General features: G+C 42.4%; 3 protein-coding genes, 1 non-coding gene and 1 pseudogene across 6 annotated transcripts; 4 read left to right on the forward strand and 1 right to left on the reverse strand.

The window, feature by feature from the left end:
• The first annotated feature begins 14632 nt into the window (after nt 1-14632).
• RP2 (RP2 activator of ARL3 GTPase) lies at nt 14633-64804 on the forward strand. Its single transcript, XM_049644594.1, has 5 exons — nt 14633-14945; nt 36718-37383; nt 42887-43001; nt 59834-59919; nt 62101-64804. The coding sequence occupies exons 1-5, from the start codon at nt 14844-14846 to the stop codon at nt 62182-62184; spliced, it is 1053 nt and encodes a 350-aa protein (XP_049500551.1). The 5' UTR covers nt 14633-14843; the 3' UTR covers nt 62185-64804.
• Nucleotides 64297-64400, forward strand: LOC125932483 (small nucleolar RNA U13). The gene has a single exon (XR_007460643.1). It is a non-coding gene; the product is annotated as a small nucleolar RNA U13 (small nucleolar RNA).
• Nucleotides 64805-92466: 27662 nt separating the features above from the next.
• On the forward strand, nt 92467-226926 carry JADE3 (jade family PHD finger 3). Of its 3 annotated transcripts, none has more exons than XM_049644579.1 (12): nt 92467-92615; nt 137215-137252; nt 162344-162400; nt 163187-163266; nt 181463-181620; nt 195488-195678; nt 198975-199186; nt 204834-205001; nt 207862-207978; nt 219709-220179; nt 221617-221734; nt 223819-226926. In XM_049644579.1, exons 3-12 carry the CDS (start codon nt 162355-162357, stop codon nt 224727-224729), a joined length of 2472 nt encoding a protein of 823 aa, XP_049500536.1. In that variant the 5' UTR covers nt 92467-92615; nt 137215-137252; nt 162344-162354; the 3' UTR covers nt 224730-226926. The 3 variants fall into 3 exon arrangements, 2 of the variants coding, with proteins under 2 accessions (XP_049500536.1, XP_049500537.1); XM_049644580.1 differs by lacking the exon at nt 92467-92615 and adding an exon at nt 108801-111989; XR_007460542.1 differs by lacking the exon at nt 92467-92615 and adding an exon at nt 223005-223068 and having other exon boundaries at nt 133504-137252; nt 223819-223904.
• LOC125932150 (60S ribosomal protein L12-like) lies at nt 100722-101425 on the reverse strand (annotated as a pseudogene).
• Nucleotides 226927-249569: 22643 nt separating the features above from the next.
• RGN (regucalcin) lies at nt 249570-261868 on the forward strand. The gene is made up of 7 exons (XM_049644595.1): nt 249570-249654; nt 249950-250129; nt 252340-252522; nt 256104-256319; nt 259335-259466; nt 259831-259985; nt 261305-261868. Exons 2-7 carry the CDS (start codon nt 249961-249963, stop codon nt 261353-261355), a joined length of 906 nt encoding a protein of 301 aa, XP_049500552.1. The 5' UTR covers nt 249570-249654; nt 249950-249960; the 3' UTR covers nt 261356-261868.
• Nucleotides 261869-269109: the final 7241 nt, after the last annotated feature.

A 269109-nucleotide genomic window follows, 5' to 3' on the forward strand; every position in this document is an offset into this window, starting at 1 on the left:
AAATGTAGGATTTCCTAAACGTGGAAAGGCAGAGGTGGGGGTAAGACGGTACTGTTGACGAGTACAGACACACACACACACACACACACACACACAACACACACGCACACCTCATAACCACTGTGAGAGAAAAACATCCGTGGGGTAACTCAAGTTAAGTCAGTTGTCAGAGGCCTCCCATTGCCTCCTTCCACTTCTGAGACCCGGGACAGGAAGGCAGGAAGCTGGACGAAAGGAAGCTTCTGAGGCAACACAGTCATGGACTGCCCAATTCCAGTGTCTTCTCCCTACTTCTACCGCACACTGCTTGGTCTCATCATCCATGCTCTTCCCTTGGGCATCAGTCTGCTCAGGCTACCATAACAGAATACCACAGACTGGGTGGCTCACACAACACAAATGTATTTTCTCACAGTTCTGGGGGCTGGTGGTCCAAGATCGGGGTGTTGGGTTTCTTCTGAGGCCTCTGTCCCAGACTTGCAGATGGCCGCCTTCTCGCTTTGCCCTCACATGGTCTTTCCTCCACGTAGGAGGATGTCTGTGTCCTAATCTCTTCTCTTTTTTTAAAAATGTTTGTTTATTTATTTATTCATTTATTTTGAGAGAGGGAGGGAGAGAGTGTGTGTGTACGAGTGGGGGAGGGGCAGAGAGCGAGGGGGAGAGAGAGAATCCCAAGCAGGCTCTTCACTGTTAGCATAGAGTGCGATGCGGGGCTCGAACTCACAAACCGTGAGATCGTGACTTGAGGTGAAACCAAGAGCCGGACGCTTAACCCACGGAGCCACCCAAGTGCCCCTCATTGTGGACACCAGTCTTATTGGACTATACCACTTATATGACCTCGTTTTACTTAATTCCCTCTCTAAAGGCTCTATCTCCAAATACAGTCACATTCTGAGGTACTACAGGTTAGGACTTCAGCATATGTTTTAGGAGGACATAATTCAGCCCATAACACCTTGCAAGAATGCTTATTTCATGTAAAAGAATGTCAGAAACCTCCTCCCACCTGCTTCTTGCCTCAAGATCAGCAACCTCCAAACATTATGTTGATGTTGGAGAAAGTCATGGAAGCTGAGAATTACGCTGAGGCAAGGGTGTGAGGGATCTTTTTGTGGTTTGTCAAAGTTAGAACCTTCTTAATACTCGTTGGTGTCCGGATCAAATTCAGCTTTGGATCCCTGAGACGGATGGTTATAGAAGCTTGTTTCTCGGGCCCTGGGTGACTCCAGTTAAGAATAACTTGTGGGAGGGGCGCCTGGGTGGCGCAGTCGGTTAAGCGTCCGACTTCAGCTCAGGTCACGATCTCGTGGTCCATGAGTTCGAGCCCCGCGTCGGGCTCTGGGCTGATGGCTCGGAGCCTGGAGCCTGTTTCCGATTCTGTGTCTCCCTCTCTCTCTGCCCCTCCCCCGTTCATGCTCTGTCTCTCTCTGTCCCAAAAATAAATAAAAAACGTTGAAAAAAAATTGAAAAAAAAAAAAAAAAGGATAACTTGTGGGAAAGGACACCAATGATCCCAGGAAGGAACTCACTGGGAAGAAAGGAGAAATTGGGATGAAACCCAAGCCCAGGGGCACCTGGGTGCCTCAGTTGGTTAAGCATCCAACTCTGGACATTGGCTCAGGTCACGATCTCACTGTTGTGAAATCGAGCCCCCACATCAGGCTCCGAGCTGAGCACAGAGCCTGCTTCCGATTCTTTCTCCCTCTCTCTCTGCCCCTCCACTTGCTGACTCAAATCTCTCTCTCTCTTTCTTTTTCTTTAATGTTTATTTATTTTTGAGAGCGAGAGAAAAACAGAACGTGAGCAGGGGAGGAGCAGAGAGAGAGGGAGACACAGAATTCGAAACAGGCTCCAGGCTCTGAGCTGTCAGCACAGAGCCTGACACGGGGCTCGAACTCAAAAAGTGTGAGATCATGACCCGAGCTGAAGTTGGATGCTTAACCAACCGAGCCACCCAGGCACACCCCCCCCCGCTTTTAAAATAAATAAATATTTAAAAAGATGTGATTTTTGGGGCGCCTGGGTGGCTCAGTCGGTTGAGTGTCCGACTTCAGCTCAGGTCACGATCTCACGGTCTGTGAGTTCGAGCCCCGCGTTGGGCTCTGGGCTGATGGCCCAGAGCCTGGAGCCTGCTTCCGATTCTGTGTCTCCCTCTCTCTCTGCTCCTCCCCTGTTCATGTTCTGTCTCTCTCTGTCTCAAAAATAAATAAACGTTTAAAAAAATAAAAAAAAAAGATGTGATTTTTGACATAATTTGGTGACGCAGGTTATAACTATAATACATACCCATTTTTATTTGGAACATACAAATAATTAAATAATAATCACTACATCTCTACCATCCACAAGCAGTTAATATTTTAATATGGCTCCTTGCACATTTTGTCAATGCCTATATAACTTTTACATTGATTTTTTTCATATCACTATGCAATTTGTGTTCCATTTTTCACATCGTATATGAATGTTTTCCCACACACTCTTCAAAAATTTTGTCAACATAATTCTAAATACTTGCATTAAAGGGCTGTGTCCTGATTTCCCCATAGTCACGAGTTAATGAATATTTCGTGTATCCATTTTTAATTATTGTTTAAAAAATATCCAATAGGAACCCCTGGAAGGCTCAGTCGGTTGAGCATCCGACTCTTGATTTAGGCTCAGGTGATGATCCCAGAGTCATGAGATTGAGTCCCGCATTGGGCTCCACACTGAGCATGGAGCCTACTTAAGATTCTCTCTCCCTCTCTCTCTGCCCCACTTCCTGTCTTCCCCCCACTTTAAAATTAAAAAAAATTAAAAATCACAATAAAAATTTTTGGTCATAAATCTTTATCCCCATTTCTGGCCATTTCCTCACATCAGATTCCTATCAATGAAGTTACTGGATTAAAGGAAACAGATATTTTTTTTATTGAGAGCAAGCAAGAACATGAGTAGGGGAGGGGTAGAGGGAGGGAAAGACAGAGAATCTTAAGCAGGCTCCACACTCAGTGTGGAGCCCAAAGCGAGGCTCAGTCTCACGGCTGCAAGATCATGACCTGAGCCGAAATCAAGAGTCCAACGCTTGACCAACTGAGCCATCTAGGCATCCTGGAAATAGACAATTTTTTAAGGATGCAGCTGTATCCTCTTCTTTACTTTTTTAAAAAATATTTTATTTTTGAGAGAGAGAGAGAGAGAACACAAGTGAGGAAGGGGGACAGAGGTTCAGAAACAGGCTCTGTGCTGAGAGCAGAGAGCCCCATGTGGGGCTCGAACTCACGAACCATGAGATCATGACCTGAGCCGAACTCGGGCACTCAACTGACTGAGCCACCCAGGCGCCCTGAAGATAGACATTTTTAAAGCTCTTTTTACATATTGACAATTTGCTTTCCAGAAAAGTGATACCTACTTGCCCCACTCCAGACTCCTTCCAGCACTTTGCTAATTTGGTTTTGTTTAATCTCCATATTTTCATTACTAGTGTGATAGGAATATTTTAAATATTTAATGGCTCTCTGCACTTCTGTGATTGTGAATTGTTTATTCATGTGCTTTGCCCATTTATTTGCTCTTCATTTCAATCAAATACCACGTAGATGAAAATATTAAAGGAACGTGAGTAGGGGTAAGTTTTGGGAAAGAAAATGAGGGTGCTGTGATTTGGGAGTTGGAAGACACACTTGGATTTGCCCCAGGTAAACCTTTTCCACATTCCCTCTTCCCCCAAGACCCCAGCCTTTGTCTCTGGCTGGACGGCAGGTGAAGCTATGTGTCAAGCACAAAGCAAAATCAGACCTGACCGATTCTGTTGGTCAAGAAATAACAAGCCCTTTTCATTTTTATTTTTTTTTCAACGTTTTTTTTTTTTTAATTTTTTTAATTTTATTTTTGGGACAGAGAGAGACAGAGCATGAACGGGGGAGGGGCAGAGAGAGAGGGAGACACAGAATCGGAAACAGGCTCCAGGCTCCGAGCCATCGGCCCAGAGCCCGACGCGGGGCTCGAACTCACGGACCGCGAGATCGTGACCTGGCTGAAGTCGGACGCTTAACCGACTGCGCCACCCAGGCACCCCTCATTTTTATTTTTTTAATGTATATTCATTTTTTTGAGAGAGACAGCATGAGCAGGAGAAGCGTAGAGAGAGGTGGGGACAGAGGATCTGAAGCAGGCTCCATGCTAACTGCAGTGAGCCTGAGGCGGGGCTCGAACTCACAAACCGCGAGATCATGACCTGAGCTGCAGTCAGACACTCAACTGACTGAGCCCCCCAGGTGTCCCTAACAAGCCCTTTTCAGACTCAGTTCCTTACTCACAAAGATAGTGGAAGGGAGTGGGTAGTCAAAGGTGCCGGCTCCCCAAGGCCTGTGAGCAGGACAGCACCGAAACAAAAGAGGCCAAGTGACCATGACACAAATAGGATTTTGTTGCTAAGGAGTCTATCCTAGACTTCAGCATGGTTTTATAGCCTGCAGCTCTGCCCGAAGGGCACAAGGCAGAAAGCCTCTTACCTGTCAGTACCCAGGATATGATAAGGCAGGTCCTTTCTCATGGTTGAATAATATTCCTGTGTGTGTGTGTGTGTGTGTGTGTGTGTGTGTGTGTACCATATCTTCTTTATCCATTCATTCATTGATGGGCGCTTAGGTTATTTCCACAACATGGACAGATCTGGAGGACATTATGCTAAGTGAGATCAGACAGAGAAAGACAGATACTGTACAGTCTCGCTTATACGTGGATTCTAAAAAAAACCAAACTAATGAAAACAAAAAGTAAAATGGTGGGTACCAGAGGATTGAGGGGGGGGCGGTGAAGGGATAGGAGACATGCTGTTTAAAGGTATAAACTTACAGGGCGCCTGCGTGGCTCAGTCAGTTAAGCGCCCGGCTCTTGAGTTTGGCTCAGGTCGTGATCCCAGGGTCGTGGGATCGAGCATCAAGTCGGGCTCTGCGCTGGGCATGGAGCCTGCTTGAGATTCTCTCTCTCCCTCTGCCCCTCCCCCACTTGCTCACATGTGCATGTGCGCACGCACTCTCTCTCTCTCTAAATAAATAAATAAATAAATAAAGGTACAAACTTCCAATGAGTAAGAAATAAGTCCCAAGGATCTAATGCACAGAATAGTGAATATTCATAATATTATAATCATCAAACTGGCTGAGAAAGTAGAGCTAAATTATTCCAACCGCTAAAAAGAAATCTTAACTATGCTACTTGATAGAGGTGCTAATTATTATCACAGTGGCAATCATATTACAATATACAAATCAATCAAATTAGCATTGTGTGCATCTTAAATGTACCTGATGCTATATGTCAAATATATTTTCCATGAAAAAAAAAACTATCATATGACAGTCTCCCAGGCTGATATCTCCCGGGGGAGGAGGGGCAGGGAGGTGAGTGGCAAAATGGCTTCCAAGCAGCTTCTCACAAGCCTCCCATGTCTCATGTTCCAGAAGGATCAGCGGCTTCGTGCCAAGACTTAGATCCAGAGGGATACAAGCCTTGTCTATGTAACCTATGTGGATACGTGCAAGGTTACCAGGGCACCATACGGTATGCAGGTAAAGGGTCTTGGAATTCTAGACCTTTTTATAACTTGCAGAGTTAAGAGAAAGCTTCACTAGTGTTAAACAAGCCACGGTCCTCACTACATACAAGAGCAATGAAAACTCTGCACCTACAGCAATTATTCTGTTGCCAGAGAGATCTTAATTGTTGTGGATCGGCACCTGTTTGAACCTCCTTAACACTATACCCTCCTCGGCTCTTTCTGTGGCTTTGAGCTGTAATATGGCCCAGAAAGCGGGTGCGTGGGGCGAGTTCCGAGTACCCCCTGGTATCCGCTGGCCTCACGAAGGCCTCTGACATTCTCAGTAATGTTCCTGGGGCTTGGTGTGCGCTGAGAATGTTAGGACTTATCCTCAAGGAGGATGGGACATACAAACTAGCGTGGCCAATGTGCAAATGGAGTGAAACAGGACTTCAGAACTTGAGAGTGTAATCCCGTGACTCCTGTTGATAACTGTACCAAACCTCTCACACAGAAAGATGTTGCGTCCTGATCATAAGCCTGAACAAAATCAGATCATCATTCCACATGATTGCAGAAGGGAAACTCCCACAATCAGCCTAGGGCCTCCATAATAAATTACCACAGACTGGGCGGTGGGGGGCTTAGACAACAGAAACGTATTGTCTCACAGTACAGTACCCGAGGCTGGAAGTCTCAGATCAAGGTATTGGCAGAGGTTGGTTCCTTCTGAGGGCTGTGAGGGAAGGATCTGTCCAGACCTCTATTTTTGGCTGGTAGGTAGCTGTCTTCTCCCTGTGTCTCTTCACATTGCTTTCCCTCTATGAGTGTCTGTGTCCAAATTTCCCGTTCTTGTGAGAACAGTAGCCATATTGGATTAGGGCTCACCCTAATGACCTCGCTTTCGCTTACCTCTGTAAAGGTTCTGCCTCCAAATTAGGGTCCCATTCTAAGGTACTGGAGGTTGGGACTTCAACATAGGAGTTTTGAGAGGACACAATTCAATCCATACATGACACAGCCTAAGATTTTCCTGATTTTTCTGCCACCAGTTTTGCTCAGTTTGGCTAATTTGGTCCAAGTATACCCTTGGACCAAGAGGTTAGAAAAACGAATCATGAGGAAACATTCTTTTGCAACCCTAAAACCCAAAGAAGAGTTAACCAACAAGGCTTCAAATTCCAGACCAAAATTCTTCAGGGACACACTCATACCAATCTTCAAATCTTGTGATTTAGCTGTTGATTACTGGAAAATAGCAGCAATCACACTGCTCCTGAGTAACGTTAAGAAAAATTACATACAATGTGGAAATAAGCAGGGTGGTTTCGTGGCCTTTAAACACCGTTCTGGAGGGGCACCTGGGTGGCTCAGTCGGTTAAGCGTCTGACCTCGGCTCAGATCATGATCCAACAGTTCGTGAGTTTGAGCCCCGCATCGGGCTCTGTGCTGACAGCTTGGAGCCTGGAGCCTGCTTCAGATCCTGTCTCTGTCTCCCTGCCCCTCCCCTGCTCGCTCTCTGTCTCTCTCTGAAATATAAAACATAAAAAAAATTTTTTTTAAAGAACAACAACACCGTCCTGGAGCACTGTCCTATGAGCTTGACTAAGGTTCAGCTGACTCTCTAAGGGAATGTGACTTGTTTGGTATGTAGTGTGCTACTGATCAGTACTCAGATATTTGAGAAATCTGTAAAGTTAGAGGCCAACTTACAGAAAACTGGTAAAGTGTGATGATTTTCTTTTCTGCCCAGTTGAAAAGATCCCAAAACTTATGTGTCTTTTTCTTTTATAAAGTTTATTTATTTATTTATTTATTTTTCAATATATGAAGTTTATTGTAAAATTGGTTTCCATACAACACCCAGTGCTCATCCCAAAAGGTGCCCTCCTCAATAGCCATCACCCACCCTCCCCTCCCTCCCACCCCCCATCAACCCTCAGTTTGTTCTCAGTTTTTAAGAGTCTTCTATGCTTTGGCTCTCTTCCACTCTGACCTCTTTTTTAATACTTATTTATTTTGAGAGACAGAGCAAGCAGAGGGGGGCAGAGACAGAGGGAGAGAGAGAGAACACCAAGCAGGCTCCGCACTGTCAGTTTGGAGCCCAATGCAGGGCTCGAACTCATGAACCGTGAGATCATGACCTGAGCCAAAACCAGGAGTCAGATGCTTAACCGACTGAGCCACCCAGGCGCCCCTAATGTGTCTTTTTCCATTTAGGACATTAACCAGATTTGTATCCATGGTAGCAACGTTATTTCAATAGTCCTTTTTCTTTCCTAACTATATAAAGCCCTACTTCCTGTATCCTCTTTGAGCCAGCTGGTTGACCTTTTGACTTCCTCATTAATGATTTAAATAAATATTGGACGCTGGGTCACTGCCAGTTGGTATAGGAAGTATGTTTTTAATATTGTGAAAATTAGGCTTCGTTAGTACCCACTTCAAGCAAGGATTTTCTTATCAACTAGGAGACAATATGGTAAGTCACTATAAAATTGAATGTTACCTTTGTTAAAATAAAAAGCTGGACAAGAGTTGTAGGTATTGAATTTATTTCAGCTTGAAAGAAAGAACAATACAACAGGTTTGATAACAGCTTACACTGTCTCAACAGAAAGCGTAAGCATCAGTCTTATGAACGGTTTGAGAAAAGAAAAATCTGTAGTCATTCCAAGTTAGAATTGAAATGCTGGGCCTGCATATAAATGGCAAGATCGTAATTCATCTTTCTCACTGGAAAGTTTTTAAGAGTTTGACCAAATCAGTACGTCTGGTCGTCTGAATGTCTCATTGTCTCTGCGGATGGTTAACAGAGCAGTATAGTTTGCAGCAGGAATCGTTCTTTGCTTATCTGACCCTAGCAGCTGATTTTTTAAAGTTTATTTGTTTATTTGAGAGACACAGAGACAGCGTGAGTAGGGGAGGGGTAGAGAGAGAAGGAGAGAAAAGGAATCCCAAACAAAATCCACACTGCCAGCGCCGAGCCCGATGCTGGGGCTCGAACTCACGAAACCAGGAGATTGTAACCTGAGATGAAACCAAGAGTCCGATGCTCAACTGACTGAGCCACCCAGGTGCCCCTCTAGCAGCTGATTTTTGATTGGCTTTCATCAGGCTGCACCAGTTGACTTCCACTCCCATTGAGGTTTTTCATAAGTCGTTGGCAATTCTACATTACAGTATAGCTAATGAAACATAAGTTGTAGGGCCCTTCAGTTGTATGGCTCCTGTACGTATCCTAGAAGGGGCCCTAGCAATTTGCTCTTCATAATTTTGTATTATTTTTCTTAAAAAGGACCCCCCCCCCCCCAAAAAAAAAGAAAGAAAGAAATCCTACTCTTAAAAGTCCCAGGAAGTATCAGGCCTGCTTAGTTAGGTGTTGGCCATCTATGTGATAACCATTTTCTTGTGTAAGATTTAGGAAATGTTATCAAATATCCTTTCACTAAAACTTTTGCCTTGTGCATCAGTTATTTTGCCCAAATCTTTCTTTTTCACTATTGTGGAATTATTTTTATATGGTACAAATGTTGATGAGTAGCCACGATGTGGGTTGGGATCTTCTAGATGTCAGATTAAGACTTTTTTTTCTTTTTTTTCTCCACGGGTAGAGGAAACCAGAAAAGATGATCTCTCATTTAGCTTGGGTGAAATGGGAAGTTGCTCTCTTTTGTTAATAAAATCACAAGGAGGGGCACCTGGGCGGCTCAGTCGGTTGGGCTTCTGACTTCGGCTTGGATCATGATCTCACGGCTCGTGAGTTCTAGCCCCACGTCAGACTCTGTGCTGACAGCTCAGAGCCTGGAGCCTGCTTCAGATCCTGTCTCTGTCTCTCTGCCCCTCATGCTCATGCACTGTCTCTCCCTCCTTCTCTCTCTCTCTCTCTCTCTCTCAAATATAAATAAACATTTAAAAATAATTTAAAAAAATAAAATCACAAGGATAAAAACAAACTTCATGAACTTCCACACTCTGATTAGCTCTGTGGGTTTAGTTTTATCCTAGTTTGTCCCTTTCCTGAAAAGTATTGAAATGAATATTTGGAAGATGGAAATTCTACTATAAATTTTTTTTTAATTCCAGAAGCTATTTTTTTAAATAGTTTCCATTGGGACTGCTTTGCTTGTAAAAAGTTACTGGAATTATTTTTATTTTATGCTGCTAAATCCATTCACTGCTGAGACGTCTTTCTAGACTCTTCCACCCTCCCCACCCTAATCTGAGTAAGAAGTCTGTTTCCCCTGTTATTCCTCTTCTGTACTAACTTCCAAATACTTTTTTCTTGGCTTACTTTAAGAATTTTAGCAATAACAGTGACTAAGATAGCCTATGCTAAGAGCAGTCAGAAAAGCACAGTATTTGTAACCTGATCACACATGATTTTTGATGCTTTTAAAAATAATTAGCATTGGTGAATAAGGTAGTAAAAGAAAATTGGTAAGAAGTACCTAAAAGCTAATGTATGAGCTGAATGTTGGCTCAAAAATCTAAAAGAAAAAAGAAATTATTGCCTGAGCAATTTTTTTTTAAACCTTCCAATACCCTTCTTCAGTACCTATGGGATTCTTATTGACAGAGTTGACTCCCACTGTGGTGGCTAGCCTCTGAGATGACACCCCAAAGGTGTCATTCATTCCCTTGTTTAGTCCCCTCCCTTAGTGAATCAGGACCAGCCCTGGTGCGACCAATAGAATCCAGTGAAAGTGATACTGCGTGGCTTCTGTGGCGTGCAGCTTCTGTCTTGGCCTCTTGGAACGTTTACTCCTGGAGCCCTCAGCACGAGATGCGAAGCCCGACTAGCCTAAGGCCACCTTGCTGGAGAGATCACATGAAGATCCCCTGAGATTTCATATAGAGTTATTTCTGGCCAGTCCCCTAGCCATCCGAATCCTCCCAGCTGAGGGTCTACACTCAGCATGGAACAGAGCTCAAGTGTCCCCATTAAGGGGAGCCCGGGTGGCTCAGTCCGTTAAGCATCTTGACTCTTGATTTCGGCTCCAGTCAGGATCTCCTGGTTCATGAGTTCGAGCCCCACGTGGGGCTCTGCGCTGACAGTGCAGAGCCTGCTTGGGATTCTTGGTCTCCCTCTCTGTCTATCCCTCTCCCATTCGCTCTCTATCTCTTTCTCTCAAAAGAAATAAATGAACATTAAAGAAATAAATGAACATTAAAATTTTTTTTAAATAGAGTAGGGATTTTTTCCAGTGGCTGTTGCTGCGGTAATTGATTTATTCATGCCGTGGAGGTATACCTCTTCAGGTCTGTCTTCTGAGAAGCCACAATGTCACTTCTGTGGTCGCGACACGTGGGGAACCCAGACTCTCTCAGGAGCCTGTGGCTAGGTACAAACCCACAACCCAACTTAAAAAAAAACTTTTTTTAATGTTTATTTATTTTTGAGAGACAGAGCGAGCGAGCAGGGGAGGGGCAGAGAGAGAGAGAGAGAGAGAGGGAATCTGAAGCAGGCTCCAGGCTCCCAGCACTTGACCGATGGATAACCGTTCTGTTAGTGATTGGCCAGCAGTTTCTGTGGTTATCTTCCTTGAGAATGGGAACTAAGATATAAAGAGATTGTAGCATGCACTTGGACAGGAAGGCCAGGAGGAATCAGGGTGGGATGGCTGTTCTCAGACACGTATATGGTATATGCCCATGAGTACGTAAAGAGAGCTGGTTTGCACACACAAAAAAGCGGTAATGAGAATCCATGGTGGGAAGGGAAGAGAAAAAGAGAGAGGAGCAGAAAAGAAAGAGTAAGAAAGAGAAAGAAAGAAAGAACAGGACAGAGCTCTGTACTAGCTCTGTTCCCTGGCTTTCTAATCCTGAGTTCTTAAATTTTAATTTAATTTAATTCTTTATTTTATTTTTGGTGAGGAGTGATGGTGGGATGGAATTTTTTTAGTAAATTTTTAAGTGTTTATTTTTGAGAGAGAGAGAGAGAGAGAGAGAGAGCACAAGCGGGGGAGGGGCAGAGAGAGAGGTGGGGACAGAGGATCTGAAGCGGGCTCCATGCTGGCAGCAGACAGCCCGATGTGGGGCTCAAACTCACGAACCAGGGGATCATGACCTGCCCCAAAGTCAGATGCTTAACTGACTGAGCCACCTCACCCCTGCCCCCCTGCCCCGGGTTGGGATCACAATTTTTTTAATTTTTTTTTTTTTTTTTGTATTTTAGAGAGAGCGAGGGAGAGGGGCAGAGAGAGAGAGAGAGAGAGAGAGAGACTCTTAAGCAGGCTCCACGCTCAGCACAGAACCAACATGGGGCTCAGTCCCACGACCCTGGGATCATGACCTGAACTGAAATCAAGAGTTGGATGCTCAACCAACTGAGTCACCCAGGCACCCCGGTGGGATGGAATTTAACAGAAAGGGGACTTTATCTTCACTTTTGCTTAGGATCCCAAAGATTACCGTTGGATATAGATTTTTTTAAAAATTTTTTTAGTGTTTATTTATTTTCAAGAGAGACAGAGACAGAATGCGAGTGGGTTAGGGGCAGAGAGAGAGGGAGACACAGACTCCGAAGCAGGCTCCAGGCTCCACGCTCCAAGCTGTCAGCACCAGAGCCCGACACAGGGCTCAAATTCACGGACCATGAGATCATGACCTGAGCCGAAGTCGAATTGTTATGCCCGAAGTTCTGAAACCTCCCACAAAAGACCACCAGAGTCATAAGTCAAAGCCAAGTGGCAAGGGTCGTTTATTGCAGGTTTGAACCTGGACCTCTGCGCACTCGTTGCCAGTGACGCTGAGAGGGAAGGCCGACCGATCGGGACCAACACTCTTGATAAGAGTGTGGCCCTGAACAGCCGGGGTACAGAGTTTTTAAAGCCGATCACATCGTTTTATCATTATCTGGGAACAGAACAGAGAAACAGTTGCCAGATGAGTCAGAAACAGTTATCGAATGAGGTGATTATTTTAGACTTTCTGTTGCTAAGTTTCAACCAGTGGATCTCCTTGACCTTGTCTCTGATGCTCTTTTTGAGGTTTTGTGTCCTTCATTGGTAAAGCCTGATTCACAAGAGTATGAAGTATGATTTACAAGAGTAAAAGCAAGGTTGTTATCTTTTGACCTTCAGTGTCAGAACAAAGTTATCTTTCAAGCTAAGCGTTAGCTCTACAGTACAATTTAACCCTTACACGGATGCTCAACCGACTGAGCCACCCAGGCGCCCCTGGATATAGATTTTTGTTTTAGGTTTGAGTTTCTTGTTAATGAATACTGCAAAACTATGAGAGTTTTAGGGATCGTTCCTCTAAAATTAGTTTTGTTGGGGCACCTGGGTGGCTCAGTCAGTTAAGCATCGGACTCTGGCTCAGGTCATGATCCTGCAGTTCGTGAGTTTGAGACCCTCATCTGGATCCGCACTGACTGTGCAGAGCCTGCTTGGGATTCTCTCTCTCTGCCCCTCCCCCACTTGCACTCTAAATAAATAAATAAATAAATAAATAAATAAATATAAAATTAGTTTTGTTGTTTGTTCATTAAGAGGAACAGCATCACTGTGGGACAGAGCCCCCATAGGCATCAGATGGCCTACACAGATACTTAACTTCTTTATTTCAGATCAGTCAGAAGGGAACACATTCAGGGTACGAGTGAGCTCTGGGTTTTTCTTGTCCCTGCTCAACCACTCTCACTGTGACCACAGATTAGTCCCTTCATCTCTGTGTACCTGTTTCCTCCAGTCTACTACACGGTGGTCACAATTTTAACCTTCTATGACTCTAAAATATCTAGGGGTCTTATCCAAAACATCATCACACAGACCTTTCATCTCAGTCTGAAGAAGAAAAAGTATGTGCTAGGTCAAGACCCTGTTGCCTAAGATCTGGAACTTATATTTGCAGTAATTTCTAATACCTGAGCACATGCACTTTTTCTTCCTGATTGTGCAGTAAAAGACAGGAAGTGAAAAAAGGGAACATTCTTAATGCTCAAGTTAAGTCAGAGACCCATTTAGGATACATACTCTAAATGTAAATAAGTGTGGGAAAGTAAAAAGTTAACCAAATTTGAACCTGAACTGATCTGCATTTGCTGTCCCACCAAGATGTCAAAATACTGTACTCAGAGAATTAAAATAACCTTTTTTTCTATTACAGAAGCAATACATGTGTATTGTAGTAAATTTAGCCCCAGGGTAACAAATGTTAATATTTAGTGTGTGTGTGTATATATATATATATATATATATATATATATATATTTAATACCTTCAGACAGACCCTATGTCATTTGCTCAGAGCTGTTTATATGGCAATGCTTGTGTCCTTCCCTAGGCTATAAATTCCAGAGGAGAACCCCTTTACTAGGACATCTTGCCCCCGCCTCATCGCACACACACTTCAGACACTGTCTTCGATAAGGAATATAGAAAAGGTTGTAAATGCTTCCTTCACTAGCATGCATTCATTCACGCACGCACTCATTTGACAAACATCTTATCGAGCACCTAGCCTGGAGCTGAGCCAGGCCTAGGGAATTCAAAGATACATGCTCTTTGAGATCGGCTCTTTGGTCTCAAGAAATTCACATTTCTAATAGAGAATACACAAACAATTATTTTATTAAGTACTTGTGCAATTTTAGAGTGATATGCAGAAGTATTAAGAAAACACAGAAGAGAGGGCGAAGGGGGGTGTGGCTGGGGGAAGTTTCCGGAAGGGGCGACGCTGGCCGGACGGTGTGGCGCGGGTGTGATGAGGAGAAAATTAACGAATTTCAGGGCCCCTTCCTGTGTCAGCCGCAGTTCCTGCTCCCTCGCCACTTGCATCATAAAACTGAAGCTTAATGTTCAACTAGGGATCCCTCCCGCGCCTAGAACTTGGAAACTGAGAACCAAGGGCAAAAAGACGGCGGAGCCAGCACTCCCAGCGGCTAGAGAGCCCCAGGGAGTCCTCGGAGGGGCGGGGCCGGGCTGGGGGCGGGGTCGGCTTTGCGTGCGCCAGAGCCGGCCAGGCCCGCCACTGGGGGCCGGAGCAGGAGCGGGGCGCGGATTGGTTGTATGGGTCCGTCGACCTCTCTTCATAGGCCGCGCAGGGCCGCTCGCGGGGCTTTGATTGGCTCACGGGGCGCCGAGTGGTCATTGGCTGCGATGGGTCGTCTGGGCGACTAGGAGGAAAAAGAGAAGGGGTGTTGGGCCTGGCGGGCTAACCCGGATTGGGGACAGCTGGCGGTTCCGCGGGGCGGTGTCCGGAGAGCTGCGGGGCCCGGGAGCCCGGGGTCCACGCCACACTCCCAGGAGGTGCCCGAACCAGCGGGCCGGCGAGGAGTAGCGGCCAGCGAGACCCGCAAGCCGGGACCATGGGCTGCTTCTTCTCGAAGAGGCGGAAGGCTGAGAAGGAGTCGCAGCCCGAGGGCGAGGAGGAGCGGCCGAAGCAGTACAGCTGGGACCAGCGCGAGAAGGTAACCGAAGTCCCTCGGCCATTGGTTTCGGCCGTCCCGAGCTGCTCAGCCGGGGTCCCTGGCGGCCCCGGAGGGCTGAGGGGGGCCGACCCAGCGGATGCAGTTCGCGCGCGCGCGTTCTCCTCTCTCTCACGCGAGTAGTTGGAAGTCGGGGGGGGGGGGGGGGGCTTTTGGTGGGGGGGGGGCGGTGAAATAACAGCGCCGCGGAGGACTGTGAAAGCGCTGGAAGGCGCCTTCGAACTCTTTGTCAGAGTCCTGGGGGCTTTCCCTCCGGTCCGAGGGCGGACTGTAGGGAAGGAAGCAGAGCCTCGAATGCTCCTAATCTCAGATCTGTTCATTTCACCCGCTGCGCGGAGCGGGGTTTTGTCCAGTCGTCGAGTTACACGTGGGACTGATTCTCATCTCTTTCGCCGCTCACGTTCGTTCTGTGGCTGTTTTCTCTTTTGTCTACCCCAGCGGGTAAATCTCTTTAGTGCCTAGTGGTATATTCTACTGCTGAATTTTCTGTTACCGAGTGGACTGTTGATTTTGCTTTCCCTCCTCCCTCTTCCAGTTCCCCTAAAGGAATAATGAAAAGCGGACCAGTCTTGGAATGTGTGTTAAGACTGTATGGTGAAAATAACCAGCATAAACCGGGCAGTACTTTACTATTGTTTTCAATGAATGAAAACGCCCTTCTTTTTACTTCGGTCTATAAGCCAGAAATGAGAAAGCTTTGAAATGTCCACTGGTGTTGCACAAAACACACTTAGTCATAAATTTCATAATGTTTCCTCTTTCTACATAGTTCTGCATTTGTGCTTAGTAAATTACTTTGATAGACTTCTCAATTATTTTTCTTTTCCAGAAAAAGATTTTTTAATAAGCGTTACAAACAGTTAACTCCTTGCTTAATGCAACTTATCTTTACCCGTGAATACTTTAAAGTTGGTATTCATGTTATGATTTCAGAGACCTTCCCACATGGTTTTCAATCGCCAGAATAATTTATTCATGTAAACTCAGTTCTCCAAGTGTCAGCTTTAAGAAACTGGAAGCTTTTTGCAGAATTTTGAGTCGCAGCTCTCTGTCCCATTTTTCACATCCTTCTTAGATTGCATGGTATATTTATTCTCTTATCTATACTTGATAGTATCATTTTATTGCCTAGGAATGGAAGGTGCTGTGATATCACACACAAATATTGCACCTATGATTTAGGGCACCTGGTTAAGTGTTAGGGTTTCCTGGTTTCTGAGTTGGAGCCCCACATCGGGCTCTGTGCTGACAGTTCAAAGCCTGGAGCCTGCTTCAGATCCTCTCTCTGTCTCTCTGCCCCTCCCCTGCTCGCATTCTGTCTCTCTCTCCCCAAAATAAATAAACACTAAAAAAATTAAAGTTATTTGCTGGACAGTTTTTTAAAAGATTCATTTCCTCAGTCTTACTATTTCTATAATTTTTTTTAACGTTTATTTATTTTTGAGACAGAGAGAGACAGCATGAACGGGGGAGGGTCACAGAGAGAGGGAGACACAGAAGCTGAAACGGGCTCCAGGCTCTGAGCTGTCAGCTCAGAGCCCGACGCGGGGCTCGAACTCACGGAGTGTGAGATTGTGACCTGAGCCGAAGTCGGCTGCTCAACCGACTGAGCCACCCAGGCGCCCCTCGGTCTTACTATTTCTAACAATGCTCTTTAACCTTGAACTGTCTGCTATAGAGAAGCTTGTGTATTTGATTTTTATTTCAGCTTTTTGTTTTGAAGTCATAGGCTAAAACTAAAGTGCTTTTATTTTATTTAGAGTAGTCATGGTTGCCCTTTTGATTCATTCATTACTTCATAATAAATTGTCTTAAAGTTAACCTTTATTAATATAATGTTCAGGTTAGTTAGAATCTCATGTTAATTATTCTCCTTTTAGATACATGGATGTGTTCTGTGATTTTTTTTCTTTTGCTTTTTGGCTAAGTAAATGCATCGAAAAATACAGTAGTGGACCCCAACACCTAAGCTTTCTGCCCCATATGAGCATGTAATAAACTTTCAATTGTAGACACTATTTTGTGATCACAGGGAACATTTTGGGGGAACACTACTAGGTACTGTAGTTGTAGAGGTGGAAGACCTATTACTGGATATGTAAAATAAGCTCATGCCTCTGGATATGTGCATAATAAAAGTTAAAATCTTGATCAAGTCATCTAATCAGAATTTTCTAACTAAATGAGCATTATATTATGAAAACAGTCCAGTTTTAAAATCTGTTGGGGGCACCTGGGTGACTCAGTCCATGAAGCTTCTGACTCGTGGTTTCAGCTCAGGTCATGATCTCATGGTTCATGGGTTCAAGCCCTGCATCAGGCTCTGCACTGATAATACAGAGCCTGCTTGAGATCTGTCTCTCTGCCCCTTCCCTGCTTGCTCGCTCTCTCTCTCTCTCTCTCTCTCTCTCTCTCAGAATAAATAAACATAAAAAAATTTGTTGGACTTGGGGTGCCTGAGTAGCTCAGTTGGTTAAGCGTCCAACTTCGACTCAGGTCATGATCTCACAGTTCGTGAGTTTGAGCCCTGCATTGGGTTCTCTGCTGTCAGGAGGAACCCACTTCAGATCCTCTGTCCCCCTCTCTCTCTGCACCTCCCCTGCTCATGCTTGCTGTCTCTCTCTCTCTCTCTCTCTCTCTCTCAAAAATAAATAAACATTAAAAAAATCTGTTGGACTGTTCGAGAAAGAGAATTACCAGCTTACATTTTGAGACAGTGGAGGTACCACATTTCCCAACATTACTTTTTTCTTTTTGGGATTTTTCTTTTTCTTTTGGAATTATTAGGAGTTCACTCTACGGTGCCTCACTTATGGTAGCCTACTAAATTTTATATGATTTTAAAGATTTTTTTTCTAGTTCCTTATCTCTCGTGAGGCCAGTTTGGGCTAGTGTACAAATGTTCTGGATTAGTCCAATGATACTTTTACTGAGTTTAGCATGGTCTTGCTTGCTCCTAGAAGACTTTAATTGTACCTTATAAGGAACAGAATGCAAATACGTCCCAGAGAACATAAGCTAGATAAGTTTTAAAGTTACATCAGACAATTACCATTCAATTATAGATGTAAAAACAAAATGCATTGCCTGAAAAATTTCCTTGCAACGTGGAAAAGTGGTGTCTAAATTTTTCCTTAGGTTGTGTAATCAGAGTATCTTTATTGAGAGGCGCCCTCTGGGTTTTGGGTTTTAACTTGTGTAATTGGGTTGGTCTTAGGGGACTGAAGCTAGGAGAAATTGTCTCAGGATGTTTGGAGACTAGGTGTTGTCATGGCAACTGATTTACTGTAATCAACAGTGTATGAAGCTTATTTTCTATTGCTGCTAACTTTGAAAAAGTAAAAAAGTTACTGTACAATTACTACATTGGCATGAGAAATATTTTCGGATTGTAACATCAGTTTTTTAAATCATTTGGAAAGAGGGGTGCCTGGGTGGCTCAGTCGGTTAGGCGGCCGACTTCGGCTCAGGTCATGATCTTGCGGTCCGTGAGTTCGAGCCCCGCATTGGGCTCTGTGCTGAAAGCTCAGAGCCTAGAGCCTGTTTCAGATTCTGTGTCTCCCTCTCTCTGACCCTCCCCCGTTCATGCTCTGTCTCTGTCTCAAAAATAAATAAACGTTAAAAAAATGTTTTTTTAATCATTTGGAAAGAAATGCTTTTACCCTTGTTATCTGTGTGCTGCCTCTCACAGTTAGACAAATTATTCTATATATATATATACACACACATATATATATCCATATATGTGTGTATACATGTGTGTGTATATATATGTGTGTGTGTGTGTGTGTGTATATATATGCACTCCAACACCAAGGAAGACTCAAAATTCTAAGAATTATCCCTGCCCTTAATGAGCAGGCTGGCTTTATTGAGTTAAAATAGGAAATAATTTAAGTATAAACAAAGAAAAGAGGAGTGGTACAGAAAAGAAGTTTTCATTTTCTGGTTATTCATACCAATACTCTCCCTAGATGATAGAAATGAGGATTAGTCCTCTAAACAATGCTGGCCTAAGTATGAAATTTGTGAATTTGAGTATGAGCAACACATCTTGTATCCATTACACTTGTCTCATGTTTGGTAGAAATAAAACTAAACAAAAGCCTTCTACCAGGGATTCGAGTAACTGCGTTTTATTTGGTGTCTGTGTCGAGACCTATCCAATAAAGCAGTCAATTTGTGTATTTCAGGTTCTGTGGCTATAAAATGGGACAGTGATAAAGAATTTTTTACTATTTAATAAGGTAAAGCCCTGGCCTGAGGGGTTAGACAACAGTGGTCACCTCTGAGGATAGAACTCAGACCAGAGATTGCCAGGGAGGAGGGGGACAGTGGGGGGGGGTGGAAGCAGAACTGGTCTTATTATAAAGCAGATCATAATTCCTAGGGTTGTTCATCAGCAGAAGGAATGGCTTTGTGAGGAACTGATGTGCATATTAATCAAAAGATTCAGACAGTGCCTGGATGGCCACCTACTAGAAAGAAGCGTCTGCATTGAGGAGGGGGCTAGATGCTGTTTTTAGCGTTTTAAGAATGAACAGTGCATATTCTAGGTATCCATTGCTGCATACCAAACCACTGTAAAACTTAAGGGCTTAGAACAATGGCAAGTACTTATTTTGTTCACAACTCTGCAATTTGTGTAGGGCTTAGCAAGGTTGACTCTCCTCTCTGTATGGCATCAGATGCAGCAGCTTGACTGAGGACTGGAAGATCTGCTTTCAAATATGGCTTAATAACAGAGCTGGCTGGCAAGTTGATCTGGCTTTCGGCTAGGAGCTCAGCTAGGGCTGAGGGCCAGGGGCCTCTTATAGTTGCTTCCTTGCAGCGTGATGGCTGGGTTCTAAGGGCAAGTGTCCTAAGAGGGACTGGCAGAAGCTGCATGGCGTTTTCTTTTCTCTTTTCTTTTCTTTTCTTTTCTTTTCTTTCTTGACTCTGAATTCTCTTTATTTTTTTTAATTTGTATTTTCCTTTTTTTTTTTAATATAATTGTCAAGCTGGCTAACATACAGCATGTACAGGGTGCTCTTGGTTTCGGGGGTTGATTTCCGTGATTCATCGCTTCCGTACGACACCCAGTGCTCATCCCAACAGGCACCCTCTGCAATGACCGTCACCCATTTCCCTTCTCTCCCCTGCTGCCCCATCCACCCTCAGTTTGTTCTCTGTATTTAAGAGTCTCTCATGATTTGTCTCCCTCTCTGTTGGAAACTATTTTTTCCCCCTTCCTTTCCCCCTGCATGGCGTTTTCTAACTAGCCTCTTAAGTGATGTAGCATTGCTTCTGCCACATTCTGTTCATGTTCAAGGGGAGGGGACCTCTTGGTGGGAGGAGTGTTAAAGAATTTGTCTACGTGTTTTACAAGACCAGTGCTCTAATCCCTGAGCTATGGAGCCAACCATTGTCTATGTGTTTTAAATCTTTTTTTTTTTAATATTTATTTATATTTGACAGAAAGAGAGCACGCCCGTGAGCAGGCGAGGAGCAGAGGGAGAGGGAGACAGGATCGAAATGGGCTCTGCCTTGACAGCGGGGAGCTGGATTTGGGGCTCAAACTCATGAACTGTGAGATCATGACCTGAGCCAGAGTTGGATGCTTAACCGACTGAACCTCCCAGCCACCCCCACATGTTTTAAATCTTTTACATGAAGTTGTTGTTACTGCTTTTAAGGGATAACTAGCTTTTTGTTTATTTGTTTTCAAAATAGCTTTATCAGTAATCAGGAAAATTAAAATTAAAATCGCAGCGAGATACCACCTTACACCTGTCAGAATGGCTAAAAGCAGAAACTCCAGAAACACCCAAGTGTTGGTGCGGATGTGGAGAAAAAAGAATCCTCTTGCACTGTTGCTGTTGGTGGGAATGCAAACTGGTGTGGAATACAGTATGGAGGTTCCTCAAAAAGATAAAAAATAGAACTACCCTATGATCCAGTAACCACACTACTTGGTAGTTACCCAAAATATACAAAAACACTAATTTGAAGGGATATATATACCCCTGGGTTTATTGCAGCATTATTTACAATAGCCAAATTATGGAAGCAGCCCAAGTGTCCTTCAGTAGATGAATAGACAAGACGTGGTGTACATATATATCAGCATATTATTCAGCCATAAAAAGAATGAAATCTTGCCATTTGCAGCAACATGGATGGAGCTAGAAAGTATAAGCTAAGCGAAATAAGCCAGTCGAAGAAAGACAGATACCATATGATTTCACCCACGTGTGGAATTTGAGAAACAAATGAACAAAGGAAGAAAACAGAGAGAGACAAACCAAAAAACAGACTCTTAACTATAAAGAACAAACAGATGGTTATCAGAGGGGAGGGGAGTGGGGATATGGGTGAAATAGGTAAAGGGGATCAAGAGTACACTTATCTTGGGGCACCTGGGTGGCTCAGTCAGTTATACGTCTGACTTTGGCCCAGGTCATGATCTCATGGTTTGTGAGATCGAGCCCCGCATTGGGCTCTGTGCTGACAGCTCAGAGTCTAGAGCCTGCTTCGGTTCTGTGTCTCCCTCTCTCTCTCTCTGCCCCTCCCCTGCTCATGCTCTGTCCCTTTTTCTCTCAAAAATAAATAAACATTTGGGGCGCCTGGGTGGCGCAGTCGGTTAAGCGTCCGACTTCAGCCAGGTCACGATCTCGCGGTCTGTGAGTTCGAGCCCCGCGTCAGGCTCTGGGCTGATGGCTCGGAGCCTGGAGCCTGTTTCCGATTCTGTGTCTCCCTCTCTCTCTGCCCCTCCCTCGTTCATGCTCTGTCTCTCTCTGTCCCAAAAATAAATAAAAAACGTTGAAAAAAATAAATAAATAAATAAACATTAAAAAAATTTTTTTAAAGTACACGTATCTTGATGAACACTGAGTAATATACGGAGCTGTTGAATCACTATACTGTACTACTGAAATTAATATAACACTGTATGTTAACTACACTGGAATTAAAATTTAAAAAAAAATTAAAAATGTGTTTAGTCCTGAAAAGGACTAGAAATAAATGTCTAAATTTTCTAAAGTTTGTATAATAAGCACACCTTATTTTTTTTTTTGAGGGAGAGAGAGAGAGAGCACGTGTGTGCGAGAGCACCCATGAGAGAGGGGCAGAGGGAAAGGGAGAAAGAGAATCCTAAGCAGGCTCCAAACCCAGTGCAAGCCCTACATGGAGCTCGATCACAAGACCATGAGATCATGATCCGAGCCAAAATCAAGAATTGGTCGCTTAACTGACTGAGCCACCCAGGCACCCCAGGCACACCTTATTTCTATAATCAGATATATATGCAATGTATATAAATAGAAATATTAATAAAAATGTGATCTCTGGGACCAAATATATAATTAATGGATACCTTAAAAAACTAATATAGATTTCTACTTGACTATTGATTATAATTCTGTTCAAATCCGTACAAACATATAACTAGGCATAAATCCCTTACGGTTATACCATTCTAAAATGATAAAATAAAAAGAAAAATTTTAAGCACATGTAAGTATAAAGCTAATTAAATTAAAAAAACAACTTTAATATTAAAAAGTAACTTTAATGAGATAGAATTCATCTACCATACAACTTATTCGAATTGTACAGTTCAATAGTTTTAATAACTTCACAGGGTTATGGTACCATCGCTATGATCTAATTCTAGAACACATTCATCTCCCACAAGATATCCATACCTATTAGTAGTTATTCCCACTTCTCCCTGCCCCCCCCCCACCGGAAACCACAATTTTACTTTCTATCTCTATAGATTTGTCAAATAACGCAGTATTTAGTCTTTTGTTACTGGCTTCTTTCATTTAGCATGTTTTTGAGATTCACCCATATTGTAGCATGTATCAGTACTTTATTCCTTTTTATTGGTGAATAATATTCCACACAATGGATATTCACTTATAAATTTTATTTGTCCAGGGGCGCCTGGGTGGCTCAGTTGGTTGAGCATCCGACTGTGGCTCAGGTCATGATATCACAGTTTGTGGGTTTGAGCCCCGCATCAGGCTCTGTGCTGACAGCTTGCTCAGAGCCTGCAGCCTGCTTCAGATTCTGTGTCTCCTTCTCTCTCTCTGCCCCTCCCCTGCTCATGCTCTCTCTGTCTCTCAAAAATAAATAAATGTTAAAAAATTTTAAATAAAATGAAATAAATTTTATTTGTCCAGTTTATGTATCCATTCATCAGCTGATGGACGTTTGGGTTGTTTTCACTTTGGGGCCATTACAAATAATGCCGCTGTGAATATTCATGTACAAGTTTTTGTGTGGACATATATTTTTATTTCTCTTGGGGTCATCCCTAGGAGTGGAATTCCTGAGTCATATAGTAACTTCTGTGTTTAACTTTTTGAAGCTCTGCCAAGCTTTTTAAAAGTGTACCATTTTATTTTATTTTTCATGTTTATTTTTGAGAGAGAGAGCACGAGTGAGGGAGGGGCAGAGAGAGAGGGAGACACAGAATCCGAAGCAGGCTCCAGGCTCTGAGCTGTCAGCACAGAGCCAGACGTGGGGCTCGAACCCACAAATCATGGGATTGTGACCTGAGCCGAAGTCCGACACTCAACCGACTGAGCCGCCCAGGCACCCCGCACCATTTTCTATTTCTACCAGCAGTATATGAGGGTTCTAATTTCTTCACTCACATAAAATTTTGATAAAGAAGAAAAGCACAAAGAGTGAAAAATGCATGGGACTGGGTTTTTAATTTGCATTCTACACACCAATATACCTCCTTGGTAGAGGCATTTAGCTTTTCCAGCTCTCAATTTCCTAGGATCCCTTCCAGTTGTCTGATTCTTTGAGCTTCTCGGGAGAGGAGAGGTAAGCATTGCTAGAAGCATTCAGGCAAATCTGGGTGAACAAAACCAATGTGATAGGCTGTAAGATTAGATTAGGTGATATGGAAAATCCTTTTCTTTTTTTAATTTTTTTTACTTACTTTGAAAGAGAGAGCGCTGAGAGTATGAATGGGCAAGGGGCAGAGAGAGAGGGAGAGAATCCCAAGCAGGCTCTGCACTGTCAGCGCAGAGCCTGATGCAGGGCTCAATCTCACGACCATGAGACCATCACCTGAGCCGTAATCAAGAGTTGGACGCTCAACCAATGGAGCCACCCAGGTGCCCCTTCGCTTTTTCCTTAAAGTTTTTTTTATTTATTTCATAATCTCTACACCCCACGTGGGGCTCGAACTTGTGACCCTGAAATCAAGAGCCACATGCTTTTCCAACTGAGCCAGCCAGGCACCCCAGAAAATCCTTTTCAATCCTAAAATTTCATAATTCTATTTTGTGGTTATATGTTTAGCAACATGGTGAGCTAATATAAATATAATGCTTCACCTTTGTCTTCATTGTACTTAAGATCAAAGTACTGGTATTTGTTATTTCTATAATTACATGGCACTACCATTTTCATTTAGGAAATAACCTTTCAGCTGTATAGCTATGTAGTCCTGAAATTGATTTAACAATGTTTAAATTTTAAGTAATTTTAGTTTAATTGAAGTGTAATTTACATACAGTAAAATTTACCCTTTTGAAGTGTACAGTTCTGAGTTTTGGCAAATGAATACAGTCACATAACTGATCACTACAATGGAGATATAGTACAGTTACATCAACCCCCCAAATTTCCTCATGCTCCTTTGCAGTCAAGTCTGCCCCTAGCCTCTGATCAGTTTTTTATCCCTGTAGTTTTGTCTTTTTGAGAATGTCGTATAAATAGAATCCGACAGTAACCTTTTGAGTCTGCCTTCTTTCACTTAGCATGATACATCTATTTATTTATTTTTTATTAAATTTTTTTAACGTTTATTTATTTTTGAGACAGAAACAGAGCATGAACGGGGGAGGGGCAGGAGAGAGGGAATTACAGAATCCGAAGCAGGCTCCAAGCTCTGAGCTGTCAGCACAGAGCCCAACGCGGGGCTCGAACTCACGGACCGCGTGATCATGACCTGAGCCAAAGTCGGACACTTAATCGACAGAGCCACCCAGGCGCCCCAGCATGATACGTTTAAAATTCATCCATGTTGTTGCGTGTATCAGGAGTTCCTTTTTATTGTTGAGTAGTATTCTGTTATTTGGGTGTACCATGTTAGTTTATCCATTCCCCAGTCGAGGAACATTTGGGTTGTTTTCAGTTTGGGTAATTATGAATAAATCTATTATAAACATTTGCAGACAGGTTTTTGAGTGAACGTAATTTTTCATTTCCTTTGGGTGAATATTTAGGAGTGGGATTACTGACTCATATGGAAATTGTATATTAAACTTCATAAGAAACTGCCAAACTGTTTTTCCAAAGTGGCTGTCCCAGTTTGCATTCTTACGGGCAATGTATGAGAGATCCAGTTGCTATGCCACCAGCACTTGTTATGTTCAGTTTTTCTTTTTTTTTAAATCTAATTTTAGCCATTCTAATAGGCATGCATTGGTGTTTCATTGTGGTTTAATTTGCATATCCTTGATGAGTAATGATGTTGAGCATTTTTCCATGTACTTATTTGCTGTCCATGTATTTTTGCTGAAGCGTTTATTAAAATCTTTTGCCCATTTTTTAAAATGTTTGTTTGTTTGTTTATTTATTTAGAGGCAGCAAGCATGAGCGGGGGAAGGGCAGAGAGAGAGGGAGACAGAGAATCTCCTCACTGTCAGCACGGACCCCAACTCGGGACTCTATCTCACGAACCGTGAGATCGTGACCTGAGCCGAAATCAAGAGTTGGATGACCGACCAACTGAGCCACTCAAGCGCCCCTTTGGCCCATTTTTTACAGGATTGTTTTCTTAATTGTGTTTTGAGACTTTTTTATATATAACTTGGATACAAGTCCCTTGTCATATGGTGTGTTTTACAGATTTTTTTTCCCCGCAATTAATGATTTGTCTGCTCTTAACGGTGTCTTTTGAAGAACAGAAATTTTCTATTTTGATAAAAGTCCCAATTTTTAATTTTTTCTTTTACGGATTTGTGTTTTTGGTTTCACATCTAGAAAATGTTTGCCTAACCAGGATTACAAAGATTTTTTTTCCCTCCATTTTATTCTAGAAGTTGTAGGGTTTTTGGTGTTATAGTTAGGTTCTATGATCTATTTTGAGTTGTTTTATATGGTGCAAGATAAGGGAATTCTTTTACTTTTTTTACATATAGATTTCCAATTGTTCTGGCACCTTTTGTTGAAAAGACTATGCTTTATTGAATTGCCTTTGCACCTTTGTCAATGTATACACAAGTCTATTTTTGAACTCTCTATTCTGTTCCATTGGTTTATGCGCCTAGTAAACATTGGTTTCTGTTTGAATCTGGTTAACTATGAAGAAGCAGCCAAGAGAATGTTTTAGGAGCCAGATTGCCTGGGTCTCAGACTCAGCTCAAGCACTTACTAACTGTGTGAATTTGGGTAAGTTATTTAGACTCTCGGTGCCTAAATTTTCTCATCTGTAAAACAGAGATAATAGTACACAACCCTCATAGGGGTTTTTATGAGTTTTGAGTGAATGACCGTAAAGCACTGAGCATGGTGACTTGTTCCTGTACATAGCTTCTTATACTCCTGAGCCTTATTTTGGACTTCTGTGCAGATGGGCTTTCCACTAAAATTAACAGATTCCGGGGCGCCGGGGGGACTGAGTTGGTTGAGCGTCTGACTCTTGGTGTTGGCTCAGGTCGTGATCTCACAGTTCATGGTTTGGAGCCCCGTGTCAGGCTCCATAACGACAGCATGGGGCCCCCTTGGGATTCTCTCTCCCTCTCTCTGCCCCTCCCCTGCTCATGCTCACTTGCTTGTGCTCTCTCTCTAAATAAATAAATAAACTTAAATAAAACTTAAATTAACACATTCCATTATTTCATCTCAGATTATCATTATGGAAATTTAACTGCAGAGATGAATTTTAATGGAAAATTTCATTGCTTTCATTTTTTCATTTTTCATTTCAGTAAGAAAAAATAAGATGTTCACTTTTGTTTTCTGTTAGGAAAATAATGCTTAACTTAGTTTAGTAGCTGTATCGGGTGAACTCCAACTGTTGAAATAGTTTCTTTGATTTCAAAAGTATATCCACTACCTTTTGTGGATTGTAGTAAGAAATACAGCCCAAACTACGCTCACTTCATAAGTGGCTCTTGTGAACAGGTAGCTTGAAATATGACGTTTCCATGTTTGTTTTTTTAGGCACTTTATTTGAAAACTAGTAACTTGCAAAATTCCTGTGGTACTAAGCTTCAGGTTATTTATGATTACTTTTTGTTTTGAAGAACTTCCAAGATTTGTTGAGGAAGTATCCTAAGTTTCTCCTTCGTGGACCATATTGACAATCTGAATAATTTTATACTATACAACTCTTTAGCTAGAGGGTTAGTTTCTCCCCGTAACTATGAGAACTGAGGTATCCAGATAAAGTACTTAGACAAATAGTAAATTACATTTAACTCCTCAGCATTAACTATGAGAACTGAGGTATCCAGATAAAGTACTTAGACAAATAGTAAATTACATTTAACTCCTCAGCATTGACGTTTGTTATGGACTAAATATCCGTGTCCCTTCAAAATTCATGTGTTGAAGCCCTAACTCCCATTGTGGCTGTGTTTGGAGATGGGGCCTCAGAGGAAGTAATTAAAGGTTAAACGGGATCATAAAGGTAGGGCCCTGATCTGATAGGATTAGGTTCCTTATAAGAAGAGACCTCAGAGAACTTGTTGCGTACTCACTCGGGAAGGCCATGTGAGGATATAGTGAGAAGGCAGACGTTGTCTGCAAGCCAGGGAGAGAGGTCTCACCAGAAACCAACCAACTGTGATGGCACCTTAATCTTGGACTTCCCAGCCTCCAGAACTGTGAGACATAAATTTCTGCTGTTTAAAAGCCACCTGATCTGTTATTTTGTTATGGCAACCAGTCTCAGTCTCCTCAGGCTGCCATCACAAAATAGCATGGGCTAGGTAGCTTTAAAGAGAAATTTATGTCTTAGATGGTTCTGGAGACTGGAAGTCCAAGATCAAGGTGCCGGCAGATCAAGTGTCTGGTGTCACAGGTCAGTATTGCTGGACATGAGTTAAAGCGTCAAAACCAGATTTTATTCAGTAACTACTGGCAGTGGGGGACAGAGCTGAGCTCCTTTCCAATTTGTGCGGAAGTGATTTCAGCGATTTTATCGAGAAAATGAGGGAGCAGGGAGAGCAGGGGCTTCGTAGAGTCAGAGAAGTGAAAATTGCAAAGTTGGTCAGTGTGAATGTGATTAGACGAGCTGTGTTCATTAACTCAGTTATCAAAGTGTGGATTCTATCCTCCCACAGAGACTGGTAGACAGAGGCCCTATCCTTTCTGACATTTATATTTCAAAGGAGTGGCTGTCAGGTCCTTGAGAAAGAGATTTCTGAATTTTAAGACTTACATACTCACAGCGGTGAGTTCTTTTTAGTAAATGCTGTAAGAAAGGGAGGTCAGGGGCCCATTATCAGGTATTGGCTAGAACAAACAGTAAATTTTCCTGGCAGAAACATTTTCCAGGCAGGAATTATAATGGGGGGGAGGGGGGTTGAAGGGTCCTTCTAGAGACAGGGCTTTGTGCTGCTAGAAGCCATGCTTGAATTTGGTCAAGTCTGTTACTCCAGGGATTGGGCCAGAGTTGTAGTGTGCCAGAAGTTTCCCGGTTCTCACTGGTGAGGGCCTGCGTCCTGGCTCCTATTCAGTTACCTTCTTGCTATGTACTCATGGCCTTTCCTCTAGTGTGTACACAAGGAGAGAGGGAGAGAGAGGGAAGATCTTTTCTTTTCCCTTCTTCCTTCCTTCTTTCCTTCTAAGAGCACTAATCCCATCATGAGGCCCTGCCCTCAGGACCTCCTCTAAACCTAAAGAGCCCAACTCCAAATACCATCACCTTGGGGGTTAGGGCTTCAACAGATGAGTTTTGAGATGACACAGGTATTCAGTCCTCAGTCCATATGGCTTCCTGCGCAGACTACGATAGCAGCTCAATCATTTCAAAGTTAAGAGTGGATGTTGTTTGTGCATTTGCAACAAGTCTTAACTACAACTACTGATATTGTACTAATTATAACTAACGTAGTTGAAATTTCTCCGTTAAATACCGTGCATCTTATGTATCACTTGCATGCAAAACACATTAGCTAAATTCCTTTAAGTCATAGGTATTAACTGTTCTGTTTTGTTATTTTTATCCAAACACTGGTTTGTTACATACTTAGATAAACGTGCTTGCAAATGTTTGAACTTGCTATCCATATCTCAGACAAAGATAACTTGGCCAGAACCTTGAACCCCAAATTAATTCCCCAGGAAAATACACGCAGAGTGTCACATCAAAGTTTTAAGGAGTTTCTGGTACAGTGAGATAAACCATAAACCGATAAACTGAAGCTTGAAGATTCCACTTGCCCATTGAACTTGAGGCCTTGGTAGAGCCAGGCCAACTCCTGGGCTCCTTTTCCCACACTCATGGCTTTCTTGCTCTTCTCACTCCCCACTGTGGGAGGTGGATCAGTGCCAAGGTGACAGGCTGAAGAAGACCAGAGAATTGTTTTGTACCCTCCTTAAAGCCTAAAGCAGAACTGGCTGAAACCACTCTTGCATGTTCCTTTTTTCCACTTTAAGGCCTGGACTAGATCCAGATCCTGGTAGCCTGCGCCATGACCACATTCCCATTCCCATCTTCCAAGTGGAAGGTAGCCTCACCTTCCTTTTACCCCAGGTATGGGAGGGAAGAGAATGTAAAAAGGAGAAACCCAGGACTGATATTAGGAGTGCCTCTGCCTGGCTTTGTGTATGATTATCTTCCTACTCAAGTTGGCCAACTTGAACGGTGACCTAACTAAATGCCCCTAAGAACATCATTTTTGTTCTTGATCCTTATCAGGGTCTCTCTTCTTTGGAGATAGACTGGAGAATGGGGTGTGAAGTGTATGATTACCAAACTTAGTTACCCTTCACGTTTGTTTATTAAAGAGAAACCTAGGGGCTGCCTCCCTCAGGTTACACTCCGAGGTAACAAAGATTAAGTAGTTTAAATGGATTCAGCAAGGATGTGTGGAGCGCCTCTGTGGTGCCAGGCACTGTGCTAGGTACGGGGGAAAACAAGGGGGAGCAAAACAGATAATCCCTTCCCTCATGGAGCTTATGTCGTAATAGAGGACCAGTAGAATACAGATAATAAATATAATTCACACATAGTGCCTTAAAAGGAAGCTAAGTGCCTCGGAGAAAAATAAAGAAGGGTAAAGAGGTAGTATTGGAGGTGGTGTTTCAGTTTTAAATAGATTGGTTATTGGATTCCAGCCCAAAGATCACTGCACAGGAAGGGACAGAGACTGGTATTTAATGTAATGTAGATACTCCAAAAAGGGAGAGCAGGCTTCCGGTTGAGGAAACTGGAAAGCTTCACAGAAAAAGTTTGACAGGTGGACAAGCAGACCTAGCAGAAGGCTCTCTGGGCAAAGGAGAATCAGAGGACATAGACAAGTCACAGAAAGTGACTTCAGATCTACTGAGGAAGAAAGGTCCCATACGAGAGCAATAAGAATTAGGAGTAAAATGTAAGTTGTTATTACATAGTAGTGACTTACATTGAAAGATCTTCCAATATTGAACCATTTTCACGCAACTCGGGATGAATCCAGCTTGGTTGTGGTGCTTCCTCTTTTTATGGGATTGATTTAATTGGTAGTTGTTGTCCCCACCTCCACCCCCCGCCCCCCCGCCCCCCCCCGCCCCGATCTATAGGCATGAGTGAAATGAACCTAAATTTTCTTCTTTTGCTGTGTCTTTGTTTTTCTTCTTAGGATCTCACTGGGAAGGCTAGTAGCACGAGTTAGGACTATTCCTTTGTTTTATATTGTCTTTTAAGGTTTGCATAAACCTGGGATAAATAAAATCTGAATCTGCTTATAAAACCATCAGGGCCTGGTGTTTTCTTTGTGGGAACACTTAGCTAGCCCACTGCTTCTATTTCTGTAGTAGTAATAGCATTTTATTTAGGCTTTTAACTTCTTCTGGAGTCAGTTGTGATAAGTTATTTTTCAAGAGATGTGTTCATTTCATAGACAAAATTTCTTAAAGCTTGTTGGTATATAGTTGTTGATGCTGTTCTCTTTTTAACCTCTACTTTATTTAGGGTGATATCCCCCTTTTCATTCATACTATTTGTGTTTTGTTTTTATTTCCTTGATCATTCTTTCCAGAAGTTTGCCTATTTTTTCCCTTTTTTTTCCGCCCACCCCCCCCCCCAGCAAAACATATTTTTGGTTTTGCTGATGTTTTCTATTACATATTTAATACCTCAATCATTAACCTCTGATATTATTTTTTATCTTTTTTCTCCTACTTTCTGTAAGTTTATTGTGTATTGTCTAATTTCTTAAGAAGGGCATTTAACTCCTTAATTTTGAGTATTTTTATTATAGCTATTTAAGGTTATAGCTTTCTGTCAAAGCACCATTTTTGCTGCATCCCAAATGTGGTGTCTTAACATTTAATTCTGAGTATTTTTAGATTTGATTATGATTTCTTCTTTAACCCATGGTTTATTTAGCAGTATGCTTTTTAAATTTTCAAGTAGGCGTCTATTCATGTTTTCTGCCCAAAGCATGAATAGACACTTCTCTAAAGAAGACATCCAGATGGCCAACAGGCACATGAAAAGATGCTCAACGTCGCTCCTCATCAGGGAATTACAAATCAAAACCACACTCAGATATCACCTCACGCCAGTCAGAGTGGCCAAAATGAACAAATCAGGAGACTATAGGTGCTGGAGAGGATGTGGAGAAACGGGAACCCTCTTGCACTGTTGGTGGGAATGCAAACTGGTGCAGCCGCTCTGGAAAACAGTGTGGCGGTTCCTCAAAAAATTAAAAATAGACCTACCCTATGACCCAGCAGTAGCGCTGCTAGGAATCCAAGGGATACAGGAGTACTGATGCATAGGGGCACTTGTACCCCAATGTTTATAGCAGCACTCTCAACAATAGCCAAATTATGGAAAGAGCCTAAATGTCCATCAACTGATGAATGGATAAAGAAATTGTGGTTTATATACACAATGGAGTACTACATGGCAATGAGAAAGAAAGAAATATGGCCCTTTGTAGCAACATGGATGGAACAGGAGAGTGTGATGCTAAGTGAAATAAGTCATACAGAGAAAGACAGATACCATATGTTTTCACTCTTATGTGGATCCTGAGAAACTTAACAGAAGACCATGGGGGAGGGGAAGGGGAAAAAAAAAAAGAAAGGGAGGGAGCCAAACCATAAGAGACTCTTAAAAACAGAATAAACTGAGGGTTGATGGGGTGGTGGGAGGGAAGAGAGGGTGGGTGATGGGCATTGAGGAGGGCACCTTTTGGGATGAGCACTGGGTGTTGTATGGAACCAATTTGACAATAAATTTCATATAAAAAAATAAATTTTCAAGTAGGCAAGAATTTTTTTTAATTGTTTTATGTTTATTTCTGAGAGAGAGAGAGAGACAGAGCATGAGTGGGGGAGGGGCAGAGAGAGAGGGAGACTCAGAATCAGAAGCAGGCTCCAGGCTCTGAGCTGTCAGCACAAGAGCCTGACACGGGGCTCGAACTCACAAACCGTGAGGTCATGACCTGAGCTGAAGTCGGTCGCTCAACTGACTGAGCCACCCAGGCGCCCCAGTAGGCAAGAATTTTTAAAATTATCTTTTGTTACTAACTTTTTAAGTTTATTTATTTATTTTGAGAGAGCAGGGGAGGGACAGAGAGAGAGGGAGAGGGAGAGAATCCCAAGCAAGCTCCTCACTGTAAGCACAGAGCCCAATGTGGGGCTTGAACCCAGGACTGTGGGATCATGACCTGAGCTGAAGTCAAGAGTCAGATGCTCAACCGACTGAGCCACCCAGGCACCCCTTGTTATTAACTTTTAACTTAATTACATGTTGGTCCCATGTCATAGTCTGTAAGTTATCTATTATTTAAAATTTATTTAGGCTTTATGATCTAGTACATGATTTATTTAAAAAGCGTTCATATGTCCTTAAGAAAACTGTGAGTGTACTGTATTTATTGGATGCAGAACTCAGGCTTATTCTCATGGTATGGTTCAGATCTTATATATTATTGTTGATTTCATTTTTTTGGTCTGCTTGACTAATCAGTAGTTGAGAGAAGCAGCATTATTGAGGAGGGCACTTGGAATGAGCACTGGGTTGTTGTATGTAAGCAATGAATCATGGGAATCTACTCCCAGAGCCAAGAGCACACTGTATACACTGTATGTTTTACATATAAATTTTATTTTATTTTATTTTTTTTAAATTTTAATGTTTTTATTTATTTTTGAGACAGCATGAGCAGGGGAGGGGCAGAGAGAGAGGGAGACGCAGAATCAGAAGCAGGCTTCAGGCTCTGAGCTGTCAGCACAGAGCCTGACATGGGGCTCGAACTCACAGACTGTGAGATCATGACCTGAGCTTAAGTCAGACGCTTAACCGACTGAGCCACCCAGGCACCCCAATAAATTATATTTTTAAAAAATAAATAAAATAAAAGCCAGGAAACTGAAGGGGAAAAAAGACACTCCTTAGATTTTAATCTGCCAATTATGAGGGTTTGGAGAAGTCCTGGGCAATTGTCATAGTTAGTCCCTACCTATTTTTTTATTATTTATTTTGAGAAGGGAAGAGAGAGGGAGAGAGAGAGAGAGCGCGTGAGCGAGAGCGAGTGCCAGCATGCATGAGCCAGGGAGGGGCAGAGGGAGAGGGAGAATCCCAAGCAGGCTCCACACTGTCAGCACAGAGCCTGACTCGCTCAAACCCATGAACTGTGAGATCATGACCTGAGCCAAAATCAAGAGTCAGATGCTTAACTGAGTGAGCCACCCAGGTGCCCCCCACCCCCACCTATTTTTTCCCAGCTCTTCACCAGCACAGGGTTTCTGCCCTGCCCTAAATTCACTCTGCCCTGCCCTGAAGTCTTGACCAGAGATCTGAGTCCCAGCAAGTGTGGGAGAAATACTGTTGTCTCAAGATTTAGGGGAGGAAGAAGCAAGAGCAGAAACCCTAGAGGTTCCTTTTCTATTTTATCCTCCCACACTGTACCACAGGGATTTCTCATAGTTTCCCCTTTTCTTGGTGTTTTCCTTACTCAGTCCCTTTGGGGTTGCCCAAAGGGCCCCTTTTGGGCAATAGGGGAGCCAGAAGCTATGCTAGTTGAGTTTCTTGGTAGAGACCAAACTGGAGTATTGCACCTTGATATACGTGCGTCACCTGTAACGTCCTAGAAATAAACTGCTTGAACACTTCTTTCCATATTAAACCTGTGTTGCCTCTATATTTTTTCTTTTCTTTCTCTCTCTCTCTCTGTTTTTTGTTTGTTTGTTTGTTTGTTTGTTTTGTGTGTGTATGACACTACCAACATCCAAGAACATAAACCAGAGCAGTGTTTTTTCAAACCTAGAGGTGGGATAATAGAAAATATTCGGGGTTTACCACAAAATTAGGGTAAATATTATTTGTGACGCTTTTACTTCCTCGGTATGTGTACATGCACAAACACTCACAAGTATGTGTGCTGGGCTGTGCTGAAGAATCTACTAATGTGGATTATAGTCAGAAAAGTCAAAAGTCACCGACTAGAGAACTAGGCATCATTTTGGACCCGTCCCTCTGCCTTCCCTCCTACAGATATTGAATTACCAAGTCGGTCGATTATACTTCCTCAATAGTTCTCAAATGTATCCCGTCTTCCTCTTCCCTCCCAACTACCACTCTGCTTCCAGCACTTTCTGGATGACTGCAACAATCTTCAGATCCATGCTCCACCTCCTTATTCCGATCAGAGTCATCTTTCCGAAATGTACATTTTCCTTACGTAAATCCTCCTGTGGCACCCTGTTGCTCACGGATGACTTCCAGGCTTTATAACATGGCCCCTGCCTACCTCTCTAGCTTCATCTGCTAGCCTTCTAGTATCACAGCTAAACACCAAACCGCTTTCGGTTTTCCTCACGTTCTCGGATGAGTTTTATTTTGTTCATTCTTTCACTTTTGCCTGGTGTGGGAAGGGAGGGTCCTTTACTCCCACCCCTTTTGTGGGGGTGAACTCCAGCTCGTGTACTCTGACTTCGTATGTGAAGTCTTACACCCCTACCTCCCCCACCCCTGGAGTCCCTCCTCTATGTTTCCAGAATATTCTAGGCATCATGCATTGCACAGCCAAGTTGTTTTTAAATCATCTGTTTAGGTGAGTGTTTACTTTTTTTTTATGGGAAGTAACTAAACATCATACTCATGTTAGTGCCTAAAAGAATATCTAGCTCATTTTGGGTGTTGGTCAGATGTTGGCTGAATGACTGAAGATCTGGAAAGTTCAAGCACCTTTTCCAAATCATGTTGCTTATAGGTGACAGAATTAAGACTGGGAAACAAAGGGCCTCTTTTATTGTTTCATGCTACAGACGAGTACTCCTTCTAGTACGTAATGTAAAACTGAAAAAGTACATTTATTGTGCAATACCGAATAAATCACTTTAAGCTAGTTTGGTAACAATCAAGATGATTAAGTTAACCTTTGTGAATAATCCAATTTTTGCCTACTGTAAGGGAGTCTATTTCTGGCACATGAACAGTTTTGGCGTGAAATCTAATATTTGCAAAGAGGTAAAATAGTGCAAGTAGACTCAAAAGTAATTTGGAAAAATCAAAGTGACCTTTTTGTGACTCTATTTTGAGTGGTCAGTTAGAACTTTAAAATATGTAATGTGATGGATTCCAGGCATACTGTTTAAAACGTGATGTGAGCTTTAGTTTAGAATATGTAAAAGATGGGAATGGTGGCATTTGAAGAATTACACTGTAGGAAAAGCTCAAGATATGTCTGAATCACATTTACAGATGCAAGTTATGACATAGAATGATTCTTGTGCCTTCAGGTTCTTCCAGTTTCTGTAGCGTATGCAGAAATCAGTCGGGGTTTAGAAACTAAGACCCATCCATCAGTTTATTGAAGGATAGAGAATACATTTCAATCTGGGCCTATCTCCAATTTCAGAAGTTTTTAGAGAAGCAGAAGCTGTTTCAAATTTCCACTTGTGGAATTTGAGAAGCAAAAACAAATGAATAAAGAAAAAAAAAGAGACCAACAAAAACCCAGCCTCTTAAATATGGAGAACAAACTGGAAGCTGCCGGGGGGGGAGGGTGATGGGTGAAATAGATAAAGGGGATGAAGAGCACATTTATCCTGATATAATGTATAGAATTGTTGAATCATATTGTACACCTGAAACTAATATGATGCTATGTGTTAACTATACTTGAATTAAAAAAATAAAAACCAAAAAAGCGAAGCATCAGAAACAGAAAAAGGGTCAGAGCTGAAATATCCCTTAATAACATCCAAAGTGCTGTGTGTATGAGGATTTCCCCAATCGTTTCCAAAAGGTATTGTTACAGTTAGTATGTTGAAACAGGATCCAAACAGTGTCCCCACATTGGTTGGCTGATGTGTCCTTGAATCTTCCTTTATCATGGTCTCCTCTCCCTTCTGCCCCCTCCCATTCCTTTTATTTATTGAAAAAAAATAATTTGCGCTCTTCATTTTCTTACTATGTTGCAAAGTCGAGGAGAGTAGGAACTTAAGATTTTAGCACTTAAGAATTGTGCCTGGGATCCAGTAGACACTTGACTATCGGACTATAGTCTATCGGACTATTATTTGTCCGATGCTGTTGATAATACTCAAGGCCTGTGTTTTGTCCCTGCAGGTTGATCCAAAAGACTACATGTTCAGCGGACTGAAGGATGAAACAGTAGGTCGCTTGCCTGGCCAAGTGGCAGGACAACAGTTCCTCATTCAAGACTGTGAGAACTGTAACATCTATATTTTTGATCACTCGGCTACAATCACTATCGATGACTGTGCTAACTGCGTGATTTTCCTGGGACCTGTGAAAGGCAGCGTGTTTTTCCGGAATTGCAGAGATTGCAAATGCACGTTAGCCTGCCAGCAGTTCCGTGTGAGGGACTGTAGGAAGCTGGAAGTCTTTCTGTGCTGTGCCACTCAGCCCATCATTGAGTCTTCCACAAACATCAGGTTTGGCTGTTTCCAGTGGTACTACCCTGAGCTAGCGTTGCAGTTCAAAGACGCAGGGCTAAGTATCTTCAACAACACCTGGAGCAACATTCATGACTTCACGCCTGTGTCAGGAGAACTCAACTGGAGCCTTCTTCCAGAAGGTGCCGTGGTTCAAGACCATGTTCCTCTCCCTGCCACCGAAGAGCTCAAAGCTGTCCGCATTTCCACAGAAGCCAACAGAAGTATCGTTCCAGTGTCTCGGGGTCAGAGGCCGAAGAACAGTGATGAATCCTGCTTGGTGGTATTATTTGCTGGCGATTATACAATCGCAAATGCCAGAAAACTAATTGATGAGGTAAGGAGAGAGACCAGAGAAACAGACACACACCTAGGTAGAAGCACACCACTTTCTGGAGAACTTTCTTTTCAAATTGGCTGGTAGAAATACAGGCAGTCCTTGGGGCCCCTGAGTGGCTCAGTCAGTTGGGTGTCCGACTTCAGCTCAGGAACTCGAACTTCGGGAGTTGGAGCCCCACAGTGGGCTCGGTGCTGTCAGCGCAGAGCCCACTTCGGATCCTCTCTCTCCCTCTCTCTGCCCTGCCTCCACTTACTTGCCCTCAAAAATAGATAAAACGTTTAAAAAAAGAGAAATACAGGCAGCTCTTAAGTTATAGTCCTCTGGGCCTCAAAATACTTTCCCAAAGAAACTTTTAAAAATACAGTCCAATTCAGTAAGCATTTATTAAGCACTTACTGTGTGAAGAGTTACTCTGTTACCGTATTTCATTGATTATAGGATGCACATTTGTTTTCCACGTTTTTGCTTATCTGAAATGCATCTTGCAATCGACGGCAACTTAAAGCTGATGAAATATGGCATGTGCCGGAGATGGAGATACATAGGCGAAATTCTCTGCCCCCAGAGAACTTCCATTCTTTATAATAAATGATTGCCGTGGAAGCTTACAAAGGTAGTACTGCAGAGTAAAGCCTGGCCTCATTTATTAGGAGTTTGGCTAGGGAAGGTGGGAAAGACATTTCAGAGTACAGCTTTTGGCCCCTGACGTGACTGTGGGAACGAGCCCCACACCACTCGCCTTTTCCCTGTTGCTATGTGAAGGGGCAGCTGGTGTGTCAGAATGAGGGTGGGGGCTGGGATAGCAGCTTGTGGGCTCAGGATCAGGGACTTGGTGAATTTGGGACTAGAGAGGAGTTCTATCGGGAGCAGCTCCCACTTGCAGAATACCTGGGGACGGAGAGATGAGGGGCTCCAGGAAGCAGCAGTTCCTGCGTTGGCGGGTGCTCCAGTGGGGAGACAGCAGAAGGCTGTATTAATTATCCAGTAATCAGGTATCCTTCAGAAGGAGTCTTTGAATTTAAAAATCAGACTTCCAGAAATGAAGCAGCGGATGGAAAACTTACCAAGTCTCTTTTTGATTGGATTTTTAAAAATATTTATTTATTTTTGGGAGAGTGTAAGCGGGGGAGGGGCAGAGAGAGGGGGACAGGGAATCCGAAGCGGGGTCTGCACTGACAGGCTGACAGCAGTGAGCCCGATGTGGGGCTCGAACCCACGAACTGCGAGATGATGACGTGAGCCGAAGTCGGATGCTCAACTGACTGAGCTACCCGGGCGCCCCATGGATTTTCTAGAAATTGTAACAGTTCTGTCGAAAGGAAGATTATAAGGGAAAAAAGCCCCACCAAAGATGACCTCCTCTCTGTGGCTACACATCCTACAGTCTAGAAAACCCGTGTCTGAAATCCATAAAGCATATCTGAAATCTAGTTTTCAAAACAGCAGAAGCCAAAGTGCACATTTAAGACTGTGGTATTTTCTTTTTTGTTCATGCCAATCTGATAAAAACTTGCTGTGAATCTGGTAAGATATAGAAAAGTACTTCTGGCCTTCGAGCTATCTAGTCACATATGTTAATCCAACATCTGAGAAGTCAGTATTTGCTTTATCCTGTATGGTGATTTTTTTTTTAAAATCTACATACAGTTTGCAGAAGATATCATTATTCAGGTTAAACTCCTTTTTGGTGGGTAACAAGGAGTGGATAGCACACTTATTTTTTAAAAAGCCATCAGAACAAACACCATCTTTCCTCATGAGTCATCATATGTTCTTTACCTTTTCACTTGCGGTATCTGATGTGTGAAATGACAGTGTCGTGTGCACTTGAAAACAACACGACCAGGAAGAATGATGTTCTTTAGATGTCCTTCTGGATTACAGAAGAGTTTGAAACAAAAGCGCAACAGCAGCAATAATAATGGCTAACACTTAGGTAGTGTTCACCATATGCCAGGCATCGTTATAAGGGGTTCAAATGAAGTAACTCACTTGACTTAGAGTAACCTATGAAATAGGTGCCGTTTATTTCCCTTTTTGCAGATAAGGAAAATGAGCCACAGAGAGGGTAAGTACCTGGCAAAAGGCCCCTCAGCCAGGAAACAGCAGAGCCATGATTTAAATCCAGGCAGCCTGGCTTTGTAGACCACAGTCTCAGCCCTTAAGTCCGATGCTACTCTGCTGCCTCAGCAGTAGAGGAGAGTTGACAGGTGCCTGGTGGAGCAGGAATGTGAGGGAAGTACGGGGAGTCAAGGCAGATACCACCCTTCAGCCTAGAAGGAAAATCCCTGGGACTTTCGGGTTGGACTTACCCTCTCTAGTTCTGAAAGCACAGAATTAGGGACTAAAAAGAACAAAACGAAGAAGACACCGAGTACATGTGAAGAGGGTATCAAAACATGCTAAAAGATCACCAATTTACATGTTAAGAGAGAGATTACATATTTTTTTAATTTTTTAATGTTTATTATTTTTGGGAGAGACAGAGACAGACAGGGAAGGGGCAGGGAGAGAGGGAGACACAGAATCGGAAGCAGGCTTCAGGCTCTGAGCCGTCAGCACAGAGCCCGACACGGGGCTTGAACTCACAGACCGCGAGATCATGACCTGAGCTGAAGCCGGCCACCCAACTGACTGAAACACCCAGGCACCCCCTTTTTTAAAAAAAAATTCTTTTCAATTTCTGTTTTTGAGAGAGCGAGAGAGAGGCAGAACATGAGCAGGGGAGGGGCAGAGAGAGGGAAAGGGAGACGGAGACACAGAATCTGAAGCAGACTCCAGGCTCCAAGCTGCCAGCCCAGAGCCTGACGTGGGGCTGGAACCTGAGAACTGTGAGATCATGACCTGAACAGAAGTCGGATGCTCAACTGACTGAGCCACCCAGGCCCACTGAGAGATTACTTTTTTTTTTTCAATGAAGCTCGAGTTCCCAGGAAAATATGTGTAGGAGCTACTTAATTCTGAGATGGAAAAAACAAGCAAACAACCCTTGAGTCTTTCTCATACCATAACCTAAATACCTTAAGACAGCCTCAACTGGAACTGTGATTGCTGACTCTGGTTGGTTATGTTCAACCCTAGGACCAGCACAGAATTTTGATTCACATTATTTTTATAAATTGAATGTATCCTAAGAGTTTTTTTAATCTAGGAAGTCCAGAGAAGCTGGATAAAGCAGAAAACACATTCCAGAGTGAATCAAGAGAAGTTACTGGGCCTCAATTTTCTCACCTAAAAAGTCAGATTTCTTGCTTCCTCTTGGCTACATTACAGATACGCACAGGACAAACTAATGTAAAAGTGGTCTGAAATGTTGGGAAGTAACGTATTGCATAATTTAAAGTTGGGTAGTTAAGCACTATGTTCAAGTCTTTAAGAGTAGAAGAGTTTCCATGAAAAAGGAGTCTCCGGATATCTGCAGTGAGATATCGAAATAGATCAAGTTTCATAATCTGTTATTTGTTTTTAGGTAACAGTATTTTGAGTTAATCATCTTTTGTCAGTTTATGTGTCTGAGTATGAAATGAGAGGTAGTGAGCTCTCTAGAAAATTAGAAACAGAGGTAGGATTATTCCTGCGATTTTAAGTAACTTTGCAGTCATCACGTGGCAGTGATGCCCATGCACATTTCTGCTACTTTTTTTATGTATGTTTTTTTTTTTCTGAGGCAGCATTGAAGGCTCTGAAAAAGGATTTGAGTTTGAATCCAATTTGATGGAATAGTATGGAATAACGTAGCCATAGGGTGAAATATGATGAGCCATTAAAACTGACTTTATAGTGGAATAGCTGGGAAGTATTCACAGTCAAGTAAGGGAAGATTTGTAGAATATCATATAAGTATCTGAATTATTATTATTATTATTTTTAGAGATCTCAGTCTGCGAAGTTATATATACTAAAATGTTAGCAGTTGTGGTTATTCTTAGGAAGTGGATTCAGAGCAGGACTTTCTTCTCTTTTTTGCAGTTATATGGGTTTTGCAATGAACAGGTGTTATTTCTGTAATGGGGGGAAAACGAACCCTGGGAGGATAAAAGGAAGTATACCTATATGGCAGGGGCATCTTTGAGTGATAGCACCTTGGTTCATATTTGTTTCTATTTTTTATTTTTCAAGTGTTCTGTATTGAGCATACATGTTACTTAAAAATTTTTTTAATGTTTATTTTTGAGAGAGGGGGAGGGGCAGAGACAGAGGGAGACACAGAACCCGAAGCAGCTCCAGGCTCCGAGCTGTCAGCACAGAGCCCGACGCGGGGCTCGAACCCATGAACCGCGAAATCATGACCTGAGCTGAAGTTGGATGCTTAACCAACTGAGCCACCCAGGCGCCCCCATGCATGCTACTTTTATACTTAAAAATCCAAGAGGCGGGGCCCCTGGGTGGCTCAGTCGGTTAAGCGTCTGACTTCGGCTCAGGTCACGATCTCATGGTCTGTGAGTTCAAGCCCCGCGTCGGGCTCTGTGCTGACAGCTCAGAGCCTGGAGCCTGCTTCAGATTCTGTGTCTCCCTCTCTCTCTCTGCTCCTCCCCCGTTCATGCTCTGTCTCTCTCTGTCTCGAAAATAAATAAACATTTAAAAAAAAAATCCAAGAGGCTTTGCTAAAAAAACTAAGTGGTTGAATTCTGTGCAAGTTTTAAAAACTACTTTCATAGTTATTTCAAAAATCAACGTGTACTTATGGCTTCAGATCCTGTGTCTCCCTCCCTCTCCTTCCCTGCTCACGCTCTGTCTCTGTCTCTCAAAAATGAATAAACGTTAAAAAAAAATCAATGTGTACTCACTGTACAGTATTGTAGCAATGAAGAAGAGTAGAAATAAACTTAAAAACCATCCATAATGTACTCTATCTTGAATAGTTTTTTTGGGAATAATCTTTAATTTATTTAGTCTATAAGCAGATTAACTGGGTTCGAATCACAGTTCTCTTACTTTATAGCTGTGTGACCTTGGGTAAATTTCTTGGCCACTCTGTGCCTTAGTTTCCTCACCTGTAGAATGAGGGTAATAATAGCACCTACCACACGAGAGGATTAAATGTGTTACACATACATAAAGTGCATAAAATTGCCTGGCACACAGTAAGTGCTCCATAAATGTAGTCTATTATTATTGTGTTATACCGTATACGTCTGTATCATGCTTTTCAAAATTATTACTTAAGCTCTTCCCCCTTTTGTTGTATATTTCATGAACTGTGCTATTTCATCATGTGATGAATGCACCCTAGTTTACTTAACCATTCTCACTGGACGTTTGCATGTGTCACCAAACTCCTTACGCACCACACACTAATTCTTAACCAGAAGCACCCATCTGGAAAAATCTTGCGTATGTGAAAACTTGTTAGAGCAAACACCCTGAATCAGAGTGCTGATTCAAACAAACATCAGCCTGCTGTGTCACGGTTTTATGTCGGAAAATGCTAGAATAGGAAAATACTGTTTTAATCTCAGAAGTTCATTTTAAAATCCAAACGAAACTTTATTTTCCACAGGTGGTTGGTAAAGGATTCTTCCTAGTTCAAACCAAGGAAGTGTCAATGAAAGCTGAAGATGCTCAGAGAGTTTTTGGGGAGAAAGCACCTGACTTCCTTCCTCTGCTGAGTAAAGGTACCTTCTGGATGATTGGTGTACTTGTGTGGTTATCCTCCTGATGCATGATTAGAACTACTCTTGCCCTTAGCATTTCTCTTACATTGCCTTCTTTTTCTTGTTTATGTTTTTTTTCCTGTTACTGTTCACAACTGGCAAAAATTTGGGGGCACCTGGGTGACCCAGTCGGTTAAGCGTCCGACTTCAGCTCACGTCATGATCTCGTAGTCCTTGGGTTCAAGCCCCACGTTGGGCTCTGTGCTGACAGCTCAGAACTTGGAGCCTGCTTCGGATTCTGTGTCTCCCCCCACTCTCTCTCTCTGCCCCTCCCCTGCTCTCACTGCGTGTGTGTCTCTCTCTCAAACATAAACATTAAAAAAAAAAGTCAGAATTTCACATCATTCAAAAATCCCTGTATAACTAACTAGAAATTAGGCAGTAGGTCTTTCCCCCCTATTCTGTCATGTTAGTACTTGAATGTCACATTTCATTATTATATATTTTGTTATTTCTAATTCTTATTGTATTGTACTACAGTGAGTGACTGTTTTGTTCTCCCTGCCCAGAGTTACAAAGCACTTTATAAGGATTCTTTCTGCTTTAGTGTGCTTTGACCCTACTGGAAAGGAAATAAGAAATATAAACAAAATGGTATATTATTTTATGTGTTTAATATGATTAACTTTCCATGTATAATTAGGATTGTTTTCCCCAGTGGACAAATGCCACCAATAAATTTCAGATACTGAAAACATGTCTGCAGACAGAGGAACTGGAATTTGTGTGCCCTCCTGAAGGGTTATATCTGCCTACATGTATTTGAAGGTATACCGATTCTAAAGGACAGAGTTCTGTTTGTCCGTCAGAGCAGGGACATGGTTTGCTCAAGATTCATCAGGCTTTTCTTGACTGGCTGGAGCCAATATGTGTAGTAATATGCCATGCTGATGGAATATACCCTAAAAAGATGGCATGTCTGCATTTACATGCTTTTTATGTGTAAATTGTAATAACCGTGAAACCTATATGAAAATGTTGGAGGATTGTTGGGAGAATTTTAATAACTAATGCTGGGTATGACTCAGCCATTAATACAGTACTTCATACCCCTTTGTGGTTATTGTAGCAATATGAAGGATTTGCTCTAACCCAGTGCCTGCATCTACTAAAGAGTATATATATCAGAAATTATGACCTGCCTCCTTTTTTTTTTTTTAAGTATAATTAACATACAGTGTTATGTTAGTTTCAAGTGTACAGCATAACGATTCAACAATTCTGTATATTTCTCAGTGCTCATCATGATAAGTGTACTCTTAATCTCCTTTATCTATTTCACTCCTTTCCCCACTCCCCCTCCCCTTTGGCAACCACCAGTGTTCTGTATTTAAGAGGCCGGGGTTTTTTTTTGTCTTTTTTCTTTTTGTTTTCTTAAATGCCACATATAAGTAAAATCATAGGGTAGTTATCTTTCTCTGGCTGACTTATTTCACTTAGTATTATACCCTCTAGCTCCATCCATGTTGCAAATGGCAAGATTTCATTCTTTTTATGGTTGAGTAACATTCCATGTTATATGCGTGTATGTATGCATACACACACACACACACACACACACACACACCCCACATCTCCTTTATTCATGCATCTATTGATGGACACTTGGGCCGCTTCCATAATTTGGCTATCATAAATAATGTTGCTATAAATAATGTATACATAGAGGTGTATGTATGAATTATAGGGTTTTTGTGTTTTTCGGGTAAACACGCAGAAGTGCAGTTACGGGATCATAGGGAAGTTCTATTTTTAACTTTTTGAGGAACCTCCATATGGTCTTCCACAGTGGCTATACCAGTTTGCTTTCCACCAACAGTGCCTGAGGGTTCCTTTTTCCCCACATCCTCACCAATGCTTGTTATTTCTTGTGCTTTTGATTTTAGCCATTCTGACAGGTGTAAGGTGATATCTCATTGTGGTTTTAATTTGCGTTTTCCTGATGATCAGTGATATTGAGCATCTTTTCATGTGTCTGTTGGTCATCTGTATGTCCTCTTTGGAAAAATGTCTGTTCAGGTCCTCTGTACATTTTTAATTGGGTTATTTCACTTTTTGCTGTTGAGTTGCATAGGAACTTTATATATTTTGGATATTAGCCCCTTATCAGATATTCATCTGCAAACATCTCCTCTCGTTCAGTAGGCTGCCTTTTTACTTTGTTGCTTTTGTTTTTCTTGCCTGAGGAAACACACCTAGAAAAATGTTTCTATGGCTGATGTCAAAGAAATGACTGCCTATGTCTTCTACTAGTTTTATGGTTTCAGGTCTCACATTTAGGTCTTTAATCCACTTTGAGTTTATTTTTGTGTATGGTGTAAGAAAGTGGTCCAGTTTCTGGGGCGCCTGGGTGGCTCAGTCGGTTAAGCATCCAACTTCGGCTCAGGTCATGATCTCACAGTTTGTGAGTTCGAGCCCTGCATCTGGTTCTGTGCTGACAGCTTAGAGCCTGGAGCCTGCTTCAAATTCTGTGTCTCCCTCTCTCTCTCTGCTCCTCCCCTGCTCATGCTCTGTCTCTCTCTCTATCTCTCTCCTTCAAAAATAAATAAAAACATTTCAAAAAAATTAAAAAAAAAGAAAGTGGTCCAGTTTCATTCTTTTGCATGTAGCTGTCCGCTTTTCCCAACACTATTTGAAGAGACTGTCTTTTCCCCATTGTATATTCTTGCTTTCTTTGTCATAGATTAATTGACTATATAAGCATGGGTTTATTTCTGGACTCTATTCCATTGATCTGTGTGTCTATTTTTGTGCCAGTACCATACTGTTTTGATTATCTATAGCTTTGTAGTATATCTTGAAATCTGAGATTGAGATACCTCCAGCTGTATTCACCTTTTTCTTTTTTTTAAGTTTTATTTATTTAAGTCATCTCTACACCCCACATGGGGCTTGAACTCATGACCCCGAGATCAAGAGTCGCATGCTCCTCTGACTGAACCAGCTAGGTGCCACTCTTCTTCTTTTTCAGAATTGCTTTGGCCATTCAGGGTCTTTTGTGGTTTCATACACATTTTAAGATTAATCTAGTTTCTGTGAAAAATGTTGTTAGTATTTAATAGGGATTGTATTAAATCTGTAGATTTCTTTGAGTAGTATGGACATTTTAACAATATTATATTGGTTATTCCAGTTCATGAGCATGGCATATTTTTCCATTTCTTTGTTTCATCTTCAATTTCTTTCATCAGTGTTTTATAGCTTTCAGAGTACAGATGTCCTAGTTCCTTTGATGCAACTATTTTGACATGGGAGCATTCTGATGGAACCTTGAAAACAAGCCTTTAAACTCTCAGCAGGTTTCAGAAATTGAATCAGCAGGGGCACCTGGGTGGCTCAGTCGGTTGAGCATCTGACTTCGGCTTAGGTCATGATCTCATGGTTCGTGAGCTCGAGCCCCACATCAGGCCTGCTGCTGTCAATGCGGAGCCTGCTTCGGATCCTGTCTCCTTCTCTCTCTGCCCGTCCCCTGCTCATGTTCACTCGCTCTCTGTCAAAAATAAATAAACATTAAAAAAAAAGAAATTGAGCCAATAATTGTAATGGACATCCTAAAGTGTGAGATTAGGGATGAAGTGAGTATATGGGCAGGTCTACATTAACGATTTATGTGCTCATGAGATGTTAGTGGAGTGATTTAATAGAAATGCTCCAACCCCGAGTGTAATATTTGTGCTTAAGTAACACAACATTCCACATGGAAGAAATAAAAGGACTAAACAAAAGAACTAAAACCAATGGGCAGATGTTACAGGAATTTCAGCAAATAAACATCATATAAATAACTTTTAAAACCAGAGATACCCATAGGAAGTACTCACAGACTAACGAGGTCATGCCAGGTCACGGGAGCCAACTTAAATCCCTTTCCACTGGCCAAACTTGGTATAATTTGGGCATCACAAAGGATAATGAACGGAATTGATTTAACAACAGAAATCCATGTATCCTGGGGCGCCTGGGTGGCTCAGTCGGTTGAGCATCCAACTTTGGCTCAGGTCATGATCTCGCGGTTTGTGAGTTCGAGCCCGCATCGGGCTCTGTGCGGACAGCTCCGAGCCTGGAGCCTGCTTCGGATTCTGTGTCTCCTCTCTCTGCCCTTCCCCTGCTCATGCTCTATCTCTCCATCGCTCAATAATAAATAAACATTTAAAAAAAAAAGAAATCCATGTATCCATAGTGATGATGAAAAAGGGGGGAGGAGGAAATAAAAGGAAACCTCTTCTCCACTTTACAGAATACTATGAACTAATAAATGTAGAAGGAGTGATAAACTTTCAAAATCACCATCATCCAATCCCCAAGGTAATAATTAATTCAGATAAAGATTATCAGTGGGTGCTAAAACTGTTGGGGTAAAAGTTGCTAATAAATAGGATATTTATACATTCTCATTCAGAAGGGAAATGTACTATTACAGCGGAGATTTGGTAATCACTCCCATCAAACTTAGCATCACTGAGGGCAGGACAGCCTGACATTGTGTTTCTTCTGATGCGATGCAATAAGAAATTCACAGCATCACCTGTGATGAGCTCATCCCAAAAATAACTTCAATCCAATCAAGACTTAATTGCTAGTTTATCTGAAAGGACGGAAATCTAGGGACATGTTAAATGACACTATGAGAAAATAATGATTCAAATCTTAAAAAGAAGACATTCTACAGGACGACTGGTTAGCGCTCTTCAGATAATGTCCTGGGAAACAAAAATGATGGGGGACCATTGTGGATTAAAAGAAACATAACAACTAAATACAATGAATAAAACTTAATTGGAACTTGGATTGGGATGGGGTGAACTATAAAGCTATAAAAGACATCTTGGGGAAACCTCAGGAAGTTTGGAGATAATATTATGGAATTACTGTTAGTATTCTTAAGTATGGTAATGATATTGTAGTCATGTGGGAGATTCGTGCTGAAGTGTCATGACGTCCTGTCATCATGTCCACTCTCCAAATGGCTGCAAAACAAAAACAGCGTGGGTGTAGCGTGTGAGAAAGCAAATGAGGCCAAATGTTAACATTTGATGGGTGTTAACATTTGAAGAGCAAATGGATGTTTTATATTATTCTTCCAACTTTTCTATATTGTTTGGAATTTTTCAAAATAAAATACTGGGGAAAAATTTTTGGCTGCCCAATATTGCATTGACTGATATGGAACAGGGAGCAGGCTTGTCAGTGGAAATATTCCAGCAGGACTTGGGTGGATTGGGTCCTTATCTAAAAGTGACCATCAATCATCCTAAGGAGGGTTTCTCAACCTCAGCATTACTGACATTTTAGGACGGATAACTGGGTGGGGGGCTGTCCTGTGCATTATGCGGTGTTTAACAGCACCCCAGGCCTCTACCCCCCAGATGCCAGGAGCACACACCCCCAGTTGTGGCAACCAAAAATGTTTCTAGATATCACCAAATGCCCCTTGGGGGGTAAAATCTCTCCCAGTTGCAAACCACTCTTCTGAGCCAAGGGCAAACTTTTTTTTTTCCCAGAAAATTCACTTTTATTTCAAGTACCTTGCACCTCAGAGTCTCTAAATCTTCCTCTCCAGTTAAAGCAGTTACTCGCTTTCTTTCTTTTTTTTTTTTAATGTTTATTTATTTTGAGAGAGACAGTGAGCAAGCAAGCAGAGGAGGGGCAGGGAGAGAGAGAATCCCAAGCAGGCTCTGCACTGTCGGCGCAGAGCCCAACACTGGTCTCGAACTCATGAACCTGAGATCATGCCCTGAGCCGAAATCAAGAGTTGGACGCCTAACCGATTGAGCCAGCCAGGTGCCCCACAAATTATTTACTTTCAATCAATAAAGCTTTTTGACTGCTAATTGAGAAAATTCATTGTGTTTTCCATCTTGAAAATCTAAACCTGCCGAATCCTCAGAACCATCTAGGGTGCTTTTAAAAACATAAGAAAGACTGATTCGAAAATTTCTGAGACATAGTCTTAGAATCTGCATTTTAAAAAGTGTCCCCGATGGCTCTAATGATTAGTCAGACTTGGGTTCCTTTGTTTGAGAGGGTCATTCGTTCATTCATTTATTCAATAAACACAAGATGAAGTCTGAGAAGTAGTAAAAGAGTCCGATGATAGAGGGCCTTCTAGGCCATTGTAGGGACTTTGGCTCCTAGTCTGAGCTGAGAAACTTCGAGCTGTGTTTTTGAAGTATAGTTCACATATAACGCATTAGTTTCAGATGTACAACAATGATTCAGTATTTGTGTATATTGTGAAAGTATCATCACGATAAGTCTAGTTAACGTCTGTTACCGTATGCAGTTCCAAATTTTCTTTCTCATGACGAGGACTTTGATGGTCTACTCTCTTAGCAACTTTCCAATATGCAATACAGTATTATTAACTCTAGTCACCATGCTTGGCATTATATCCCCCATGACTTACATGTTTTATAAGTGGAAGTTTGTACCTTTTGAGCTCCTCACCCATTTGGCCCTCCCCTCGCCCTACATCTCTCTGGCAACCACCACTCTGTTCTCTGTATCTATAAGTTCAGGGTTTTTTGTTTTTGTTTTTGTTTTTTTCAGATTCCACATATAAATGAGATCATACGGAGTTTGTCTTTCTCTGACTTATTTCACGCGGCATTATGCTTTCAACGTCCATCTGTATTGTTGCAAATGGCAAGGCTTCCTTTTTTATGGTTGAGTAATATTCCACTGTGTATGTGTGTCTGTGTAAACATGCCACATTTTCTTTCTTCATTCATGGACATTAATGGTTGTTTCCATATCTTGGCTGTTGTAAATAATGCTGCAGTGATCATGAGAGTGCATGTATCTTTTCAGGTCGGTGTTTCCATTTTCTTCAGGCAAGTACCCAGAAGTAGAATTGCTGAATCACATGGTAGTTCTAGTTTTAATTTTTTGAGGAGCCTCCATACTCCTTTACATAGTGGATGCACCAATTTACATCCCTACCAAGAATGTCCAAGGGTTCCCTTTGCTCCACATCCTCACTCACATTTGGTTTTGTTTTTTTTTTTTTTAATGTTTATTCTTGAGACAGAGACAGAGTGTGAACAGGGGTGGGGCAGAGAGAGAGGGAGACACAGAATCCGAAACAGGCTCTAGGCTCTGCACTGTCAGCACAGAGCCCAATGCGGGGCTCGAACCCACGAACTGTGAGATCATGACCTAAGCTGAAGTCGGACGCTTAACTGACTGAGCCACCCAGGCGCCCCTGTTGTTTCTTTTTGATGATAGCCATTCTAACAGGTGTGAGGTGATAAATCTCATCATGGTTTTGATTTTTCATTTCCCTAATGATTAGTGGTGTGGAGCACCCTTTAATGTTCTTGTTGTCCATCTGTATGTCTTCTTTGGAAAAATGTCTATTCAAATCCTCTGCCCATTTTTTAATGATTGGGTTTTTTTTCCTATTGAGTTATATGAGTTCTTTATGTACTTTGAATATTAACCCCCTATCAGATACAAGATTTACAAATATGTTCTCCCATTCAGCTTTTTTTTTTTTTTTAAGTAAGCTCTAGGCCCGACATGGGGCTTGATCTCACAACGCCAAGATCAATACTTGAATGCTCGGGGCGCATGGGTGGCTCAGTCGGTTGAGCATCCGACTTTGGCTCAGGTCATGATCTCACAGTTCACGAGTTCGAGCCCCACATCGGGCTCTGTGCTGACAGCTCAGAGCCTGGAGACTGCTTCAGATTCTGTGTTTCCGTCTCTCTCTCTCTCTCTGCCCCTCCCCTGCTCACACTCTGTCTCTCTCTTTGTCAAAAATAAATTTAAAAAACATTTAAAAAAATTTTTTTAAAAATACTTGAATGCTGGGGCGCCTGGGTGGCGCAGTCGGTTAAGCGTCCGACTTCAGCCAGGTCACGATCTCACGGTCCGTGAGTTCGAGCCCCGCGTCAGGCTCTGGGCTGATGGCTCGGAGCCTGGAGCCTGTTTCCGATTCTGTGTCTCCCTCTCTCTCTGCCCCTCCCCCGTTCATGCTATGTCTCTCTCTGTCCCAAAAATAAATTAAAAAACGTTGGAAAAAAAAAAAAATACTTGAATGCTCTACCGACTGAGCCAGCCATGCGCCCCTCAGCTGTGTTTTTAATAAACTTTTTATGTTGGAATAATTTAGTTTTACAGAAAAATTGCAAAGGTAGTACAGAGAGCTTCCATATACCCTTTATCCAGATCCCCTAATGTTAGCATAACCGTGGTACATTTATCAAAACTAAGTAATTTACATTGGTAAAATACTATGAACTTAAACTGTAGTCTTTATTCAAATTTTACCAATTTTTTTCCAGTCATGTCCTTTTTCTCTTCCAGAATCCAGTCTAAGATCCCACATTGCATTTAGTTGTCATGTCTCCTTAGTCTCCTCTAATCTGTGGCAGTTTCTTTTAGTCTTCTTTGTGTTTCATGACCTTGAAATATTTTGACAGTACTGGTAAGTTGTTTTATAGAATGTGCCTCCATTTGGGTGTGACTGATGTTTCCTCTGCTTAGATTGAGGTTTGGGGGGAAGAGGTGAAGTGCCCTTCTCATCGCATCACATCAGGGGGTACAGGATATCAACGTGATTTATCACTGGGGCATCGGCTGGCCTTAGTTCAGCCTTGGTTCTGCCAGGTTTCCCAAACACTGCAAAGTTCCTGTTTTTTCCTTTTCATACTTTGTTCTTTGGAAGTTGAGTCACTAAGACCAGCTTACGCTCAAGGCGAGGAGAATTAAACTACACCTCCTGGAGGTGATGGTATCTGCCTATGTTGCTTGGAATTCTTCTCTAAGAAATATTTGTCCCTTCTCCCCCGTTTATTTATTCAATCATCTATTTCTATCAGTAGGGAACATGAATATGTACTTTATTCTTTGGGTTATAATCCAGTACTATCAAATTATTCCAGTTTCAGCCATTGAAAGTTCTCTTAGGTTGGTTCCTCTGTCCTTTTGACATGCTATTGATTAGTTTATTGATTTATACCTTATTATGCCAGATAAGACTTCCACTATCATGTTGTATAAAGTAGTGAGGAGAAGACATTCTTGTTCTGTTACTGGTCTCAGAGTCAAAGTGTTCAATCTCACCATGAAGAATGATGTTGGTTGTAGGATTCTCATCTATACCTTTTATTAGGCTAAGGGAGTTTCATTCTGTCCCTAGTTTGTTGAATTTTTATCAGGCACGGATGTTGAATTTCGTTGAATGGTTTTTTTTTCTGTATTTATTGAGATAATATGTTTTTTTTTATTATTTAGTCATTTAATCTGGTGAATGACTTTTGTTGATTTTGAATGTTGAGCCAGCCTTGTATTCTTGAGATGAACTCCCTTGATCATGATAGATTGATTGTCTCTTTAATAAATTGCCAGTTTCAGTTTGCTAATATTTTATTGAAGATTTTTGCATCTTTGTTCATGAGGGACATTGGTCTGTAGTTTTCTTGTAATATCTTTGTCTGACTTTGATATTAGGGTAATGCTGGCGTCATAAAATGAGTTGGGATGTGTCCTTTCTCTTCTATGATCTTGAATAAATTTTGGAGAATTGGTATAATTTCTTATTCTTTTTTAAGTTTATTTATTTTGAGAGACAGAGCAGAGGAGGGGCAGAGAGAGAGAGGGAGAGAGAAAATCCCAGGCAGGCTCCATGCTGTCAGTGTAGAGCCCGATGTGGGGCTTGAACTCACGAACCGTGAGATCATGACCTGAGCCGAAACCAAGAGTCGGATGCTTAAACTGGCTGAGCCACCCAGGCGCCCCGGTATCATTTCTTCTTTAAATGTGTGATAGAATTCACCAGTGGAACCATCTGGGCCTGGAGATTTGGGGAGAAAGATTTTTAGAAAGTTCAATTTACTTATTAAATTATTTACTTATTAGTTTACTTACAGGGTACTTAGGGCTATATTTTTCTTTGTGAATGAATTTTGATAGTTTTTGTCCTTCAGGGAACTGTTTCATTTCAGAAATCTAAGTTATCAAATTTATGGACATAGAGTTGTTTATAGTATTTCTTTATTCTTATTAACATCTGTGGGATCAGTAGTGATGTCCCACTTATATTTCTGCTATTAGTAATTTGAGAAGAAGCGGTTCTTTGTTTCACTGATTTTTTTTCTATTGCTCTTCTCTTTTCAATTTTATTGTTCTCTGCTCCACTAAGTATTATTTCCTTCCTTCACTTGTTTTATATTTGATTTGCTTTTCTTTCTCTAGTTTCTTAAGGTTTAAGCTTAGGTTATTGATTGTAGATAATTTCTTCTTTTCTAATACAGTTGATTCTCATTATTCACAGTAGTTATGTTGAGTCACTGTGAGCACTGAGGTAGTGAGTACTGTTCCTAGGAGAAATATGGGGTTAAGTTTCTATAAATCTCTGGTCACAACATTTTTGTCAGTCAACCCATACATAATCTTGTCATAAGTTTGTTTCTATCCAAAGACATCTTACTCAGTATATGTTACTGATTCGTTCACATCGAGCCAACAGCACTATATAACTCTTACCAAATGAAGCTTATCCAACAGGTATTTTCTCTGAAAGGCACATCACAGCCTTCCTAAGCTTAGGGACATTAGACAGCACTTTTGCACTACATCTGGGGGCCATTTTAACCAGCAGGATCCCCAAAAAGGCCCACAAAATGTGGGGCACCTGGGTGGCTCAGTCGGTTAAGTGTCCACTCTTGATTTCGGCTCAGGTCATGATCTCATGGTTCCTGGGATGGAGCCCCGCATTGGGATCTGCTCTGACAGCGTGGAGCCTGCTTGGGATTCTCTCTCTCCCTCTCCCTTTGCCCGTACCCCGCTCACATGCACACGTGCACACTCTCTCTCTCTCTCTCAAAAATAAATTTAAAAAACTTTTAAAAATCTTATTAACCCCCCCACACACACACACACACACACAAAATGTGGAAAACATGGCACTGAAACTGTGAAAAGGACACTTGGTTACGGCGTGAGAGCTGAAACAAGGCAGGGGATCGCTTTGTTCAGCTTCACCTGGGAGCGTGGGTGTCAGGCAGCTCAAAGCTCTTGCTGCTCTGTGTTTGTCTATGAATGACCATGAGAACACCACAAGTATTCATTTGGGGGTTACTGTGCACATAAGGAATCTGTGAATAGTGAGGATCAACTGTGTATGCATTCAGTGTTAAAAAGTTTCCTTTAAGCACTGCTTTAACTGCATCCTACAAATTTTGACATGTAGTTTTATGTAAGTCACGGCATACTCACTGTGTTTTATAAATCTGAGAATCTCTGTCTTTTTTAAGTTTATTTCTTTATTTTGAGAGAGAGAGAGAGAGAGAGAGAGCGAGCAGGGAAGGGGCAGAGAGAGAATGGGGGAGAGAGAATACCAAGCAGGCTTTGCGCGATGCCCGATGCAGGGCTTGAACTCACAAACAGTGAGCTCGCTGCAATCAGCCTGAGACTGTCAGCGCAGAGCCCGCTTCACATCCTTTGTCCTCCTCTCTCTGTCTCTCTGCCCCTTCCCTGCTTGTTCTCTCTCTCAAAAAAAAATAAATAAATAAAACTTAAAAAAAACGTTAAATTGGACACTTTAAATTCTTTGTGTTTTGCTGCTTTGTGCTATAATGGCAGAGTTGATTAGTTGTGATGGACACAGTATGGCCCACAAAGCCTAAAATATTTCCTGTCTGGTCCTTTACAGAAAAAGTGTGTTGACCCCTGTTGTAGTTCAGACTATTTTCAGTTTCCCTTGAGACTTTTTACTTGATCCATTGATTTAGACGTATATCGTTTAATTTCTAAACATTTGGACATTGTCCAGATGTGTTTGTTATTTCTAGATTAAAGCTATTACGGTCCAAAAACACACATTATATGATTTCTGTTTTCTTATAGCCTGTCTTGGTGACTATTCTGTGTGCATGCAGGAAGAATATATACTCTGCTTTTGTTTGGTGGAATATTCTATAAATGTCCACTAAGTCAGTTTGGTTGATGGTGCTATTCAGTTCCTCTATATCCTTCCTGATTTTCTGCCTACTTGTTCTGTGAATTACTGAAGGAGGGAATGTTGAAGTTTCCAACAATAACTGAATTTGTCTATTTCTGTTGTCGGTTCCTATCACATTCTGCCTCATGAATTTTGAAACTCTATTGTTAGATGCATATACGTTTAAGATTGTTACGTCTTCTCGTTATTATGCAGTGTCCCTCTGTCTCTGATAATCTTCCTTGTTCTGAAATCTACTTTGTCTGAAATATAGCTACTCCAGCTTTCATTTGGTTCTTTAGGGTCTCATCATATATCTTTACCCCTTTTCTTTTAATTTATTGAATTCTGTAGATCTAAAGTGAGTTTTTATAGACAGCATATACTTGGTTCTTGCTTTTCAATCCAATCTGATTTCACGGTTCGTGGGTTCGAGGCCTGCATTGGGCTCTGTGTTGACAACTCAGAGCCTGAAGCCTGCTTCATATTCGGTGTCTCTTTCTCTCTCTGCCCCTCCCCCCCTCACGCTCTGCCTCTCTCTCTGTCTCCAAAATAAACGTCAAAACAATTAAAAATGGGCACCTGGGTGGCTCAGTCGGTTAAGCTTCCGACTTCAGCTCAGGTCATGATCTCACAGTTTATGAGTTCAAGCCCCGCATCGGGCTCTGTGCTGACAGCTCAGAGCCTGGAGCCTGCTTCAGATTCTGTGTCTCCTCTCTCTGCTCGCTCTCTCTCTCTCTCGAAGATAAATAAACATTTAAAATTAATTAATTAATTTTAAAAAATAAGACAAATATAGATCATATTTTACTAGGGGTTTCAGAGCAGAGGAATGTCACAATCCCTTTAAAATGTAACTTTTACCACTGTGGTTGCTCTAAGGGGGAAGCAGAGAGACCACCTAGAAGGCCATTGCTGTAATCTGAGACATGATAGTGATTCATTCCAAGGTCATGTTAGATAACATAGAAGACGGTGTTAGAGGGGCGCCTGGGTGGCGCAGTCGGTTGAGCGTCCGACTTCAGCCAGGTCACGATCTCACGGTCCGTGAGTTCGAGCCCCGCGTCGGGCTCTGGGCTGATGCCTCGGAGCCTGGAGCCTGTTTCCGATTCTGTGTCTCCCTCTCTCTCTGTCCCTCCCCCGTTCATGCTCTGTCTCTCTCTGTCCCAAAAATAAAATAAACGTTGAAAAAAAAAAAAAAAAAAAAAAAAAGAAGACGGTGTTAGATAGGACATCCAGGCATCTTTTTTGCTTACTTCAAAATCTCAGTTTTTCATGACAGCTCAACTATTTAGATTTAAAGCTACTGCCAACTATTTGATAACATGTTCACACTAAAATACTTTTTTAAAAAGGTAACTGGTGATCTTTATTGACCTCCTAGTTCAGTTTGAAATAATCACAGTAATTGTAGTCACCATCCTTAGACAAGTAGGACTGCTTAAAAAGTGCGTTGTCAGGGGAGGGGGCGGGGATGGGCCAGATGGGGGATGGGCACTAAGGAGGCACTTGTTGGGATGAGCACTGGGTGTCACATGTAAGAGATGAATCACTGGGTTCTATTCCTGAAACCAGTACTACACTGTATGTTAACTTGAATTGAAATAAAAATTTTTAAAAAGTACACTGGCAGTATTGTAGGTTTCTTGTTTAATTTCGGATTATCCACACACGTTAATTAAAACTGCTGCACCCGTCCACCTTTTTGGTTGGTGTTTCTTTGTTGGCAAATTATTTGGTCACTTACTGGAAGTTCATCATAATTTATTTAAAGAGTATCAACTGGGGCACTTGGGTGGCTCCGTTGGTTGAACGTCCGACTTCAGCTCAGGTTGTAATCTTGCAGTTTGTGGGTTTGAGCCCCCCATTGGGCTCGCTGCTATCAGCTTGAGACTGTCAGCGTAGAGCCCACTTTGGATCCTTTGTCCTCCTCTCTCTGCCCCTCTCCTGCTTGTGCACTCGCTCGCTCTCTCTCTCTCAAAAAATAAATAAAACTTAAAAAAAAAAAAATTGACCTGCACACTTTAAATGCATGGACTTTTAAAAAAATAAAGAATATCAACCAAGTTGGGGTGCCTGGCTGGCTCAGTCGGTAGAGCACGTGACTCTTTATCTCAGGGTCCTGACTGAGTTCAAGCCCCACATTCAGTGTAGAGCTTACTTTAAAAAAAAAATCAACCAAGTTACATGCCTGGGTAATTCCAGCAAAACTGTGTTCCTGAATTCTAGATTATGTTCTCTTTACAGAATACAGGAACTTTCAGTAATAAATGTCCGACTTTAAAGAATGTATCTACTGTATTTTCTTGTAGTGATCCTGAATAAAAGCATAATCTGTTCTACCTTAACTCAAACTTTCCACTCTCTGAAAAACTGAAAACCCTACTTTTATCATCAGCTTTTTCTTTGTTGCATGCCTTTGACTTGTGGGGGGGAAATAAAAACCTGGTAAGTTGTCCTGTAGTATGCATGGGTTTGTTTCATTTGTTCCTCTCGAGTTCTTATAGATCAGAAGTCAGAGAAAAGCCTTCTTAAACTCAGGTTTAGTTCCATTTTTGGCAAGACTATTTCACAGATGGTACTATTTCCTGTAGCATTCAATGAGAAGGCATATCATGTCTGGTTGTTGAACTTGTAGCTGATCGATCAATAGGTTCAGGTGGTGATGGCCTTAGCTTGTCATCATAGAGTTTCCTGTCCGTCTTCCCTGTGGGGGAAGTGCTAAAACCACTGATGATTATCACCTGGATCCAGTTTTTATTAGGAGTTATGAAATGATCATTTTCTTTTAAAAAAAATTTTTTTAATGTTTGTTTATTTTTGAGAGAGAGAGAGAGAGACAGAGTGTGGGTGGGGGAGGGGCAGAGAGAGAGGGAGACACCGAATCGGAAGCAGGCTCCTGGTTCTGAGCGGTCATCACAGAGCTCGACGCGGGGCTCGAACTCATGAACTGTGAGATCATGACCTGAGCTGAAGTCAGGCGCTCAACCGACTGAGCCCCCCAGGCACCCCCAAAATGATCATTTTCTAACCATGTCACTTCCTCTGCATATATTAATGGATGTTAACAGACCTTCTCGTACGCCGTAGCTGTTTGGTTAACTTGAAATACACTTCATATCAGAAAAGCAGAATAAAGGGAAAATAATTAAGCATCCACTTTCAGAGCAGTGAATTGGTGCCCTAGCAAGCTACCGTGACGTCCAGTGAAGTTTCTCTCTTTTCTCAATATCATTTTGAGCTCCTGTTTCTATATTCAGTATGTTTTAATACAAATTGCAGTCGTTATTCCTTCTGTGACAGTGTCCCATCTTTGGCAACTGGGAGCCCCTTCAGGCTGGCTCCGGTGTCCTTTTGGTACAACCGTATTGACCTTTGATAGTCTCCTTGCTTTTCGGTTCAACAAGATATTCCAGGTTAATCGTCTCCATTTCTTGCCCCTGACAGAGAACCATGCATTTTTCTGAGCAGACGTTCCCCACTTAACCTTCTTTTCTGTATGTAGCACCTATCTTGATCTATACACTGTGATGCCGAAAAACCCATACTTTGTCCTCTGTATCTAATCGTGCGGTTTACATTTAGACGTTGTGCCGTTTCTGTGTCCGTTGTTTGTATTCAGTCACAAGCCAGGGCGCTGTGATCTTTCTCCTTGTTCCTGTGTCTTGTCTTATGGCACATGCCTACATTCAGCTCAGTATTTCATGGCTTAGTACTTCATTGGTCTCCTTTGCCCCATATTTGTTTAATGGGTGTATGTCCTTTTTTTAAGAAACTTTCAATTTTCTGGAGGTTAGGACATATCCAGTACTTAGGAGGTGAAAAGCCACTCTACCAGGGAACATAGTGATAAGTGAATAAATACGAATTGAATCAGAGGACACATTTTGCTTGGCTAACTCATGGCCACCTTGGCCAATAATTTGATACCAGCAGTTCCAGTGCTACATTTAAATCCAAGCCAAACTGAATCATAAATCTTGACGCTAGAACTTAAAGTGCAGGTGATTTCAAAGTATTCAAATGAACGCAAGGGCAAGGAGGCACAACTGCTCTATTCACGGAATGAAAACTGGGAGTCTTTGGTTCTAGAAAAGCACTTTCAGGCGGTCATTCCTTTTGGTGCCTGGCCTCAATTCCTACTTGGCCTAGAGTCATTTATTGGTGGCCCACGACGTGGCCGGTAAGTAGGAGCGTTGGAAGCCAGGCCGGCTGCCTGGCAAAGCCGACTTGTGGGGACTTGGATTGCTTTTGATCATATTTGTCATCAACCCTTTTGTGTGCTGCTAAAAGAGTGGGCTTTTTTTGTGGTTTTCATAGAAGAATGAAAACCAGAAAAGCCAGACTACCTACAGCACTTAAAAATGTGACCCTGGTCCTGTACGAGCACTGAAGCTACCCATCGTGTGATGAGACCCTGTCAGTCTGCCTTATGATTACAGTTGGAAGTAGTAGCTGAAGTGATATGGCCCATCTGTCTACTTCCTTCTTCCTCTTCTCTTACTCCCAAGGAAGAGGCTGGGGAGTCTTCAGAATATAAAGAAGAAAAAGATTCATTTTAGGGGTGCCCGGGTGGCTCAGTCGGTTAAGCATCTGACTCTTGGTTTCGGCTCAGGTCATGATCTCACATGTTTGTGAGATTGAGCCCCACCTCGGGCTCCCGCTGAGCACTGAGCGTAGAGCCTGCTTGGGATTCTCTCTCTCCCTCTTTGTCTGCCCCTCCCGTTTGCAGGTGTGTGTGTGTGTGTGTGTGTGCGTGCGTTCTCTCTCCCTCAAATAAATAAACTTAAAAAAATAAATAGATTTGTATTCCTGTTCAGACAACACGTCTTGGGTTTTCTTCTAGGTCCTGTTATTGCCTTGGAGTTCAGTGGAGATGGTGCTGTAGAAGGGTGTCACCTTATTGTCAACGAGATATTCAACGGGACCAAGGTACAAGATTTTATTGACTGTTTCTTTTTTTTTTTTTTACCTTTATTTATTTTTGAGAGAGAGACAGAGTGTGAGCAGGGGAGGAGCAGAGACAGAGAGGGAGACACAGAATCCGAAGGAAGTTCCAGGCTCCAAGCTGTCAGCACAGAGCCCGACATGGGGCTCAAACTCAAAAACCGCGAGATCATGACCTGAGCCGAAGTCGGACGCTCAACCGACTGAGCCACCCAGGCGCCCCTTTATTGACTGTTTCTATTTCAGTCACACCTTTCATTTCACTTCCTTTTCCTCATGGTCAAATAGTGCTTTTTTTTTTTTTTTAAATGCCTGTTGTTGCTTGGAATTAAAAAAAAAAACAAAAACGGCAGATCATGATTTTTTAGACTCTGTGGTGAATGATTGGGAGCCAAGCTTTGGCTGTTCCTTGCCAAATTAAAATTGTAATAGCTTAAAAGTTTACAAAATAAGAATCTACTAATTTCAAGACCTTCAATAATACACGAGTTTCTAATGTAAAAAAATCTCATTAAATGTCTAAGTCCTTCCTTTTTGGAAAACTCATGCTGAAAAATGTTCCGTTTCTAAGATTATATATACTTTGGACAGATGAGCCTGTTGCTTACTGTTCATTTTGATTTGCTTCAGTAATTCTCCATCAAACATTGAATCTCAGCTATATCTAGAAATCATTACGGGTAGGTAGTTTCTAGATATGTTGATGAGGTTGCTGCAGCTAAGGATTTCAGACTTAGTAACTTAATAGAACTCAAAGACCAAACATATAAGAATATTAAATGAGTGCTGATATAATTATTTTTTAAGAAATATCTGAGATGAAATTTTTGGCTTTGTTGTCTGATTTGGCTTATAGTTTCTTTTTTAAAAAAAATTTTTAGCAGTTTTTTTTTTAACATTTATTTATTATTGAGAGACAGTGTGAGCAGGGGAGGGACAGAGAGAGAGGGAGACACAGAATCCGAAGCAGGCTCCAGGCTCTGAGCTGTCAGCACAGAGCCCAACACGGGGCTCAAACTCACAAACCGTGAGATCATGACCTGAGCCGAAGTCGGATGCTTGACCAACTGAGCCACCCAGGCGCCCCCGTGGCATATAGTTTCTTGAACTTGCATAATTTAACGAACATTGTCTTTTGTCTCATTTTATCACCACGACAGTCCAAAGGGGAAGGGTAGATGTAATTAGGTTGAATAGAAGAAAATGGAGAAAATGGTTATATGATTTGGAGGTTTTAGATCTGAATGAGTCAGAGATAATCTAATCCAACGTTCCCATTTTACAGGTGTAGAACATGAGCGCAGAGAGGTTTATTGAATTGTCAGCCTCATACAGCTAGTCTATGAGGAAGCTAGACTAGAACCCAGGTCTCCTCTAATTCCTGGCTGACATTTGTAAAAACGAGTTTTGAAGGGTTCTACTGAGTACTGCTCTACTGATGTTTAAAAAATATGTTATTCAAAATTAGTAATATATTTTTAGCAGCTTTCAGAAAGATAATCTCAAGTTTTGCTCTTTAGCATGTTGAATTTGTTCTCAGGAAAGAGAAGAAACTAAGAGTTCTTTAAATAGGGGCGCCTGGGCGGCTCAGTTGGTTGACCGACCAGCTCTCGATTTCAGCTCAGATCATGGTCTCACGGTTCGTGGGGTCAAGCCCTGCATCGGGCTCTGTGCTGACAGCATGGAGCCTGCTCGGGACTGTCTCCCTCTATCTCTCTGCCCCTCCCTTGGTCATGCACATGAGGACGTGTGCACGCACACCGTCTCTCTCTCTCTCTCTTTCTCGATGCTCCTCCCCCGCTCCCGCTCTTTCAAAATAAATGAACATTTTTTAAAAAAAGTTCTTTAAGCCTCTTTAGTCAGTGGCTTTCATAACATTGACTGTTGGATATTTACAAAACAGTAACATCCCAAGTGTGATAAAGTACAACTGAAGTAGTATGAAAGCAAAGACCTTAATTATACCGTAAAATGCTTTTAAAAGAGTTCAGTGTGCATTATAGCTACTGAAACTATGTTCTATGGATTCTACAGAATACTGGTTAAATATTATAGATGATGTACTTGAATTTCTTTTAATAGCAAGCTTGTTCTGCAGATGACGTGGGCTTTGGAATTTGGGGATTACTGGTATTTATTTTTTTGCTTCTTTTGTATTTAAAATAGATGTTTGTATCCGAAAGCAAGGAGACAGCGTCTGGAGATGTAGACAGCTTCTACAACTTTGCTGACATACAAATGGGAATATGAAATGCAACATGGAACCAAGGACTTGATATTAAGCCCTTTTTAAATTGTGTGTTAGCGGTTTTTACTAATGTTAAAACTGTCAAAGCGTATTTTTAAATAAACTGTTGAATACTGCATTATTTACTTCAGGTTCGAAAACAGTTCGTTTTGGGGGCGCCTGGCTGGCTCAGTCGGTAGAGCGTGCGGGTCTTGACCTCAGGGTCGTGAGTTCAAACCCCGCACTGGGCGTGGAGCCTACTAAAAACAGAACAACAACAACAAGTTCATTTTAAGTTAAGTAGTTTTCATCAGCTTAAAAACTACTTGGCCCACTTCAGTAAGCTTGCAGTTTTGTTTCTCTGCTGAGGATACTGTCATTAGGACATAGAAGTGGCTAGCAGTTCATCATTTTAATCCTAATTAGATATTCTTTCAAATCCCTAAGAATTTAAACTTTCCTCAGTGCTCCATCTATCGTTTGAGAATACATTCCATTGCTTCTTTTCTTCTTTAATTTAGAGAGATTTGTTACTAGCTGATCGGTTAGAATGAACCTCTGCACATTTGTTTTCACGTATTCATATTCAGTTAAATAATTGCTTCCTAGTTGCATAATACGGCAAATGAGATTCTGTACGCGGAATTGAGATAATGCTTTGTAAATTGAATTTTTTTTAACAAATAGGTATTTGATGACCAGCTTTGCAATTAACTCTACTAACTGATGTCGGTATAGCTGTTGAAAGACTACTTCGTGAGTAGTATGATTATCTGAATAAATTCCACGCCGTGTGGTTTTTTTACTACAACTGCTAGATACCCTCTTCTGCTTCTTGGCGAGAAAAGGTATATGCAGCAGTAAAAGCACAGGAGCCCCGTCACCGGCAGTTTTCAGAAAGGCGAAATCACCTGCTTGTGTGGGTTATCAGAAGGATGAGAACGAAACCTTGTGACATTTAGGTACGAAATGCTTGGTCACGATGAAAAGCTATGCAGGTTATTAAAAAACTAGATCAATTTGATGGCCAGTAGATACACCGCTCACCAAGTTCTGTTCACGTATGATGAAATTCCTTCGACTGCTTTAAAGCATTATTTTCCAAATCAACCTGACCGTAATAATTTCCCAGGAGGTAGGGGAGAGCTACGGGTTTAAAAACCCACGTTCCTGGGCCCAGTCCTCAGATACACCAATTCAGTCTCCGGGGGAAACCTGGCGGTGAGGAGTTTGCCATAATCTGAAGTGACTTCAGAAGTGAAGTGAAGTGAACTTCAGAAGTGAAGGGGCTGAGCCTGCCATGCACACCACATTTATTTAGCAGCTAATAGGAAATTAGCTTTCATAGCTCTATTTTTAAAAGGAACCTTAAATTTAAATCTATTTTGGTAAACCAAGACTGAACATAGCCACTTATTAAAAATCCCTCTTATGATTGTTACTAAAAATGTACTTTCGTGTGTTAACTGCTTTTGGATACTTGCAGATTAATTTATAACTACTACATTGAACTGTGTGTGGATGTTCAGAAATAACGCAAAGACTTTTCACTTTAATAATATTGAGGGGCGCCTGGGTGGCTCAGTCAGTTGAGCGACCGACTTCGGCTCGGGTCACGATCTCCCGGTTTGTGAGTTCAAGCCCCGCGTCGGGCTCTGTGCTGACAGCTAGGAGTCTGGAGCCTGCTTCGGATTCTGTGTCTCCCTCGCTCTCTGCCCCTCCCCCACTCATGCTCTGTCTCTCTCTGTCTCAGAAATAACTAAACATTAACAAATTTTTTTTAATTAATAATATTGACCACCTCCCCTATGTCTGGCCTCGTGGTAGCCATAGCATTGTGTCATTTTGGTCTTTTGTAAGAGCATTCTATACTACCTACTCAACGTCTCCTTAAATCAGAATGATTTCATAAGATGCAAATAAGAATTGGTGACAGGTTTAACATCATTTCACTCATAATTCACAAATAAGCTTTGCAATTAGTGGTCAGAGGGCATTAACTTTTCCCATAGTTAGGCTAAATTAATCGTATTCCTTCTGATCAGTAATTAAATGGCGATCGTTATTCAACCCCATTATTCACACTTTAAAATTATTGCAGTACTTTTTGTTTTTCAAAAATATAATCCAGAAAGATTCTTTTGTAGTCCATAAGCGTGATGATTAGGTATTCATGCCGCTGTGTGACATGTGCCTCCCTCCAGTCCTGCTATGACCTCGGCACATTACCCATGTGATGTGAAAAAAAAATCACACAATGTTACACAAAGCTGTAAGCTGATTTCTTTATTTTATCTATGGCATTTTGGCAAAAAAAAAAAAAAACCCTCAGGAATATAACATGTAAGGGAGATGTGAATTTTAAAATATCCACTAAATTTAGGATCTATTAACCAAAGCCTAAAATTTTATATTCTTCAGTTGGATGAGAGCTTTTACCTAAATAAGCTTCATTTGTCTTTAAGGACAGTCATTTGACTTCTGAATGTTTGAAAAGGTTTTTAAAAATAAGTCGTGCTGTGGTTGTTCTTTCTATAATTCTAAACTCTGATAGTAATTATCCTACATTTAATTTGTGAATAGGTTTTGAATTCATGAACATTTATTAGCAATGAAAAATTAGTAATTTTATTAAGTTATACATGTTTAAACGTTACATTAGCTCATTTCTCTTGTGTTATCAGTACTGCTGTTTTGGCTTCTGTATATTTCTGCCTAGCTTTTGTATGTAATTTATGCCTAGTGTTTATAAAATGTGATTTGTAATAAATGTTGTTAAAATGAAAATGGCTGGGGTGCCTGGCTGGCTCAGTCGGTAGAGTGTGCGACTCTTGATCTCAGGGTCGTGAGTACAAGCCCCACGTTGGGCGGGTAGCGTTTACTTTTTTTAAAAATTATAAAATGAAAATGCCTTAACACTAATTTTTCAAGTGCACTTCTAAAACATACATTTACTTGTATGTGTGCCAAGATGTGACCATGGCACATATTTTTTAGTGATAAAGGTGAAATAGACTAGTCTAATCTCCGTCTCATGCTAATGAGAAACAAGCTGTGTGCCGTGTGTGTGTGTGTGTGTGTGTGTGTGTGTGTGTGTGTGTGTACACATAAAGCACTCTAGAGAAATGCAAAGGAAGCAGAAAACTTGTTTTAATCTCAGGAATTCCCAATATAATGTTTCCTTTGTTAAAAGATACATTTTCTTATGATTCAATATCTACTAAGATTAGGCATTTCTCTCATATTTAAGAAAATAATGAATTGTTTGTGATATAATTTCTTTCAGGTTTATACAAATGGACCTTATTTTTAAATTACTACCAGATTGGGGTGCCTGGGTGGTTCAGTCGGTTAAGCATCCGACTTCGGCTCAGGTCATGACCTCATGGCTCATGAGTTCGAGCCCCGCGTCAGGCTCTGTGCTGATGCCTCGGAGCCTGGAGCCTGTTTTGGATTCTGTGTCTCCTTCTCTCTCTGCCCCTCCCCTACTCATGCTCTGTCTCTCTCTGTCTCTCAAAAATAAATAAACATTAAAAAAAATTACTACCAGATTTACTAGCTTTTTGTACTCAACCTCTCCCCCCTCCCCCTGCCCCCGAGCCCATAAAGTACTGAAACTGTAGATTGGTTAGTTTTTAAAATAACATTTTTTTCTATGTATGAAGCTTCTCCATGTACATTTAAAACATGGCGGGGGGGGGGAGACAGAAATGTACAAGACACTAGAAAAATTCCTTCCTGTTTATTGGATAATTCTCGCTGCGTGGAGTTTAAATCTTATTTTTCTCATTTAAAAGGGACATATTTAGGGGCGCCTGAGTGGCTCAGTTGGTTAAGCGTCTGACTTCAGCTCGGGTCATGATGGCACTGTTGGTGAGTTCAAGCCCCACATCAGGCTCTGTGCTGACAGCTCAGAGGCTGGAGCCTGCTTCGGATTCTGTGTGTGTGTCTCTCTCTCTGCCCCTCCCCCACTCATGCTCTATCTCTCTCTCTCAAAAGTAAGCATTAAAATTTTTTTTTTTTAAAAAAGGGACGTATTTAACTGTTCCCTATAGGAAGAAACGATACTGTCATTAGGGTATGATTACTCCTTCAAAATCCATTCTAGAAACTAATTTATCCTTTAAAAGCATAACACTAAAAAATTTGAATTTTAGTAATGAAAACCTTTTTGTTCTAAAAATGGAGTCATTCACTGTTGACTTGGGTTTTCTTCTCTGGTAGATCGTGTTGGAGGGGTTGGCAATCAGTCTTACACAGTAAGCCTTTAAACTATGTACTTCTCTCTTGACGTTTTGGCTTTTAGTGGCAAACTCCAGCAAGATGATCAGAAAAGCAATCTCTTCCTTTTCTAGTGTTTGGGGGCTTTCCTGGTGAGGGCAGGTGCTCACGTGTAAGTAGGTGGCGAGGGGAGCAGGAGCACAGGTCGGCGAAGTCCCAGCCTTGGCGCTTGGGTTCTGATCCCCCCCCCCCCCGCCCAGTGGGGTCCTGCCTTCCCCACTGTAGTTTAATGTGGTGCACTTGTAATCATACTACTGAGAGGTAGCCGGCAAGTGGTATGACAAGTAATTAAATGATGTTCATAAAGTGTACCTGGGAAAGAAGACCTACTTTATGAATGGTAAGTATTCATAAAGCGAGAATGGTGTTCTTTTCAAGTAGTTCAGCTGGGTAGCCATACACCCACCTACAAATGAGCGACTGAATAGGAGAAAATGTGTATAAGAGGCTGTTAAGTCTTAAGTGCTGTTTTGTTTTTTCCTTTGCTTTTTTCTCTTTAATTTGTAATTTTTTTTTTAATTTTTGAGAGAGAGAGAGCATGAGCTGGGAAGGGTCAGAGAGAGAGGGAGACACTGGATCCGAAGCAGGCTCCAGGCTCCGAGCTGTCAGCACAGAGCCTGACATGGGGCTCGAACCCACCGACCACGAGATCATGACCTGAGCTGAAGTCTGACACCCAACTGACTGAGCCACCCAGGCCCCCCTCTTTTTTTTTTTTTTAACATTTATTTATTGTTTAGAGAGAGAGACAGAGTTCGAGCAGGGGAGGGGCAGAGAGAGAGGGAGACACAGAATCCAAATCAGGCTCCAGGCTCTGAGCTGTCAGCACAGAGCCCGATGTGCCAGGCTCGAACCCACGAACCGCGAGATCATGATCCAGAGTTGGATGCGTAACAGACTGAGCCACCCAGGCGCCCCCTAAGTGCTGTTTTCTTATGGTTGACCTACTTACATTTGTCAAATGTAGGTCAATTTGTCAGGCTCATTAATAAAACCTTTTGGGGCGCCTGGGTGACTCAGTTAAGCAGCCAACTCTTGATTTTGGCTCAGGTCATGATCTCACGGTTGCGAGATCGAGCCCCGTGTCGGGCTCCTCACTGACAGCGTGGAGCCTTTTCAGTATTCTCTCTCCCTCTCTCTCTACCCCTCCCCTGCTCGTGCTCTCTCTCAAGATAAATAACCAAAAAAAAAAAAAAAAGCCACACAAAAAACAAAAAACCTTTTATAGGTGTCCCTATGTATGTACACCTAACCCCAGCTGGTCCGCCCGCCTGAGACCCCCTGAACACCAACCCTAGTCCCCTTCACAGCCCTCGTTCCACTCCATCGAGATGAAAGAAACCATTAAGAACCAGGAGAAACTCGCCTAACTCCAGGCACAGTGCGCATTGGTGGGAAAGCAACCTCTCGCCCAAAGAAGATGGTTCATACAACAGCTACAACAGGGCCACCTGGGTGGCTCAGTCAGTTAAGCGTCTGACTCTAGATTTCCCTGATCTCGCAGTGGTGACATCGAACCCAGCCTCGGGCTCCACGCTGATCACGGAGCCTGCCTGAGATTCTCTGTTTCTCCTTCTGCCCCTCCCCCTGCTCTCTAAAATAAATAAACAGGGCCACCTGGGTGGCTCAGTCGGTTAAGCGTCCAACTTCGGCTCAGGTCATGATCTCACGGTTCATGGGTTCAAGCCCCCGCGTCAGGCTCTGTGCTGACAGCTCAGAGCCTGGAGCTTCCTTCGGATTCTATGTCTCCCTCTCTCTCTGCTCCATCCATCCCCACTCATGCTCTGTCTCTCGAAAATAAATAAACATTAAAAAAATTTAAAATAAAAAGAACAGCTAAAAGCAGATGATAAAAAAAAAAAACAAAAAACCTTCAGCTCTCCTTAAAGGAGTCAGGGGTAAACAATACCATATTGAAGAGGTGAATATATTCACAAGCCAAGTTAAAGGTAAAGATTCCCCAAGATCAAGTTGTGGGGAATTGTGATGAGGCTTCTGAGAACGAAGCACCCTGAATGGAGTCAACTGCTGAAGAAGATACGACTTGAGCAAGTTACTGGGAGTCGCTATTTTCTATGATGGCTGCTTATTAACATTTTGTTCATAGATGTGATCAACCCTGTATCTCTCCTATTTTTAAGCCCAAGCCCCTTGAACACTTCCGCTCTTTTCAGTCTGGGCTTGTACTGCATTCATTCTTTGCTGCTAGTTAAGCTGAAGAAACCTGGAAATAAAGTTTGAAACAGGGTTAATAAAGCCCCTTGCCTTGGGGCGCCCGGGTGGCTCAGTTGGTTAGGCGCCGACTCTTGCTTTCGGCTCAGATTGTGATCTCATGGTTCGAGGGTTCGGGCCCTGCATCAGGCTCTGTGCCGTCAGCACAGAGCCTGCTTGGGATTCTGTCTCTCTCTCAAAAATAAACATTAAAAAAAGAATATTTTAAAAATAATAAAGTTTTTGCCTTTATTAAATAAATAAGTAAATAATCAAACCTTTTATACTATTTCACCCTAACTTCCAAACAGATCCTGTGTTGGGCGATTTTAAAGTTTATCTCATTAGAGTCATCTGGTTTTAGTCCTTTGAAGGATCTGGACATTTTCAGTCCCTTATCTTGCAGATGAGAAAGTCGAGGGTCAGAAAGTACAATCACTGGGGGCGCCTGGGTGGCTCAGTCGGTTGAGCGTCTGACTTCAGCTCAGGTCATGATCTCACGGTTTGTGAGTTCAAGCCCCGCGTCTGGCTCTGTGCTGACAGCTCGAAGCCTGGAGCCTGCTTCGGATTCTGGGTCTCCCTCTCTCTCTTTCTCTGCCCCTCCCCTGCTTGCACTCTGTCTCTCAACAAAAACTCAACAAAAACTAAATGCTAAAAAATATTTAGAAAGTTTAATCACTGGGGCACCTGGGTGGCTCAGTGGTTGAGCCCGCTACTCTCGATCTCAGCTCAGGTCATGATCTCTGGGTTCGTGGGTTCCAGCCACGCATCGGGCTCTGTGCTGACAGCACGGAGCCTGCTTGGGATTCTGTACCTCCTTCTCTCTGCCCCTCCCCTGCTGTGCTCTCTCTCTCTCTCTCTCTCTCTCTCTCAAAATAAATAAACTAAAAAAAATTTTTTAAAAAAGTTTAATTGCTGAGCTACAGCGACTAAATCCCTTGACTTTCCCCACAGATCACCGGGAAAACGAGTCTCAACTCACCTGTCTTCTATATGATGCCTCTTTGAACTCTCATTTCCTCCTCAGTGCTCACGCAGTACTCTAAATAGATTTCCGAGTACCTGTAACACTTTATTCTATTTCCTTACCCACTTTTCCCTCGCATTCAAAGTGCGATCTGTGGACCAGCCTCACCTGCATCGCCTAGAGCTGGTCGGAATCTCAGGCCCCGCTGCAGATCCGTCGAATAAGGTTCTACGATTTAACAATGTTCCGGGGATTCATACGCACATTCAGGTTTGAGAAGCTCTGTCCTAGACCACTAGTTCGTCAAGCGCTGGAATCAAGGCTTAGAAATCTTTGCGTTCCTAGAGAGCAGCGTAGGGGCCAGTAATATGATCTATAATTCAATAAATGTTTTTAATTGAATGACACAATCCAGTGGTTTACTCTCCTCTCCTCGATTGCTTTTGGAACAAACACCATTTTTTTCTATATCTACACCCCCCCCTCCCCACCGCCGCTCTGTGTTATAATAGTAAACCCCGGTGTCTGCCCACTTCAGGCTCCACGGAAGCTTCGAGAGCTTCAGGGGAATTTGCTGGAAACAGAGATAAGAGCGCATCAGTTTCTGACTGAAAATTTCTTCTGCTGTGTATTCATATTCCAATTTGTTTTATTCAATTAGGAAATAAGTTGCAAAAAAAAAAAAAAGCCTAAGTAGTGATTTGTAGATGTTGGGGCTGAGTTGAGAAAAAAAAAAAAAAAAGCTGCTTGCTTTGGGTTTATGGAAGAAAGCTAGTCAGTCTCAGATCTGTTACCCTCCCTCTTTATTTCTTGACATCTTCCCACTTCTTGTGTTCAGGGATGAGCTTGTGGCCACCATCAATAAAACACGGGCAGGACTGTCCAGGGAAGTGTTCAGTGTTGCTATAAATCTGGGGGTGGGGGGGCGCGAAATATGGCGGTGACAACGACTTTTACTTCTTTCCTGGAACAAAGGCTTATAGATGTAAAATTTGAAAGAAAAGTAAAACCCTAAGCGCCCACGCTACCCTTTATTTACTTTAAGTGGTTTTTCTTTCTGTTTCCTCAGTAGAAAATAATGATGTCTTCATATGAGACTTCGCTGTCATTTCCTAGGGAGAAAGTGTTTCTTTGCATTTAGTCAGTGTAGACCAGGATTCAGATGGCATATGATCACTCCCTTCCTGTTACTGTTGTCAAGGTGATAAAAGAGAAAACAGAACGCGTGCATAAATGCGAGGCTCAGGTTGGAAAAGTCAGAGGTTTTGTAGCTTGAACCAGGGCTCAGCTTGAGATGAAAAAAAAAAATGCGCTGACCGCCTTTATACATCTTTGCTCAAGTGTATTTTATTCTAAATATTTTGGTGTGGACATGTACTTGTAAAGCGAAATAAATGATTGAAGGCTATATGGCAATGGGGCAGCGTTTTTGAGGCGTATACGGCATTCCTCATAGTGAATCTGACAGGACTACGTATAGGTGCTGTCCTGATTATTGTTATAATGAACGTTAAATACAGGTGACCCTTCAACAACATGGCTTTGCACTGTGCAGATCCACTCCTCCGCAGATTTTTTTTTTTTTTTTGATAAATACAGTACGGTACTGTACATGTATTTTCTCTCCCTTAAAATGTTCTTTTCTCTAGCTTCCTTTGTTGTAAGAATATAGTATATAATACACAGAACATACAAAATGTGCTGATCGACTATTTGTTACCACAGTAAGGCTTCCGGTCAACAGGAAAGCTATTGGCAGTTAAGGTTGGGGCGGGGGGAGTCAAAAGTTATACTGGATGGGGGGGCCGGCACCCTTGACCCCTACATTGTTCAAGGGTCAGCTGTATAAGGAAAATTGTAAACTGTGGGATATATAGTAAATAGATGCTCAGAATGTTCTAGTGCCCTTCCTTCACCCTTATAAAACTCATTTCTAGGAGTGAATTTTTAAAAATTGTGGTAAAAAGGGGCATTTTTATGGGATAATGTTGCATTCCCCCTGCCCTCTCCCCCACCTCAATTGTACGTGAGGAGGTACCTCCCACCTTATTTGAAGGGGCAGAAATATTTCTTTTTAATTTTTAATGTTTATTTATATTTGAGAGAGAGAGAGACAGAGAGAAGGAGTGATAAGGGGAGTGGCAGACAGAGAGGGAGACGCAGAATCCGAAGCAGGCTCCAAGGCTATGAGCTGTCAGCACAGAGCCCGGTGCGGGGCTCGAACCCACAAGCCGTGAGATCATGACCTGAGCCGAAGTCGGAGGCTTAACCGACTGACCCATCCAGGCGCCCCTACAAATCTCTATTTTTATGATCGAGGACACTGAAGCTTACGGAGGTTAGCTAAGTTGACTGTGGTCAAACAGGTGCTAGGAGCATAGTCTAGACAAGGCCAGAGAGAGCAGATTAACTCCAAAATCCATGCTCTTAACCATCGCACGGTACCGCTCAGCAATGATAACAATAGTAAAAATAATTGCAGCTGTTTATTGAGCACTTGCTATGACGGCCGGGCGCTGTGTTCAGGACTTTGCATACTTTAAGCCGCTTGGCCTTCACATCAAATATACGAAGGCTGTGTTGTGGGTCCCGTTTTGCCAAAGAGATGAAAAGTTAGGCCTAGCACCTCATTCGTTTAGGGTCGCCCGTTTGAGATTGGTAAGTGGGGGTACCCTAAAGGACGAGATCAATACGGTTCAGGATGTGTTTGGCCAGGGTACGGCAGAACCTGAATCCGGCCCCGATGCCCCGCTTCCAGGGGGTCTCCCGAGGGAAAGCTATGCTCAGAGGGTAAAACAAAGCATGACGTCCCTTTATTATTAGCTGGGGCCTTGGCCCCAAACTCCAGTGTATCCCACCATAAGGAGTGAGGCCATGAGCCACCACTGCAACTTCCTATGCCCGATAGGCCTGAGGCCTCCAAAGTCCACATTCTAGGCTTGGTTCTCCCTCCACTGAGGTGACAAGGCCCTGGCTAGGGGGGGTTAGGGGAAAGAAAGACCGTTTGTCTTGACGCCTGGGAGCCTCTGCCCCCAGAACAGAGCTGCTGCCAAGGAAGGGCGAGTGAAATGGCCCTTCCAGACAGAAGATGGAGACAAACCTATACGAACCACTTAGCTCTTTGCTCCTCTGTAAGTGCCACCCGCTGTGGCTGTGGTTCAACCCAGTGTTCTAGAATCTTCCCCGTCCAGATCAGCACTCCTTTTTGGGGTGGTGGCGATGGGGGTGAGAGAGGAGAAGAGTAACCCTGAGCTTCCTTCCCCCTCAAGACCAGCATTATCATAGCAAGTAAATGGTAGAGCTGAGGTTAAAACTAACGTCTGTCTCTTAACCACTATTCCAGAGGGAGAGGCATATCCAAAGTCCTTGTGGGTATGGGTCAAAATACATATGACTGGGACACCTGGGTGCCTCCGTCGGGCGAGCGTCCGGCTTCGGCTCAGGTCATGATCTCACGGTTCGTGAGTTCGCGCCCCGCATGGGGCTCTGTGCTGACAGTTCAGAGCCTGCTTCGGATTCTGGGTCTCCTTCTCTGTCTCTGTCTCTCTCAAAATTAAGTCAACATTTAAAAAAAAAAAACCAAACAATAAAAAAACTAATGAAAAAGACAAATAAAAAATAAATCGCACTTTTCATCACTCTCATGTGCTTTCAAATGTCTCCGAGCTGCCACAAAATGTATTGCATGTTTTCCAGCCCGTGGGTGTGAAACGTAGAACCAAATAATATTCGGGTAATACACCTGTACCCAGATGCACTGTGTGTTCATTTGCTCCTTCACTGATACGTCCACTAGGTTATTCGTTAACTTAAAACGGGAAAGGTCATTTGGTGCCAGGTACCATCCTCGTGATGACGAACGCCGCTCTCCACCCTCTGCGAACTCGTTGAGCGTGGCTCCCGGGGCCAGGCACCGTGCGAGACCCCTTTCCTCCCACTTGGTTGACACGCCGTCCCCTTTGGCCGGCTCATTTCTTTTCTCTGCCCTTCCTTGTCTGTCCTGCATCTCCGCTGTCATCGGGGGACAGAGCTCCGCCTGGGGTCCTCTGCCTCTCTCACACGAACCTTCCTCACACCTTTGACCGGCACCCCTAAGCCCAGCCATTCCCCTGACGGCCTCTTCCTCCACCTTCAACCCCCCGCAGTAGGTTCGTTGAATAGCCTGACGGTCTCGCTCCGAGTCTCACCATCTACTAAACTGAACTCCTCGCGCTCCTCCTTCCCAGATGGTCTCCCTGACCTGGCATCCTCATTTCCGCGGATGGCACGCAATTGTCTGAGTCCTACCATTGACCTGTGGGGGGTCATCTTAGCATGTGGCTTTTCTTTTTGTCACCCCCACGAGGCAGTTCTTAAGCAGCCTCGCTGAAATGCTCTCATCTTCATCCTCTCCTTTTCATGTTCATCCTCGCCAACCTAACGTGGGCCATGGTCACTACGTCAGCCTCCTTGCTGGGGCGCCTGCTGAAGATCCCTGCTTGCTTCTTGCCACGCGTCGCATACACGGCAGGGCAAAAGAGCTAAATCGTTAGGAGCATGGCCCCTGGGGGTGCTTTTGTTATCATTAGTTTTGTCTTGTGACATCTTCTATTCTGGCACTCTCAAATCATTTCATTTTCTCCCAAACTAGATTGTCAGCTTTTTAAAAAATTAAAAAAAAATTTTTTTCTTTAATGTTCGTTTATTTTTTGAGAGAGCACGAGCGGGGGAGGGGCAGAGAGAGAGGGAGACACAGAATCCGAAGCGGGCTCCAGGCTCCGAGCGGTCAGCACAGAGCCGGACGCGGGGCTCAAACTCACGGACCACGAGATCATGACCTGAGTCGAAGTCGGATGCTTAACAGACTGAGCCACCCAGGTGCCCCTAGGCTGTCAGTTTTTTGAGTAAGCTGCGTAACGCGTGCCCTTGTGTTGAAGCCCGGGACCACTTTCTTAACAAAAGCAACATCAAAAACTGAGCGGCAACTGACATGCCAGGTACTTTCATAAAATTAACCTTGGTATAGCCCACAGTGACTATCACACGATGTGGAGATAAGCCAACAGATACTTATCTGTTTGAAGAGCTCAGTCGTCCATTTTAGCCATTTGATATCCTGTCAAATAGGGCACGATCCGTGGAAACTGGTCTTTGCTTAAATTCCTCTCTCCCTGCCTGGAATCCCTTGATCACTCTCCCCCTTCCCTCCCTCCCCCCTACCCCAAAGCTTCACATTCTGCCCCTTCTTCAGGACTGGCCCGAGTTCTGTATCCTCCAGGAAGCCCCTGACCCCTGGTCATTTGAACCGGTCATGTCAGAGTTGCACCGAACAACAGTGTGGACATGAGAATCCTCAGACCTGGATTTGATGTACAATTCTGCTACATATTTCCTGGGTAGCTCTCCACAAGGTGTGTTAGGTCTTCGGTTTTCTCATCTGTAAAATGAGACTTATGACGGCTTTGCAGTTATTTTGAAGTATTCAGGGAAATAAAAGTAAGAAGGCTAGCCTCAGCGTTAGTTTTTCTCTTTGATCATACCAAAACCTTAGAGTTTTACTTTTCTCATGTCTTATTTTTCCAGAATGATGCAAATAAGTCCTGTTTGGATGAGTACAAACATGTTGGGGGCGGGGGGGGGGGGGCTCTGCTACTCTAATACCTGCCACTCGATCGAGAACTTCTTTTGAATATCTATGAGCAGTGAACCTATGAGCTGAAACAGTAGGGTGTGTGTAGGAGGACGGAGGAAACTGTTAGCAGGGTACCAAAAAAAAAAAAAAAAAAGAGGAAGAAGAGGGGGAGGAGAAGGAAGACGATGATGCTGGGTCTCACGTAACACAGTCTTTTTTGTTAATGTTTACTTATTTTTGAGAGCCAGGGAGAGAGAGAGCATGAGCGGGGGAGGGGCAGAGAGAGAGAGGGAGGCACAGACTCCAAAGCAGGCTCCAGGCTCCGAGCTGTCAGCACAGAGCCCGATGCGGGGCTCGAACTCACGAGCCGGGAGACCATGACCTGAGCCGAAGTCGGGCGCCTAGACGACTGAGCCACCCGGGTGCCCCTCATGTAATGCAGTCTTGCAGTAGGCAGCTAGTCAGCCAAGCAACTCCACGATGTGTGTAAGACCCTAGGCTCTCTCTTCCTGCCCTGCTCTCCTAAACTGGTAGCTTTTTCTTTGCACCAGTAAGATGGGTCTCATCATCAAGGATCGTGACTGCATTCCAAGTAGAAAGAATGGAGAAGGTGAATGGCAAAAGGCCAGCTGAGTCTGTCCTCTTCGTCAAGAAAACAGTAACTTTCCCAGAAGCCTTAGTAGGCTTCTACTCTTCTCTCTCGTTTGCCGGGGCTGGATCACATGGCCACCCGAACTTTCTAGGGAGGCTTGCGGAGGTGAGTATTCTTCCTGGGCACATCATCTCCTTGGAAAATGGAGGTTCTGACGGTGAAGGTGAAAAGGATGCGCACTGGGTAAACGACACCCAGTATTTGCCACAGGAAGCTTACCATCTGTTCAGTTAGGATACACCATGAACAGATGGGGGGAGAAAAGGCTAAGAACATTTCCAAAAGTAACCGAAAGGTTTCCGCAGAGGGATAAAGAATGGGCCGAAATCATTTGGCTGAGGTCTCACAGGGAAGTAAATTCCCAAGAAGCTTCCAAAGAACTTTCGGAACAAAATTATTGCTGTTGTGATTAAAACGAACGCTGGCTCACGTATCCCATCAGACACGTAGGGTTCACGGATGGACTTGGATGGAGCGCAGAAAGGCTGGAACCGTTTTTACGGGCTCCTGTCCCACAAGGTCATGGGGTTTCTATCTTCAGAAAGCTGAATACAGACTCTGAGAACTCGTTTAGATGATGGTTCCCAAGAGGAACCACTCCTGGGCCACACATGGTGTGGTTTACTTTCAATATGGAATACGATGTTTAGTCTCTAAAGCTGAGCATTCTCTGGAATCAGACACTTCCTTAATCCCTTTTGACATTTCTGATTTAGAATCCAATCTAAAGAGAGCATACAAAGTTCAGGGAAAATTTAAAAAAAATTTTTTTCTTAAGTGCATATCGATGCTGGGTTTACACATAGAAATGAAAACAGTGATTGTACCATCCAGAATGCCACCAGAGAAACAGAATCTTTAGGATATATATATATATATATCAAGAATTTTAGGGATGCCCGGGCGGCTCAGTCGGTTAAGTGTCCGACTTCGGCTCAGGTCATGATCTCGCGGTTCACGAGTTCGAGCCCCGCATCGGGCTCTGTGCTGACGGCTTGGAGCCTGGAGCCTGCTTCGGATTCTGTGTCTCCCTCTCTCTCTGCTCCTCCCCTGCTCGTGCTCTGTCTCTCTCAAAAATTAATAAAAGTTAAAAAATTTTTTTTAAATCTTATTGGAATGAATGGGCTTGGGTGATTGTGGGGGCTGGCTAGGTCAAGTCCAAAATCTTAAGTCTGTAGGGAAGAGCATCAAGAAGGGCAGGATGGAACTCAGGCATGAGCGGATGCTGCCCTCCACAGGTGAAAATTCTACTTTAGGGGAAGCCTCCGTTCTGCTCTTAAGGCCTTCAACTGATTGAGTCAAGCCCACCCAGATTATCTCGGATAATCTTCCTTATTTCCAGTCAACTGCTTAGAGACGCAAATCACGTCTATAAAATACCCCTAATTTAGGTTAGCATTTGATTGAAAAACTGGGGACTGCAGCCTAGCCGTGTTGACACATAAAACTGAGCCTTCCAGTGATGGTTGGTGTTTCATTTTGTTTTCAGTTTTCCACCAGTGAACACTTTCTTCTTGGTGAAAATAAATCATAAGCCCAGACAGGCTTCCAAGAAGGGAGAGAGTCAATATCATCAATCTGTGGGATTGGCATTAATACGTATTTGGTCTATGAAGGTCATTAACCATCTGGTAAAAGGAAGCTTCATTGATTACAGCTCCTCCTTTGGGTGTCTGCTGTTGCCTGATTCCACTAAACTGTTTCCAGTTTATTGGTAGGAAAATTAGTTCTCCAGTTCAATCGACGTTTAACACCTAAAAAAGGAAGGAAGCATTTCAAGGAACAGGTGTGTGTTTCTTCACTTGTAAATCATTTCTTCATGCCACAAATATTTAATGAGTACTGGGCTAGGTTACTTGGCTATCTCCACTCTCCCTTGAGATCAAAATGGTGGATTACACTTGTAGGAAAATATCACTTACCCGAACTGACTTAAGGATACATTGTTTTGAAACCGAAATAAACCAGTAACCATTAAAAAAAAATGGTGGACACTTGGGGCACCTGGGTGGCTCAGTCGGTTAAGCAACCGGCTTCGGTTCAGGGCATGATATCATGGTTCATGAGTTCGAGCCCGGAGTCGGGCTCTGTGCTGACAGCTCGGAGCCTGGAACCTGTTTCGGATTCTGTCTCTACCCCTCCCCTGCTCATGCTTTGTCTCTCTGTCTCTCTCAAAAGTAAACATTAAAAAAAATTTTTTTTTTAATGCTGGATGCTTTAAATACTGAAACCTACACAAGAGCAGAAAGCATTTTGTTTCGAAATGTACCTACCGTCTACGACTAATGTGGGAAAAGTTATTTTCTTTCGGAGCCTCAGTTTGCTTATCTGTAAAATGGGAATAATGCTTGCTATCTTGAGGGTTTAGGGGAGGATTAGATGAGAAAATATGTTCAACACTTGGAGCACGTCTGATGCTCTACAGATACTGATTTTTGGCCTCCGTCTATGTATATCGTCTCAAGTTGATAGCATTGTTGGATATCAATATGAGGCAAAGAATCAAGTGAGGTTGCTAGTGTCCATGAACTGACTATACTCTCTGTAGTTTCCTTTGTAGTTACTTATGTGCATGTAAAGACCATTTTTACACGTTACCATTTCTACACAGGTGTAGATAAACTTGTCAAGTATTTACGATTGCTTTTTTGCCCGAAACATCAGCATTCTTTCCCAATTTTATCTGGAAATGTTTCCGTGAATCATAGTGGTGAGGTTCGGAGCAAATGTTAGATGCCACCAGGTTTCGCAAGTTTGAAATCGTTTCTGACTCAGGAAAAAGGAGTATTCTTAAATTCTTTTCCAGATCAGACTTGGTCATGTCTGATGCACTAGTTGGCAGATGTCCAAGTTGTTTCGTTTTATTATTAACTGTTAATTATACAAATAATATTTTATTTTCCCCCCAAAATGTAAATGAGTCTAAAATCTCCTTTGATCCCTACTACTCAGTGGTAACTACAATTATCAATTTGGTCTGTATTCTTCCCGACCATTTGTCTGCGGATTTACACATATATTACAGGATACAGACAGATGAACTTACGTGGAAAGTAGCTATTTTACTCATCTAAGGAAAATGGGGCCCATTATTGATTTTATCATGTAAACTTTGGTGTGATGGGTAGGAGAGATTGGAGAGGAGAGAAGGAAGAGAGGTCTCTCCGAAAGTGATTGTTTACTTCTCTATAGTCCATTTCACTTTGGTTTTTTGAGTCAGTTTCTTGCAAGTTACACCACCAGAGTGTCTGCTGTGCACATGCAGAAGCAGCTTAAGGATGCTGCATCCAGGGGCTCCTGGGTGGCTCAGTCGGTCGAGCGTTCGACTTTGGCTCAGGTCGTGATCTCATGGTTTGTGAGTTCGAGCCCCACATTGGGCTCTGTGCTGACAGCTCGGAGCCTAGAGCCTGCTTCAGATACTGTGTTTCCCTCTCCCTCTGCCCCTCCCCTGCTCATGCTCTCTCTCAGTCTCAAAAATAAATAAACATTAAAAAAAATTTTTTAAAAAGCCTCATCTAGTTTCATCAAAGGGTCACGGCTCAACAAAGACTGGATACGCAACCCCTGTGCCTTGTGAAAGTATCTCTCCACCAAAGCCTATCATCAGTCCCATTTTACAAATTAAAAAAAGAAAAAGGAAAAGACTTTGGGCTTTAAAGTGTAAACTGGGGGTGCCTGGCTGGCTGAGTCAGTAGAGCATGCCATGCTTGATCTCCAGGTCATGAGTTCAAGCCCCACATTGGATGTAGCGATTGCTTTAAAAAAAAAAAAAAAAGTGCAAACTGAGGTCGCCAAAGGTAAATTCTGTTTTCCAACGGAAACAAATCTCTTCGTTAAGCATTTCATCAATTTCTTTTAAAATAGGAGGGGAGGGGCGCCTGGGTGGCTCGGTGGGTTGAGCGTTGGACTCTTGATTTCGGTATAGGTCATGATCCCAGGGTCATGAGATCGAGCCCCGAGTTGGGCTCTGCACTGAGAGTGGAGCCCACTTGGGATTCTCTGTCTGTCTGTCTGTCTCTCTGCAAAATAAATAAAACGGAAAAAGAAAATAAAATGGGAGGGGATTTCAAGTTCCAGACAAGATGGCATAGACTCCTTCCTCCCTGCTCCTCCCTGCTAAGAACAGCTAGAATCTGGGTAAAGAATACAAAAGCCCATCACAACCAGACTCTAGTGGTGGCAGGGGGACCGTGGGCCAGCTGGAGACCACGGGATTTGAGGAAACACGGTAGTGCGCTCCCTGGTTTTTCAATATCCCCGGCCGGGTTCTGGAAAAACCTGCAACCTAGAATCTCCAGAGCAGACAACAACCAAACAAAAGACGAACAAAACCAAAGAAAAGCTTTTTCTTTCTGGCCCAAAGACCAGAAAAGGAAAGAAACCTTTGACAACACCTACCCTAACCCAGCCAGAGGTGTCAGCAGAGACTGGAGCAGGGACTGTAGACTATGGTTCCCGTCCAATAGCCTGGGGTGGCTGGGGGCAGGGGGGGCAGGAGGGAGCCCCGCTTTCCTCTCCCTCTGAGAACACCAGCTTGAGACAGTGGGAGCGTGAGCAGCACCAGGCAGCCTGGGGAAGCACTCTCCTTCCCTGCTGCTGGCGCCGGTCCAGAGCAAGCAGGGAGCCCCAACCGCACCAGGCAGCCCCGGGGGAGCCACGCTCTGCCACCCCCCACCCCCCGCCACGTGCCCCCACCAGTGGCACCAGCGGGAACCCGCCGAAGAGTCCACACTGTCGTGCCCTGTCCCTGGCAGCAGCAGGTAGCCGGGGTGAGCACTTTCAGCCCCTGCGGGCCTGGCATCGCCCAGTCCCCCATCTGGTGATCTCCTGACCCCCACCAAGTGGCAGGTGGCTAGGAAGGCACTTTTCTCTCCTGCCAGTGGTGTCGGACCAGAGACTGGGGGGTGGGGGTGGGGAGTGTGGACATCTGCCGCTCCCCTCCCACCTGGCGTCCGCAGAGGATCCAGAGAGATGCTTCCCGGACCGGGTGCTGCCGTGTCAGCGGAGACAGAGCGAGGAATCTGGACTTTCACCCTTGTCTGCCAGTGGCAGCTGGTGCCCCTCAGGCTTCTAATTATAGAGTGAAGGAAGGATCTCAGGAGGGAGCTGGAGAAAGGGATTCTGGAAATCGGCATGGGAAGTAATGAAAGACACCTGACTGGCCCAAAGGTAAAACGAAATCAACAGGCCTAAAAATCCGAGAACAGAACCACGATCTACGTTTCCAAGGTGGCTTCAAGTAGCACACAAGCAAAGCAGACCAGAATGGCGCTGCAGGGGTTCTAAAAACTAAACTGTCGTTGGAACCAGAGTCCACAAAAGTAGGCCACGATCCGCACGCACTCAACCTAAACAGAATAACTGCCTGCTAACAAAGAAGATTTAAGTAGGATCCAGAGTCTCCTAACATCCAAAATGTCCAGGAGACGATGGAAATGCACACAGCATCCCCAGAGCTAGTCAAATCACAACTCGAAAGGGAAAAAGACAACACACAGCACTGAGATGAATCCGATGTTGGAATTACCTTACAAGGACTTTAGAGTGACCGTCATAAAAAAAATGCTTCAGGGGACGCCTGGGTGGCTCAGCTGGTTAAGTGCCGGACTCTTGATTTTGGCTCAGGTCATGATCTCATGGTTCGTGGGTTTGAGCCCCACATTGGGCTCTGTGAGCCTGCTTGGGATTCTCTCTCGCCTTCTCTCTCTGCCCCTCCCCCGCTCACCCACTCTCTGCCCCCCATACATTAATAAACATTTTTAAATGCTATAAACATCTTTTAAAAACACTTAATAAACATTAAAAAAAAAGTTACAAATTCTCTTGAAACAAACTGAGGAAAAATATAAAATTTCAGCAAGCAAATAGTTATAAAAAACAACCAAATGGAAATTACTGAAGTGAAAAATAATCAAAATTAAAAACGGACTGGATGGGCTCATAGTAGCATGAAGATGATGGGATAGAATCAGTGAACTTGAGAACAGAACAATAGAATTTCTCCGATCTGAACAAAAGAGAGAAAATAAATGAGGGCAAAATACCCCAGAGTCTCAGAGCCTGGTTGGACAATAATATTCATAATATTCATATCATTGAAGTCCCGGAAGGAGAAGAAAGAGTGGGACTGAAAACAAATTCAAAGAAATAATGGCTCTTTAAATTTTTTTAATTTTTTTTTTTTTTGAGAGAGAGAGACAGAGACGGAGCATGAGTGGGGGAGGGGCAGAGAGAGGGGGAGACACAGAATTCCAAGCAGGCTCCAGGCTCTGAGCTGTCAGCACAGAGCCAGACATGGGGCTCGAACTTGTGAACTGCAAGATCATGAGCCCTTTGGACGCTTAACTGACTGAGCCACCCAGGTGGCCCAAGAAATAATGGCTCTTAACTATTGAGAACAAACTGATGGTTACAAGAAGGGAGGTGGGTGGGGAATGGGTTACATAAGGGATGGGGATTAAGGAGTGAACTTGTCTTGATTAGCACTGGGGGCTGTAGGCAATTATTATTTATTTTTAAAAAATTTTTTAATGTTTACTTTTGAGAGAGAGAGACAGAGAGACTGAGCGTGAGCAAGGGAAGGGCAGAGGGAGGGAGACAGAATCCAAAGCAGGCTCCAGGCTCTGAGCTGTCAGCACAGAGCCCGATGTGGGGCTCAAACACTCAAACCACGAGATCACGACCTGAGCTGAAGTCGGATGTTTAACTGACTGAGCCACCCAGGCGCTCCTGCAATTATTGAATCACTGTATTTCACACATGAAACTAATAAAACACTGTATGTTAACTACACTGGAATTAAACGAGAATTCAAAAAACACACTATATTGAATATATAAATAAACAAAAGTAATAATGTTAAAAAAACACAAATAAATAATGGCTGAAAATGTCCCAAACTTGGCAGACATAAACCTACAGTGGTTTTGTTTTAATGTTTATTGATTTTTGAGAGAGAGAGAGAGAGAGACTGGGAGAGGGGCAGAGAGAGAGGTAGACACAGAATCCTAAGTAGGCTCCAGGCTCTGAGCTGTGAGCTCAGAGCCGGACATGGGGCTCAAACTCGTGAACCATGAGATCATGACCTGAGCCGAAGTTGCACACGTTCCCTACTGAGCCACCCAGGCGCCCCTAATATAAACCTACAGTTTTAAGAAGCTCAGTGAAACCCAAACAGGAAAACCCAAAAATGCAACACTGAGACACATTGTAAATAACTTCTGAAAACTAAAGAAAAAGAAAAATTCTTGAATGCAGCCAGAGAGAAAAAAATTATTACCTGTAGAGGAGCACTGATTCAGTTGATAGCAAGTTTCTCATCTGAAATCATAAAGGCTGGAAGGAAGAGGTACAGTTTTCAAATGATGACAGAAAAGAACTGCCAACTCTGAAGTCCATGTTCAGCAAAAATATCCTTCAGGAATGAGAGGGAAATAAAAGACATTCTCAGATGACATAAAACTTATTAAATTTTCACTAGCAGATTTACCACTAACGAATGGCTAAAGGAAGTTCTCCAAACAGAATGGAAATGACAGCAGAAGGAGGCTTAAAACGTCAGAAAAGAAGGAAAACAATGAAATGTGTATAAATAAAGATAAATATCATAGACTCTCCTTTTCCTCCTTAGTTTTTAAAAAAAATTTTTTTAACGTTTATTTATTTTTGAGACAGGGAGAGACAGAGCATGAACAGGGGAGGGGCAGAGAGAGAGGGAGACACAGAATCCGAAACAGGCTCCAGGCTCCGAGCTGTCAGCACAGAGCCTGACGCGGGGCTCGAACTCACGGACCGTGAGATCATGACATGAGCCGATGTCGGACGCCTAACCGACCAAGCCACCCAGGCACCCCATCTCCTTAGTTTTTTAAATCATGATGCATTGCTGAAGCAAAAATTGTAACACCATCTGATTTTGGGTTCAATGTATGTAGAAGAAACAGGTAAGAAAGTGATATTTAAAACATTGCAGAGTAAAGGGACCAAAGGGAAAATGAGGTTTCTACACCCAGTAGACTGAGATAAGCTACATATGCGTATTTTTTTGCTTTTCTAAAGTTTATTTATTTTGAGAGAGAGAGGAAGTGGGAGAGGGACAGAGAGAGAGGGGGAGAGGGAATCCGAAGCAGGCTCTGTGCTGAGCCCTGATGCGGAGCTCGAACTCGCAAACCATGAGATCACGACCTGAGTCGAAGTTGGATGTTTAACAGACAGAGCCACCCAGGCACCCCACATACACGTATTTTAATACCTAGAGCAAACATCAAGAAAACCATGTAAAGCGAAATACTCAAAACCACTATGTACGTCAAAATGGAATTCTAAAAAATATTCAAGTAACCCACTGTAAGGCAAGAAAAGGAAAACAGAAGAATGAGAAATAGAACAATAAAATGCTAGACTTTAGCCATAAGATAACAATAACTATGTTAAAGGTAAATAGTCTACGGGCACCTGGGTGGCTCAGTCAGTTAAGCATCCGACTTTGGCTCAGGCCATGATCTCACTGCTCATGAGTTCGAGCCCCACATCAGGCTCTGTGCTGACAGATTCTGTCTCCGTCTCTCTGCCCCTCCCCTGCTCACGCACTGTCTCTCTCTCTCTCTCTCAAACATAAAAAAATAAAACATAAAAAAATTTTTTTAAAAGGTGAATAGTCTACATACATGAGTTAAAATACAGAGATTCACAGAATGGTTTTTAAAAACAACCCAACTATATGCTGTTTACTAGAAACTCACTTCAAATATAATAACACAGGTAAGGTAGAAAGTAAAAGGATGGAAAAAGATGTACTACTAAAATGGGCATTTATGAAAGGAGTGGTTATATTAATATCAGATAAAGTAGACTTCAGAGCAAACAAAATTACCAGGTACAAAGAGGGATACTGCATAAAAGGGTCAATCCACCAAGAAGACGCGGCAATCCAAAATGTGTACGCACCAAACAACACAAGAGAGCTTCAAAGTACATGAAGCAAAATCTGATAGAAGTGAAAGGAGAAATAAATCCACAATTATCGTTAAAAACTTCAATATGCCCTCTTAGCAGAACTACTACATATGAAATCAGCAAGATTATACAACTCAAAACCATCAAGCAACAGGATCTAATTTATAGGACACTCCACCCAATAATAGCATAATTCACATTCTTTTCAAATACCCGCGGAACAGTCACCGAGAAGGATAGCTCATAATCTGGGTCATAAAACAGACTTCAACAAATATAAAAGAACTGAAATCATACAGGATATGTTCTCTGACCATAATGGAATCAAACTAGAAATTAGTAACAAAACGAACAGGAAAATCTCCAAACAGTTGGAAACTAAACAACACATTTCTCATGGATCTATAGGTGAAAAAGGAAATCTCAAGAGAAAAATTTCAAAATACAATGAATGGAACAAAAATGAAAATATATCAAAATTTGTGGAATGTAGCTTTAGCCAAAGCAGTGCTGACATGGGAATTCAGAACACTAAATGCTTACTTACATCAGAAGAGGGCAAAGGTCTCAAATCAATCATGTAAGCTCCCACCTAAAGACACTAGAAAAAGAGGAGCAAAATAAAATGAACTCACAACAAGCAGAAGGAGAAAAATAATAAAGATAAGAGCAGGAATCAATCAAATTGAAGAAAGGAAATCAACAGAGAAAATCAATTAAACAAAAAGCTATTTCTCTGAAAAGATCAATCAAGTTGATAAACCTATAGCAAAAGAGGAAGATGCAAATCACTAATACCACAAATGAGACAGGAGAATCTTACTACAGATCCTTATAGCCATTGAAAGGAAAATAAAGTCCTCACCCCAGTCCTCAACCCTTCTTTGGAAGAAAGATGCTATGTGAATGTCTGCCCATAACACATACATAGTCAATCCATGAACAAAATGTTCATAAACTCTGTCAGTATTTGGAAAAGAAACTAGCAAACTATGAAATTTATTTGACATTAACCCCCACCTCCCCCGCAAAAAGAACTACTATATGATCCAGCAATCCCACTTCCGGGTGTATGTCAAAAGGAAACAAGACCATTATCTCAAAGAGGTGTTTGCACTCCCATGTTCATTGCAACTTACTCACAATAGCCAAGGTATGGAAACAACCTAAGTGTTTGTCAACGAATGAACAGATGAAGTAAATGTGGCATATATATACAATGGAATATCATTCGGCCTTACAAAAGAAAAAGATCCTGTCATTTGTGACAACATGGATGAACCTGGAGGGCATTATGCTGTTGAAATAAGCCAGACAGAGAAAGACAAATATTGCATGGTATCACTTGTACGTGGAATTGTTAATCAGTTAAGCATCTGACTTTAGCTCAGGTCATGATCTCACGGTTTGTGAGTTCGAGCCCTTCATTGGGCTGGAGCCTGCTTTGGATTCTGTGTCTCCCTCTCTCTCTATCCCTCCCCACTCACGCTCTGTCTCTCTCTCAAAAATAAATAAACACGGGGCGCCTGGGTGGCTTGGTCGGTTGAGCATCCAGCTTCGGCTTGGGTCATGGTCTCACGGTCCATGTGTTCAAGCCCCACGTCAGGCTCTGTGCTGACAGCTCGGAGTCTGGAGCCTGCTTCAGATTCTGTGTCTCCCTCTCTCTCTGCCCCTCCCCTGCTCATGCTCTGTCTCTCTCAGTCTCAAAAATAAATAAAAACATTTAAAAATACATAAATATTAAATGTATATATATAATAGGAAATAAAAGGGCAAAGTCACAGAAACAGAGAGTAGAATGGTGGTTACCAGAGGCTGAGAGGGTGGGGAAAATAGAGGTTGGTAAAAAGGTATGAACATTCAGCTATAAGATGAATAAGGTCTGAATTTCTAATGTATACCATAGTGACTATAGTTGATAACACTGTATTGTATAATTAAAGTTTGCTAAGAGAGTAGAACTTAAATGTTCTTACCAACAAAAAGGGTAAATATGTGAGATGATGGATGTGTTTTTAAAAAAGGAATACCATGGGGGCGCCTGGGTGGCTCAGTCAGTTAAGCATCTGACTCAGTTTCGGCTCTGGTCATGATTTCATAGTTTGGTGAGTTCGAGGCCCATATCAGGCTCCCTGCTGACAAAGCAGAGCCTGCTTGGGATTCTCTCTCTCTCTCTCCCTCTCTCTGCCCCTCCCCTGTCTCTCTCTCTCTCTCTCTCTCAAAATAAATAAATAAGCTTTTAAAAATTAAAAAAATTAAAAAGGAATAGTATGAAAAACCCTAGGCATTTAAATTTGACAACTTAGATAAAATGGACCAATTCCTTGAAAACCACGAAAACTAAACCAATACGGGATTTATAATCTGAAGAGTCCCATAACTATTAAAGAAATTAGATTAGTAATTTAAAAGGTCTTGGGGTGCCTTGGGTGACTCAGTCACCCACTCAGTCACCAGTTGAGGGTCCAGCTCTTGATTCGGTGCAGGTCATGATCTCACAGTTTCATGAGTTTAAGCCCCGCTTCAGGCTCTATGCTGCGCAGAGCCTGCTTGAGATTCTCCCTCTTTCTCTGCCCCTCTCCTGCTCGGACTCTCTCTGTCTCTCTCAAAATAAATAAATAAACTTAAATAAAAATAAAAGGTCTTAAAAAGAAAGCTCCAGGGGCGCCTGGGTGGCTCAGTCGGTTGAGCGCCGACTTCGGCTCAGGTCACGATCTCGCGGTCCGTGAGTTCGAGCCCCGCATCGGGCCCCTGTGCTGACAGCTCAGAGCCCGGAGCCTGTTTCAGATTCTGTGTCTCCCTCTCTCTGACCCTCCCCCATTCATGCTCTGTCTCCCTCTGTCTCAAAAATAAAATAAACGTTAAAAAAAAAATTTAAAAAAGAAAGCTCCAGGTCCAAATGGTTTCACTAAACAATTCTACCAAACGTTTAAAAGAATTAATACAAAAAAATTTCTACCAAACTACCAAAATTCTACCAAACATTTAAAGAATTAATACAAAAGAATTTACACAGTCTTTTCCAGAATACCAAAGAGAAGGGAACACTTCTGTGTCAGTGGTCCCCAAGACCATGCCTGGGCCCAATGATTCACTAGAAACTCAGCACATAGTTAGGCTCAGGGCTATGATTTATTACAGTGAGAGACTGCAGAGCAAAATTAGCGAAGGCACAGGGGGTGATGTCCAGAGAAAAAATCAGGTACAAGCTTCCAAGAGTCCTCTCCGACTGGAGTCATACAGGACATACCTTAGTCCTCCAGCAAACAGTTGTGACAACACATGTGAAATGCTATCTATCAGGGACGCTCCTGAGAAACTCAGTTCCCAAGGCATTTATTGGGGTTGGTCATATAGGCACCGTCTGCCTAGCATTTACCAAAATTCCAGACTCCCAGAAGGAAAGCAGGTGTCCCACACAGACCATATTGTTTGTACAAACAGCTTAGGCACAGCGAGCCACTCTTATCAGTCCTGGTAATGACGGGAATCCTCCTCAAATCCAAGTTTCCAGATGCTAACCAAGGACCAACCTTGCAAGCAGGCCCTTCAAAGGATGGCAGTCAGGCCTGCTATGTTAATTCTTGTCTGCACAGCTTGGATATCAGGAGATTTGAAATTTAGTCACAGCAGAAATCACACATGCTCAAACAGTTCAGGCATGGTGAACCACTCTTATCAATGCTGGGAATGGTGGGAACCCTCCAGAAATCCGAGTTCCCATTAGCCTTCCAAGGGCCTTCTGTGTTAACTCTTTTCTGCACAACTTCCCAACTCATTTTATGAGGCCAGTATTATCCTAATTCCGAAACCAGCATTCGTTCATGATAAAAACTCAAAGCAAACTAGGAATAGAAGGGGACTTTTTCAGCTTGATAAAGAGCAGCTGGTAGTTTTCTTTATGGTGAAAGATGGCACGTTTCCCCCTAGGACAGGGAACAAGGGAAGTATGTCCACTCACATCACTCTCACTCAACATAGGACCGAAAGTTCTCGCCTGCACAATAAGGTAAGAAAAGGAAATAAAACGCAGACAGATTGGAAGGGAAGAAATAAAACTGTATTCACAGACAACACGAGTGGTTGTGTAGAAAATCCCAACGAATCTACTAGAAAATTTCCAGAACTAAAAAATGGGTTCAGCAAAGTCAAAGGATACAAGATCAACACACAAAGATTAACTGCATTTCTATATACATACTGATAATGAGCAATGAAACCCCCCCCCCCACAATACTATTTGTAATCACTCCAAAGAAAATGAAATACGGTGTACAATGAACAAAACATGTACGGGATCCGCATGCTGAAAATTCCAAAATGCTGAGGAAAGAAGTCAAAGATCTAAATAAATGCAGAGGCACATAAATCATCTTCACGGACTGGAAGACGCAATATAATAAAGATGTTAATTCTCCCCCAAATGGATCCGTAAGTTTAACACAGTCCCTTTAAAAATCCCAGCAGAGTTTCTGCAGATATAAACAAGCTAATTCCAAAATTTATATAGAAAGGCAAATGACCTTGAATGGCTAAAGCAATTTTGAAGAATAAAGTGGGAAGAATCACTCTACCCGATTTTAAATCTTCCTATACAGCTACAGTAATTTAAACTTTGATATTCACAGAGGGGTAGACACATAAGAACAACAGAACAGAATAGGGAACCAAAAATATCCCCACACCATTCGTCCAACACAACATGCCCAACTGATTTTGACAAAAGCAATTCAACGGAGGAAAGACAGTCATTTTAACAAGTTGTGTTTGAGCCATCAGACCTCTATAGAAAAAAATATGAATCTCGACCTCATTAAGTTCACATTTTATAGCAAAATTCAAAATGAATCATGGATTTAAAAGTAAAGTATACAACTACAACACTTTTAGAAGGAAATAGAAGAGAAAATTTGTGGAACCTGGTGCTAGGCAAAAAATTTCTTAGACATGACATGGAAAGGACAATACGTATATGCAGACATTGAGGGGTACCTAGGTGGCTCAGTGGGTTAAACATCCATCTTGGGCTCAGGTCATGATCTCATGGTTCGTGGGTTCGAGCCCTGCGTCAGGCTCTGTGCTGACCATTCAGAGCCTGGAGCCTGCTTCAGATTCTGTGTCTCCCTGTCTCTCTGACCCTCCCCCACTTGCACTCTGTCTCTCTCTCAAAAATAAATAAACATTAAAAAAATTAAAAATAAACGCAGAAGTTGGACTTCAATAAAATGAAAAATTTGGGGCTGCAAAATCCCTTAAGGAGATGAAAAGACCGCTACAGACTGGGGGAAAAATTGCGAACCATGTATCTGACAGAGAACTTGTATCTAGAATATGTATAGAGAATTCTCAAAATTTAACAGTAAGAAGCAAACAATACAATCAGAAAATAGAAAAAAGACATAAACGGACATTGCACCAACGAGGATATACAGATGGCCAATAAGAACATGAAAAAATGTCAACATCATTAGGGAAGTGCAATTGAAAACAAAGAGAGATCACTAGACACCCATTAGAATGGCTAAAATAAAATTATAGTGACAATACCAAATTCTGGCAAAGATGTGGAGATACTGGATCTCTCACACATTGCTGGTGGGAATGTAAAATGGTACAGACAGTCTAGAAAATGCTGGCAGTTTCTTGTAACACTAAACTTACGCTTAGCATCTGACCCAGCAATTGCACTCTGGGACATTCGTCGCAGAAAAAGGAAAACTTATGTTTACACAAAAAACTACATGACTGTTCATAGCAGTTTTATTCTTAATAGGCAAAAATTGGAAACTATCCAAATGTTCTTCAACGGGTGAAAAAACGCACCGTAAACACTGTAGAACACCAAAGCATAACAACACCGCTAGTTAGCAGGGAAAAGGAATCAACTATTGATACAGGCAGCAACCTGGGTGGATCTCAAGGCAATTATGCTGAATGAAGAAAAGCCAATTTCAAAAGGCATGATTCCATTTCCATATTCTTGAAATAACAAAATTATAGAGATGGGGAACATGTTAGAGGTTGCCAGGGGTTTAGGGTAGGTGAAGGAGGGGACTGTGACTATGTTGTGTAGCAGGAAGAATTTTTGTTGTGGAGGAACAGCTGATTGTGGTGGTTACACAAATCTACACATGATAAAATTGTGTAGTAGTATATACACAGACACAGAAATTAGTGCATGTAAAACTGGTGAAATCTGAATAAGGTCTGTGGATTGTCCCAATGTCAATATCTTGGTTATGTAAGATATTAGCACTGGGGGAAACTAGGTGAAGAGTACATGGGTCTGTCCTGTAATATTTTTACAGATCCTGAGGATCTATAATTATTTCAAAATGAGTTAATAAGACAAGGTAAATCTGGAGGACAATGAATGTTTTAGAACTCACACATTTGTGTATTATGAAACGGAATTACAGCTTTACTATGTAAATCAGACAAAATACAGGAGAGCCTACATTTTTGTTTAGCCAAGAAATGTAAATGAAAATGACAATATGAGTTCATGGTAATTGTACATGGTCCATTTCCAAACCCAGATAGGAAAACCATAAAGGGTTTGTTGCTTAAACATCTGTATGAGTTAGGATTCCACCAGAGAAGCCAACCAATAAAACATTTTACACACACACACACACACACACACACACACACAATTTATTTATTCATTCATTCATTCAAAGATATTGGCTTACACGACTGTGAGGCTGGCTAAGCAAATCCAAAATCTGTAGGGCATGCAGTCAGAAAGGAATGATCGGGCCCACCCAGATTATCCAGGATAATCTCCCTCACTTTAAATCAACCGATCAGGGGCTTTAGTTACATCAGCAAAATATCTTCACAGCAACACGTAGATTAATGTTTGATTGAATAACTGGGGCGGTAGCCTAACCACGTTGACACCTCAAAAAGCCACACAGCATCACAGACCATTTGTGCTGGCAATTGAATAAATTTATTCTGTTCCTAGCCACCCTGGCTTTATTATTATAGGTAATTCAAGCGCAAACAACTTAAATCAACAGTGGCCCACAATGAGTTTTATACATGAGGGTCCACTTACAGAACTTTAGAGTTGAAAGGGGCCATGAAAGGCTTAGTTTGTATTTCAGCACAGCCAGGGCACCTCCCCATCGTCCTCTCGGGCACTTATCCGGGCTGAGGCTCCCCCCAGGCAGCAGCGCGCCCAGCAGGAGCAGAGAGGAACCCACCTGGAGCACGACGCCGCGGGTGCGGGAGCACTCAGGGGGCGGAGCCTCGAGGCGCGCGGCGGTGGCGACGGCGCCCAGCCCGCCAGAAGAGCGCGCGGCGGGCGGACGGCGGGGAGCCAGTCGGGTAGGGCGAGCGCGGCCGGCGGTTGGGGTGGGGGGGTGATTGGGGGGGGTTGGAAGGAAGGGGAAGAGGCGGAGCGTGGGAGCGCACAGTGTCAGGAATACAATAGTGCTCCGCGCCGCTTCAGCCGCCGCCGCCACCGCCGCCGCCGCCGCCGCCGCCGCCGCCCAACCGCCGGCCCAACGCTGAGGCCTGACGGGCCGGGCGGGCGAGGGGCGAGGGCCGAGGGCGGGAGCTGAAGCGCAGGGGGCGGCCCGGGCGGATCAGGCGGCGGGGCGGGGGGCGGGGGTGGGGAGGAGATTAGGGGGCAGGTGCGAGGGAGGGGAGAGAAGAAAGCGAGCGGTTAGGGGGGCGGTTACCACCCCTACCGGACTCGCCCGGCACATTGCCGGGCCCGAGTGTGGAGCCGGGAAGGAAGGAGCCGCGACCTAGCTGTGCGAAGGTAGGCGCCACCGGAGCCGGACGCGGGGCGAGCGGGGCTGGGGGCGTCGCGCCGGGTGGGCAGCGGGAGTGGCGGCCTCGGGGAGTGGAAGCGGGCGCCGCGGAGCGCGGCGTCCCGGCCCAGCCTCGCAGCGTTCCGGGGCGCCCCGGCCCCACATCGCGGTCGCTCCGGCGTCCCCGGCGTCTCCGGGCCGAGAGCGTGTGTGGGCTGGGGTAAAGTGCCCGCCGGCCCCTCAGTCGGCCGGGGGAGCGCCGGGTGGCCGACGCGGGGGGCGGGGGGCGGGGGGCGGACGCCGGAGCTCGGGCTCGGCTACGGCTCCGCTCGGGCAGGAATTGAGCGCCATAACTGTTGCGGCCGTCCCCTCCGGTGCCCCCTCCCGGCGCCCCCTCCCTCTCTGTGCTCTGCCCGGTCTCGGGGCTCCCGGGGTCAGCCCCGCGGCGGGAGGACCTGCTCTGCGGGCCGCCCCGGGGTCGGATGCTCCGGGGAGCGGGGGCGCGCCCCTGGCTGTTTCGGTGTTGGGGGGCGTGCGGAACCGAGTGCTTGGCGAGGGGGGCCGGGCGGCTCGGGGGAGCCCGGGTGCCCCCGGAGCAGGAGCGTGAGCGCCCCGCGGGCTAGCGAACTTTCCCTCCCCCTCCCGTCATTGTTCGGGCGCTGCCGGTCCGGGGCCGCGGCGACCGCCGAGCGCCGGGCGGTCCGGGGGGGAGGGGGGTGGTGGGAAAAGCGGGAGGGCTTTGCGAATCTTACGGGAAAATTTTCCCACCGCTGGGCACGGCAAAGTTAACTTTTCTCCAGCGATCGAGTTGGTTTTATTCCCTCGGCCGTGGGGCGATCGATTTAAAAAGAGAGAGAGAGAGAGAGAGAGTGAGAGCGTGCCTCCCTCCAATCTTTTTCTCTCGCTTTTCAGAGCCACGGCTTCGGTGAAGTCTGGCTTTAAATTGCGCAGGGCAACCTGCGTTTATTATTTGTGAGAAGGAGAGGTGTGGGGGGGGGGGGGGGGGGGATCTCGAGTGAGTGACCGTAATGGTGGTATGTGAAGGCATGTTTAAAAGTTGGTATCATTGTGTAGCCCTGGGACATATGTAGTTCCCAGGCATTTGGCAAGAAACTTGTTTGGCCGCTTCTCTGACTTTGTGAGTTGCTAGGAAATCATGCCCTCAGATGTGCGCAAGGTTTTTTGATGTGAGAACCGTTTATCTGTGAAACTGAGGATGGGATCCCCGCCCCCCCCCCCCCCCCCCCCACTCCGGACGCCGTCTGATTGTATAAGAAATCAAAACCGTGTTGGTGGTGATTTCAGTGGCCTGGAGGGAAGAGCGACCTCATTCTCTGTATTCAGTCCGGTAAAGATAACTGTCTGCTTCTCTCTAAACTTGGAAAGTAATGGAAAATAATTTAGGTAAAGACTGGTTGCACAACATCTTGGCTCAGTTTAAGCAACTCAGAATCCACTTTCCCAGAGTAGTTCTCTTAAATACCTTCCCTGAAGCCACTTCTTGCCAGCCTGGGGATGGGGGTGAGGGTGAGAAAGGAGTCGGTCTGAACAAAGCATTGTGTTTTATTTAATTTAATATTTTCATAACATCTGTAAACAATGGGAATGTGGATCCCTGCCTCTGTACCCTTTGAATACCTAGTTTTCATGCTTTTATAGCATCATGTGATTACTCTCCGGATAAGTGAAAATAGATTTTTTTTCTTTTTTGTTTAGCCTAGGAGCATTTTACCTCTATAACATCGTTTTCTTTTTTCGTTTAAAGTGAGCTCTGAGCTGAAATACTCGAATCGTAAACGATAATACCTCTCTTCAAAGGGGTGAAGGGATTACATGAGATTTTTGGGATGTGCTTCTCAGTATTAGCTACCATCATTACCACCTTTTCTTTAGCTGTGCTCTTCTCTACAATTTTGTTTGCTAGAGAAGAGTTCTTAACCCAGTATCTTTGCCTAGAAACAGCTCCTTGCATTTTTCATCCAATCAGTTCTGGGATACTCTGGGATGCAGGTCTGGTTCTAGAACCCACACATTGTCTCCCTCCTTTCTGAGTCATGTTGCTGTGCCTTGGCAGCGTGATGAGTGCCTTCTCACTTTGAGTAGCCTGTGAATCTTGGTCACAGGTAAGAGAAAGTGGAGAAGGGCCTTCCACTCCTTCCTGAGGTGTTTGTGATCAGCTGTGAGAGCCAGGAGTAACGTGGAAGCAGCCTTAGGGGTGCCTGTGTTCCCCCTTCTGGCCTGTGGATGAGGTTCTGAGAAGGACAAGTTATGACGCAGAGCTCTCATAGTTGAGACACATAGGTTAGTGAAAGTAAAAATAAAGAACCAACGATGTGAGGCTGGTAGGTTGGGTATGATCCTCTCCTTTGATAATGCTTGTCTTTTCCCTCCCTTGTGTTCCACCAACCATAACAATCCATTTCTCTCCTCAGCTACACCAGTCTATTTCGTCTTTTTGCCCACTACTTTGAGGTCTGACTGGAAAACTAGGCAAGTATTTTGGGGGACGTTGGGGGAGGCAGGAGGCACCGGGTGTTTGTAAAGGCATGGCATTACAGAGGGCTCTTAATAAGCCTTGATCAGGGATACAGAGGTCCTATTATCATAGGACATAATGCATCTACCTCCTCATGGAGGTTATACAAAACAAGATCTATCTGAGGAGGGTAGAGATCATATGCTGGCTTACATTAAGAAAAAAAAAATGTCTCAGGGTGCCTGCATGGCTCAGTCGGTTGAATATCCAATCTTGATTTCGGCTCAGGTTATGATCCCAGGGTTGTGGGATCAAGCCCAGCATTGGACTTTGTGCTGAGAGTGGAGCCTGCTTAAGATTCTCTCCCTCCTCCTCCCCATGTCTCCCTCTCCTCTCCCCCTCCCTCCCCCTCCCCCCTCCGCCTCCCCCCTCTGCCTCCCCCTCCCTCCCCCTCTCTGCCTCCCCCTCTCCCTCCCCCCTCTCCTTCCCCCCCTCCCTCCCTCTCCCCTTCCTAATTACCCCCCCTCAAATAAAATTTAAAAACTTTTAAGAAAAATCTCATCAAGGAATAACTTACCTCACCTTATAGGTGAGGGGTGAGTATTGGGTGACACCCATCTGGCACTCTTCTGAAGTGGCTAATATGAGGACACTTGAGTGGTTTAGAAGTTTCTCCCTGTTGTTCAGTTACAGTGGCTGGGAAAGCTGAAGCATTCTGGTTTGTGGGGGAGAGTCTAGGATGAATGGGTAAAAATAATTAGTGAATAAAAAGGTGCTAGCAAATGCTCATTGGAGACCAAGTAACTACCACATTGAGTTTTCTGTTTTCTGAAATACTTGTGACTCCTTTATGGTTATTTTTGCCTCCTGCCTGTAGGTCTCTCCATAGACAATAGCAGTAAAGCTCTTATCATCAAAACTGCCTCTGTGGTTCTCTTGGGGGGCAGAAAGAAGGGTCCTGGGAAGAATTTGCCTGACCCCATGGCTAAACTTGGGAAAAGTAACTCAGAAGGCAGTCAACTGAAGAAAATATGTAGGGTGCCTGGTATGGGGAAATGGTACTGAGGTTTTGACCAATAGGAGATACCCATGTGTTCGTTAATACTGTTTAAGCAGTAAATAATTTAATCTCCATCACAACCCAGAGGCCATAGCTGAGCTCTGCTACCCAAGGAGTTCCTTGTCCGTTGATGTTGGCTGACAGGCAAGGAAATCCAAGCCTGGAATGTGCTTTTTGGAATAGCTGACAAGAGAATATGGTATCAGCATGGTCAGTACACCAGCCAGACCTTGTGTGTTGGAGCCTCCTGGGACAGTTCTTCTTATTAGATTTTAAAAAAGCTTCTTATTTTGATTATAATTACAGAAATATTGCAAGAATAGTACAAAGAACTCCTGTATTCCCTTTACCCAAGGTCACTAATTATTACTAGTTCACTCCCACTTGCTTTATCATTTGTTCTCTTTTTCTAAACCATCAGAAAGTAACCATTGCCAGATTAGCACTTGTCAAGGGCATCCTGTCCTGAAGGGTGGCTCAAGTGTAGCAGTGGAGTATAGCAGAATTTTGGTGGTGATGCAGGGCCCCAGAGGTAGAGGGGCGTCTACCTATAGCTGTAAAGGGCATATGTGTAAGTCAGGTGAAATCAATGTATGGTGCTACATATAGAAATCATTATCAGTTGTAAAAGTGGTTATGATAAACTCTACTTTTGTCATCCTTCATGTCAAGTTTGTTGCCAACTATGCCAAACTTCAAAATTGTTATGAAAATCCACTCCACCACTCCAACTTCGCAGCCGTAATGTATTCTCCAACATTTTCATTTAATTCGTTCAGCAAATGTGTATTAAGTGCCTACTATTTGCTAGGGTTATAAGAGGTGAAAGACAACTCATCCCACTGAGAGTTCAACATCAATGTAAGGGAAGAAGGAAATCTATCGGCGGGGGGGGGGGGGGGGGGGGGGGGGTGGCGGTGCGCGGGCGGAATTCGGTTGAAGGAGTTTACAGGAAGTGCTTAAATACCAGACTCGTTAAGGATCTGAAGAGTAGATACCTGGGAGTAGAATGTGAAGATCCATCTTCTCTGAGGCTTGCTGCTCTTAGATAACAAGGTTCATGATTGGGGAAGCCTTTGGTGGTGTATACCCAGCACAGGCTATGGGTTCAGGCCAACTTGGATTTGAATCTGCCACTTGATCTTGGCCGGTACTTCTCTATGCCTCAGTTTCTTCATCTGCCTAACCACATCTCCAAGGTAATAATTAATTGAGGTCAAAATTGCTCTGTAAACATTCATTTTATCTTCCCCCCGCAAGAAATGCAGTATGTGGGGAAATAGCATGAGCAGTATTAGGTATTAAAGTGGGATGCAGGGGAGTGTTTCTATTTTTCCTACAAATATATATGTAATTGCTAATTGTACTGAGAGCTATGATGGAGATCACTATAAGGGATAATAACAACAGTAGGTATGATTTGTTGACCATTGCCTGTGTACTGAGCACTGTACTAAGGTACTTAATATAGTATATCTCTGTGAGGTATGAGGCAAAGCTAACTTGCCCACGGTCACACAGCAAGTAAGAGGTAGAATGCTTTTGTAAGGGAGACTAGCAAGGTTCCCTGGACCCTGAATAATGAGCAGGAATAAGCAAGGCAAAAGGGAGGAGGGATTGCCAGGCCAAGGGAACACCAGGTGTTGTGAGGGCACTGAGGTGGGAGAGAGATGTGGAGAGGATCCACAGAGGTTTGGCTGGGACCTGGGGAAAGAGAGATGAAGTAGGCAGGGGGAGATTGACAGGGCCTTATGGGACCTCATTAAGCAGCTTGTATTTTATTCCAAGGGCAACGGGAGGCTGCTGGAAGGTGTTTTCCACCTTAAACCATACGGGGTGTGTTGGGGGTGTGTGTGGTGGTGTGGTGTGTGTAATCCAGAAAAACATCTAGTGAGGCTTAAACAAAAGTAGCCTATAAGTCATTTCCCCTTCAGTGTCCCACTTTGTGATCCAGTGGAAGCAGTGTTTCTGGCCCAAATGTGTAGATCTTAAGCAGTTTCTACTGCCCACCATTAACATGGCTAAAAAGAGTTGCTGTGATGCTGGAAGAAGCTGGTCCTGCAGAATGTTTCTAGAAGGTTTAATTAGGTTTATATATCTGATGCTTTTTAGGCTGCAGTAAGGGAGGTCTTTCAGCTTTCACTGAGCCCTGTCAAATGGGGAAAAAAGTAAAATTGGGAGAAGTCATTCCTGGAAACCTGAGTTGTGTTAGAAATGGAACTGTTGAGTATAAGACTTTGGTTTAAATATATCATGATAAAGATGCTTCAGTGACTAAATGGAAATTTTTAATGCTTTTTGTTTTTTTGGTGTGTGCCATCTGTGATGGCAGACAGCACATTTGTGAGAATCTGGGAAGACTTAGACATTTTTTCAGTACTTATATATTTATTTATTCTCGTCCAGGTACTGCAGGTTTTTCTGTTTGAAACTATTTCTTTTGTGCAGAATCAACTTTGCAGGAGGAAAACCAGTGTTCTCTTCCCCTTTCCATATGTACCAGACTGCAAACATACTTACTTTGAAGTAGCCTGTGTCAGTTAGCTTTTGGGGGGCAGGGAGGGTGGTTGGATGATCTAGGTTGGCCTTGCTCACACATCTGGTGCTTGTCAGGCCGGTTGGTCTAGGAGGCCCTAAGCAAGGATGGCTCATCTCCACTCCAAATGGTCCCTCCTTCGGCTGGCTGGTCTGGATGGGTTAACATCGTGGTCTCAAAGGCACAAAGAGTAGCCAGCAAGAGCAAGCTCCAGTGTACAAGCACTTCTCTTGTGTCTGCTTGTGTCATATTTGGTATTGTCCCATCAGCCAAAGTAGGGAAGTGCTTCCTTGGCTAAGCCCAGAGTCATAATGGGAGGGAGCCATCTAAAGGTGCAAACACCAGGTGCCTGGGTGGCTCAGTTGGTTAAGCATCTGATTCTTGATTTCAACTCCGGTCATGATCTCACAGTTTGTGCGTTCAAGCCCCGCATGGGGTTCTATACTGACAGTGTGGAGCCTGCATGGGATTCTCTCTCTGCCCCTCCCCTGCTCACGCTAGCTCTCTGTCTCTCTTTCAAAGTAAATAAATAAATAAACTTACAAAATTAAAGGTGCAAATTCAAGGAGATGCAAAAAAACAAAAACAAAAACTGGGGGCCATTACTTAAGTAATGCAAAATAATCATTAATGTAACCTCTTTTCCTTTGATAAATCTTGTTAAACACTCATTTCTAAATGTACTGTATTCTTGAGATTAAGTAATACATTTGGGCCATCTTCTCTTCTACTGAGTGTGGAGCTGAGTGGTGTTTTTTTCCAGAAGGAAACTGAAGGGAGACAGTGTGCTCTGGATGTAAATATTCTTGTGAATGGCTTGACTGCTCACTGATTTTGTGTAGCTATTAACAAAGGAATTCGTGGGTTTTCTCAACCTCCTGTTCAAGTTTTATCACAAAAACTTAGTGTACTAGGCTGTACTGCATTTTGTAGTCAAGCAAAAGGATAGTTAATTGGAAATCCATCACTACCTGAAAGATGAGAGAAACATTTGCAGCCTTTCCTTATAACCTTTATGTGATTTATAGTTTTTACCTGAGAAGAAATCCTTATTTGGGCATTATAATAAAGACAAAGGATTCCCTCTAGGTGTGTTTCATTTGGTCAAGATTTTAAAGTCTTCTGGGGTGCCGGGGTGGCTCAGTCGTTGAAGCTTCCAACTTCGGCTCAGGCCATGATCTCGAGGTTCCTGGGTCCGAGCCCCCTATCGGGCTCTGTGCTGACAGCTCAGAACCTGGAGCCTGCTTCGGATTCTGTGTGTCTCTTTCTCTCTCTCTGCCCGTCCCCTGCTTGTGCGCTTGCATTCTCTCTCTCTCTCTCTCTCTCTCTCTCTCTCTCTCTCTCTCTCAAAAAGTAAATAAACACTTAAAAAAAGACTTTAAAGTCTTCCCTGTGGTTGTAGTGAAGAATCCAGTATTGTGCCGTGAAGTGAGTGGTCAGTGACCAGCAGTTTGGGGCATTAGCCTTTGGCCTTTGCTTGTGAAGTTTTCTGAAGTAACTAACACCTTTCACATAACTGAAATAGGCTTTGCAACCAGCTTGTGGCCTGAAATATTACATGAAAATGCAACTAGACCCTAGGAAGCATGTGTGGGAAACTGAGGAGAAGGCTCACTTTGTATATCTTAGCGATGTACATTCCTCCAGAAAATTGCCTGGTGATAGAATCTTCGCTTCCTTTCTTTCCTCCTAGGATAAAAATAAAAAATGGAAAATCCCTGACATTTTAAAAGTCAGTGACTTGAAAATAGCCATCAAAATTATAAATGCCTGTATCATTTGACCCAGCAAACACATCGAAGAATTTATTCAACAATTATTTGCATATTACTTGGAGTGTTGCTTATGATAGCGAAATATTAGTAATATTCTAAGTATTGAGCAAGGCTTGGTTATTACACTGATAGTAGAATATTACACTGATATTGCATGATCCCTAAGATGTACAAACTTAAGAAAAACAGTAAATGGAAGAGTGTGTATTATATGCTGCCATTTGTGATAGCTACTGGGGCAATAATATGTGCTGTATAATATGTACATTTTTTCTTACTTGGACATAAAATATTTCTGGAAAAGTGTTCAAGATACTGATAGCTTTAGGGCATATAGAGCCAGGGTAGAGGGTTGGAAGAAGATTCTTCACTGCATAAACTTTTGTATATACCTTTTGACTTTTTTTTTTTCTTTTTGGCTATCAAATGATCCTTTATTGAAATATTTTCCTTTGTGGTTCTTAACTAGCTGGGCATTCCACTGAACCATTATTGGTGTTATCTGTGATATCATGAGGGTGGCAGCCGTCAACCTTGCAGACCACAGATTGGGGAGTCCCCAGGATCTCTTTCATGGTTCCAGAGAGTTCTCTGGCTAAAGATCAGTGCCGCATCTGTTGGGCAAGGTTGACAGTCTCATCAAAAGTGATATTTCTACTGTGCTTAATGTTTTTCTGCTTCTTTCTGTCTCTTGGCAGTTCCTGAAAGGCTTTGATAATCAGGGCAGAGGAAGAAGGTACCACTTCAGTCTGAGCCTGTCTGTTCTGAATGGTCATTTTCAGTGTAATCCTCAGACCCTTCCAATCTCTGGTTGCCTTGGCAATGTCATTACCAACGTTTTTTGGAGACAGAACCTGGGGGCCAATTTTTGCAGCCAGGACAGACATGGCGCTGACTTCCCCACCTGTGCACCTTAGGTATACAACTTTGATCTTGTTGGGGTCGAACTTAGGAGGCATGGTGGAGGTGGCTGGTGTCCTATAACCCAGATTTGGGAGGACCAAAGAGAGTTGCACCTTCACCTCCTCTAAGGTGAAAGTCAAAAGTACCTTTTGAATTTTAAGCCGTGTGAATACAGTACCCTATTTTAAAAACCAAATACATTTATTTTAAAAAGAGATGATACATGGTGATGGTGATATGAACTTCCATGGACTTCCACCCAACAGCTATGGCTGTTAAAAAATATATATATGTATCCAGTCAGTTTTGTCTCATAGAAATGCCTCAGAATAGTGCACTTCTGAATTTTTAGCTAAAGTCCTGCATTTTCCAGAATTTCATACGAGTGGAATCATACAATACGTAGCCTTTTTTGGTCTGGCTTCTTTTACTTGATTCATCCATTTTATGTGAACTAATAGCCTGTTCCTTTTTATCACTGAATAGCATTCCATTGTACGGATGCCCCACAGTTCGTACAGTTACCTGTTGAAGGACAACTTGGCTGCTTCCAGTTTCTTGGTGATTATGAATAAAGCTGCAGTAAATATTAGCATACAGATTTTTTTGTGTGAAACATAAGTTTTCAGTTCATTTGGGCAAATACCTAAGAGTGGGACTGCTGAGTTTTTATGAGAAACTGTCAAACTGTCTTCCAAAGTGGTTCTACCATTTTGCATTCCCACCAGATTAGGTGTGTGTCAAGTTTCATCTTCCTGCATATGGATGTCCAGGGGTTCCAGAACACTTGTTGAAAAGTCTGTCCGTTCTCCATTAATACTGCTTTTGCACCTGTGTCAGAAATGTGACTATGCTTGTGTGGGTCTATTTCTGGGCTCTCTGTGCTGTTGCATTGATCTGTGTGTCCATTATTGTGCTATTACCACACTTTCTTGATTACTGTCGCTTTTTGGTAAGTCTTAAAATTAGGTAACACGAGCACTCTTACTTTTTTCTTCTCTCCCAAAATTGTAGTGGTGAGAGAGGACATCCTTAAGTTGTTCCAATCTTGAAAAACATTCCATCTCTCACCATTAAGTATGATGTTAGCTGTATGTTTTTAAAATATATATACCCTATTGTGCTGAAAAGAGTTACCATAGCAGTCCTGATGCTGCTTGCTATCTTTAGCGGGCCTCGCAAGATTGGCCCTTGCCTGGTGTCTTGAAAATTGGCTTTTCAATCATTTTGAAAATAAAATCTTATACTCAACCTTCATTTGTTACTTTTCCAGTGTTCATTTCTTTATGCTAATCCAAGCTCCTACCTTAATCATAATTTTCTGCCTGAAGGATTTTTCCTTAATGTTTCTTTTGTGCCAGGTCTGCTGACAGTATATTCTTTGCTTTGAGAGTCTTTCTTTGTTTCTTCACTTCTGAAGGACATTTTTGTGGGATATGGAATTCTGGGTTGACAGTTCTTTTCCTTTGCAACGTATTACTCTACCGTTGCCTTGCTTGCATGGTTTCTGATAAATCGGCTGTAATTTTTGTCCTGTTTCTCCATGTGGTTAATGTGTCTTTTTTTCCTCTGACTGCCTTCAGGCTCTTTGTCTTTGCCTAGATATGGCTTTTTAAAATTTCGTCATATTTATCCTTCTTGGTGTTCCTCTGAGCTTCTTGTATCTGTGGATTGTTGTCTGTCACTGATTTTGGAGAGTTCTCAGTCATTATTTTTTCACATCATTCTTGTGTTCAATTTTCTCTTTTTTTATTCCTCTGGAATTCCAGTTTACAAGTATGTTATGCTGTTTGATATTTTCCCACAGTTCTTACATGCCATGTTCGAATTTTTCACTCTCTTGTCTCTTTTTATTTTAATTTTTATTGATCTGACCAAGAAACTCGATCGTTATGCTCACAGATTCTTTCCTTGGCCGTGTCTAATCTCCTGTTGAGCATGTTGGGTTTTTTGTCCTTTTTTTGAGCATGTTGGGTTTTTTTTTTAACTTTTTTTTTTTATTTCTAGCATTTCGATTTCTTGCTTATCCTTTCTGTATTTTTGCTGAAATTATTCATCTAGACTTGCATGTTGCCTACCGTGCAACTCTACCATTAGAGTCTTTAATATATTAATCATAATTCTTTTAAATTTCATTCCAGATAGTCCCAACATCTGTATTCATATTGAGTCTAAATTTGATCCCGTTCATGCTCTGTCTCTCTCTGTCCCAAAAATAAATAAACGTTGAAAAAAAAAAATTAAAAAAAAAAATAAATTTGATGATTGCTCTGTCACTTGGAACATTTCCTTGCCTTTTACTATGCCTCATAATAAAAAGCTGAACATGGCTGAAAAGCTGTGGAAAGCTGTTGAAACTGAACATGGGCAGGAGATACTGAGGTAAATATTTGATATGTTTGGAGAAGAACACAGGTGTCCTTCTGCTAGGCCTTTAGTGTGGAGATTTGAGTTAATCGAGTCAGGAGTTGGCTTGTATTTGATGTTTGTTTTTGGTAGGGCACCAGAGATTTCTGACTCCTCTAGTGATACCTTCTTTTTGACTCCGGCTTGGCTTTGGGGTTTTCCTTTGTGCTGTTTCCCGAGAGCTACCTCTCCTAGCCCTCCCAGTTGTATTCCACTGTTACTAACCACATAGCTGGTTTGGCAGGTGGTGGCAGGGGGGAGGAGGGAGTTTTCTGATGACTGGATGAAACCTCAGACTTAGGCAGGTATTGGAACCTGGGTCTTGAGTATGTCCTTTACAAGAATTCCTGCTCGCCCTCCAGGGGTGAAGCTTCTTTTTCTTTTTCCTGTCTTCCTCTTCCCCAGCTGCAGTTGAGTGTCCTGAAGCCAAGGGTTTCAAGCCCTTCCCCCTACAGATTAAGCCTTTTGTTCTGTACTGGAGATAAAGGAAAGGGGTCTGGGTGGATTTCACAGTGGGTGTTGTTTTCCTCAGCCAACCGGCACCAGGATGGGAGCTTTGTCTGGGATTCCCCTGATTCTTTCTCTAAGAGCCTGGTGGGATTCCTGTAGGAAAAACTTGTAAGAGGATGGGAATTCCTCCGCCCCGTGTGGAACCCAGGAGCTTCATACTCTCATGACATCCCATACTCTGGCCTTCGGTAACTTGTTAGAATTTCTGGTTTAATCTTCCTACCAGTTTACATGCCCAGATCCTGTGTCTTCCTGCAGGCATCTGTCTCTTCAGATATCCAGATGGTAGTTTGCCCTGTACTCCATACTTTGATAGGTCTGAGAAGAGTCATCGGTTTTTCAGTTTGTCTAGCTTCTTTCTCATAATGGTGAGAATGATGGTTTTCCAGGCCTTTACAAATCTGCTGAAACCTGAGTCCTAAAATGAGTTTTAATCTATATAAATGTCTAATGCAGTGCACGGCCCATAGAAACTCAGCACAGGTTAGTTTTTCCTTTCTTTTTCTCACCTCTTTGCATGTTCTGGTTTTATGGCTAGGGAACCAGGAATAATTGATTCTCGTTTGAGTTCTGCATGTTTTAGGCTTTAAGGGGGCGCCTGTGTGGCTCAGTTGGTTAAGCATCTGACTTCAGCTCAGGTCGCCATCTCATGGTTTGTGGGTTCGAGCCCCACATCGGGCTCTGTGCTGACAGCGCAGAGCCCACTTAGGATCCTCCGTCTCCCTCTTTCTCAGCCCCTCCTCCATGAGCGCACTGTCTCAAAAATAAACAAACATTAAAAAAAAAGAAACCTCTACACCACTGGCAGTATGTTGTTACATGTTTGTCTTGCTCTCTTTCAGAATTCTATATATGCCTTTGTAATTATCGAGAACATCGTTAGCGCTCAGAAATAATTTGCCTCATTCAAAATTAGAGCTTGATTTAGTCTTCCCACAATGTAGGTTTTGTTAGTAACCATGTGTTTGTCATTTTTATTCCCCACATTTCCGGGTGCAGTGCAGTTCAGCAGATATTTTAAGTGCCCACTGTGCTATGAGTGAGGCAGTAGGTGTTGAGTAGAATACGAGCGTGACCTGGTAAGTGGAGTAAGAGGTTCTCAAAGGCAATGGAAACCCTCTGGATGGAAGGATATTGCAACTTGGGAAATATCTCCATTTCAATCTAGAAGGATTTTTAAAAAATTTTAATTCTGTTTCTAGTTATACTAGAGATATACTAGAGATGCATTCTAGTAAAAATTGAAAAGCTGTAGAAAGAGCCATGGTTGTCCATGACATCCTTATAACATCCTCATTTTATCCCATTGTCCTTCCCAGGGTTAATTTTGATTACTTATTTTTGTTTTACTATGCAAATTGCTGTGCCAGATGTCATGCCGTCTAATAACTTACTGAAATACGTGTATTTTTAAGGCACTAAGCACACAGATTCATTTAACCTTTAAGGAATGTTTATTTAAAGGGATAACTCATCATTCAGTTTGGACGTGTGACCTGATAATGGTTCTTTGCTTCACATTGTAGTGTAACTCTTAATTTTTAAATCTGAAAACTACTGTTAGCGATAGGTAGAATGGTATTGTGAGTAAATGGAAAATACAGAAATTAGTATTGACCAAAAAGAAGATGGCCTCTTACCATTTTCTTTAATTATCATCCAGTAAATTGACTTTCAGGGGATATACATAGTCTTGTGGATTTTGATACATGTATAGATCAGTATAGCCACCATCATAATCAAGGTACAAAACAGTTCCATCACCCCCCCAAAACTCCTTTGTGTTACCTCTTCAGTGACACTTTTCCCTCCCCAACTCTTGGCAACCACTGATCTGTGCTCCATCACTAGTTTTATCACTTTGAGGATGTCATATAAATGGAGCGAGGCTGAATGTAATCTTTTGAGTCTTGCATTTTTTTTTCACTCACCATAATGCTTTTGAGATTCATCCAAGTTGTGTATATTAATAGGTGTTCCTTTTTTATTGTTGAATAGCATTCCATTGTAGAAATGTACCACATTTGGGTTGTACCAGTTTTGGGTAATTATAAGTAGAGCTGCTGTAAGAATTTATGTGCAAGTGTTTATAGACACATATGTTTGCATTTTTTAAGGCAAATACCTGAGCGTAAGATTGGTAGAATTATAGTAATGTTCATGGTGAAACTAGTTCGCTGGTGTTCTAACGCTAGAATGGATAGAGTAGTAGAGACTCAAGTTGTTTGAATTATGCTTACTTAGTCATGCAGCCGTGACTGAGTTTAACCTCTTTGTGCCCCAGTTTCCTCTTTTGTAAAATGAAGTTAATAATGATAACCACTGGGATTGTTGTGTGGAATTAAAGACTTCTTAAGGATACAATGCCGAGCAATGTCTGGCATACCAAATGTTATTATTATTTCATGTTTAACTGAACCTTGTCAGAAACATTCATCTGTAATTAAAATAGGGAAAGTAAGTAATCCATAAGTGTGATGTGTTTAGTAGGCAAGCCTCCAAAGCAATGCCGTCTCTAGGGGAAGTTTTAGAAGTTATCTTTAGGGGAGGCTAGGTGGCTGAGTCGGTTGGGCATCCAACTTCAGCTCAGGTCAGGATCTCGCGGTTTGTGAGTTCAAGCCCCACGTCGGGCTCTGTGCTGACAGCTCAGAGCCTGGAGCCTGCTTTGGATTCTGTGTCTCCTCCTCTCTCTGCCCCTCCCGTGCTCACGCTCTGTCTCTCTCTGTCTCTCGATAATAAATAAACATTTAAAAAAAATTTTTTTTAAGTTATCTTTAGTGGTGAAAAAGTTCAGGACCATACGTATGGGAGTCCTATGTAATAGCCAAAGATTGGACTGCATGCCCATTTTTGATGATTTTACTTGCCCTCTCAGCATTAAAGAATCACATTCACCAAAATTTAGTACATTGCTATACTTAATGAAGAAACTGCAAAAAGTACCTCAAAATCAACTAACATTCATTTAGTGCTTGCTGTATACCAAGCCCCAGGATAGGCATTCCTCAAGGGTATAAACCTGAGTACCTCCCCACAAAATAAGAAATTTGGATAATCACTAAATGTTATTTTTATACTTTTTAAAGTTGACACTGACGAGGCATGATTTCTTGGAGCCCCTATGATGTGAGCCGTCTGTGATTTCTCAGGTCCTATCTTAAAACACATCTTTTTACAGGAAACCTCCCCAGTTTTGAGGAGAGAATTGCAAAACTCAGCATGCCTGAGTAAATCTCTCCCTAGAGCACTGTGTCATTAGGAAATGCAACAGAGGCCCCTTTCTTGCATAACTGCTCTATAGTATGGTCTGGCTCAGTCTGAGAAAGCACCAAGGGCAAAGGGGATGTGTTTTCCCCTGGAGAACTCCCTGTCCTGTGAGGTACACACAAAGGCCTACCCATCCACCTACTATACAGTGAATGAAAGCCAGTGTGTGCAAAGAGGAACCCAAATATCCTTTCTTCTCTTGTCTGTTCAGTTGTTTTCTAATGTATTCACATGCCGCGGTCTGTCAACTGAGGACAATTCTTCACCTGCACTTTCAGGGTAGCTAACTGGGTGGAACAAGAAGTTTAGAGCACACACTCTAGGATGTCATCTCTAAACTTCCCTCACTGCCTCCCCTCCCCAAGTATCACCACCATCCAACACTCAGGTTTACCTGGAGCCTTTCCTCGCAATTGGAGCCTCCTTCCCTCTTTGCCCTGCCAATCCTGCCTGGGCCATTTCTTGCATATTCTAGCCCAGCAAGAGACTCCCCCGCGCCTCAAAACCTGCTCATTTGGACGCCATCCTTTACTCTATATTTCCTCATTAAATCATGTCTTGTCTTTTCACTTTGTCACCTGATGCCATGCTTCCTTATTCTGTGACCTATTTCGTATATACGTGACCTGAAAGTTGTACGACTAGACTGCTGTTCCCAGAGTGTAGGAAACCCTCTAATTCTCCATATCCTGTCTCCCACAAATACCTGAAAGAGAATTGCTGCCTGCTATTTAATAAACAAACTAAATATCTGTTCTCATTTTGTGTTTAAAAATTACATGTAACATGTTCTAATGGCCACAGAAGTCCTGTGGACAGTGATAGTTTGGGAAATAAATATGTGTCTTGTGGACTGTCAAAAGAAAACTGGTGCTTTGCCACGCTGCCACTGTGAAAAGTGTGACTAAATAGTCTGCCTGCGCAGAATATGACTCCATAGTATAGACTGCAGTCAAAACTGCAGGCAGCCTTTTTCTGGCCCCATCATGGTTTCTGACCTTCCCCATAGTTCTTTTCCCATTTACATTGTTAAAGAGCACTAGAATTTTTTTTCAAATACAGACGAAGCATTGTTAACAGTTGTATTGTACTTCTCTCTCATGAAACTTGTATCTTATACAGGAGACTGGTGGTGTGTGTGTGTGTGTGTGTGTGTGTGTGTAAGAGAAAGAGACAGAGAGACAGAGACAGAGAGAGAGATGAGCCTGAATTTAGCTCTCTGGGATGACCAATTTAAATCCAGGATAAACAATTTTTATACCTCTAAATAAATCTGGAGGTAAAAGCTCCATTTATGCCCTTTAACCCCTTGAAGAGAATCCATGCAGGCACTTGCCTTTAGGGAAACCATCTCTAGGCTGCTCTCTTGCCATGATCTCTATGCCACTATACTCCAGAGCCAGTTCAACTTCCTTCCAGACTGCTGTCCATGAAGATGCAGGTCCTAAAGGCCTCTTCCCTATACCACCATTCCCACTCCTGCCACGAAGCCGCCACTGACTCCTTGCTGCTCACTGCATGGTGGGTAGCGTCTGTATTCCTGAAAGCCTAGCAGTTAAGGTCTTCCACATCCAATCATAACCTTTCCCACCATCGTTACCTCTTAATTTTTCAAATCCTCATCTCTACCCATTCCAGCCAAGTATGCATTCACTAGACTCTAAACATACCATGAGTCATCCTGCCACTCCTGTGTGTACTGCCTTTGCCTGAAGTTCTCCACATTCCTCTGGGTTCGTTCCATCCTGTACATTCCTCAGGACCCACTCAGAAGCTTATCTTTTTCATCTCAGTGGTTCCTTCCATCTTTGAAGGTGCACAGGATTTAATGTGCTCAGCACTCATTTTCCCAAACGGGATGGTGTGATAGAATGGTTAATGGCCACAGAGTCCTTTCATTTCTGTATGCATGTATGTATGTATGTGACATTGCAGCCCCTCCCATCAAGGTAGAGTCCGGTTCTCTACTCCCTGAATCTGGGCTGTTCTTGTAACTTGCTTTGGCCAGTAAAATGCCACGTGAGTAGTTCTGTGTGACTTCTGAGCCTAGGTCTCAAGAAGTCTTGTAGCTTCCTCCTTGCTCCCTAGGGACCCTGAAGCAACCTTATGAAGAAGTCCAGCCAGCCTGCTGGAGGAAGAGATGACATGGCAAGAGAGGCCAGGCAGCAGCCACGCATCAGACATGTAGGCAGACATGAGTCCCAGTCACGTCGCCAGATGACTGACCATATGAGGGACCCTAGGAAAGAGTCACAGAAGAACCACCTAGCTGATGCTACTGCAGATTGCTGAGCCACAGCATTGTGAGCACATAAAATGGTTGTTATTTTAAGCCACTATGTTTTGGGATGATTTACTATGCAGCAATAAATAACTGAGGGCATGGTTTGTAGCATTGTATTCCCAGGGCCTAGAAGACACGCCTATGGGAGTTTTCTTGAAGAGATTACTGTGGATCACTGTCGTCATGGTGTCACTCCTCTCTCTACTTCATAGACAAATAAGCTTTCAAATCTTCGTGTCTCTCCCTCGTGCTCAAGCAGTTCAAAGCTTGGGCTCACCACTGTCTTCGAGAATAACACTTTGCGGTTCTTCTGTACTTCACAGGACCAACATCCCTCTATTTGCTCCCTTCACAGACCCATGGCAGGTCGTACCTCTCAGCTCACTGCTGCATCTCTTACCGTTCGCCCTTGGTCACTAACACTGTAGGGTCAACCCGTGGACTGCCTGAATGCCATAAAGCTGTTCTCAGCCTCGCAGCCTTCCACCATCACTTTGAACGTTCATACCTGATTCACGTGTGCTTATTACTAGGAGAGACCTTAGAGATTGTCTCAGACAGACACCCCTTCAAGTTATGAATGAGGAAAGGAATGCCCAGATAAGAAATAACCATAAAAAATGGCTTCTTGAGGTCATATGTTGGCAGTACCAATACCAGAACCCACATCTCATGCAGATTATTACCCAGTAGATTGCTCATTTGTGCTTGGTTCATGTGTACTTCACTGGTTAGACTGTCGAGTTCTTTGGAGGCAGGCATAATCTTTTACTTCTGCCTTTTCACACTTTCCTGCTATCCCCAAAGCCTGACCAGTGACCACTGGACATACCTGTACTCAATAAGTACTTGTGGATTAATTGACACTTGAAAAGCACTTATGCTTGGAACTCTTCTATATCTTTTTTGTAGGGTTGCCAGTTTTTCGAAAAAAACTACTAAGGTACAGTTGACACACAATGTTATGTTAGTTTCAAGTGTACAACATAGCGATTCAACAATTCTGTGTGTTATTCAGTGCTCACCACGATGTGTGGTCACCGGCTGTTAGCATACAGTGTTATTACAATATTATTGACTATATTCCCTAAGATGCACTTGTCATCTCCGTGACTTATTTATTTTATAACTGGAAATTGTTACCTCTTAATCCCTTTTATCGATTTTACTCATACCCCTACCCACTTCCCCTTTGGCAGCCACTGGTTTGTTCTTTGTATTTAAGACTCGGGGTTGGTTTGTTGTTGTTGTTGTTGTCGTCTCTCTCTTTTGTTTCCTGTTTGCTCATTTGTTTTGTTTCTTAAATTCCACATATGAATGAAATCATATGGCATTTGTCTTTCTCTGACTGACTTAATTTCACTTCACATCATACCCTCTAGGTCCATCCATGTTGTTGCACATGGCAGGATTTCGTCCTTTTTTATGGCTGTGTAATATTCCATTGTATATACCATGTCTTTATCCATTCATCTGTGGATGAACACTTGAGTTGCTTCCATTTCTTGGCCATTGTGAATAATGCTGCTATAAACATAGCATTTATCTTTTTAAAGCAGTGTTTTTGTTTTCTTTGGGTAAATATCCAACAGTGGAATTACTGGATCTTGTGGCATTTCTATTTTTAATTTTTTGAGAGACCCGCATGTTTTCCACAGTGGCTGTACCAATTTACATTTCCACCGGTACTGCGTGTCCTTGTCATTCCCCCACGTCCTTGCCAATGCTTGTTATTTCTTGCCTTTTTGATGCTAGCCATTCTGACTGGGTAAGATGGTATCTCATTGTGGGGAATTGTTCTATATCTTGTTTGTGGTGGTAATTACAAATGTATGCATTTTTCAAAACTCGAATTGTACATCAAGAAGGATAAATTATACTGTGTATAAATTTTTAGAATTAAGGTATAATTCAAGGCAATTATGCTGAAGAAATCCATTTATTTGATAAATGCGGCTAAATGTATAGGTTACGTGTTACCGTGAGAAAAGGAATTTGGCCCTTTGAAAATAAATGTGCACATAATGAGCACTCATGCCAGTTTCCTTCCTCCTTGCACACAAATGCTTCAGGATCATCTGTCAAGACTGCTAAAGAAAGGATACATGCCCGAGGAGATGGCGGGATCTCAGATGACTTCTAAGATCCTGTGATTGGTTTGAAAGGTAAATAAATGATATTTTGGAATGCTTGGGTAAAGCAAAATATATAAGCACCACCATACTATTCCAAAAGCTGGTCCCCTAGAACCTTAATTTTAGTCACAAAGACTTACTCAAATATAAAATAAACTATTAGCCCTCTGTTAATAGAAATTATTTAAAACTTAAAAATAATACAAAAAGATGGTCATGCGTTCTTTCATTGTTATACTGGAACATTGAGAGGCCCACCCAAGGATTATTTAGTTCTTTGGGGGATTGCATCTTTGTTTGGAAGTGATGCGTTAAAAGATTTTTGTCGGGTAGGAGATGTAAAAATTCTTTTGGGTAGAAGAAATAATCTGAGAGTACAGATGAACTGTCCTGTAGACATTAACCACTTTTCTGTCCAATTTAGCTATCTTACTGTAGCATTTTTTAATTTTAGTACCTCTGTATACCAAATCTCTCAAATATTCTTTGAATTATCCTGGTTCCCTCACAGATAAAGTAGTCTTTGACATGTGTTCACTCTGTGTTTGTAGGAGTCACGTTTTTAATTTTGAAAATTACATTTTTTGACACCCGAAACATCCTACAGCATTGCCTGTGGATCATGCCCCATCCTGTACAAAGTCCCTGAAATCCACTACTGATTGCTGGTTTTAATGCTTTACCAGCACCTTGAAATACCTTAGTGATCATGCTGGTACCTGAAGAGCTCTTCGCAGGAAAAAACACTGGATGCCTCTGCAAAAGACTGCAGAAAGACTTTCTGGAACTACTCTCACAAAATGAGAAACTGATGTTCCTTCCTATCATGTTATTGTTCTATTTATAAGCCAAGAGGATGACATTAAGAACCTTTGTTTTAGGAGATCCAGAGCAAACAGACTCACACTGGGCCCTTCTTTCCTGTCAAACACTATTCCTTATAATCCAGTTTTGCTGGTAATGGCCATAAAATAACTATATTGAAGAAATAAAAATTGATAAACTACCAGCTGCCTCAAAAATCTAATAGCTTTGGCAAAATATACTGCAGCTCGTTCTGATAGAGCCTCCTTTTCTCTAACAGGTTTTATTTTAATACTTTCCTTTTCACACTACTGAATAGCATAATCAAATCAACAATTCTGCAAATGGCCAGTGTGTTTCAGGCACTAGGCACTGTTCAGCCCTGACCACTGCCCCCCGCCCTCTACCCCCCAGGCTCCACTGGTACTCCATGTCAGTCATTGATTTGCAGTTGTCCGGGATGAAAATGGAGAACAGAGTGAGCTCAAGTGGAGGGTTGCAGCCTGCCCTGTTAGCACCCACAGAATCCAACAAAACAGTAGATCGTTTTCACATTAATAAAACCTTAATTGTCTACAAGACCATTGAGTGTTAAATATATACAAATTTGAAACATCATGTGAGACAGGAAGGGCAGGTTAAAACATGGTTCACTAACAAACTGAATCAGCTTGACGACTTTATTGAAAGAGGCATAAGACAAGTATCTTGTAATAAAAACTCCAATTCAGAAATTATCCAGGTATGGTGCCTATTAATACAAAGACCAAAGTGCCAGCTTTCCATGCAGCACAGGGAATCCTCTGCAGAGGAATTCTGAACCAAAATTCTAAAACACCACGGAAGAGGGGGTGGAGTGGGTTAGGGATATGGGACAAGTAGGAGACATTTTTTTCAACCCGTTTTTTTTTCCTGGTTATTATTAAAACAAGTTCTCCAATACTTCATTGTAAAGTGTTTTTGAAAAAATAATCACTTGGGCCACCTGCTGCCCTGGGGTGTAGTTAGGTGAAGGAACATTGCTCCCACCCTTAAAATTTTAAAAAGCCAGACTGACTTCAAATTCATGACTTTTATAAAACCCATCAGAGGGAAGTATTTTGCTCAAGTATTTGTCGAGAGGATTATTTGTTCAAGTATTTTCCCCATTTTTAAATTTGGTAGTTTGTTTTCTCGCTGTTGAATTGTTTTTTTTTTTAACTTATGTATTTTTAAATATTTTTAAGTAATCTCTACACCTAATGTGGGGCTTGAACTCACAACCCTGATATCAAGAGTCGTATACTCTACCATTTGTGCCAGCCAGGCCCCCACGTTTGTTTATTTTAAGTAATCTCTACACCCAGCATGGGGCTTGAACTCACAACCCCTGAGATCAAGAGTCATATGCTCCTCTGACTGAGCCATCCTGGTGCCCCTCTTACTGTTGAGTTTTGAGAGGTTTTTTTTGTTTTTTTTTTTTTCAATATTCTGGTTAAAAATCCTTTGTTGGTTACATAATTTATTAACAAATATTTTCTCTGCATCTTTGGCTTGGCTTTTCATTTTCCTAACAGCGTCATTCACCAATTAAGATTTTAATTTTGATGAAGTCCAATCTATCATTTTTTTCAAAAGGACTCTTATTAATTCTGGGTCATGAAGATTTTCTCCTGTTTCCTTCTTTTTTTTAAATTTTTTTAAATGTTTATTTATTTCTGAGACAGAGAGAAACAGAGCATGAGTCGGGGAGGGGCAGAGAGAGAGGGAGACACAGAATCTGCAGCAGGCTCCTGAGCTGTCAGCACAGAGCCCAATGTGGGGCTCGAACTCACAAACTGAGATCATGACCTGAGCTGAAGTTGGTCGCTCAACTGACTGAGCCACCCAGGCACCCTTCTCCTGTTTTCTTCTAAAAGTTACTTGTAGTTCCATGTTTTACACTTAGGTTTATGCCTGTTTCCAGTTAATCTTTGTATATGATGCAAAGTTTAGATGGAGGTCTCGCTTTTACATATGGATATCTTATTGTTCCAGCACCGTTTGTCCAAAAGACTATTCTTCCTTCTTTAAGTTGTTTTTGCACCTTTGTCAAACATCAGTTGCCTATATTTATGTGGGTCAATATCTGAACTGTTTTGTTCCATTGGTCAGTTTTTATCACTTCACCAATATCACTGTCTTGATTACTGTAGCTTTATAGTAAGCCTTAAAATCAGTTAGTGTGGTTTCTCTATTCTTTTTAAAATTTGTTTTAGCTATTCTAGATCTTTTGCTGTTTTTTTATAAATTTTTTTATAAATTTTAGGATCAACCTGTGTATTTACAAAAAAAAAATGCTGCTGGGATTTTTATTGGAATTAGGTTCAGTCTCCTGATGAATCTGATGAATTTGGAGATAATTGACATCTTTAATATGCTGAACATTTCACCATATGAATACAGTATATTTCGCCATTTATTTAGATTTTTGAATTTCTTCTAGTAGTGTTTTGTAGTTTTCAGCATATAGATCCTATATGTGTTTTGTTAGAGATATACCTAAATATTTTATTTCTTTAGAACTATTGTATATAATATATATATATTTTTTTTTTTAAATTTTTTTTCAATGTTTTTTATTTATTTTTGGGACAGAGAGAGACAGAGCATGAACGGGGGAGGGGCAGAGAGAGAGGGAGACACAGAATCGGAAACAGGCTCCAGGCTCTGAGCCATCAGCCCAGAGCCCGACGCGGGGCTCGAACTCACGGACCGCGAGATCGTGACCTGGCTGAAGTCGGAGGCTTAACCGACTGCGCCACCCAGGCGCCCCTATAATATATTTTTAAAATATTCAGTTTCTAATTGCTTGTTACCACCACATAGAAATATGATTTATTTTTGTGTTGACCTTATGTCCTCCTCCCTTGCTAACTGGTTGTTAAAGGATTTTTAAAAAATAGATTCTCTGATATATTCTAAGCAAACAATCATGTTGTTTAGGAGTAGGAGTAGTTTCATTTCTTTCTTTCAATCTATATGCCCGTTTTTCTTGAGAGAGAGTGAGCGCGAGTTGAGGGACAGAGGAAGTAGGAGGGAGAGAATCTTAAGCAGGCTCCACACTGAGCACGGAGCCCCACACGGGGCTCAATCTCATGACTGTGAGATCATGACCTGAGGTGAACGCTTAACCAACTGAGCCACCCACGGGCCCCTAGTACATTTTAAAGATTTTAAGTAATCTCTATACCCAACCTGGACTTGAACTCACAACCTCGAGATCAGGAGTTGCCTGCTCCACTGACTGAGCCAGCCAGAAACCCCTGTGTGCCGTTTATTTATCTGTTTATTCATCTGTCCATCCGTCCATCTATCCATCCATCTATCTATCCCTTATTGCACAGGCCAGGGCTTCCAGTATGATGTAATAGGAGTGGTGAGATAACACTGTATGTCAGCTATACTCAAAAAATTTTTTTAAATAGGAGTAGTGAAAAAGAACATCTTTTCTCCTGTTTCACCCTCAAGTCTGTCGTCTTTAAGTTTTTTTATTCAGTTGAGGAAGTTCCCTTGTATTCCTAGTTTGCTGAGAGTTTCTATCATGAATGCATGCTGAATTTTGACAGATGCTTTTGTCATCATGAACGGAAATGCTCATGTGGATTTTCTTTTTTACACTTAATATGGTTGATTACATTGATTGGTTTTTAGACATTGAACCTGCCTTGCATTCCTAGGGTAAACTCCACTTGGTTTTAGGGTTTTATATATTGCTGTTAGATTTGCTAATATTTTGCTGGCTGGGGATGTTTGCTTCTGTATTCATGAGGAATATTGGTCTATAGCGTTCTTTTTTTGTATTGCATTTGTCTGGGTTTGGTATCAGGACTTGATAAAATTTGTTGAGAAGGATTCCCTCCTCTCCTGTTGCCTGGGAGAGATCTTGCAGAATTGGTGTTATTTTTTCTTTAAATGTTTGTTGAAATTTGCCAGTGAAACCATCTGGGCCTGAGTATTTCTTCTTAAAAAGATTTTTAGCTGTGAATTTAATTTCCTTAATAGATATTGCATTATTCAGGTTATCTATTTCATCATCAATGAATTTTGGTGGTTTGTGGTTTTTGAGCAATCAGTCCCATTTCATTTAAGTTGTCTAATTTATATGCATAGAATTATTCATCATATCCCCTTACTATCCTTTCAGTGGTTGCAGAGTCTATGGTGATAATTCCCTCTTTCATTCTTCATATGGCTAATTTGAGTGTTCTCTCTTCTTTTCTCTCTCAATCTTGCTAGAGGTTTATCAATTTTATTGATTTTTTTCAAAGAACCAGCTTTTGTTTTCATTGATTTTTCTCTGTTGTTTTTCTGTTTCTCTGTTGTTTTTCAGCTTCATTGATTTCTGCTTTATCCAGATTATTTCCTTGTTCTGACTGCTTTGGATTTATTTTGCTCTTTTTTTAGTTCCCTAAGGTGGAAGTGTAGATTGTTTATTTGAGACCGTTTTTTTTTTCCCTACAAGAGCATTTAATGTTATAAATTTCCCTCTAAGCACTGCTTCAGCTGTAGCCCTCAAATTGGTTTATGTTGTATTTTCATTTTTCTTTAATTCTGAGTATTTTCTAATTTCTCTTGAAAGTTTCTCTTTGAAGGGCACCTGGGTGGTTCAGTCACTTAAGCATCTGACTCTTGATTTCAGCTCAGGTCATGATCACAGAGTCATGGGATCAAGCCCCACATTGGGCTCCATGCTAAGCATGGAGCCTGTTTAGGGTTTGTTCATTCTCTTTCTCTTTCTCTTTCTCTCTCTCTCTCTCTCTCTCTCTCTCTCTCTCTTTCTTTTTCTTCCCCTCCCCTCCCTCGCTCCCCTCTGCCCCTCTCCCCCACTCATGTGTGCTTTTTCTCCCCCTCTCTAAGATAAAAAAAAATTGTTTTAAAGTTTCTCTTTGATTCATGGATTATTTAGATGTATGCTATCTAACATCCAAGTGTTTGGAACTTTTCCTCTTATCTGTGTGTTGTTGATGTCTATTTTAATTTCTTTATGGCCAGGGAACATATTCTTTATAATTTCAATTCTTTTATATTAGAGGTTTGTTTTATGACCCAGGATATGGTCTGTCTTGTTGAAAGAATATATATTCTGCTGTTGTCAGGTAGAGTGTTCTATATCATGTCAACTAATTCCACTTAGTTGATAATGATGTTCAGTTCTTACATATTCTTGCTGATTTTGTGTCTACTACTTCTGTGTATTAATTAGAGAAGAGTATTGAAGCTTCCAAGTATAACTGGATTTTTCTACTTCTCATTTTTGGTTTGACAGTTTTTGTTTCACATATTTTAAAAGCACCATTGTTAGGTGTGTACAAATTTAGGATTGTTAAGTCTTTTTGGTGAGTTAATAACCTTTTAGCATTATGTCATGTCCCTCTATATCCCACTTTATCTGTTACTATTTCCTTTTTTTCCCCACTTCCCTGCCTTTTTTTGGGTTACTGGAACATTTTTTAGCACCCCATTTTAATTTATTGACTGTGATTTTTGAGTTCATCTCTGCATATTTTTGTGGTTACACTAGGAATTATAATGCATATCTTTGCACAGTCTACATCAATACTTTATCACTTCAAGAGGAATGCAGAAACCTTACATTTACCCAACATCCTTTGTGTTATAGTTGTTTTATATTCCATTTACGCCTATTGAAAATCCCTTCACACGTTATCATTTTTGCTGTCAGCTATGAAACATATTTTCAAGAACCAAGAGAATAGTCTATTATATTTACCCAATTATTTTCTATTTATGTTGCTGTTCCTTTGTCCCTAATGTTCTAAATTTCTGTCTGCTATAATTTTTCAACTGTCTGAAGAACTTCCTATTGCAATTCTTTTAGAGCAGGCTGCTGGCTATCAATTCTCATTTCTGAAGGTATTTTTGCTGGATATAGAATTATGTGTTGATAGTTCCTTTTTCCCCACACCTCAAACATTTTGTTTCCTTCTGACCTTCATGGTTTCTGATGAAAAATCCACTGTAATGTCAAATTTTTGTACTCCAATAAAATGATATGGGAAACAGGCAAAAGAAAAAAAATTAAATTTCCTTACAACTTATAGCCCATTGACAAGTCCTTGAGACAGGCAGAGTGACATTCCTCTAGGAACACAGCTGCTTGAGTGACCCTTTGCTAAGGGCAGAAGGCAATCTTAGCTTAACATTATCCTGATCTCCAGGATCCTGTAAGTCTAAGTTTCCAAGTCCTTTGGAAACTTCCTTTATCTCTAACCTCCCAAATATATGTTAGTAGTCATTCTCCAAGCATATGGCCCGCTGATAAATATCTGAAGGGTCCCATGACTGAAGGTTTAGTAAACTTGCAAAGTAAATGACCTTTTCCTAACAATAGCTAGTCCCCTCAGGGTCCCGTAAACCTTGTTTCCAAAATACCTTGGAGGCTTGTGCTGTCTCTAACCCCCTCCCAACTCAAAAGTATATAATCAGTCACTCCTCACAACCCCAGTGCATCTTTCTGCTCACAGGTCCTATCCCCTTGCTTTAACAAAACCAGCCCCAAAGACTTCTCATGAATTCTTTCTTGGCCATCAGCTCCAAACCCCAACATTTCCACATCATTTGGCACCCAGTGTGGGGTGGACTCTGGACTCTGAGCCTCGGTGCAGACATGGTGAATACTTTTTCTTCTCTTCCTTTATTTTCAATCCAGGGGCTTTTCAAGGAGTATGGTCTTATTGGAACACTTCATGCCAATTGCTCAGGTTGCAATCCTCTAGCCTGTGGCTACTCTATGGGGAGGAGAAAGCGTGCCTTTTGGCTGGAAGTTAGTACCATGGCCAGAATGGTAATAAGACCCAGAAATTTGATGCCCTCTCTTTATTCCTGTCCTTAAAGTTGTCTGGGCATGGGGCAGTCACCTAAGTCATCAGGACAGCTGCCAATCTTAAGTCTCCTGTGTGAGGTTTCTTCCTCATTGGTCTAATGTGATCCCCCTTCACATCTCTGGTCTAGCCACTTCTGGTTGTAGGACCTCTACTCATTACCGGTGGAAACTAGGACCCAGTTGAATTAAAACCCAACTGGGGACCATTTTCTAGAGAAGTTAGCCGTAAAGACTACATGTGTTGAAATGTTGCTTAGACTATGATGGATTTCTCTATCTTTACTGTTTTCTGTCAGCGTCCTCTACTAACTACTTAAATTACAACATTGGGTAATTTCCCCCTTGTAAAACTTTTCTAGTATTGTCCATGGGTTACAAACGGTGGGTTCTTAATGGCAAGGCAAGGGCCAGCCTTCATGGCACAGCTTTCAAGGCAAGGCACGGCACAGTATCTCGGTCCATACGTCAGCACCCATTTTACAGCCTAGAATGTGATGGGAGAATGGGATGTTAGCATCCCTCCTACAGAGTCTTTTAATGATAGGGCGATGATCATAGCGATTTCTTTTGAGGGATGCCTCAGGTCGCTTTGACACCAGGAACCTGTGTCATACCCTGTGTATAGTTACTCCTATAATGTAAGGTTTTTGACTGGTTGCTTTAAAGATTTTTTCCTTTGTGTTTTTGTTCCGCACTTTGATTTAGATATGTCTGGATATGCATTTCTGTGGGTTTCTCCTGTTTGGGGTTTTTCACTACTCAGGCTATTCAGAGTATCATAAGTAGGCTCTATATTCCAGAATAGACTGGAATAATAATGATAAAACATTTTGAAATATCTTTGCTTCATAGGGACTGCACATAATAGAAATAGAAATATTTGCTATATATCCCAGATAGAAATTAACATTAGTTTAGTAAATTATAGTTATAACTCCTGCTCCCTTTCAGCAATGTGGAAGATTGTTGCAAATGGTCCAGGATGGGGGGAATTGAGCTCCAGAAAGAATGAGTGATTTTTGTAGCTTTACATACCTAATAAACTGCGGGTCTTTAAGTCAGTTTTCCAGTTCTCTTTCCACTATAATATCTTGCTATACACTTACAGAGTTTGCCCCTACTCCCCAAGCTGAAACTTTAGCAGAAGTTTATGGTGAGATGTTGGTTTGAAATGTCTGCTTTTTTTTTTTTTTAATCAGGGAGTGTGTGAAATTTTAAATTCCTTCTGGGAGGCATCAGGTCTTGGTTTGAGCAGGGATTGGTACATTACAGCCTGCCAGCCAAATCTGGCCTACTACCTATTTTCATACAGCCCACAGACTACAAATGGATTTTTTTTTTCTGTTTTTAAATGGTTGGAAAAAATCAAAAGACGAATATTTCATGATATGTAAAATTTATATGAAGTTCAAATTTCAGTGTCCATAAGTGAAGTTTAACAGTTCGTTTCAGTGCCCATAAATGAAGTTTTAAGTTTATCAGAACACAGCCATGTCTATTTGTTTACGTATTGTCTAGTGTCTTTTGTGCTGCGGTGGCAGGATTGAATAATTACGACACAGACCGAATGGCCTGCAAAGCAAAAAATATTTACTCTCTGTCCCTTTACAGAAAAAGTTTGCTATCTCCCGGTTTAGAATAATGTCTAAGTCAGTTGAGTTAGAATGTCAGTGATCTGAGCTGTGAAAAGGGTAGCCAGAATTCAAACTTTGCTCTTTGGATAAGTGTCTTAGGTATAAGTAGAAGTTAAGAGTTACTAAATGAGCATTGCACTTGTCTTTTTAACAGATATTAAGTATTTTTAGTTCTAGAGCAATATTTCACATTGTCTGTACTTTTAAAGTTAGCTCTTCAGGAAATCCTGCCATTTGTGACAACACAGATGAACTGGAGGATATTATGCTAAGTGAAATAAGCCAGACAGAAAAAGGCAAATACTGCATGGTGTCACTTATATATGTGATTTTTTTTAAGTTAAACTAGAAACAGTAGAATAGTGGTTGCCAAGAACTGAGGAATGGAGGAAATGGGCAGAATTTGGTAAAAGGGTATAAATTTTCAGTTGTAAGATAAATAAACTCTGGGGATCTAATGTACAGCATGGTGACTGTAGTTAACAATACTGCATTACATATTTGAAAGCTGCTAAGAGAGTGGAACTGAAATGTTTTCACCACAAAAAGAAAAAAAAGTATGTGAGGTAATGGATGTGTTAATTTGGTTGGAGCCCTTTCACAATATATATCAAATCATCACATTGCATACTTTAAATATTGCCATTTTATTTGTCAGTTATACTTCTGTAAAGCTGAGGGAAAAAATAAAGGTCAATCAATCAAATTAGGAGAAATTGGAAAAAAATAAAGGGCAATCAGTCAATCAACCAATCAAATCAGGAGAAATTGATTGGAAGAAAAGCCAGAACTGTTTCTATCTAGTTACTTGAAGATTTAAAAAAAATTTTTTAACATTTATTTATTTTTGAGAGAGAGAGAGACAGAGTACGAGTGGGAGAGGGGCAGAGAGAGAGGGAGACACAGAATCCAAAGCAGGCTTCAGGCTCTGAGCTGTCAGCACAGAGCCGACGTGGCACTCGAACCCACAAACCATGAGATCATGACCTGAGCCAAAGTCAGCACTTAACAGACTGAGCAACCCAGGCTCCTATTTGAAGAAGATTTTCATTTGGAGTCACTTGACACCCAATTGTGAGGGGCTTAGGGAAGTTTTCTTGTGTAGAAGAGATAAAGGCTGTTATTTAAATTTTGTTTTCCTGCTTCTGAGTTGAGCTTTTTACAAGTCTAATTACCTAGTTGACTTTCTGTAGACTTCTTTTGTGAGGCTGTTTTTCTGTGACTAGTGAGAGGAAATGTCTGGTGACTTTTTAAAATATTCATTCATTCATTCATTCATTCATTCATTCATTCAGAGTGAGCCAAGAGCAAGCAAACGAGGGAGGGGCAGAGAGAGGAGGAGAGAGAAAATCCCTAGCAGGCTCCGCACTGTCAACACAGAGCCCGGCATAGGGCTTGATCTTCTGAACTGTGAGACCGTTATCTGAGCAGAGATCAAAGTTGAACACTTAACTGACTGAACCACCCAGGTGCCCCATGTCTAGTCACTTTTAAATGTAGGGGGAGGGGTGCCTGGGTGGCTCAGTCGGTTAAGCGTCCAACTTCAGCTCAGGTCATGATCTCGTGGTTGGTGAGTTCGAGCCCTGAGTCAGACTCTGTGCTGATGCCTCAGAGCCTGGAGCCTGCTTCGGATTCTGTGTCTCCCTCTCTCTCTCTGCCCCTCCCCTGCTCATGCTCTGTCTCTCTCTCTCTCTCTCTAAAAAATAAATAAATGTTAAAAAAAAATTTAATGTAGAGGAAATCCCAGCTCTGACCAGGAGCAGAGCCTGCCCTTGCCCCTCACCCCTACCCTATACATTTTTTAATGTTTATTTATTTTTGAGGGAGAGACAGAGTGCAAGCAGGGGAGGGGCAGAGAGAGGCAGACACAGAATCCGAAGCAGGCGCCAGGCTCCAAGCTGTCAGCACAGAGCCCGACATGTTGCTTGACTCACGAACCGAACCGTGAGATCATGACCTGAGCTGAATTTGGATGCTTACCCCACTGAGCCACCCAGGCGCCCTTCACCCCTACCCTATAGTTGGCCTTTCCTCTCACCTGCGTATCTGCCTTGCCAGCTGGCATCAGAAGTCTATTGAGATGTCCATGGCCTATTTCTTCCACCCTCTTCCCTCCATCTCAAGGACCAGATGAGCCACATTTGTACTGTGCATGCACTTAAAGATGTCTTTAAGCCCAAGTTAACTTTTGTTGCCCTTTGAAATTTAAGCTTCTTAAGTGAGTTGCCTATCACAGAGTTCCTAGAAACAACTAATTTTAAATGTACTATTCACGTTGATTTTTAGGGTAAAAACATTATTCTCTTGATTTGGAAATTTACCTTTTAGGTGACAGGAAAATAAACATCTCTTTGTGCTGTGCATGTATATGTATTCTGTATGTATGTGTGTGTGTTCTATAACTATATTCACTCTTGGATCTATTACCACCATGAAATATAGCTGTCCTAAATACTATGGGCCATACCATCCTGGAGGTGAAACCAGAGTCTGGATAATAGTCACTCCATAGACTTTTGCTAGCTCTCTTACAGTTTTTCAGCTTCCAGGGCAGTCTTCAGATACAGCTAGCTTATCCTGGAGGTATCTGCTGTGTTTTCCTGACTGGGTATTCTAGAGCTCCAAGTGTCATCTGCCTCCTTCTCGCACATTTGGTGACCTCTGGGTCAGGATCCTTGCTGGGCTGCTAGTGCTTTCAGTCCCTTGAGGCTGTTCTCATGTGTTTGCACAGCCCCCAGTGTTGCTACTACAACAATGCCTGATTCTGCCCATGTGGGTGACCCACTCATCCAGTACTCACTGGATGAGTTAAGGGCACTGATGTCTGTGCTGAGGCTCTTGACTCTCTTGTCCTCCTGCTATAGCTAGAGCTTCCGGGCCTGTAGGGGTTGCAGGTCAGCTTGTTTAGGTTTCTTTGGAAAGCCCGTCTCTGACTGGGATTCTTAATCAAGTCCTTGAAAGCTGAGCTTTTAGATAAACCTGAGTTACATGCTTCACAGCCATTTTCTGAATTGTTACTCCCTCATACTTTGGGGGACCACGAGGTCAGGTTGGTGAGCTATTGTCTTCTCCCGGGACTACCTTCTTTACTAGGAGTGTCCTTGTCCCCTCAAGAACCTAGATTCCTGGTAAGATAGGCTGCTCCTAGGCATGTCCTGACAGGCGAGAATCCCACTGGTACGTTAATCAGCTGCTCAAGTGGGGCCCCTCTGTGGGTTTATGTGTCTGTGTTGATAATATATGTCCTCTGGTGCATACATTTCTATTCCTCTGTCTCCTTGAGATGTTTAAAGCTGGTCAGCTGCTGTAGGAAGCCCAGAGCTTAATTTCTACCTTTCCCTAAACTATGCCAGCTCCTATATTCATCTGAGATATTGGCATTAGTTTGGTTGTCTTCCTGCCCACGTATTCTGCCAGGTACTACCTCTGCCCACTTCAGGCCTAAGTGGTTGACCTACCTATCCAGTGTTAGTACTTCATAGAAGTTAACTTTTGTTCTTCTCAAATCTTCATCTACTTTTGTATCCTATTCCAAGGATTATTATCCTCCTTTTTCTAGTTTCTGGAGGTAGGAGCTTAGATTACTGATTTGAGGCTTTCATCTCTTCTTTTTTTTTAAATCAGTAACTTTAATGTGTATCTATTTTTGAGAGAGAGAGAGAGAGACAGACAGACAGAGAATCCCAAGCAGGCTCCACGCCATCAGCACAGAGCTGGACGTGGGGCTTGAACTCACAAAGTGTGAGATCATCACCTGAACTGAAATCAAGAATTGGACCGACTGAGCTGCCCAGACGCCCCAAGACTTTCTTCTTTTCTAACGTAAGCATTTAGTGCCATATATTTGCCTCTCAGTACTGCTTTACCTGTGCCTCACAGATTTGGGTATGTTGTGGTATTTTCATTTTCATTCAGTTCAGTGTATTTTTTTTTTAATTTTTTTTCAACGTTTTTTATTTATTTTTGGGACAGAGAGAGACAGAGCATGAACAGGGGAGGGGCAGAGAGAGAGGGAGACACAGAATCGGAAACAGGCTCCAGGCTCCGAGCCATCAGCCCAGAGCCTGACGCGGGGCTCGAACTCACGGACCGCGAGATCGTGACCTGGCTGAAGTCGGACGCTCAACCGACTGCGCCACCCAGGCGCCCCAGTTCAGTGTATTTTTAAAATTTCCCTTGAGACTTCCCCTGTGACCCATGGCTTATTTAGAAGTACATAATTTAGTTTCCAAACGTGTGGAGATTTTCCTGTTATCTTTCTGCTATTGATTTCTGTGTTTATTCCATTGTGGTCAGAGGACACACTCCATATGATACCAATCCTATTGAATGTGTTTAAGTTTGTTTCGTGGCCCAAGCTATAGTCTTTTTATATGTTATGTGGGTACTTGAAAAGGCTGTAGTCTACTGTTGCTGGATGCAGTGTTCTACAAGTGTCAGTTAAATCCTGTTGGTTGGTTGATTGTGTTGAGTGCTGTCTCCTTGCTGATTTTGTCTATTGGCTCTATTGTTGAGAAAACAGTGTTGAAGTCTCCAACTATAACTGTGGATTTGTACGTCTTACCTTTCAGTTCAACCAGTTTTGCTTCACATATTTTACAGCTGATGTTTTGTTTTGTTTTGTTTGTTTTTTGGTTCATACATATTTAGGATTGCTATATCTTGGTAGATTGGCCTTTCTATCATTATTTAATATTCTCCATCTGTGGAATTTTCTTTTTATTGATATTAATATACCCACTCCTGCTTTCTTTTGAGTAATGTTTTGCATCTTATTTTTTCCTCCATTTTTTTTTACTTCCAGCCTACTTAATTCCTTATATTTTAAGTAAGTTGTGGTAGATAGCATATAAATGGATCGTATTCTTTAACACACTCTGCTAATCTCCACCTTTTGATTGGTTTATTTAGACCATTCACATTTGCTGGTCCTTCAGAGATCAATAAAATGTCTGTCCCTAGAATACATTTTCTGGAATCATGTTTGACTTCTTCATGAGTGACTCTTTAAGTACTTTATACAATGGAAAGCTTCCTAGATGAAGAGAGAGATGACTTGGGGCCTACCCTTCCTTTGCTGTACAGCATCTGTGACCTTGGGCAAATGACACCACCCAGTTCCATTAAAAAATGCTCACTGAGCTGTTGGGCATCACATACTGGGCTAGGTACTAGGCATACAAAGAGAGGACATGACACACTCCTTGCCTTCCAGGAATTTAGAGTCCAGTGGGAGACATGTGCAAGTAATCAGGTAATTATAGGGGGTAAATATTATGGTAGAGGTTAGAAGGGGCATTTACACAGCTTGGGAGTAGGAGAAGAAGTTAAGTGAGGCTTCTGATAAGAGGTGAAGTCTGTGCTGAATTTTAAATGACCGGGAGAGATCAACCAGGTAAAAGGGATCAAAGGAAGAAAATTTTGAACACTTCTGAAATTTTGTTTCCCTGTGTTTAAGGTGAGATTGGCAGTCCAGTCAAGACAAAATCTAACCCTCATTCCACACACACACATTTAATATTGTGTAATCTAGATGTCCTCAGGCCTTGGTATCCTATCGGCTTGTTTATATCCAAATTGCATGGTTCTTGGTTTCGTTGGCCTCTGCTGGACTTTCAGCCTCCAGCAGAGTGTTCATGGTTAGGTCCGCAAGTCATCATGGGGTATTTCACATGTCTCCGTAAATCACTATCAATTATAGTCACCTTTCTCCTGTCTAAATAATTTATACAGTAGATGCTTAGGGTAGGCGGTAGTGAAGGGGACAGAATCAATCATAGGCTTCAAAAGACTATCAAATTTACACTTGATTTTTGTTATATTTCTAATTCCTGTAGTCACCCTAATGGTGTCTTTTGCATGTCAGTAAGTTTTATATTTGTTTCTTTCTTCCGACCATGTTCGTATTTATTAGTAAGGATTAAATCATTTTATTTAAAAAGTTCTTAACCATCTTAATCATTCTTACTCCTTTTTTGAGAACTCCTTTTCCGCCATCAATAGTGTTTCTAATAATTGGATAGATATGTGTATGCACAGAATACGAGAGCTGCTGTGTAACCTCATGGTATTCACCAGTAGCCATGCCTTTTTAGACGAGTGTCTGGTTTGGAAAAACATGAAGAATGATAAAAAGAGTTGGGATGCAAGACTTTAGAGTAGCAGGTAAAAGATTATGATCACTAACTCTGCAAAAGAGAAGATTAAGAGGGTGCCCTTTCAGTACTTAAAACATTTTAAACAAAATTTGGTAGTGGCTAGTTATGAGTACTAAAAATAATATAAGGACTGTATTGCTATGATGGGTTTAGGAAAAGATGGAAGCATTTCTAGCAATTGTTGAAATGGATCCCAAAGGGATATGGTAGAATTTTCTAGCTGGGCCTGAAAGAAAAATTCCAAAGTCTCTTTTTTGGGCATTCAGGTAAATGTAGAGGACTTGAGGGGCACTGGGCAGGATTGAGGAAGGGGCATTCTTACGTCACCCAACCTTCCCACGGAAGTAGCATGACATAGCAGGGAGGTATGGCTGTGGCAATCAGTCCACGGGTTCAAATCTCAGCTCCCTGATCTCTTACTGAGGCTCTTTTTTTTTTTTTAATAAATGGATAATATGTGAATAGGTATGACTAAATGAATTAAATTATGTGAAGCATCTACCACAGAAAAGGGTGCCCCCCATAAGTATAGCTCCCCATGCCTCTCTTTACAATCTATTCATAGTTTGGCTCTCCAAACTCACTGCTCACCAGTCTTTCATACCAGTCTGTAGTATAATATACAGAATTGCTTACAGGATTTTTTTTGTCTGTTTGTTCATTTTACTTTGTTTTCAGCATGTTGTGCCTTTCCATGCCATGAAAGGCATGTGTGATATGCCTTTCACCTTGGAGAATTTATCTTAGTCCAGGGCTGGCTTTCCACTTGGGGTACTCCAAAACCCAATCTTGCTCATATGGAGGATGAACCCCTACTTAAAGATGGACTTGAGGTCACGTAGCTCTTGAAATCTGATCTGTGTAAGCCAAGGTAGCAATTTATTGATATATAGTGAAAATTTCACTGATTGCATTTTTGTGTGATGTAGCTACCTCACACCAGATTGAAAGATCTAGTTGTATATATCACTCTCAAACTCCATGGTGAAGGACATCATCTTAATAGCTTCAAGTTGACCATGGTGGGAATGTCTACATCACAGAAATCAGTAAGCTACAAATCACAGCACACCCCACCCCAAGCCTAATGTTAAACATTTATCACCACACCACTGATACTATCTCTGTCTCTTTGGGAGAGTTGTGTGGGAGGCCAAGTCATCTTGTTAAGGGTAGACTTGGTCCAGGGACCTTAGCGATGTGATTCTCATGTTTGATGTCATCAGCATGAGAGCTCCTTTTGGTCTTTTTCTGAAACTGGTATTCCTGTCCCTCAGCCAAGAGGGATGGGTACTTGGACATGACCTCCATCTGCCTCTGGGCCGTGCTTGGATGGGAAATTCCGACTGTGGGACTCTCCTTTTTTTGATCCTTCAGACTGATCTCCCTTTTATTCTCACAGTCCATCCTAAGTGGAGTATCAAATAAAATTGTTTGTTTTTACTAAATTGTAATCATATTCCAAACCTGCTTCCCTGAAATAAAGTCAAATTCACTTCTTCTTTGCATCCATTCCACTCCTAGATTAGTTTGTTTAGAGGTTTGAGTGTTGATGAGCTTTTTGGTCCCCTGTACAGGCAGTAACAGGGTTTGCCCTCATATGTGTCCAGTCACTTCCAAGTGTGTTTTCAACTAGTCTTTTTCTCAGAGCAAACACCTGCATTTTGCTCATCTCTAAAATCCCAAGAAGTACCATGCTGTTTGGTTGGTCCATGTCCTGATAAGGTGTCACTTCCAACATGGAGCCTCCACGCCCTCTCTTAGTAACTATCCTTCGATGCCCCTAGGAAATTTGGAGCCTTCCCTTCTTATAAGACTTATCGCTCTAGGTTGTGGTCATTTGTTTTCCTGTCCTCTTTATCCATCCACCAGAGCCCTGAGCTCCTCAAAATTACAGACCTTGCAGTTTACCTGTTCCTGTATCTGCGGTACCAAGTGTGATGTAGTATCTTGTACATAAATTTGTAGCATGTATAAATTAACAAATAACATTCTGTGAAATTAAAGGTAATGTGAAAGTTAAATCAGCCTGTGGGTGTTTTTAAGATTAACATCCCTAAGTCCAAATCTTACACTGTGGGTTAAGAATCAATTCCTGGACAGCCTTTTTGCCCCCTTTACACTATTTTGCAGCTCTGATGATTGCTAAAGTATGTGAAAGTGCCTTTGGAAAGATTTCTATACAGGAAGGGTCACATAAAGGAATGCCACTCTGTGTCTATAACTTTGTCTATAAATCAGTGCTGTGATTTGTAGCTTACTGATTTCTGTGATGTAGACATTCCCACCATGGTCAACTTGAAGCTATTAAGATGATGTCATTCACCATGGAGTTGAGAGAGTTATGTGGGCAAATGAACCAATCCTTCTATTTAAAGGATAGTTTCTCCTCTGTGGATAGACCAGGTCTAGCTTCTTTAATGCTAACTTCTAAAACCCTGCCTGTGTGAAGAAAGGATGCCTGTGTTCTCCCTGCAGTTATTTTGTGGGCTCTCTTTTCTCACTGTGGTTTTGCCTTTACATGATCCCATCACTGGCAACAAAGATTTAGGTTAAGTACCCAGTATTATTGATAGTTCAGCAGACAAGAATGCAGAGAGTAAGAGAAGTGCACACGCTAAAGAAGGATAAAGGGGGTAGTGGTCGTGGTAGTGGACAAAGAGCGAAGACATGAGTATGCGTGCATATGACATAAGGGACAGAATCCAAAATGTATGTGGAAGTACAACGTACCTGAAGAAAAAGTGAACAAGTCATAAGTGTACAACTCCGTTGATAATTTCAACATGAATATACCCATTTAACCAGTGCCTCGGTCAAGAAAACATTGCGGGCTGTCTGGGTGGCTCGTTTGGTTGAGCGTCTGACTTCGGCTCAGGTCATGATCTCCTGCTTTGTGAGTTCGAGCCCTGGGTCGGGCTCTGTGCTGGCAGTCAGCTCAGAGCCTGGAACCTGTTTCAGATTCTGTGTCTCCTCTTTGCCCCTCCCCCACTCGCTCTCGCTTGCTCTCTCTCTCTCTCTCAAAAATAAACATACATTTAAAAAAATGAGGATATCTATTAAAAAAAAAAAAAGAAAAATATTGCCAGCACAGCAGAGGTCCCCTTCCTACTTCCTGGCAATGACTACCCCTTCCTTCTACCCCAGAGGTTACTGGTTTACCACCATACTTAATTCTATTGCTGTAGATGAATCCTATTTTTACCCTTTGCGTAGGTGAAGGATATGTGTGTATATATATCTTGTGATCAGTAAACTACAAGGTTTTTTCCAATTTGGGGCTACTACATACAGTGCTCATCTGAATGTCCTTGCACATCTTTCGAGGGACAAATGTGTACATTTCTGTTAGACACATAACTAAGAGCTGGGTCATAAGGTATGCATATGTTGAGCCTCAGTAGATATTGCCAAACAGGTTTCCAAAGCATTTAAACTAATTTACAGTCTCACCAGCAGTATACAAGAGGTACCGTTTGGCCACATTTGCCAACACTTGCGTTGTAGAGGTTTTGAATGTTAGCCATTCTAATGGATACTAGTGGTATTTCATTATGGCTTACTTATTTCTTTTTTATTGAAGTATAATTTACATGCGGTAAAACGCAAGGATTTTAAAGAGTACAGTTTGAGTTGTGACAAATGTATATACCCACGTAACCCACACTCCAGTGAAGATAGAGATGATTTCTGTCACCCCAGAAAATACCATCATGTTTCTTTTCAGACAGTATTCTACAACCAGAGGCAACCACTATTCAGGTTTCTGTCACCCTAGACTAGTTTTGCCTGTTATTGCCCCTCATGTACATAAAGTTATACAGTATGTATTCTTGTGTCTGGATCATTTTTGGCTTCTTTTGTTCAACATAATGGTTTTGAGATTCAGCCATGATGTCGTATTTATCAGTGGCCCATCCTATGTTATTGCTGAGTATTTCATTGTATGAATGTACCAGAATTTGTTCATCTGTTCTTCTGCTGATGGACATTTTGGGGTTTTTTGGAAGTCTAATTGTTATTTTATTTTATTTTATTATTTTTTTTAATGTTTATTTATTTTTGAGACAGAGAGAGACAGAGCATGAACGGGGGAGGGTCAGAGAGAGAGGGAGACACAGAATCTGAAACGGGCTCCAGGCTCTGAGCCGTCAGCACAGAGCCCGACGTGGGGCTCGAACTCACGGACCGCGAGATCATGACCTGAGCCGAAGTCGGAGGCTTAACCAACTGAGCCACCCAGGCGCCCTAATTGTTATTTTAATTTGTATTTCCCTGATAACTAATAGTGTTGAACATCTTTTCATAGTTTATTTCTGGTTTAATATCTACTTGTAAAGAACCTGTTTGAGACTTCTGCCATTTTTCTGTTGAGTTGTCTGTCTTCTGATTAATTTATTAAAGTTATTTATATAGCCTGGAAATGAGTCCATTCTAGTCTGAGAGAATCTTTTCACTCTCTTAAGAGTATCCTTTCCACACAAAAACCTATTCAGGAATGTTCATAGCAGCTTTATTTGTAATAACCCCAAACTGGAAACAACCCCCATAGCTTTCGGTGGGTGAATGGTTAGACATACTGTGGTACATACATATAGTGGAATAAAAAGAATGAACTACTGATACGTGGAACAACTTGGATGGATCCCAGGAGCATTGTGCTGAATGAAAAAAAAAAGCCAATCTCAAAAGTTTATATACTGTATGATTTCATTTATATAACGTTCTTGGGGCACCAGGGTGGCTTAGTTGGTTAAGCGTCTGACTCTTGATTTCTGCCCAGGTCATGTCATGATCTCACAGTTCCTGAGTTTGAGCTGCCCCACCCTGCCCAGTGCTGTGCTGTCAGCAGGGAGCCTGCTTGGGATTCTTTCTCCCTCCCTCTCTGCCCCTCCCCCGTTTCCCCACCTGATACACGTGCAGGAGCTCTCCCTCCCTCTAAAAATAAATAAAATAAAATAAACTTAAAAAATTCTTAAAATGACCATTTTATTAAGGTATAATTTACATACAACAAAATTCACATGTTTAAATATACAATTCAGTGCTCTTTAGTAAATTTACCAAGTTCTGTAACCATCTTCATAATCCAGTTTTAGAGTATTTCCATCACTCCAGGAGAATTCTTTGTGCCCATTTGCCATCTCTCCAACCCCTCCCTGCAGGCCTAGGCAACCACTAATCTACTTTCTTTCTCTCTAGATTTGCCTTTTGTGGATACTTCATGTAAATAAAATCATATACTATATGGTCTTCTGTGTCTGGCTTTCATGTAGCATAATGTTTTTGAGGTTCATCCATGGTTGTGCCATGTATCAATAATTCATTCCTTTTTTTTGTTGAATAATATTACATTATACGTATATACCACATTATGATTATTCGCTGTGGATGGACATTTGGGGTATTTCTAGTTTTGGGTTCTCATGAGTAATGCTGGTGTGAACAATCATGTACATGCCCTTGTGTTAGACGTATTTTCTTTTATTTGGGGTATATTCCTAGGAGTAGAATTGCTGGGTTGTATACTAAATTTCTGCTTAACATTGACCAACTGTTTTCCAAGGTGGTTGAACCACTTTATAGTCCCACCAGCAATTCCTGGAGAATATTCCATGTATACCTGAAAAACATATACGTATGTTGTTCATCTTGGTAGGAGTATTTTGTAAATGCCAGCTCAATTTTTCGGTAGTGTTGTGTAAGTTTTCTACATTCTTGCCGATTTTCTTTCTAGTTGTTCCATTATCAAGAATGGGTGTTAAACTCTCTGTTAGTGTTGAATTATCTATTTCGTCAGTTCTTTGTCTTTAGTTTTCAGCAGTTTGATTATGATGTGTCTACATGTGGATTTCTTTGTGTTATGTTTAGTGTTCTGTCAGTTTCTTGGCAATTCTCAGCTATTTTTTCTTCAAATATTTTTCCAGCATCACACTCATTTTCTTCTCTGTATTGGATTCCAATTACACAAATGTTAGATCCTTTATTGTTATCCTGCAGGTCCCTGAGGTTTCCTCACCCCACCACCATCTTTTTTCTATTATTTAGATTGGCTAATTTCATTACCTATCTCAAGTTCACTGCCTCCTCCATTCTCCTATTGTGTCCTCCCAGTGAATTTTTTATTTTGGTTTTTTTAATTTTTCATTTCTAAAGTTTCAATTTGATTATCCTTTATATCTTCTCTTTGCTTTGCCAGTACTTTGTATTTTAACTTGCTTTCACGAGTGTTCAAGTTTGGTGATTGCTTATTTGAGCATTTTTTATAATAGCTGCTTTAACATACTTGTTAGATAATTTCAGCATTTGTTACATCTCATTGTTAGCATCTATTGATTGTCTTTTCCCATGTGAGTTGGCATTTTTGTGGTCCTTTGTATAGCAAGTAATTGGGGGTTTTATCCTGGACATTTTGAAGATTATGTTATTAGATTCTGGATCTTGTTTCATTCCAATGGAGAATGTTGATGTATTTGTTTCAGCAGTCAGTTGACCTGGTTAGGTTCAGGGTGCAAATTCCAACTCCCTTTCTGTAGACTGTAGTTCCAGTGTTAGAATTCAGGTCCTTTGCAGTGCTATTCATATCTGTACCGTGTGTGACACCCACTGGTCAATCTGGGACCTGAGTGTTCCTCTGTTAGCTAAGTTCTCAAAGTCTTTGACATGATAATTAGGATCAAGTCCACATATGTGTGGGTGGGGGTGATCCGAATTGTTCATAAGCAGCTTTATGGGTTTGCTTTCCTGAGCTCTTCTCTCTTTGTTATTTTCATGGTACTTTCTGGTTTCCTAGAGCTTTCCTTTTTGGTCCTCCAGTCAGAAACCACCTACTTTCATGATGCACAGCCTCTGGAACACAAGGGGCAGGCAGACAGAGAAAGAGAGAAAGTGAGAAAAAAAACAATGGGATTTGGTTTTGCCCTTTTGGAGCTATAACTCTACTGAATGGAATGTAAGTTTCCTTTCCCTTGAGAGTTTTAAGTCCTAGGCCTTCCTTTGCCAGTTAATTTCATTGCTGCAGCCTCTACCATGAGATTTTCTGGGCATGGAGAAGAGAGGAAAAGGAGAAAAAAAAAAAAACACCAGGGGATTTCCCCCTAGTTTCTCTGAGTTATAGTAGTTCCTGTTTCAAAAAAAAAAAAAAAAACCACCTTGCATCAGAACATGTGCTCTAACCACAGTGTTCACTCACTTTTAAGTTTTGTTGTGTTGGGTTCAGGCCAGAGAGTACTGGAGGTTAAAAAAGTGGTAAAACCATCACTAGTTCAGTTGTACTTTGCATTCTGGTATTCTTCCCTGATCTACCTGCTGATATATACTTTAATGAGTTCTCTAATAGCTGCCACATTCTCTACAAATTTTATAGTTGCATTCAGTGGACAGAAAATTGAGTATGTTTATTCCATCTTACCTGGAGCCACAAGTCTTAACTGCTATTGTAAGTGATGTTTTGGATTGGTTCCCTTCTTCCCCAAAGTGTTTATATCTCTGAAATAATAGTTTTAGACATGTGGCTTTTGGTATAATTAAGTAGACAAGTTTCTAAGGGTAAGCAGAGGAGCTGCGTTATTGGGCAGAATACATAAGGCCTGAAAACCAAAGCCACTTTTCTGAAGGCATATGTGGAAATCTCACCCGGAAGCACAGTTCTTTGTCCTCATATAGCATATCATTGACCTCGTTGTTTTCCTTGGCCCTGCCTCTCTGTCACATTCTCTTACTTCTGTCCTGCTGTTTTCCAGTAACCTTTGCCCCCAGGATTTCATTCATCAAGCCCTTTCTCCTCCTTCCTCCCCTGTTTGTCTCTGGTTTCCACCAGCCACACTCCTTCCTAGCATTATAGTCTTGCATTTTATCACCAGACACTGTCTTCCAAGGATAAATACACTTCCCTGTGGCATCTTAGGATGTAAGTGCTTGCACTTGACGGATGGAGAAGCTAGGCTAGGGAGGTGGTGGGTGAGTAATCAGCTTTTGCTGATAGATTAGGGCCAGACCTGAGTCTCTGCAAGGCATTGTGGTGGTCTAGCCAGCTGCTTTTCCAACATATTACGGATTTTTCTTTCATGCCATATTTCTGGGGGTTGTGGGGCGGGCCACATGAAGCTCCAGCACAGCCAGGAATATGGGTCTAGAAAGAAGGTAGTATTCAAACCACACTAACTCATTAATTTGGGAATATATAAGAACCTTTTGAGCTGTGGTTTGGTTTGGTTTGGTTTGGTTTGTTAATCTTGAAATTTAATAGGAAGAAACTACTAAATAACAATACTTTTATGAAAGTATTTCCTATTGTTAGTTACATGGTACAGAATCGCTGCAGGTAGGAAATCCTAAGTGGGCAAAAATACATGGACAGAAAGCACATGGTTTTTTTGTTGCAGCATGCTTTCAATATTTTTATGGTGGAAACACATTCCTTAAAAACCACAGTGGGCTTCCCTGGTGTCTTATTCAGAGCCATCAGATTCCAGGCATGTAAAGGCTACTCAGTTTATAATCTTCTGGGCATATATTCACCATGTACAGATAAAAACTTGTTGGTACAAAAGATAACGTTACCTTTTGGAAAGAAAATCCTCAGGTACATTATGTTGTCTCATTTACTACCACTGAAATTTCTTACCTTCTTGGACTGGGAGCAAGGCAGCCACAGGGAGCTGCCTGAGTTCTGACCCCACTGTTTTTATGCCAGACTGACCCTCCCCGCACAAGGACAGGTCAATGATACTCGTTTTCCACTGCTAAGACTTTTGTTTTTTCTTTGGCAGTAGCCAAAGCAGCTAGTTAAAAAGAAAACACTCGTTATTCTTACTCTTTGATTTTACCAAGTAATATTTATTTCAGTGGAATGTTTCTGTGGAGATCTCTTTAGCTGTGGGAGCAATTTGACTTTGGTACTGGGAGAACAACTGATAAGTCACAGAAGCAGTGATTAAATAGGCAACAGTTCAACAAATAATACTGATTTAATTATGTGCATAAGGTTGACCAGGCATGAGAGTTAAAGGTAGCTTTATTCAAGGCCAGAATAATTTTTGTAACCCCTTGCCTATATTAATTTTCAGGCCCAATTAAATGAATTAATCCTTATTGATTGTGAAATATTCCTGGGTAACACCATTAAATGCTCTACTGAATTCAGATTGTTGCATTATTTTTTAAAGCTTGTCTTGGGAAAATTTTGCTGCATTTTCCAGAGCCTGTGAGCTCTAAACTGGGAGGTTCTGGTCCCGGGTTGATGGAATCTGAGAAGTAGAAGGACCATGGAGATCACCAAATCCAGATACCTTCCCAATGCTGGAATCCTCTCCACAATATTCTGTCAGTCAGGCTGACTCTTGATCACTTACCCCTCCCCAACAAAGAGTATGTATTTTTCCTCCATACATTTTTGAAGCTACTCAGTCCTCTTTCCATGATAAGTTGTTCTTTATTCCCAAGCCAAGATCTGCCTCCTAGGAACTCTCACCATTGTACCCAGCTCTCCCCTTCGTAGCCGCACAGAGCAGATCTCCTTTGTCCAAAATCATTAAAGCCATCTATTTTCCTACTTGCCATCCCCCTGTTTCCCACCTGTGGTCTTCTCAGGCCAAAATATTCCTGGTTCTTTTCAACAGCTTCTTATTTCAAGGATTCTAATGCAATGGAAAGATTCAAACAATAATATAATGAACACTCAACTCTCCACCAACCACAATTATCAACAATTAAGATTTTATCGTATTTTTTTCTTAAATAGAGACATTAAAACATTACAGAAATAATTATTTCCCTTTGATCATCTCTTCCAGTGTCATCCTCCTCCTTCCTCAGTGTCATGCATATATAGGTATGTATAAACAACATATAGATTTGTTTTAGATCTGTTTTAATTTACATAAATGGTGATATTATGAATGTGTGTTCACACAGCAAAATATCTTAAACCTTTTCATTTATTTTGTATTACTCTTTCCATGTTATTTGTATATATTTGTATAATCTTTCCATACTATATATTATATTAGTCATTCTATGTAACATAGTATTTTTGTCTGTCTGCCTTCTGGGCATAAGGTGGGATTGTAATTCCTGCCCCATTTGAAGTTCGGTGTGGCCATGTGACTTGCTAATTTGCTAACTTGGTTTGTGACTTGCTAACTTGGTCAATGAAACGTCAACAAAAGTAATGGGTATACTTCCAAATGCAAATTTTAAGAGATTTCATGCCCTTGGCAAATAGAGATGGGGCCTTTTTCAGCCCGGGTCTGAGAATAACTACATTTAGCTTTTCTGCAGGCTCACTTTAAACATGTAGCATGAGGAATAAATAGACTTGGGTTTTGTTAAGCCCCTCATATTTTAGATTCCTTTTGTTACTTTGGCAAACTTAGCCCATCCTGGTTGATAACTAGACCTATATCATTGTTTTTAGCTGCTGCAAAGTATCCCAGAGTGTGAATTGACCTTATTCTGTCTGGCCACTCTCCTATTGACAGAAGCCTAAATACTTCCTGAATTTTTCTTTTATCAATAATTTTATATTGGTGATGTAAGTTTGTGAGCATTTCTCTAGTATATGTACCTAGAAATGGGATTGCTGGGTCACAAGGTATAGATATTTTCAGTTTTATAGGATTCTGTCTTTGCTATCCAAAATGGCTGTACCAATTTACATCCTCACCCTTTCAACTGTCATTTGTGTGACATGATTCCCAAACCTTTTTCTAATCTTGGTTCTCTTCTCTGGATTCACTTTTGTTAGTTGTTGTTTCTCTCTAATACACAGAAACTTGGTCGTTACTTGTTAGCCAACTGAGGTAGATGGTATATTTCCAAATTTAGCCCAAATTGTATAACTGCATCACCCTGTGTGGTATTTGCTGGCATCCTACATTTAGGAAATAGGGCTTTTAGGGACGCCTGGGTGGCTCAGTCAGTTGAGCGTCAGACTTGTGATTTCAGCTCAGGTCACGATCCCAGGGTCGTGGGATTGAGCTCCACATCAGGCTCCATGCTGAGCGTGGAGCCTGCTTAAGATTCTCTTTCTCTCAGGGTGCCTGGGTGGCTCAGTTGGTTAAGCGTCCAACTCTTGATTTTGGCTCAGGATCATATCTCACTGTTCATGGATCAAGCCCCGCATCAGGCTCTGCGCTCACAGCTTGGGATTCTCTCTCTCCCTCTCTGTCTCTGCCCGTCTTGCATGCTTGCATGCACGCACTCTCTCAAAAATAAATAAACTTTAAAAAAGATTCTCTCTCTCCCCCCCTCGCTGTGCTCCCCACTCTCCCTCTCTTAAAAAAAAGAGGAAATAAGGTTTTTAAAATTACATTGGCTTTACATACGTTCTAGTTAAATTTCATCCTGTTTTTTTTTTAATCATATTAGCTTTTGAATCCTCCCCTTTAATCAGTGTTACCCCTTGTAGATCAGTAACCATAGGTTCATGTACATTACTGATCAGAGTTTTGATCAGCACAGGGCCAAAGGCATAGGTAGCTCTGTGTCCCACCACAAGACACCTTTCAGGTCTGTCTGCAGCCTACATTCTTCATCTTACCAACTGGAAAATCCTGATGGCCTTTGTGAGCTACCTCCATATACACTGTACTTATAAATATTTATCTCAATAAATCAGTCAAGTGACTGGAACAGAAAGGAGTCTAGAGTAAGTTGAGTGTGTTGTGATTTTGAAGAACCTGAGCTAGCTGGTAGTGACTGTTTCTTTTTCAAATGCTTATCCAACTAATGCTTTATTAATTTGGTCTAGAATTCAGTTTGGAGTGAGATTCACACTTTATTTATAATGATTATACTCCATGCCTCTGAAAATAAGGGAGATTTTTGTCTCTATCCAGTCTGTTGGGAGGTCTGGTTTCTGTAAGCTTTCTTAGATGAGAGGAAGTGATTCTGCTGTCATAGCTGGAAATCATTTTTTAGCCCAGAGGAGAGGAACAAGGCGGTTTTTAGGACTATGACTACCCAGGATGCCTGTGCTCTACTCCCCAGTCAGGGTGTCTTTTCCCACCCTGCACCACCAGAACCAAACCTGTTCATGGTTTTGGGTGGTTTTTGTTTGTTTGTTTTAGTTTTTTAATGTTTTATTTATTTTTGAGAGAGAGTGTGCAAGTGGGAGCAGGTTGGAGAGAGAGGGGGAACAGAAGACCCAAAGCGGGCTCTGTGCTGACAGCAGCAAGCCCCATGCAGGGCTTGAACTCACAAACTGAGGTCATGACCTAAGCCAAAGGCATATGCTCAACCAGCTGGGCCACCCAGGCACCCCAAACTTGTTGGTAGTTTAGGGAACTGTGAAGATTCCCTAGGTTAGTAGCTCAAGTGAGCCTTGCTGATGGTCTTTCTGTTGTTCTTTGGGATCAACTACATCTCTGATTTCAGTTATTATTTTTGTGTTAGGATTCTTAGTGACGTGTCAGAAACCCAACTCAGAGTTAACCTAAGAAACAAAAAGTTCACTGGCAAAAGAATAGCCTTTAGGAATGGCTATATCCTCACGCTCATCATAGCCCTGAATCTCCTTCTCTCACCTTTGCTTTCCTCTGAGTTAGTTTCACTCTCAGGCGGGCTGTCTGCAGCATATACAATGCCTCTTTCCCAGTGCTTCTGTCAAAACCCTTGGATCGCTTGTTGGTACAGCCTTGGTCATGTGCCTTAGACCCAGAAGGTGTGTATTTGTTAAAGAGGGAGGGATAGAGGTGCCCTCACCCAGACCACATGGACTGAGAGTGAGCCCTCATTCATTCCTCTTTCATACGTTTACTGAGTGCCCACTATGTGATAGGTATCATGTTAGGCTCAGAGGTTATCAATTGAACAACACAGGCACAGTCTCTGCCTTCTTGAAGTGTATAAGTGTAAAAAATGGACTTTGATGTGCTCACAGTGATAGAGGAAAAGTTACTGGTGCAGGAAAGTAAATGACAGAGTTTCTGATGTACTCTGGGGCAGGTGAGCGAAGGCTGCCCTGAGGAGGTGGTGTTTGGATTGAAACCTAACGTGAGGAGTAGATGTGTGAAGTAGGTAGGGCAATGACGAACAATATGGCCGGGTAGGGGGGTGAATAGTATGTACAGAACCTTGGAAATAGAAGCATATTCCAGGCACTGAAATGAGGCCAGGATAGTTAGATCACAGAGAGTGAAGGGGTAGAGAGGCACAGGTGGGGCTGGCGAAGTAGGTTGCAGGGCAAGGCCACATGGCTTGCGAGAGGTTTGGAAGCCATACAGTTTAAGCAGGGAATCAAAGTGATTAATAGCCTTGGTCCATGTGGGCAACTCATTTCCTAAGATACAGTTTAGTTAATTAACTAGCCAAGATCACCCTCCTGGTTGGGTTTTAAATATAGACACACCACAGTATTTGTCATGTGTCCAGACCTGGCTCAGTCATTGCCTCTCCCAGAAAGCAGTCCTCATTGCCCCCTTTTTGCCACTGGGAGAGGGTAGGGATTTCTCCATTCCTGTTCCCATAGTATCTTGATCAGAGAACTCTCATGATTTTGTCCCCCCCCCCCCCCCCCCCCCCGGTCAAGGTCTGGACAGGATTTGTTGGTACCTGCCCAGGCTAATGATTGGCATCTGTGCAACAAAGTACCCTAGCAGATCTGGCTTTGAAAGGCCTGCTTACAAGGTTGTCCCTTGGTGGGCATCTGGGAACTTGATTTTCAGGAGGGTTCCCATCATTCCCAGAACTCCTTGTGGCCCCAAATTGTGCCTGCACTGTTTATACAAACAATGTGATTTCTGCTGAACACCTGCTTTCCTTCTTGGAGTCTGGAATGTGTGTATTTGCCAGTCAGAGGGTGCATATGTGACCAGCCTCCAATCGAAACCCTGGGCACACTGGGTGGCTCAGTCAGTTAAGCATCTGATTTTGGCTTAGGTCATGATCTCACGGTTCGTGGGTTCAAGCCCTGCATCAGGCTCTGTGCTGACAGCTCAGAGCCTGGAGCCTACTTCAGATTCTGTGTCTCCCTCTCTCAAAAATAAATAAACATGAAAAAAAAAATTAAAAACCCTGGGTACTGAGGCCCTACTGAGCTTCCTTAGTGGACAGCATTTCACATGTGTTGTCACAACTCGTTGCTAGGGAGATTAAGTGCATCCTTGTGTAACTCCACCGGGAGAGGACTCTTAAAAGCTTGTGCCTGATCTCCCTTGTATTTCATCCAGTGTGCATTTGCCCTTTGCTGATTTTGCTTTGTGTCCTTTCACTGTAGTAAATTATAGCCGAGAGTGTGATTATATACTGGGTTCTGTGAGTCCTCCTAGCAAATAACAGAAGTTGGAGGTGGTCTTGGGGACCCTGATTTAGCACCCTTGCAAAACCGTTGTTAAATATTTGTTCAGCACTTACTTAAAGGAAAGAGTGAGCCTGATGAGGAACCGGGGCAGGGAAAGGGGCTCTCTGGTGGCATCACGGACTCTCCTCTCCTTTTGAGCAGTCAGCTTTGGCCCTAAACTTGTACTCCCCACTCCACTAAATTATAGCCCTACAAGGGCCTACAAGGAAATCTGTGAGCACTGGGGAACAATGGAAGGGTTTTACACTAAGGAGTATCATGATCAGATTTGCATTTTGGAAAGAACAAATGCCCAAGAATCATCAGGAAATTTTGTGAGGAGAGTTTGTTTTACTAGATTAAAATTTACTACAAAGCCACTGTAATAAAAATGGTATGGTGTAACGGACTAGAAATTTGAGCGAACACCCAGGTGCCCCAAATTCCAGCCCAAGTTCTTTCATCACATCTTTATCGAATTACTTGATGAGCCCTGTAAGAGTGAACCTGTGAGACTTAGTTCCTTCTCGGCTTTACTTCTGAGACAGGTCCATGCAAAAAATAGGGCATCACTTATACCATATGCAACAGAACCTTCTGAACCTGTTTTAGGTGGTTGTAATGCTGTCAGCTGTTGAAGACAGAATATGGGATTCTGAATTCAGAACCTGGGAAAAACAGTAAATAAGCTAAGAACTTTTTACCAGTCTCCTGTGAATTACTGATATTTCAAATCACTGCATATGAATAGCTTAGGAGTAATTTTGGCACTTTTGATTTTTTATAGTTTTTCAATGGGTAGAAATGAAGTATTCCTGTTTCCACAGTCTGCCACCATTGTTTTGTCTCTTTGCATGTCAGGGATGATGTTTCCTAAGGGACAACTTAATTAGACCATGCAATGATCTGCTTGGGGAAATAGAGAAAATCAGTTATTTAAAACACACTGGATGAAAAATCTTATTTAAAAAAAAAAAAAAAAGACCTTTGAAAGAGGAAAACATCCTGTACTGAGGGAACAGAGGTGGGATGATGGAGTTTTGCTGTCCCTATTTTGCATTTCTAACAGTAAACTTGAAAGCACAGGATCTTCTGACCGTTGGAGCTGAAATTATGTATTCAGTGTTTCTCACGAAATAACATTAACCATTAAAAAAAAAAAAGATTGCATTTATACTTGCCTTGGGTAATTCTAAGAATTTCTGTGCAGAAAATTGTAAAAATTTTAATGTGGAAAATTTGCCAGCTCAAGACCCATGCAAGCACACAAAAGCATTACATTGATTACATGTCTGTGTATTGGCTGATTCCTGAAATGGTGTCTCAGAAGGATTAAAATTGAGCCTCTGTTCTGAGCACGTGGTGTTGACTGTAGCCTGGGAGTGTGCCAGTTAGTCACAGCACCTGCGCCTCCTTGCAGGGTCTTATTGCGGCTGCCCAGGCAGATGGAGGGTAATTGCCTCACCACTCCAGCCACACACACAGGGTTAGGAATCCTGCTTCTGAGGCTTCTCCTGCTCTGACCGAAAAGAAACCCAGAGAGTCTAGCCAGCTGGCTGCAACTCTGGGGCAGGAAAAGCAGAAGAAATGAGGATAAAATCAAGCCCCCCCCCACCCCAGCCCATGCTGATAATAATGATCAGACGCCCTTTTGTCTCTTGCATTAAACAACATTCAGGAATCCTGGGTGTGATGGCCTGTTTGCAGTGTGCAAATGGAACATGGGAAGAGGGTGCTCAGATCTGACCTAGAAATTTGAGATGTAGCTGGAGAGACCTAATATCCCCACTGGGGACTCACAGGCCAATTACCTTGAGTCTGGTAAGTGGAATACAACTCCTAAAGGAAACTAGGTGTTTTGAACTAAGAAATAATGTATAGACAGGGCTCTGTGTATTTCTTTCTTTATTATAAGTCCTCAAAAGTCCATAAGAATTGAGATTCTCCGGTGTGTGTGAGGGCCTTGAAGGCAAAGGAAGGCATCTTTTCTTACATATTTTTGTTCATGAGCAAAATTCTGGAGTATTAGGTTGAACGATATAACATTGCTGATACTCAAAACATTTTGACCTACAACAATGGCAATTTCGTGTGGTTCAACCAAATATAAACTAATTTTACCACACGAATGATTTGAAAATATTTTCAGTTTATTATTGCATTAGGCCTAATTTCATCAGAGGGGAAAGGATCTCATAAATTCTTAAAGAGTCTTTATCTTTATAATAACTTGTGACATATCTATTACCTATCAAACTAGTGTTTTTTAGCAATTCTACTATGGTATAATTGATGCACAAAAACTGCATATATTCAGTGTATACAATTTGATGAGTTCGGATATACGCATATACTTGTGAAACCATCACCGCAGTCAAGGTAATAGGCATATCCATCATCTCCAAAAGTTTCCTTGTTCTTTTTTTTCCCTTGTTCTTTCTGTGTTATAATACTTAACGAGATCTACCCTCTTAAATTTTGGGGTGTATAGTACAGTATTGTTAATAGACACTATGTTGTACAGCAGGTCTCTAGAACTTCTTCATCTTGTATAACTCTATACTCATTGGACAACAATTCCCCATTCCCCTCTCCTCCCAGCCCCTAGCAACCATCACTCTACTCTCTTGTTTCTATGAGTTTGACTACTGTAGATACCCCATATAAGTGGAATCAGGTAGTATTTGTCCTTCTGTGACTGGCTTATTTCACTTAGCATAATGTCCTCCAGGGTCATCCTTGTCACAAATGGTAGGATTCCCCTCTTTTTAAAGGCCAAATAATATTCCATTGTATGTATATGCCACATTTTCTGTATCCATTCATCTGTCGATAGACATTTGGGTTGTTTCCGTGTCTTGACTCTTGTAGATAATGCTGCATGGGTGGGCAGGTATCTCTTCAAGATCCTGACTTCAGTTCTTTTGCATATATATGGCCAACAGGTATATGAAAAGGTGCTCAACATCACTAATCATCAGGGAAATGCAAATCAAAACCATAATGAGATATCATCTCACATTTGTTAGGACAACAGCTGTTATGTTTCTTTTTAAAATATAAGTGTTGGCAAGGAAGTGGAGAAATTAGAACCCTTGTTACACTGTTGGTAGGAATGTAAAATGATGCTGCCGCTATGGAAAACAGTATGGAGATTATAAAAAAAAAAACCCTAAAAATAGAACTAGTAAATGATACAGCAATTTCAGTTCTAGGTATATATATCTAGAAGTAATGTTTGTTTTTAACTTGGATATCTTGAGAGAGAATCCCAGAAATCCAGAACTCCAAGGCCTGCCATCTTAAATACAGTAACACAGCGATCGATGGTCTAGGTAGACTAGAGTAGCCTGGAATTTTTAGTTCATTTCTGGCTCAGTACCTGATCGAGTAGGCCTTCTTAGGCAGTCATTAGGCATGACTACAAATCAGTTGCTGTTCCAGTGTTTCCTACTTCATCCTCAAAATACATGTTGAAGGCTAGTTACTTATCCCCTTGCTTAGAATGTCTTTGGAGCTCTCCTTTGTGGAATTACCTTCAGAGCCATTTTATAAGCCATCCAAGGAATTGATTCATTGAATAAATATTTATTTGAGTCACGTACAGTGTTGGGCAATGTATCACGTCTAGAGACAGATGACATGGATATAGAGGGCGGTTCAGGGGAAGAGTGTGAACAGATGTATGGATGCAAGAAAGCACCAGGACTTGTGAGTGGGGAGCAGTGAGGGGTTTAGCTTCCCTAGCAAAGAGACTGCACAAGGAAAATAAGACTGGAAAGGTGAGCTGTGGCCACACTGTGGAGGGCCTTCGATACTAGGCCTAGGAGTATGAAATTTGTGCTGTAAGCAGCAGGGAGCCATTGAAGGGTTTTTGTACTTTTAGATTTTTAACCTGCCAGCCAATAACTGTAGAATTGGAATTATAAATCAACCTTGCAGTTTCTTTTCCCAACTTGTTAGTGACTAAAACTGGTTTTACACACCTGAGTTGCGTGTTCACTTGCATGGACTTTGAATGACATGTGATTGTGTCCAAAACTTAAATTCATCTTCAAAGGAAAAAATTTGCTTCCATTGACCTTAGTCAAAGGAATATGATATGTCAAAGGAACAGAAAGCAAACCCAAGCAAAAAATGTCCTAAGTATTTTGAGAAATTGCATTGTTGGAACAAATATTTGCTGCCTCAGAGGGTCTCTTGGAAGTTAACCTGTAATTGGATGTGTGAATTCTGGTGTGTGTGTGTGTGTGTGTGTGTGTGTGTGTGTGTGTAGTTACCGGAGTATAATTAATCTTTTGAATTGGTATCTGCCCTGCCTTTACTGGAGAGCACCAAAGGGTAACACTGGGGCCAATAAAGAGGATGGGGATTATAGCTAAAAGGAACAGGCATTCTAATGGCAATGTTAAGTTCTCTTCAGGTAAAGTATTAGGGGTGTGGGATGTGTTGTTCTGACATTCTAGTTAACTGGCTAACTGCTGGTTGCACGTGCCACTTCCCTCTGGCCTGAGGGGGCACCTTATGGCTGCCTTGGCATCAGGTAAGATGAAAGACTGCAGATGGAGTGATGTTTGCTATTTATATGGCTGCTATTACAGATTTCTTCTCTGGGGTCAGGTGTCTGACCCCTGGGATCGTGGCGTTAGTTTGAGTGCCCTTCTCAGTGGAGCCTGGCAGTAGTTCCTGCTTTGGAGAATCATTCGTTGTCCGAGGTCATTCAACGTAGTGAGTCTGAAGTGTGTGATGGCATTTCCATTTTACAGTTAGTCATTAAAAACTGCCTTCTAAAATTCTATCAGTTAACTATTGCTGTGTATCTAGCCACTTCAAAAGTTGGTGGCTCAAAGTAGTAATCATTTGGTTCATTATTCTAAGAGTCGGCTATTAGAGCTGGGTTCAGCCGAGTGGTTCTGCTGTTCTTAGCTAGTCTCCCTGATGCCTGCATTAACTACAGGTCAGCAGGGAGCTCTGCTTTTGAGGTTGGCTGGTCCGCTGGGGCAGTGGTAGCAGTGGTAGCGGGTAGGAATGCTGGGTTTTACATCTCTCCTCCCGCCGGCAAGCTAGCCTAGGCTTGTTTTCGTGGTAGCTGGGCGGGTTTCTAAAACTGAGTAGAAGTAGCCGTGCCTCCTGTGGCCGAGGCCTAGAGCTGGCACTCCCTCACCTCTGCTGTATTCTGTTGCTGTAAGCAAGTCACAAAGCCAGTCTAGACTCAAGGAGTGGGAAGGAGCTTCAGAGTCACCTTGAAAGGGCATAAAATAACGAAAAGGGTGGAGAATTAGAACCATTTTTGCTATTTATGACACAAGTGCAGATTACTCTTCTTAAAAGCTTCAGTTACTTCTGTGACATTTAAAAACTCACGCGTTCTGAAAAAAAATTTTAAAAACTCCTATGTTCTGTATGTTCAGTATGTTCAGAGTTAAAGGCTGATCAGAAACAAATAGAAAAGTATTAAAATTGTTCACAAGTCAGGGCCTTGATGACAGTCCTTTTGTGAAGCTGAATTTTTTTTTTTTTTTTTTTTGAAACTTGGTTGCTCTGATACGTGTGCTTGTCACACTTTAAGTCAGTCATTAATTCTGGATCCTTGCTACTAAATGATATGAAGACCATAAACGCAGGTTTAAAACATAGCTGCAGATTTTTTGACACTACTCTCATCAGGAGGCAGGGCCTGTGTCTCCTTCCAGTTAGATCTGGGTTGGCTTGTGACTGCTTCAACCAGTAGAATAGAGTATGTGGCTTCTGAGGCTATGTCATAAAAGGCAATGCAGCTTCTGCCTTTCTTCATTAGAATATTCATGCTGGAACCCCTGAGCTCCATGTAAGTAGTCTGACTACCCTCAAGCCACCTCTGCTGGAGAGGCCTTATGTGGGCATATGCTGGAGATGGTGTCTGCTGAGCCCAGTCATCCCTGTCAAAGGTGCCAGATAAGCCTCCAGATGATTCCAGCTGTTTGTCTTCCCAGCTGAGGGTTCCAGACATCTTGGAACAGGAAAAAAGCCATTCCTGTCATGCCTTATCTGAATTCCTGACCCACAGAATTCCTGAGATGAATTTATGCCATTCTGTTTTGCAGTGGTTTTGTTTTTAATTTTTAAAGCTTGCTTATTTATTTATTTATTTGTTTGTTTGTTTGTTTATTTATTTATTTATTTATTTATTTATTTTGAGTGGGGTGGAGCAGAGAGAGGGAGAGAGAATCCCAGCAGGTGCCGTGCTGCCCAGTGCGGGGCTCAAACTCATGAACCTTGAAATCACTACCTGAGCAGAGATCAAGAGTCAGACACTTAACTGACTGAGCCACCCAGACACCCTGGTTTGTTACATAGCAGTTGATAACTGGAAAGCATAAGTGAATGAGTATGACTGTATTCTCTCTCAAAATAAATAATTTTTTAAAAAAATATCTGAGAGCAAAGGGAAGCCATTGAAGTCTCTCAGCAGTGAAGGGACATAGTCTAATTTATGTTTCAGATAATATTTGGCAGTTGGGTGGAAGGTGAAACCAGTAAGTTAGGAAGCTCCTATCATAGTCTTGGTTTTAGGAGGTGGTTAGGTCCCAAACTAGGAAAATGAAGGTTAAAAGGGGAATATTGATTTAGAAGATTACTTCAGAGTTTAACTTGGCAAGATTTGATGACTGATCCAAGGTGAGAGAAAGGAAAGAATTAGGAGACTTTTCTAGATCTTGTGACCACATAAAGGAGGGTACCAATGGAGACCTTAGTGTTGATCATCTTCCAGGTTGATATGTATGGTTGACAGGGGGTTTTGGACTTGTTCTTTTTTTTTCTTCTCCCTCTTCCCCTCCCTCTTTTTTGCTTTGTTTCCTTCCTTGGTGCCATAAGCATGTGTGTAGTGTAGGGCACTTTGGGAAAGCATCATCACTTATAAGACAGTTAGAGGAAGAAAAGGATATTAGGGAGCAACATAGGGAATCTGGAAAAAAACCCTTTGGAAACCAAGGCAGTTGTTTCAAGAGGGATGGTGGGAAGGAGGGATGGAGTGATCAGTATGTCAAATTCAGCATACAGGGACTTAGAGACAAGGGTGGAGAAATATGCTCAGACTGGTGACTTTTTCAAGAACGGTGGTGTGGTCGAAGCCTGTTGAGGAGTGACTGAAAGCAGGGAGGGGAAGAGGGAACATAGACTACATTTTGAGGAGTTTGCAAGATAAGGGAAAGAAAGGAATTAGGTGTTAAGTAGAGAAAAATGATGTAGGGTCAGGAGAGAGTTTGGGGTTAAAGGTAGGGAGAGATTTGAACCTGTTAACAGGTATAAATCCTAGTATAAAGGCAGAATTAAATTAGGAATTTAAAAGGCAGATTTTTTTCTGTTCGTAGAAAGTTATTTCTTCATTTAGAGCTGTCTAAAAATTGGAATGATTGCCTTGAGATAGTGAGCTCCCTCACTGAGTGGTCAAGTAGAGGTTAGGTCTTTTCTGGTGAGCTGTGTAGAAAGATAGATTGGTGACTGACATTGGGTATTTTAGCCTCTGTTCAGTTCTCAACAGTTTTTCCAAAGTTGTTTTAAACATTATCAACTAATGAGTTATTCCGTGGACTTGTCTTGCCTGGCAGCTTTCCGTAGATTCATCAAATCAATGGACCAAGTCAATTTATGTGCCTTTGATCTTGAAGGATGAAATTAAACTGCAGATTTTCAGAGAAGAAAATATTGAGTCTTAGTGTCCAGGGAAGTTTCATCGTCATGACAGTCAACCACAGCCTGGGCTCACAGATGTTTTTGAGAAGGGTAGTCACTTTCCACACAACAGCAACAATTGAGTTTTATTTTAAATTTTTGAGAGTTTGTTTTTCTATCTGTCCATCACTTTATAAAAACAGTTACTTGGAATGATCGAAATAGCACTGAGATGGTAGGAGAAATGGATAGAGAAGAAAAACCTGTTTCCTTTTCCCTGTGATTCATATTCCTATATGAGTGCTTTTAGTTTACACAGAAGTTTAATTTGCTAGGGCCAAGAGGAGATAATTAGTTTCCAGCTATGCTCTCTAATCCTTATCTTAGATTGTTTAGTGATCTCTTTGGTTAGCATTTAAAACAGTTCAGGGGTAACCTTTTGCAGTTTTGTCTCAAATGACTACTTACCTGTATCCAAATCTGGCTTCCTGGGGCACTGAAGCATGAATGACATAAATGACTGAACACAACTAATTCTCAGAAAGCCACATTTTAGTCAGTACTTTCCAGCTTTCTCACTCATCATTTCTTTTACAGAACTAACAAGTGGTATAACTAATTAATGAGAGTTTTATTCCTTCTCAAGTTATATATACATTTTAAATTCCCTCTCTTAACCTTTTGAAAATGTCAGTAAGTAGTAAAATAACTAAAACCCAGACAGGGAAACTAGAAAATGCAGGAAAAACAGCTCCTATCCACAAAGAAATACCAGGAGCACCAGGTGTGGTGAATATTGATCTTTTAATGAAAAATAGTTACATTCTTGTTAACCAACTGATTTTCCTTGTTACCAACTGGCCCGCAGATAGGTAGTCAGCCTCCCAGTTACACTCAGGCCTGTAAATTTTACCTATTTTCTTAGCCCATTTCTTTCCTTCTTTTAGGAGAATGCAGTAAGTGAAAGTCTCACAAGTCCTTCTTAATTTAATACTCTCCAGATATGGGAGGAACATAAGATGCCCTTTTATCATGTATTTCCTTTTTTTAATCATTAATTTTTTATTTGGAGATAATTTTTTGAAACAAGAGATTTTGAGATAATGCCTAACTTTAATGCGAGGAGTTACAAAAACAGTAGAGTGAGCGAACTTGCTGTTCCAGATAAGATGGAGTGGACACATTTCACTGTATCCCATGTTAAATGTAATGATACAGGTCATTTACAAGTAAGTGGATGCAAAAAGATATACTGTGCAAGCACCAATCAAAAGAAAGCTGGAGTGGCTACATTACTAATTTCAGACAGATTAGACATCAGAGCAAAGAAAATTACCAAGGACAAGAGGGATGCTACATAATGATTCAAAGAGTCAGTCCATCCAGAAGACACAACAATCTTAGATGGACTTTTTAAATTTTTATTTTGTGGGGGAGAGAGAGAATGAGAATCTCAAGCAAGCACACTTAGTGTGGAGCCCGATGCAGGGCTCTATCCCATGATCCTGGAATCATGACCTGAGCTGAAATCAAGAGACACTCAACCTAGTGAGCCACCACCCCCCCTTCAATTTGTATCCACCAAATAACAGAGCTTCAAAGTACATAAGGCAAAACTGAACTAGATTGAGAAAAAGACAAATCCATAATTAGAGTTTGGAGTTTCAGTGCCCCTTTCAGTAACTGATAGAACCATTAGACAGGAAATCAGCAAGGATATAGAAGAAATAACATCAGCAACCAACCAGATCTAATTGACATAGAATTCTATCAGTTCTATACAGGGTATATTCATTGACCATAATGCAGTCAAACTAGAAATCAAAAACAGGAAGACTACAGAAAAGTTTCCAAACAGTTGGAAGCTAAATAACACACTTCTCATTAATCCAAGGGTAAAAGAGGAAGTCTAAAAGAAAAGAAAAAAATACATTGACCTGAATGAAAATGAAAATGAAAATACAGCATATCAAAACGTGTAGGATGTAGCTAAATAAGCGCTGAGTGGGAAATTTATGGCACTAAATGCTTATATGAGGGATAGGTGAAAGATCTCAAATGAATAACCAAAGCTTCAACCTAAAGAAAGTAGAACAAAAGAAGAGCAAAGTAAACTCAGAGCAGGCTGGAGGAAGGAAATAATAAAGGAAAGAAACGTTAATGTAGTTGAAAACAAAAACAACAGAGAAAAACAGTGAATCCAAAAGCTGGTTCTCTGAGAGATTCTGACTTAATTGGCAATGGGTGCAGTTTGGGCACTGGGAATTTTACAAGGTCCCCAGATGATTCCAGTGGGTAATGGGGATGGAGAACCTCTGCTGAGAGGCTAGATACATTTTCTTGGGGCTTAACCTGTGTTGGCATCTGGGGCGCAGTCCCTTTCATTCCTCCTGAGGAAAATTTGTAGCTCCGTATTTCATTTTCCTTCACTTTTTGTTGCCCTCAAAGTCAGTACTGACTCTTTCCCTTGTGTGTCAGTTTGCATGTCTGACTGCTCCTTTGCCATAGGCATTGCTCAAACCAGAGGTGAGAGTTTAACCTCACTCCCCCCTTCACTTCACCCCCAACCAACTTGATTGATTTTGGGATTAACACCGAAACCCCTCTCTGGTTGGTTTGTCACACGTCATTGGTTACCAGTTTTCGGCTGTGATCATCCAAGCCATTGTGACAATGTGTCTAGTGCACCTGGTACTGTGACCCTGGCCCTGAGGGAGCCAGAGGACTTGGTTTCTCAGTTCTGGTGGCCACTGCAATGTCTGCCCTCTTTAGTAGCACAGTATGAACTGTTGGTGTGCAGTGGATTTGAACTTGCTCAGTAAGTTTGGGATTGTTTCTGTTTCTTTGACTTTATATGTGAGGCTGATATGCCTTTTATTGTTACTAAAACCAAGGTTTTAATATAACCAGGGTTATTTTTTTCCTCCTAATTCTGATGATCACTTTAAATTGGATAGATATTATAAATGTGTTAGGGGTACATGTGAACAAAAATTTCAATGTGGAAGCAACTCACAGCAGCAGATAAGACATATTGGAAACCGCTATTTTTAAAAATTGTCTGAGTTTCTATCTGGAGAAAGAATTATGTATTTCATAGTAAAAGCTATTCTTACCGATTTACTTTTTTCTTAAGAGGTCTTATTTGCAAATGGTATTTTATCTCAAAAGGGTTCATGTTTTGTACATAGATCTCTTTTTACTCTTAAAATGCCAAACCTACTTATTTGGGTAGTTGAAATTGTTGAATATATGTACATAAATTAAAAAGAACATGTAGTGCTAATTTTTAAAAACTTGCTGGAACTGGGGCTTTTTTCCCTTAAAAGGCATCAAACAGATTTTAATTTAGAAAGACCTAGGACCATTAAAATCTGTCAAGATAATATCACAGAATAGACCACCCAGGCTGAAACCTTCCAGTGAGGTCTGTATCAGCCAAACTGCTGAGAGGTTAGGAAGAAGGGGGTGCTGTTAAGAGAGTGATAATTCAGTTGTAGGCTTCCAATTTTCAATATTCTTTTCTTTCATTAAAATAAAGGTTTCTTGTAGTTTAGACTAGAGGTTGGCGAGCTGTGGCCTGTGAGCAAAATCTCGCCTGCCACCTGTTTCTGTATGGCCTGTGAGCTCAGAATGGTTTTTACGTTTTTAAATGGTTGAAAAATGAAGAATAATATTTCATGATGTGAAAATTATATGAAATTCAAATTTCAGTATTATAAAGTTTTATTGGAACAGAGCCATGTTCATTTGTTTATGTGCTGTCTGTGACTGCTTTCATGCTACAATAGCAGATTTAAGTAGTTGCAACAGAGACCATATGGTCCATAAACTCTAAAATATTTGCTAGCTGGTCCTTTCCAGAAAAAGTTTACTGAACCCTGATTTAAACTCACTTCCCAGCCTGGCCTTTCCATGCAAGATGGTTTCTACTCAGGAGGCTTGAAATTCCCAAATAATTTGTTAACAAGTCTGTATATTAAAGAGAGTAAGGGGCGCCTGGGTGGGTCAGGTTAAGCATCTGACTCTTGGTTTCGGCTCAGGTCATGGTCTCATGGTTCACGAGATTGAGCCCTGCATCGGGTGCTGTGCTGACCGTGTAGAGCCTGCTTGAATTCTGTCTCTCCCTCTCTCTCTATCCCTCCCCCACCCAAAATAAATAAATAAACACTTAAAAAAAGTGAAGAGGGTAAGCCTGCTTCCTGGTAATAGAGATAACTTGTGGCTGACAATGGAAATACTTCTCTGAGTGGCAGGAACCTACCTAGGTAAATTCATATTTTCTTCCTCTTTTTTCTCTAATGCATTTTGGAGACTTTGGAAAAGAGTTGATTGACCTCCAGCCTCCTCATCTGGTCACAGGGAATTCATGAGGCACATGATGTGTCTTGATTTTTAAGAACAAGCTTTAAAATGACAAATGACTGAGATGAAGACGGTCTTTAAGAAAGTACAGAAAAGTTCATCTGCTCCAACTTTTGGTATCTCTTTTTTAAAGACAAAGATTTGTTGGGGATGAGGAGAAGCAGTAAAATATGTAGGCTATGTTCTTTTTTCTTCTGATTATATTTTGTTTACTCAGTCTCTAGATAGATATGGCTGTAGTCACTGGACTACTGAAATGTGGCAGAGGAGAAAGAGACTTGAAGGGAAGTTTTGTTTCCACAACACTGAAGCAGCAGTGGACTGAATCGTTTCGTAGAGTGGGGTGAATTCTGAATTAAACCATAGGCAGTAGACTCAAATGGCCTCAGCCTGGAGGTTAGTATTGTTTACCCTAAAGCAGAGCTAATCAGCTCAAGAAACACATTAATGACATTCCTAATTTCTGTTTAAGGAACAGTTTAGGAGGTTCTTTGCCCACATGGGCAGGACTTGACCCTAAAGGATGCAAGAAGTGTTCTGCTCTGGTCTGACCAGTGACCTAACTCAGATGTCTGTCTCTGTTAATGGCTCTAAAGGATATTTTCCTGAAAGCCTAAGGGAGCTGGACTTTCAGATGTTTCTTTACTTAAGGATTACTTCCAAATACCATCATGGATTTATCCTCCTTGATTTTATCTCAGTCCTTCTTGAACCTGTTTACATTTTCATTCTGTTCCACTTCTTGAACTGGTGAGTTCTCGAAGTTCCCTAAGCATTGCTCAAAGTCCTGCTTTCTTTTTGATAAAAATTGCCTTTAGGTTTCAAAGAGTGCCCCTTTGTTACTTTTATTCTGTGATAGGGTGAATGAACTCAAGCCAGTAGTTTCTAAGGATAAGACCCTTCTTGAGTCTTATCTATTTTTGCTTCATCCTTTTAGAGCAAGATTTCTCAACTTTGGCAGTATTGACAGTTTGGGCCAGATACATCTGTGCATTATAAGAGACTATCCTGTGGGTTGTTGGATGGTTAGCAACCTCCCTGGCCTCTAGCCCCATAGATGCCGGTAACACCTCCCCCCCCTTCTGACTCATGACAACCAAAAATGTCTCCAGATATTGCAAAGTTTTGTGCTTTTTGGACTACCTTTATAATATGAAGACTTCTCTTGGGGCACCTGTGTGGCTCAGATGGTTAAGCACCTGGGTCTTGATTTCAGCTCAGGTCATGATCTCATGATTTGTGAGATTGAGCCTCCTGTCCGGCTCTGTGCTGACAGCACAGAGCCTGCTTGAGTTTCTCTCTTTCCCTCTCTCTCTGCCTCACTCTCTCTCTCTCCCTCTCTCTCTCTCTCTCTCTCTCCCTCTCACTCTCTCCCTCCCTCCCTCCCTCTCTCTCTCTCTGTCTCTGTCTCTGTCTCTTTTTCCAAAATAAATAAACTTTAAAAAATATGGAGGCTTCTCTATCCAATTGATTGTATTATGCTTTTCTGGATTTTTCCCAGCTCTGGTTAATGTCCATTTTGAATGACAGCGACAGCTATTTTTATAATCTCAGTGTTTCAGGTCAGCTGTTATCATTTGTGGGCGGCATGAGAGACAGATACCTTGAAATCTTAGAAGTTTTTTTTTTTCAAATAATAAATGTACTGTAAAAATGTGGGCAATGGAAAAAATTGGAAAGACTGTTTTTACCACCCCAAAATCCAACTTTAATTTTACTAATGTAACTAATGTTAGTAAATTGGTTTATGGCCTTCATCTATTTTCCATATATTTTATTTCATAGATGTAATCTCTCCATAAAAACCAATATTTATACTGTTTTTTCCACTTAACGTTTTAACCTAAATGTTTCCCTTTATACCATGTTTAAGTGATTGAATGAAATATGATAATATGCTTTTAATTATTCCTCTTTCGTTTGATAGCTAGGTTTCATTTATTTTTATTATAGGGTTTTTTAAATTTTTATTTATTTTTAAGAGACAGAACATGACCTGTGCCAAAGTTGGATGCTTAACTGACTGAGCTACCCAGTGCCCCTATTGTAGAATTTTAATGGACATCTTTGTTCATAATCATTTTCTGTGTTTTGGATTATTTTTCAAAGATGAATGTTAGAAGTAGAATTCCTGGGTCAAAGGGTGTGAATATGTTTAAAGCAGAACCTCAGGTTATTTTTAAACTCCTACATGGCCCCACAGAGGGTAGTGAAAAGGAGCCCCTTGCACTGACCATGCATTTCAAAAGTCTGTCTCCTGGGCATATAGAAGGAAAGGGCTGTGTTTAAGCTAATCACTTTTCCTTGCCTGCCTGCTCTTCTATGAGAATATTAATGGGGAGTCAAGTAGCCACCAAACCACAGACTTAGATTCCAGTTCCAAATAATCCCAGTTGGGTTGACTTCCAGACAGTGCTCCTTTAAAAGGAAGTTTCACCCAAGGAAGGCATTTACTTTATACATTTATATTTTGCCTGGCTTGCAGTCACTGTTAAAATAAATCAGCATGCTGTTAATCATTTTGGTTGAGATTGTAGTAGGAATAAGATCTGAAAACTGCCATCAAATTACCACTCCCAAGGGTGCAAAGTGAGGCCTGGTGCACATTTCATTTCTGCCAAAACAAAGGAATACTCATTGTGGGAGGTAAGGAAGAAAAGAATGCCTTTATAAAGGCTCTACCCTGCAAAGAGGGCTAGTAAATAAACAGCTGAATAATATATCCAAAAATAAGACATTGAGGCACATCATGAAGTTACTCAAGATTGCACTGTACTTACTTATAATTTTGCTTAACAAATAATTTTATTTTGAAGTGCTTTTAGGGGCGCCTGGGTGGCTCAGGCGGTTAAGCATCCGACCTTGGCTCAGGTCACGATCTCATGGTTTGTGCGTTCGAGCCCTGCACTGGGCTCTGTGCTGACAGCTCGGAGCCTGGAGCCTGCTTCGGATTCTGTGTCTCCCTGTCTCTCTGCCGCTCGCTCGCACTCTCTCTCTCTCTCTCTCTCTCTCTCTCTCCCCCCCCCCCCCCCCCCCCCCAATAATTAAACAGACAAACAAATATTGAGGTACTTTGCAAAGTATACCACTTTAATGAAGATTTACAAGTTATCTTGAGTGTGGGTGCCTAGAAGCAGAACCTGGGACATTATTTGAACGTACATGATTTATTGAGGGGGAGTGCTCTCAGGAGAAACTGATAAAGGAGTGAGGCCGAGAGGGTAGGGAAGAAGGAGCTAAAGTAAGGATATGGTCCTAGCAAAGTCTAGCCTTATCATGTTTTGGTTAGAGGGGGGAAGATACAGAACAATTATTGACTGCTTGGCACCCTGGGGAGGGAGACTGGGAGAGGATAATCTCCCTGACAGACTCCTGCACTTGGGAGGGGGACAGCTGTGAACCATCAGCAGCCAGTAGGCAGTAGCTGGGAGATGGATATGTTAGCTAGGTAAAGGGGATCTGGGTGGGGCACCAGAGCATCTACTACTCTTTTGAATGTTTATTTTGTACAAGACACTGTGCTAAGACTTGGGAGTAAGAGATGAATGTGACATAGTCCCAGCTTTTTCTTTTTTTGAGAGAGAGCCAGCAAGCGAGCTAGCACGAGTGAGGGAGAGGGCCAGGGCCGGCGGGGAGAGAATCTCAAGCAAGCCTCCACACTCAGCACGGAGCCCGACATGGGGCTCGATCCCAAGACCCTGGGATGATCATAACCTGAGCCAAAATCAAGAGTCAGATGCTTCACCGACTGAGCCACCCAGGCGCCCCAACATAGTCCCAGCTTTTAAGATGGTTGTGGTCTAGTGGCAGGACTGACCATGTAAAGAATATTTACAGTGTAAGTAAGGTGCTTTTTACACTGATAAAAGCATGCACGGAGACTGGAATAGAAAACAAAGGAATGCATAATTGTGGGAGAGGGATATCTGGAGAGCTTCATTGAAGGGATCCAACAAATGGGTAGGACCAGGTTGGGAGACCTGGTCAGGGTTAACAGAGAAGGAACTGTAGACAGAAGGAAGAGCTCTGTGCAAAGCTGGCAAGTATGAAGTAAGAAGTGTTCATGGAATCACGTTGGGCCTAGAATGTGCTGGGGGTATAAGGGAGCAGCAGCTGAGGAGGCCTGATAGATTGGATCCGGAGTATTGACTGTGGGCCTCGAAGGTCACGCTGAGGAGGCTGGGCTGAGAAGGGGCAGCCTTCCTGCTGTCATCCACCCAGCCTGCCTAAGGTCTCAGGGTCAACTGGGGAGTGCCCAGGCCTGATATACCTGCCAGCATTGCCCTCTGGTGGCCATGTGGCTCCAAGCATGTCCCTTAAACATTTTTGAGCCCCAACTTCCTCATCTGTAAAATGGCTGGTTGATGGTAATATTTATAGGACTGTTGTGATTAGAAATAATAAGTAAAGACAGATCTAAAGACTTACTATCATTGTGCTGCATTTACTGTTCTTTGTAATTTTCCTACAGTGATTAAGACAGTGCTGTCTCAGAAATGGATAGATTGATCAGTGTATACTATAACAGCGCAAACCAAAAAATTTTGCTTGCTTTATTTTTTTTCTAAAAATCATTAACAGTTCACTTTCTTATTTCCCAGGACTGGTATTACTGGTGTTAGATAATCTGTTTCCTAGACTCTGTATTGATAATTTAGGATTTTTTTTTGTTTTCCATCTTTCATAAAGAGTGAATGTTACCGTAATAGTTTTATAAAACAAAATTCGGGGGACAAAACATAAGAGACACTTAAATATAGAGAACAAACTGAGGGTTTCTGGATGGGTTCTGGGTGGGTAGATGGGCTAAATGGATAAGGAGCATTAAGGAAGACACTTGTTGGGATGAGCACTGGGTGTTATACATAGGGGATGAATCATTCCTGATTCCTGGAATCTACTCCTGAAATCATGATTGTATGCTAACTAACTTGGATGTAAATTTAAAAATAAAATAAGCAAAAAAAATTTTAAAAACCCACAAAATTTTGTAGATTCTTAAAAATTTTCACCTCCCTCAGTCATGAACAGTTTGATAACAAACTCAAAGAATAGGATATTACAGAAAATGGAAATTACTCTATTGTACACCTGACACTAATATAACACTGTATGTTAACTGAAATTAAAATAAAAACATAAATACATACATAAAAACATTAATTCATTCATTACTTAATGAAAAGAAGATGGAGATACTGTTTTAGCCAAAGTTTCTAAGACCAGAATGTCAGATGAGAGGAATATCTTTCTTACAAGAAGTCGTGGGTCTCCTAAAACTCAGGGAAGTGAGGAGAGAGGGTACGGTCCATGCTCAGTTGGCTTTCTTCACTGAGAGTTTATGGAGAATAAAACTATTTCTTCTATGGTATATGCTACCTTCGATTCCAGTATGAGTTATCCATCTAGAGGTAATGTTTAATAGACATAGAATATTTCTATTGCTAACTCTTCTTGACTCTGCCTAAAAATTCTCATTCGTAAAATGTTACAATAATTTTTAAAGGTTTTTTTTTTACTTTTTTTTTTTTTTTTTTTTTTTTTTTGAGAGAATGAGACCACACAAGCGGGGAAAGGGCAGAGAGGGAGGGAGACACAGAATGTAAAGCAGGCTTCAGGCTCTGAGCTGTCAGCATGGAGCCGGATGCGGGGCTCAAACTTGTGAACCGCGAGATCATGACCTCAGCTGAAGCTGGATGCTTCGATGCTGATCCACAATCCACCCAGGCGCCCCAATAATTTTTAAAGGTTTTAAAAGCTTTTTTGAGGTATAATTGACATACTATAACATTCTTGCATTTTAAGGATACAATTCAGTGAGTTTTAGTATATTTACAGGGTTTTGCAATCATCACTACTGTCCAATTTTAGAACACTTCTGTCACCCCCCCCCAAAAAAAATTTGTGCCCATTTGTAGTCAGCCTGCATTCTCACTCTCAACCCTAGGCAACCACTGCTCTGGACATTTGGTATAAATGGAATCACATAAGTGATCTTGTGTTTATGACTTCTTTCGCCGAGCATACTGTTTTGCTAGGTTTTTTTTTTTTTTTACATGTTTTATGTAGCATGTATCTACACTTTGTTCCTTTAAAAAAAATTTTAATGTTTTTATTTGTTTTTGAGGGAGAGAGAATGGAGGGAGAGTCAGAGCACGAGCAAGGGAGGGGCAGAGAGAGAGAGGGAGACACAGAATCCGAAGCAGGCTCCAGGCTCTGAGCTGTCAGTACAGAGCCCGACGCAGGCCTCGAACTCACACACCGTGAGATCACGACCTGAGCTAAAGTCGGGTGCTTAACCGACTGAGTCACCCAGGTGCCCCTTATATGGCTACTTTGAAGTCTTTACCTGTTAAATCTGATATCTGATGGCTGTCACAGGCAGTTTCTGTTGCCTGCTTTTTTTTCTGGTTTATAGGTCATAGGTTTCCTGTTTCTTTTCATGTCCCGTAATTTTTTGTTGGCAACTGGACATTTTAGATAACATAATGTAGCAACACTGGGTATTGGTACCCCCCACCCAAGGCTTTTTATTGTTATTTGCTTGTTTACTTCTTTAAGGATAGGCTAGATTATTTTACTGAAGTCTGTTTACTCCCCACCTTTGCCCTGCAGTGTAGGTCTTGATGTTGTTCCTTAGAGGTGCAGCCTTTGGTATGCCCCAGTTACCTGGGGACGATACTGGTTTTGACAGGGCTCTTGTTGACAGTCTTTTTCCTCACCACACCAGGCTGTTAAGTTGAAGTACTTACTGTCTGATTGTTCTGTTGTTTTTAATAATACCCTGGGACATAAATTGCTACGCAAACTGATCCAGTCAAGTTAGGGCTCCTTTGAAGGGATAGTTCCTGAGATAAGTATTGAGATTTTTTTCTGACCCCAGGACTGTTCCTCCCAGCTGAAGTCAGCTCCACTGGGGAGAGATTTGGAGCCCTCTCTTCTGTGGTCTGCCTCTCTCCCTGGGAAAAATCTCTAAGCCATAGCTCTAGGATAGAGAGTGGGGAAGATGATGTACTTCCCTCTGAGTGGCAGCCTCAGGTCTCCTAGGTTTGCCTCTCCTGACTCGATGAGCTGGAGTCAGGGCAGTTGGAACCTCTGTATTCTCAGTGGCACCACACCCAAGGCATAGCCTCCATCCCACGAGTGGGGGAAGAAGAAAGGCCCAACCATTCAGCTACTCTTGTGTAGAACTTAACCTCAGCAACAGGTAGCCGGGGCAGGGTGAAAAATGCTGACATCCTGCTCCTCCCAGGAAGAAAGCCTTCCAAGTGGGAGCTGGAGGAAAGGGAGCTCTGTGTTCTTGGCCGTACCAGTCTGGTATGAGATCTGTGCTGAGAAAGGGGGTGAAGGAAAGTGGCTCTAGGTCCATATACCACAAATTCTTTCTTTACTTACTGAGTTTTAGTTGATTTTCTTTAATAAGTGCTGCTTTATTTGCTGTATGCCCTTTGAGCCATTTCCAGGGATTTTAAATGAATAGTTTTTTGCTTCTTTTTTAAGTAATTTTCACCAGTTTCACTGTGGAGTGGGTTGGTGAAGCTCTTCACACTGCATGGGCTTCCTCCTAAGAATCATATGTGGCCTCCCCAGTCTTTGGTACCTTCTGTATTGGAAAATGTGATAGAAATGCCAGAAACGGAACTATTTTAGCTTTTTAACATGCACTTTTGTATCTGTTACTCTTGATTGCTCACGGTGGCCTTGTACTTGGGTTTCTATCTCCTTGGTAGATGAGTGGCTCGAAAGCAGTAGTCCTGACCTTTATTCCTTGTGGAATCATGATTGCCCCTAATAGCATCTTGTATACTGTGGCACATAAAAGAATGTCAGTTACTGGTTGTATCACTGTCTTTTCTTTTCTTTTTTCTTTTCTTTTTTTTTTTTTTTTTTGATACTTCTTTTGTAACTTTCAGTGCCTTCCTTTTTTCTTATACTCTAGTGCTGGTATGTTCCCAGAAAAGTGGTGCCTCTTTTTTATCTGCCATTGGCCACACACACACAAGGAAGGGCACTGAAGGTTTAGTCAAAACCATTCTCCATTTGTCACAGTATAGGAGCTTTTTAACAACATTCCTTGTGATGTATAGATAGATATAATTTTAAATTAGGCTAGTTCTTTGGGGGACGGAGACAGGGAGAAAAGAGGGAAAAGGGGCAGACAGAAGAGCAGTGTAGTTGTGCTCTTAAAGGTGGGACATGCCTCACTTGTTGACCTTGGCCCTTGACAGCTCTGCCTTGCAAATGCTTTTTCCTTTCTTGCTCCTCCCGGACTGGGGTTCCCTGGCTGGTGATGGCCCCATGGCTATCCCCGCTTTTGGGTAGACAGTGATGTGGTCACATCTGAGGCTCCAGCCGATTCTAGACCATTAATCCATTGCTGCATGGGCTTCCTCCTAAGAACTATATGTGGCCTCCCCAGTCTTTAGTACCTTCTGTATTGGAAAACGTGATAGTAATCTTCTCCCATCACTGTAGGTCATTTGAGGATATTCTTGACAGAAATCATTTGATTTGTGTGATTTGCCTGCTACTGCTTCTTGAGATCTATAGGGCAGTGTTGACTGCCCCCTGGGATGGATGTCGTGTGTATTGACTGTTTTATTCAGTGTTGTTCTCTTTCCCAGGATGCTCCAGGATGAAACGCCATAGAACTCTCAGCAGCAGTGACAGTTCAGATGACTGTGAGTAGAACTGGCCAACAGGTGGTAATCTCTGTATCTATACTCTTTGAGGACTTATTCTTTGACTTAAGCTCTTTTCATGTTTCTTTCAGTGGTTAAAAAAAAATGTTTCTAGGAAGGAAAGCTTGGGGTATTATTTTTCTTATTTAAATTTCATTAGAAATAGATAAGTTAGGTGGGAGGATTGGGTTTTTTGTGGCATATTGCATTTTTTTTCACTTTTCATTTACCAAAACAACAGAAGCCAAATCTAATAATGATTTAACAGTGCTTTTCTGGAAAGGACAAAAAAATATGGGAGCATAAATTGAGGGCCCCACAAGTCTAATTGTAACTCAGGTATTAAAGGTTTGATGGGATGAATCATCATTTGTAAAAGGCAACAACCTCATTAACAGTAGCATTTGGGGGAGGGCTGAAGGATACAGATTTCTTGCCTCACATTTTTAGGTTTTCCAGTTGCTTTTGCAGATATTGTTTCTCCAGGTGGAACATGAATCATGTTATTCCAAAATGTTATGAGGTATGATTACACCCAATCAAATCTCCTCAGCATTAACAGTGTCAAAGCTTTTACATGCTGGGAGGTCATCTATAAATGTCGTTAAACTCCATTATGAGTCTTTCTTGATTGCAATTTAACTGTTTTCTTCAGTGGTATGAGATCACTGTGCTCTTCTCCATTAATACCTTTCATATTCTCTTGGATGACATTGAGTTATATGACATTTAGTAATATCAGCAAATAAGAAGTCTCAGTATTTTTTTTCTAATAATCTTTTTCAGGTCCTTCCACTTCTTTTACTCCCAGCTCAATGTATAGGAGCAAGTCAAAAATTCCAAAAGAACACAAGAAGCCTGCTGAGGTGAGATCAGATATTCAATTTTTAGACGTATGCCTGCATACCTCCAATGCCCAGATCCTGGAGATGTGAGGATTAAGCTATGTGCCAGTGGACAGACTTGTTTTCCTATGAACTTTTTGGTTTTTAAGAAAGGTTCCATTTTCTTTTCCCTTTGGGAAAACCGTAATCTTCACACTGATTTCATTTTGGTGATGACGCTTTTAAGTACCTGGCTTTAGAATATAAAACCTTCCCTAACCAAGAATTCAAAGGGAAGCCAGAGTTGGGGAATTGGGAAGGACCCAAAGATCTGGTCTGTGATTGGAGAGAGCTAAATTGGCAGGTGGGAGGCAGTGCAAGTAGAGATTGATGAAGAGGTGATGGATGGAGAAGGGAAGGACTAGGTTGAAGATCTGGGCTGTGGGCTTTGATGGGTCTTTACAGCCTTCAGATGGGTCTTTACCCTCCAGCCCAAGGAGAATGGATCACTCCTTGCGAGGCTGGTCATCTTCTACCCCAAGGACAGCAAAGTGCCAGGGTTGCACTTGGACTTGGTTTAGTGGATCCTACAGACTTTCCTCTGTGGTAATTAAATGATGAGAAACTGACATTGTGTCTTCACTTCTATGAGTAGACTTCCTTAGCTACAAAGGAAAAGGAGTGTATTAGTTAACTGTTGCTACATTACAAATTATTACAAAATTAGTGGCTTGAAGGGGCACCTGGGTTGTTCAGTCGGTTAAGCATCCAGCTCTTGATCTCGGCTCAGGTCATGATCTCACAGTTTGTGAGTTCAAGCCTCACATCAGGCTCCACACTATCAGTGCAGGGCCTGCTTGGGATTCTCTCTCTATCCCTCTCTCTCTACCCCTCCCCTGCTCATGCTTGCTTGCTTGCTCGCTCAGGTGCGCTCGCTCTCTTCTCGCTCTCTCTCTCTCTCAACAAATAAACTTTTAAAAAAAACTTGAAGAAAAAAATTAGTGGCTTAAACAGCACACATTTATTATCTCAGTTTTTGTGGATCAGGAGTCTGGGCACAGCATCCCTAGGTTCTCTGTTCAGGGTCTTTCAAGGCTGCAATCAGTGTGCTGGTTGGGCTATGTTCTAGAGGTTCTACCAGGAAAGAACTCACTTCCAAGTTCATTTGGATTGTTAGCGGAATTCATCTCCTTGCAGCCAGAGGACTGAAGTCCTTGGGGTTTTTTTGCTGGCTTTTGATGGAGGATTACCCTCTGCTCCTAGAGACTCATAGTTTTTTACAGTGTGGCCTTCTCCATACATAGTCTCAAAACATGGCAGCTTACTTTTTCAGAGCCAACAGGGGGAGAGTCTTTTGCTCCAGTCTGCTAAGACTGAGTCTTATATGACATAACATAATCATGGAAGTGATATCCCATCCCATTTGCCATATAACATAACCTAGTCAAGGGAGTGACACTCCATCATGTGTGACATATCCTATTGATTCAAAGCAAGTCACAGGTTCCACCTACCCTTACGCAAGGTAGGGGAGGGGCATCGCTTTAGGGTGTCAGCCCTAAAAGAGCATTTCTTTCTTCCTTTCTCAGTGGTCACTTTTCATTTCCATCTTTTGCTTGGGATCTTTCTGGGCACAGTAAAATATCAGAGTATATTTATATGGATCCGTTTCATGCAGAAAAAAACTTAGGGAGTAAAATGCATATAAACAGAAGCAGAACAAATTTCCCATGTATCCAGAGGAGTCTTCGACTATAGAATGGTGAGAAAGAAACTTTGCTACTTTTCCGTTTAGACAGCCAGTCCTAGAGCATGAAGTGACTCTCTAGTTTTGGGTCTTGAGTTCTCATACCTCCAGTTCAGCGAGAATAGCAGTCTTTTATTGCAAGGGATAGGGGTCCTGGGCTACTGGAAGCAAATTTTTGACTTTATATTTCACATTCTACTATAAAAGAGAGAACCTGATATTGTAAAACAAAACGAGCTTTGGCATTAGAAGAGAATGAGTCCATGTTTTGCTTTGCTGGCTTATTTCATCTTGCTGAAATAATTTGTTTTGTCATAAAACACAGACATTATTTATCACAACTACCTCTCATAGCTACCGTTTATTGAAATTTTATGTGCCAAGAGCTTTATATTAGAGAATCTGATTGTTTCCCAAAATTAAGCAATTTATAAGAATCTCCTTGGGTGATTTTAAAATTTTTATTTAATTACTTCATTTAAAAATTTAATTTTATTTAATTTAAAAATTTTATTTAATAACTTTATTTAAAATTTTTATTTAAAAATTTCATTTAAAAATTTTATTTAATAACTTACCTATATCAGTATGGACTCACGTATATTTATTTTATACTTTGGGCTATAATCCAGTAGTACATAATTTATTGTGTTGCTCAAATTGTTTCATAAATCAGTGAAATCATCTCTTATTTTTCTCTTCAATTCCATTGATTTCTGTTCTTATTTTTATTATTTTCTTCCTTCTTGCTTTAGGTTTACTTTGTTCTTTTTCTAGATTCTTCAAATGGGTGCTTAGGCTATTTGAAACTTTTCCTCTTTTCTAATGTAAGAATTTTAGTTCTATAAATTTCCCTTTAAATTTTTTTAATGTTTATTTTTGAGAGAGACAGGGAGAGAGGAGAGAACGAGTGGGGGTGGGGCAGAGAGAGAGGGAGACACAGAATCTGAAACAGGCTGCAGGCTCTGAGCTGTCAGCACAGAGCCAGACGCTGGGCTCGAACTCATGAACTGCGAGGTCATGACCTGAGCCGAAGTAGGATGCTTAACTGACTGAGCCACCCAGGTACCCCTGTGAATTTCCCTTTAAACACTTCTTTAGCTGCGTCCCATTAATTTTGATATGTTTTTAGTATATGTGCTGCCAAAGCAAGCACAATTTTGACATGTTTATTTTCATTTTCATCCAGTTCAGTGTAGTTTTTATTTTCCTTGAGACTTCCTCTTTGACCCATGGCTTATTTAGAAGTATGCTGTTTAATTTCCAAGCATTTGGAGACTTTCCTGCTATCTTTCTGTTAATTGATGTCTAGTTTGAGTCCATTTTTGATGGAGAACATAATCTGTACAGTTTTACTTCTTTTACATTTGTCAAAGTTGGTCTTAAGGCTAAGGATATGGTTTATCTTGGTAAATGTTTCATGGGTACTTGCATGCTGTTTGTCGTGCTGTTGTTGAGTCCTACTGGATGTCAGTGTTCTTCTCTATCCTCACCGATATTCTGCCTAGTAGTTTTATCTATTGTTTAGAGAGGGTTGTAGGAGTCTACAACTGTAATTATGGATTTGTGTATTTCTCCTCTCCGTTCTGTCAGTTTTGCTTCATATATTTTGAAGCTCTTTTGTTAGGTGTATTCATATTTAGGACTGCCATCTCTTGGTAAATTTAGCATCACTTAATGTCCCTCTTTGTCTTTGATAATTTTGTTTGCTCTGGAGTCTGCACTATCTATATTAATATAGTTTTTGGCTTTCTTTTGATTCATGTTTACATTGTATGTCTTTCCATCCTTTTACTTGTAACTTCTACATATGATTATATTTGAAGTGAGTTTCTTATAGATGATGTATAGTTGGGTCATTTTTTATTTTTATTTATTTATTTTTTTTTTTCAATATATGAAGTTTATTGTCAAATTGGTTTCCATACAACACCCAGTGCTCATCCCAAAAGGTGCCCTCCTCAATACCCATCACCCACCCTCCCCTCCCTCCCACCCCCCATCAACCCTCAGTTTGTTCTCAGTTTTTAAGAGTCTCTTATGCTTTGGCTCTCTTCTACTCTAACCTCTTTTTTTTTTTTTCCTTGATCCACATAAGAGTGAAACCATATGGTATCTGTCTTTCTCTGTATGGCTTATTTCACTTAGCATCACACTCTCCAGTTCCATCCATGTTGCTACACAGGGCCATATTTCATTCTTTCTCATTGCCGCGTAGTACTCCATTGTGTATATAAACCACAATTTCTTTATCCATTCATCAGTTGATGGACATTTAGGCTCTTTCCATAATTTGGCTATTGTTGAGAGTGCTGCTATAAACATTGGGGTACAAGTGCCCCTATGCATCAGTACTCTTGTATTAGTTGGGTCATTTTTTAATCCACTCTTTCAATCTCTGTCTCCTAATTGGAATATATAGGCCACTTAATATAATTTTAGTGTAACTTTTGGTATGATTTAGTTTAAGTCTGCCATTTTGTTGTTTGTTTTCTATTTGTTCTCTCTGTTTTTTGTCTTCCTGTGGATTACTTGAATATTTTTTTGAATTCCATGTTGATTTTTCCATAGTGATTTTGAGTGTATATCTTTGTGTAGATTTTTTTAATATTTGAATTTTTTAAATATTTATTTTTGAGAGAAAGAGAGCGTGAGCAGGGGAAGAGAAGAGAGAGAGGGAGACACAGAATCCTAAGCAGGCTCCAGGCTCTGAGCTGTCATCACAGAGCCCGACCAGGGCTCAAACTCAACAAACTGCGAGATCATGACCCAAGCCAAAGTTGGATGCTTAACCGACTGAGCCACCCAGGCACCCCTTTGTGTAAATTTTTGTTAATGTTTATTTATTTTTGAGAGCGAGAGAGCTTGCATTAATGGGGGAGGGGCAGAGAGAGAGGGGGGCAGAGGATCAAAAGTGGGCTCTACCCTGATGAGAGGCTCAACCTCACAGACCATGAGATAATGACCTGAGCCAAAGTCGGACGCTCGACTGAGCCACCCAGGTGCCCCTCTATTTGTTCTGTCTGTTTTTTGGTTCCTCTGTTTTATTTTCTGTCTTCCTGTGGATTACTTGAACATTTTTTTGAATTCCATGTTGATTTTTCTGTAGTGGTTTTGAGTGTATATCTTTGTGTAGATTTTTAGTGGTTGCTCTCGGGAAGCAACCTTTAAAAAGGAAAACCTTTTCAACGTGGTCTCGCCATTTTATCACTTCAAATGAAATACAGAAAACTTAAGCACTGGGGTACCTGGCTGGCTCTGTTGGTAGAGCATGTAACTCTTGATCTCAGGATCATGAGTTCAAGCACCACATTGGGTGTGGAGCCTTCTTAAAAAGGAAAACAGAAAAGGAACCTTACCACCATCTAGGTTCATTTATCCACCCCCACCTTTATAATATAATTGTCTTAAATATTTTCTCTACACACTTTGAGAACCGTACTAGGCAGTGTCATAATATTTGCTTCATCCAACGAACATCATTTATAAAACTCAAGAGGAGGATAATCTATTATATTTACCTGTATTTTTACTCTTGTTCTTCCTTTTTCCTGATGTCCCAACTTTCCCTTTGTTCATTTCCTTTCTGTTTGAAGAACTTCCTTTAGCCATTCTTTTAGGGTCAGGATCACGTCTCCTGGTTTTCCTTAATCTGAGAATATCTTGGTTTCACCTTCATTCCTGAAAGATATATTCACTTGATATAGAATTCTGGTTTGACAGTACTTTCCTTTCTGCACTTGAAAAATGTGCTGCTTCTTTGTGGCCTCCCTGGTTTCTGGTGAGAAATCTGTTCTCATTCAAATAGTTGCCCCCTGCAGGTAATCAGTCATTTCCTTTCCAGTTGCTTTCAAGACTGTTCTTTGTCTTTATTCCCAAAGTTGGATTATGATGTGCCGGGACATGGATTTCTTTTGGTTTATCCTGTTTGGAGTTTGATCACCGTCTTGAATCTAAGTTTATGTCTTCTTTATATGTCTATAAACATATGTCTATGTTTATGCCAGTTTGAGGCAATTTTCAGCCATTTTTTCTCCATCTATTTTTTTCAGCTCTGTCTGCTTTCTCCTCTTTTTTTAAATTTTTTTTTTTTTTTTTTTTTTTTCAACGTTTATTTATTTTTGGGACAGAGAGAGACAGAGCATGAACGGGGGAGGGACAGAGAGAGAGGGAGACACAGAATCGGAAACAGGCTCCAGGCTCCGAGCCATCAGCCCAGAGCCTGACGCGGGGCTCGAACTCACGGACCATGAGATCGTGACCTGGCTGAAGTCGGACGCTTAACCGACTGCGCCACCCAGGCGCCCCTGCTTTCTCCTCTTCTTTTGGGTCTTCAACTGCGTGAATGTTAGATCTTTTGTAATTTCCCCCCAGGTCCCTCAGACTCTTTTCTTTTTTTCAGTATATATTCTTTCTTTTGATCAGATTGGGTAATTTCTCTTGTTCACTGATTCTTTTTGTTCTGTGAATTCCATTCTTCTATTGAGCCTCTCATGAGATTGTTATTTCAGTTATTGTGTTATTCCATTTCAAATTTTTTATTTGGTCATTCTTTACATCCTCCATTTCTCTGCTGAAACTTTCAGTTTGTTTCAAAAGTGTTTGTTTAATTTCTCACTGAAGCATTTTTATGATGGCTGCTTTAAACTCCTCATCGACGATTCCAGCTTCTGTGTCATCTCGGTATTGGTGTCTGTTGATTGTCTCTTCTCATTCCTAGTTCTTAGTATGATGAGTGATTTTCTTTTGTATTCTGGACTTTTTTGGTATTACATTATCAGACAGTAAGTCTTATTTAAATCTGTTTTAGCAGGCCTCCATAGTAACCAGGCCAGTGGGGAAGTGGGGTGCTGACTCTACCACCAGTTTCAGAATTTCTAGACTTCTATCTTCTGTTATCTCTCTAGGAAGATGGTTCTGTTATCTCTCTGGAACAGGGGACACGTGTCTCCCTACAACCTGGTGGGGGTGGAAATCCCTACCTTGTTGCCTCTACTGATAGCAGGGCGAGTGGTGGTGGTCAGGGGTACTGCATTACCAGTGGATGCTGGGGACGGCGCCAGAGTAAGAGAGTGTTTGAAATTTGTTATTGCTGTGGGCACCAGAGACTTCTCTATTTCTTCTGGTGACTTTGTTTTTGTCTCTTGTCTTGGATTACAGTCTTCTGTCTGTGCTCATCCTCCGAGAGATTCTGTCTTTTACAGCTCTCCCAGCATAAGCCACTGTTATTATCGCTGGAGGCTCAAGCATGGTGGTAGAGTACTGGGGAGAGACATTGTTCTCTAACCTTCTGATTATATCTCAGTCTTTGAAATGGGTAGCGGTCCCGTTTCTGGGGTGAGATGGGGGAAGTGTACTTTAGGGGTAGAGCCTTTTTTTTTTTTTTGCCCTTGCCTCCTGTTCCCCTGTCTGCCTGTAGCAGGTAGCCTCTGGAATTCTGTCTCTGTCCTTAGAATTCTCCCTCCTCTAGATGAAGGCTTCTTTCCCCCGCCCCCTACGTTGTAGGCTGAGGTTGGATGCTTTTCCCTTCCCCCTGGCACTAGTGAAATTACATCAGTGCCATCACCTGATATCCTTCCCCTGCAGGTGAAACTTTTTGTTCAGCAAGGGAGCCAGGACACAGAGCACCAGGGACGTAGACAGCACCACTGGGGGAGCTTTCTCCAGGTTTCCCACCATCCTCCCTGTGAGAGCCTAGTTGGGTTTCTAGGGAAAAAAGCTTACAAGAGGGTTGGAACCCCCCCCCCATGACTATAGCCCCCAGGAACTTCATTCTCTCTTGGTTGTCCCCACTTTGCTCACAGCGGTTCGTCAAAATTTCTGGGTTAAATGTTTCTGCTGTGGCTTCTGCCCCAGGGAAGCAAATGCTCCTGTCCTGTGTCTCCCTGCAGGCATACCCATCCTTCCTTGAGTTGGCCATTTGTCCTGTGACTCATTTCTCTAGGGGACTTACCAAAAAAAATCGTTAATTTGCTGCCTGTCTTGCCTTTTTCTCCTTGTGAGGATGGGAGTTTCTTTTTTTCTGACTGAAGCCTTATGTTTGTAATGGGAGTTTGTCATTGAAATGCAGTAAAAATGATTGTTTTCACTGGGGCTTAATTGGCTGCATTAATAGATACATATTTTCTTTGATGCTTAGTGCTTCAGTGAGATTCTGGTGTATGACCACCCCTGGTTTATCCTCTAGAGAAGAGTTTCCTAGGGGTGTGTGAACGTATGGTTCGGGGGCTTTCTTTGGTAACTTCTGCAACTTGTATGCAGATTTTTAAGGGTATGTTTTTAGTGTGTGTGGGTGTGTATGTGTGTGTGCGCACACGCACACGTGCACGTGCGTGCTAGTAGCCTTCATCTGATTCTCAAAAGGGCCTGTACTCTTAAAGGTGTTTTTAAAAAGCCAGCTTTGGGGCGCCTGGATGGCCCAGTCGGTTACGCATCGGACTCTTGGTTTCGACGCAGGTCATGATCTCACATTTTTATGAGTTCAAGCCCTGCATCCGGTTCTGTGTTGGCAGCACGGAGCCTGCTTAGGATTTTCTCTCTCTTCCTCTCTGTCTCTGCCCCTTCCCCACTTGTGCTGTCTCTCTCTCAAAAACTAAATAAACTTTTAAAAAAATAAATAAAAAATAAACAAAAAGCCAGTTGTTATAGAAAGAGCACATTGTACCAGATGACTAATTTGAATGTATTAAAAAGTCTTCTTTCTCAAAAGCCAGGATATTTTTACATATATTAGTCTGACCGGTCTATAAAACATGTCAACCTATCTTAAAGGATTGATAGCATATCATCTGTAGCTCTGGAGTCTCATTTGTGTGTCCAGGACTTTCATAGCAACAGAGCGAAAGCTCGCATATTTTAACTCCGCAGAGAACACTGCAATACCCTCAAATAGAGCCTGTTTACACCCCTTTACCTGTATTTCTAACATGGTTCATTCTTTGGTTTTCTGACCCACGGGAGACAAAAACTACCAAGCTTGCAAATACACACTTACTGTACAAGAAAGGGATAGTGAGGGATGGGAGAAACACTTGCAGAGTAAATCTCAGATGTCATCTTGTGTGTGCAGGTGGCCCCGGTCTCCAACCCAGACTCAGTTGCTCCCCCGCGTCCATTACCAGGATGCATACACCTCTGTTTGGCAGTGGGCGAGGGGAGTGATCAGACCTTCCTGAGCTGCCCCAAAGCACTTCGCTTTATGGTAATCGATGTTTCCGTTGATGTCAACCCCAAGCCATCAAAATGTCCTGTTTGTTCTTTATAAGAAAACGGAGAAGTATTTTAAACTATTTAAAAAACATTTCTGTGAAGAACTATTTACATGGTCTTTAAAGTTTTCAACTTAGAAATTGAATAAGCTTTGCTCCATTGGAAAAACTAGCATGGGACACAGTGTCTTGAACAGTACAGGCTACTTCATCATCATATAAGAACGAGAGCTTGGATTCTTTACCAGGTTTTCTCTGCCTCAAGTGGTCGATTCTTTTCGATGACCTACACATCTTTTTTTTCACCCTAAGATTGTATAATTCTAAGAAAATCCCTTACAGTTAACTCCTTTTGATTAAATACAGTTAACCACGCGCTGTTGGGGGGTCTCATCTGTTTGTGGTCATTTATGTATAGTTTCAGATTTCAGTGACTATGAATCACAACTGGTCCGTTTCTTTGCTACATTCACATGGACCAGGCAGTTTTCCCGTTTGTGTCATACAGGAAGTAAATGTTTTTTTGGCTTTTCCTCTAAAAAATGTCACCGAAATGTTCAGACTGGCTGTGCTTTAAGAAACTGCCCGCTGAGAGATGTTAATGAGAGCAGTAAAAGCCAGAGCTGTCCATGAAGGACATTTTCATTTTGTGGCTGTGGCAGGTTAAGCATTGATATTCTAATTGAATTCATAGTGAGGCCTCCTTTGTTTCTGCAAGCATCCGAGAGGCCAAGATGTACATGCCCTGTTAGACTTGGCCTAGCTGCTGGGGCTGTATGTTAGCCCGTGAATCCCCTCTTTGACCATAAATGAGTAGATATCTGGTAAGTACAAAGATTTTTTGTCTCAGGCACTTTTGGGGAAACTACCAGTGCATATAAAACAGGCATACAATTAAGAACTTCTAAAACTTCTCAACTTCATTACCTAGGTCAGTGTCAGCATCTAGTTCCTTCATTCATAATCTTTCATTTGGCATCAAACGCCAGGTTGTATTTTGTGAAGTTTCTGTGTTACCTTGTGGCCCATAGAGTGTTTTCTGAAGTTTTTGATGGGCCTCTTGCTTGGGAATCCTGTCTTTGGGAGCCAAACCATGCACGTTTTAGTTGAGCTGTGAACTCTCATCTCCTTTATCCCATCGATGATTACTTTTATGAACTAGATAGATAGGAGAACTCAGCTACATACTTCTTTCTGCTTTTGGAAGCAAAGCTGAGACTGTGATGATGATAATAGAATAATAACCGCAGCTAGACTTTGTTTAGCAATTATCATGAGTCCAGTAACACGCTAAGCCCTTTACGTAAACTCATCCATTTACTTCTTATAACAAGTGTTCTTATTACAAGGTGTTTTTATTATCCCCATTTTAGAGATGAGTGAACTGAGGCCCAGAATTTAAATAACTTGTCCCAAATCAGTTGGTGAATCCAGTAGACCAGTCTGGGTAGACTGTTCCTGGTCCCATCTTACTTTCTTTAAACTTTTTTTTTTTTTTTTTTTGAGAGGGAGAGAGAGAATGCCAAGCAGGCTCCGCACAGTCAGCACAGAGCTGGACGCGGGGCTCAGTCTCATGAACCGTGAGATCGTGACCTGAGCCAAAATCAAGTCGAATGCTTAACTGACTGAACCACCCAGACACCCCCATATTCCATTCTTTGAAGACTTTTAATTTCATTTTTGACTATATAAAACATTTGCCTGGTTCAGATATCCAACTGTGACCTAAAATACGTTCAGAGAGGTCCAGCTTTGGTCTGTTTCTCATCCCTATTTTCTCCCCCCTCCTGAGAATTAACCATTTTTTTAAAAAAGCTTTTCATTTATCCTTTTATTGTTTCTTTATGAAAGTACATACAAATACGTGTATATGCGTGTGCCTCTGTGTGTGTATAAAACGCACACCTCTACCCAGGATACGCTAAAGCTATTTTGTTTGCCTGTATTCATTAAAAAAAATTCCTTTTCTTATCAAAAGCAGATTCATGAGACCAGTTTGGTAAATATATTTCATATCACTTTGCAGATATCTTCCTAAGTACTGAACTTGCATTCCTATCCCTTCTTCGGCGTTTTATGTTCTGCCTCATGCTTGGGATATTTCTACAGCAAGATAAAGCAGACTCTTGCACTCTGCCTTAAGTAAAAATGCTTCTCTGGAAACCTTGGGTCTGATGCCATTTAATCTGGCTAGCTTATAAAATTGAAATCAGGCTTATCATATAAGTCTGCTATTTTTCTCTAAAAGTGAAAGGAAAATTATAATAGTCATTAGATTCAGCCTTCATTTGCTTAAGGAAGATAGGTATGAATTGATTGGTGTTCCTGCAGTCAGGTTTCCAGACTTCACAGAATGTCTGTTCCCTGGAGGTTTGGTATTTCTGAAGCCGTGGACAAGGGCCAGATTTCACTGGCCTCTGCTTTTATATCGCTTTGTCTAAAGTCTTCAAGTTACTTTTTCTGTTTGGTAAACATGTGTATTAGTTTCCTGGGGCTGCTGTAACAAATCACCACAAACTGGGTGGCTTAAAACAACTGGAATTTATTGTCTCACAGTTCTGAGGCCAGAAGTCCAAAATTGGCCAGGCTATTAGGGGAGATTCCACCCTTTGCCACTTCTAGGTTCTGATGACTATCAGCATTTATTGACTTGTGGATCAGTGAGTCACTCCAAACTCTGCCTTCCTGGTCACACTGCTTCCTCCTGTTCTGTCTTAAATCTGTCTCTGCCTTTCTCTCGTAAGAACACTTGTCATTGGATTTAGAGCCCACCCAAAAATTCTGGAATGACCTCTTCATCTCAGAGTCCTTAAATTATTTATGTCCGCAAAGATCCCTTTTCCAAATAAGCTAATATTCACAGGTTCCAGAAATTAGAATGTAGACATATCTTTTGGGGGGCCACCACTCATCCCACTACAATATGTTTCCAGGCTACTTAGGAAACTATACAGGACAGATGTTCATAAGCAGTTACATCAAGTGTAAAGATACAGCTTAAGCTATATGGTTAGATGGTGTGACATATATTAAGTCCGAAGCATGATTTGCAAATCAGTTAATTTATTTTGCGAAGTGTATCACATGGAAAACAATGAAATATTTTAGGAGGTTGAAAATACTTAGCTTTAGTATTCTTTCCAGATCTAACATAGGATTTCCCACAGCACACTCTCTCCCAAAGACAGTAGTTTATTAGCACAATTGTAAATTGTCACCGCTCCTTAACCACTGGCTCATTAAAGGCTCTGTAGTCATTTATAGAAATGGATCAGTGTTCAGGAAAATGGTGATTGAGATTTTCCCCCTAGCCATGCAGAACACTAAGCTCTGTGCAGAACACGCTAAATGGATATGTCTGTGATCCTCTCTTACCCCCTTATACAAAGAACTTTGTAATAAACCACCAGTTTTTTTTTTTCCTGTAGACAGCTTTCTCCCTGCACAGCACCCAATTATCTTTAATTGGCTAAGATTCTTGGTAGGTAGGTCATTTTGTTGCCACCTGGCCACTAGCATGAAGTTTAAGGTTGGTTTCCTTCTCTACTTTGCTCAGAGCATATTAATTCTAAATCATCCCTAAGTGAAAGCAACAGGCGTTTGCAGGGTTCTCCCTGTAAAGTAGCAAATGGAATGAGTCTTTATTCGTTTAAATGGCATCATTTGATTATGTGATAATTCAGTCCTATACTCTGAAATGTTGTCAGTTTAAGCAGAAGTGCACCAACAGAGAATTAACTGCTTTATTAGATCACGCTCTGTGCCTCTACTTCACGTCACACAGAATTTGAACAGCGCTTCTCCTCAGAGAACCTTTATTAGCATTAAAGGCTAAAATGGGGGCGCCTGGGTGGCGCAGTCGGTTAAGCGTCCGACTTCAGCCAGGTCACGATCTCGCGGTCTGTGAGTTCGAGCCCCGCGTCAGGCTCTGGGCTGATGGCTCGGAGCCTGGAGCCTGTTTCCGATTCTGTGTCTCCCTCTCTCTCTGCCCCTCCCCCGTTCATGCTCTGTCTCTCTCTGTCCCAAAAATAAATAAAAAACGTTGAAAAAAAAATTTTTTTTAAATAAATAAAGGCTAAAATGTTTGATTGATAGCATGTTTTTCCTTTGACCTTCCAGAAATTTGCACATGTTTACCTTCAGCCTGCCAGTGGTTGGTTGAATATTTTTAGAATTAGAAATTAGTAGATGACGTATAGACCAGTGTATGTATACTTTTATGTAAAAGTATATTCCCTCATTGCTTAGACCTCAACTGGGCCTTCATCACTGAAATCGTTGCCAGCTTAGCTTACGATCCCATGGCATGCTTTTTTCTGTTGTTGAAAAGGCAGAATCACAAAGCTTAGGCTTCCACGGCCATTTAAGTTATGTTTCCAGGCTGGTAAGCATATTTCTGTGCCCGTTAGTCACCCAGGGACCCTTTCAACCAGAGGATGACAGTACATCAAACTTTAGATGGATCATGGTTCCCATATTGTCAGTGCCTAATTGTACTTAGGGTACAGAAAATGAGCTATGAAGAATCTCTTTGTTTCCCTGAGTCCAAGTTGTAGCTGTACTCATATGATCATCCTCTATCTCTGTCCTTTGAAATTATCACGCAGCTAGGGCTCCCTTGCCAGGGATCAGGTTAAGGCTCGTGCTGGGATCCTCTTGGCTGCCACAGTAGACATTTCATTCCTATCCTCCTCACCTCTGAGGTGTTCACTGAGTGCAATAAAAACTGATAAACCAGATAGTAAAAGGTTAAAAAAGACAATGAAACTAAGGGCATTTTTTAAAGATCTAAGTACAAAGATAACAAATAGAATAAAAATATGAACCTTAAATGCAAAAAAAATACTGTAATTAAAAGAGCAAAGAATACGCATCTGGTAGAGAAAGATGCACAAGGAAATATAACACATGTAATTATCAAATATGACAGTTGAGACCAAACATCTGAGTCATGCCAGTAAATATGAATGGGCTTAACAGCTATTAAAGAAAAATATTATTTTGGCTCACAAAACAAGACGCAACTATATGCTGTATACAAAAATATACCTAAAACACCTACTCAGAAAGGCTAAAAGTAGAGATGGACAAAGGTATACCAGGAGGACGGTAGGAGGAGGAGTGAGCCTGATAGTAGACAAAGTAGAAATCAAGCCCCCAAAGCAAAGAAGACTTTTTAACATTCTTTGAGTCTGTTTATTTTTGATAGAGATAGAGTGTGAGTGGGGGAGGGGCAGAGAGAGAGGGAGACACAGAATCCTAAGTGGGTTCCGGGCTCTGAGCTGTCAGCACAGAGCCTGACGTTGGGTTCGAACTCGCGAACCGTGAGATCATGATCTGAGCCAAAGTCGGACGCTCAACCGACTGAGCCACCCAGGTGCCCCAAAGAAGACTTTTTAATGTTAAAAGCTACAACTTACCGTGAAGATGTAATACTTTAGAGTATTTGTGCACTGAATAACCCAGCAACCACCTTTCTGGAGCAAAAACTATAGAAGAGTCAAGGAGACGTAGGTGGAAACACACCAACCATAGGGGGCTTTCATACACTTCTCTCAGTCTCAGATTAAGTGAACAAAAAAATAAGTGAGGAGATAGAAGATCTAAACAACTTAAGCAGTAAGGTACATCTGATTAATATCTATCAAACTCTAACTCTTGATATTAGAGATAATAGACAATACACCTTCTCAAATGTCTGTGGTACACTTACAGAGTGATCAAATATTAAGTCACAAGGAAAAACATTTCCATTATGTAGACATGATGTAAACAAAAATTCTGGTCACAACGCAGTAAAATCAGAAATTACTAACAAAAACAGGAAGGTCCTTTCCTATGGAAACTTTAAAACCTATTAAACAACTCTTGGGTGAAAGGGGAAATACAAACCAAAATCATAGATTTTTTTAATTTTTTAATGTTTATTTATTTTTGGGGGAGAGAGAGAGCACAAGCAAGGGAGGGAGAGCAGAGAGAGAGAGAGATACAGAATCCAAAACTGGCTCCAGGCTCTGTGCTGTCAGAACACAGCCCAATGCAGAGCTCGAACCCACGAACCGTGAGATCATGACCTGAGCTGAAGTCGGACGGTTAACCGACTGAGCCACCCAGGTGCCCCTGAAATCATAGATTTTTAAAAATAATGATTAGTTGAAAACATTCCATCTCAGATGTTTGTTCCATATCTTAAATTTATGATCAGAAAAAGGTGAGCATTGTTCCACCCACTCTTGATAAATCTTTAAATAAATATTAACTTAAGTTCTCAATGTTTCCATTGTTTAATTACAGTATACTAAATAAATATTATATTTTTCATTTTTTATATACACTTATAGCCAACAATAAGAGAGTTTCTAATATGTTGACCAAAATGTTTAAAGTGCATAGAAAAATCATAATTACCCCATTAATTGTTAATATTGCTTTTCACAGTTTCTATATGCACCATCATTTTTATGATCCCACACTTCTGTCCAAAGTAGACCTCCCTATACTTTGCAAGCCTCTGCAGAAATAAATTTGAAAAACTGGATAAGATAGATAACTCTTATGAAAATACAGATTACCAAACTTGACTCCATTAGACTAAGTAGAAAGCTTAAAGTGATCAATTTCCAAAGAATAAGTAGAGTATGTTATTAGGAACTACTGCACAATAAAAGCACCAAGTCCAGGGGCACCTGGGTGGCTCAGTCGGTTGAGCGTCCAACTTTGGCTCAGGTCATGATCTCACAGTTCGTGGGATTGAGTCCCATGTTGGGCTCTGTGCTGACAGCTCGGAGCCTGAAGTCTCCTTCCGATTCTCTGTCTCCCTCTGTCTCTGCCCCCTCCCACTTGCGCGCACTCTCTCACTCTCTCTCTCACTCTCCCTCTCTCAAAAATAAATAAACGTTAAAAAAAAAAGCTTTTAAAGCACCAAGTCCAGATGGTTTCATAGGGACCAGTTAGTCCCAGTAATTCTCAGATTATTCTAGAGCATTGTTAACAGAAGGAAAACGTTCTAATTCTTTTTATGAAACATGCATAACACTGATACCTAAACCTAAAAGACAAAGGCAATTAAAAAAGAAAACTTCAGATAAATATCACTCATGAATATGATACAGAAATAGTAAATAACGGAAGACAGAATACAAAACCATAGTAAGAAGGTATACCATGACCAAATAACATTCATTCCAGAAATGCAGAATTTGTTTGGTATTAAGAAATACAATATTATCATACAGTATATTAATATATAAGGAAAGTAATTATATAATTATTCTCATATTCACTGAAGAAGCCTTTAACAAAATTCAGTACCCAGGCCTTCGAAAACATTCAAGAAAAAAGGAACTGTAAGATAATTTAACATATATATAATGTATATACACCATATACTAGGTGTATATACTAGGTCCTCACCCTAGTATCTTAGTTGATAGAGAACACTAGATGCGTTTCCCCCAATTTCAGGAAGAAGGCAGATGTGTCCACTATCCCCAATACTGTTCCAAATGTTAGTGCAATATCTGCCAATTCCATTAAACAAGAGAAACCAATTAGAGACAGAAGACTAGGTAAAGAAGATACGAAATTCTGTTTGCAGATGATATGATAATATATCTGGAAAACCATAGGAAAATCAATGATAAGACTAATGCAAGCAATAAAAGAATTCAGTGAAGTTAACATATAAGATCAATAGCTTTTATAAGCAGTTAGAAGATACAAACGTGCCTGGAACATGTTGTAAGGTAAAGAATTAAGGAAATACTCAAAAAAGGATGGGATGCATTAAAAGAGCACAGATGTTAGGCAACCCAAAAGAGCTCCTAGTGATCAAAGGTGAAACAATTTGAGCAACAAAATAAATAACACTAATACTAGATTATAACTGGAAGAATAAAGAAATACTTACAAGTCTATAATGATCTAACTAAACAATTGAAAAATAAGGGGGAAGAAAGGACAGATCTTTCTTACAGAGCAGTTCCAATCGATAAACGTAGGACTGAGGGACATAGAAAATCACCATTAGAACACCACAGTAATAATTGTTGCAGGCAAGTTATCCACCAGTGGATGCTAAAGTTTGAGGAGAAATGGGATATTTTTATAATCTCAAAGTATCTCCTCTAGGATATTTATAAATTACAAAAGGAAATACAGTAACCTAACAGTGGAGAAGACCAGCAAGACACTACATTAACCAAGCGATCAAGTTTAATATCACCACTGACAGGACATTGGCATTATGCATTGCTGATAAAATGGAACAAGAAAGGCACAGCATCATTTCTGTGGTGTTCTTGCCAAAAGCGAATAGCTTTAATCCTGAGAAAACATCATTCAAACCCAAATTGTGGGGATATTCTCTAAAATACGTGACTAGTACTCTTCAAAAGTGTCAGGGTCTTGAAAGACCAGGAAAGACTAAAAAAGCCTCACATACTGGAGAATACTCAGGAGCCATGACAACTAATTGCAATGTGGGATTCTGGATTGAATTCTGGAACAGAAGAACATTAATGGGAAAATCAGTAACATTTTAATAAGGTCTGTAGCTTAATTAATAGTATTACAGCAATATTAATTTTCTGGTTTAGCTAATTGTACTTTGGTTATGTTAGATATTAACATTAGAAGAAACCGTATGAAGGGGAGCTCTGTGCTATTTCTGTAACTTTTCTGTGTGTCTGAGTAAGTAATTAAAAAATAAAGTGATGGCTAAATAAATAACTATAAGTTATCAAAGGATACTTATTGCTTAATTTGAGAGCGTTAAAGGTTGTTTGTTTCATACAGTTTTAGAGTAACCTGTATTGTTGATTTAAATTCAAAGAGCCCTCGGAAATAATTCGAGAAGAATTTTTTTAAGTTTATTTACTTATTTTGAGAGACAGAGAAAGAAAAAGCGAGCAGGGGAGGGGGAGAGAGAGAGAATCCCAAACACGCTCCATGCTGTCAGTGCAGAGCCCGATGTGGGGTTCGATCTCACAAATGGTGTGATCATAACCTGAGCCAAAATCAAGAGTTGGACACTCAACCGACTGAGCCGCCCAGGCACTCCGAGAAGAATTTCTTTACTCTTTATTAAATTCAGAACAAACTGGCTTCCCTGTCGGTACCTCAAACACTTTCCAAATAAAAGTTGATCTGGCCATTGAGGAAGTTGAAGGTGTCTCTTGTTGAAGTGTAGAGTGGGTGAGGATAGTCTTTTTAAAAGGAGAACATTAAATGGTTTTAGTTTCATAGTGATGGTCTTCTCAAGATGTGTACAATGTCTTCTCAGGTATTCCGGAAGGACCTCATCAGTGCCATGAAACTTCCAGATTCTCATCATATTAGTCCTGACAGCTATTACCTCTTTGCGGATACATGGAAGGAAGAATGGGAAAAGGGAGTCCAGGTACCAGCCAGTCCAGACAATATTCCACAGCCTTCTGTCAGGTACTTGCTTTGACTTAAGGAATGAATGATCTTACGGTTATCTGTGCGCTGGCTGGGGAGAGACTTTGAATGGGTAATGATACATTTATAATACAAAGTCATATACTGCCACCAGTGGCAGATGGTCTGAGGCTAGGGTAGGCCAGCAGTTAGAGTCAAGCTCGTTTATTTAGGGATATAATATGTGCCCATTCGCAGGGTTAAACTATCTTGAAGTCCAATCTGAACTTGTGATAAGGTTTTAGAGACTAGGATTTCCAAGTCTACTAGCATTTACTAGTCTTTGAAGAGAAACAACATTAATGACATAACCTTGTAAGAAACCTATTAATATATAATCCCATTAGAAGTTGCTTCATTTTAATAGGGGCCTTGTCGTGATAGCATCTGTAAATAGAAGGCCAAAACATACAGTCTGTGAAATGCATAAACCCAAATGAAAGGGGATGAAACTGGAATATCGGGTTGACTATAAGCACATAACCTTCATTTACAAAGACTTGAGAAGAACGTTTAAGTAGGAGAGGACTTTTCTGCCAGAGAAAGGAGTAAGTTCAGCTCCTCAAGAGCAATGACTGGGGTGCCTAGGTGGCTAAGTCAGTAATGTGTTCCACTTTGGCTCAGGTCATGATCTCACGGTTTGTGAGTTTGAACCCTGTGTTGGGCTCTGTGCTGACAGCTCAGAGCCCGGAGCCTGCTTCGGATTCTGTGTCTCCCTCTCTCTCTGCCCCTCCCCCGCTCCTGATCGATCTCTCTCTCGAGGTCTGTCTCTCTCACACAAACAAACATTAAATTTTTTTTTTTTTAAAGAGAGTAATGACTGGTTTGGAAGCCATTTTTTCATATTGGTCTTTGTGTTTCCCAGTGCTTTGCGCAAAGGCTGGCATGAAATAAAATGCTTGGTATGAGTTTTGAGTGCAGAAAAGAAGGAAGGAATGGAAGGAATAGCACCAGATAAAGGGACTGGTGGGACCCGCTGCTCACTATGAGAATTACCTTATTGTACATCTTCTCTTTTTCTGGCACATGTTAGGTTCCTAAAGGGCAGCAGTTACATCCTTGAATTCTGTGCCCCTCGCCTCAGGTTTTTAGGCCCTCGTCATGCCCCGGAAACACTTGTCAGATCGCTTCTAGAAGCCCGAGCTCAGGCCACTCCACCCATGGAGAGAAAGCTCCACAGTCTGGCCCAGCACATTTCCTGAGCCTCACTAGCTCCGTCGTCATCAACGCCATCTCCTGTCTCCTCAAAATCAGTGCAGCATCATGAGTGAACACAAGAGTCAGACATTTTCATGTCCTTCTTGTCCGTATTTTCATATACCATAGCAGTAACACTGGGAAGCCTATATACACATGAACAGTCATCACAAATAGAGGAGCATAAAAATGGGTAAGAAAATGTGATAGTGGGCACAGGAAGGCACAGAAATGCGTGATGAGAAGAGAAAAGAAAGACAACAAGATGTGACTATAAGCTACCTAAAAGCAGAGCTCCTGTTGTCAAATAGGAGGTTTTCAACGCACACTTATTGATGTGAGGAGACTAGGACAAAAGCAAAGAGGAAAATGAGTGGATGTTAGGAAAGAAAATTAGTGAAGAACCAAAATACATTACAAGTAAGAAAAGCAAAGATGACACTAGGAAGGGAAGGGCATAAAAACAAAGAAGATCAGGGAATAACAGTAAGTAGGAAGGGCTAATAATAAACCTTCCCTTTTAACCACTTGTATTTCCTTTACTAAAAGTGAAAAGATTTTTTCACTTTCTCAAGCACTTGATGGAAAGAGTTTATTGTAAGGAAACCTACAACTAACAAGTAAACTTTAATAGATCAAACTAGGAAATTGGGGTGGGTGGGTACCTGGGTGGCTCAGTCAGTTAAGCACCTGACTCTTTCAGTTCAGGTCATGATGTAATGGTTCATGAGTTCAAGCCCCGCATTGGGCTCTGTGCTGTGTCAGCAAGGAGTCTGCTTGGAATTCTGTCTCCCTCTTTCTCTGCCCCTAGCCCTCTCATGCTGGCGCTCGCTCTCTCTCGCTTGCGCGCTCTCTCTCTCTCTCTCTCTCAAAATAAATAAACTTAAAAAATTTTTTAAATAGGAAATTGGGAGGTGGGGGATTTCACTAAGTTCTTCAGTCAAGTCTAGTTTCAGGTTTGTCACATGACCATCATGTATTTTTATAAATGTGCAGCTTGCCTTTTTTTTTTTTTTTTTTTTAAAGATTCTCACGTGGCCTTTCCTCTGTGTGCACAGAGGGTGGGGGAGAGACAGAAAGAGAAGTCAAGATCTGGCATCTCTTTTTCTTCTTACAAGGACCCACCAACCCTATCAAGATTAGGTCCCCACTTTATGACCTCACTTAACCTTTGTTATCTCTTGATAGGCCCCATCTTCAACTATAGTCACACTGGGAGTTAGAGCTTCAACATTAAAATTTTGGGAGAACACAATTCAGTCTATAACAACCACTAACCTACTTTCTGTCTCTATGGATTTGCCTTTTCTGGACATTTCATATAAATGGAATCATACAGTGTGTAGCCTCTGAGTCTGACTTCTTTAATGCAGCATAACATTTTCAAGGTTTATCCACGTAGTCGTACATATCAGTATTTCGTTAACTTATTATGGCCAAATAATATTCCATTGTATGGATATACCATATTTGTTAGTTTGTTCATCAGTCGATGGATGTTTGGATTGTTTCCATGTTTTAACTATTATAAATAATGCTGCTGTGAGCATTCTTGTACAAGTTTTTGAGTGGACTTAGTTTTCATTTCTCGTGGGCATGTACCTAGGAGTAGAATTACTGAGTCCTGTGGTAACTGTGTCTTTAACATTTTGAGGAACTGTCAGACTGTTTTCCAGAGCATCTGTATCTTCTATTCCTACCAGCAATATATGAGGGTTTCATTTTCTCCGTGTCTTTACCAACACTTGTTATTGCCTGTCGTTTTGATTATAGCCATCCTGGTGGATATAAAGCAGATCTCTCCATAGTGTTAAGTTGCATTTGCCTAATGGCTAATGATGTTGAGCATCTTTTCTTCATGTGCTTATTAGCCATGTGTATATTCTTTTTGAAAGAGAGCTTTTCTACTTTATTACAAAAAGAAGCCTTTGTGTGATTTTTTTTTCTCTTCCTATGAAACACTGCTGTTCAGACAGCCAAAGTGAATCACCTCGTCTTTACTTCTTTATGTTTCATCACATTCACTTTGGAATAGATGCCCTCAGCTGCTAAAAATCTGACCCGTTGGTGAACAAGGCAACAGAGTCCCCTGACCAGCGGTTTTGGAATGTCCCATTTTTATATACTACATTCATACATACCTCGTATATATTTTTTCTTTGGAGAAATTATTCAGATCTTTTCTCCATTTTAAAAATTGGGCTGTTTGTTTTGTTACTGAGTTCTAAAAGTTCCTTACATATTCTGGATATAAGTCTCTTATCAGACACATGATTTACAAATAATTTCTCTCATTCTATGAGTTGTCTTTTCACTTCCTTGGTAGTGTCCTTTGAAGCACAAAAGTTTTTAGTTTTGATGAAGTTTAGTTTGTTTTTTGCGTTGGTTGCTTCCCCTTTTGGTGTCATATCTAAGGAATCATTGCCTAAACCAAGATTTTGAAGTTCTGCACCTGTTTTCTCCCAAGAATCTTATAGTTTCATCTCACACTTGCGTCTTCGATCCATTTGAGTTAACTTTTGTATATGTTGTGGAGTGTTAAGGCCCAGCTTCATTCTGTTACATGTGGACGTCCGTGTGTCCCTGCTCATTCGTTGAGCCAGCCTCCTTTTAGAAAGTGATAGGTGCGAGACCCCAGGCCCCCCCCCCCCCCGCCACCTCGGTGCCATGCCGCTGTGGAAGAAAACACAGTTCTTGAATTGCCAAGTAATCCCAGTCCTGTTTTTACAAATCCCTTCTTTCACAAATCTACCAAGGTGACTTTAAAAAATGTTTTCCTACTTTGACTTGAGATGCTGATTTCTCTACTTATACTTCACTCTGTCCAACTATGTTACTTTTTTTCCCCCACACTGTAAGACAGAACAGTATTTGTGTTCCTTTTTATTGGCTAATTTTCTAACTTTTTGCGTTAGTGTTTCTTTTTATATGTCTTCAGTATTGTTGTTTTCATAGATTACAAACCTCCTACAAGTTAAGGATGTGCATGGTAACAGTTGAGTTATTTACACAATTGAGAGAATACTTGAACAGTTTTTTAATTAAAAGATGGTAGCTTTATGGGGCACCTGGATGGCCCAGTCGGTTGTGTCCAACTCTTGATCTCCGCTCAGGTCTTGATCACAGGGTCGTGAGTTCGAACCCTGCGTTGGGTGCCACACTGGGCATGGAGCCTACTTTAAAAAAAGAAGATAGTAGCTTTGCTCTCAAAAGCCACAAATAAAAGTGTTTTCCTCTAATATAACTGCCAAATCTAAACAAATGTAAATGCTTTATAATGAGACCTTAGAATGATTGCTTTTAAATTGAAAACCAGTATCTTCAGTGATCACGTATTACTTTCATATAAAGAAGAAATGTTAATTGTTTAATTGTAAACATTCTTCCCACCTTCCAAAATTTAAAAAATCGTAAATCAGTGTGCATCAAGAGCATGATGACATTCCTTAATTCTCTGCTAAAGGTTTTTAATAAAGACTCTAGCAGTTCACAATAGGATATAAGTAATATCAGAATGTAAAAGCAAAACTCTTCTAGTACATTATTTTGGATCAGCTCATCCATGTTGGTTTTAGTAAAATGAAAACCTAATCGGTTAGTGACTTTATTTTCCACTGGTAGAAATCTCACTTCTCTAGAGAAAATATTCTAAAACATAAATTTGTTAGAGAAATTTAAGAATGAATCTAATGCAATACAATACAGTAGTCCCCCACCCCCCATTCACTGGGGATACATTCCAAGACCCCTACTGGTTGCCTGAAACTGGATAGTGCCAAACCCTATGTATGCTATGTTTTTTCCTATACATACACACCTATGATAAAGTTTAATTTCTAAACTAGGTACAGTAAACGATTAAGATAACTAATAAAATGTAACAATTACAACAACATACTATAATACAAGTTATGTGAATGTGCTGTCTTCTCTCAAAATATCTCACCCTTCTCATGATGATGTGAGATGATAAAATGCCTACTTGATGAGATGAAATGAGGTGAATGACATGGGCATTGTGACATAGCATTAGGCTACTATTGACCTTCTGATGATACATCAGAAGGAGGATCATATGCCTCCAGACCACGGTTGACTGTGGGTGACTGAAACCGTGGAAAGGGAAACCACAGACAAAGGGGGACTACTCTAGTTATTTAAGTTAAAACATACATGAAAATATTGGGAAGTAACTCTTTACAGGTTCTTCTTTGTATTAGTCCAGATAGGCCATTTACTATAACAGACATCCCCCTCCCCCAAAGTCTCAGCGTATTAACACAGTGAAGGTTTTATGTATTGCACTTATCTCCATCCAATGTAGGTTGGGATGTGAGTCACCTCTGCCCCATGTAGTCCTTCAGGGACTCAGGCTTTTTTATGAGTGGCTTCTCTGTTGGCTAGGTCCATTTCTACTCCCATCTTTCCCCACAAAATTCTAAATCCAGTCTGCAGGAAAAGAAAAGACAATGTGGAGGGTTATACAGGTAGATTTTGGGGGTGCTAGGATTTGAAGTGGCTTATCCACCTATATTCCATTGGCCAGAGCTCACTCACTTGGCCCACCTGACTGCAGAGAAGGCTGGAGGGTGCAGTCTTGCTGTGTGCCTAGATGGAAAACGAAACAGTTTGGTGAGCACCTAGCATTTCTCTGCTACTCTTTGATAGTGACATTACAAACTCAAAGCTCCGTGAGCGCAGGGACCTTACTTATACTATTCACCAATGTAACCCTGTAGTTGATGCTGTGACCTGCACTGCCCAAATTCCCATATAGTCTTAGGACCTTTCCACATGATCTCTCAACAGCATAATTTGACTTCTTACATAGCACCTCTGGGCTCCAAGAGTGAGTATTCCAAGAGATAACAAGTGGAAGCTGCTAGTCTCAAGACCTGGGCTCAGAAACTCGCATAGTATTATTTCCACCATAGTTTTTTTTTTTTTTTAATTTATTCTGATTTTTATTTTAAGTAGCCTCCATGCCCAACGCGGGCTTGAACTCACGACCCTGAGATCAGGAGCCTTGCTCTGCACCGACTGAACCAGCCAGGCACCCCACTTCCACCATATGTTATTAGAGCAGGTCACAGAGAGCTCCCGAACTGAAGGGGAGAGAAATAGACCCTACCTCTCGACAGAAGGAATATCAGATGATATGTGACCCTCTTCAATCTGTCACAATAGTAATATTTTTAATGTTTGTGTTTCAGTTACTTGCCTAATTGCCTGCAGACAGATTAATCAGTCGGCTAGAGAAACTTAAATACTAATAAGCTAAACACTTGCTTTTTATTTATTACCTAATCCACAAGATTGTCAGAATGCTTCAGAATTTTATTTCCTAATGGACTTAAGTAATTTTGGATATATAGAAGTTAATTGACCTGATCCTTGGGGCTGTCATAACTGAAAAGGAGGGGAAAGTGATACAGCAGAGTAAGTGAAGCATATTTCAGAATCTTTGTTCTGGTTTTCAAGCCAGTTTTTTCCCTCTGTTGCACTGTCCTTTCTGCAGTTGTTTCTTTAGCGTAGTGTAGGGTGTGTGGCAGTTGAGGGGAGAGGTGCAGACAATCACAGAGCCAGCTTGCACTGTAAGTTACAGCTGTTGAGATAAGTCTGTTGACTACCACAAGGAACTTTCTGAAAGCAAGTTCAACAAATGAAGTTGGTGTTAACTTCATTACATGTTTTTAGGTAGACCATGGATATTTTTTTATGCTAGTCAACAATAAACAAGCTTCAGATCATTTTTTTTGTTTTAGGTTTTCATTTGTATATTTAAATAGTTTCTGTTGCCACAAGGTTACAATGGAAGGAAAACAGTGCTTCATGTTTGGTTGAAAGGAAGCATGCATTATAATTTCTATGACACGCAAGTGGTTGATGTATTTACTGTGTGTGTGTGTGTGTGTGTGTGTGTGTGTGTGTGTGTGTATGTATGTATGCTTTTAATTATAGATGAATTACTGACTTATTGTGAAAACAAAAATGAATCAGAATACAAAACATCAACTGCATTGTATATATGCTTATACACATGCTTGTGTGTGTGTGTATGTGTGTGTGTGTATATATATATATATATATATATATATATGGGAATGTTCTAGAACTTGCTTTTTTCACTTAACAGTTTATCATCAATCACTAATGATACTTAAAGAGGGATATTCAGATATTCCTCTTTTAGATATTTTGGATAGATATTCAGACAGGCCCCTATTTCTTTTTGGAATGTAAACATTGAACTAACTGGACTATGGAGAGCAGCACTTTCTTCACTAAATTCCAGGCTCAAATATATAACCACCAATTCAGCATCTCCATTTGGATGTCCAGTAGGCATCTGAGACTTCAAATGTCCCAAGCTGAACTATTGATCTTCTTCCCAAACTAGCTCCACCTGTAGTTTCCTGTGTTTAACTGATGGCAGATCCATTCTTTGTGCTGTGTCTTTTCAGTCTTTCTAGCCAAAATTCTTGGAGCTGTCTTTGATTCTTCTTTGCCTCATACCCCAGACTCAGTATTAAAGGAGATCTTCTTGACCCTACTTTCAAAAGATACTCAGATTCCATATAGTGAGTCAAAGGAAGAATGGCCCTGATGATAAATGGGAGCCCAAGCCTGCCTCCCGCTCCACTGCTCCATTTCATCATCCTGCCTCTCTCACCTCCCCTGTTCTCCTTGCCCCACTCTCCCCACACTTCCTTTCCTGTTCCGTTTCATGCGGCACCAGTCTGCCACTCTTGCTTTCAATTATGAGACTCCGTCAGAAGCACAATGTAGACAGCACCTTCATACACACATCTTAACGTTTAAAGCAGCCCTCCGGTGGCTTTCCCACTTACTGTTGCCCCCAGACTTAGCGGCTTCAAGCAGCTATGTTACACTCATGGATTCTGTGGGTCAGGAAATCGGATGGGCAGAGTGGAGATGGCTTGTCTCTGCTCCGTGATATCTACGGCCTCATCCAGCAAGACTTGAAATTTGGGGGTGACTCAGCAGCTGGGGGCTATAATCATCTGAAGGCTTATTCACTAACATGTCTGTCACCTGGGCTGGGATGACGTAGACCGTACATGGCTTCTCCATGCATTTTGGTTTCCTCACAGCACAACAGTCTCAGCACAGGCAGACTTCTTACAGGCCTCAGGCACCTGCGCGTGTTCCGGCCAATAAGGTGAAAGGTGTATTCCCTTTTAAGACCCGGCCTTGCACTTCTCATAGCATCACTTCTGCCATATTCTGTTGGTGGAAACAGTCGTAAGCCCTCCCTGATTGAAGAAGAGGAGAAATAGACTTCACCACTTGATGGGGGAGTAGCAAAGTCACATTGTAAAAGAGCATGTGAGATTTTGAAAATACCAGCTGTCACAGAGGTTATAATTGTCCTTTGTTTCATAGATGAGGCATGGAGTTTGATAGAGAGGCAGTCGACCCAGAGTGGCCAGATTAACAAGGAGAAATTTGGGGAACTACTAGAGATAGTAATATAAAGGGGCTCCTATTTAGGTAGCTTTTAAGACATTTATTTCAAGCCTTTAAAAAATCCATAATGATAAAGTGTTGTGCAATTTCTGTGCTGTTCACAAATGATCCTAATCCACTCCGGGAAATGAAGCATAGTCTCTACCTGCCAAATATTTAGATCAACCAAAGACACACTAAGGATTCACTGTGCATAATATATAGGGGAGGCCGTCAGTCAGGTTAGAGTAGTTGCAGCTTTCTTTTGTTGCCTCAGTGTCAAACAGCAGTGTTCACATGCTGTGAACCTGGCCTACCCTGAGGAGCCGGTGGGTAGGCCTTTTTTCTATGGAGCTAAGCAGGTGTGGCTGTGGGTCCTTTCACCAAAGGTCAGTCACCCACGAAGTTATTACAACATTCATTTACATTTGAGCATCCAAATCAAAAACTGCCCTTACTTAACATCATCCTGGCAAAATTGCTCATACCTCTGGGCTTATGAGCTTTTGCTGATTTGATCAGTTGTTCTGGTGACATTCAAAGAATGTCTCTATACCTAGGATATATTGCCCAGAGAAGAAAATGACCCAGGGATAATCCTGGAATTTTCCCCAGCTGCAGCCATGTGGTATGTACTTGAAGATGTTAAAGCTGCATTTTAAAAATCCCAAAGTAGTATTTTTCACTAATTCTCATAGACCTTCCCCTCTACACAAATTTCTCCATGTGAGATTTGAATTAACTTCACCTTTACCCGTGCATTTCCTTGCCTTTAGTATTACCGTTTCAGTCTATAGTATGTTCACTGCCATAGATTCGGTCCTTAGATTCAGACCTTTAGTTCAAGTTACATATGAAAAGATGAGTGACATAACGTCATTGTCATCATTATCATTATAAATCTTGCATGGAAGTGTAATATACACATAGAGAAGTGACCAGAGCATAACTGTATAACTCCGTGAACTTTCATGAATGAAGTACACTTGTTTAACTGCCACTCAGATCGAAAAATAGAATGTGACCAACACCCCAGAAGCCCTCCTGCTCATGCCCAGTAACTGACCTCCCTCTCCATAGGTGACAGTTTTTGAACTTGATATTGAGGCTAGATTGTTCTGTTCATCATAACAGTTGTGAGATTTATCCATGCTGTTGCATGTACTAGTTTATTAAGCTTCACTTCTGTGTCATAGTCCATTTTGTCAATATTCCACATTTTATTTATCCATTCTGATCTTGATAGGTATTTGTATCACTTCCAGTTTTCAGCTAATATAGACATCTTTCTTCCTTTGACATACATATGTCTACTTTTTTGTTAAGTATATTCCTCAGAGTGAGTTTACTAGGTCCTAGGGTATGAAGTTCAGCTAGGATATCTGCTGCTGAGTAGTTTGCCAAAGTGGTTGTACTAATTCACACGCCCACCGGCAGTGTAGGAGAGGTCTGTTTGCTCTGCTTCCTTACAAACACTTAAGTAATGTCAGTTTTTGGTCAGTCTTTCCAAGTTTAGCCATTCTGGTAGGTAATAGTAATTATGATTTCGATCTACATTTCTCTGATAACTAATGAGGTTGAGAACCGTTAAGAAGTTTTCTTGCCATGTGGATAGCCTTATTTTTGAAGTATCTATTCAAGTTTCTTGTCTACCTGTCTGTCTTTTTCTAATTGATTTGTAAGAGTTTATTATATATTGGTGATAAACACGTTTTTTAATCTCTCCCTTTGTGGCTGATGGCTTTTTTTTTTAAGTTTCACTTATTTATTTATTGAGAGAGACAGAGAGAGGGAGGGAGAGAGAGCGTGAGTGGGGGAGGGGCAGAGAGAGAGAGAGAGGGAGAGAAAGAATCCCAAGCAGGCTCCACACTGTCAGCACAGAACTCCGACACAGGGCTTGATCCCACGAACCGTGAGGTCATGACCTGAGCCGAAAGAACATCCAATTTCTTTAAATAAATAACGAATAAAATATATTTGCCTTCAGAGCACCTGGCTGGCTCAGTCAAAGAAGCATGCAGCTCTTGATCTCATGTTCATGAGTTCAGGCCCCACATTGGGTGTAGAGATTACTTATAATAAACTTTAAAATATATATATATGTGTGGGGCGCCTGGGTGGCTCAGTCAGTTGAGCGTCTGACTTCGGCTCAGGTCATGATCTCACGGTTCATGGGTTCAAGCCCCGCATCGGGCTCCGTGCTGACAGCTCGGAGCTTGGAGCCTGCTTTGGATTCTGTGTCTCCCTCTCTCTCTTCTCCTCCCCTCCTTGCAGTCTGTCTCTCAAAAATAAAAATAAACACTTAAAAACATATATATATATATATATATATGTGTGTGTGTGTGTGTGTGTGTGTGTGTGTGTGTGTGTATGTATGTATATATGTATAAGATATATACATATATATATATCTATAGATATAGATATATATATAGTGTGTGTGTGTGTGTGTAGTCATAGTCTGAGGTTTCTTCCAGAAGCTTAATAAACATGTTAGTTTAAGTCAAGAACATTTATAGTCTACCTTGTTCCACATAGAATTTGAGGCAATCAATATGAATAGTTAGCAAAATATTCTTTCTTTTAGAACAAGATGAATCTTGAAAAAAATTAGATATTCTATAATTACCTCATAGGCCATGCACCAAATAAGCATAGCATATTTAATCTCATTGTCTTGGGAGAATTCATATGCATGTCCTGTCCTTTTCAGTTGGGTTCATTTCAGTTGGAAGCAGGCCTCTGTCAGCAGTTCCCAAGTTTTTAGCTTCAATAAATATTTTAGGGTTCTGCTTTTTTCCTCAAATATTTGTCGCCTTTGGCTTTAAAAACTCCATATGATAGGAAAGTTAAAATGTGCAAAAGCATATAGTTATTAACTTTATTCAACATACATTATGTGGAATCATAACCTTGTAGAAGAATGCTTAGGAAGAAATATTTACTGTATATTTACAAGGTGGACTATGCCTATGTATACTTACATGTTTTTATACAAATACGTTTATGTTTATGAATCCTTCTACATATATAGTGACTCTTGAGTAAAGAAACTGGCTCCACAAGCCTTCCAGAGAAACAGTTTTCATTTTATGATATATGTACATATTTCTTTCTCTCTTTTTTAGAGGGTCCACTGTGTTCTTTAAAATTTCCAGGGAATGGGGTGCCTGGGTGGCTCAGTCAGTTAAATGACTTCAGCTCAGGTCATGATCTCACGGCTCATGGGTTCAAGCCCTGCATCAGGCTCTGTGCTGACAGCCTGGAGCCTGCTTCAGATTCTGTGTCTCAGTCTCTCTCTGCCTGCCTGCCTGCCTCTCTCTCTCTCTCTCCCTCCCTCCCTGTCTCCATCCCCCCCCCCCAGCAATAAATAAACATTAAAAAAAATTTTTTTAGGGGCACCTGGGTGGCTCAGTTGGTTAAGCATCTGACTTCAGCTCGGGTCATGATCTCGTGGTTCGTGAGTTCAAGCCCCGCATTGGGCTCTGTGCTGACAGCTCGGAGCCTGGAGTCTCCTTTGGATTCTGTGTCTCCCTCTCTCTCTGTTCCTCCCCCACTCGCACTCTGTCTCTCCTTCTCTCAAAAATAAATAAAAATTAAAAAAAATTTTTTTAATTGCCAGGGAAGAGTGCCTAGGTGGCTTAGTCTGTTAAGTGTCTGACTATTGATCTCAGCTCAGGTCTTGATCTCAGCAATCTCAGCATCTTGAGTTCAAGCCCACACTGGGCATCGAGCCTACTTAAAAAAATAAAAATAAACTAAAATTGCGAGAGAATAAGAATCCAGATTTCCTCTTGTTTGTATTCTGATGCTTCATGCAGTATCTAAAACATTGATTGTAGAATACGTCATTGGTGAGAAACTTCTATTTCTTCCCTTGCTTGGTTTCCTTGGCTTGGGCTCCTAAGTGTCAGGAGGGGTGAGAGGAAATACAGGTTTGCTCAGGCTTGCTGGAAAAGTTGATAGAGGAACAGGAATCTTTCATCCTGTCATGTTACCCTGGCCCAGACTTACGGTCACTATCATTTATGGCTAGGAAATGCCTGAAGTTTATGTAAGTCCATGGCCTTTAGGCTTCACCTCATTTACATAAATAGTGAAAATAACGAGAAATATAGTAACAATAACATTATTAAACATCTTTTTTTTTACTATATACTATGCTAAGCACTTTATATATTTATTTCACATATCATAATAGCCCTGCAAGTTTAATACTATTTTATCATAATTTATGACTACTGTCCTTACTTTTTAGCTAAGAAAACCAAACCTTATAGAAACTAAGTAGTTCCCAGGGTGCCTGGGTGGCTCAGTCGGTTAAGCGGCCAACTCTTGATTTTGGCTCTGGTCATAATCTCAGGGTTGCTGAGTCCACGCCCCACAACGGGTTCTGCACTGTGTGGGGCCTGCTTAAGATTCTCTCTCTGCTCCAACCCTGTTCGTGCTCGCGCTCTCTCTCTCTCTCTCTCTCTCTCTCCCTCCCTCTCCCTCTCAAAATAAATAAAACTTAAAAAATTTTAAAAAAAGAAAGTAGTTCCCCAAGATGACTATGTATGTAAATGGCAGAAAAACCAGGCTTGTGAGTCTATAGCCTGTACTTTTTTTTTTTTAAGTTGGGAAGGGGCAGAGAGAAAGGGTGAGAGAATCCCAAGCAGGCTCTGTGCTAGTAGCCAAATCAAGAGTTAGACGCTTAACCAACTGAGCCACCCAGGCGCCCCAGTCTATACTCTGTGCTCTTTACCACCATCCAGTATTGCCTCCATGGCAGAAAATCATGACTTTGGCTGAAGTATATCTATCTTTGGTATGGAATCTGCTGTGCCTTTGTGCAGGTATCACCTCTTCCTCAGTTCCCCCTTCTAAACAAACGTGGTAGCTATTGCACCAAGAACACACAATGCAACATTATTAGAATGAATGATAATAGAGACCCAGGAGCGATAAGTGTAACTGAAATATCTCATTAGCAGTCAGAATGTTCACGGCAGATGACAAAACTGAATCTGTAGAACCATTTACTTTCTAGAAAGGGATCTGTCGTACCTCTCAGTTGGCAGAGCAAGGGATCTCCCCCTATGGAGGCAAGGGAGAACATTCAGCTCCACCATATGGCCTGAGTGCCGTTGGTCCCACCCAGTCAGTCCCTAGAATCTGTCATTTGTCGACTGTTATCAGTTTCTTTCTTTCACTTGTCTAGGGTTGTGGCTGAGAAAGTAAAGGATGTTCTGTTTATGCGGCCCCGGAAGTATATCCGCTGCTCCAGCTCGGAAAGCACAGAACCTGGCTACATCAACATTATGGAGTTGGCAGCATCTGTGTGTCGCTATGACCTAGACGACATGGACATCTTCTGGCTCCAGGAACTCAATGAAGACCTCGCAGAAATGGGTAAGTTCTTTTCTTACAACTAAGTTATTCCTTGACTTGACTCGTGGTTTTTTTTAAGTTGTCAGGACCATTTAACTTGCTTTCATCTTGTGGCTTCTTTTCTTTTCTGGCCTTTTCATTTATTTTTCTCTTTGATCTTACCTTAATGAGGCATTTCTTGAAATGCATAAATATACTGAAATAGAGCAATAACATTTAAATCTGACCTTTTCTTTCCTTGTTCATTGTGAATAGCACAGGTCAGGGATGGCATGTAGGTTTTATAAGATTGTTTTCCAGTTCTGATTGTGAGAGTGATCATGGCTAATTGGACTCCTGGTTGAGGATTCTGAAGCTGGTTCCTGGCTCAGCCCTGAAAAACACTCTGATCAGTGGGCAGGGCCAGGGGCAGCAGCACTTCTGCCGTCTCTGCTGGGTGGACAGAAGTTGTAACTTCAGCATTAGGCAGCACCGCTGCACCCGACAGGTCGGTGTGTCCGGTGAGCCTTGATGCCAGACTTGTCATTTCCTGCCGGAAGGAGAACGAAAGGCCTAGGGCAGAACTTCCCCTAAGCAGTTCTCAGCTATCTCACTACCTTTAGCGAGTTCTGAAGTTGTCATGCAGGTCTCGAAAAATAAAATTCAATTAAGCAAAGGCAAGCAAACAAACAAACAAACAAAACTTGGAAGTACACGTAATAATAGTGGTAAAGTGATGGTATGCCGTACCGTACCGTACCGTGCCGGCAGTGCTGGGAAATGCTAGGCTGAAAGGAAACTCACTTTGTGCTTACGCACAGCTCTTTGACCAGTCTTCAGCCTGAGCGGTGTTTAGGTCCAAATGGTCCTTTGGAACTCTGTGGGTGGTTTTATTTAAGTCTCCGTAGGAGATACGGTAAAGCATACATTTGATTGCATTTTTGCTTGAATCACGTTTATCCATTGTTAGCACAACAAGGATCAGCAGTTCTCCTTTTCTTCCCTCCCTCCCCTTTTTTTCTTTCTTTTGAGGTTGGCGTCTGAATGCATGTGAATAAAAACTTAACATCGTATTACATCCGGTTTGGCATGATGGTGGCAGTTATTCTGTCAGCAACCAGTACTTCTTGCTTTTGAAAACTTTTTACTGTATGTCTTCTCTTGCTCTGCCTTCCAAAAGGAGAGAATGGGTGTCAGTTTAGGGTGAGAACCACAAAGGGAAGAGAATGAAAGACTGACAGAGGGGGTAAGTCAGAGTATGAGAGCTTAATCGAGTGGATTGACGGTTCAGCGTGCGGTTGTGCTTAGGAACTTAGGAACCGTATGACATCTATATACATTATGATCATTCCAGGCCTGCCTTCGGCATGACACCACCTGATGACGAGGTCCCTTTGGTATTTTGCAGTTAATTCCCTTTGGATGATTTTTTATGACCTTTTTTTACTTTAGAATAGTTTTAGATTTACAGAAAAGTTGTAGACGTAATACAGTTGCCGTGTACCCCTCACGCAGTTTCAGTTTCCCCTAATGTGAACAATGTCTCACTTGCCCATAGTACATTTGTCAAAGCTAAGGAACCAACACAGGTACATTACTATCATCTAAATTCTAGACTTTATTGGGGCGCCTGGGTGGCGCAGTCGGTTAAGCGTCCGACTTCAACCAGGTCGCGATCTCGCGGTCCGTGAGTTTGAGCCCCGCGTCGGGCTCTGGGCTGATGGCCCGGAGCCTGGAGCCTGCTTCCGATTCTGTGTCTCCCTCTCTCTCTGCCCCTCCCCCGTTCATGCTCTGTCTCTCTCTGTCCCAAAAATAAATAAAAAACGTTGAAAAAAAAATTAAAAAAAAAAAATAATAAGTTCTAGACTTTATTGAGGTTTCATCAGTTCTTCCACTAATGATCTTTTTCTGTTCCAGGATCCCATCCAAGACACCACATTGCATTTAGGCTTGGAAGAATTTTAAAAAAGGATTGCCTTATCTCAAGTCTTACTCTTTGGAGTAAATGATACTGTAGTGAGGCTTATAAAAGCTTAAAATAAACTTGTAAAACCAACATTAAATTAAGCATATTTTTTGGTTCAGATTAAGGAATTTTAAAAATTGAGTGCTTACTACATAGCAGGCACTATACTAAGCAGTGTACAAACATTACCTCATCTCAGCCTCACAAGAAATCAGTGAGTTTATATTATTGTCCTTATTTTATAGATAAGGAAACTAAGCCCTGAAGAGGATAAATAACTTGTCAAAGTTTACGTAACCAATATGGGGTCAAGTGGAATATCCTCCTCCACGCCAGGAAAAAAAAAAGTGTGTGATTTGTCTTGGCTGGAAAAATGAAACATACTACCTAGGTGGTTTTTTTTGCTTTCATAAGTAGCTACGACACTAAAAAGGTTGTTTGCAATTCCAGAGTCTCTTAGTATAGCTTATATTACAAATGAAGTAGAACACTTGGGTAAATTTGTTTGAATCATTGTCAGAATTGTTCCTGAGTTTACAAGCTGTTAAATATATATGTGCTCTCACTAAATCATTAGTCCCCCCAGAAAGAAGTATGTTTAGTTGTTGCCACTATCCACCATATGAATCTTTTAGTTGGGTTTATTAAGTTGGTTTTATTTAATTAAAAGTTTTATTTAATTAAAAGTATAGAAGGAAAAGGAATCAAGAGGCAAAAAAAGGTAATTTCAGAATTTACAGCTAGACCTTTGTGGATGCTAATAGGTTTATTTTATATATATAGTTTGCCGTTGGAAAATATTATTGGATATTTTTAAAAGTCGGGCTTGAAAAACAAAATGTTTCATATGTACAATGACATTTACAGAACCTAGAATTTTCTTTTATGACTTAATACCTTTTTATGTGAAAATTTCTTCATATAATCATTAGATGGGACTCATTTGCTAAGAATGAATTATTATTTATGTCCAAACAGTTATGTGATCCTAATTATCTTATTATGCTGTAAATTAAAGTGTTCAAAATTACAAAGCTCAGTAGGAACTTCTCCCTCAGTGGGAATAAGAGAAAAAAGATTTAGGAGGAGACTGGTTAGGATGTAGACAGAAAACTGAAAGAGTCAGTAATACATCTTACAAGGAATGTGGTGAAATGTATTTCTCCTTTCATGTGTCAAACACTAATACGTGATGATAGGTAAATATTAGAATAGCTCTAGTAAAAGATTCTTTGAAATCTGGTTGTTTTAGATCAGGGAAGAGATGGTTTTATCTTTTAGAATCCCTCCATCCTTGCACCGGGCTCACAGTAGGTGATTTGGGAATGACAGCTGACTGATGGGTTGATTGATTGTTTGTATTTCTGTGCAGGTTGTGGGCCAGTTGATGAGAATCTTATGGAAAAGACAGTAGAAGTCCTGGAACGCCATTGCCATGAAAATATGAACCATGCTATTGAGACAGAGGAAGGGCTAGGCATAGAGTATGATGAAGATGTGATCTGTGATGTGTGCCGGTCTCCAGACAGTGAAGAAGGGAATGATATGGTGTTCTGTGATAAGTGTAACATCTGTGTACATCAGGTTAGTGAGAGTGGAGACCACCGCCTCCCCACGGTCAGCCTTTCTGAAACTCAGTGATGGTCTCCAGCACCCATATCTGGGTAGCAGTTTGCATTTAAGGGGGAAAACAAAGATTTGGCCTGGCTGTTCTTCAGTAATTCCTTTAGAAACAATACTTGTGATCCCCAAGGTGACTGACTTACTAACTTTACCCCAGGGGGCTAAACCCAGATCTTTTTCGTGTCCCCTCATACCCATGCTGTTGAGATTGCCTCGTTTGATACTTTCACCGTCCCCTGGGGAGTCTCCTTGCTGCTGCCCGGGAGTCTCTCTTCTGCCTTGGAATCCCTGCATGGTCAGTAACCTTGGTGAGTTTACACTTCCTACAGCTGGAAGTACAGACTCTTTTTGCTAGCACCCAGAGCCCTCTCCAGTCCTCCTGATAAAGAACCCCCAGGAAGCTGAGTCCAATACACTTCTAAAGATCATAGAATTTTAGGACTGCAAAAAACTATCCCACTCCTCAGTTTTACGGATAATACCAGGAGAGATGAAATGACTTTACCCAAGCTCTTCCAGTTGGTTGACAGTTATTTGTCATCCTTTCTACCATAATGCCTTCTTAATTAATTATTAATGATGATGATGGTGATGATATCAACATTCTTTTTGGCTCTTTCCTTTTCTTCCTCCCATAATCCCTATCCTCCAGCAAAATAAGGTTACTTAAGGGGGGCAGTGATGACTATTCCTGACACCGTCCTGTCTCCATGTTTCAGCCACACCCCAACTTAAAATGCTTTCTCCTACCTCCATCTATGAAAAATCTATGTATCTTCCAAGATCTAGTTTAAGTCTTGTCGTGAACGCCCCTACCCTAAGTGATTTTTCACTCTTCTGAACCTGTTGTGTATCTCATTGATTTCATTAATTTATCTAGCGAATAGGTATGCAGCACCATCCATGTGCCAGGACTTACGCCACATGCTGAAGACTCAGTCAGTGATGAAGAGGCAGACATGGCCTTTGCTCCCAGGGTTATCAGAGTCTGGTGTAGAGGCTACATGGAAACTGCCCAATTAGCACAATACGCCAGGTGTTTTTGTAGACAGAAGTTCCATGCTGCCGTGTAAGTGCATGGGAGGGATGGAGATCAGGGACAACTTCCAAGAGGTGGCATCCAAGCTGAATCTAAATGCCACATACAGCAGCAGTGCGTGTTCAGGCAGAGAGGCGAACACATTCAGGCAGGGTAGTGGGAGTGGGCACAGTGTATCAGAGGCAACTCTGAGCTGTTCAGAGCTGCAGAGAGTGGTTGGGTGGAGCAGGGGAGGATGGAGAGCTACAGCACAGAGGGATTACAAGGGCCACGAGTGACAGGCCCTTGCTGACAAACTAGGGAACTTTGGTTTTGTCCTGTCACCCCTGAAGGCTATGAGTTGTATTTTAGAAAGACCACTCTGGCTACAAAATGACTAAAAAGATTAAGTAATGCACTGGGGCACCCGGCCGGCTCAGTTGGTAGAGCATGTGACTCTTGATCTCGGGGTTACGAGTACGAGTTCAAGTTCCATGTTGGGCATTAGAGATTACTTAAAAAGGAAGGAAGGAAGGAAGGAAGGAAGGAAGGAAGGAAGGACTGAAGGAAAGAGGGAAGGAAGGATGGAAGGAAAGAAGGGAGGAAGATAGACAAGGTAGGTAGATAGATTAGATAACACAGGAGATCGAGGGAAAACAGGGCTTAAGACTTTAATTGCCTGGGCCACCTAACCTAACCCTCTGCATTAGAAGGTACTCAATTATTCTGTGACCCAGTTGGGTCTTTTTCTTCATTTTGCTTGTTTCCTTTAAAAGAGTTCATTTCAAAAATTTACCTTCACTCTACCAGTTATTGGCATTTATGTCACACCTTTAGTGAGAAAGGAAGTATCGTTTAAGTATGAACATAAGTATCTGATAGTTCAAGTCCACAGTCCTTCCTCTGTAGTTCCAAAAATTTTTAAAGCTCTGAAAACTGCTAGATTTTGCTTAAGTTTAGCACCAGAACTGACTTGGGGCAATACTAGAACTCACCCAATATGAGGCTATTTATACTGTTTATCCCATTTTGCATAAATGCTCATATAGTTTGCTAGAGAAATATTAATGTATTTGAGAATACGGTACTGCCCCTGGTCCCATTGGGAGTTAGGTAATATACCATATATGTACTTAATACTTTCCTAAGATCTGACCAGTTTTGAATTTCCTGATGTTTCTCACCCTGAATCTAATCATTTAGATAAATGATTGTGGATCTATAGTAGGCTTGAAGGGAAAATAGTACAAAGGTCATCTGTGTATATTTTCTGTATTTATCCTTCACAGTAGGGACAAACACTAAGGAATTATTTTCAGATTCTTTGACTAAAAAACGAATGTAGCCTAATAATTCTCCTCAAAGATTATTTTATCTGTTTTGAAAATATATCCAGTAATGACTATAAATGATGCCCTTTCCTTACGTAGAAAGTGATGACAATAACACCTGGCCAGGCCTTGCAGGATATAAGCTGGTATGTATTAAAGCTGAATGTTGTTGGGGCGCCTGGGTGGCTCAGTCGGTTAAGCGTCCGACTTCGGCTCAGGTCATGATCTCACGGTTTGTGAATTCGAGCACCGCGTCGGGCTCTGTGCTGACAGCTCAGAGCCTGGAGCCTGCTTCGGATTCTGCGTCTCATTCTCTGTCTGCTCCTTCCCCACATGTGCTCTGTCTCTCTCTGTCCCTCAAAAATAAATAAAAATGTAAAAAAAAAGTTGAATGCTGGTGCCACACAAAGTTTCATATAAAAGAGATTCTTCCAAAGTGAGTATATTCACTTGAATTCTGAAGAGATACTGAGGTTAGAGCTCCCTCTGTTGACTGAAAAGTGACTTAAAATGATTTGGAAGATTTGGTTTACTCCTTAATAGAATCAGGGATATGTTGACATCTCTATTTTTTAAACATAATTTTTTTTTCTTTACCGCCACCATATTATGTCAAATGTTTGTTCCTATGCCACTTTAATACACTTGTGTCAGTACTTTAGAAGAGAGGGTTACATCAATAGACTTGAGGTTTTAACTTTAAAAATGTGAAAATCAGGACCATTCCGAGTCCCTTTGTATGTTCCATTTTTTGGTTTTTAGCCCAGGTATTGAACACTCAAACCAAGGCCTAAATTAATTTGCCTGAAGTTTATGCTCATAGTTTTTAGATCTGTCATATATACATTTGGCACTGAGTTTATTAACCCCCTGAAACTGTATGTAACACATATGTCTGTGCACGTGTGCAGTTTTCTCAGGAGAATCCACCCTTTACCATTTTGTAGTCTGGAAAAACTTGAGAGCCACTGCTATGCAGTACAAGCTTTTATGATCCTATGGCCATGAATAAGTATATACAAGGGCTCAGTAAATGATTTTCTGCCCAATAAAAGGACCAGGAGATAAAGGGGATCCCTAGAACCACTGGTTTTTCTTTTGCTGGTCTGTAAGAGGCTCTCTTTTAGGGAAGAAACTTGCTTTCATTTCCTGGCAAACATTCTGGACCTCAGAGAAAGAAAAGCTCTGACGGCTAGGAGCCTTATAAAATGATGCCCTACTGTTGGAAGAGCAGCCTGGTTGGAATTCAGCCTCAGTTATTGATCCAAATTAATTTGTTCTACCAAACCACCTATTCGACCTCAGCATAGAAAGCATTCCAGATAAACTGGTGATAAAAGACCTACCCCCCAGTGACCTTAGAGTCTCACTGAGGAGATAAAACATAACAGCTAGAGTCGGGAAGACTACACGATGCCGCCACGTACTTGGTGAGGGAAACCATGTTGAGTAGAGGGCAAGGGTCAAGAAGTGGAGAAGACACAAGGGGCTCTATGACCTGAGAAGTGGAGAAGACACAAGGGGCTCTATGACCTGAGAAGTGAGGTGAGGAGCACCAGGCTTTAGATCAGGGGCCGGCAGACATTTTCTTTGAAGGGCCATATGGTAAATATTTTAGACTTTGAGGGCCGCATACAGTCTCTGTTACATATTCTTTTTTTTTTTTAAGATTATTTTATTTATTTATTTATTTATTTATTTATTTATTTATAATATGAAATTTATTGTCAAATTGGTTTCCATACAACACCCAGTGCTCATCCCAAAAAATGTGCTCTCCTCAATACCCATCACCCACCCTCCCCTCCCTCCCACCCCCATCAACCCTCAGTTTGTTCTCAGACATATTTAAAAACAAACAAACAAACAAACAACATTGCTCTAAAAATACGAAAACCATTCTTAGCTTGTTGGCCTTAACAAAACAGGCCTCAGGTAGTAGTTTGCCAACCCATAATTTAGATCAGGGTTGGGGGTGAGAACAGAAGGAATTTCTAGAGGGTTTGTTGCTGTGCAATGGTATGAAATCTTTGTTTTAGTAAGAAGAATATGGCAGCCAAATAGAAGAAGGATTGAAGGTGTGAAGGGGGTGGAAGAGAATTTAGGAATAAATCAATTCAGGCATAACATGATAAGGACTTGGATGGAGCAGTTGTGGTGAGGATGGAGAGGAAGGTCAGAGCCCAAGGGCCACTCTGTAGGGAGGACTGGTATGCCCCAGGGACAGTGGATGAAAGGAAGTGGATAATATGAGTACAGGAATTTTGGATCTGGAAGCTGGGAAGCATGGTGGTGATATGGATAGAGAGAGTTTGGAAAAGGAGCCAGTTGAGGGGTAACACGATAGTAACTGTTGGAACCTGAATCCGAGCTATGGGTGAACCTCCTGGGGTACGTACAGATTTTGAAGTTGCCATGGTGAATCAGTCAGCGGTGGAAAGTTTGCCAGGCCACATGGGGATCCAGGAGGCCCCCCAGGTTTAGTCTTTAATGGTGAGAGTAGAGCAGTAAAGAGGGGAAGGATGGGCGGGCGAGATTGGAGGTAGTAAAAAAGGAAATCTAGAATGTTTTCCAAACTAACCCCCCCTCCCCCACCAGTAGTTCATTTATTTGTCCAAATTCATTCCATGAAGGATTTGAAGCAGCTTCTAGAACTCTATGGAGTATTGTGATTAGTCTAATATTCTCTTCAATTCAGGATTCATTCACAAGTCTGTTTTTCTTCAACCCAAGCAAGTAAATGCTGTGATTTGCTGAGTGCTTTTTATACACCAGGCTCTGTTAGGCTCTTGAAGCATTAGCTCATTTGCTCCACAAAAGTTTCATTCTGTTTCTTTTTCAGCACTTTTTTCTTGATTACAACAGTACATGACATGTAGAAGTTATTCCGTTAGTGTATGACTAAGTATAATACATAATTTTGAAGAAGCTTTAGAAAACAGAGGCAGAAAAGAAAAGAAGTATGTAATCCCCAAACTCAGTAGCAGTTGGGCCAGCCTTTTTGTATGTATTTCCTTCTAGTCTTACTCTATTGTCCTTAAAGTCAGTTCTCATAGACAGACATGCTGATCTTAGATGCTGGAAGGTGCCTTTTTTTTTTTTTAAGTGTTTTAAAATTACTAAATCCTGGATATGAGCTTTTGGGGCCTTATTTGCCTTTCTCCTAAAAGCAGAGAGTACTCTGTGACTGCACCAGAGCAGACATCAGCCCTGCTGAAAAGATGCTAACCATTCTCCCCTCTCCTGCTCGTGCCTCCAGGCCTGCTACGGCATCCTCAAGGTCCCGGAAGGCAGCTGGCTGTGTCGTTCCTGTGTCCTTGGCATTCATCCACAGTGTCTGTTATGTCCAAAGAGAGGTGGGGCCATGAAGACTACCAGGACAGGGACTAAATGGGCTCATGTCAGCTGTGCCCTGTGGATTCCAGAGGTAAGACTCATCCGGGCTTGAGCCCGTTTGCTCCAGGTGCACCTGTTTCCCACGGCATTCAGACCGACTCAGGCTTCATGGAGATGCTTCATTCCTGCTCCTGCTCCTGAGGTGATAATGCTTCCACTTGAGCTCTCTCACGCCCTTCTTGGATGCATGTGAGCATGGAAGCCCACGCTGATTAATTTATAGATGGTGCCACCAGTGGTAGTGAATGGGTTTGTATGAGAAGAGAGCCAGGATAGGAGCAGATTTTTTTAAGGTGCACCTTACACTTAAAATACCAAATACTAAGTGTACAGTTTCATGACTTTTACACATATCTGTAACCACAGCCCAGACCAAGACGAGGAACACCTCAGAAGTAGACATAGAGCACCCCAGAAGGATCCCTCATACCTGCTTTCCAGTCCCCATTTGGGTCCCTATTACCATTTTGATTACTATCACTATAGATTAATCTGTTTTTGAATTTCATGTAAATGGAATCATACAGTATGCACTCTTTCCTGTCTGCCTAGCACTCCATGTTGTGGTATGGATCAGTACTCATTTGTTTCTTGCTGAGGAGTATTCTGTTGCATTGATCTACCATGATTTATTTATCCATTCTCCTTTAATGGACACTTCCGTTGTTTCCAGTTTTAGGTTATTCTGGATGAAGTGAGCATTACCTCTTTTGCCCACTATGATGGTTGCCCTTTGATTTTTGAAGCCTTTTTTTAATGTTTTTTTTTTTTATTAAAGAGAGGGAGCACGAGTAGAATAGAGGGGCGAGGGGAGAGAGAGAGAGAGGGAGAGAATCTTAAGCAAGCTCCATGGTCAGCATGGAGCCCAGTGCGGGGCTTGGTCCCATGACCCTGGGATCATGACCTGAGCTGAAATCAACCAAGTGAGCCACCCAGGCGCCCCTGATTTTTGAAGCTGTTTTCAGAGCTTAGACTCAACATTTGTCTAAGAGCCTCTTTGTTCAGAACTCCATCCCTAACTATTTAATCTGGTCCTTCAGTTGCTGATATTTCATAAGAGGCTGTGTGCTCACTAAATTGATTAAAAAGGGCTTCCAAACATTACTTCTTCTTGCTTATGGCTGCTCTTTTTTTTTTTAACCCGTTTAAACATCCCACGCACATCCTCTTTCCCCAACCCCTATCCAAGCCAGCACATTTGTTAACTGCAAAACAAGAGAGACTTTAGAATTCAGTTCATGGGAAAGCTGATGATACTGTATCAGTAATTCATTCTCCCTTAAAACTTCCTGGCACCTGGCTGGCCCAGTGAGTAGAGAATACGACTCTTGATTTCCAGGTTATAAGTTCGAGGCCCACGTTGGGTGTAGAGATTACTTCAAAAAATCAAATAAAAAAATAAACAAACAAACTTCCCTGGCTTTATTCTTGTTAATGACAGTTCCAGGGGAGTTAACTATCTAACAATTGAGCTTAGAGTCACATAGTTAAACTGAAAGTCCTCGATAAATACTACAGTATTCTTATGGATATAGGAATAAGTATTTTTTTTAATATTTGGATAATGGTTCCTTTTTCTTACTAAGAATGTCCAGCTCATAGACTGACATGAACTCTCAGGTTTCTGGCCTGAGAGTGACTGGTCTCCAGCAGCAGATGTCCCAACTAATAGAGCAGGCGCTCTCACCATATAAGAGTCTAGAACATGACTCAGGAAGAGTCCTTTAAAAATAAAAGGAGCTGGGGCTCCTGGGTGGCTCAGTCGGTTGAGCATCCAATCTTGATTTCAGCTCAGGTCATGATCCCAGGGTTGTAGGATCAAGCCCTGCATTGTGCTCCATGCTGAGCATGGCCTGCTTGGGATTCTCTCTTTCCCTCTGCCCCCCTCCCCTGCTCACATTCTCGCTGTCTCTAAAATATAGAAAGAAAAGAAAAAAGAAAAGAAAGAAAGGGAAAGAAAAAGGAAGGAAGGAAGCTGTCTTACCTGTTGACATTGTTTATTATGGTTGTTTTTAGTACCTTTTGGGCTGCTCAAGATCTCTGTGATCTTTCTACTATTAGTTTCTGGATGTGGGTAGAACTTGTACTAGTTTAACCAGCCTTATTCAAAGTCCTTCACTTTTTAAAGTTGTATCTCTCTTGGAAACTCCCGTACACATTTGTAAGCGAGAGGGAGAACACTTTTTAGCAGAAGTTGTTTGACCCCTTGTTTCATATGGAAAAAAATGTTTTCCATCTTTTGTTAAAGCATTCTTTCCTTTCAGCACTCTCCCGAAGACTAATTTCGCTTTGAAGCTACTTTGGCTGAGACAGTAGAGCAAACTGATGATGGTTACATGATTTAAAAGACCATGGTTTGAAAATGTTACCATCCTCATCCTTCCTACTTACGTGCTGCGACCTCTTCATTACACAGATTGCTGCGACTTTGCAACAATACCATGATTCTTTATAAACCGAACTGAAAGGCTTGTCACTGCCTGTTTTTCATCCTCAGTTGATTAAATGACAAAACGAGGCATGTGGCACCATCTCTAACAGACAATAGATGCTAGATTTTGTGAATTTTAATTCCTTTCCTTAGTGGCTTTCTTTGGTTCCTAAGTAAAGTGTAGATATGTATCTTGGATTCATTAAGGTAACCATGCCTAGCCTCCACTCCTGCCCTCTCATCCTCTATATGAGTCATGTCCCTTACTGGAAATGATCAGAGGTCTGAGCAGTGGCTAGAGACAGGTTTTATTTATTCTTGGTTCCATAGTAACCTTAAGAGATGTGGCCCACCTCATTGTCTTGATGGCCTGAGCGTCACATAACATCATTTGTGGCTTGTGAAAGGTACTTCTGGAATGCCTTGGTGCCTCTGCCTTATGGTGGTGTTTTATTTATAGGTCAGCATTGCTTGTCCTGAGAGGATGGAACCAATCACCAAGGTGTCCCACATTCCACCCAGCCGATGGGCCTTAGTTTGCAGCCTGTGCAAGGTGAAGACAGGGGCCTGTATTCAGGTAAGTCGCCGAGAGAAGTGGTGGGGTGGGTACCACTGAACTGGCCAGACTCAACATCCCAGTGAGAGCAGCCTCTTAACTGAAAGTTGACTTGGGAGGCCCCCCACTCACTCCTCCTCACAGGGGCTCTGCCATGGTACAGACCATTTCTGGAGCGTTTTTTTTTTCTTTCCAGACATTGCCTCTGGACCCTTCAGCTTATTCTTTTCATTCATAATGGCAGTTAACTTCCATCCTTTGCTGTCGGATCTGATGAATTAGGTGATTTTTGAAGCTAGATGATACCATCCTGGGTGGAAACAAGCCATAGATCTAAAACAACCAGACCCAGGTTCCAGGATGATTTAACCAATGACTCTGCTGCTGAACTAAGTACAACTCAATTTGGAAGGGAAAGGTGCACCTGAATAGATAAATCCTGGTGTATAGGCCCGAAAGTCCTGCTCACAGGCACGTATGTTGCATTCAGTAGTACAAGTAAAGTTTTCTGAGACGTCTGAGATATAGGAATTCAGCTGCATAAAGTAGAAGTAGTAGCTGGTGTGCCCAACAGCAGCAGTTGGGTGGTCGATGAGACTGGGAGAGGCCAGTTACCTCCAGGAAAGGCAGAACGGTTGACCCTTCTACTCCCCAGGCCTCCTGCATAGGAGCTACAGATTGGTTGGAGTTAGATTTGCCTGCTAAGCTTCTTCACAGAAAAGGGGCCATACGATGTTATAGCTTAGGGACAGTGGCTCTAGGTATTTCATGAAGTTTCTTGCTGTCTGGCTCATCTTGTAGATTTCTTGCTACAGACCCGGGATCAGCGACTCCTCAGAATAACCTTGGTTCATTTACTGGGAAATGGTATTTAAAGAACACAATATGGGAGCACCTGGGTGGCTCAGTCAGTTAAGCGGCCAACCTCAGCTCAGGTCATGATCTCACAGTTCGTGAGTTCGAGCCCTGCGTCAGGCTCTGTGCTGATGGCCCGGAGCCTGGAGCCTGCTTCAGATTCTGTGTCTCCCTCTCTCTTTTCCCCTCCCCCACTCATGCTGGCTCTCTCTCTCTCTCTCTCTCTCTCAAAAACTGAATAAACGTTAAAAAAAAAATTTTTTTAAAGAACGCAATATGGGCCCCAAAGGCCCTTTTAATTTTTTAAATTCATTTTTGCACCTGACAGAATTGGGTACTTTGTCCTGCTTTTTTTAACTTTTTCCTGCTGATACTATTTAACTACAACAGTTACAAAGGAAAAAAACTTGAGGGAAAACTATTCCCACGGGGTCTACTACCATAATACATTGCCTGTTTAGGTTTTCCTAAGTTCTCTCCCGGTTGTTTCTCATATGTGAGCCCCTCGGGGGCCAAGGTTGTACATCACTCTTCCATGGATTGCCCCTAGCACAAAGGAGAGTGTGCCTGCCCGTTGTCAGTGTTCAGTTAGTGCTTACTGAATAAATATATCCATACTTACTGGTATCATAGATTTGTTTATAACATGCATTCTCCCCACTAAAACAAGAAAAGGTTTTCCGTGTTTTTATAATTATTAGTAGTCCTTTTATAATAGCACATTGAATTTATATCCATTAATTTACTTATTTTCATTATTGTGGTACCTGCGTTTTTCTCCTATCTTTGCTATTTCAAGGGATGGTTTTTTAGAATAGTTAGTAATTGGTGGCATGACTGTGGTGAGAGAGAACACTGGCCTTAACCTTAGCCGACCTGAATTTGCATTACAGCCCCACATTGCCACATTCTGCCACATTGTCTGAGTTATTTATCTGAGTTTTATCTTCCCTTATAGACTGTGAGCTCAGACTGTTAGATCCCCCAACCCCTGACATGGTGGACAGACAGTAAATACTAGATTGATGGATGGATAAAACATTCTGGAGTCGGTTTTTCATCTTCAGGGCAATCGTTCTTATTTTTATTAGAGTTTAGAGTCTGTATTTTGTAAAGATCTTACCAAATTAAGACTCGTAATTTTCTTACAAGGAATTACATTTGTTTAATTCCTTATAAGGAATATTTGAGCGCCTGATTGTGTGCCAGGCACTGTTCTAGGCACTTGGGATTTCTCAGTGAGCCAACAAAGAACTCACATTTGAGTTGGGAGAAATAGAGAATAAGAAATAGATATTAAATAGCGTTTAGAAAATGGTGAGTGCTCTGGAAAGGAAGAATGTGGAGTATGGTAGGAAGAGGGAGAGTGTGGGGCAGGGGGCATGTGTCACAGGTTTGTTTAAAACGAGTGGTCAGAGTAGGGCTCATAGAGGTGACATTTGAGAAAAGACTTGGAAGGTTTGAAGGTGAGAGAAAACGACACAGTTATTTTGGGTAAAAATATTCCAGGCAGAGGGATCAGCCAGTACAAAGGCTCTGAGATGGGAGGTGTGTCTGGCCTATTTGAGCGACAGGAAAGAGGCCAATGAGGCTGGAATGGAGTGTGTGAATATCAGAGAGATCATATGGGGACTTGACTGGTTAAGGTAAGAGTAAGCAGGGGTTTTTTTTCTATAAATGGCCAGATAATAAACACGTTAGGCTTTGCAGGTCATATAGTCTCTAACACAACTACTCAATTCTGCCGTGAGCACAAAGACAGCCAGAGACTATACTTAGCAAATGAACATGGCTTTATTCCAGTAAAACATTATGGACTCTAAAATTTAAATTTCATATTCGTTCACATGTCAGAAAATGCTCTTATTTTTTAAATTTTTTAATATTTATTTATTTTTGAGAGAGAGAGAGAGGCCGAGTGTGAGTGGGGGAGAGGCAGAGAGAAAGGGAGACACAGAACTTGAAGTGGACTCCAGGCTCTGAGCTGTCAGCACAGAGCCCGACGCAGGGCTCGAACTCACAATCTGTGAAATCATGACCTGAGCTGAAGTCAGATGCTTGATGGACTGAGCCACCCAGGCGCCCTGAAATATTCTTATTTTTATTTTTTACATCATTTAAAAATGTAAAAACATCCTAAGCTGCCATTCTTAGCTCTTGGACCACACAAAAACAGCTGCTGCATTTGGTCTGTGGGCCATAGTTTGCCAGCCCCCAGGGCTCTCATGAAATCTTTTGTTTTTACTCAGAGCTTAAGGGGGAATCATTGGCAGGCTTCGAGCAGACAGGTGACATAATTTGATTTATGTTTCTAAGGAATCACTCTGTGGAATGATATGTCTAGTACTTGCTTCAAAATAATCCAGGGGGCAGTGTGCTATGGGAGGTTAAAGAAACATGAAATAAGATTGGTCATACATTAATTGTTATTGAAGCTGGGCGATGGGTATATGGGGGTTAGTATAGTATTCTCTATGCTATTATATAGGTTTTTAAATTTCCATAGTAAAAGGTGAAAAACAAAAAATAGACTGGGGCGCCTGGGTGCCCAGTCAGTTAAGTGTCCAACTTCGGCTCAAGTCATGATCTCACGGCTCGTGGGTTCAAGCTTCGCGTCGGGCTCTGTGCTGACAGCTCAAAGCCTGGAGCCTGCTTTGGATTCTGTGTCTCCCTCTCTCTCCGCCCCTCCCCTGCTCAAGCTCTATCTCTCTCAAAAAATTTTTTTAAAACGTTAAAAACAAAAATAGGCTCCGGCTGCTGTATTTAGAATAGAATAGGAAGGGAAGGTTAGAAAGAGGAAAAGCAGTTAGGAGGCTGTTACAGTAATCCATGAGAGGTGATAGTGGCTTTGACTAGAGTGGTAGCCCTGGAGGTGGTGAAAAGTGCTAAGATTCTGGGTGAATACTGAAGGGAGAGCCAACAGGATTGACTGAATCAGATATGAGATATGAGAGAAGGATAGGAGTTGGGGATGCTTCCAAGTTTGGGGCCCAAATGGTGGGAAGGGTGAAGTTGCCACAAACTGAACGGGGAAATCTGCAGGAGAACAGATTTGGGGGAAGAGATGATGAGTCCGGTTTTAGACACTTAGGTTTGAGGTATCTACTTGACATCCTGTGGAAATGTCAAGCTGGCAGGTGTCTGTGTGAGTGTGGAGTTTGGGAGGAAGCCTGGACTGCAGACCTGCATTTGGGAGCCAGTGGCCTATAGATGGCTTTAGCCTGGACCGGGGAGGATCGCCGAGCGAGTGAGTGTAGATAGAGGGGAGAACAATACCAAGCCCTGGGCCTTGAGGCATTCCGGCGTGAAGAAGTCCAGCAGAGGCGGAAGAAGCAGCAGAGGAGATGGGGGAAGAAGCAGCCCGCAGGGAGACGGGAGGAAAACTGAGAGTGTGTAGCAGCCTCTAAATGAAGAGAAGAAAGCATCTCAAGGAGAGGGAAAGATCTGTGGTGGAAAGAGGCTACTGAAGTAAGATGAGGACTGCAGATTGACCCCTAAATGTAGCAAACGTGATTACTGGTGATCGGGAGGAACAGCCTAGGTACAGTAGTGACAGCAAAAGCTACGTCACTAAAGGTCAGGGCAAAGAAGGAAATGAGGAACAGTTTGAAAAAGTGGGGTAAAGAGGTCTTTCCTTTAGGGTTAGAAGAAATACCAAGTCTGTATGTATACTTGTTAACATCTAGGACTTGCGTGAAAGGCAGTGATCCAGTGCAGAGGAAAAACTGCTGGAGTGCGGTTTTCAGCAGGTGAGAGAGGGTGGCGTGAAGTGTGCGACGGAGGGGTGGCCTTGGGCAGGAGCGCTGATAGTTCTTCCCTGGTAACAGCCTTGAAGGTAGAGTGTAGGTGCAGTATTAAGTAGATGTGTCGATGGGAATCTGCAGAAGCACTCTTTCGAGTGTTTTAATTTCCTCAGTGAGGTAGGAAGCAGGATCATCAGCTGAGAGTGAGGTCCAGAGGTTTGAGAAGAGAAGAGGTGTGAAATAGTTTTGTGGTTTGGGGAAGTGTGGTGTGAGTACCGGGCTGTATGAAAGACCCTCCCTCTAGGTGAGAGGGAATGAACTTCAGGTGATCTGCTGAAGTGTGTAGTTTTTTCCACCTACATTCTACTTACACTAATAGAATGGCCTTTGTTTTCCGTGGTTGACATCTGGTTTTCTGGTGGGGAAAAAAGACCAAAACCTTTTTTTTTCCTTTTAAACCACCACTAAGTAAAGTTAATTCCAAACTCATTAGTAATTTAACATCTTGTTCCCTGTATGTGAATCAAAAACACAGTAACCAAACACAGTAATTCAGTAGGGGTCAAGTTGTTTTTTTTTTTTTTAATGTTTATTTATTTTTGAGACAGAGAGAGACAGAGCATGAACAGGGGAGGGGCAGAGAGAGAGGGAGACACAGAATCCAAAACAGGCTCCAGGCTCTGAGCTGTCAGCACAGAGCCCGACGCGGGGCTCGAACTCACGGAGCGTGAGATCATGACCTGAGCCGAAGTCGGACGCCCAACCGACCGAGCCACCCAGGCGCCCCAGTAGGGGTCAAGTTTTATTAGCCTCATTGTTCTTGGGAAGTTTATTTAAGGGTCTTTGTGATTAGTAACCTATTTGGGGTATTTTGCTTTATTAACTCTTTCTGGAAATTTCTTAACTATCCATGAATTGTGTTTATTCTTCCTGTCTTCCAACAGTGGGAATACACGCAACTATTCTCTTCTTTTGATTTAGGAACATTCCCTGGGGAAGGATAGAATCCAACACTGGTGGGTTTGGGGGTCTAAACCAGCTAGTATCTATAGCTTCCATATCTGGAAGCTAGAACCTTTCTCCTGAGCATGAAGTCTTCTGATAATCCTGAACCAGATCATAAAGACTGGGTTCAAATGAGATGCCCTCAGACAGCTCTGTATTTTGCCTAGACTTTGAACACAGTCCCTCTGACAGCTGGCTTTCCGGAATTCCTGTAGGGTCCTCACATGTTTTATGTTCAAGCCCCCTTCAGCCTAGAGCCAGATGCTTTAGGTTTTCCCTAAGAGGAAAGAAAGAACAGTGGTTAAACATATGACCTTTGGAGCCCGACTCCTGGGATTCAGGTTTCGGTTCCACCCCCTTGCTTTTTATACCATCTTAAGGAAGTTACCTGCCATATCTGTGCTTCAGTTTTCATATCTCTAAATGGAAATGATAATAGTACCTACTTAATAAAGGTGGTAAAGAGTGCAGTGCAGTACCCAACAGATAGCAAATACTCAGTAAATGTTAGCGGTGAAAGTAATTGTACTTGTTTTATTCTTCATTTATTATTCTCAGGAGTCCATCTGACTTTGCTGATGGACAGCCGTAGCACTCATCCAGCCAGACTGAGTAGTAGAATCCTCAAACATTTGGTACAACAAATGAAAACTTGCAACAAGTGGGGGAATGCAAAGAGGCCCACTCAGTGACTACATTGAATATTTTTTTCAAATATTCCAAATTTGGTTCAGTACACACTGTTCTTATTCTAAGGCATTTCTGGCCCCTGCCTTCAGGAGTTTGTCGTCTATTAGGGGAGGCCAGATATAAACACAGGAAAAGTTACCTAACACTGAAGTGACATCTCCCCTCAGACCTTGCAGACCCTTAGGGACGACAGGTGAGAAGGGCTGATGGCCAGTGTTGGTGCCGGAGTTTAAATATACAGTGGCTGGAGGAAGTTTGGTAGGCTGGCTTGAACCATTTAGGACATTGTTTCAGTGACACAGTTTTGACAGAATTGCTGTGGTACCACCCATTTGTCTGTTCACAGATTATTGGGGATTAAAGACAACCAAATGGACACTGTCCTGCAGCGAGACAGGAACTGCTGAGGACATATGGACCAGGTCCTTGGGGTTCCAGGCGTGTGTCATCCCCTTTTGAGGAGGACACGCTATGTTCTTTTTGGGGGTGACAAAATATTTCCCAACTCATTTCTTTTCTACAGTTTCTGAAAAATATACAGAAAACTATTCCTTTTCCTCCTTTAAAGATACATAAACTACAGTGAAATACCACTTCATACTCACTAGGGTGATAATAATCAAAAAGGTGGTGGGATCCCAGGGTGGTAGAATCAAGCCCTGTGTCGGGCTCCGTGCTGAGCGTGGAGCCTGCTTAAGATATCTCTCTCTCTCTCCCCCTCTCTCCCCCTCTCTCCCCCTCTCTCCCTCTCCCCCCCCCCACCGGCATCTGGGTGACTCAGTCATTAAGCATCTGATTTTGGCTCAGGTCATGTTCTCACAGTTCATGAGTTCAAGTGTCACACATTGGGTGAGCTCGTGCCCCACTTCAGGTAAGCATGAACCTCACTTCGGGCGAGCCCCGCTTCTCTCTCTCTCTCTCTCTCTCTCTCTGCCCCTCACTTGTGCTCGCTCTCCCCCCAAAACAAAGATTCTCTCAAAAACAAAATTAGGGGCACCTGGGTGTCTCAGTCCATTGGGAATCTGAGTCTTGACTTTGGCTCAGATCATGATCTCAAAGTTCATGAGTTCGAGTCCCATGTCGGGCTCTGTCCTGACAGCATGGAGCCTGCTTGGGATTCTGTCTTTCCGTCTCTCTGCCTTTCTCCCACTCGCGCTCGCTCGCTCGCTCTCTCTCTCTCTCTCTCAAAATAAATAAAAATAAACTTTAAAAATTTTTTTAAAATAAGAAAAAGATTATCTCTCTCCCTCTGCCCCTCTCCCCTATTCTCTCTCTCTAAAATTAAAAAAAAATTTTTTTTAATAAAATAAAAACAAAAAAATTTTTTAAGGCAGGCAATAACAATGTGGAGAAATTGGAACCCTCATGCTTTACTGGTGGGGATATAAAATGTGCAGCCACTATGGAAAACGGTTCGGCAATTTCTCAGAAAGTTAGATGTAAGAGCGCCTGGGTGGCTCAGTCAGTTACGTATCTGACTTCAGCTCAGGTCATGATCTTGCGGTCCTTGGGCTTGAGCCCCGCATCGGGCTCTGTGCTGACAGCTTGGAACCTGGATTTGGATTCTGTGTCTCATTCTGTCTCTCTGACCCTCCCCCACTTGTGCTCTGTCTCTCTGCCTCTCAAAAATAAACATTAAAAAAATTGTTTTAAGTCGGATGTAGAATTATCATATGAGCTAGCAATTCCACTTCAAAGCGTATACTTGCAGTTGAAGAGGTGTCCAAGACCCCCCTCAGGTTCAATGATTCACTAGAAGGACTCAAAGAACTCAGAAAAGCCATTCTAGTGGCTACAGTTTATTACAGTGAAAGGAAGGATACAGATTAAAAACAAGGGGAAGAAGCACATAGGACAGGGGTCCAGGAGAGAGTAGGCATGGAGCTTCCAGTTGTCCTCCCCAAGTGGAGTCTTGTGGACAGTGCTTATTTCTCCCCCCCCCCCGCCGGGGACATGTGATGATACACAGAGTATTGCCAACCAGGGAAGCTCACCCAAGTCTTAGTGTTCAGAGATTGTATTAGGAGTTGGCCACTTAGACACAAGTGACCCACCCGCATGGCTGACCTTAGCCTCCAGTCCCTCCAGAGGTCAGGCTGATACCATGTGGCTCAAAGCCTCCACCATAAATCACATTGTTAGCATAGGCTATCTGACATGGTCCTGGGACCCCTGATAAACAAAGACACTCTTCTAAGTCAGGACATTCCATAGGCTTAGAGGTCACCTCTTAGTAGCTGGGGGCAAAGGGCCAAACCTTTCTTTGGGCAAGGTTAATCCTTTAATGCACCTTCCCAAAGAGAAACGAAAACATATGCCTACATAAAAACTTGTACACAAATGCTCATAGCAGCATTATTTCCTAATAGCCAAAAACTGAAAACGACCCAAATCCCCATCAAGTGATGAATGGATAAACAAATGTGGTATAGTCATACAATGGAATGTTGTTTGGCCACATTTTAATTTTTTTTAAGTTGATTTATTTTGAGGGAGCACACACACAGCGAGGGAGGGGCAGAGAGAGAGGTGGGGAAGAGAATCCCAAGCAGGCTCCTCACTCCTCAGCACAGAGCCTAACACAGGGCTCAATCCCATGAACCATGAGATCATAACCTGAGCCAGAATCAAGAGTCGAATGCTTAATCAACTAAGCCATCCAGGCACCCTCCCATATTTTTAAAAGAATGAAATTCTGATACATGCTATGACATGGATGAGCCTTGAGAACATGCTAAACCGGACACAGATGCCACATGTATGATCCCTCCTTATGAAATGTCCAGAATAGGCCTATAGATTAGTGGTTGCTTGGGGCGGGGGTTGGGAACAGGAAGTGACTGCAGGTAAGCATGAGATTTCTTTTTTGAGGTAATGAAAATGTACTAGAATAAAAACTTGAAACAACACCAGAAAAGAAAATGTACTGGAATTACGTAGTGGTGATGGTTGCAGAACTCTGTAAACATGCTAAAACCATTGAAACGTATACTTAAAAGTCGTGAGTTTTTTGGCACAAAAAAAGTTTTCTGGTATCTCAGTAAAGCGTTATTTTAATGGGCATAATATATACCTTCTCTGTCACCTTTAAGTGGTTACAGTAGAAATAGATGTATATATATAAAGGCATTTTGTTTACTAGAATATTCCAAGTGTATGTATTTGGAAAAAGATAAATAGGTATTTGGCACCAAAACTTGGTTGGCATTTCTCCTTTACCACCAAAACACAGCGACCTTCAGCTATAAGCATCATAGAATGACCTTTTTTGCGACCGGGTGGATTTTATGGCAGAGTTCCGTAAGGATGTATTCCATTTTTCATCTAAGCACCCAGTTCTTATTTGTGTATTGTCTTTTATTTTGACTAATTTATATTTACGTCTCCACAGTCTATAAATGTGACCTGAGACACATGGTCTGTTTTCAGCTTCTGATCAGTAGTAGTTTTATGTTACACATTCATCCCCTTGAATAGGATACGGTCCTTTTGCTTTCTCTTTCCGCATTTTTATCAGTTACTAAACAGCGAAAGAGCACTATACCCAACACTTTTAATCTTCTGCTAAAGAATGCCTTTTGCTTCTTGTTTTTTAAATGACTGGCTAGTCTCTTAGCCGAGTGATAACACAAGGTGCCCAGATAAAAGTACATTTTTGGCTTTCATCATCCTCATTATCATAAGGCCTTTCAAATATGTGGACATTTTAAGGATACAGATTTCAGTGTAAGGTAACAATCTTTTCCAATAGAACTGTCCAAAGCTGGGGTGGGCTGTCTTAGGAATGTAGTTTAAGTGGCTAGATTACCACTTACTTGAAAAGTAGAAGGAGTTGGGGGGCAGGGCAGTGGAGGTAGAAAACCAGGGACTCTAGAGGCACGTACAAGCAGTGATAAATGCGGTGCTGGATAAGATGATCTTAGAATTATATTTCATCTCTGGAATTCTTTATCCTGTAAAATTGGCTTAAATGCAATCTGCCTCCTTTAAAGCTTTGATGGTTGCCAGTATTCTCTTAGGTGTTGAATTTCTCCGTCTATTAGAAGGAGAACTGTCAGGTTTTGCATTTTTTAGTCTTTATTGGTATCTGAGGTCATTCCCTATTTGTAGTTATCACAAACCCCCAACATATAGTTAATTCGGCGGTCTGCCCTCCAGACTCAGGCTTCCAAAAGAGTTGAGACTTGGCTTTCACCATGGGAATTCTCCACTATTTTTAGAAACAAATCCTCTATCTTTCTCTCCCATGTATTTAAAATCTTTGGAAGGAAAGCTATAGCATTGTAACCATAACAAATGGCAATTGAGACTAACTAAAACACAGGAGTACAGCAGTCATGGGCCGGCTCTTCCTACTCTGTTGCCCTGTAAATGAATCCTCAGTACATGCTATGCAGTGATACTTAACAAATGTGTTGCATCTATAAATGGCAAAACATTACAAACTGAATTTCAGATTGTCTGTAGCCCTAATGTTCCTTAGAACGTTCTGCAGTGATGGAAATCTGTGCTGTCCAGTATGATTGAAATGTGGCTAGGGTGGCTAAGGAATTGAATTTTTAATTGTATATCGTTTTATTTTTTTAAGCTTACTTTGAGAGAGCGAGAGAGAAAGTGCACACACATGCACTTACGAGAGTGAGGGAGGGGCAGAGAAAGAGGGAGAGAGAGGATCCCAAGCAGGTTCTGCACTATCGGCATAGAGCCCAACGTGGGGCTCAAACTCACAAACAGATCATCGCCTGAGCCAAAATCAAGAGTCGGATACTTAACCGACTGAGCCACCCAGGCGCCCCAATTACATGTGCATACTGTATATGTAATTAAATTAAATGTAAACAGCTACTTACGGGTAGTTGGCTACCATGTCAGACAGCACAGCTCTATAAGAACAATTTCAAGAAGTTGGGTTGCTTAGATACTGGAGTTCCTGGGACCTTTTTAGAACCAGTAGATACTCTGGCAACAATATTGACTTCGTTTTTTCTTTTGTTTGTTTACAAGCATTTCTTGAGCACCTGATTGTTCAATAGTTGATGGCAATGCAAAGATGAATGACACGGCTTCTGTCTTTAGGAGCTCTGGCCAGGGTTCTGACGCTCACGATACTGTAGGTACACTGTAAAAAGTACTACTGTAGAAGCATATAGTAAGGCGACGTGAGGGCCACAGAGAAGGTACAGCATGACTCTTCACAGGAGCCAAGGAAGACTTCTGAGAAAAACTTCAGGCCCGAGCTAAAGGGGAGTTTGAATTTTTTTTTTTTTTTGCCTCTTCTTTCTGTTTTCTATACAAGCAGATTTCCTGAGTTACTTGTAAAGCATCTGTCAGTTTAGGGCCAGTTTTCTCCCTGCCTCGCCTCTGCTTCCCGTGAGCAGCTCTCACATTAAGCCCTGGGATATGCGGTTCCCCTTCCCCCCCCAGCCCTGCCCCCTTAACGCATCTCTTCTTCCTACAGTGCTCTGTGAAAAGCTGCATCACTGCCTTCCACGTCACCTGTGCCTTTGAGCACAGCCTAGAGATGAAGACCATCCTAGATGAGGGGGATGAAGTGAAGTTCAAGTCATACTGCCTCAAGCACAGCCAAAACAGGCAGAAGCTCAGGGAGGCCGAGTACCCCATGCACAGGGCTACTGAGCAGAGCCAGGCCAAAAGTGAAAAAATCAGCCTGCGGGCGCAGAAGCTTCGGGAGCTGGAGGAGGAGTTCTATTCCCTGGTCCGCGTGGAAGATGTGGCCACAGAACTGGGGATGCCCACGCTAGCTGTGGACTTTATCTATAACTACTGGAAACTGAAGCGGAAAAGTAACTTCAATAAGCCATTATTTCCTCCGAAGCAGGATGAAGAAAATGGCCTGGTGCAGCCAAAAGAGGAGAGTATTCACACTCGCATGAGAATGTTTATGCATCTACGCCAAGACCTAGAGAGGGTAAGGTGATCAGCTGTGGCTACTGTTTAGGTCTCAGCCTGCATAGAAACGGAGGCCCCGCTTCCAGTTTCGTTTCTGTTTTTAAAGGTCAGCTCATTTATAGTGTGGGCTTCTGTGTGTGTGTCCTTGCTTATCTTCTGATTACATTGTGGCCCCGAGCATTGGGCTCTGTTTAAATTTTTGGCAGTCACTTTCAAGGGAACTGGAGAGCCCTCGCTTACATGCTTATGAAGCTTAAATCTGAGATAAATTCTCATTTGGTTTACTTCTTATTCACTGTTGAGCCTAAATTGGCTCAGCTCTATTTTACTGACACGTGAGACGGTGGGCTGAGTTAAGAATTAATTTTATTGAGGAAAAAGCAGTTTCTCAAACTCGGCACCGGTGACATCTTGGGCTGGCTAGTTCCTTATTGTAGGGGGGGACTGTCCTTTGTCGTGGGGAACACTGGAAGATGTTGAACAGCGTCCCTGGCCTCTACGCAGTAGCCAATCCCCCTCCCAACACATACCCAAATGATGACAACAGAAAATGGTTCCAGATTACCAAATGCTCCCTGGGGGTCAGAATCGCCTCTGATTGAAAGTCTCTACACCAGATAATTTAGTTTAACTCACTTATTCAAAGATAAGTTAGGCCCTGTGTTTACCCTACAGAATTTTATAATCAAGTGTAATTATAGAGATGGCTTGTTTTTTCTCTCTGCTACCAGAATCTGGAAGGGAACAGATTTGGCTCACTTTGTAAAATTTAACTCACACATCGATAGCACTTACTACGTGGCAACACTGTTCGAAGCATTTCATAAATATTAACTCATTTAATCCTAACATGCCTGTGAGGAAAGTACTGTTGTTAGCCCTATTTACCGATGACTAAACTGGGGCACAGAAAGGTGGGATGATCGGGCCGGTGGGGTGGGAAGTATAGGAGCACGTGGATCGCACCCTTGGGGCTGTAGAGATTTGGCTGAGCAGGAGGTGTGAGCAAAAAACCACTGTCAGTCTGTCCGGCAGACCTTTATCCTGCTGGTCCAGCGCTCATTAGAAAATTGTACTGGATCCAGCATCGCCAGTGTTTTATTCAGGAATTTAAAGGGAAGGCCAGAACACTACGTCATCATTCGGTCTTCCCAGTTTGGCTGTGCGTATAAACATCGAGCCCATCACGCTGCAGGGAGAGTAGGTTTCAGGAGGTGGCTTGGGAGCGTTTTCTTGTGCTGCCGATCAATGTGGGAACCACGGTCCCGTGCCGGACCATGCTACGTGACTTCCCGTAGAGTGGCTCTCCTTATGCAGCATTTTGTGTTGTCTTCTCTCCTCACCGCCCCCGTGCCCCCACTTGGTTTTAGTTGCCTTAATTTTGGCTAAACGATTCCAGTTGTCGGGTTCACGTAACATGACAAAAATCTCTATTTGCCGGGGATTGGGCTTTCAGGTGCGAAATCTGTGCTACATGATAAGCAGGCGAGAGAAGCTGAAACTGTCACAAAACAAAATACAGGAACAGATCTTCGGTTTGCAAGTCCAGCTTATCAACCAGGAAATGGCTGCAGGTAACCTTATATTAAAGATGCCCTGGGACACCTGGGTGGCTCAGCAGGTTAAGCGTCTGACTCTTCATCTCAGCTCAGGTCTCCATCTCAGGGTTGTGAGTTCAAGCCCCGAGTTAGGCTCCACACTGGGCATGGAGCCTACTTTAAAAAAAGAAAAAAAAGTCCTAAGCAATATATAGACTCTGATTTCATCCCATTTTAACAATTTAAATTTTCTGTCGGTTGTTTTACTTAAAAATCTTTTAAAATTCTTGTCGAATATCTCATTTGCTCTGCTCCAACCCTGATGTAACATGGGCCATCTTGCTGTCAACTCATGAGGCAAGAAATCCCAAGGTGGGGTTGGGGGACTTGCAGGTCTGGGGCGGATAATCTAGGTGTCAGACAGATATTAGGGGCCACTAGTTAAAGCCATGAGCTATTCTGTAATCGTCAGATTGACTTAGAAATCCATACAATAGGGCCTAATCCTAGTTTCCAAAAAACATTTAACTCCGAGGTTACTCATCTTAACGATATTTTGTTAAAACCTTAGCCAGTGGTTAGGAGATCTGGGTTCTGTCTCTTATTTACTAATATTTGTCGAGCACCTGCTGTGGACTAAGAACTGGGCAAGAAAGTAGAGCAGTCCGCGAGACAGAATCCCTGCCTGTAGGGTATGCTGCCCGCTTAACGAGAGAGACAGGAGAGCATAATTCCAGTGCCCTAAGCACGGGGAGCTCGGCTACGATGACAGTCCTATTCAGTGACATCTGTAACCCTCCTGTACCTCCTGTAATACCGAGGTTGGCAACAGAGCCTGGGCAGCCGGGAGTCAGTGTGTGGGGTGCGCAGAACCCAGCTCCGGCCAAGGGCCAGCCGTAGAGTGAGAGAAACACCCAGAAATGAGGTATCAGGTAGTCATCGAAGGCTCTGGGGTGTTTATAAGTATCCTGGGTCACAGCAGAATGCTATAGCAGGAGGCGGCAGGGCTGCTCAGCCACAAAGGCACTGTGATGGGCAAGACCAAGAAAACCAAAGGACGGCAAGGAGGGTCCCTGCGTGCCAGGGAGATTGTCCCCTAAGCCACGTGGCTTCTGATTGGTGGGTGCCAGCCCCGTAACTGCTTGTGGTATCAGCAGGTGGCAGCAACACGGGGGCTGTGAGTATTCAACATGCACCCTTAGGGAACACCTGTTGCCCAGGTACTACCTAATAGTTATCCTCTCACGGGGAAAAGTTAAGTCCCTATGCAAAGAGGAATTATTTAGAAGTACTTTTTTAATTTCAGAGCACCCAAACTAATAGCGAAAGGAAGATCTGTTCTAAAAGTGATCGTAGGATGACAGAACCAGGTAACTGATTGCCAGTACTCCACAGGCCGAGCCCAAAGCAGGCCACTGGCAGGAATGTCATGATTCTTTTCTGCTGGCCTTGCCACTGCAAAACCTGCCCCGCCCACCCCTCTTTATAATGGACATTCACAGTGAGGAGACTATTTGAGGTTACAGGCATAAAGTACACAGGAACCACCCGCTACCATTTCTACTGTTGCCAAGTTAAAACACATACTCACATGCTCTTCGTCCACCAAAACCTGTGCTGTGTTCTTGAGGGTTTGGATTTGACTTTGGGGGAAGGGTGGGAGAGATTGGAGGGTAGGGTCTGACATGTCTTTTCAGGCACATCCTGAGTCCTGTGCAATACCCGCACCTGCACACACGCAGACACCCCAATAGGGAGACCCTGTTCCAAACCACTGCCAGTGACATTATTTTCAGAAGTGGAAGGGGGCAGAGATGGGGATGTAGGAGGTGGCACACTAGTCTTTGTGATCATTGTACAGCCTGGGAGGGCAGGGGTGAAGAGGTCGAGAGCCACACGACAAGCAGTGGCTCCGCTGAGTTTCCCACCTGTAGCCACCCCCACCCCACCCAGCCTCTGTTCAGCCCCTCTGGCTCCTATCCCGTGATGCACATACACATCAAAGTCAGGGGCCCGTTAGACATTTGGAAGAGTGGGTATGTGAACTCGCCGTGCCGTAATAAGCATATACGCCGTTATTTAAATCAGTTGTTAAAATGAGTCTGTCTTTTTGATCTCAGGACTTCCTTTGACAAGTACACTAGAAAACTCATTGTTCTACCCGCCTCCAAGAATTACCTTAAAGTTAAAAATGCCGAGATCAGCCCCGGAAGACTGCAGAAACAGCTCCACAGAGCCTGATCATGGACCCCTCTCTCCTGCCAGCAGCTCCCCTGTTCCCAGTATAAGGAGCATGCAGGTGCCTCAGGAGTCACTAGAAATGAGAATGAAATCGTACCCAAGACATCCACTAGAGAGCAAGAGTAACCGTCTGCTGGCCAGTCTCACCCACTCTAGAAGTGAAGCAAAGGACCCCAGTCCTGCTTGGAGAACTCCATCCCCGGAGTTCTACCACGGGCAGTCACTGGGAAAGCCTCTGGTCCTCCAGGCTGCCCTGCATGGCCATTCTTCCATCGGGAATGGGAAGAGTCAGTCTACCTCCAAGCTTGCCAAATCCAACGGCCTGGAGGGCAGCTGGTCTGAAGATGTCACCCAAAAAGACAGCTCAAGTGAGGTGTTCTGTGACCAGGAGTCCATGCTCAGCTCCCACTTGGCCAGTCAGGGCGCCTTTAGAAAATCGACCGTGGAACACTTCAGTAGGTCCTTTAAGGAAGCCACCAACAGGTGGGTGAGGACCACGGAGGACCTCCAGTGTTGTGTGAAGCCAACCAAGAACGTCAGCCCCAAGGAGCAGCTCTGGGGCAAGCAGCTTGTGAGGCGGTCTGCAGGGAGAGCTCCGTATCAGGAAAACGATGGGTATTGCCCAGATTTGGAGCTGAGCGATTCAGAAGCAGAGAGTGATGGGAATAAAGAGAAAGTCAGGGTAAGGAGAGTTAGCTCGGACAGGGAAAATCCTGCCCACGACTCTCGACGGGATTGCCACGGTAAAAGCAAGACACATCCCCTTTCCCACACTTCAATGCAAAGGTGATCGGAAACCTCCAAGAATAGCTCAGTCTTTGCCTTTGCCCCATACACTGGGGCAGACCCCCACACCAAAAGGATTCTAGTGTACTTTAGGAGGAACTGTAGTGAAAGAATAAAACGTTTCACAGCGAATTGACTTGCAGTTTTTGAAACCGCTTCAAGTCTACTTTTCGCAAGCACATTCTAGGAATTACAGATTGTCCAGAAGTCTTTTCTGCCAGAGGCTGTTGAGAACAGCTGGGCCCAGAGTACTTGCTCAGTAAATACTTTGGGACAGCTCTCCAGTCCTGTTAACACGTTGATGCACATATGTATTAAGAGTCCTTGCATCGTTAACGCATTTGCAAGAGACCGTGATTATCAGACACTAAAACTACTTCCCTTTTGAAGCTACGGCTCGTGACCTCCCACAGCTCCTGTCTGTAGGAAGTTGCTAACTCCATTGGTACCTGGAAACCCGCTTCAGGGAGAGCCCAGGGACCAACATCTCAGATACTGTCAGATTCACTACCCTCTTCCTTGGCTCAGCACAAGGTTGAGCTCCTTTCGCAGTATCTTACCTACCAAGTCAATACTCCTGATGCTTCTTAAGTGTCCAGTGCCTGTTCCTAGACTTGCTGGTCAGGGGCGCACTTGTAACTACTTGGCCCATCTAACGAGCGTGAGAGGCTAACTTGTGGATAGTGTTTACAGAGGTACAAGGAAAATGCTCAGATTCTCTCCACTTAGGCGTTTGGGAGGGATCCCAGAGCCTTTCCCAAAGTGAGACCAATTCCGGAGGATTTGTACCAGGTCAGGGGTTTTGTGTTCTTGTTTTCAAATCAGTTTGACTTAAATAAGTTTGGCTGACCGTTTTTTGTATACCTGCTTTAATGTTTATAAAGTTTCTATTGAGGTATAATTAAAATATAGTAAGATGCACAGAGGTTAAGTATTCTTACCTGCTTTAATTTTGAAACAGATTTTTATTGTCAAACAGAATTTGAAAGCATGTGTTTAACACATGGATATAATTTAGCTTTGTACCAACTTCGAATCCGAGGCAGTTCCCCACACAAAAAGGCTGGAGCCGTTTTTCAGAAGTTGCTTATACCCTGTTCCCAAACAATCAGCCTTGAATAATTTGTGGGAGGAAGAGAATAATTACATTTGGGGGGGGGGGATAAAACATGTCTGCTTCCCATTTAAAAGAAGGGGAACATGTTACAGTTTTTAAAATGTGAAGCCGACTATAATTCTCTGCTCTCTCTTCTTAGCCTTAAATTAATATTCTCTTTCTTCTGGTTTGGGAAAGCATAGTGGGAATTTTCAGACAAAAAGAGGCCATTTTTCGATCTTTAAAGTTGGTTCCTGGTAAAGCAAACAGCCCAGCTGCAGTGGGCGCGCCAGTGGCCCAAGGGCAGGCCAGGGCCCCTCTGTCCCCTCCCCCAGTGCGGGAGCCTCGGCGGCGTTCCTGTCCCCATTCCTGTCCCCACTTCTGTTCTCGAAGCCTTGTTAATGGGTCCCGTGGCTCGTGTTTTCTCCTCCCTTTTGGAAAACTTCTGTATTTTGCCTCCTCTTTGGCCACACCTTGAAAATGTTTCTTTTATGCCTGTGTACACGTGTGAATGTGCCAGAGCACGTGTGGTAGGCGTCCTGTGTTTTGTTTGAGTGGAAGCAGCTAAGAATCATCCACACGAGGAAGACTGTTCCTCCTTATGGACGCACTAGGTTTCTGTGCTTTTCCCTCTGAGCTCTGCTGGGGTAGATGTGAATTTGACACCTTCCCTCTAAGGAAGAGGTAACGAGCTCTGCTATAGGGGCCTTCTGTTGCGCTCGAGGCCAGTAGCCCGAGTCCTTTCATGCCTTTTGGTTCTGAGTGAGTGCAAGGAAAAGCAAACATTGAAAAAGTGCTTCAGCCAAATTCCATATGTAATGCCATGGGGAGAGTATTGACTAAAATAACTTCAGTCAGGGAAATATAGTTGTAATATTTTTACAAGATTTTCCTAAGTAAATGAAGGAGCCTTCAGTTGTGTAAATGTCAATTGCCCCAAAATGTATTTGCTACATTTTGCTGTTGTTTGAAGTATTACCTCTTAACCTTCTTTTGTTAATTTTTTTTCATTTTGTCTTATATAGTCCAGTTTTCCAAGACAAATTCAGTCTTTTTTCAAATGTCACCTTTTTACCAATACTTTTTCATTAAATTATGAAAACTGCTAACGACTGTCAGTGTGGTAATTTCTTAATTTGGCATGCGGGTTTTAGAAAATCTTACATATGTTCCTCTTATATTTAAAAAATCTCATCCGTTAAACAAAACAGATGGTGGGGGGAAAGGGACGGAGGGGGAGAAGGAGGAATTGAATGTTTAGAAGCACAGATCCATGATTCATGTCCAATACCGGGGACCAAAGAGAACTCTGGGACCTTGGACTCTACCCCAAAATCATGATTTCATCAAGCTAATAAGACAAAACCATCATTTAAAATCACCAAGGAAATGGATCCTATCTAAAGTCACAAAGTCCAAAAGGCTTAGTTCGGGCATCACTCAAATACACACTCTTTACGATACTCATTCTGCTTGGAGTCGTGTGAGCATATGACTGTGATACAGGTTATGTAGTGCCATGGGGGGACGTTGGGGGCATTAAAAAACATTTTCATTACGTTTTGAGAAATGTACTTGCTAAAGGTCATTGGGTAAATCAGTAGTGAAGATAGTTAAGAGCCACGGTTGTTTCTCTCTCCCTTCCTCCCCCCTCACCCACCCTCCCTCTCTCCCTTCCTCTGCCTTTCTCCTCCTCCTCCTCCAACACCCCTGCCTTCTCTCTCTCTCTCCCTTCCCTCCCCCGCCTCTCATTAATGGCGAACTCTTTTGACTCAGTACATTGTTAGGTAAGATGTCGGAGAACTGAAACTACAAATATACCCAGTTGTAGCCCACAAAAGCTTTGGGTCTGTACTTCCAATGGGAGATGAAGCCTTTGTCTTTGTGTTGAAGAAAATTTTGAGAGCATAAACCAGACGCTGCATCGTCCTGGGTTGGGTTCCCCCCCCCCGCCCCACAATCCTCAGCATGTTTGCTGACCCTTAAGAATTGAGGAAAACTCTTATGACAGGAGTAAATCCGTACTTGCCCCTGAGTGACTTCTGTGTGACATTTTCCAAAAACGCACCTTATTTATAATAAATGTTTTATTAGAGTCCCGCAGGATTAATCCAGCTGTTTCCAAGTTTTATGGAAAGCAGCAACGCAACAGTGTGTTGATTTTTTTTTTTTTCTCAAAAAAAGAACTCCGTTAACAAAGGCCTGCCCTGAGGCTGGCGTTCCCACGCAGGGAGCTCTGTCCCTGTGACACTCCGCCCGCCCCGCGCGGCACTGTTTAAAGGAGGCTTCTGTGGATTCAGTTAATGTTACTTCATGGATTGGAACACACTGTATGGCCTGAAGCCATGAGGATAGTTGCCCTTGAAATGAGGTGGGGGAGGCCCGAGACCCAGGCCCTGCCCTGTCCCCTGCCCTGTCCGGTCACCGATGCGTTCTTCAACATGAAGCCCCCTAAAAATAGTCATCGTCTGAAGGAACTGCTGAAGCATCGAGCAGCTCTCATCCCGTTGAGACGCGTTTGGGTGGGAGCATTCCAGCCTCCAGGCCTGGGCACCCCAAGCTTTTAACTTCCCTTCGCCTCCCCGCTTCTACCCCACCTTCTCAATTTTCCTTCCTTCTCAGTGAATGTCAGGTTGTAAGCAAGCCGGAGGGTGGAGTCGGGCTGCTCAAGCTCTACCCACCGCAGCAAGTTCTCTGAACGCGGAAACCAGGGGCAGAACCGCCGAGCATTCACCATTACCTTCCAAAGTATTGGCGCGCGGTCCTGAAGGCTGCTCCCGGAAGTCACACGTGGAAATGGGCCCGTTATTTCATAGTCATTTCTCACGTGATGAAAAACTTCCAAGCTCAGAACTGCTGACGTTTTTGGAAATGATACACTCCTTGAATGAATCCCCTCAGCTTCAAGAAAGAAAGAAAGGCACTTCCGGTTGGGCAGTCTCCTCCCCCTCCCCCCCAGTGTCCTCAAAGATGGACTGAGAAGTACATTGGCAGAGACCAGGCTGAATGTCAGTCTCAAGACAGCTACGTGGGTCCCTTAGGGAAGCCAACCAAGGCCAAAGCCGTTGGTAGGACAGTCCAGGACATTTGTGTGGGACCAGCCAAGCCTTCAAATAATAAGAATGGCAATATTCATTGAGCCCCTAACTATGTCTGGCCGTTTGCTGATTAAGCATGCACTACCTTATGTTTACGGCTCCTGACGACCATATGAAGGTGATATTCTTAGCTCTATTTGATGCATGTCAAAGGCCAGATGGTTCCAGCAGTTATTCGAGGTTCCCCAGCGAGTATACGGCAGGATTGGGACTAGAACCTGTGAGGTCGCCTCTACAACTCTTACTCTTTGCCTGACTCTACGTGCCCCAAGCCCCTTCTCTAAGTGCTCCTTCTCAGCTTCGCCCTGAAGAAAGCGACCTGAGTTGCAGGTGGCCGGAGTGATGCTAAGAAAGGCCATGAGCCAGAGCACCTGGGTGGCTCAGTCAGTTAAGCGTGCGACTCTTGATCTCGGCTTGGGTCACGATGCCACAGTCCGTGGGATCGAGCCCCGTGTTGGGCTCTGAGCTGGCTGCGTGGAGCCTGCTCGGGACTCTCTCTGCTGCTCTCCCACTTGCAATCTCTCTCTCTCTCTCTCTCTCATATAAATAAACATTTTTTTAACTTTAAAAGACAAAAAGAGGGGCGCCTGGGTGGCTCAGTCGGTTGGGTGTCCGACTTGGACACCGTGACTCTGGTCACGGTCTCACGGCTCGTGAGTTCAAGCCCCGCGTCGGGCTCTGTGCTGACGGCTCGGAGCCTGGAGCCTGCTTCGGATTCTGTGTCTCCCTCTCTCTCTCTACCCTCCTCTGCTCATGCTGTGTCTCTCTCTGTCTCAAAAATAAATAAACATTAAAAAAAAATTTAAAAAGGCCATGAGCAAAGGAACACAGGTGGCCTCTAGAAACTGAGAAAGGAAAGGAAATGAAGTCTCTCCTAAGGTCTCCAGAAGGAACCTAGCCCTGCCTATGCCATGACCTTAGACTTCTGACCAATAGGACTATGAGAATAAATCTGTGTTGCTTTAAGCCACCAAATGTGTGGTAAGTTGTGACAGCAGACATAGGAAACTAACACGCTAGGGCACAGAGGAGTGCTCCTTACTCTTTCGGAGGAGCACTCCTCCTTCCCAAAGGGCCCGCCTGGGCTGTGGCTGACCACTCTGGGTTGCTCCTGTGCTGTCTCTCCTAGTCGAAAAGCTTTCTGGAAATGGAAAACAAGTGGGTTTTTTTTTTCCTATCAATCAGATCCTCCCCTGTAGAAATTAGTTTTGTATGTCCTGCCCACCCCCCTACTTTTTCCAAGGTGGCCTCTGGTCCTTCTCAGGTAGCCTTGGGTAACCTTCCATGGGCCTGATTGATCCCCTGTGGCTGGATCTGGCACCTGCCTGAGTAGTTGCCATGGGTTTGGATGTCCCTGTCGTCCACAGAACTGTTCTAGGGACGTGGAAATAACTCTCTGAGTGCCACCTCGGTGGGAAGATGATAGAAGGCAGGTGGGGCTCATCAGAAGGACTGGTGCTCTAATCATCAGAACCTTCTACAAAAGTGGGCAGCTTGGAGGGTTAGAGAGTTCTTGAAGATCCCAGGCACCCGAGCAGAGCTTGGGGATTAAAGAACGCAACTCTATGCGGCCTATAAGAAACCACTTTTGGAGCGCCAGGGTGGCTCAGTCGGTTAAGCGTCTGACTCATCGTTTCGGCTCAGGTCATGATCTTGCGGTTAGTGAGTTCGAGCCCCGCATCGGGCTCTGTGCTGACAGCTCGGACCCTGGAGCCTGCTTCACATTCTGTGTCTCCCTCCTGCTCTGCTTCTCCCCCGCTCATGCTCTGTCTCTCTGTCTCTCTCAAGAATAAATAAACATTTTTTAAAAATAAATAAAAAAAAGAAACCCATGTTTAAGTAGAAAGACACAGGTTAAAACTAAGAAAAAGATTCCATGCTGACACTAACAAAAAAAAAATCTGTGGCTATATTAATACCATACAAGGGCAAGTTCATCAAGAGAGCATAAAAGTCCTAGGTGTCTATGCATCTAATAACATAGCTTCAAAATACATTAAGGAGAAAACGATAGAACTGCAAGGAAAAATGCACAAACCAACAATTATAGTTTATGTCTATAATAAATAGAACAAGTACGGAGAAAATCAGTAAGACTGTAGAAGATCTCAGCAAAACTATCAACCATCCAGATTGAATGGACATTCACCATGCCACACCAGAAGAGCAGAATACACATCCTTGTCAAATGCAAATGGAACATTTACCAAGATGGGCCATTAAACAAGTCTTACGAAACTTGAAAAGATTCAAGTCAAAGTATGTTCTCTGACCGCACTGGAATGAAATTAGAAATCGGTAACGGAAACACCTCTGGAAAATCCAATCATCGGGCACTGAACAAACTTCTAAGTACCACACGAGTCAGGGAACTCAGAAAATTAAAAACTATTTTGAACTGAATGAGAAAGAAAAGGCAATATATAATTTGTGGGATGGCACTAAAGCGGTACCTTGGGGAAATTCTACGGCGCTAAGTGCCTGGATCAGAAAAGAAGGGTCTCAAGTCAGTGACTGTAGCTTTCATCTTAACAAAACTCAAAAGAAGAGGAAATGAGATCCAAAGTAAGGGGAAGAAAGGAAATAATAAAGGGCAGAGCTGAAATCAGTGAAAGACGAAAGGAAATCATTGAAACCAAAAGCTGGATTTTGAGAAGATAAAATAAATTTGACAAATCTCTAGTGAGACTGATCAGGAAAAAAAGAGAAAAGGCCAATTACCAATGTTAGGAACGAGAAATATCATTGCTGCAGGTTCTATGGATATTAAAAGGGTAATAAGGGAATATCATTTATTTTTACATTTATTTATTTTCAAGAGACAGAGAGAAACAAGGCATGAGTGGGGGAGGGGCAGAGAGAGAGAGAGAGAGAGACACACACACAGAATCCGAAGCAGGCTCCAGGCTCTGAGCTGTCAGCGCAGAGCCTGACACGGGGCTCAACGCGGGGCTCGAACCCACGAACCGTGAGATCATGACCTGAGCCGAAGTCGGACGCTTAACCGACGGAGCCACCCAAGTGCCCCAATAAGGGAGTATTATTAACAACCTTTGCCAGTAAATTCAACAACAAAGAAGAAATGGACACAACCCCTCAAAGACACAAACTACCAGAGTACATGCAAGAAGAAAAAATAGATAAACCGAAAAGCTTTTTATTATTAAATACATTAGCATTAAAAGCTTTCTTATGGGGCGCCTGGGTGGCTCAGTCGGTTAAGCGGCCGACTTCGGCTCAGGTCACGATCTCGCGGTCCGTGAGTTCGAGCCCCGCGTCGGGCTCTGGGCTGATGGCTCAGAGCCTGGAGCCTGCTTCCGATTCTGTGTCTCCCTCTCTCTCTGCCCCTCCCCCGTTCATGTTCTGTCTCTCTCTGTCTCAAAAATAAATAAAACGTTAAAAAAAAAATTAAAAAAAAAAAAAAAGCTTTCTTATGAAGGCCGCCTGGGTGGCTCAGTTATTAAGCATCTGACTTCGGCTCAGGTCATGATCTCACGGTTCGTGAGTTCAAGTCTCACATCCAGTGACCTTGAGCCCCGCTTTGGGTGAGCCCAGCCTCTCTCTCTCTCTCTCTCTCTCTGTCCCTCGTGGGATTCTCTCGCTCCCTTGCGCCCTCTCTCTCTCAAAAAAAAAAAAAAAAAAAAAGCTAGAAAACTCCAGGCCCAAATGACTTCACTGGCAAATTCTAATAGACATATAAGGAACAAATAAGGCCAATTCTACACAAACTCTTCCCAAAAATTGAACAGAGGACAGTTCTCAACTCATTCTATGAGGCCAGCATTACCCTGATACCAAAACCACACAGACGTAATAAGAAAACTACAGGCCAATGTCCTTCATAAAAGTAGCTGCAAAAATTCTTAGAACCTGAACAAATTGAATCCCAGTAATATATCAAAAAGATAAATACGCCAAGACTGTCTTAGCTTAGGGCTGCTATAACAAAAAACTCTAGACTCGCTGGCTAGAGCAACAGAAATTTATTTCTCAGTCTGGAAGCTGGGAAGTCCAAGGTCAAGGTGCCATCAGACTCCTGTCTGGTGAGGGCCCACTTCCTGGTTTGTGGACAGCTGCCTTCTCACTGTGTGCTCACGTGGCCTTTCCTTGGTGCATACTCACGGAGAGAGAGAGAGATCTCTTCCTCTTACAAGGGCATGAACCCCATCATGAAGGGCGCACATAAACATTTGGTCCATAACAACCACCAAGTGAGATTTATCCCAGAAATACAAGGTTGATTTAACCTTCAAAAAAGTCAGTATAATTCATCGTATCTCAAAGATACATAAAAAGCACTTGACAGAATCCAATATCCATTCATGATAATAATGCTTGGCAAACTAAAAATAGAAGGGACCTTCCTGAACCTGATAAAGGACATCTATGAAAAACCAACAGCTAACATCGTATTTAATGGTGAAAGATTTAATGCTTCCTCCCTAAGATCAGGAATAAGACAAGAATGTCACTACTTCTCTTCAGTATTATGCTAGCATTTCTAGCCAGTCCAATAAAGCAAGAAAAAGAAATGAAAGGCATCCTGATTCGAAAGGAAGAAATATAACTCTTTTTATTTTCAGATGACATGATTATCTATGTAGAAAATCAGACAGAATCTACCCAAAAAAGCTACCAGAACTCATAAGTCTAGCAAGGCTGCAGGATAAAAGGTCACTTTATTAAAAAACTATTGTATTTGGGGCACCTCGGTGGCTCAGTCGGTTGAGTGTCCAACTCTTGATTCTCTCTCTTGGGATTCTCGCTCTCTCTCTCTCCCCCTCTGCCCCTCTCCCCTGCACTCACTCTCTTTCTCTAAAATAAAAAAAAAAAACTGTTGTGTTTTATTTTTTACTCTATTTTATATACTAGCAAGGAACAATCAGAAATTGAAATTTTAAAAATAATACCACTTACAACAGTACCAAAAAATGTGAAATTCTTAGGTATAAATATGACAAAAGATATGAAAAGACCTCAATAATGGCATCAATAAAACATTTCTGAGAGAAACAGAAGACCTAAATAAATGCAGAGATACACCATCTTCATTTGTCAGAAGGCGCAATATCAAGATGTTATCCCCAAGTTGGTCTATGGATTCAATGCAATTCCAATCAAAATCACACCAACTCTTGGGGGTGGGAATTGACAAACTGAATTTAACATTCATATGATAGGGCGCCTGGGTGCTTCAGTCGGTTGTGCGTCCAACTCCAGCTCAGGTCATGATCTCGAGGTCCATGAGTTCGAGTCCCGCGTCAGGCTCTGTGCTGACAGCTCAGAGCCTGGAGCCTGCTTTGGATTCTGTCTCTCTCTCTCTGCCCCTTGCCTGCTCGTGCGTGCTCTGTGTCTCTCAAAGATAAACATTGGGGCGCCTGGGTGGCTCAGTCGGTTAAGCATCCAACTTCGGCTCAGGTCATGATCTCGTGGTCCGTGAGTTCAAGCCCCGCGTCGGGCTCTATGCTGACAGCTTGGAGCCTGGAGCCTGCTTCGGATTCTGTGTCTCCCTCTCTCTCTGCCCCTCCCCTGCTCACGCTCTGTCTCTCTCTCCTTCAAAAATAAACATTAAAAAAAGTTTATTAAAAAAAACCCTAAAAGTATAAAGCTACTAGACAAAACACAGGAAACTTTTAGAAGCTTGGTTAGGCAAAGATTTCTTTGATATGCCCATCAAGAGCACTTTCCATAAAAGAAATTATTTACATATTGGTAAATTGGACTTCAGTAAAATTAAAAACTGCTACTTTTTGAAAGACAGTGTTAAGGAGAAGTCACAGACTGGGAGAAAAGATTTGCAAATCATTTATCTGATAAAGGACTGGTATCCAAAATATGTCAAGAACCCTCACAGCTTGGGGCTCCTGGGTGGCTCAGTCTGTTAAGAAACCAACTCTTGATTTCCGCTCAGGTCATGATCTCACTGTCCTGAGATTGAGCCCCATATCGGGATCCTTGCTGAGCGTGGAAGCTGCTTGAGATTCCTTTCCTCCCTTTCCCTCTGCCCCTCTCCTGTTTGCTCTCTCTCTTTCAAAAACATTTTAAAAATATATTTTTAAATTAAAACTAAAGAACCCTCACAACATAATAACAAGAAAATAACCTTTTTTTTTTTTTTTTTTAATGAGCAATCTCGGGGTGGCTGGGTGGCTTCGTCGGTTAAGTATCTGACTCTCGATAACACTTCAGGTCATGAGTTCAAGCCCCTCATTGGGCTCCACACTGGGCATGAAGCCTACTTCAAACATTTTTTTAGTTTACGTATTTATTTTGAGAGAGATAACGACAGCATGAGTGGGGGAGGAGCAGAGAGAGAGAGGGAGAGAGAGAGAATCCCAAGCAGGCTCCACATTGTCAGCCCAGAGCCCGATGTGGGGCTTGAATCCATGAAACAATGAGATCATGTCCTGAGCTGAAACCAAGAGTCGGATGCTTAACCGACTGAGCCACGGAGGCGCCCTGAAACCGACTCAAAATAAAATAAAGGGGCGCCTGCGTGGCTCAGTCGGCTGAGCGTCCGACTTCGGCTCAGGTCATGATCTCACAGCTCGTGAGTTCGAGCCCCACGTCGGGGCTGACAGCCCGGAGCCTGGAGCCTGCTTCGGAGTCTGTGTCTCCCTCTCTCTCTATCCCTCCCCGACTAGTGCTCTGTCTCTCACAAATAATAAATGTAAAACAAAATTTTTTTTAAGAAAGAAAGAAAGAAAAAGGAATGAACTACCCACAGCAAGAGAGATGAATCTCAAAATAATTATGCCGGGTCAAAGGAGCCCGACAAAACAGAACACATACTGTATAATTCCATGTACGTACAAATCTAGAAAATGAAAAGCAGCGTGGTTGCCTGGGAGATAGCGTGGAGGGCTGGGAGAGAGCTTTCATAAAGGGGCAGGAGGAAACTTTTGGGAGTGACGGATGCGTTCATTATCTTGACGGCAGTAATGGTCTCGGGTGTGCGGACATATGTCAGAACTAACCAAATTATACTTGTTATGCATGTCGGTTTATTGCATGTCTATTCTACATCAACAAAGCTGTTAAAACCTTGAAAGGACTCCTTCGGTTATATCTTCGTGTCCCTAAGAACTTTGCTACACCGGCCCAGAATCAGGAGGTTTTCTGCAGCCTCTGATGGATAATGGTTGACCTTCAGTCGGGCTCTAGAGACAAGTTCTCATGGGGTCTCCTGGATCCAGAACTGCGTCTCAACCCCCTGCCTCCTTCATATTTTCCAAGTATGTTCTGTACCTGGCGTGATTTCTCTAAGGTCAATTTCAAATTACCATGGCCACATTGGGGAATTTTTGACACGAACAAGATTGTTGACTTAAGGGGCACCTTAGAACACAGAGGGAAGACACCCTCACAAGGAGATTGCTCCTGTCTAAGAAATTCTGTTTATGTTTAACATAGGAGACTATGTTAGCTTCATTTCCAGATTTCAAGGATTAACTTGAAAGAGCTTTAAAATTACTTAGATGGGTGGGGCCCCTGACTGGCTCAGTTGGAGGAGCACGTGACTCTTGATCTCGGGGTCGTGGGTTCAAGCCCCACGTTGGGTGTAGAGATTACATAAATATAAAAAATACAAATCTTTACAATTATTTAGATTGGTAAAATTGTCAGTGGCCTGTTATTGTCTGAACCAGCTGCAATCCCAATATCTATCTCTATCTCTTTCTGTCTCTCCTATTTGTCAAAATGGGTTTTTTGTATCTATACCTTCTTCCCTCTCCTTCACGAAGGAACATAATTAGGGGCGTCTGAGTGGCTCAGTTGGTTAAGCTTCCGACTCCTGATTTCGGCTCGGGTCATGATCTCACAGTCTCTGGGTTCGAGCCCCGCATCGGGCTCTGGGCTGACAGTGCGGAGCCTGCTCGGGATTCTCTGTCTCCCCTCTCTCTGCCCTTCCCCTTGCAGGCATGTATGCTCTCTCTCTCTTTCTCACAAGATAAATAGACTTAAAAAAATTTTTTTAAAAAGGGAGGAACATAATTAGCCTTTTACAACGATAATTTCGTATTTGTCTGAAGCTGGCTCCCTGTTAATTTTTTGGTTTCTCTCCCTCTCTCTTACACACTGGGGAAACTTTAAAGATTAACTGATCAAAAAACCATCCCGTCGTTATGTGTACACTCTAGGAATATCCAGCCCAGACAAACTGTCAAAGTCTAAAAGAAGAAAAGAAAATGTTACTCAATGATGTCTCTTTTTGTGGACACTGAAAAGTGTCCTAATAGCCTCCGTTACTCTAGTTGTGAGGAAAGAAGAAAAGAACTTAACCCCAGGATAAAAAGCTTTTGATGGGATCAAGAGTATTTTTTTTTAACGTTTATTTATTTTTGAGACAGAGAGAGACAGAGCATGAATGGGGGAGGGGCAGAGAGAGAGGGAGACACAGAATCGGAAACAGGCTCCAGGCTCTGAGCCATTAGCCCAGAGCCCGACACAGGGCTCGAACCCACAGACTGCGAGATCGTGACCTGAGCTGAAGTCGGACGCTTAACCGACTGAGCCACCCAGGCGCCCCAAGAGTCCTTACAAATTAGTTTACCATTTAAAAACGTCGGCATAGGGGCGCCTGGGTGACTCAGTCAGTTGAGCATCTGACTTTGACTCAGGTCATGATCTCATGGTTCATGGGTTCGAATCCCATGTTGGGCTTTGCATTGACCGCACAGAGCCTGCTTTGGATTCTCTGTCTCCCTCTCTTTCTACCCCTTCCCTGCTCACGTTCTCTCTCTCCCGCCCTCTCTCTCTCTCTCTCTTTCTCAAAAATAATAAAAATAAAAAAAATTTTTTTAATGTCAGCACAGTATTTTTGGTTGGACAAAACCAGGGGTAAAAAATTTTAACCTTCTAAAATTCTTATACATGGGGTGCCTGAGTGGCTCAGTCAGTTGAGCAAATGACTCTTGACTTCAGCTCAGGTCATGATCTCATGGTTCATGAGTTCGAGTCCCACATCAGGCTCTCTGCTGTCAGCACAGAGCCCACCTCCGATACTCTGTCTCCCTCTCTCTCTGCCCCTCCCCCGAGCACATATGCAGGCTCTCGCTCTCTTTCTCTCAAAAATAAACATTAAAAAAAAAAGATTCCTTCTTTCTTTCCCTTTGCCCCGATCTCTCTAAAAAATTTAAAATAATGAAACAAAACAAATTCCTATACCGGTTTTATGAGTTGAGTTACCATTGCTTCCATAACTTCGTGTGTGTGTGTGTGTGTGTGTGTGTGTACAGTTGAACCTTGAACAATGCAGGGGCCAGGACACCGACCCCCCCTCCAGCACAAAAATCTCCATATAACTTTTGACTCCCCCAAAACTTAACTACTAATAGCCTGCTGTTGACCAGAACCTTTACCGATAATGAACAATTAACACATCTTTTGTATGTCCTATGTATCACACACTATATTCTTAAAGCTAGAGACAAGAAAATGTTATTAAAAAATCATAAGGAAGGGGCGCCTGGGTGTCTCAGTCGGTTGAGCGTCCGACTTCAGCTCAGGTCACGATCTCGCGGTCCGTGAGTTCGAGCCCCGCGTCGGGCTCTGGGCTGATGGCTCGGAGCCTGGAGCCTGCTTCCGATTCTGTGTCTCCCTCTCTCTCTGCCCCTCCCCCGTTCATGCTCTGTCTCTCTCTGTCTCAAAAATAAATAAATGTTAAAAAAAAATTTTTTTTTAAATCATAAGGAAGAGAAAATACCTTTGCAGTATTGTATTTATCAAAAAAAATCCACATAGAAGTGGACCCACACAATTCAAATCCACGTTACTCAAGGGTGAACTGTATATATGAACACAATGAAATGATAGTGTCTTTTTAAAGAGTTTAATTTTATGAACGAATTAAATTCCTACAAAGCACAGATTTGTAAGATGTAACATGTTAGCTAATTGAAATTTCTGGATCTTGACTTTAAGACTTTAGGTAAATGATTAGGGTTTTTGTTCCCAAGTGTTTTATTTAAATTCTACGTAGTTAACATACGGTGTAATTACTAGTCTCAGTGTAATACTCGGTGCTCATCACAACACGTGCCCTCCTTAATCGCCATCACCTATTTCCCCCATCCTCCCACCCCCCTCTCTTCTGGTAACCATTGGTTTGAAAAATGATTAAGTTAATTGATAAGTAATCTTTAGATGCCTGGATAGTTTCCCTTTTTTTATTTAAAAAAAATTTAGTGTTTATTTTTGAGAAGGGGGGAGGGGCAGAGAGCGAGGGAGACACAGAATCCAAAGCAGGCTCCAGGCTCTGAGCCGTCAGCACAGAGCCCGACACTGGGCTCGAACCCACAGACTGTGAGATCATGACCTGGGCTGAAGTTGGACGCGGAACCAACTGAGCCACCCAAGCGCCCCTGGACAGTTTCTCAGTAAGAAATAGATGCAAAACACTAGTCACTGAGCATAATTGTTCTTTAATTTTATTTATTTATTTATTTATTTATTTATTTGGTTTGTTTGTTGAGAGAGAGAGAGAGAGAGAGCAGGGGAGAGAGGCAGAGGGAGAAGGAGAAAGAGAGAATCTTAAGCCGGCACCATGCTCAGCTTGGAGCCCAACTTGGGGCTTGATGTCACAGCCTGGAGATCACGACCTGAGCCGATGTCAAGAGTCGGTCACTTCACCGACGGAGCGACCCAGGAGCCCCAAACATAATTTTTGTTCTCATTTTCTAGAATGGCACTGTGCTTATCCATAAATTCAGGAAAAGTGCAGACAAGTAATGGAATTGGAAAGCCCAAATTGTCAAAGCTCTCAGAAACCCCTTGAATGTCTATGGCCTAACAAAGAGCATACCTTGTTTCACTGAGTTTTTTACAAATTGAAGGTCAGTGGCAACCCCCCCATCGTGCAAGTCTATCAGCGCTATTTTTCCAACAGCATTTGCTCACTGCATGTCTCTGTGTCCCATTTTGGTAATTCTCATAGTATTTCAAATTCGTTCATTCCTATTTGTTATAGTCATCTGGAATCAGTGATTATGACTCACTGAAAGCTCAGATGATAATTAGCATTTGTTAGAAATAAAGCATTTTTTTTATTTTTTTATTTATTTTTTTAATTTACATCCAAATTAGTTAGCATATACTGCAACACTGATTTCGGGAGTAGATTCCTTAGTGCCCCTTACCCATTTAGCCCATCCCCCCTCCCACACCCCTCCCGTAACCCTCAGTTTGTTCTCCATATTTATGAGTGTCTTCTGTTTTGTCCCCCTCCTTGTTTTTATATTATTTTTGCTTCCCTTCCCTTATGTTCATCTGTTTTGTCTCTTAAAGTCCTCATATGAGTGAAGTCATATGATTTTTGTCTTTCTCTGACTAATTTCACTCAGCATAATACCCTCCAGTTCCATCCACGTAGTTGCAAATGGCAAGATTGCATTCTTTCTGATTGCCGAGTAATACTCTATTGTATAGATATACCACATCTCCTTTTTTTTGTTTTAATTTACATCCAAATTAGTTAGCATATAGTGCAACAATGATTTCAGGAGTAGATTCCTTAATGACCCTTACCCATTTAGCCCATCCCCCCTCCCACAACCCTTCCAGCAACCCTCAGTTTATTCTCCATATTTATGAGTCTCTTCTGTTTTATACCACATCTTCTTTATCCTATAACTATAAACATGGGGGTGCATGTGTCCCTTTGAAACAGCATCCCTGTATCCCTTGGATAAATGCTTAGTAGTGCAATTGCTGGGTCGTAGGGTAGTTCTATTTTTGGTTTTTTGAGGAACCTTCATACTGTTTTCCGGAGTGGCTGCACCAGCTTGCATTCCCACCAATAATGCAAAAGAGATCCTCTTTCTCTGCATCCTCGCCAACATCCGTTGTTGCCTGAGTTGTTCATGTGAGCCATTCTGACAGGTGGGAGGTGATATCTCGATGTGGTTTTGATTTCTTTTTCCCTGATGATGAGTGATGTTGAGCATTTTTTCATGTGTCGGCCATCTGGATGTCTTCTTTGGAGAAGTGACTATTCATGTCTTTTGCCCATTTATTCACTGGATTATTTGTTTTTTGCATGTTGAGTTTGATAAGTTCTTTATAGATTTTGGATACTAACCCTTTATCTGATATGTCCTTTGCAAATATCTTCTCCCATTCCGTCAGTTGCCTTTTAGTTTTGCTGACTGTTTCCTTCACTGTGCAGAAGCTTTTTATTTTGATGAGGAACAACAACAACAACAAAAAACAGTAGAACACATTAATGAAACCAAAAGCTGGTTCTTTGAAAGAATTAACAAAATTGATAAACCACTAGCCAGTTTGATCAAAAAGAAAAAGGCAAGGACCCAGATAAATAAAATCAAGAATGAAAGAGGAGAGATCACAACCAACGCAGCAGAAATAAACACAATACTAAGAGAATATTATGAGCAATTATATGCCAATAAAATGGGCAATCTGGAAGAAATGGACAAATCCCTAGAAACATATACACTACCAAAACTGAAACAGGAAGAAAGAGAAAACTTGAACAGACCCATAACCAGTAAAGAAATCGAATTAGTAATCAAAAATCTGCCAAAAAACAAGAGTCCAGGGCCAGATGGCTTTCCAGGGGAATTCTACCAAACATTTAAGAAAGAGTTAACAACTATTCTTTTGAAGCTGTTCCAAAAAATAAAAATGGGAGGAAAACTTCCAAACTCTTTCTATAAGCCAGCATTACCTTGATTCCAAAACCAGACAGAGACCCCACTAAAAAGGAGAACTATAGACCAATTTCCCTAATGAACATGGATGCAAAAATCCTCAACAAGATATTAGCCAACTGGCTCCAACAATACATTAAAAACATTATTCACCATGACCAAGCAGGATTTATACCTGGGATGCAGGGCTGGTTCAATATCTGCAAAACAATTAATGTGATTCATCACATCAATAAAAGAAAGGACAAGAACCATATGATCCTCTCAATAGATGCAGAGAAAGCATTTGACAAAATACAGCATCCTTTCTTGATAAAAACCCTCAAGAAAGTAGGGATAGAAGGAGCATACCTCGGGATCATAAAAGCCATATATGAATGACGCAATGCTAATATCATCCTCAATGGGGAAAAACTGAGAGCTTTCCCCCTAAGGTCAGGAACAAGACAGGGATGTCCACTCTTGCCGCTGTCATTCAATATAGTATTGGAAGTCTTAGCCTCAGCAATCAGACAACACAAAGAAATAAAAGGCATCCACATACGCCAGGAGGAGGTCAAACTTTCACTCTTCACAGATGACATGATACTCTATATGGAAAACCCAAAAGATTCCACCAAAAAACTGCTAGAATTGATTCATGAATTCAGCAAAGTTGCAGGATATAAAATCAATGCACAGAAATCGGTTGCATTCCTATACACCAACAATGAAGCAACAGAAAGAGAAATCAAGGAATCGATCCCATTTACAGCTGCACCAAAAACCATAAAATACCCAGGAATAAATATAACCCAAGAGGTGAAAAATCTATACACCGAAAACTATAGAAAGCTTATGAAAGAAATTGAAGAAGACACAAAAAAAAAAAAAAAATGGAAAAAGATTCCATTGCTCCTGGATAGGAAGAACAAATATTGTTAAAATGTCAATACTACCCAAAGCAATCTACATATTCAACGCAATCCCTATCAAAGTAACACCAGCATTCTTCACAGAGCCAGAACAAATAATCCTAACATTTGTATGGAACCAGAAAAGACCCCGAATAGCCAAAGTGATCTTGAAAAAGAGAACCAAAGCAGGAGGCATCACAATCCCAGACTTCAAGCTATACTACAAAGCTGTAATCATCAAGACAGTATGGAACTGGCACAAGAACAGACACTCAGATCAATGGAACAGAATAGAGAACCCAGAAATGGACCCACACACGTGTGGCCAACTAATCTTTGACAAAGCAGGACAGAATATCCAATGGAATCAAGACAGTCTCTTCAGCAAGTGGTGCTGGGAAAACTGGACAGCGACATACAGAAGAATGAACCTGGACCACTTTCTTACACCATACACAAAAATAAACTCAAAATGGATGAAAGACCTAAATGTAAGACAGGAAGCCATCAAAATCCTCAAGGAGAAAGCAGGCAACAACCTCTTTGATCTTGGCCGCAGCAACTTCTTACTCAACACATCTCCGGAGGCAAGAGAAACAAAAGCAAAAATGAACTACTGGGACCTCAGCAATAAAGCACTTTTAAATTAAGGCATGTACATTTAAAAAAATTTTTATTCTTCATTTTTGAGAGAGGGACAGAGTGCGAATGGGGGAGGAACAGAGAGAGAGGGAGACACAGAATCTGAAGCAGGCTCCAGGCGCCGAGCCTGATGCGGGCTTGACCCCATGATGTACATTTTTTTAGACACAATGCTATTGCACACTTAATAGACTACAGTATAATTTTTTTAATGTTTTTTTTTAATTTTTTTTAACGTTTATTTATTTTTGAGACAGAGAGAGACAGAGTATGAACAGGGGAGGGGCAGAGAGAGAGGGAGACACAGAATCTGAAACAGGATCCAGGCTCTGAGCCGTCAGCACAGAGCCCGACGAGGGGCTCGAACTCACAGACCGTGAGATCATGACCTGAGCTGAAGTCGGACGCTTGACCGACTGAGCCACCCAGGCGCCCCTAATGTCTATTTTTTTAATGTTTATTTTTGAAAGAGAGAGAGCACGAGCAGGGGAAGGGCAGAGAGAGAGGGAGACACAGAGTCCAAAGCAGGCTCCGGGCTCTGAGCTGTGAGGACAGAGCCCAAAGCAGGGCTTGACCCCACGAACCGTGAGATCATGACCTGAGCCGAAGTCAGTGCTCAACCGACTGAGCCACCCACGCGCCCCAATAGACTACAATAACAAATGAGCTTTTATATGCATTGGGAAACCAAAAAGAAAAAAATTTCATTTGACTCACTTTATTGAGAAATTCACTTTGTTGCGGTGGTCTGGAACCGAACCCGCAAAATTTCCGAAGTATGCCTGTATTGCCATTTCCCTTGATGGCAACGAGGTGGGTCCCCTCTAAGATCCACAAGTTATTTCCTAGAGAGTTAATAAGGGGTTGACCCCTGCGTTTCAAAAGAACTTCCAACCCTCCGCTCCAGCGGATTACAAGCTGATGTGACTAATTACCCCAAAGGACTCACATACCTCCAGCTTTATCACCGGCAGGTCCAAGCTGCATTTTCAAAACACCCCCCTGCCCAACCTCTGCAAGATCTCAAACCTGAAAGTCTGGTTTTCTGAAAACTGCCCGGGAGCCTCAGTGGAAAAGACCTTATCAAGCACTCTTAGCAACTGACATGGCAATAAAGTTCATGTTTCTCAACTCAAAAGCTACACATCACTTTATCCTGACAACTGGATGACCATCCCACTGGGACACTAGACAGGATTCTTAGGAACCTTCCAGAAACCACGGACCACAGAAGGGGACCGCTTCTGCCCAAGGTTAATTTTCTGATTCTTTAGCAGCCTTTTTCTTCCTGTTGTTGTAATTGACACTCCCCAGTAATCAACTGAAAGGCTTCTCAGTAGGGTCCTCCTTACCTTCATCCTGTGACTTTTGACCCTCTGTGATCTTCTCCCACTTAAGAAAAAAAAAAAAAACCGGGTTCTCTCAGTCCACAGCTACTGCTCTCAATTTAACTGCTGACAAAAAAATTAATCATTCTTCCTTTATTTTTGTTAAATTTATGTATTTGTTTTGAGAGAGAGAGAATGCACACGCATGTTTTGAGAGAGAGAGAGAGAGGGAGAGAGAGAGAATCTCAGGCAGGCTCTGCACGGCCAGCGTGGAGCCCAATGAGGGGCTCGAACTCACAAACCATGAGATTGTGACCTGAGCCGAAACTCAGGCGCCCTTAATCATCCTTCCTTTAAATGTACCTCTAGGGGCGCGTGGGTGGCTCTGTCAGTTAAGCAGCAGGCTCCGGGTCAGGTCATGATCTCACGGTTCACGAATTTGAGCCCCTCATCAGGCTCTGTGCTGACAGCTCGGAGCCCGGAGCCTGCTTTGGATTCTGTGTCTCCCTCTCCCTCTGCCCCTCCCCTGCTCATGCTCTGTCTCTGTCTCTCTCTCAAAAATAAATACACATGTAAAATTTTTAAAAATAAAACAAAAGATCCAAGACTTAACCTGAGAGTTCATGAGGTAGCAGGAGAGCCAGACAAAGCAACAGTTCTCAGTCGATGTGGCGACATAATTTGCCTCCAGATGCTACGAAGGATACAGCACACTTTCGTAGTATTGCCAACAAGGCATAACCTGAATTAACCATGAGGAAAACTCAAAGAATCCCAAATTAAGGGACATTCTACGTTTCGAACTCCAAAAATGTCAATGTCATGAAACAAAGGCCGAGGAGCTCTTCCAGATTAAAGGGGAAGAAACACAGCTAAATACAACGCTTTACTCTGGATTCGATTTGGGAATGGAATGGTTTTTTTTTTTTTTCCTTTTATTAGAAAGGACATTAGTGGGACATGAAATTCAGGTAGATAATATTGTATGCTAACTGCCTGATCTTGATTAACTGCTGTGCTGTGGTTATATAAGAGAATGTCCTTTTATTTTTAGGACATGTATTCCAAAGTATTTAGAGGTAACAGAACATCATGTCTGCGACTCACTCTCAAACTGGTCGAGAAAAATATATATATATATTTGCATTTATATGTAAATGAGACAGAGGAAAATAAAGCAAATGTGGTGGACTGTTAACATTTAAGGAATCTAGGGGCGCCTGGGTGGCTCAGTTGGTTAAGCGTCCAACTCTTGATTTTGGCGCAAGTCATGATCTCATGGTTTGTGGGTTTGAGCCCCGCGTGGGTCTCCACGCTGACAGCGTAGAGCCTGCCTGGGATTCTGTCTCTTTCTCTCTCTGCCCCTCCCTCGCTTACTCTCTGTATCTTTCTCAATATAAATACAAATAAACCTAAAAAAAAAAAAACATTTGAGGGGCACCTGGTGGCTCAGTCAGTTAAGCGTCTGACTCTTGATTTCACCTCAGGTCATGATCTCACCGTTTGTGAGTTCGAGCCCCATGTTGGGCTCTGCGATGACAGTGTGGAGCCTGCTTAGGATTCTTTCTCTCTCTCTCTCTCTGGCCCTCCCCTGCTCTCTCTCTCTCTCCAAAATAAATAAATACACTTAAAGAAAAACATTTGAGGAATCTAGGTAAAGGGTAATCATGAATCCTTTGTACCATTTTTGCAACTCTTCCGTAAGGGTGACATTTTTTCAAAATAAAGTTGACATCCTGCCTACCAAAAAAAGTGCTGTATCATCACTCTGGCGGGCCCTGGGGGGGGGGGGAGGGGGCGGGGTGAAGGTGAATAAGATTGCATCCCTGCCCTACAGGACTCGGGATCTAGTGGGTCATTTTGGCTGCAGATCCAAAGGGGTGAGGCTAGCCCCCCAGGGAAGTGACAGCAATGTGGGCAAGAAATGGGGAAGCTTGAATGAACTACGGAAGTGCCAGCAGAGCCAGAAGGGCATTAAAAGGACAATTTCTATGATCTGGTGACTAACCGGACTTGAGGGAGGGAACAAGAAGAGAAGGGCTTCTTACACAGTCTATTGCTTATAGACCATCGTCCCATTCCCAGGTTTGTGGAGAATAATGTGATTGGTTTGGGACAGCTCCGTGGGGGCAGTCGAGTAGAGAGCCTCTGAACTACCAGCCTGTGGTTTGGGGGGAGAGGCCGGGGCTGAGATACAGTTTGGGGTGTCGTCAGCATTAGGGAGGTAGAAGAAGCCATGTGATAGGGAGAGGACACAATAGAACCCCAGAGAAGCATCTGGAGACCGCGGTCCCGTTCTTGGCCCCACCCAAGGAAGTGTCCTTCAAGTGTTTGTTTTTTTTTTTAATGTTTTTATTTTTGAGAGAGAAAGACACACACACACACAGAGTGCAAGCAGGGGAGGGGCAGAGAGAGAGGGAGACACAGAATGGGAAGCAGGCTCCGGGTTCTGAGCTGTCAGCACAGAGCCCAATGTGGGGCTCGAACCCACGAGCCATGAGACCATGACCTGAACGGAAGCCAGACGCTTAACCGACTGAGCCACCCAGGCGCCCCAGGTTCTTATTTTTCTACTGATGGTTTGGCCTATTTGCCAGAACTCTCCCAGCTTAATGTGTGACTGGGAGTCTCCTCACTTTGTAGACTTGTGTTTTCCCATCTTTAAATGGGGGCACGGGAGAGCGGTTGACTTAAGTAACCTCCCCGGGATGAAGGGGAAATAATTGAGGCCGGAAGTGCCAGTTACTCTAAGTTTCTAACCTTAAACTTTGAGCGGCGATTCCTCCAACCATCTCCTGCCCGTCTCGAGCCATGTGCCTTTCCATCTTGGTTTCTGGCCCTTCAACTGGAACTCCAACAGTGATTGTGACTTGAGTGTGCTAAGGGGTTTTAGGGCAGTGCAGATGGCAAGGAATGTGACACCGGATTGAGAGAGATCAATAATGAGGTAGCACTGGCCGCCTGGGTGGCTCACCTCGGCTCAGCGCATGATCTCCTGGCTCATGAGTTCGAGCCCCGCATCCGGCGCACTGCTGTTAGCGCAGAGCCCGCCTCGGATCCTCTACCCTCCTCTGTCTCTCTGCCGCTCCCCCGCTCAGCTCATTCTCTCTCTCTCTCAAAAATAAAAATAAACATTTAAAAACAAGTAATGAGGCAGCACTGACCTCGCATCCAACACATACAATAAAACACACAAATCGCAAGCGTAACCACCCCAATGACTTTTGACAGTTCGTATTTCTGTGCAACGCAAACGTTCATCCGGATACGCGCCCATCACCCCAGAAAATTCCTTTCACCCCTTCACAGTTAATCCCCGGCTCCCATCCCCCCAGCGGCAACCACCGTTCTGTTCACCTCCCTCCCTGAATTTTTTTTTTTTTTTGCACTGTTTTAAACTTGGAGGTTCTTTAGAGAAACTGCGAAGAGTGTGGAGCTGAACCGTACTTAGGATCGATAGGATCTTTAAATCCAATCAAACAAAGCCTTTCCGCTTCCCCCACCAAAAACGCTTCGCAAGAGTTGGCCTCCAGCCACCAGGCTTTCTTCTCCGCTAGGAAAAGGGTGGATTTGTTTAACCGCTTTGTTCTTTCCTTTTTTCACCTGTTTGTGTTTAACCGGACCCTCGACCGCAATCTCTGCTAGGCGTTTTAACCATTTTTCTTGTTTAAGTAAGAGATAAACTCGAGCTCTCCGTCCAAACTCCGAGGCTTAGGTCCCGCGGGCTCCAAGCCTGTGCCCCGCCCCCTCCCCCCTGTCCGGGGTGGCTTCGTAGGATTCTCCCAGGAGCCCCGGAGGAGGGGCCCAGCGTTGGGGGTTGCGAGTCCCCACCCCCCACCTGCCGAGCCGCCGCGTCCCCCGCCCGGCCCTCCCGGCTGGGCTGCCTGACCTTTGAGCCGCCTGCAGGTCGCCAGCCTGGTGAGTGCCCGGGTCGGGCCGGCCTCCCCGCCCCCCCCCCCCACTCTCCGGGGGAGGAAAGGTCTGGCGACCGCCTAGCGAAAGCCCCTCGGCCCGCTCTTCCGACCAGGGCCGGCCGGCCGGAAACCGACTGCCCCCTGCGCGCCCCGGGGACCCCGCGCCCTGCGCGCCCCCGCTCGGCCGGCCCGTGCACCGGGCGGCCTCGACCTGCAGCTTCCCCAGGGCCTCGCGGTCGCCCGAGGCTGCAGCGGCGCCGCCGGGTCGCGCGGAGGCCCCTCACCCGCACAGGTACCGCAGGTGCAGCGGGGGCACCCGCCGCCGCGTGCCCGCTCCCCCCTGCCGGGCCGCGGGTGCCCGAAAACCCCGGGCGGGAAAAGGACGTTTGCCGGCGCGCCTGGCTTGCACGCCGGGAGCGCCGGGTTAGAAGTCGCTGTTGCAAAAGTCCCGCGTCTGATCTTGGGCCTTATCTCAGACTGATAGCAGGAAGGTCTTTGGAGCCCGTGCCAAATTTTAACAGCCGGCGCGGATTCCGAATGCTACGACGCTGGCAGTCAGCATTTAAAGCCTATTTGAGCCGTGTCTCTTATAAAAAAACAAAAAAACAAACAACAAAAAAAACAATGTATCGAAGGAAATTTAATTAAAACAAAGATTCTTTTCCTTTTCCCCGTGTCACTCATTTGCCCCATCCGTGGGTGGGACCCCTCACTTCAAAGCAGAAAGATGCCAGGGAGAAAGTTGCCTGTTTTTCCTCGCCCATGGGGTTACTTAGGTAATGTTGTTGGTTTATTTGTTTCTTTTCTGATTTTTCTTTGTCTTCTCCCCGTTCGCTGGTCACGCTCTGGCCTAAAGTCCCAGCATGAAATGTTCTGCCTGCGGAGTTCAGACTCCTTGCCAAACTGGCACCGTGCCTTGCTAGGCGGCCAGAAACAGCTGTCCCACGGGGGTGCCCAGACCGTGCCCTTTTCTGCACCCCTTCCATCGCGTGCAGTTGAAAAGGGGTGTCCGTTCTCATTCAGTTCACGGAGGAATGTATTTCGAAAAGTGCAGTTCAGAAAAAGGCAGAGCAGGAAGGTTCTGGCCTTTGAGCGGTCAGAGAGGGGAATCCGCACCATCCGCGCAGGGGGAGGGCGGCGGGAGCTGGTGTGCTGCAGGCGGGGGAGGGGCCACCAATGAGGGAGCTGCCCGCCCCCGCCCCACCTTGGGGGCTAGGGCGCAGGCATAAAGGGCAGCCTTACCCCGTCCGAGCGGCCAGCTCTCCGAGGGTCATTGGCACCGAGGTATGGATGTTGGGGTGTTGTGATTTTTTGCCCCCTCTCTTTTCAAAAGATAGCTTGAAAATAGGCACTGGGAAGTAAGTCAGTTGAAGATGTCTCATGCTGGACTGTCAGCTCTGTCTTCATTTTCCTATGCGTGTCTTCCTGCCACATGGCGTTATTTTGTTCTGATGAAGGGAAAAGTGGCTTTCCTGTTCTGGTAAAAACCCAGTCTGTACTTACCAGCGCCTCAGGCCAGGTGTTTTGCTGAAGTTGCCCGACGCGGTTACATTTTACCTTATCTCTGTTAACCTTCCAGAGATCTCTCGCATGATCATGTCTTCCGTTAAGATTGAGTGTGTTTTGCCGGAGAACTGCCGGTGCGGCGAATCTCCCGTGTGGGAGGAGGCGTCCAACTCTCTGCTCTTCGTCGATATTCCGGCAAAAAAGGTTTGCCGGTGGGATTCGCTCAGCAAGGAAGTGCAGCAAGTGACCGTGGGTAAGGATGAAGGCGGGGCTCTCTCTGGGACCTGCCCGGATGGCTGTCTTTTCCCTGGGGAGTGGCTGTCACCTGATGTGTCATTCCCCAGGGACCTTCCTGGTAAAGGGTACTAGGTATGCTTTAACACTTTTGGATTGTCCTGCTCTCTGTATCCCCTGTGTCCTCCCACTTTGACCCAGGAGAAACTTCTGGATGGTCAATACTTTCCTCTTCCTCTGTGGGGGAGACGGCAACATTTCCCCATCTTGTTTTGCTCAGGGGGCGCACAGTAGGGTCTTTCCGTAACATCCTCGGGTAACAGCTTTAAAAGTTGCAGACCCCGTTTGTGGCATAGCAAAGGCTGTCTTATCCTGGGTCAGGCCAAGCCCTTAATCTGCGAAAAGAAATAACAGGCATATCCCTTTGAACATAAAAAGAAGGGCTTTCAGACTTACAAAGCATCAACCAGGCCTATCCGGTCATGGTAACAAAATAAGATTCAGGATCATGGTAACAAAATAAGATTCAGGACGAAATTCAAGGGCATTTGGATGAGATTGTTTATGGCCACGTGATTCCCAGTGGAGGGGTTTCTCATTCTCTGGCCGGGAAGGGTGTGGGCTTGGTTAGAGATAAGGAAGTTGCTTATTTTGTGTTAATGAGAAGAGATACCAGGAATTCCTGTGACCTCGGGGACGGCTCATCCCAGAACTGGTGACCTCAAACTTTTTTTTTTTAATGAGTGGGAACAGCTTCTTTTTTTAAATTTTTAAAATTTATTTTGAGAGAGAGAGAGAGAGCAGGAGAGAGGCAGAGAGAGAAGGGAGCATGACCTGAGCCGAAACCAAGAGTCAGATGCTCAACCTACTGAGCCACCCGGGCGCCCCAAGAGGGAACAGCTTTTTAATTCACCCAGGGATATCAGTTCGGCTGGAGGCAAAGTGACTGTGACCAGCGGTCAGAGTGGGGACAGGGACCTGTTGCCTTCCCCAGTCTCTCTTTGCCAGCCTGCACACATTAGGGATATATCCCCACCTCCAATCTGCAAACTACCCCCCACAAACCATAGAAAAGGCTTATGATGTCAGCAGTCACTTAGGAAGTCTCAGGCCACAGGTCAGGATCCATGATGAGAATGTGACCTTCCCTATAGTGTCCCGCACATTCTCCGGGCCCCTCGATGGCTGGAATCAACTTCTGAACAGGGCTTTTAGCTAAGACCTGCTCCCGGAGCACCTGGCGCCTTGTGCTTGTTGAAGAGGTGCTCAGAAAATGTTTTCAAAATAAATTCTGGTCAATTGGTTTCCTGTGATTGCTCACCATGGTAATCAGTCTCTCCACTTCAGAAGTCTCCTTATATGTGGAAAAATACTAAACCCAGGAAACCTAACATTTAAAAAGTACAAAATGTAGGGGCGCCTGGGTGGGTCAGTCGGTTAAGCATCCGACACTTGATCTCAGCTCAGGTCTTGATCACAGAGTCGTCAGTTCAAGCTCGGCACTGGTTGTGAAGCCTACTTAAAAGAAAGAAGAGAGGGGCGCCTGGGTGGCTCAGTCGGTTAAGCATCAGACTTTGGCTTAGGTCATGATTTCGCGGTTCGTGAGTTCAAGCCCCACATCAGGCTCTGTGTTGACAGAGCAGAGCCTGGAGCCTGCTTCGGATTCTGTCTCTCTCTCTCTCTCTCTCTCTCTCTCTCAAAAATAATATAAAAAAAAAAGAAAAAAGAGAGACAAGCCCTGTTTCGGAGGGAGAATGAGATGTCGCAAAGCCTAGTTACCAGAACCAAACGCAGTTTGTAGCTCTGGGTATCCTGGAGACCAGGTGAATCGAGCATCACTTGCTCTGTGACAGCTACTCTGGTGTCCCCTTGTCCCCCCACCCCAGTTAGGGACCCCCTCCTTCGAACTTGATGTGACACCCGCCCCAGTGTATGGTGGCTGTCGCAGTGTGACTTCCCTGCTTCTCCCACTAGACTGGAAGCTTCCAGAAGAGTTGGGTTTCATTCCCCTTTCTAGCCCTGCTGCCCAGAACACTGCTCAATGAATATACTCTGGTTAGGTAGTCTGCACCCTTCAACTGAAGGGAGAGGGCACTCCCATTGTCAAAAGAGCTGGAATCCCCTCGGGGTGGAATCCCCTCGGGGATGTCTGGTGGCTTGATGCCTGCGGTGGGCCGCTGGGCCGCTGGCCCACGTGTCGAGTCCTGAATGCTGCTTTTGCTTCTGCAGATGCCCCCGTCAGCTCTGTGGCCCTTCGCCAGTCAGGAGGCTACGTCGCCACCATTGGAACAAAGTTCTGTGCTTTGAACTGGGAAGATCAGTCGGTGGCTGTCCTGGCCACAGTAGATAAAGATAAGAAAAACAATCGATTCAATGATGGGAAGGTGGATCCCGCTGGGAGATACTTTGCTGGTATGGTTTATCTCTAGCACCTGTTGACTGAGCCTTGGCGATAAGCAAGACTTAGAGTTGGACTAGTAATGGGTCTTGGGGTCTTTTATCATTACTTGAGTAGCCTTTGACTGAAAACAAAATCCCGTAAGAAAGGCTTCATAAATATCCCTTTCAATTTCTGTCTCCAGCAGAGACTAAAGCGTGCATGGTACTTTTGTAGTTTAAATGAGTTTTAAAATAGGGGTTTTGTGGGGTGCCTGGGTGGCTCAGTCAGTTAACCGACTTCATCCGACTTCGGCTCAGGTCATGATCTCGTGGTTCTCGGGTTCGAGCCCCGCATCAGGCTCTGTGCTGACAGCTCAGAGCCTGGAGCCTGCTTCGTGGATTCTGTCTCCCTCTCTCTCTGCCCCCCCCACCCCCGCCCCTGCCCCTGCTCATACTCTGTCTCTCTCTCTCTCTCTCTCAAAAATAAATTTAAAAACATTAAAAACTTTTTTTAGATAAATAAATAAATAAAAAGTTTTGGGGCCCCTGAGTGGCTCAGTCGGTTAAGCGTCCGACTTCAGCTCAGGTCGTGATCTCACGGTTCATGGGTTCGAGCTCTGCATTGGGCTCTGTGCTGACAGCTCAGAGCCTGGATCCTGCTTCGGTTTCTGTGTCTCCCTCTCTCTCTTCCCCTCCCCCGCTCATGCTCTCTCTGTGTCTCAAAAATAAATAAACATTAAACAAAACATTAAAAAATTACATTGGTACAATTTCATCTGATGTACTATCTATATTCCAGTTTGGCCATTAACCAAATAATGTCCTTTATAGCATTTTTTCCCCTCTGGCACAGGATCTAGTCTATGATTATGTATTGCATTTACTTGACATGTCTCTTTAATCTTCTTTAGTTGGGAACAGTACATAGCCTTTCTTGTTTTTTATGACACTGCCATGTTTGAAGAATATAGTCCCATCCAACTCCCCTTGTTTTTTAAATTTATTATTCTTGTTATTCTTATTATTAATGTTTTATTCGTTTTTTTTTTTAAGAAAGAGAGAGAGAGAGCATGAGCAGGGGAGGGGCAGAGAGAGAGAGAGAGAGAGAGAGAGAGAGAGAGAGAGAGAATCTTAAGCAGGCTCCACACTCAGCTCAGAGCCCGATACAGGCTCAATCCCATGCCCCTGGGATCATGCCCTGAGCCAAAATCAAGAGTCAGACGCTTAACCAACTGAGCCACCCGGGTGCCCCAGTTCTGTGGCACTTTGCGAGACAAAATAAAGATGTCGTCAGGGTCGCCTAATATTTTGAGCAATATTTGCATGGTGTAGATTTTCCTATCCTTTCACTTAGTCACTATCTGTATCATTATATCTGAAGTGAGTTTCTTATACCTAGCAGATAGTTGGATTTTTTTTAAATCATCTTGAAAATATTTTAATTGATATGTTTAGGTTATTTACATTTACTGTAATTACTAATATGTTTTGAGTTAGATCTACCATTTTGTTAGTTGCTTTCTCTTCCTTCCCTCTGTATTTTTTGTTCCTCTGTTTCCCCTTTCCTGCCTGCTTTTGGGTTGTGTGAACGTTGTTTTAGAATTCAATTTTAATTTATTTGTGGTGATCTTTTACTATATCTCTCTGTATAGTTTTTAAGGGCTTCTGAAGAGATTGCAAAATATACAGTTAACTTTTTGCAGTCTAGAACCAATATTTTACCACTTCAATTGATCTTCACTTATTTATGCTATAGTTGTCTTTTTTTTAATGTTTACTTATTTTGAGAGAGAGAGAGCACGCACACAAGAAGGGCAGAGAGACGGGGAAAGAGACAATTCCAAGCAGGCTCCTTGCTGTCAGTGCAGAGCCCCAGTCAGGGCTTGATCTCATGAACCATGCGATCAGGACATGAGCCAAAATCAAGAGTCGGACACTTAACTGACTGAGCCACCCAGGCGCCCCTGTGCCCCTGTGTTGTCTTTATATATGTACATGTAAGCCCCATCGGAACATGTGATTTTTGGGGCGTCTGGGGCGGCTCAGTCGGTTGGGCATCTGACTTCAGCTCAGGGAATAATCTCAAAGTTCATGGTTTCAAGCCCTGCATCAGACTCAGCGCTGACAGCTCAGAGCCTGGAGCCTGCTTCGAATTCTGTGGCTCCCTCTCTCTCTCTGCCCCTCCCCTGCTCACACTCTATGTGTCTCTCTCTCTCTCTCTCTCTCTCTCTCTCTCTCTGTCTCTCAAAAATAAATAAACGGTAAAAAAAAAAACTAAAAAAAAAATCCTACGGCAAATATTGACACATTCGTCTTAGTAAGCAACCTGTATGTTTAGGTTCAGAGTATTTACCAGAAAAGCTGTGACCTGCTGTCTGTGAGGTACTCCTAGGATCTGGTCCCCATGTGGGCCACTCAGCGCTGGTCTGAGACTCAGGAGTTCTAACCACAGCTTCATTCCCAGTCTTTGGTATGCTAATTAGAACCAGATTCGTGCACATACAAGTTGAAGATGAGCCTGGAGATCATAAACAGCTTTATGGAATGCCAATTTCTGAGCAACATCCCTCTTCACTATTTCCGGGTGCCTTCCATTTTCCTGGCTCTCTCCTTGTCACTCCTCCAGCCAGAAACCACCCTGTCTCTAGGACGGTGCTGTCTCTGGGGGCCAAGCAGCAGGAGGGAGGGAGAGAGAGAGAGAACGTAAACACAGCAGTGTTTGGCTCTGCCTTTTTGGAGCTACACCTTCACCAAATGGAGAGGAATGTCCCCTTCCCTGAGTCGTGGTTCCTGCAGTTTCTGTTGCTGGCCACCGTCTGCCGTTGCTACCCTTGCCGCGGAACTGACGGAACGGAGAAAGGCACGGAAAATACCCAGTCTCTGAGCCTCAGGAGTTTCCTTTTCTGCTCCCTGGGCCAGATTCAGAGGGTTCCTCTTGGATCCCGGTCTTTGCCACAGCGCTCACGTCCAAGTTCCAGGCCGTGTTGAGTTCAAGCTGGGACATACTGGAAAATAAAACAGAGCACTCCCCACCAGTTAGGTGGCATTGCACATTCTGGTGTTCTTCCCTGGAGCTGCCTGATACGTACTTTTCAGAGTTCCCAAATAGCCACATGGTTACAGACGTTATAGTTGTGCTCAGGGCAAGAAAATGGGGTTGGCGAACATGTACTCCTTCTTATCTGGAAGAACTATAAGTAACCTGTTGGTATAAGTTTAATTTGCATTATAAGCAAGGTAGGTGTCGTTTATTTAAAATTTTTTGATGTTTATTTTTGAGAGAGAGAGAGAGAGAGAGAGAGAGCAAGTCGGGGAGGGGCAGAGACAGAAGGACAGAGGATCCGAAGCAGGCTCTGCCCGGACAGCACAGAGCCCGACACGGGGCTCAAACTCACAAACCATTGAGATCTTGACCTGAGCCGAAGTCGGACGCTCAACTGACGGGGCCACCCAGGCACCCCAGTAGTTGTCATTTTTGGAAACGGGACCCAGGTTGGGATTGTATGATCATCTCCTTGACTTGATGATGGGCAGGGAACCCTGGGATAAGAGGTGGTGCAGGGCACAGGGCAAGATGCTGTGGAGCTAACCTCGGTGCTTTTTGGGCTTTGTAGGCACCATGGCCGAGGAAACGGCCCCAGCAGTTCTGGAGCGGCACCAGGGCTCCCTGTACTCGCTCTTTCCTGACCACCACGTGGAAAAGTACTTTGACCAGGTGGACATCTCCAATGGTTTGGATTGGTCCCTGGACCACAAAATCTTCTATTACATTGACAGCCTGTCCTACTCCGTGGATGCCTTTGACTACGACCTGCAGACAGGAAAGATCTGTATGTACTTTTTCATTATTCCTTTTAATACTGCTGGTGAGTTTTTTTTCCCCCCTCTGTATGTAACCAGTAAGCTGCCTCTTCCTCAACTCGTCTGAAAAGGTCCTTATTTGGGGGGGGGGCGCCTGGGTGGCTCAGTCGGTTGAGCATCCGACTCTTGATCTCGGCTCGGGTCACGATCTCACGGTTTGTGAGTTCGAGCCCTGAGTCAGGCTCTGTCCTGACAGCACAGAGCCTGCTTGGAATTCTCTCTCCTCTTTCTGCCCCTCCCCTCCTCATGCTCTCTCTAAATAAATAAGTAAGGAAGCTTAAGAAAAAAGGTCCTCACTTGTGAAATAAGGGACTGTCTGGTGGTTACTATGCCAGTATAGTCACAATTACACAGACCTGACTATTTTTTCCAGTGAAGCCGTGGCCCTCAACACAACTAATGGTGGCCGCCGTTGCAATAATATGAATAGATCCTTAATTCCCTTTCTTGCCACCATCTCTAGAAAGAGGCTCACCTTGAAATGGATCCTATTCTACCAGGATGTGCCTATAGGGAAGCAATACACAGGACAATGAGCTAAAGGAAGAGAAAGTTAAGGTTTGGGGTTGAAATCTCTCACTTGCGCTTTAGTTAACCATAGGAAGCTACTCAGGGACAGATGAATAATCTTCCAAAATAGAGAAGTTTACAAAGTAGTTGCAGATTGTTCAATTCCGTCAATGGGTTCTACATGAGCCGTAGTTGGAAGCTGGGAGGGGAGGAGTTCTTGTGAAAAATCTAGAAGGGAGTGCTTGAAACTGTTTTGTGAAAGGTGCCAAACCACAAGAGCCAAACCCATAATGAAAATGACATGAAAAAAATCACAAGACTCTCGTATAATTTAACCAGAGGCAAACTATTTCAGTACTGATGTTTTTGCTCTGAAATATAAAGTGCTCTGTTTTATGACTGTTTTTACCCATTTTACTTATGCATTTTTTTATTAAAAAAATTTTTTTAATGCTTATTTTTTGAGAGAGAGAGAGTGAAACAGAGTGCGGGCAGGGGAGGGGCAGAGAGAGAGGGAGACACAGAATCGGAAGCAGGCTCCAGGCTCTGAGCTGTCAGCACAGAGCCCGACGCGGGGCTCGAACTCACAAACCGCGAGATCATGACCTGAGCCGAAGTCGGATGCTTAACCGACTGAGCCACCCAGGCGCCCCTACTTACACATGTTGCTTTTTTTTTAAACTTTTTTCTTCCATAACCCAGTGCAGTTATTAGAATGACCTGGATTTCGTAAAGATCCTCTGGAGTTTGATGGTTTTTTTGTATACTGTGATTCCCCCTTTAATGCCAGCCAGTTAGTTGGCTTCAGAATACCTTTCCTTTCAGGAACAAGCTTTTTTTTTATATTTTTGAATGTTTGTTTATTTTTGAGACAGAGAGAGAGAGCACATCTGAGCGTGAGTAGGGAAGGGGCAGGGAAAGACGGAGACAGAATCTGAAGCAGGCTCTGTGCTGACAGCAGAGAGCCCGAGGTGGACCTCAACTCAAGAACCCCGTGAGATCATGACCTGAGCCGAAGTTGGATGTTTAACCGACTGAGCCACCCAGGCGCCCCAGGAACAAGCTCTTCAATGTTTAGTTTTGATAAGATGATTTTGGAGCATTTGGCAGAAACAGAACTGGTACATCTTACTAGTTTTTGCACGTGAACTGTTCACATGGTACCATTATTTTTATAACCATAAACTGAAATGTATCTAAGATGTGCAAGAGCTTCAGTTCGGGTCAGCCTCAAAGAGAACTATTGGTATTTTGTTAAGAATTCCAGGGGCGCCTGGGTGGCTCAGTCGGTTGAGCGTCTGACATTGGCTCGGGTCATGATCTCGCAGTTCGTGAGTTCAAGCCCCGCGTCGAGCTCTGTGCTGACAGCTCGGAGCCTGGAGCCTGCTTCGGATTCTGTGTCTCCTCCTTTCTCTGCCCCTTCCCCACTCATGCTCTGTCTCTGTCTGTCAAAAATGAATAAACGTTAAAAATTTTTTTTTTAATAAAAAAAAAAGAATTCTACTTTTTGGAGCACCTGGGTGGCTCAGACAGTTGAGCGTCCGACTTCGGCTCAGGTCATGATCGCATGGCTCGTGAGTTTGAGCCCCGCATTGGGCTTTCTGCTGTCGGCGTGGAGCCCCCTTCGGACCCTCTGTCCCCCTTTCTTTCTCTGCCCCTCCCGTACTTGCAATCTCTCTCTCAAAAATAAATAAACATTAAAAAATTTCTACTTTTTTCTCTCCTCCTCTGAAAGCTTAGACAGATAGGTCTGTACCCAAACCAAAGAGAGTATGATCATCCCCAAATCATGTGGTAAAAATCCTTTGTTGAGGAGTGCCTACTTACGTTTCTGGACATTTTTGTTTTTTATTATCTATTTAATTTTTAAAGTTTATTTATTTTGAGAGAGACAGAGAGAGCATGAGTTGGGGAAGGAGAGAGGGAGAGGGAGAATCTCAAGCAAACTCTGGGCAGCCAGCACAGACCGAGACACGGGGCTTGAACTCACGAAACCACGAGATCGTGACCTGATCCGAAACCAGGAGTCAGATGCTTAACCAACTGAGCCACCCAGGCACCCCTGGACGTTTTTGTTTTAAAGTTATGAACTCTTGGGCACCTGGGTGGCTCGGTCGGTTGAGCCTCCGACTTCAGCTCAGGTCATGATCTCGTGGCTTGTGGGTTTGAGCCCTGCATCGGGCTCTGTGCTGATGGCTTAGAGCCTGGAGCCTGGTTCGGATTCTGTGTCTCCCTCTCTCTCTGCTCCTCCCCCAGTCATGCTGTCTCTCTCTCCTTCAAAAAGAAATAAACATTAAAAATATAATAAAAAATAAAGTTATGACCTCTTCTGAACCATCTCACATGCCAGACCCTGACTAAGGAAACGTGATCAGGATTTACAGTCAGCTTGAGCATCACTGTCTGATGCTCAGTATTGAGCGGCCTGTTGTTTCGTTGTACGCATGTGTGTATTTGTTTGTTTTTAACTACAGCCAACCGCAGAAGTGTGTATAAGCTGGAGAAAGAGGAACAAATTCCGGATGGAATGTGTATTGATGCTGAGGGGAAGCTCTGGGTGGCCTGTTACAATGGAGGAAGAGTGATTCGTTTAGATCCTGAGACAGGTAAAAATAAAAAAAAATCCCTGCCCTATCTAGAAAAAAACAGACACTAGCAACGGGAGAAACTACATTACTGACAAAGTTATACAGAGATATATTCAAAGGTCTCGGTAGGGTGATTTTGGAAATAAAGGCCAAACATATAGCCCCGAATTTACAGTCAGTCTTCCTTTCCTGCGGAGGTAAGTCTTTTGGGCCAACACAAATCATCAGGGAAGGTTAAGTCAAATACATGGCTGGTATCTGACCTCCACTTTTTGACTCCTCTTTTTGGAATATCCCTAATCTTCTGCAAGGAGTCCAGAAAGGCTGTGCAGGTTGGAGATTTGCTGGAGCTAGACTTTCAATAAAATATTTGCTCCTCTAGGGAAAAGACTCCAAACTGTGAAGTTGCCTGTTGATAAAACAACATCATGCTGCTTCGGAGGGAAGGACTACTCTGAAATGTACGTGACATGTGCCCGGGATGGAATGGACGCGGAGAAGCTTCTGCAGCAGCCTCAGGCGGGTGGGATCTTCAAGGTGATCTGGCTCTTTCTTTTATCTTGAGGGTGAGATTGGGGAGATCCTTGGCTAAGTAACTGAGCCATTAGTGCCTTTTCATACTTGTAAACATCATGCTAGACTTGTAAAAACATTTTATTCAGGGGCGCCTGGGTGGCTCAGTTGGTTGAGCGTCTGACCTCGGCTCAGGTCATGATCTCGAGGTTCATGAGTTTGAGCCCCGCGTCGGGCTTTCTGGCATCAGCATGGAGCCGGCTTTGGATCCTCTGTTTCTCTCTCTTTCTCTCTCTTTGCCCCTCCCCTGTTGCACTCTCTCTCTCTCAAAAATAAATCAACATTTAAGAAGTAGCCTAAAAATTTTTTTATTTAGATTTTCTAGACTATAAGCCCAGGACGATGTGTTCAGCCTACTTTGTGGTGTACTTCAAAATATTTTGGGGCTTCAGTAGTGCTTGTTGAAATTCTATAAATTGGTAGAATGGGCTTGGAAAACCAGTGTTTGAAACATGTTTATAAGATCAATTGAGGGGAGCCTGCGTGGCTCAGTCGGTTAAGCGTCTGACTTCAGCTCAGGTCATGATCCCACGGTTCGCGAGTTCAAGCCCCACTTTGGGTTCTGTGCTGTGGCAGTTAAGAGCCTAGAGCCTGCTTTGTATTCTGTCTCCCTCTTTTTTCTGCCCCTTCCCCACTCATTTTCTCTCTCTCTCTCTCTCTCTCTCTTTCAAAAATAAATATACATTAAACACTTTTTTAAAAAGATCAGGTGATTGTTTTGATGTCACAAAAATATCTTTGGGTTTCTTAACTTCCTTTTTGCAACAAAACAAACACTGGTAAAAGTCATAGACCTCTCAAGCTGAAAAGAAATAAGAAGATGATAGAAATAAAATCAGGTATTTTTAAATTTTATTTTAGAGAGAGAGAAAGACCATGCACAAGCGGGTGAGAGGGGCAAACGGGGGGGGGGGGTGGAGAGAGAGAGAGAAAGAGAAAGAGAGAGAATCTTAAGCAGGTTCCATGCTCAGCACAGAGCTCGACTCTGAGCTCGATCCCACAACCCCGGGGTCATGACCTGAGCCAAAATCAACAGTTGGACGCTCAACCAACTGAGGCACCCAGGTGCCCCAAATTCAGGTTTAAATACAAGTTAATTGTAGATGGTTGCCAGTTGGATTATTATCAATGGACCACCTAATCAAGTAATTCCTTTTTATGATAGGAAATAAAACAAGGATGATTGGTGGCTAAGTAATAGTATTATGAATCACAAAACTGCTTTTAAAGAATACTTGGGAGTTATCTTTTAGCAAAGTTTCTCTCCTTTCTTTTTTTAACAGATAACTGGCCTGGGAGTCAAAGGAATTCCTCCCTATCCCTACGCAGGATGAAGATACAGAAAATTCTAGAGCTGAAATTTCAATGTAGTTACCAAAAAAATAAATGATGTGATAAAAATTTTTATTTACAATTTTTTTAAGGTAGAGCATTTTAGTAAGGGGTGACAGGTAGTTTTGATAACACTACAAGGCCTTCTGAAAAGGTATTATAGAAATGTAAAGAATTGTTCAACTGTAAATTAACCTCTTGATTCTTTGCAAATAGCTAGAAGGAGAGTGGGGAGGGACCCTATCTGTTCTGTATTCCTTACTTATTATACCTAAAGCTTCAAAAAATTAATAAATACTGGCCTGGTAATGACTTATTATGATTATATTCCTTTTTATTTTTATCATAGTTTTATAAAATATACTGCAATGCTAACCTACCCTCATATTATTCTTCCTATATGCTATTTTTTACAAGCTAAAATATTCCTGGAGGTTAAGAATTAAACACTCTAGCAAAATGCATGCTTCCAACAGCCACCTAATAAATGTAAAAGTACTATATGACTTTATAGAAAGAATACTTTTATAATTTTTAGTGTATTTATTTATTTATTTTAATTTTTTTAATGTTTATTTTTGAGAGAGGGACAGAATGTGAGTGGGGTAGGAGCAGAGGGAGAGAGAGACACAGAATCTGAAACAGGCTCCGGGCTCTGAGCTGTCAGCACAGAGCCCAATGCGGGCCTTGAACTCGCAAACCATTGGATCATGACCTGAGCTGAAGTTGTACACTTAACCGACTGAGCCACCCAGGTGCCCCTAGAAAGAATACGTTTTTAAAAAAAAATAGCTTTATTGAGGGCGCCTAGGTGGCTCAGTCGGTTGGACATCTGACTTTGACTCAGGTCATGATCTCATGGTTCGTGAGTTCAAGCCCCACATCAGGCTCCGTGCTGACAGCTCAGAGCCTGGATCCTACTTTGGATTCTGTGTCTTCCTTTCTCTCTGTTCCTCCCCTGCTTGTACTCTGTCTCTCTCTCTCTCTCTCTCTCAAAAATAAACATTAAAAAAATTTATAAAGAAATAGGTTTATTGAGTATAATCGACCTATACATACTTAAAGTGTACAATTTGATAAATTTGGCGCATATATACGTCAATGAAACCAACACCACAAGTAAGATAATGAATTTATCCACTACTCCAAGACTTTCTCTGTGTCTCTTTATAATCCTTTCCTTTGGTCCCTCTGTATGTCTGCCCTCAGCCCCAGGAAAACACTGATCTGATTTTTCTCACTATTAACTAGCCTTAAAATTGGGTAGTGTGAGGGGCGCCTGGGTGGCTCAGTTGGTTAAGCGTCCAACTCTTGGTTTCAGCTCAGGTCATGATCTCATGGTTCATGGGTTCAAGCCCCACGTCAGGCTCTGTGCTGACAGCATGGAGCCTGCCTGGGATTCTGTCTCTCTCTCTCTCTCTGCCCCTCCCCTGCTCTCTCTCTCTCTCTCAAAAATAAATAAACATTAAAAAAAAGTTTTAGGGGTGCCTGGGTGGCTCAGTCGGTTGAGTGTCCGACTTCAGCTCAGGTCATGATCTCACGGTCCGTGAGTTCGAGCCCCACGTCGGGCTCTGTGCTGACAGCTCAGAGCCTGGAGCCTGTTTCAGATTCTGTGTCTCCCTCTCTCTCTGGCCCTCCCCTGTTCATGCTCTGTCTCTCTCTGTCTCAAAAATAAATAAGTATTTAAAAAAAAAGTTTTAAAAAATTGGGTAGTATGATTTCTCCAACTTTGTTCTTTTTCAAAATTGTCGTAGCTATTCTAGTTCCTTTGGCCTTCCATATAAATTTTAGAATCTGCTTAACTATACCTACAAAAAAAATCATGCTGCAATTTTAATTGAAGCTGCTTTAAATCTTGTAGAACAATTTAGAGAGAATTGGCATCCAGGAATGTGGTGTGTCTTTCCAACTGTTTAGGTCTTCAAATTTTTTCATCAGTAGTTTGTAGCTATCAGCATATAGATCTTGTACATGTTTTGTTAGATTTATATTTGAGAACGATGTGCATTCTGCTGTTATGAGTGTTCTATAAAAAATTTTTTAATGTGTATATTTTAGAGAGAGAGAGAGAGTGCGTGCGCAAGTAGGAAAGGGTCAAAGAGAGAGGGAGAATCCGAGAGAGTCCGATGCTTAACCAACTGAGCCACCCAGGCGCCCCATGACTTGAGTGTTTTATAAATGCCAATTAGATTCAGTTGGTTGTTGGTGGTGTTGAGTTCTTCTATATCCTTCCTGAGCTTCTGTTTTCTAGTTTTGTCAATGGGGAAGGAGCGTTGAAATCTCCAGCTATAATTTTGGATTTGTCTATTTGTCTATTCAGTTCTGACAGTTTTGGGTTTGAGTATTTTGGAACTCTGTTGTTAGGTGCATACACCTTTAAAATTGTATGTTTTGAAGGGGGGGAATGCCTGGGTGGCTCGGTTAAGTGGCTGATTTCTGCTCAGGTCATGACCTCATAGCTCGAAGGCTCATGACTTTGAGCCCCGCATCAGGCGCTGTGCTGACAGCTCAGAGCCTGCAGCCCGTTTCGGATTCTGTGTCTCCCTGTCTCTCTCCCCCTCCCAAGCTCATGCTCTGTCTCAGAAATAAACATTAAAAAAAATTTTTTTAATAAATAAATAAATAAATTATATGTTTTGGGGGCACCTGTGTGGCTCAGTTGGTTAAGTGTCCAACTCTTGATTTCTGCTCAGGTCATGATCTCACAGTTCATGGGATCAAGTCCCATGTCGGGTTCCATGCTGATAGCTCGAAGCCTGCTTGGGATTCTCTCCCTTCTCTCCCTCTGTCTCAAAATAAAATAAAGACACATTAAAAAAAAATAAAATTGTCTTTTTGGTGAATTGACTTTTTTTCAGTATGTAATTTCTATCCCTTGAAAATCCATTGAAATCTATTGAAAATTCGTCAAATCTTTTTTTTTTAGGTAGAATGTGTTTTTTACTGACTGATTTGGCATATAGACTTGATCTAAAATGTTTACCAGAATTTTTATTTATTTATTTATTTATTTATTTATTTATTTATTTATTTTAATTTGCATCCAAGTTAGCATATAGTGCAATGATGATTTCAGAGGAGTAGATTCCAGTGATTCATCCCCTATGTATAACACCCAGTGCTCATCCCAACAAGTGTCCTCCCTAATGCCCCTTACCCATTTAGCCCAACCCCCCACCCACAGCCCCTCCAGCAACCCTCAGTTTGTTCTCTGTATTTAAGAGTCTCATGTTATGTCCCCCTCCCTGTTTATATTATTTTTGCTTCTCTTCCCTTATGTTCATCTGTTTTGCATCTTAATGTTTGTATTTATTTATTTATTTTTGAGAACAGAGCTTGAGTGCAGGAGGGGCAGAGAGAGAAGGAGACACAGAATCCAAAACAGGCTCCAGGCCCTGAGCTGTCAGCACAGAGCCCGACGCGGGGCTCGAACTCACGGACCGTGAGATCATGACCTGAGCTGAAGTTGGGTGCTTAACCGACTGAGCCACCCAGGCGCCCCTGTTCTGCACCTTAAATTACACGTAGGAGTGAAGTCATATGATATTTGCCTTTCTTTGATTGACTTATTTCACTTAGCATAATACCTTCTAGTTCCAAGGTTAAATCTTTTTTAAAGATTTTATTTTTTAAGTAATCTCTACACCCAGTGTGGGCCTCAAACTTAAAGCCCTGAGATCAAAAGTCACATGGCTCTACCGATTGAGCTGTCCAGGCATCCCATCAAGGTTAATTTTTTTTGCTCTCAGCCATCACGGTATTTACCATTGCTGTTATTACTTCATTCCTGATATACTCAGTTTCTGTCTCCTTTAGCAGTTCTTTTAGAGTAGGTCTGTCTGCTGGCTATGAATTCTTTCAGTTTTCCTTTATATGAGAATGTCTTTATTTCACCTTCATCCCTGAAGGTTATTTTCACTGGATGCGGATCATGGTTGATAGTTCTTTTCTTTCAACCTCTTGGCATTTCTTTTTTTTTTTTTTTTTTTTAATTTTTTTTTTTCAACGTTTATTTTTTTTTGGGACAGAGAGAGACAGAGCATGAACGGGGGAGGGGCAGAGAGAGAGGGAGACACAGAATCGGAAACAGGCTCCAGGCTCTGAGCCATCAGCCCAGAGCCTGACGCGGGGCTCGAACTCACGGACCGCGAGATCGTGACCTGGCTGAAGTCGGACGCCCAACCGACTGCGCCACCCAGGCGCCCCTCAACCTCTTGGCATTTCAAAAACATGCTATTCCTGGGGTGCCTGGGTGGTTCAACGGGTGAAGCATCCGACTCTTGATTTCAGCTCAGATCATGATCTCACAGTTCATGAGATTGAGCCCCGTGTTGGACTTTGCTCTGGCAGCAAAGAGCTTGCTTGGGATTCTCTCTCCCTCTATCTCTGCCCCTCCTCCACTTGTGAATGCTCTCTCTCTCTCAAAATGAAAAAAAAATGAAGTTTTTAAAGAAAAGAACTTTAAAAATGTGCTATTTCCTTTTGGCCTTCATGGTTTCCAATGAGAAAAATGCAGTCTTTGAAATCATTGTTTCTCTACAGGTAATAATTTTTCTCTTGCTGATTTCAAGATTTTTTATTTGTCTTTAGTTTTCAGCCATTTGATTAGGATGTGTCTGGATATGTGTTTCTATGTATTTCTTTGGGTTTATCCTGTTTGAGGTTTTGTTGAATCTGTAGGTTTGTGTTTTTTACCTAACTTGAGAAGTTTGGGCAATTATTTCTTCAAATATTTTTTCTCCCTCACATTTCTCTTCCTGGGACTCCAAAAACTTGAATACCAGACTTTTTGCTGTTATCCCACGAATTCTTGAATTTCTGTTAAATTTTTTTTCAATATTTTTTTTTCTCTCTGTTGTTCTACTCATCTATCTTCAAGTTCGCTGGCTCCTTTCTCTGTTTTCTTTGCTATTGAGCCCACCTAGTTATTTTTGTTGTTGTTATTTTATTTTTCAGTTCAAAAATTTCCATGGGGTTAATCTTTGTGTTTTTTCTATTCCAATACTTTCCATTTCAATATCTGGAGGATTTTCATGATTGCTCATCCAATCATTTCTATAATTGCTGTTTTATTTATTTTATTTTTAATGTTTTTATTTATTTCTGAAAGAGAGAGAGAGAGAGACAGAGCATGAGCAGGGGAGGAACAGAGAGAGAGGGAGACACAGAATTCGAAGCAGGCTCCAGGCTCTAAGCTGTCAGCACAAAGCCCGATGCGGGGCTCGAACCCACAAACTGTGAGATCATAACCTGAGCCGAAGTCGGATGCTTAACCGACTGAGCCACCCAGGTGCCCCTGTTTTATTTATTTTAATATTTACTTATTTTTCAGAGAGGGAGAGAGAGAGAGAGAGAGAGAGAGAGAACATGAGTGGGGGAGGGGCATAGAGAGAGGGAGACACAGAATCCGAAGCGGGCTCCAGGCTCCAAGCTGTCAGCACAGAGTGCGATGCGGGGCTCGAACTCACAGACCACGAGATCATGACCTGAGCCGAAGTCAGACACTGAACTGACTGAGCCACCCAGGCGCCCCACTGTAATAGCTGTTTTAAAGTGCTTTTCAGATCATTACACCTCCCTCTTGGCACCTGTTGATTATCTTTTTCCATTTGAATTGAGTGTTTCATTGTTCTTCGCATGAGTAATTTTAGATTATATGAAGAATGTTAATATATTTGTTTTAGCAGACAATCTACACGGTTACATTTGGTCCAGAAGTTCACTTAGCTTCTGTGGGTGTGGTTCCAATGTCAGTTGTTTTTACAGGCTTTGCAGTGTTGGGACTTGGGAAGAGGTCTAGCATGAGCTCAGTTGTACAAGTCTTTGATATGTTAATCAGGATCCGATTCCTGTACTTGCAAGTCCGGAGCTGGGGAAAGCGACTCCATAAAGTTGTTTATGAATGCCTGAGCTCAAACCCAACCTGCAAAGGCCTTTTCACTGGGGAGCTCCAGGGAACATCGTGGATCTGACGCCCCAGGACAGCCCCTTCTCCAACCCTCACTGCAAACCACGAGTTGTCTGATCTGTGCTTGTCCTTTCCCGTCCTGATTTCTCCATCGCGTGAGTTCAGAGAGCAATAAGGCTGCCATGGGACTACTCCCAGGGCTCCAAAGAGTGTGTAGCAGGACTTTTTGGAGACCATCAGGAGACCAAAGATGATCTGAAACACGGAACTGGGGACTTTGCTCCCCACCCCCATGCTACAGCTGGCTAGCCTCCTAGCCCAGGCACCTCCAGCCCATTTCTCATTCAAGGTAAGTCAGAGAGTGGTGGAATTGCTGTGGGATTCCAGAGGCCAAGATGGAGTTCTCTGAGGACTTTGAGGAAGGAATCTCCTAAAGTGCAGGAGATCCCAAGCTCCCCAGAATGGCTCTCCTGCTCTCTGCAGGACCACCGAAACTGGGAATTCAATTTTGTGGGATGCAGGTTCTAGCACCCTTCCCTGGTGGTGGAAGCCTCCCCCATGACTAACATTAATGTTTATTTATTTTTGAGAGAGAGACAAAGACAGAGACAGAGCACGAGCGGGGGAGGGGCAGAGAGAGAGGCAGACACAGAATCCAAAGCATGCTCCAGGCTCCGAGCTGTCAGCACAGAGCCCGATGCGGGGCTCGAACTCACGGACCCTGAGATCATGACCTGAGCCACCCAGGCGCCCCTCTAGAATATTATTCCTGTCTATAGGAACTCAAGGCAAGGGCTCTGCCTATCTTCAGTGCTGAAGATACATAGCAGGTGACTAGAAGTTTATTTCATATTCAAGAAATATCTTCCCACAAGGAAACCAGTAAGCCCAGGTGGCTTGACGGTCAAGTTGTACAACACATTCAAGAAGCAGTTAATTTAAGGTTATATAAACTCTTACAGAGAATATGGGGAGGAAAGGGTAAAACCCCCAATTCATTTTATGAAGATAGTGTATTTGTTTCCCATGGCTGCCGTAACAGAATGCCACAAACTGGGTGGCTTAAAACACAGATACTTATCACTGACCAGTTCTGGAGATTGGAAGTCTGAAACCATGTCAGTAGGGCCACGCTCCCTGTGGAACCTATAGTAAACCCTTCCTTGCCTCTTTCTAGCTTCTGGTGGTTTTCCAGCAATCTCTGGTGCCCCCTGGCTTGCAGCTACCTAACTCACTCTTTGCCCCTGTTACCACATGGCATCCTCCCTGTGTCTCCCTGTCTTCACATGGCCGTCTTCTTTTTTTATTAAGAAAACTCTACCCCAAATGTGGGATTCGAACTCACACCCCCAAGATCAGGAGTTGCACGCTCCACTGACTGAGCCAGCCAGGAGCCCCTGGCCATCTTCTTATAAGGACATGAGTCATGGGGTGCCTGGGTGACTCAGTCAGTTAAGTGTCCAACTTTGGCTCAGGTCATGATCTCACAGTTTGTGGGTTCAAGCCCCGCCTCGGGCTCTGTGCTGACAGTTCAGAGCCTGGAGCCTGCTTCGGATTCTGTGTCTCCCTCTCTCTCTCTGCCCCTCCCCCACTCACACTCTGTTTTTCTCTCAAAAAACAAATAAACATCAAAAATTTTTTCCGAAATAAAGGACACGAGTCATATTGAATTAGGGTCCTGCCTTACAGTAGTATGACCTCACCCTAACTAATCCCATGTGCAATGACACTATTTCCACATAAGGTCACATTCTGAGGTACTGGGGGTTAGGATTTCAACATCTTTTTTGCAGGTGCACAATTCAACCCATGATTGCATAGTGAACAACAACAAAAATTTCAGGTTTA

The sequence above is a fragment of the Panthera uncia genome, chromosome X (genome assembly GCF_023721935.1).
Source record: "Panthera uncia isolate 11264 chromosome X, Puncia_PCG_1.0, whole genome shotgun sequence".
NCBI classification, from domain to species: Eukaryota; Metazoa; Chordata; class Mammalia; order Carnivora; family Felidae; genus Panthera; species Panthera uncia.

Bases quoted from the DNA above. Each gene is read 5' to 3' on its own strand.
- JADE3 (XM_049644579.1), top strand. From the start codon at position 162,355: ATGAAACGCCATAGAACTCTCAGCAGCAGTGACAGTTCAGATGACT. The intron at 163,267-181,462 runs GTGAGATCAGAT...ATGTCTTCTCAG, and splicing joins AACACAAGAAGCCTGCTGAG to GTATTCCGGAAGGACCTCAT. The intron at 220,180-221,616 runs GTAAGGTGATCA...TTGGGCTTTCAG, and splicing joins TACGCCAAGACCTAGAGAGG to GTGCGAAATCTGTGCTACAT.
- RGN (XM_049644595.1), top strand. From the start codon at position 249,961: ATGATCATGTCTTCCGTTAAGATTGAGTGTGTTTTGCCGGAGAACTGC. The intron at 250,130-252,339 runs GTAAGGATGAAG...TTGCTTCTGCAG, and splicing joins AGTGCAGCAAGTGACCGTGG to ATGCCCCCGTCAGCTCTGTG. The intron at 252,523-256,103 runs GTATGGTTTATC...TGGGCTTTGTAG, and splicing joins CGCTGGGAGATACTTTGCTG to GCACCATGGCCGAGGAAACG.
- RP2 (XM_049644594.1), top strand. From the start codon at position 14,844: ATGGGCTGCTTCTTCTCGAAGAGGCGGAAGGCTGAGAAGGAGTCGCAG. The intron at 14,946-36,717 runs GTAACCGAAGTC...TTGTCCCTGCAG, and splicing joins GCTGGGACCAGCGCGAGAAG to GTTGATCCAAAAGACTACAT. The intron at 59,920-62,100 runs GTACAAGATTTT...TATTTAAAATAG, and splicing joins AGATATTCAACGGGACCAAG to ATGTTTGTATCCGAAAGCAA.